We start from the raw sequence: 288,358 nt of genomic DNA, 5'->3' as shown, positions 1-288,358 counted from the left end.
AGCTTAACAAGACGGTTTTAATGGCCCTTGGAAAAGTGGTGGAGGTCGCAGTAGCTTAACAGGACGGTTTTAATGCCCCTTGAAAAAGTCGTGGAGGTCGCAGAAGCTTAACAAGACGGTATTAAAGCACCTTGGAAGAGACGTGGAGGTCGCAGTAGCTTAACAAGACGGTTTTAATGCCCCCTGGAATAGTGGTGGAGGTCGCAGTAGCTTAACAAGATGGTTTTAATGCCCCTTGGAAGAGATGTGGAGGTTGCAGTAGCTTAACAAGACGGTTTAAATGCCCCTTGGAAAAGTGGTGGAGGTCGCAGTAGATTAACAAGATGGTTTTAATGCCCCTTGGAAAAGTGGTGGAGGTCGCAGTAGCTTAATAAGACGGTTTTAATGCCCCTTGAAAGAGACGTGCAGGTCACAGTAGCTAAACAAGACGGTTTTAATGCCCTTTGGAAGAGACGTGGAGGTCGCAGTGGAATAAAAAGACAATATCGATGACCCTTGGAAAAGTGGTGGAGGTCGCAGTAGATTAACAAGACGGTTTTAATGCCCCTTGTGAGAGACGTGGAGGTCGCAGTGGAATAAAAAGACAATATCAATGCCCCTTGGAAAAGTGGTGGATGTCGCAGTAGCTTAACAAGACGGTTTTAATGCCCCTTGGAAGAGAGGAGGATGTCGCAGTAGCTTAACAAGATGGTTTTAATGCCCCTTGGAAAAGTGCTGGAGGGCGCAGTAGCTTAACAAGACGGTTTTAATGCCCTTTCGAAGAGACGTGGAGGTCGCAGTAGCTTAACAAGACGGTTTTAATGCCCCCTGGAAAAGTGGTGGAGGTCGCAGTAGCTTAACAAGATGGTTTTATTGCCCCTTAGAAGAGACGTGTAGGTTGCAGTAGCTTAACAAGACGGTTTTAATGCCCCTTGGAAAAGTGGTGGAGGTCGCAGTAGCTTAACAAGATGGTTTTAATGCCCCTTGAAAAGTGGTGGAGGTCGCAGTAGCTTAATAAGACAGTTTTAATGCCCCTTGGAAGAGACGTGGAGGTCGCAGTAGCTTAATAGGACGGGTTTAATGACCCTTGGAAAAGTGGTGGAGGTCGCAGCAGCTTAACAAGACGGTTCTAATGCCCCTTGGAAGAGACGAGGATATCGCAGTAGCTTAGCAAGACGGTTTTAATGCCCCTTGGAAAAGTGGTGGAGGTCGCAGTAGCTTAACAAGACGGTTTTAATGCCCCTTGGAAACGTGGTGGAGGTCGCAGTAGCTTAACAAGACGGTTTTAATGCCCCTTGGAAGAGACGTGGAGGTCGCAGTAGCTTAACAAGACGGTTTTAATGCCCCTTTGAAGAGACATAGAGGTCGCAGTAGCTTAACAAGATGGTTTTAATGCCCCTTGGAAAAGTGGTGGAGGTCGCAGTAGCTTAACAAGATGGTTTTTAAGCTCCTTGGAAGAGACGTGGAGGTCGCAGTAGCTTAACAAGACGGTTTTAATGCCACTTGGAAAAGTGGTGGAGGTCACAGTAGCTTAACAAGACGGTTTTAATGCCCCTTGAAAAAGTGGTGGAGTTCGCAGAAGCTTAACAAGACGGTTTTAATGCCCCTTGGAAGAGACATGAAGGTCGCAGGAGCTTAACAAGACTGTTTTAATGCCCCTTGGAAGAGACGTGGAGGTCGCAGTGGAATAAAAAGACAATATCAATGCCCCTTGGAAAAGTGGTGGAGGTCGCAGTAGATTAACAAGACGGTTTTAATGCCCCTTGTGAGAGACGTGGAGGTCGCAGTGGAATAAAAAGACAATATCAATGCCCCTTGGAAAAGTGGTGGATGTCGCAGTAGCTTAACAAGACGGTTTTAATGCCCCTTGGAAGAGACATGGAGGTCGCAGTAGATTAATAAGACGGTTTTAATGCCCCTTGGAAAAGTGGTGGAGGTCGCAGTAGCTTAACAAGACGGTTTTACTGCCCATTGGAAGAGACGTGGAGATCACAGTAGCTTAAAAAGATGGTTTTAATGCCCCTTGGAAAAGTGGTTGAAGTCGCAGTAGCTTAACAAGACGGTTTTAATGCCCCTTGGAAAAGTTGTGGAGGTCGCAGTAGCTTAACAAGACGGTTTAAATGCCCCTTGGAAGACACGTGGAGGTCGCAGTAGCTTAACAAGACAGTTTTATTGCCCTTTGGAAAAGTGGTGGAGGTCGCAGTAGCTTAACAAGATGGTTTTAATGCCCCTTGGAAGAGACGTGGAGATCGCAGTAGCTTAACAAGACGGTTTTAACACCCCTTGGTAGAGACATATAGGTCGCAGTGGAATAAAAAGACAATATCAATGCCCCTTGGAAAAGTGGTGGAGGTCGCAGTAGATTAACAAGATGGTTTTAATGCTCCTTGGAAGAGACGTGGAGGGCGCTGTAGCTTAATAAGATGGTTTTAATGCCCCTTGTAAAAGTGGTGGAGGTCGCAGTAGCTTAACAAGACGGTTTTAATGCCCTTTGAAAGAGACGTGGAGGTCGCAGTAGCTTAACAAGACTGTTTTAATGTCCCTTGGAAGAGACGAGGATGTCGCAGTAGCTTAACAAGATGGTTTTAATGCCCCTTGGAAGAGACGTTGAGGACACAGTTGCTTAACAAGAGGGTTTAATGCCCCTTGGAAGAGACGTTGAGGTCGCAGTGGAATAAAAATACAATATCAATGGCCCTTTGAAAAGTGGTGGAGGTCGCAGTAGCTTAACAAGATGGTTTTAATGCCCCTTGGAAGAGACGTGGAGGTCGCAGTAGCTTAATAGGACGGTTTTAATGCCCCTTGGAAAAGTGGTGGAGGTCGCAGCAGCTTAACAAGACTGTTCTAATGCCCCTTGGAAGAGACGAGGATGTCGCAGTAGCTTAACATGACGGTTTTAATGGCCCTTGGAAAAGTGGTGGAGGTCGCAGTAGCTTAACAAGACGGTTTTAATGCCCCTTGAAAAAGTCGTGGAGGTCGCAGAAGCTTAACAAGACGGTATTAAAGCACCTTGGAAGAGACGTGGAGGTCGTAGTAGCTTAACAAGACGGTTTTAATGCCCCCTGGAAAAGTGGTGGAGGTCGCAGTAGATTAACAAGATGGTTTTAATGCCCCTTGGAAAAGTGGTGGAGGTCGCAGTAGCTTAATAAGACGGTTTTAATGCCCCTTGAAAGAGACGTGCAGGTCACAGTAGTTAAACAAGACGGTTTTAATGCCCTTTGGAAGAGACGTGGAGGTCGCAGTGGAATAAAAAGACAGTATCAATGCCCTTTGGAAAATTGGTGCAGGTCGCAGTAGCTTAACAAGATGGTTTTAATGACCCTTGGAAGAGACGTGGAGGTCGCAGTTGAATAAAAAGACAATATCAATGACCCTTGGAAAAGTGGTGGAGGTCGCAGTAGCTTAACAAGACGGTTTTAATGCCCCTTGGAAGAGACGTGGAGGTTGCAGTAGCTTAACAAGACGGTTTTAATGCCCCTTTGAAGAGACGTAGAGGTCGCAGTAGCTTAAAAAGATGGTTTTAATGCCCCTTGGAAAAGTGGTGGAGGTCGCAGTAGCTTAACAAGACGTTTTTAATGCCCCTTGGAAAAGTGGTGGAGGTGGCAGGAGCTTAACAAGACGGTTTTAATGTCCCTTGGAAGAGATGTGGAGGTCGCAGTAGCTTAAAAAGATGTTTTTAATGCCCTTTGGAAAAGTGGTGGAGGTCGCAGTTGCTTAACAAGATGGTTTTAATGCCCCTTGGAAAAGTGGTGGAGGTCGCAGTAGCTTAACAAGATGGTTTTAAAACTCCTTGGAAGAGACGTTGAGGTCGCAGTAGCTTAACAAGACGGTTTTAATGCCATTTGGAAAAGCGGTGGAGGTCGCAGTAGCTTAACAAGACGGTTTTAATGCCCCTTGAAAAAGTGGTTGAGTTCGCAGTAGCTTAACAAGACTGTTTTAATGCCCCTTGGAAGAGACTTGGAGGTCGCAGTGGAATAAAAAGACAATATCAATGCCCCTTGGAAAAGTGGTGGATGTCACAGTAGCTTAACAAGACAATTTTAATGCCCCTTGGAAGAGACATGGAGGTTGCAGTAGCTTAAAAAGATGGTTTTAATGCCGCTTAGAAAAGTGGTGGAGGTCGCAGTAGCTTAACAAGATGGTTTTAATGCCCCTTGGAAGAGACGTGGAGGTCGCAGTAGCTTAACAAGACGGTTTTAATACCCATTGGTAGAGACGTATAGGTCGCAGTGGAATAAAAAGACAATATCAATGCCCCTTGGAAAGTGGGTGGAAGTCGCAGTAGCTTAACAAGACGGTTTTAATACCCCTTGGTAGAGACGTATAGGTCGCAGTGGAATAAAAAGACAATATCAATGCCCCTTGGAAAGTGGGTGGAAGTCGCAGTAGCTTAACAAGACGGTTTTAATGCCCTTGGAAGAGACGTGGAGGGCGCAGTAGCTTACTAAGACGGTTTTAATGCCCCTTGGAAAAGTGGTGGAGGTCTCAGTAGCTTAAGAAGACAGTTTTAATGCCCTTTGGAAGAGACGTGGAGGTCGCAGTAGCTTAACAAGACGGTTTTAATGCCCCTTGGAAGAGACGTGGAGGTCGCAGCAGTTTAATAGGACGGTTTTAATGCCCATTGGAAAAGTGGTGGAGGTCGCAGTAGCTTAACAAGACGGTTTTAATGCCCCTTGGAAGAGACGAGGATGTCACAGTAGCTTAACAAGATGGTTTTAATGCCCCTTGGAAAAGTGCTGGAGGGCGCAGTAGCTTAACAAGACGGTTTTAATGCCCTTTCGAAGAGACGTGGAGGTCGCAGTAGCTTAACAAGACGGTTTTAATGCCCCCTGGAAAAGTGGTGGAGGTCGCAGTAGCTTAACAAGATGGTTTTATTGCCCCTTAGAAGAGACTTGTAGGTTGCAGTAGCTTAACAAGACGGTTTTAATGCCCCTTGGAAAAGTGGTGGAGGTCGCAGTAGCTTAACAAGATGGTTTTAATGCCCCTTGGAAAAGTGGTGGAGGTCGCAGTAGCTTAATAAGACAGTTTTAATGCCCCTTGAAAGAGACGTGGAGGTCACAGTAGCATAACAAGACGGTTTTAATGCCCTTTGGAAGAGACGTGAAGGTCGCAGTGGAATAAAAAGACAATATCAATGCCCCTTGGAAAATTGGTGGAGGTCGCAATAGCTTAACAAGATGGTTTTAATGCCCCTTGGAAGAGACGTGGAGGTCGCAGTTGAATAAAAGGACAATATCAATGACCCTTGGAAAAGTGGTGGAGGTCGCAGTAGCTTAACAAGACGGTTTTAATGCCCCTTGGAAGAGATGTGGAGGTCGCAGTAGCTTAAAAAGATGTTTTTAATGCCCTTTGGAAAAGTGGTGGAGGTCGCAGTTGCTTAACAAGACGGTTTTAATGCCCCTTGGAAAAGTGGTGGAGGTCGCAGTAGCTTAACAAGACGGTTTTAAAGCTCCTTGGAAGAGACGTTGAGGTCGCAGTAGCTTAACAAGAGTGTTTTAATGCCATTTGGAAAAGCGGTGGAGGTCGCAGTAGCTTAACAAGACGGTTTTAATGCCCCTTGAAAAAGTGGTTGAGTTCGCAGTAGCTTAACAAGACGGTTTTAATGCCCCTTGGAAAAGACATGGAGATCGCAGTAGCTTAACAAGACGGTTTTAATGCCCCTTGGAAGAGACTTGGAGGTCGCAGTGGAATAAAAAGACAATATCAATGCCCCTTGGAAAAGTGGTGGATGTCACAGTAGCTTAACAAGACAATTTTAATGCCCCTTGGAAGAGACATGGAGGTTGCAGTAGCTTAAAAAGATGGTTTTAATGCCGCTTAGAAAAGTGGTGGAGGTCGCAGTAGCTTAACAAGATGGTTTTAATGCCCCTTGGAAGAGACGTGGAGGTCGCAGTAGCTTAACAAGACGGTTTTAATACCCCTTGGTAGAGACGTATAGGTCGCAGTGGAATAAAAAGACAATATCAATGCCCCTCGGAAAAGTGGTGGAGGTCGCAGTAGCTTAACAATATGGTTTTATTGCGCCTTGGAAGAGACGTGGAGGTTGCAGTGGAATAAAAAGACAATATCAATGCCCCTTGGAAAGTGGGTGGAAGTCGCAGTAGCTTAACAAGACGGTTTTAATGCCCTTGGAAGAGACGTGGAGGGCGCAGTAGCTTACTAAGACGGTTTTAATGCCCCTTGGAAAAGTGGTGGAGGTCGCAGTAGCTTAAGAAGACAGTTTTAATGCCCTTTGGAAGAGACGTGGAGGTCGCAGTAGCTTAACAAGACGATTTTAATGCCCCTTGGAAGAGACGTGGAGGTCGCAGCAGTTTAATAGGACGGTTTTAATGCCCATTGGAAAAGTGGTGGAGGTCGCAGTAGCTTAACAAGACGGTTTTAATGCCCCTTGGAAGAGACGAGGATGTCGCAGTAGCTTAACAAGATGGTTTTAATGCCCCTTGGAAAAGTGCTGGAGGGCGCAGTAGCTTAACAAAACGGTTTTAATGCCCCTTCGAAGAGACGTGGAGGTCGCAGTAGCTTAACAAGACGGTTTTAATGCCCCCTGGAAAAGTGGTGGAGGTCGCAGTAGCTTAACAAGATGGTTTTATTGCCCCTTAGAAGAGACGTGTAGGTTGAAGTAGCTTAACAAGACGGTTTTAATGCCCCTTGGAAAAGTGGTGGAGGTCGCAGTAGCTTAACAAGATGGTTTTAATGCCCCTTGGAAAAGTGGTGGAGGTCGCAGTAGCTTAATAAGACAGTTTTAATGCCCCTTGAAAGAGACGTGGAGGTCACAGTAGCTTAACAAGACGGTTTTAATGCCCTTTGGAAGAGACGTGGAGGTCGCAGTGGAATAAAAAGACAATATCAATGCCCCTTGGAAAAGTGGTGGAGGTCGCAGTAGCTTAACAAGATGGTTTTAATGCCCCTTGGAAGAGACGTGGAGGTCGCAGTGTAATAAAAAGACAATATCAATGACCCTTGGAAAAGTGGTGGAGGTCGCAGTAGCTTAACAAGACGGTTTTAATGCCCCTTGATAGAGACGTGGAGGTCGCAGTACTTAGCAAGATGGTTTTAATGCCCCTTGGAAGAGACGTTGAGGTCACAGTGGAATAAAAATACAATATCAATGCCCCTTGGAAAAGTGGTGGAGGTCGCAGTAGCTTAACAAGATGGTTTTAATGCCCCTTGGAAGAGGCGTGGAGGTCGCAGTGGAATAAAAAGACAATATCAATGCCCCTTGGAAAGTGGGTGCAGGTCACAGTAGCTTAACAAGACGGTTTTAACTCCCCCTTGAAAGAGACGTGGAGGTCGCAGTAGCTTAATAAGACAGTTTTAATGCCCCTTGGAAAAGTGGTGGAGGTCGCAGTTGCTTAAAAAGACGGTTTTAATGCCCCTTGAAGAGACATGGAGGTCGCAGTAGCTTAAAAAGACGGTTTTAATGCCCCTTGGAAAAGTGGTGGAGGTCGCAGTAGCTTAGCAAGATGGTTTTAATGCCCCTTGGAAGAGACGTGGAGGTCGCAGTAGCTTAACAAGATGGTTTTAATGCCCCTTGTCAGAATGGTGGAGGTCGCAGTGGAATAAAAAGACAATATCAATGCCCCTTGGAGAAGTGGGTGGAGGTCGCAGTAGCTTAACAAGACTGTTTTAACACCCCTTGGAAGAGACGTGGAGGTCGCAGTAGCTTAACAAGACGGTTTTAATGCCCCTTTGAAAAGTGGTGGAGGTCGCAGTAGCTTAACAAGATGGTTTTAATGCCCCATGGAAGAGACGTGGAGGTCGCAGTAGCTTAACAAGACGGTTTTAATGCCCCTTGGAAAAGTGGTGGAAGTCGCAGTAGCTTAACAAGATGGTTTTAATGCCCCATGGAAGAGACGTGGAGGTCGCAGTAGCTTAACAAGACGGTTTTAGTGCCCCTTGGAAAAGTGGTGGAAGTCACAGTAGCTTAACAAGATGGTTTTAATGCCCCTTGGAAAAGACGTGGAGGTCGCAGTAGCTTTACAAGACGGTTTTAATGCCCCTTGGAAAAGTGGTGGAGGCAGCAGTAGCTTAGCAAGATGGTTTTAATGCCCCTTGGAAGAGACGTGGAGGTCACAGTAGCATAACAAGATGGTTTTAATGCCCATTGGAAGAATGGTGGAGGTCGCAGTTTAATAAAAAGACAATATCAATGCCCCTTGGAAAAGTGGGTGGAGGTCGCAGTAGCTTAATAGGACGGTTTTAATGCCCTTTGGAAAAGTGGTGGAGGTCGCAGCAGCTTAACAAGACGGTTCTAATGCCCCTTGGAAGAGACGAGGATGTCGCAATAGCTTAGCAAGACGGTTTTAATGCCCCTTTGAAAAGTGGTGGAGGTCGCAGTAGCTTAACAAGACGGTTTTAATGCCCCTTGGAAACGTGGTGGAGTTTTCAGTAGCTTAACAAGACGGTTTTAATGCCCCTTGGAAGAGACGTGGAGGTCGCAGTAGCTTAACAAGACGGTTTTAATGCCCCTTTGAAGAGACATAGAGGTCGCAATAGCTTAACAAGATGGTTTTAATGCCCCTTGGAAAAGTGGTGGAGGTCGCAGTAGCTTAACAATATGGTTTTAAAGCTCCTTGGAAGAGACGTGGAGGTCGCAGTAGCTTAACAAGACGGTTTTAATGCCACTTGGAAAAATGGTGGAGGTCGCAGTAGCTTAACAAGATGGTTTTAATGCCCCTTGAAAAAGTGGTGGAGTTCGCAGTAGCTTAACAAGACGGTTTTAATGCCCCTTGGAGGAGACATGGAGGTCGCAGTAGATAGTTAGTAAAGCCGAATAAAGACTTGCGTCCATCAAGTTCGACTTGTTAGTTCTGTAATTGCTAAAGTTGATCCAGAGGAGGGCAAAAACCCCAAATGATTTAGCCAATCTTCACCTGAGGAACAATTCCCTCCCGACTCTGAAACCAGCAGTCAGAATAAATCCCTGTATCAACCTACTATTTTATTCTATTTTTAAGTATATGCAGAAATCTGCCTGGTATCTAGAAAAGCATCCAGTCCCCGCTTGAACTGGTTTAGTGAATCCGACATTATCGTCTCCTCCCTCAGTGAATTCCATATTCTCACTGCTCTTACCGTAAAGAACCCCTTCCTATGCTGGTGCTGAAACCTTTTCTCTTCCAGTCTTAGTGAATGCCCTCTTGTTACCGTAATATCCCTCCTTTTGAACAAATCCCAGTCAAGGTCTCTATACTGTCCCCTAACATATTTGTACACATTTATTATGTCCCCCCTCAACCTTCTCTTTTCCAGGCTGAATAGTCCTAGTTTTGCCAACCTCTCTGGGTATTGCAGTCCCTCCATTCCCCTTATTAATTTTGTTGCCCTCCTTTGTACCTTTTCAAGCTCATTTATATCCTTTCTATATATTGGGGCCCATAACTGAGCACAGTATTCCAAGTGTGGTCTGACCAGTGCTTTGTACAGTGGAAGAACAATGTTCTCATCCTTTGCAGCTATACCTCTTCTGATACATCCCATTACCCTGTTTGCCCTTACAGCAGCGGCCTGACTTTGGGCACTCCAATTTAGTTTGCTATCAATCAAGATGCCCAAGTCCTTCTCCATCTCTGAATTCCCCAATGATTTCCCATTCAGTGAGTACTGGTGACTTCCATTTTTCCTTCCCATATGTATGACCTTACATTTCTCCTCGTTAAACCTCATTTGCCATTTAATGCTCCACCTACCCAGCTTATCCAAATCCCTCTGTAGGTCTTCACTATCCTCTTTTGTATTAATTGTTTTACATAACTTTGTGTCATCTGCAAATATTGATATTTTACTATTTATCCCGTTGACTATGTCGTTAATAAAGATATTAAATAACATTGGGCCTAGTACAGACCCCTGTGGAACCCCACTAGTGACGCTTACCCAATCTGAGTATATTCCATTTATAACCACCCTCTGCCTTCTATCCTTTAGCCAGTTAGCTACCCACTTGCAGACATTTTCCCCCAGCCCCATCATTCTCATTTTGTATACCAACCTATTATGTGGCACGCTATCGAACGCTTTTGAGAAGTCGAGATACACGACATCCACTGGTTCCCCCTGATCTACTCGAGAGCTAACCTCCTCGTAGAAGTCAATCAGGTTTGTTTGGCAGGAACGATTCCTCATGAATCCATGTTGGTTCGGGTTTAATAGATTATTAGCATCAAGATGCTCCATGATTGCCTCATTAATAAAGCCTTCAAAAATTTTGCCCACAACGGACGTCAGACTCACCGGCCGATAGTTTCCGGTGTTACTTTTTGCTCCCTTTTTGAATATTGGCACTACATTCGCCGGTCGCCAATCAAGTGGTACAGACCCAGTCTCAACAGAGTCCTTAAATATAAGATATAACGGTCTGTCTATCACATTACTTAGTTCCCTTAGTACCCGTGGGTGTATGCCATCAGGTCCTGGTGATTTGTTTATTTTAATGTTACTGAGGCGTTTCTGTACCCCAGCTTGGGTTAGATTTGTCATACTTAGTGGAGGATTAAGCTTGTCACTTCTCATTTCTCCTGTTAGTTCTTTTTCCTTTGTGAAAGTTGACGAAAAAAATTTATTTAATAGATTAGCTTTATCCTCATCTTTCTCTATGATTTTGCCTTCATCACTTTTTATCGGTCCAATATTATTCGATTTAATCCTTTTACTATTTATATACGTAAAGAACAGTTTGGGATTTGATCTACTTTCCCTAGCAATACGTCTCTCTGTTTCCTCCTTTGCTATTTTTATTTGTTTTTTGCAGGTTCTCGTTTTTTCCTTGTAACACATTAGTGCCTCCTTGCTGTTTTCCTGTTTTAATCTCTTGAATGCCTCTTTTTTGCTATTTAACGCCCCTTTTACGTTCTTATTCAACCATATTGGTTTCCTCTTATTTCTGGCCCTTTTATTCCCATACGGTATATACCTCTCGCACTGAGTATTCAGAATTCTTTTGAAGGTTTCCCATTTACTATTCGTATTTCCTTGATTAAGAACTTTGTCCCAGTCTATAAGTTGAAGGTTTTCTTTCAGCTGATCAAACTTCGCCCTCCTAAAGTTTAATGTTTTAGTTGTTCCCTTATTGATAACCCTACTGAAGGGCATTTTGAAATTGATAATATTATGATCGCTATTACCTAGGTGCCCCCCTATCTGTACCTCAGTTATTCTATCAGGCCTATTAGTCAATATTAAGTCCAACACGGCCTTCCCTCTCGTTGGTTCCTGCACTAGTTGGGAGAGATAATTATCCTTGATATTTGTCAAGAACCTTTTTCCTTTCTGCGATCTACAGGTTTCTGTTTCCCAGTCAATATCCGGGTAGTTGAAGTCCCCCATTACAATCACCTCATTATGTTTTGCTACTTTGTCTATTTGTCCTAATAGCAGTTTCTCATTCTCCTCTGTTATATTGGGTGGCTTATAGCAGACCCCCAGTAATATTTTATTATTTTTTGCCCCCTCTATCTCTACCCACATGGACTCGACCCCCTCTTCTCCCTCTCCTATATCTTCCCTTAGTCTGGGCTTTAGACGTGACTTTACATATAAGCAGACTCCTCCGCCCTTCCCCTGTTTCCGGTCCCTTCTAAATAAACTATAATCTGTTAAATTTACCGCCCAGTCGTAGCTATCGTCTAGCCAAGTCTCTGTTATACCTACGATGTCATACCTCTCCTCCGATATAAGCGCCCGCAGCTCATCCGCCTTATTGGTCAGGCTTCTTGCGTTGGTCAGCATGCAAGATAAAACTTTGGGGTTATTTAGCATCCTATTCTTCTCTAACGATCTAACTGTACTATCCCCACCCCCCTCTCCACCCTCATTATATTCACTTCTCCCCTTCCCCCTTGCTTGCCTCACATCCCACCTATTTCCTTGGTTTCCCCCCCCCGTCTCTAGTTTAAAAACTCCTCCAACCTATTAGCCATCTTCTTCCCCAGCACCGCTGCACCCTCCCCATTGAGGTGCAGCCCGTCCCTACGGTAGAGCCTGTAGCCGACAGCGAAGTCGGCCCAGTTCTCCATGAACCCAAACCCTTCTGCCTTGCACCAACTCTTTAGCCACTTATTCACCTCCCTAACCTCCCGTTGGCGCTCCTGTGTGGCTCGCGGGATTGGTAGTATTTCTGAGAAAACTACCTTGGAGGTCCTTGCCCTAAGCTTCCTACCTAGATCCCTGAAATCATTTTTAAGGACCCTCCATCTACCATTCACTTTGTCATTGGTGCCAATGTGGACCATGACCGCTGGGTCTTCGCCAGCCCCACCCAGTAACCTGTCAACCCGATCCGCGATGTGCCGGACTCGAGCGCCAGGGAGGCAGCACACCGTTCGGCGATCCCGGTCTTTGTGACAGATTGCCCTGTCTGTCCCCCTAATAATAGAGTCACCCACTACCAGGACCTGTCTAGCCTGCCCTACACTTCCCCCCTCCCCCTCATTACTGGAGCATACACTCCCCCGGCGGTCAGAGGATCTGTCGTGCTCCAATAATGCCGGTTCTGAACCAGCCTTCCTATACTTCTTCCCTCTATCCCTTCTAACTGTTACCCAGCTCCCTGCCTGTTCAGCCTGCGCTTCCCCACTAAGCTCCACCCCCAGTGTTGACCCACTGAGTGTCTGCTCGGTGAGCAGCAAACTCCGTTCCATGTTGTCGATGCTCCTCAGTACCGCTATCTGAGCACTTAGATCCAGGATTTGGGCTTCCAAGTGCACGATATGCTCACATCTCTCGCAGCAGTATGGATCCCTGAGCGGTAGCTCAGGGATTGCATACATTGCGCAAGATGTACACTGCACGGCTCCGGCCAACATGGACGTCATTCTAAATATGGGGATACAGTCAGTATATATGTACAAGTACAAAACACAATTATTTATATATAGGTGTATGGACGGGGATCAATTAGGGATGTGCAAGTGTATCGATTAGATATCGGCGCGGGATCAGTTAAGTATGGACGGGGGATCAATTAAGTATCAATTAAGTATGGACGGGGGATCAGCTGAGTGGGTCAGGTGGATTAATTAAGTATGGACGGTGTGTCAATTAACTATGGACTGGGATCAATAAGTATGAACTGGGGAAATAATTAATTGTGGACTAGGGAATCAATCAATTAATTATGGACAGGGGGTTTAATTAAATAGGATGGGGGTAAAGCAAATAAATAGGTATGGACGGTGGGTCAATTAACTAAGGACTGGGGATCAATAAGTATCAATAATATCAATAAATATGGACTGGGGAAATAATTAATTGTGGTCTGGGGAATCAATCAATTAATGATGGACAGGGGTTAATTAAATATAGTGGGGGATAAGGCAAATAGATAGGGACTGGGGATGAGTAAAAGTGGACAAGGGGAATCTATTAAATAGGACAAGGGGGATCAATCAATTATGGGCTGGGGGGGTCAATCATTTAAATGTGGTCAGGGGGATCACTTTAATATGGACGGTGGGTGGTCGGGGATCAATTAAATGAGGACGTGGGGGTCAATTTAATGTGGTCAGAGGGATCAGTTAAATATGGACGGGGGTGTTCAGGGGAATCAATTTAAATATGGACGGGGGTGATCAATTAAATATGGACGGGGGGGTAATCAATTAAATATGGACTAGGGAATACAATACAATTACAATACAGATGCAAATACAATACAGTACAGTACACACTTGGGTTCAGTTGGGCCGCTTATCGCGGCCTCCTGCCCCTCACTCACCTCCTCTAGGGACGCTGCACGCTATCACAGCGCGCTCGTCCCTCCGGTCGCCTCTTACCGGTCCTCCTGATCACCTCCTGGTCACCACCACCTGGCACACTCCGCTGGCCGGCACTGCACGCTGCCACAGCGCTCTCTTGCGCTCGTCCCTCCGGTCGCCTCCTACTGGTCCTCCCGGTCCGCTCGGTCACCTCCGCCTGGCTCTCCTCCCTTCCCAGGAGCTCTCTCCACACACAGCACAACTCTTGCAGCACACGGCAGGCTCCGCCTCTACAACAGCTTAACAAGACTGTTTTAATGCCCCTTGGAAGAGACGTGGAGGTCGCAGTGGAATAAAAAGACAATATCAATGCCCCTTGGAAAAGTGGTGGAGGTCGCAGTAGATTAACAAGACGATTTTAATGCCCCTTGAGAGAGATGTGGAGGTTGCAGTGGAATAAAAAGACAATATCAATGCCCCTTGGAAAAGTGGTGGATGTCGCAGTAGCTTAACAAAACGGTTTTAATGCCCCTTGGAAGAGACATGGAGGTCGCAGTAGATTAATAAGACGGTTTTAATGCCCCTTGGAAAAGTGGTGGAGGTCGCAGTAGCTTAACAAGACGGTTTTAATGCCCATTGGAAGTGACGTGGAGATCACAGTAGCTTAAAAAGATGGTTTTAATGCCCCTTGGAAAAGTGGTTGAGGTCGCAGTAGCTTAACAAGACGGTTTTAATGCCCCTTTTAAAAGTTGTGGAGGTCGCAGTAGCTTAACAAGACGGTTTAAAAGCCCCTTGGAAGACACGTGGAGGTCGCAGTAGCTTAACAAGACAGTTTTATTGCCCCTTGGAAAAGTGGTGGAGGTCGCAGTAGCTTAACAAGATGGTTTTAATGCCCCTTGGAAGAGACGTGGAGGTCGCAGTAGCTTAACAAGACGGTTTTAACACCCCTTGGTAGAGACATATAGGTCGCAGTGGAATAAAAAGACAATATCAATGCCCCTTAGGTCGCAGTAGCTTAACAAGACGGTTTAAAAGCCCCTTGGAAGACACGTGGAGGTCGCAGTAGCTAAACAAGACAGTTTTATTGCCCCTTGGAAAAGTGGTGGAGGTTGCAGTAGATTAACAAGATGGTTTTAATGCCCCTTGGAAGAGACGTGGAGGGCGCAGTAGCTTAATAAGATGGTTTTAATGCCCCTTGGAAAAGTGGTGGAGGTCGCAGTAGTTTAACAAGAAGGTTTTAATGCCCTTTGGAAGAGACGTGGAGGTCGCAGTAGCTTAACAAGACGGTTTTAATGCCCCTTGAAAGAGACGAGGATGTCGCAGTAGCTTAACTAGATGGTTTTAATGCCCCTTGGAAGAGACGTGGAGGTCGCAGTAGCTTAACAAGAGAGTTTAATGCCCCTTGGAAGAGACGTTGAGGTCGCAGTGGAATAAAAATACAATATCAATGGCCCTTGGAAAAGTGGTGGAGATCGCAGTAGCTTAACAAGATGGTTTTAATGCCCCTTGGAAGAGACGTGGAGGTCGCAGTGGAATAAAAAGACAATATCAACGCACCTTGGAAAGTGGGTGGAAGTCGCGGTAGCTTAACAAGATGGTTTTAATGCCCCTTGGAAGAGACGTGGAGGTCGCAGTAGCTTAATAAGATGGTTTTAATGCCCCTTGGAAAAGTGGTGGAGGTCGCAGAAGCTTAACAAGATGGTTTTTATGCCCCTTGAAGAGACGTGGAGGTCGCTGTAGCTTAACAAGACGGTTTTAATGCCCCTTGCAAAAGTGGTGAGGGTCGCAGTAGCTTAACAAGATGGTTTCAATGCCCCTTGGAAGAGACGTGGAGGTCACAGTAGCTTAACAAGACGGATTTAATGCCCCTTGAAAAAGTGGTGGAGGTCGCAGTAGCTTAGCAAGATGGTTTTAATGCCCCTTGGAAGAGACGTGGAGTTCGCAGTAGCTTAACAAGATGGTTTTAATGCCCATTGGAAGAATGGTGGAGGTCGCAGTGGAATGAAAAGACAATATCAATGCCCCGTGGAAAGTGGGTGGAAGTCGCAGTAGCTTAACAAGACGGTTTTAATGCCCTTGGAAGAGACGTGGAGGGCGCAGTAGCTTACTAAGACGGTTTTAATGCCCCTTGGAAGAGTGGTGGAGGTCGCAGTAGCTTAACAAGACGGTTTAAATGCCCCTTGGAAGAGACGTGGAGGTCGCAGTACCTTAACAAGACGGTTTTAATGCCCCTTGGAATAGACGTGGAGGTCGCAGTGGAATAAAAAGACATTATCAATGCCCCTTGGAAAAGTTGTGGAGGTCGCAGTAGCTTAACAAGATGGTTTTAATGCCCCTTGGAAGAGACATGGAGGTCGCAGTGGAATAAAAAGACAATATCAAAGCCCCTTGGAAAGAGGGTGGATGTTGCAGTAGCTTAACAAGACGGTTTTAATGCCCCGTGGAAGAGACATGGAGGTCGCAGTAGCTTAATAATACAGTTTTCATGCCCCTTGGAAAAGTGGTGGAGGTCACAGAAGCTTAACAAGACGGTTTTAATCCCCCTTGGAAAAGTGGTGGATGTCGCAGTAGCATAACAAGACGGTTTTAATGCCCATGGAAGAGACTTGGAGGTCGCAGTAGATTAACAAGACGGTTTTAATGCCCGTTGGAAGAATGGTGGAGGTCGCCGTGGAATAAAAAGACAATATATCTATGCCCCTTGGAAAAGTGGTGGAGGTCGCAGTAGCTTAACAAGACGGTTTTAATGCCCCTTGGAAGAGACGTGGAGGTCGCAGTAGCTTAACAAGACGGTTTTAATGCCCCTTGGAAAAGTGGTGGAGGTCGCAGTAGCTTAACAAGACGGTTTTAATGCCCCTTGAAAAAGTAGTGGAGGTCGCAGAAGCTTAACAAGACGGTTTTAAAGCACCTTGGAAGAGACGTGGAGGTCGCAGTAGCTTAACAAGACGGTTTTAATGCTATTTAGAAAAGGGGTGGAGGTCGCAGTAGCTTAACAAGGCGGTTTTAATGCCCCTTGAAAAAGTGGTTGAGTTTGCAGTAGCTTAACAAGACGGTTTTAATGCCCCTTGGAAGAGACATGGAGATCGCAGTAGCTTAACAAGATGGTTTTAATGCCCCTTGGAAGAGACGTGGAGGTCGCAGTGGATTAAAAAGACAATATCAATGCCCCTTGGAAAAGTGGTGGATGTCGCAGTAGCTTAACAAGACAATTTTAATGCCCCTTGGAAGAGACATGGAAGTCGCAGTAGCTTAAAAAGATGGTTTTAATGCTCCTTAGAAAAGTGGTGGAGGTCGCAGTAGCTTAACAAGATGGTTTTAATGCCCCTTGGAAGAGACGTGGAGGTCGCAGTAGCTTAACAAGACGGTTTTAATACCCCTTGGTAGAGACGTATAGGTCGCAGTGGAATAAAAAGACAATATCAATGCCCCTTGGAAAGTGGGTGGAAGTCGCAGTAGCTTAACAAGACGGTTTTAATGCCCTTGGAAGAGACGTAGAGGGTGCAGTAGCTTACTAAGACGGTTTTAATGCCCCTTGGAATAGTGGTGGAGGTCGCAGTAGCTTAACAAGACAGTTTTAATGCCCTTTGGAAGAGACGTGGAGGTCGCAGTAGCTTCATAAGACGGTTTTAATGCCCCTTGGAAGAGACGATTATGTCGCAGTAGCATAACAAGATGGTTTATATGCCCCTTGGAAAAGTGCTGGAGGTCGCAGTAGCTTAACAAGACGGTGTTAATGCCCCTTGGAAGAGACGTGGAAGTCGCAGCAGTTTAATAGGACGGTTTTAATGCCCATTGGAAAAATGGTGGAGGTCGCAGTAGCTTAACAACACGCTTTTAATGCTCCTTGGAAGAGACGAGGATGTCGCAGTAGCTTAACAAGATGGTTTTAATGACCCCTTGGAAAAGTGCTGGAGGGTGCAGTAGCTTAACAAGATGGTTTTAATGCCCCTTCGAAGAGACGTGGAGGTCGCAGTAGCTTAACAAGACGGTTTTAATTCCCCCTGGAAAAGTGGTGGAGGTCGCAGTAGCTTAACAAGATGGTTTTAATGCCAATTGGAAGAGACGTGGAGGTTGCAGTAGCTTAACAAGACGGTTTTAATGCCCCTTGGAAAAGTGGTGGAAGTCGCAGTAGCTTAACAAGATGATTTTAATGCCCCTTGGAAAAGTGGTGGAGGTCGCAGTAGCTTAACAAGATGATTTTAATGCCCCTTGGAAAAGTGGTGGAGGTCGCAGTAGCTTAATAAGACGGTTTTAATGCCCCTTGAAAGAGACGTGGAGGTCACAGTAGCTTAACAAGACGGTTTTAATGCCCTTTGGAAGAGACGTGGAGGTCGCAGTGGAATAAAAAGACAATATCAATGCCCCTTGGAAGAGTGGTGAAGGTCGCAGTAGCTTAACAAGATGGTTTTAATGCCCCTTGGAAGAGACGTGGCGGTCGCAATGTAATAAAAAGACAATATCAATGACCCTTGGAAAAGTGGTGGAGGTCGCAGTAGCTTAACAAGACGGTTTTCATGCCCCTTGGAAGAGACGTGGAGGTTGCAGTAGCTTAACAAGATGGTTTTAATGCCCCATTGAAGAGACGTAGAGGTCGCAGTAGCTTAACAAGATGGTTTTAATGCCCCTTGGAAAAGTGGTGGAGGACGCAGTAGCTTAACAAGATGGTTTTAATGCCCCTTGGAAAAGTGGTGGAGGTGGCAGTAGCTTAACAAGACGGTTTTAATGCCCCTTGGAAGAGATGTGGAGGTCGCAGTAGCTTAAAAAGATGGTTTTAATGCCCCTTGGAAAAGTGGTGGAGGTCGCAGTTGCTTAACAAGATGGATTTATTGGCACATGGAAAAGTGGTGGAGGTCGTAGTAGCTTAACAAGACGGTTTTAAAGCTCCTTGGAAGAGACGTTGAGGTCGCAGTAGCTTAACAAGACGGTTTTAATGCCACTTGGAAAAGTGGTGGAGGTCGCAGTAGCTTAACAAGACAGTTTTAATGCCCCTTGAAAAAGTGGTGGAGTTCGCAGTAGCTTAACAAGACGGTGTTAATGCCCCTTGGAAAAGTTGTGTAGGTCGCAGAAGCTTAACAAGACGGTTTTAATGCGCCTTGGAAGAGACATGGAGGTCGCAGTAGCTTAACAAGACGGTTTTAATGCCCCTTGAAAGAGACGTGGAGGTCGCAGTGGAATAAAAAGACAACATCAATGCCCCTTGGAAAAGTGGTGGAGGTTGCAGTAGATTAACAAGACGCTTTTAATGCCCGTTGGAAGAATGGTTGAGGTCGCAGTGGAATAAAAAGACAATATCAATGCCCCTTGGAAAGTGGGTGGAGGTCGCAGTAGCTTAACAAGATGGTTTTAATGCCCCTTGGAAGAGACGTGGAGGTCGCAGTAGCTTAATAGGACGGTTTTAATGCCCCTTGGAAAAGTGGTGGAGGTCGCAGCATCTTAACAAGATGGTTTTAATGCCCCTTGAAGAGACGTGGAGGTCGCAGTAGCTTAACAAGACGGATTTAATGCCCCTTGGAAAAGTGGTGGCGGTCGCAGTAGCTTAGCAAGATGGTTTTAATGCCCCTTGGAAGAGACGTGGAGGTCGCAGTAGCTTAACAAGATGGTTTTAATGCCCATTGGAAAAATGGTGGAGGTCGCAGTGGAATAAAAAGACAATATCAATGCCCCTTGGAAAAGTGGGTGGAGGTCGCAGTAGCTTAGCAGGATGGTTTTAATGCCCTTGGAAGAGACGTGGAGGTCGCAGTAGGTTAACAAGACGGTTTTAATGCCCCTTGGAAAAGTGGTGGATGTCGCAGTAGCTTAACAAGATGGTTTTAATGCCCCATGGAAGAGACTTGGAGGTCGCAGTAGCTTATCAAGACGATTTTAATGCCCCTTGGAAAAGTGGTGGAGGTCACAATATCTTAACAAGATGGTTTTAATGCTCCTTGGAAAAGAAGTGGAGGTCGCAGTAGCTTAACAAGGCGGTTTTAATGCCCCTTGGAAAAGTGGTGAAGGTTGCAGCAGCTTAGCATTGTTGTTTTAATGCCCCTTGGAAGAGACGTGGAGGTCGCAGTAGCATAACAAGATGGTTTTAGTGCCCCTTGGAAGAATGGTGGAGGTCGCAGTTTAATAAAAAGACAATATCAATGCCCCTTGGAAAAGTGGGTGGAGGTCGCAGTAGCTTAACAAGATGGTTTTATTGCCCCTTGGAAGAGACGTGGAGGTCGCAGTAGCTTAACAAGACGATTTTAATGCCCCCTGGAATAGTGCTGGAGGTCGCAGTAGCTTAACAATACGGTTTTAATGCCGCTTGGAAGAGACGTGGAGGTCGCAGTAGCTTAACAAGACGGTTTTAATGCCCCTTGGAATAGACGTTGAGGTCGCAGTGGAATAAAAATACAATATCAATGCCCCTTGGAAAAGTGGTGGAGGTAGCAGTCGCTTAAACAAGATGGTTTTAATGCCCCTTGGAAGAGACGTGGAGGTCGCAGTGGAATAAAAAGACAATATCAATGCCCCTTGGAAAAGTGGTGGAGGTTGCAGTAGATTAACAAGACGGTTTTAATGCCCGTTGGAAGAATGGTTGAGGTCGCAGTGGAATAAAAAGACAATATCAATGCCCCTTGGAAAGTGGGTGGAGGTCGCAGTAGCTTAACAAGATGGTTTTAATGCCCCTTGGAAGAGACGTGGAAGTCGCAGTAGCTTAATAGGATGGTTTTAATGCCCCTTGGAAAAGTGGTGGAGGTCGCAGCATCTTAACAAGATGGTTTTAATGCCCCTTGAAGAGACGTGGAGGTCGCAGTAGCTTAACAAGACGGATTTAATGCCCCTTGGAAAAGTGGTGGCGGTCGCAGTAGCTTAGCAAGATGGTTTTAATGCCCCTTGGAAGAGACGTGGAGGTCGCAGTAGCTTAACAAGATGGTTTTAATGCCCATTGGAAAAATGGTGGAGGTCGCAGTGGAATAAAAAGACAATATCAATGCCCCTTGGAAAAGTGGGTGGAGGTCGCAGTAGCTTAGCAAGACGGTTTTAATGCCCTTGGAAGAGACGTGGAGGTCGCAGTAGGTTAACAAGACGGTTTTAATGCACCTTGGAAAAGTGGTGGATGTCGCAGTAGCTTAACAAGATGATTTTAATGCCCCATGGAAGAGACTTGGAGGTCGCAGTAGCTTATCAAGACGATTTTAATGCCCCTTGGAAAAGTGGTGGAGGTCACAATATCTTAACAAGATGGTTTTAATGCTCGTTGGAAAAGAAGTGGAGGTCGCAGTAGCTTAACAAGGCGGTTTTAATGCCCCTTGGAAAAGTGGTGAAGGTTGCAGCAGCTTAGCATTGTTGTTTTAATGCCCCTTGGAAGAGACGTGGAGGTCGCAGTAGCATAACAAGATGGTTTTAGTGCAGCTTGGAAGAATGGTGGAGGTCGCAGTTTAATAAAAAAGACAATATCAATGCCCCTTGGAAAAGTGGGTGGAGGTCGCAGTAGCTTAACAAGATGGTTTTATTGCCCCTTGGAAGAGACGTGGAGGTCGCAGTAGCTTAACAAGACGATTTTAATGCCCCCTGGAATAGTGCTGGAGGTCGCAGTAGCTTAACAATAAGGTTTTAATGCCGCTTGGAAAAGACGTGGAGGTCGCAGTAGCTTAACAAGACGGTTTTAATGCCCCTTGGAAGAGACGTTGAGGTCGCAGTGGAATAAAAATACAATATCAATGCCCCTTGGAAAAGTGGTGGAGGTCGCAGTCGCTTAACAAGATGGTTTTAATGCCCCTTGGAAGAGACGTGGAGGTCGCAGTGGAATAAAAAGACAATATCAATGCCCCTTGGAAAGTGGGTGGAGGTCGCAGTAGCTTAAAAAGATGGTTTTAATTCCCCTTGGAAGAGACGTAGAGGTCGCAGCAGCTTAATAAGACGGTTTTAATGCCCCTTGGAAAAGTGGTGGAGGTCGCAGTAGCTTAACAAGACGGTTTTAATGCCCCTTGAAGAGACGTGGAGGTCGCAGTAGCTTAACAAGATGGTTTTAATGCCCCTTGGAAAAGTGGTGGAAGTCGCAGTAGCTTAACAAGATGGTTTCAATGCCCCTCGGAAGAGATGTGGAGGTCGCAGTAGCTTAACAAGACGGATTTAATGCCCCTTGGAAGAGACGTGGAGGTCGCAGTAGCTTTACAAGATGGTTTTAATGCGCATTGGAAGAATGGTGGAGGTCGCAGTGTAATAAAAAGACAATATCAATGCCCCTTGGAAAAGTGGGTGGAGGTCGCAGTAGCTTAACAAGACGGTTTTAATGCCCCTTGGAAGAGACGTGGAGGTCGCAGTAGCTTAACAAGACGGTTTTAATGCCCCTTGGAAAAGTGGTGGATGTCGCAGTAGCTTAACAAGATGGTTTTAATGCCCCATGGAAGAGACGTGGAGGTCACAGTAGATTATCAAGACGGTTTTAATGCCCCTTGGAAAAGTGGTGGAGGTCGCAGTAGCTTAACAAGACGGTTTTAATGCCCCTTGGAAGAGTGGTGGAGGTCGCAGTAACTTAACAAGATGGTTTTAATGCCCCTTGGAAGAGACGTTGAGGTCGCAGTAACTTAATAAGATGGTTTTAATGCCGCTTGGAAGAGACGTGGAGGTCGCAGTGGAATAAAAAGACAATATCAATGCCCCTTGGAAAGTGGGTGGAGGTCGCAGTAGCTTAACAAGATGGTTTTAATGCCCCTTGGAAGAGACGTGGAGGTTGCAATAGCTTAATAAGACGGTTTTAATGCCCATTGCAAAAGTGGTGGAGGTCGCAGTAGCTTAACAAGATGGTTTTAATGCCCCTTGGAAGAGATGTGTAGGTCGCAGTAACTTAACAAGACGGATTTAATGCCCCTTGGAAAAGTGGTGGAGGTCGCAGTAGCTTAGCAAGATGGTTTTAATGCCCCTTGGAAGAGACGTGGAGGTCGCAGTAGCATAACAAGATGGTTTTAGTGCCCATTGGAAAAATGGTGGAGGTCGCAGTTTAATAAAAAGACAATATCAATGCCCCTAGGAAAAGTGGATGGAGGTCGCAGTAGCTTAACAAGATGGTTTTATTGCCCCTTGGAAGTGACGTGGAGGTCGCAGTAGCTTAACAAGACGATTTTAATGCCCCTTGGAAAAGTGTTGGAGGTCACAGTAGCTTAACAACATGGTTTTAATGCCCTTTGGAAGAGACGTGGAGGTCGCAGAAGCTTAACAAGACGGTTTTAATGCCCCTTGGATGAGACGTGGAGGTTGCAGTAGCTTAACAAGACGGTTTTAATGCCCCTTGGAAGAGACGCGGAGGTCGCAGTAACTTAAAAGTATGGTTTTAATGCCCCTTGGAAAAGTGGTGGAGGTCGCAGTAGCTTAACAAATCGGTTTTAATGCACCTTGGAAAAGTGGTGGAGGTGGCAGTAGCTTAACAAGACGGTTTTAAAGCCCCTTGGAAGAGACGAGGAGGTCGCAGTAGCTTAACAAGACGGTTTTAATGCCCCTTGGAAAAGTGGTGGAGGTCGCAGTAGCTAAACAAGATGGTTTTAATGCCCCTTGGAAGAGACGTGGAGGTCTCAGTAGCTTAAAAAGACATTTTTAATGCCCCTTAGAAGAGACGTGGAAGTCTTAGTGGAATAAAAAGTCAATATCAATGCCCATTGGAAAAGTGGTGGAGGTCGCAGTAGCTTAACAAGACGGTTTTAATGCCCCTTGGAAGAGACGTGGAGGTCGCAGTGGAATAAAAAGACAATATCAATGCCCCTTGGAAAAGTGGTGGAGGTCGCAGTAGCTTAAAAAGAAGGTTTTAATGCCCCTTGGAAGAGTCGGGGAGGTCGCAGTAGCTTAACAGGACGGTTTTAATGCCCCTTGGAAGAGACGTGGAGGTCGCAGTAGCTTAACAAGACGGTTTTAATGCCCCCTGGAAAAGTGGTGGAGGTCGCAGTAGCTTAACAAGATGGTTTTAATGCCCCTTGGAAGAGACGTGGAGGTTGCAGTAGCTTAACAAGACGGTTTTAATGCCCCTTTGAAGAGACATAGAGGTCGCAGTAGCTTAACAAGATGGTTTTAATGCCCCTTGGAAAAGTGGTGGAGGTCGCAGTAGCTTAAGAAGACGGTTTTAATGCCCCTTGGAAAAGTGGTGGAGGTGGCAGTAGCTTAACAAGACGGTTTTAATGCCCCTTGGAAGAGATGTGGAGGTCGCAGTAGCTTAAAAAGATGGTATTAATGCCCCTTGGAAAAGTGGTGGAGGTCTCAGTTGCTTAACAAGACGGTTTTAATGGCACTTGGAAAAGTGGTGGAGGTCGCAGTAGCTTAACAAGACGGTTTTAAAGCTCCTTGGAAGAGACGTTGAGGTTGCAGTAGCTTAACAAGACGGTTTTAATGCCACTTGGAAAAGTGGTGGAGGTCGCAGTAGCTTAACATGACGGTTTTAATGCCCCTTGAAAAAGTGGTGGAGTTCGCAGTAGCTTAACAAGACGGTGTTAATGCCCCTTGGAGAAGTTGTGGAGGTCGCAGTAGCTTAACAAGACGGTTTTAATGCCCCTTGGAAGAGACGTGGAGGTCGCAGTGGAATAAAAAGACAATATCAATGCCCCTTTGAAAAGTGGTGGAGGTTGCAGTAGATTAACAAGACGGTTTTAATGCCCGTTGGAAGAATGGTTGAGGTCGCAGTGGAATAAAAATACAATATCAATGCCCCTTGGAAAAGTGGTGGATGTCGCGGTAGCTTAACAAGACGATTTTAATGCCACTTGGAAGAGACATGGAGGTCGCAGTAGATTAATAAGATGGTTTTAATGCCCCTTGGAAAAGTGGTGGAGGTCGCAGTAGCTTAACAAGACGGTTTTAATGCCCATTGGAAGAGACGTGGAGGTCGCAGTAGCTTAAAAAGATGGTTTTAATGCCCCTTGGAAAATTGGTGGAGGTCGCAGTAGCTTAACAAGACGATTTTAATGCTCCGTGGAAAAGTTGTGGAGGTCGCAGAAGCTTAACAAGACGGTTTTAAAGCCCCTTGGAAGACACGTGGAGGTCGCAGTAGCTTAACAAGACGGTTTTAATGCCCCTTGGAAGAGTGGTGGAGGTCGCAGTAGCTTATCAAGACGGTTTTAATGTCCCTTGGAAGAGACATTGAGGTCGCAGCGGAATTAAAATACAATATCAATGCCCCTTGGAAAAGTGGTGGAGGTCGCAGTCACTTAACAAGATGGTTTTAATGCCCCTTGGAAGAGACGTGGAGGTCGCAGTGGAATAAAAAGACAATATCAATGTCCCTTGAAAAGTGGGTGGAGGTCGCAGTAGCTTAACAAGATGGTTTTAATGCCCCTTGGAATAGACGTGGAGGTCGCAGTAGCTTAATAAGACGGTTTTAATGCCCCTTGGAAAAGTAGTGGAGGTCGCAGTAGCTTAACAAGACGGTTTTAATGCCCCTTGAAGAGACGTGGAGGTCGCAGTAGCTTAACAAGACGGTTTTAATGCCCCTTGGAAAAGTGGTGGAAGTCGCAGTAGCTTAACAAGATGGTTTTAATGCCCCTTGGAAGAGATGTGGTGATCGCAGTAGCTTAACAAGACGGTTTTAATGCCCCTTGAAGAGACGTGGAGGTCGCAGTAGCTTAACAAGACGGTTTTAATGCCCCTTGGAAAAGTGGTGGAAGTCGCAGTAGCTTAAAAAGATGGTTTTAATGCCCCTTGGAAGAGATGTGGAGATCGCAGTAGCTTAACAAGACGGATTTAATGCCCCTTGGAAAAGTGGTGGAGGTCGCAGTAGCTTAACAAGATGGTTTTAATGCCCCTTGGAAGAGACGTTGAGGTCGCAGTGGAATAAAAATACAATATCAATGCCCCTTGGAAGAGACGAGGCGGTCACAGTAGCATAACAAGATGGTTTTAGTGCCCATTGGAAGAATGGTGGAGGTCGCAGTTTAATAAAAAGACAATATCAATGCCCCTTGGAAAAGTGGGTGGAGGTCGCAGTAGCTTAACAAGATGGTTTTCTTGCCCCTTGGAAGAGACGTGGAGGTCGCAGTAGCTTAGCAAGACGATTTTAATGCCCCTTGGAAAAGTGCTGGAGGTCGCAGTAGCTTAACAATGCGGTTTTAATGCCCCTTGAAAGAGACGTGGAGGTCGCAGTAGCTTAACAAGACGGTTTTAATGCCCCTTGGAAGAGACGTTGAGATCGCAGTGGAATAAAAATAAAATATCAATGGCCCTTGGAAAAGTGGTGGAGGTCGCAGTCGCTTAACAAGATGGTTTTAATGCCCCTTGGAAGAGACGTGGAGGTCGCAGTGGAATAAAAAGACAATATCAATGCCCCTTGGAAAGTGGGTGGAGGTCGCAGTAGCTTAACAAGATGGTTTTAATGCCCCTTGGAAGAGACGTGGAGGTTGCAATAGCTTAATAAGACGGTTTTAATGCCCCTTGGAAAAGTGGTGGAAGTCGCAGTAGCTTAACAAGATGGTTTTAATGCCCCTTGGAAGAGATGTGGAGGTCGCAGTAGCTTAACAAGACGGATTTAATGCCCCTTGGAAAAGTGGTGGAGGTCGCAGTAGCTTAGCAAGATGGTTTTAATGCCCCTTGGAAGAGACGTGGAGGTCGCAGTAGCTTAACAAGATGGTTTTAATGCCCATTGGAAGAATGGTAGAGGTCGCAGTGGAATAAAAAGACAGTATCAATGCCCCTTGGAAAAGTGGGTGGAGGTCGCAGTAGCTTAAGAAGACGGTTTTAATGCCCCTTGGAAGAGACGTGGAAGTCGCAGTAGCTTAACAAGACAGTTTTAATGCCCCTTGGAAAAGTGGTGGAGGTCGCAGTAGCTTATCAAGACGGTTTTAATGTCCCTTGGAAAAGTGGTGGAGGTCGCAGTAGCTTAACAAGATGGTTTTAATGCCCCTTGGAAAAGAAGTGGAGGTCGCAGTAGCTTAACAAGACGGTTTTAATGCCCCTTGGAAAAGTGGTGAAGGTTGCAGCAGCTTAGCATTAATGTTTTAATGCCCCTTGGAAGAGACGTGGAGGTCACAGTAGCATAACAAGATGGTTTTAGAGCCCATTATAAGAATGGTGGAGGTCGCAGTTTAATAAAAAGACAATATTAATGCCCCTTGGAAAAGTGGGTGGGGGTCGCAGTAGCTTAACAAGATGGTTTTATTGCCCCTTGGAAGAGACGTGGAGGTCTCAGTAGCTTAACAAGACATTTTTAATGCCCCTTGGAAGAGACGTGGAAGTCGCAGTGGAATAAAAAGTCAATATCAATGCCCCTTGGAAAAGTGGTGGAGGTCGCAGTAGCTTAACAAGACGGTTTTAATGCCCCTTGGAAGAGACGTGGAGGTCGCAGTGGAATAAATAGACAATATCAATGCCCCTTGGAAAAGTGGTGGAGGTCGCAGTAGCTTAAAAAGACGGTTTTAATGCCAGATGGAAGAGACGTGGATGTCGCAGTAGCTTAACAGGATGGTTTTAATGCCCCTTGGAAGAGACGTAGAGGTCGCAGTAGCTTAACAAGATAGTTTTAATGCCCCTTGGAAAAGTGGTGGAGGTCGCAGTAGCTTAACAAGACGTTTTTAATGCCCGTTGGAAAAGTGGTGGAGGTCGCAGTAGCTTAACAATATGGTTCTAATGCCCCTTGGAAAAGACGTGGAGGTCGCAGTAGCTTATCAAGACGGTTTTAATGCCTCTTGGAAAAGTGGTGGAGGTCGCAGTAGCTTAACAAGATAGTTTTAATGCCCCTTGGAAAAGACGTGGAGGTCGCAGTAGCTTAACAAGACGGTTTTAATGCCCCTTGGAAAAGTGGTGAAGGTTGCAGTAGCTTAGCAAGATGGTTTTATTGCCCCTTGGAAGAAACGTAGAGGACGCAGTAGCATAACAAGATGGTTTTAATGGCGATTGGAAGAATGGTGTAGGTCGCATTTTAATTAAAAGACAATATCAATGCCCCTTGGAAAAGTGGGTGGAGGTCGCAGTAGCTTAACAAGACGGTTTTATTGCCCCTTGGATGAGACGTGGAGGTCACAGTAGTTAAACAAGACGGTTTTAATGCCCCTTGGAAAAGTGGTGGATGTCGCAGTAGCTTAACATCATGGTTTTAATGCCCTTTTGAAGAGACGTGGAGGTCGCAGAAGCTTAACAAGACGGTTTTAATGCCCCTTGGAAAAGTAGTGCAGGTCGCAGTAGCTTAACACGATGGTTTTAATGCCGCTTGGAAGGGACGTGGAGGTCTCAGTAGCTTAACAAGACGGTTTTAATGCCCTTGGAAGAGACGTGGAGGTCTCAGTGGAATAAAAAGTCAATATCAATGCCCCTTGGAAAAGTGGTGGAGGTCGCAGTAGCTTAACAAGATGGTTTTAATGCCCCTTGGAAGAGACGTGGATATCGCAGTGGAATAAAAAGACAATATCAATGCCCCTTGGAAAAGTGGTGGAGGTCGCAGTAGCTTAAAAAGACGGTTTTAATGCCCCTTGGAAGAGACGTGGAGGTCGCAGTAGCTTAACAAGACGGTTTTAATGCCCCTTGGAAGAGACGTAGAGGTCGCAGTAGCTTCACAAGATGGTTTTAATGCCCCTTGGAAAAGTGGTGGAGGTCGCAGTAGCTTAACAAGACATTTTTAATGCCCCTTGGAAGAGACATGGAGGTCGCAGCAGCTTAACAAGATGGTTTTAATGCCCCTTGGAAAAGTGGTGGAGGTCGTAGTTGCTTAACAAGACGATTTAATGCCCCTTGGAAAATTGGTGGAGGTCACAGTAGCTTAACAAGACGGTTTTAAAGCCCCTTGGAAGAGACGTGGAGGTCGCAGTAGCTTAACAAGACGGTTTTAATGCCCCTTGGAAAAGTGGTGGAGGTCGCAGTAGCTTAACAAGATGGTTTTAATGCCCCATGGAAGAGACTTGGAGGTCGCAGTAGCTTATCAAGACGGTTTTAATGCCCCTTGGAAAAGTGGTGGAGGTCGCAGTAGCTTAACAAGATGGTTTTAATGCCCCTTGGAAAAGAAGTGGAGGTCGCAGTAGCTTAACAAGACGGTTTTAATGCCCCTTGGAAAAGTGGTGAAGGTTGCAGCAGCTTAGCATTAATGTTTTAATGCCCCTTGGAAGAGACGTGGAGGTCGCAGTAGCATAACAAGATGGTTTTAGAGCCCATTGGAAGAATGGTGGAGGTCGCAGTTTAATAAAAAGACAATATTAATGCCCCTTGGAAAAGTGGGTGGAGGTCGCAGTAGCTTAACAAGATGGTTTTATTGCCCCTTGGAAGAGACGTGGAGGTCTCAGTAGCTTAACAAGACATTTTTAATGCCCCTTGGAAGAGATGTGGAAGTCACAGTGGAATAAAAAGTCAATATCAATGCCACTTGGAAAAGTGGTGGAGGTCGCAGTAGCTTAACAAGACGGTTTTAATGCCCCTTGGAAGAGACGTGGAGGTCGCAGTGGAATAAAAAGACAATATCAATGCCCCTTGGAAAAGTGGTGGAGGTCGCAGTAGCTTAAAAAGACGGTTTTAATGCCCCTTGGAAGAGACATGGATGTCGCAGTAGCCTAACAGGATGGTTTTAATGCCCCTTGGAAGAGACGTAGAGGTCGCAGTAGCTTAACAAGATAGTTTTAATGCCCCTTGGAAAAGTGGTGGAGGTCGCAGTAGCTTAACAAGACGTTTTTAATGCCCCTTGGAAAAGTGGAGGAGGTCGCAGTAGCTTAACAATGTGGTTCTAATTCCCCTTGGAAAAGACGTGGCGGTCGCAGTAGCTTATCAAGACGGTTTTAATGCCCCTTGGAAAAGTGGTGGAGGTCGCAGTAGCTTAACAAGATAGTTTTAATGCCCCTTGGAAAAGACGTGGAGGTCGCAGTAGCTTAACAAGATGGTTTTAATGCCCCTTGGAAAAGTGGTGAAGGTTGCAGTAGCTTAGCAAAATGGTTTTATTGCCCCTTGGAAGAGAAGTAGAGGACGCATTAGCATAACAAGATGGTTTTAATGGCGATTGGAACAATGGTGTAGGTCGCATTTTAATTAAAAGACAATATCATTGCCCCTTGGAAAAGTGGGTGGAGGTCGCAGTATCTTAACAAGACGGTTTTATTGCCCCTTGGAAGAGACGTGGAGGTCACAGTAGCTTAACAAGACGGTTTTAATGCCCCTTGGAAAAGTGGTGGAGGTCGCAGTAGCTTAACATCATGGTTTTAATGCCCTTTTGAAGAAACGTGGAGGTCGCAGAAGCTTAACAAGACGGTTTTAATGCCCCTTGGAAAAGTAGTGGAGGTCACAGTAGCTTAACAGGATGGTTTTAATGCCCCTTGGAAGGGACGTGGAGGTCTCAGTAGCTTAACAAGACGGTTTTAATGCCCTTGGAAGAGACGTGGAGGTCTCAGTGGAATAAAAAGTCAATATCAATGCCCCTAGGAAAAGTGGTGGAGGTCGCAGTAGCTTAACAAGATCGTTTTAATGCAACTTGGAAGAGACGTGGATATCGCAGTGGAATAAAAAGACAATATCAATGCCCCTTTTAAAAGTGGTGGAGGTCGCAGTAGCTTAAAAAGACGCTTTTAATGCCCCTTGGAAGAGACGTGGAGGTCGCAGTAGCTTAACAGGACGGTTTTAATGCCCCTTGAAAGAGACGTAGAGGTCGCAGTAGCTTAACAAGATGGTTTTAATGCCCCTTGGAAAAGTGGTGGAGGTCGCAGTAGCTTAACAAGACATTTTTAATGCTCCTTGGAAGAGACACGGAGGTCGCAGCAGCTTAACAAGATGGTTTTAATGCCCCTTGGAAAAGTGGTGGAGGTCGTAGTTGCTTAACAAGACGATTTTAATGCCCCTTGGAAAATTGGTGGAGGTCACAGTAGCTTAACAAGACGGTTTTAAAGCCCCTTGGAAGAGACGTGGAGGTCGCAGTAGCTTAACAAGACGGTTTTAATGCCCCTTGGAAAAGTGGTGGAGGTCGCAGTAGCTTAACAAGATAGTTTTAATGCCCCTTGAAAAAGTGGTCGAGGTCGCAGTAGCTTAACACGATGGTTTTAATGCCCCTTGGAAGAGACATGGAGGTAGCAGTGGAATAAAAAGACAATATCAATGCCCCTTGGAAAAGTGGTGGAAGTCGCAGTAGCTTAACAAGATGGTTTTAATGCCCATTGGAAGAGACGTGAAAGTTCCATTGGAATTAAAAGACAATATCAATGCCCCTTGGAAAAGTGGTGGAGGTCGCAGTAGCTTAACAAGATGGTTTTAATGGCCCTTGAAAAAGTGGTGGAGGTCGCAGGAGCTTAACAAGACGGTTTTAATGCACCTTGGAAGAGACGTGGAGGTCGCAGTAACTTAACAAGATGGTTTTAATGCCCCTTGGAAGAGACGTGGAGGTCGCAGTGGAATAAAAAGACAATATCAATGCCCCTTGGAAAAGTGGTGGAGGTCGCAGTAGCTTAACAAGTCGGTTTTAATGCCCCTTGGAAAAGTGGTGGAGGTTGCAGTAGCTTAACAGGGTGGTTTTAATGCCCCTTGGAAGAGACGTGGAGGTCTCAGTAGCTTAACAAAACGGTTTTAATGCCCCTTCGAAGGGACGTGGAGGTCGCAGTGGAATAAAAAGTCAATATCAATGCCCCTTGGAAAAGTGGTGGAGGTCGCAGTAGCTTAACAAGACGGTTTTAATGCCCCTTGAAAGAGACGTGGAGGTCGCAGTGGAATAAAAAGACAATATCAATGCCCATTGGAAAAGTGGTGGAGGTTGTAGTAGCTTAAAAAGACGGTTTTAATGCCCCTTGGAAGAGACGTGGAGGTCGCAGTAGCTTAACAGGACGGTTTTAATGCCCCTTGGAAGAGACGTAGAGGTCGCAGTAGCTTAACAAGATGGTTTTAAAGCCCCTTGGAAAAGTGGTGGAGGTCGCAGTAGTTTAACAATACTTTTTTAATGCCCCTTGGAAGAGACATGGAGGTCACAGTAGCTTAACAAGATGGTTTTAATGCCCCTTGGAAAAGTGGTGGAGGTCGTAGTTGGTAAACAAGATGATTTTAATGCCCCTTGGAAAAGTGGTGGAGGTCACAGTAGCTTAACAAGACGGTTTTAAAGCCCCTTGGAAGAGACGTGGAGGTCGCAGTAGCTTAACAAGACGGTTTTAGTGCTCCTTGGAAAAGTGGTGGAGGTCGAGGTAGCTTATCAAGATAGTTTTAATGCCCCTTGAAAAAGTGGTGGAGGTCGCAGTAGCTTAACAAGACGGTTTTAATGCCCCTTGGAAGAGACATGGAGGTTGCAGTGGAATAAAAAGACAATATCAATGCCCCTTGGAAAAGTGGTGGATGTCGCAGTAGCTTAACAAGATGGTTTTAATGCCCATTGGAAGAGACGTGGAAGTATCAATGGAATAAAAAGACAATATCAATGCCCCTTGGAAAGGTGGTGGAGGTCGCAGTAGCTTAACAAGACGGTTTTCATGCCCCTTTGAAAAGTGGTGGAGGTCGCAGTAGCTTAACAAGACCGTTTTAATGCCCCTTGAAAAAGAGGTGGAGGTCGCAGTATCTTATGAAGACGGTTTTAATGCCCCTTGGAAGAGACGTGGAGGTAGCAGTAGGTTAACAAGACGGTTTTAAAGACCGTTGGAAGAATGGTGGAGGTCGCAGTGGATTAAAAAGACAATATCAATGCCCCTTGGAAAAGTGGTGGGGGTCACAGTAGCTTAACAAGACAATTTTAATGCCCCTTTGAAGAGACATGGAGGTCACAGTAGCTTAAAAGGACGGTTTTAATGCCCCTTGGAAGAGACGTGGAAGTCGCAGTGGAATAAAAAGACAATATCAATGCCCCTTGGAAAGGTGGTGGAGGTCACAGTAGCTTAATAAGATGGTTTTAATGCCCCTTGAAAAAGTGGTGGAGGTCTCAGTAGCTTAACAAGACGGTTTTAATGCCCCTTGGAAGAGACGTGGAGGTCGCAGTAACTTAACAAGATGATTTTAATGCCCCTTGGAAGAGAAACGTGGAGGTCGCAGTGGAATAAAAAGACAATATCAATGCCCCTTGGAATAGTGGTGGGGGTCACAGTAGCTTAAGAAGACAATTTTAATGCCCCTTTGAAGAGACATGAAGGTCACAGCAGCTTAATAGGACGGTTTTAATGCCCCTTGGAAAAGTGGTGGAAGTCGCAGTAGCTTAACAAGACGGTTTTAATGCCCCTTGGAAGACACGAGGATGTCGCAGTAGCTTAAGAAGACGGTTTTAATGCCCCTTGGAAAAGTGGTGGTGGTCGCAGTAGCTTAACAAGACGGTTTTAATGCCCCTTGAAAAAGTGGTGGAGGTCGCAGTAGCTTAACAAGATGGTTTTAAAGCCCCTTGAAAGAGACGTGGAGGTCGCAGTAGCTTAACAAGACGGTTTTAATGTCCCTTGGAAAAGTGGTGGAGGTTGCAGTAGCTTAACAAGATGGTTTTAATGCCCCTTGGAAGAGACGTGGAGGTCGCAGTAGCTTAACATGACGGTTTTAATGCCCCTTGTAAAAGTGGTGTAGGTCGCAGTAGCTTAACAAGACGGTTTTAATGCCCCTTGGAAAAGTGGTGGAGGTCGCAGTAGCTTAACAAGACGGTTTTAATGCCCCTTGGAAGAGACGTGGAGGTCTCAGTAGCTCAACAAGACGGTTTTAATGCCCCTTGGAAGAGACGTGGAGGTCGCAGTGGAATAAAAAGACAATATCAATGCCCCTTGGAAAAGTGGTGGAGGTCGCAGTAGCTTAACAAGACGGTTTTCATGCCCCTTTGAAAAGTGGTGGAGGTCGCAGTAGCTTAACAAGACCGTTTTAATGCCCCTTGAAAAAGTGGTGGAGGTCGCAGTATCTTATGAAGACGGTTTTAATGCCCCTTGGAAGAGACGTGGAGGTAGCAGTAGGTTAACAAGACGGTTTCAACGACCGTTGGAAGAATGGTGGAGGTCGCAGTGGAATAAAAAGACAATATCAATGCCCCTTGGAAACGTGGTGGGGGTCACAGTAGCTTAACAAGACAATTTTAATGCCCCTTTGAAGAGACATGGAGGTCACAGTAGCTTAAAAGGACTGTTTTAATGCCCCTTGGAAGAGACGTGGAAGTCGCAGTGGAATAAAAAGACCATATCAATGCCCCTTGGAAAGGTGGTGGAGGTCACAGTAGCTTAACAAGATGGTTTTAATGCCCCTTGAAAAAGTGGTGGAGGTCGCAGTAGCTTAACAAGACGGTTTTAATGCCCCTTGGAAGAGACGTGGAGGTCGCAGTAACTTAACAAGATGGTTTTAATGCCCCTTGGAAGAGACGTAGAGGTCGCAGTGGAATAAAAAGACAATATCAATGCCCCTTGGAAAAGTGATGGAGGTCGCAGTAGCTTAACAAGACGGTTTTAATGCCCCTTGGAAGAGACGTGGAGGTCGCAGTGGAATAAAAAGACAATATCAATGCCCCTTGGAAAAGTGGTGGAGGTCGCAGTAGCTTAACAAGACGGTTTTAATGCCCCTTGGAAGAGACGTCGAGGTCACAGTAGCTTATCAAGATGGTTTTAATGTCCCTTGGAAGAATGGTGGAGGTCGCAGTGGAAGAAAAAGACTATATCAATGCCCCTTGGAAAAGTGGTGGAGGTCGCTGTAGCTTAACAAGACGGTTTTAATACCCCTTGGAAGAGACGTGGAGGTCGCAGTAGCTTAACAATACGGATTTAATCCCCCTTGGAAAAGTGGTGGAGGTCGCAGTAGCTTAACAAGACGGTTTTAATGCCCCTTGGAAGAGACGTGGAAGTTGCAGTGGAATAAAAAGACAAGATCAATGCCCCTTGGAAAAGTGGTAGAGGTCTCAGTAGCTTAACAAGATGGTTTTAATGCACCTTGGAGGAGACGTGGAGGTCACAGTAGCTTAACAAGACGATTTTAATGCCCCTTACAAGAGCCAAGCAGTACAGCATATTAAAAACATTGTTCCCATTATTGGGGAGTCGGTCTCCCATAGTCTTTGCCTATGCCTTCCAAGCAAAAGCTGCCAAAAATTAGGACGGAGGAACTTGCAATGCTGGCAACACGGACCACGGTCACCCTGGTGGTATAGTGGTGGTGGAGGCTGAGGATAAGGAGAAGAGCAAAAAACAGCCGAAATGAGGAAGCGTATACCCATGTGTGGGTGTGAAGCGGTGCATGGGAATACACCTCCCGAAATAACACAGTGAATTTGACTTTATGTTACTTTGCTGTCATTTGGTGGTGATGAGAAGTCTAGCCCAATCCAGCCCTTGTTCATTTTGATAAGGGTCAGCTTGTCAGCGTTGTCAGTTGACAGGCGAGTGCGCTTATCAGTTATAATTCCCCCAGCGGCACTAAAAACACGCTCCGATAACACGCTACCGGCACGGCAAGCCAGGACCTCCACAGTGTACAGAGCGAGTTCATTCCAAGTGTCCAGCTTGGATACCCAATAATTAAAAGGCACAGAGGAATCACGGAGGATGCTGGTACGGTCGGCAAGGTATTCCCTCACCATCTTTTGAAACTTTCCACTCCTTGTGAGAGTACCCCGTGCCTCAGGGCTTGTAAGCTGGGCAGGTCTCAGAAAACTGTCCCAGAATGTTGACAGTGTTCCCCTGCCTCTGCTGGAGTGGAATTGCATCTCTCTCGCCTCTTCGCCTTGGTTGGTCAACGAACTGTGACCTCTGCCGCTAGCGTGTTCAGATGGGAATTTTTTTAACAGTTCTACAGCAAGGGCCTTCTGGTACTGCCACGTTTTTGTAGACCTCTCCACCTCAGGAATAAGAGAGTGAAAGTTCTCCTTGTAGCGGGGGTCTAAAAGTGTCACCAACCAGTAATGACTGTCATCCAATATTTTGACAACGCGAGGGTCACGGTTAAGGCAGCGTAACATAAAGTCAGCCATGCGTGCCAGACTGGTAACGGGCAAGACTTCTATGTCCTCACCAAGATGACGACTGACCATGCTCTCGTCCTCCTCCTCCACCTCCTCCCCCCTGTCCTCAGGCCACCCACGCTGAACCGACGGTATGAGAGTTGTACAGATACTACTGTCTACAGCGCATAATACCAGCTCCTGTTCTTCCTCCTCCTCCTCCTCCTTTCCCTCATTGTCCCCCAATGCACGTTGAAATGAGATGGGTCTGGGCTGTGTGTAATCGCCCATTACAGCTTCTTGATCCATCTCATCATACTCTGGCTGCAATGCCTCCTCTTTAATTCTCTGCAGAGAGCGTTGCAAAAGACTGACAAGTGGGATGCTGACGCTAATGATGGAGTCATCACCACTCACCATCTTGGTGGACTCCTCAAAGTTTGTCAGGATGGTACATATGTCAGACATCCAGGTCCACTCCTGAGGTCTTATGTGTGGAGTCCGACCTGAATATCGACGGCCTTGTTGCAGCTGGTACTCCACAACTGCTCTCTTCTGCTCACAAATCCTTTGCAACATGTGGAGGGTAGAGTTCCAACGTGTGGGGACATCACACACCAGTCGGTGTGCCGGAAACTGCAAACGCTGCTGCAACACAGCCAGGGCGGCAGAAGCTGTAGCCGACTTCCGAAAATGAGCTGACAGGCGGCGTACTTTGACGAGCAGATCTGGCAACTCGGGGTACAATTTAAGAAACCACTGAACCACGAGGTTAAGCACATGAGCAAGGCATGGTATGTGTGTGATCTCACCTCGCCTCAGAGCCGCCACCAGGTTACTGCCATTGTCACACATGACCATGCCTGGATGTAGGTTCAGCGGTCTCAGCCACAGATCTGCCTGCTCTTTCACAGCTGTCCACAACTCACAAGCAGTGTGAGGTTTATCACCTAAGCTTATGAGTTTCAGCACAGCCTGTTGCCGCTTGGCTGAGGCAGTACTGCAGTGCTTCCAGCTTGTAACTGATGTGGTGATATCTGAGATGGAGGCTGAACATGAGGAGGAGGAGGAGGATGATGCGCAGGAGCTGTACACTGTGGGGGCAACTCTGACTGACATAAGGCCCGCAATCCTCGGTGTGGGGAGCATGTGTTCCGTCCCAAGGTCCGACTGGGTCCCGGCTTCCACTATGTTTACCCAGTGTGCCGTCAGAGAGATGTACCGTCCCTGGCCACAAGCACTTGTCCACGTGTCCGTTGTCAGGTGGACTCTCCCAGTAACTGCGTTGTTGAGGGCACGGCAGATGTTTTGGGACACGTGCTTGTGCAGTGCGGGGATGGCACACCGGCCAAAATAGTGTCGGCTGGGGACCGAGTACCGAGGGACGGCCACTGCCTTAAGGTTGCGAAAGGATTCCGTCTCCACCAGCCTAAAACGCAGCATTTCCAACACAAGCAGTCGTGAAATGTGCGAATTTAGGACTGTGGTCTGTTGGGCGTTGGCTGCGAATTTGCGCTTTCATTCAAAGCTCTGGGATATGGACAATTGAACATTTTGGTGGGATGTGGACGTTGATGCTGTTTCTTGAGAAACTGCCATAACAAGTGAAGACTGAGAGGAGGGGGCATCTTTGCATGCAGTATGGACAGGGGATTGCCTTGCATGCACAACAGGGGGTTCTATTACACGCACAACAGCGGAAAAAGCAGTGGTGACACCCACTGACACTGGTCGTGGACCCTGGGGTTCGCCCCACAAAGTTGGGTGCTTTGCTGACATGTGCCTGATCATGCTGGTGTTGGTCAGGCTGATAGTTTTGTCACCCCTGCTGATTCTGGCATGGCAGGTGGTACAAATGGCCTTTTTGGGGTTATCAGCAGAGTCTGTAAAAAAATTCCAGACTCTGGAAGACCTACCAGTTGTACTGGCATTTTCCTACTAGACTGGACTTTATGACATTTTATTATATATATATATATATATATATATATATATATATATATATATATATATATATATATATATCATTATATATATAGATATAATATATATACAGTACAGACCAAAAGTTTGGACACACCTTCTCATTTAAAGATTTTTCTGTATTTTCAGGACTATGAAAATTGTACATTCACACTGAAGGCATCAAAACTATGAATTAGCACATGTGGAATTATATACTTAACAAAAAAGTGTGAAACAACTGAAAATATGTCTTATATTCTAGGTTCTTCAAAGTAGCCACCTTTTGCTTTGATGACTGCTTTGCACACTCTTGGCATTCTCTTGATGAGCTTCAAGAGGTAGTCACCGGAAATGGTTTTCACTTCACAGGTGTGCCCTGTCAGGTTTAATAAGTGGGATTTCTTGCCTTATAAATGGGGTTGGGACCATCAGTTGTGTTGTGCAGAAGTCTGGTGGATACACAGCTGATAGTCCTACTGAATAGACTGTTAGAATTTGTATTATGGCAAGAAAAAAGCAGCTAAGTAAAGAATAACGAGTGGTCATCATTACTTTAAGAAATGAAGGTCAGTCAGGTGAAAAATTGGGAAAACTTTGAAAGTGTCCCCAAGTGCAGTTGCAAAAACCATCAAGCGCTACAAAGAAACTGGCTCACATGGGGACCGCCCCAGGAAAAGAAGACCAAGAGTCACCTCTGCTTCTGAGGATAAGTTTATCCGAGTCACCAGCCTCAGAAATCACAGGTTAACAGCAGCTTAGATTAGAGACCAGGTCAATGCCACACAGAGTTCTAGCAGCAGACACATCTCTTCAACAACTGTTAAGAGGAGACTTTGTGCAGCAGGCCTTCATGGTAAAATAGCTGCTAGGAAACCACTGCTAAGTACAGGCAACAAGCAGAAGAGACTTGTTTGGGCTAAAGAACACAAGGAATGGACATTAGACCAGCGGAAATCTGTGCTTTGGTCTGATGAGTCCAAATGTGAGATCTTTGGTTCCAACCACCGTGTCTTTGTGCGACGCAGAAAAGGTGAACGGATGGACTCTACATGCCTGGTTACCACCGTGAAGCATGGAGGAGGAGGTGTGATGGTGTGGGGGTGCTTTGCCGGTGACACTGTTGGGGATTTATTCAAAATTGAAGGCATACTGAACCAGCATGGCTACCACAGCATCTTGCAGCGGCATGCTATTCCATCCGGTTTGCGTTTAGTTGGACCATCATTTATTTTTCAACAGGACAATGACCCCAGACACACCTCCAGGCTGTGTAAGGACTATTTGACCAAGAAGGAGAATGATGGGGTGCCACGCCAGATGACCTGGCCTCCACAGCCACCACACCTGAACCCAATCGAGATGGTTTGGGGTGAGCTGGACCGCAGAGTGAAGGCAAAAGGGCCAACAAGTGCTAAGCATCTCTGGGAACTCCTTCAAGATTGTTGGAAGACCATTTCAGGTGACTACCTCTTGAAGCTCATCAAGAGAATGCCAAGAGTGTGCAAAGCAGTCATCAAAGCAAAAGGTGATTACTTTGAAGAACCTAGAATATAAAACATATTTTCAGTTGTTTCACATATTTTTGTTAAGTATATAATTCCACATGTGTTAATTCATAGTTTTGATGCCTTCAGTGTGAATGTACAATTTTCATAGTCATGAAAATACAGAAAAATCTTTAAATGAGAAGTGTGTCCAAACTTTTGGTCTGTACTGTATATTCTATATATATATATATATATATATATATATATATATATATATTTATATACACATTAGATACTGCTTTTTGTTAAAATAATCCCCTTACTAGATGTTCACAGGATCCTGCTGCTGAATCCCCAGGCAATGATCTGTAATTTGTAGAGGAGCTCAAAAGCATGTTGGGCTTCTTGCAACACTAACACAGTGGAATCACAAAGCGCAAAATATTACAAAGCCTCCAATTGCAATGAAGAGACCGGTATAACAGTCTGAGTACTTCTAGATGTGTATCGAACACTTATCAGGCTCTTTAACGCAAATACAGCCTTAGTAATGTCAAAATGATCTCAACATATATGCCTATAGATAAACTGACGGTAGCAGGATTTCACTGCTGTGCTGTTACACCCCATATGTACTGTGTATTCAGTGTTGTAAATCTTTCTCTCCCTATCTCTATTGCTAAGCAATATGCTCTGACATCATCTCACTTTCCAGATTCACTACAGAATGGCAAAACATCTGCTGCATTCCCAGCCTCTGCTTTTATACTGGCTATATGACTCCATCCTCATTGGCTGTCCTACGGCATGTTATGTGATAGCTCTAAGGCATTTTGGAAAACCCCCCACGGCAGTGCCTGAAGGCATGTGAGCCTTCTTTAGCTCATGCAATCTTCTGTGATGTGTCAAACGGCAGTAGTTGTTTTTTTTTGATGATTCATGCAAATCAATCCACAAATTGATCAGATTCGCTACGTCTAACAAATTTCCAAAGATTCAACATGAATTCGATTCACATTTAATAGATTTGCTCTTCTCTACAACATTTGTATTGAAATCAATAAAATCAATGAAATTAACTGCTAACTATCGCTAATAGGGGGCTAAAACTATGACTCTACTGTATTTTTCTGTTAGGCATTTTAAGCCAAATGGTACAATATTTTTGTGCAATTTGGACTAATAATACAGGAATCAGGTTTTTATATTATGCTGCCCATTTATTAGGGCAAGAATGCTATGATAACTGAGCTGCTTTAACCACATTTTATAATTCGACTAACCCCTATAGTTAGCATATGTAGTCTACAGAACCAAAACACAGGTTAACTAAGCAATAAAATGCATTGAATATACTACATACACTTTGTTTATGCCCCATATGAGAATAATAAATGTTTTTTGGGACATTGTGGTTGAAAAATGTCATCATCTCTTATATATTCCATAGCAAAGGTGGTGTCCAATAAGCAATATATAACCTACCTATAGGATGGATGATACATGTATGATTGCTGGCTAGTGGTTAGACCAATGGGACCAGCACCAATCACAAGAATAATGGTCCCCTGTGTTAATGGAACAGTAATGAGCACATGTGACCACTGCTTCTTTCACTGTCTACAGGAATGGTGGCCATAAACGCTAACTTCTCCATTCTCACAGGTGACTTTGGGATCGGTGGGAATTCCAGCAGTGATCATATGTTTATCTTCTATCCTATGAATATATGAAAAATGTTTCTGGAAATACCCCTTTAAGAGATGTCACTAATAAATTGACTTCTGTATCATCCTAATTCACTAAGACTTGTGTTGAGCACCTTTCAGTAGTAACTTGAAACCAGTATAACATCTTGATCTTGACAATTGCTTTCTGCCAATTTAGCCTATGGTAAAAGACGGCTGCGCAGTTACTTATTTTTAGTGATGACATTGCCAAGAGACTTATTCATTTCTAAACTGCTCGGAGAACTATCCTCGGCTAAATCATCTACAAAGTGTCAAGAATTCTTAATGTCGCTTTGTAGCATAATGACTCCAGCATCTTCCTGCAGCGATCTACCAGCATCTCATTGCATATTTATCAGAAGTAGTTACTTGTGCTTACAACAAGCCAGTGTCATGATGAAATTAAATAAAAGAGCACATCTTGATGGAAAACAATTATGCTAATACCATTTATCACAGTAGCTCTGAATAATGCAGTTCTAAAAGGAGAATTGTAAAGAGGTTTTTGTCAAGGAAACGCTGCCTAATGCGTTCTCAAGACACCGCGCATTTCTTACAGCAGCCACCGATATTGGCCATTTTTCAGATTAGTTTGTATTGTTTTCAAAGTCGTATTCTACTTGGAAATGTATACAAAATGCATGCAAATGTAAGAATATTGAAGAAGTCACTTATCCAGGTATGTAGATGAAGCTCGAGGGAAGGGAAAGTTCTTCCATTAATGAAGTCCAAAGGTTTTTGTTGTATAAAACTTTTACTAGAAAACATTTTCATACTTTAACTAGGTGAAGTCTTAAAAATAAGGGGCACTGCTACCTAATTTGCCTGTGTATTATGGATCAATGCCTCACTTTAGAGTGTTTTTTTATTGTTGTTATACAAAGTTTTTTTCTGAATAGTCTACTGTTCATTCACTTTGGGGAGAATGTATCAAGACATTTTGGAAGTTTTTTTATCTTCAAAAAGTCATAAAAGTTTTCAAGTTTTTTCTATTTCATACCTCTAGCGACATCTTTTAAAAGTGGGTCAAAAGGGAGTATGGTTATCGATGCAAATACTGTAAGGTTTAACAGAGTATATGTCACCCTAAAATGTTAATTCATTTATTTATCCAGGTATGTAAGGGACTTAGCTATTATAAAAAATTATACATCTGAATATGAATTTTAGTATATTTATTTTGTATGCAAATGAGGGGGTTTTATTGCAACCTTGACGTGGCCAACATTCAGCACACCATTACACCCCCTTAATTTGCATACTGAGCACTATGTCATATCTAGTGATGAGCGAGCACTAAAATGCTCGGGTCCTCGTTGCTCGAGTCGAGCACATTGCAATACTCGGGTGCTCGACTCGAGCAACGAGCCCAATGTAAGTCTATGGGAAACTTTTTTTTCAGGCGGCTCCCCCCGGCGGTCTGCAGAGGGCCTAAAAATTGCCCAAATCGATGTGAACAGTGCTCAAATGACATAGGAACAGCATGGAGAAGACCCCTGGAAGCATTTCTGACTCTCAGGTCACTGCTGTCAACAATGTTGTCAGAGTATTACGCAACTTTTATGGACTCACAATAAAACATACAAAAACAAAAACAAAATGGATTTTCCTAGGAAATATGTTAAGGAACATCCATTCCAGGGTAATGACTTGTATATAAGGCAAAATAAATATACAAAACCAAAAATACTCCTCCACACCTTTGGCTATGTTCACACATAGCGATTTTGATCTGTTTTTGCCCTTTTGCATTGCTTTCAACCAAGACAAATGCATTCACTGGGAAATGTCATTTTAACATTTTACAACCTTATCTGGCCATGTGGTGTGTGACACATCATCAGACACATGCATACAGTGCTGAAAAGACATGGGAACAGCATAGGGAATACCTCAGGAGCATTTCTGACTCCCAGGTCACTGCCTAAAAGTGTGCCCATCATAAGTGATCCTTGGCGCATGCAAAGATGCCTCTCGCCATGCACCTGTCGTTGCAGACTTGCAACAATCACCGTCCACGTCCTTGTCCCAGTGCAGCGTTCAGTTGTCCCTACCCCATTCCTTGGAATGCAAGTGCAGGAATACAGCCAGCCACCCACCCACCCACAGGCTGCAATACTATACTGCCAAATTTTTGACAGCTGCTTGCACTTGAAATGTGGCCTTTTAGGCTCGTGGAGGCGGAAGCTGTCCACAATCTTATGGCGGCGGCGACCGGGTATCCATACTCGGTCCCCAGCTGCCACTATTTTTCCTGGTATCGTCTCTGCCTTCCACAAGTACGGGTCCCACAACATTACCCATGCCCTCCCCAGTGCACTTACTGGGAAGGACCACCTAACCACAAACACGTGGACAGTTGAATGTGGCCAGGGACGGTACGAAACCAGTCCACAGCTTTTTTTGCTGAGTTGTATTTCACCACAGCCATATTTTTTAGCTTGGTGAAAGGACTTGGGAAACCATATCTACCCAGCTGTCATTTCTCCCAGGAAGTCTTCTAAAGCTGCTTTCACTTGAAATGTGGCCTTTTAGGCTCGTGGAGGTGGAAGCTTTTCATAACCTCATGCCGGCGGCGGCCGGGTGTCCATACTCAGTCCCCAGCCGCCACTATTTCTCCCGATATCGTCTCCGCCTTCCACAAGCACGGCTCCCACAACATTACCCGTGCCCTTCCCAGTGCACTTACTGGGAAGGACCGCCTAACCACAAACACGTGGACAGGTGAATGTGGCCAGGGATGGTACAGAGCCAGTCCACAGCTTTTTTTGCTGAGAGTTGTATTTAGCTTGGTGAAAGGACTGGCATAGAGGGAAACCGTATCTACTCTGGGTGTAATTTCTCCCAGGAAGTCCTCTAATGCAGCTTGTTGCAGAAGCAATGGCAGCCCGTCCAACATCAACTCACAGTTGTCGGTGGTGCTTTGACACACAAACATCTTTCTTTGCGCATTTAATTTCATGACTACAGAGTTGGGAAATGGCCTGATCTGCAATGTGGTTTGAGAAATAACATGCATAAGCACGTCCGATCCACATTAAAAAAGCAGCCATAGAGTGTCCGGGAACCTTCCCCCACACTTTTCTTAGCCAGGGCTGCTTCTCGGCAGGGATGGACGGACCCAAAAGAATACCGAAGACTCCTTCGGTGGGCCCTGGCTTCTCCTTCAGGAGAGTTCATAGTGTCGAGGTGAGGCCATGATGATGATAGAGACCACCATCTGCTTAGTTTTCTGTTACTTGGAATGCAAGCGCAAGTATGCAGCCAGCCGTCCACCAACCCACCCACGGGCCGCAATACTAAACTGACAGATTTCTGAGCAGCTGCTTGCACTTGAAATGTGGCCTTTTAGGCTCATGGAGACAGAAGCTTTTCACAACCTCATGCCTCATGCCTCGTGTCCATACTCGGTCCCCAGCTGTCACTATTTCTCCCAGTGTTGTCTCCGCCTTCTACAAGCGCGGGTCCCTGAACATTACTGCTGGTACTTTTCTGTGGGAATTTGCTTGCCTCCTACCAGCCTGAAATATTTCCAGTAAACTATGGTACGACGCCATGGTATTAGCACTGCCCTCAGTACCAGTAGCAAAGCCATCCCCAATTTCCGTCTCAGGAATTTTATTTGGTAGACTTAATGGCTGCCCAAATACATTAGTTTCTCACAGAGTAGCTGAAGATAGAGTGGCAGTAGGTGCAAGTTTCTCCAGCCTGTTAGATATTAGGGGGTGAATGGCAGCACATTGACTCAATGGTTAGCACTGAAGCCTTGCAGCGCTGGGATCCTGGGTTCAAATCCCAGCAAGGATGACATCTGCAAGGACTTTGTATGTTCTCCCCGTGTTTGCGTGTGTTTCCTTCTCAGTAAAAAAGCAGCCATAGAGTGTCCCGGAACCTTCCCACACACTTTTCTTAGCCAGGACTGCTTCTCGGCAGGGTTGGACGGTCCCACCAGAGAATCCTCTGGTGTGCCCTGGCTTCTATCTCAGGAGAGTTCATGATAGCGCTAACTTTGCAGCTGCTATGGGGCTCTTGAGCGGGGAGAAAGGTGAGCCCTCAGACTCAAATCCTCTTGTGGGCACAATGTTTTTCAATCTGAAATAGCTTCTCAGTGGGAGTTGTATTTCACCACAGCCATATTCTTTAGCTCGGTGAAAGGACTGGCATAGAGGGAAACCGTATCTACTCCGGCTGTCATTTCTCTGTCACCAGGTTCCACCCATTGTCACACACGACTATGCCTGGCTGTATGTTCAGCGGTGAGAGACACAGATCAGGCTGCTGTGTTACAGCATTCAACAACTCTGCCGCGCTTGGCGGTTTGTCACCTTAGCATTAAGCATGTTATCTTCAGCACAGCCTGTTGCCGCTTGGCCAAGGCAGTGCTGCAGTGCTGTCAGCTTGTGACTGACGTGGTCATTTTGGAGATGGAGGAGGAGATGCAGGAGCTGAAGAATGTGATTACATTGAAGTTAAATTGGCGACACTGTTTTTTATACTAAAGAAAGATCCTATTGTTTTGTTTTTTTTACATTATTTTTTAAGACAAATGCATTCACCGGGAAATGTAATTTTAATATTTTACAATGTTATCTGGCAATGTGGTGTGTGACACATCATCAGACACATCCTGTTTCATTTATTATGGAGTGACTCTGAAGGTCATAAAGCCTATTTTTATAGGGCCATCAGACGGCCCTTACTATTCTTAAAAGGCCAGCAGTCGGCCCTCGCTATTGTTAGAGAGCCATCAGCTGGCTATGCTTTATTGTTCCCATTATTAACAAGTGGGTCTCCTATACTGTTATTGCGTATGCAGTGACTGCAAGGGCTGCCAAAAATTTGGAAGCAACCCAATACCCCTTTGAAGAGACATAGCGGAGAGTCTCAGTAAAAAAATGTTCCCATTATAAAGGAGCAGGTCTCCTATAGTGGTAATGCCCATGCTGTGACTGCAAGGGCTGCCAAAATTTGGGAAAAAACCCACTAAGGATTTAAAAACACATAGAGTAGGGCCACAGTAACAAGTATGACATGTTCCCATTAGAAAGGAGAGGGTCTGCTATACAGTTATAGGGTATGCAGTGAGTCCAACGGTTGACCAATTTTAGGAAAAACCACACTAAGAATTTAAAGACACATAGAGCAGGGCCACAGTAACGACAAATTCCCATTAGAAAGGAGAGAGTCTGCTATACAGTTATAGGGTATGCAGTGAGTCCAACGGCTGACCAAATTTAGGAAAAACCCCACTAAGAATTTAAAGAAACATAGAGCAGGGCCACAGTAACAAGTATGACATGTTCCCATTAGAAAGGAGAGGGTCTCCCATAGTGTTGGCCTATGCCGTGAATGCAAGGGCTGCCAAAAATTGGGAGGCACTCCAATGTCCCTTGGAAGAGACTTAGAGAGCCCCATAAAAAAATATTCCCATTAGAAAGGAGCGTGTCTCCCAATACTTGTAATGCCCATGCACTAAGTGTATGGGCTGACAAACATGGGGGGTATACATGAACATACTGTATAATTTTTTTTTTACGGGCATCATAAACACCCTTTAAAAAAATTACGTGGGTGTTGCATCACGGACCACGGTCACCCTGGTGATATGGTGGTGGAGGATGAGGCTAAGGAGAAGGAGGAGGACAAGAGCAAATAGCCAAAATCAGGAAGCGTATACCCATATCTGAGTGTGAAGAGGTGCATGGGAATACACCTCCCAAAAAAAGACACTAGATTTGATTTTATGTTACTCTGCTATCATTCGGTGGTGTTGAGAAGTCTGGCCCAATCCAGCCCTTGTTCATTTTTATAAGAGTCAGCCTGTCAGCATTTTCAGTTGACAGCCAGATGCGCTTATCAGTTATAATTCCACCAGCGGCACTAAAAACCCGCTCTGATAAAACGCTATCGGCAGGTCAGCCCAGGACCTCCAAGGCGTAGAGAGCCAGTTAATTCCACGTATCCAGCTTGGATACCCAATAATTAAAAGGCACAGAGGAATCACGGAGGACGTTGGTACGGTCGGCAAGGTACTCTCTCAGCAGCTTCCCAAATTTTGCACTCCTTGTGAGAGAAACCCTCACCTCAGGGCCTGTGCGATGGGAGGGTCTGAGAAATCTGTCCCAGAACTTTGACAGTGTTCCCCTGCCTCTGCTGGATTGCACTTGTGTCTCTCTCACCTGTACTCCTTGGTTGTCCAACGAACTGTGACCTCTGCCGCCAGCGTTTTCAGATGGGAACTTTTTTAATAGTTCCGCAACAAGGGCCTTCTGGTACTGCCCCATTTTTGTAGACCTGTCCGCCTCAGGAATAAGAGATATAAAGTTCTCCTTGTAGCGTGGGTCTAGAAGTGTCACCAACCAGTAATGACTGTCACCCAAAATTTTGAGAACGTGAGGGTCATGGGAAAGGCAGTGTAACATAAACTCAGCCATGCGTGCCAGACTGCTAACAGGCAAGACTTCCGTGTCCTCACCAAGAGGATGACTGACCATGCTCTCTTCCTCATCCTCCTCTCTGTCCTCTGGCTATCCACGCTGAACAGACGGCATGACAGTTGTGCAGGTAGTACCGTCTATAGTGCATGAAACTAGCTCCTGTTCTTCCTCCTCCTCCTCCTCTTCCTCATTGTCACCCAATCCGCGTTGGGATGAGATGAGGCTGGGCTGTGTGTAATAACCCTGTATGGTTCCTTGCTCCATCTCATCGTGCTCCGCCTGCAGTACATCCTCTTTGATTGTGAGCAGAGAGCGTTTCAGAAGACAAAGAAGCAGGATGGTGACGCTAATTATGGCGTCATCGCCGCTCACCATCTTGGTGGGGTCGTCAAAGTTTTGGAGGATGGTACATATGTCTGACATCCATGTCCACTCCTGAGGTTTTATGTGTGGAGTCTGAACTGAATACCGACGGCCTTGTTGATACTGGTACTCAACAAGTGCCCTCTTCTGCTCACAAATCCTTCCCAACATCTGCAGTGTAGAGTTCCAATGCTTGGGGACATCACATACCAGTCTGTGAGCCGGAAGCTGCAAACGCTGGTGAAACACTGCAAGGGCGGCGGAAGCTGTAGCTTACTTTCTAAAATGGGCACGCAGGCAGCGTACTTTAACAAGCAGATCTGGCAGCTCTGGGTAGGATTTGAGAAATCGCTGAACCACGAGGTTAAGCACATGGACCAGGCATGGTGCGTGTGTGAGCTCGACTCGCCTCAGAGCCGCCACCAGGTTCCGGCCATTGCCACACATGACCATGCCTGGCTGTAGGTTCAGCGGTGTGAGCCACAGATCTGCCTGCTCTTTCAGAGCTGTCCACTACTCTTCAGCATTATGTGGTTTGTCACCTAAGCATATTAGCTTCAGCACAGCCTGTTGCCGCTTGGCCGAGGCAGTGCTGCAGTGCTTGCAGCTTGTGACTGATGTGGTCATTTCGGAGATGGAGGCTGAAGAGGAGGAGGAGGCTGAGGAGGATGAGGTGCAGGAGCTGTAGAATGTGGATGCAACCCTGATTGACCTAGGGCCCGCAATCCTTGGCGTCGGGAGGACGTGTTCCATCCCAATGTCCGACTGGGTCCCGGCTTCCACTATGTTAACCCAGTGTGCCGTCAGCGATATGTACCGTCCCTGTCCACAAGTACTTGTCCATGTGTCTATGGTTAGGTGGACTTTCCCGGTAACTGCGTTGTTGAGGGCACGGCTAATGTTTTGGGACACATGCTTGTGTAATGCAGGGACGGAACACCGGGAGAAACAGTGGCGGCTGGAGACCGAGTACTGAGGGACGGCCGCCGCTATCAGGTTGCGGAATGCTTCCTTCTCCACGAGCCTAAAAGGCAACATTTCAAGCGCAAGCAGTCGTGAAATGTGGGAATTTAGTGCTGTGGCCTGTGGGGCGTTGGCTGCGTATTTGCACTTGCGTTCCAAGGACTTGGGTATGGACAACTGAACTCTGCACTGGGACAAGGACGTGGACATGCTTCCTGATGCTGCTACTTGAGAGTGTGCAATGACAGGTGCAGGGCATGAGGCATCTTCGCATGCACCATGGACAGGGGATTGGCTTGCATGCATAACAGCGGAAGAAGCAATGGTGCCACCCGCTGACACTGTTCCTGGACCCTGAGGTTTGGCCCACAAAGTCGGGTGCTTTGTTGCCATGCGCCTGATCATGCTGGTGGTGGTCAGGCTGGTCGTTTTGCCACCCCTGCTGATGTTGGCCTGGCAGGTGGTACAAATGGCCTTTTTGGGGTTATCGGCAGAGTCTTTAAAAAACAACCAGACTCAGGAAGACCGAACAGTTGTACTGGCAACTTCCTTCGTGTTGGTGTTACGGGGAACGGTTGCCTGCCTTCTTTCTGCGGCCACCACACTGCTTCTTCCTGCCTGTTGGGGTGCTCTGCCTCCCTCCCCCTGTGTGCTGCTGTCCTCGCTCTGCATGTCCTCCTGCCAGGTTGGGTCAGTTACTATATCATCCACCACCTCGTCTTCCACTTCCGCACTCTGGTCCTCCTCCTGACTTTCTGGCAATTGTGTCTCATCATCGTCCATCTCTTGTGACACTTTCCCACCGTCGCCTTTGTGTGACCGTGGCTGCTCAAATATTTGGGCATCGCTACATGCGATCTCCTCTTGCTCCACTTCAAGTGGACCGGGCGAGAGGCCCGAATCTATAAATGGGAAAGTAAACAGCTCTTCGGAGTGTCCAAGTGTGGGATCAGTTGTCTCTGGGCACTCAGCATGGTGGGAGGAAGGAGGTTCAGGGTGAGGAATATGCTGTCCAGACTCACAGCTACTAAGACTTGACCGTGTGGAAGACAAGGTGATGGTGGTGGTGGCTAAGTGACTGGAAGCATTATCTGCCATCCAACCAATAACCTTTTCACACTGCTCTGTGTTCAATAGTGGTGTTCTGCGGCCCCCTATTAATTGGGACAGGAAGGTTGAGCGAGAAGATGTGGGTGTTTGTTGTGGCATAATTTCAGCTTGCCCACGGCCACGGCCTCTGCATGCACCATCATCACCATCACGTCCAGTTCCCCGTCTCTTGCCACGTGCATTGCCCATTTTAAATGGAGGACAATATCTTCCACTCTCACAGCAAATGACTGAATTTGGAGTGAACTGATTTGTGATCCGTGTGACGGACAAACCATAGTTTTAAATACCTGGCCTGTAGGTAACTATGTTGAACAGCAAACTGGTGTCAATTGCTTCACTGACACACTGAAACAAATTTTTAATGGAGGCCAGAAATGGCAGTATTTTCTGAAAACATATATGTGATCTGTGTGATGGAGAAAACACAGTTTTAAATACCTAGCCTGTAGGTAACCAGTTTGAACAGCAATCTGGTGTCAATTGCTTCAAGGCAACCATGGTAAGGCGTTTCTCACTGACATAGGCTTTCTGACTGAGCACTCCACCTCTAAGCCTCAGGTGGTTTTAATTACAACAGGTTCTTACCTTCCCATACACAGACTTTAGTCTCTAAAAAGGATTCACATTAGGTAGGTTCCTGGCAAAAAGAAACGGCTTACCGTGGATGCCAGGTACACATGAATTGGCCAATTTATTCGCTAAGATTTCTCAGTTATTTCTATTTTCTAGAGCAGTAATGCAATTCAAATTTCATATATTTCATGTTTGCATATTTAGCGTTGCAGAGTCCTACTTTATTTGTTAGTTGTAAATTTTATTAACTGCTGATGCATGAAAATGAATGCCATACAAATGACAATACAGAAGAAAAATCATCCTTTTTTCTGGATGAAAAGAGGTTGTCATCAAACCACTTCTTTGAAAGTTTCTAATCAGAGTGAATTTACCGTAACTGTCATTGGCACAATGAGTGTTAGTTTGGCGTGGAGGTGATCACAGTTGCATTTAAAGGATGGGGTTCAAGAACTTGATTTTCAGTTTATGGAAAATTATGGCATCAGCAATTAATATTTTACCATCATCATTATAACTGTTATTACCAGAATTGTTGTCACTGCTCATAGTTAATCATTCATAAAGCCACAAATTTCCATCGACCATACTAACGTACCGTGGTTCATGCTGTTTTTTTGGTATAAATGTTCTAAAGTAAACTTCGTATATTTTCTCAACTATTTATATACACATTTACCTTTATTTTCCTGTGTGTCAAATATTGAGAACTTATCAGATAATGTTCCAGGATGCTTCTATGTAATAACTCAAGACAAAAGTAGATTTTTTTTTCTTTTTATCTTTTGGAAAATTAAAGAAGTTGCTGGTGAGACCGTACCTGTTTCAGTTCAAAGAGTTGTCAGAAACATATGAAAATGGCAATACCACAAACCTAAAAGAAAAGAATATTTTACAGTACTTTCTGTTTGAATGATAAAACCAATGTATGAATCTTTGTACAAAGAACAGCTGACACACAGGAAGCAAAACCTCACAAACCATCGACTGTGGCTTTACTTTAGTCAGTTGACATTTAGTATACTTCTACAGTTAGGTAGAGTTCTATATGTGACAGCATTAATTTTTCTTCTATATTTCTATACAGACGTGCATTTATGCTTTTTTATATTTCTATTGATTCTAGAATTTGGGAGGGAGTAAAGAACGTGGATACTAAGATTATGAAGTAAAATCTGCAAAATAAAAGAATCAGTATAGCAATCGTACCATACACTGTGCAATGGATGAATTGTCATACGTGACCTAGTTTTGTTATTTTCAGCTGTCTGACAAGCAATACAGATGAAAATATTTTATACATGAGTTTGGTTGAAGATCTTCATTCAATGAACACATGTGGGAGTGAAAAATGTACAATAATGAAAGCAAAAAAAAAAAGTTTAAAAATTAAAGTCATCGCTTGCATACAGGAAGCACACTTACATGAAAAACCTACCATTAGGATATAAATTACTATTTAGGCCAGGTATATTAGATGCAATGCATTTTTATGTCTGCTGGGAATATTATTTCGCTCTGGTTTCCTCTCTATACTTTCTGGATGGACAGGCTTTTCCTAATATGAAGTAAGTGCTCTGATCCAATCACATATCTCCAAAAAGCTGCTCCCCCTCATACATCAAAGCAGAGAAATTGGAGTGGCAGACCCCAATAATTCTTGAGCAAACATGTACAATCTGTATGCTCACACTGGACTCTGCACCTCAAATACGACTTATAGGACACACCATGTGGCTACATGGATTTCGTGGTGCTCAACTTGATGAAAGACAATAGTGAAAAATGCTTCAATAAATGGAAAAAGTGGCACACATCATCCCTCAAAAATTCCCTTTATTCAAGCATCGTTAAAAACATATTCAGATGAGAAAATGGGTAGCACTGTGGACGATGACGGTCATTTCACATGTAACAATGCTTCTTTGGATCCCAACTAGACCCACAGAAGCATTGCTACATGCAAAATAGCCATTGTCCACAGAACTACCCACTTCCTCTGAATATGTTTTTAACCATGTTACATAGTTACATAGGTTGAAAAAAGACTTGGGTCGATCAAGTTCAACCTTTCTCCACCAATTGTACATTTTTTGTCACTAAATGATCCAAAACCCACAATGTTATTTGTATTGAGGAAATCATCCAGCCCTTTTTTAAAAGCTGTGTCTGCCATTACTACCTCTTGTGGTCGGGCAGTGCACATTCTGGCTGCTCTGACTGTAAAGAACTCTTTCCTATTTAGGTGCTGGAATCGCCTTTCTTCCACCTGTAATAAGTGCCCCCTGGTCCTTAGTATGGTCTTTGGAAGGAATAAGTCATGTGCTAGTCCTTTGTACACATATATTTATACATGTAAATGAGATCTCCTGTGAGGCGTCTTTTTTCTAAGCTAAACAAGCTCAACTTTTCCAGCCTCTCATCAATGAGAGGCCTTCCGTCCCTTGTAGTAATCTAGTTGCCGCTTTTTAACTGACTCTTACTCAAGTGATTTATAGAGGGGTACCAATATGTTGGGATTGAGAGATTTTATCTCTCTTTTTATACATGCTAAAATCTTGTTTTCCTTTGCAGCTGCTGCTTGACATTGAGTACTGCTGCTCAGCTTACTTGTAACCAAAATAACCAAGTCCTTCTCCTGTTCTGTAGTCCCAAGTATACTCCCATTTAATGTATATGCAGCAATAGGATTACTCCATCCTTCGTGCATTACTTTACATTTATCTACATTAAATCTCATTTGCCAAGTGTTTGCCCATTCAATCATCTTATCCAGATCATTCTGCAATATCGTAATGTCAAGATCAGATTTTAATATCCTACATAGTTTGGTGTTATCAGCAAAGACTGACACTTTACTCTCAATCCCATCCACAAGGCCATTAATAAAGGGGTTAAAAATAATTGGTCCTAGCACAGACCAAGCAGTCCCCACTGCTGACTATATCCCATTTAGAGAATTTCTCAAATTTTCAAACTTTGAATTTGTATGCTCTTAAATCAAATAGATATGTCACACAAAATAGTTAATTAATAACATTTCCCACATGTCTACTTCAGCACAATTTTAGAATCAAATTTTTTTTTTTCGTTAGGAAGTTATAAGGGTTAAAATTGACCAACGATTTCTAATTTTTCCAGCAAAATTTACAAAACCATTTTTTTAGGGACCACATCAGATTTGAAGTGACTTTGAGATGCTTTTATGACAGACAATACCCAAAAGTGACACCATTCTAAAAACTGCACCCCTCAAGGTGCTCAAATCCACATTCAAGAAGTTTATTAACCTTTCAGGTGCTTCACAGGAATTTTTGGAATGTGGAAGAAAACAATGAACATTTAACTTTTTTTCAAATATTACTTTAGACGCTATTTTTTTTAACAGGATAGGGTAACAGGATAAAATGGACCCCAAAATTTGTTGTACAATTTCTCCTGAGCACGCCGATACCCAATATGTAGGGTTAAACCACTATTTGGGCACACCGCAGGGCTCGGAAGGGAAGGAGCGCCATTTGACTTTTTGAATGTAAAATTACTGGAAAAATCAGTGGACGCCATGTCGTGTTTGGAGAGCCCCTGATGTGCCTAAACAGTGGAAACCCCCCACAATTAACACCATTTTGGAAACTGGACCCCTCAGAGAACTTATCTAGATGTGTGGTGAGCACCTTGATCCCCCAGGTGCTTCACAGAAGTTTATAACATTAAGCCGTAAAAATAAAATTTTCACATTTTTCCCACAAAAATGTTTTTAGCCCCAAATTTTGCATATTCATAATGGTAACAGGAGAAATTGCACCATGCCATTTGTTGTGCAATTTTTCCTGAGTAAGTCAATACCCAATATGTGGGGGAAAACCACTGTTTGGAGGCACATCAGGGCTTGGAAGGGAAGCAGTTCCATTTGAATTTTTGAATAAAAAATTTGCTGGAATAATTAGCGGATGCAATGTCGCGTTTGGAGAGCCCCTGATGTGCCTAAACAGTGGAAACCCCCCACAAGTGACACCATTTTGGAAACTAGCCCCCTCAGGGAACTCATTTAGATGTATGTTGAGCACTTTGAACCTCAAAGTGCTTCACAGAAGTTTATAACGTAGAGCCGTGAAAATAAAAAAAATATTTTTTCCCACAAAAATGTTTTTTGACCCTATTTTTTTATTTTCAAAGGGGTAACAGGAAAAAAAGACCCCAAAATTTGTTGTGTAATTTCTCTGGAGCATGCAGATACCCCATATGTGGAGGAAAACTATTGTTTGGGTGCACAGCAGGGCTCAGAAAGGAAGGAGTGACATTTTGGAACCCAGACTTTAATGGAATGGTCTGCGAGTGTTATATTGCATTTGGATAGCCTCTGTGTCAGGAGTCTGTTGCCCTCTTCAGTTTGACCACTAGTGGCCGCTATAGTTCACTTTAATAATTATGCTGCAGTTGCACGCCTTACCACTGGAGGCGACTTTACCAAGATGGCGGAATCTACGGAATCCATTTTGTTTCCTGTTTGGGCCTACTTAAAGCCGCATGGATCTCTCAATCATTGCTTGAGTATTGTGTCTAGCTTTTAGCCTAGTTTCAGTCTCCAGCTCCTGAATATTCTTACCCAGTTTTAATTTATCTATGGATTGTTTCATGCAACTCCTTTCTATCTCCAAGAACTTCTACTAACGCTTGCTGTCCCTGCTTGTGCTCCTTCGACCACTGGTTTCTAGCAGTACTACGCCAGTATTGTAACACTCTGATGTGCCTAAACAGTCGAAAACCCACAAGTGACCCCATTTTGGAAACTAGACCCCTCAAGAAATTTATTTAGATGTGTGGCCAGCACCTTGAATCCACAGGTGCTTCACAGAGTTTTACCAACGTGGATCTGTAAAAATAAAAAATATATATTTTTCCATCAAAAATGTTTTTAGCCCCAAATTTTTTCATTTTCACAAGGATAGCAGGAGAAAATTATCCTAAAAATTTGTTGTGCAATTTTTCCTGTGCACTCTGATACCCCACATGTGGTGAAAAACTACTTTTCATGCACAGTGCAAAGCTCAGAAGGGAAGAAGCACCATATTGGAGTTCAAATATTGCTGGACTGGTTTGAGAGTGCCATGTCACATTGGCAGAGCCCCTGAGGTGCCAGAACAGCAGAAGCCCCATAAGAGACCCCATTTTACAAACTACACTTCTCAGTGAGTTCATCTTGGGGTGCAGTGATCATATTGACACCACAGGTCGGTCACAGAATTTTATACCATTGGCCAGTGAAGAAAAAAATAATTAAATTTTTACCACCAAAATGTTGTTTTAGCCCCAGATTTTACATTTTCACACTGGGAAATGGGTAAAAAGGACACCAAAATTTGTCCCACAATTTCTGCTGAATGTAGAATACCTGTAGCTGTACAGTACTACATAGCCACTTGGCAAGACTCGGGAGGAACAGAGCGCTATTTGCCTCCTGGAGCACATATTTTTCCTAGAATAGTATGTAGACTCCATTTACACAGCTCCTAAGTGCTAGAATAGCAGAATTCCCCCTCAAGAGACCCCACTTTGGAAATTATACCCATTTGGGAATTTAGCTACAGGTGTAGTGATGATTTTGACCCCATAGCTGTTTTCCAGAAACAAGCAGCAGTGGATGTTGCTGAGTGAAAATTGCAAACTGCTGTTGTAGTAACCTGCACGTTGTAGTAACCAGTACGTTGTGCCCAGCTCATGCTTCTGGAGACATGTACCCTGTAAATTAGACAGGCTCTAATCCCTACAGAAATGAAGAACATGTGGAAGCTAAATGTGGTTTAGGCACAGTGTCGGTCTCAAAAGGGAGGTGGGCATTTGGAATTGGGAGTGCAGAATTTGCTGAATTTCTTTTGGGGGGCGAGGAGCCATAGCGCTTTTCCAGAGTCTTTGTGCTACCAGTAATGTAAAAGCCCCTATATTTCCATTGACAGATGATGGACCTGAGTGGGGACTTGCTTTTTTGTGGATTGATTTTGAAGCTTTTGTTAGGAACATTATACATAAGCACTTATATCGGGGTTTCCATCTAATTCTCCAAATGACATGATTCAGATGAAACCTCCAAAGGATCCATTCACTATAATGAGGCAGCAGAGTAACTCTGTACTCCATCTGGCCACTGTTCAGCGTTGCCCTTTTCAGAATTGCACAAAACTGTTACCGACGGCACTTTTATACACACCTAAAAAGACGGACACCGTGGGATCACAGGTCAGACGGCGTCCACAGTGCCACCATCTGCCTCATTACAGGGAATCTTTCACCGGGGGTTTGGTCTGAATCATGTATTTAAGAAGTTTACATGGAAACCCCGGTGTAAGCACTCAGCGCAAAGCGCTGGTTAAGTGTGAGCTGAGCCTTACTGTGATCTTTGGGAGGCAAAATGAGCAAATCTACAGCAGGTGAAGAATTGGTTTTATTTATTTTTTACACCGTTCCTCGTGCGGTATAAGTTATTAGACGACTTTATTCTAGGGTCGGTGGATTGCAGCGATATCAGATTTATATGGGGTTTTTATGATTGGCAGCTGGCACACACTAAAAGACGCTTTTTATTGCAAAAACTAGTTTTTGCATCGCCATATCTTGAGAGCTATAATTTTTCTATATTTCTGCTGACAGAGTCATATGATGGCTTGTTTTTTGCAGGACAAGTTGATATTTTTATTGGTACCATTTTCGGGCATGTAACATTTTTTGATCGCTTTCTATTCTGATTTTTGAGAGGCAGAATAAACAAAAAACAGCAATTCAGGAATTGTTTTTTTGGGGTATTTTTTATGCCGTTCCGCGTGTGGTAAAATTGATAAGACAGCTTTATTCTTCGGGTCAGTACCATTACAGCGATACCACATTTATATTGTTTTTTTTATGTTTTGCTGCTTTTACTCAATAAAAACTATTTTAGAGAAAAAATAATTATTAGTAATGCTGGGAAACTCCCCCCTTCATCCCTCTAGGCTTCAAGATCATCAATTTATTGTGGACTACTTTTCATGGGAGAATTCCACACGTAGACTATGTTCATACGTTGCATTTTTGCTATGTTTTTTCTGTAGGAAAACCTGCTCTCTTGGCAGAAAAGAAGCAGCGTCAAAAGCGCAGGTTTTAATGTGCTTTTGGTGTATTTTTTGCTTTGTTTTTAAGGATTCCAAAGTTCAGCTTTGCTTCCACCACAGAAGCATGAACACAGTCACCAATGGCAGTGCATTGAGTTTGTAAGACACTGTTTACTTTTGGTCTGCCATTGAGTTGCTCAGGCATTGTTCAATTTCACAACTTGGTGGGCCACAGTTATTGTTCAATCCCACACCTTGGTCAGCCAATGTTTACTTTGTACGCATCAGTAATTTAATTAAACTGTACTAATCCAAACTGTCATCTCAGATGACCACGACAAGATGATAAACTTGGGAAAATCACAAAAATAAATGTGTTTCACATACTGCTGTACTTGTTTTTCTTTTTACTAAAAACACAGCGAAATCTGCCTTTTTTTAGCGTTTTTTTCAGTCTTTTTTGCACCGCTCATTGCTTTCAACTGGTGAAAAACACTGAAAAAAACGCTGAAAGAAATGATATGCTGCATTCTGCAAAACCCAAACTGAGGACAAAAAAACTATTTGTGTGCATGAGATTTCTGAAATGTCATAGACTTTGCTGGAATGTAAAAGGCAGGTGAGAATTTGCATAAAAATGCATAAAAAATGCTGAAAAAACTTAACATGTGAACATAGCCTAAACCTGTCTTCAGGACACACTTTAACTCTCTCCACTTTGTTATTTACTCACAACACTGCACTGTCAGTGCCAGCTAGAATCCTGGCTTTCTTCAACAACTTCTCAGCAACTAAGGGAACAAGGTTTCACATACAAGCATAAAAACATGGCTTTGGCAGTCCCTTTGCAGCAAAGTCTCTGCTATGGGCTCACAAGAGGATATGGATTCTCTAAGCCATAGGTCAGGGTGGGCAGCACTGACCAGTAGCGCTGGTGCAACAGAGCAGGTCTTGTGCATGGCATGTGGATCAGCGAGGACCAAAATAATGAGATATACAGGATGGCAGACAGACAAGCAGAGCAGGAAGCACCTGATGAAGTAGAGCCTGTCAAACAGTAGATGTATAAGCGATCTGGTAACTTGCTTACAGATATACACACAGTAATTGTAGATGTATAGGCAATCAGGTAATTTGCTTGCAGAGATGCAACTAACAAAAGAATAGTACATGTATATACAATCAGACAAATTGTGGCTGAGATGCATTTACTCACAGGAACATAAGACCTGAAAGTATGGGCAGTTTAGAAATTGAAGAGACAAATATTATTCTAGTACCTTGCTTACCTAGACAAAAGAGTGAAAGCACCAGTATTAGTCGAGATGAATTTGCTATTAGGTATTTTGTTGCAGCAAAGTTGAGAGTGCATTAGTATCAGGATTCACAGAACTGAGCAAAAAGTAATTGCAGATTGCTTGATAGGATAAATGAGTTTTTTGGAGAGATGATTAGATAACTGACTGAACTGAGTACAGTAGATGATAAGGAAAACTCCTGTAAAACATGTGGTATCCGGGAACTATGCTTCAATACTCAGCCGGCCTTAAAAGGCCCAGATTGGAGATGTCAGATGTGTTTGCTGAGGTTCCAGATTAAGCCAGCATGGATTAATGCAGAGAGAGCTAGTCATAGGAGAAGGGAGTAAGACCCAGCACTGGAGCTGGGACAGGTGAAAGTTTCTTTAGCAAAATAGTACTTTGTAGTGTTGACTTCCCCTCTCCTGCACCCTGCAGTCTGCAATCATTTTATCCCTGATGTTTCTCTTGCAGGCCAAACTCATTGCAGTGCGGGGAAACTCTTGCCACCAATAGGCCTCAAGATGAGCCTCTGCATCCCCTGCATTCCTAGGAGTTTGACACCTTGCACCTGGAAAGCATCTATTGCCATGGCCAGATGCAGTGGTCATGTATAATCATTATTCCCTTATTCTAAAGAAGTCTTATCCCATTACACTCAGACACAGTCTACACATTTATAGGAGAAATGGCAGAGGAACAGCACAACACAGAAAGAGCATTCCTCTTCTAGTCCAGTGACTAAATAAGATATTTGATTCACTCTAATGGTTGATCATTCATTCAATTGAAATAAGAGCCAGTGCTGAAGATATATAGTCCAAATGACCAAAAAATTACTTCAAAACAATAAAGGCATATGTCCACGGAATTACGGTAATAAAAATTCTAAAGTAATTTGATTTTCTAAGAGACTATAGAACTAAGTGCTGAAAACTATAAATGATCAAAGGCTAGATACAAAAGGTTGGAACAATGCGTAATGGCTGAAAAAGAAACGCTGAATACATGAAATGCATGGATTGATTGAAAGACGGAAGGATGGGCCAATGAACCATTAAAACTGGATGACAGGTTGGGCATTGGAGCAGTGACAAGAGGCCCAAAAAGAGGAGTGTACAGGTTGAGTGAAACTATTCAGCTGTAATAAATAAGGATGTGACTGGAATGAAGCAGTAAATCTGAGATAACATATAATTCTAGAACTTTGTACTAGAGAAAACGTAGAGTCAAAGAGCAGAAGTTAAAGGTCATACTACAAATGGAGCAGTACAAAAATATTACAAATGAATCATTGGTCAGTGACCACTCAGAAGGTTTGAAGAAAGGGCTGTAAAGTGTTAAAAAGTGGCCAAAGGGGCATATTGATCTAAACTGAAATGAAAATATGGGGATAAATCATTGTTGTGAACATGATTGGATGTCTGCAAGCTACAGGACAATATAACAGACTGTGAATTAGGTTAACAGGATTCTCAACCTAAGATGTGCAACGGAAATGATGTAGCGGGAACCAAATATAGAAAAAAAAGTGAGGTTAATGAAAAAGAAGAGGTATATTTTGCGTTTATAAGGGATGCGTGCAATGATTTTTCAAATCATTGATTTTTGTTTATCCTTAAGGGGTTTTGCAGGACTGTAAAAGTTGATCCTTTTGTGCATCCTTAGGACTAGAGATAAGTGGACTAGGAAAAATTTGAATTGCCTGTTCCCGCTGCTTTTCCTGGGAAATTCAATTAGAGAAATTTTTCTCCGCGAATGTAATGTGCCTTATTGTGCTCTCGGGTGTCTCCAGATGTTAGTCTCACCTGGTGAGGTGGATACATGAAGCCGCAGGTCAGTGCGGACGCATGGACCCCGGGTGTTGGCACAGCAGGTTGTCAGGCATGTGGTATGATGAGGACTCGGTAAACTGGCAATTGGAACAACAGACAAACTGGCAATGCAGAACATGCTGGAAGCTACAGAAACAGGAGGACACAAGTAGAAGATGGAAGGTCTGAAGCAGAAACACAAGTGTAGGTAATGCGAACAGTATCCAATAACAGTTCAGGATATTCTCAGCAGACAATGAGTTAAATGGTAGCAGGTGCAGGTATTGCAAACAGTTAATAGTTCATTAAGCATACGGCGAGAGAGGACTAAACCCACTGAGGAGTATGAGGAGACAATAGGAACCGAGGACTTGGTGAAAGTTAGAGTTCAAACTCATGACTGTAGGATACAGTTCTAGTCTAACGCTCATACATAGGGGTAAGTTTGAATGGGCCTTAAATGTGAAAGTGAAATACAAAAAATCCATATTTTGTTGAATGTGGATTTTTGTAAGATTCAGATTTAATTCAATTTCACTCGAATACAGTATATTTGCTCAGCTCTACTGAGGAGGCACCTGAAGGTCAAAAAAACTAAAACAAACCCAAGAGACTGAAAAATGCACTGGGTTTGGGGCCTAATAATATAAGGGGACATCCTACAAATTTTTCATTTTCTTTTCAAATCTAAGTGCAGCGTCGGCGTCTCTGCCTCTTGCCCGGCAGAGACGCTGATCCCCTCACCGCCGCAGTCTCGGTCCGGCATCCTCCGGCTCCTCTACTGCATCAGCCCGGGGTGCGCACACCACGCGCTGTTCCCTGGGCACTGTACTTAGGGCGCGCGTGCGCTCCCTCCCTTTTAAAGGGGCCGCGCGCGCTATCCTAAAGAGTTCCCTGCCAATGGCTGGAGGACTGCCCTTATATAAGACACCTCCTTCTCCTTGTTTGTCTGCTAACACTCTCTCCAGCCCTCAGGTTCCAGTGTCCGCCTGCCTGTCTGTCAGCTGTGCCTGCCTGCCTGTCTATCAGCTGTGCCCGCCTGCCTGTCCATCAGCCGTGTCCACCTGCCTGTCTAGCAGCCGTGCCCACCTGCCTGTCTATCAGCTGTGCCCACCTGCTTGGCTACCCCATCACCTGCCTTTTTACCAGCCATGCTCATCTGCTGTGCCTGTCGGCTTCGGCCATCAGTCCCGTGGGATTCGCCTGCTCTCACACAAGGTCGGTCCCAGAGTGGCACCTGGTTCACCTTCCCGGTCCCTCCTTGGCTCACGGAGTCGACTAAGCCGCCGTGTGGCCAGGGTTGGTCCGGGTAGACACTTAGCTACACCCCTCTTGTATCACAGCACAGAAGTTCCACCACCCGGATCCATAACACTAAGCAATTAGTAAAGCAAACTTTTTTCTAGTTTAGTTTTATTACACAGTTGATGTCTTGTGGGGGGGGGGGGGGGGAGACAAATGCACAGTCTTCAATGGGTCCAGAATGCTATGGTCCCAGTATATGGCAGGAGGAATACCTTCCCACTGTCAAGGGGCTGGGAGAGGATGTATTTGCTGATAGGGGCAAATAGAAGGGGTCTAGCTTTAAGAGCAGCATAAAAGAATGCTAAACACCTTTGGTCTCATGTTCTGTTTATGTCTGGACAGAGATACAGGAAATTGTCTCCTCCTGCTTCAAGAAAGAAGGTGCTACAGAACTTCAGATCTTGAAATAAGGGGTGAAAAAATGGTGGATCACACTTGTGGTAGCGTATGCACTGACTATCACTTCTGGAAACCTGTCACCTGGTTTTGAGTTTGTGGACACCTTTAGAATAGTAACTGTTACTATTAGAAGGAGCTCTATGAGAACTGGCTAATGAGTGGGACCTACTGGCTGACACCCACATCCATTGTGGGTTCTGCCTTCTGTGCCCGCTGCCCTGGTCCTCAGGGCCTATTCTTTCCATAGTGGTGCATTGGTGTCTTTACTCTAAAACAGGACATCCTGCTGAGACCAGGTCTTGGAAGTCACATCGATATGATGCTATGATGCGTCGTGATCACTGAGACCTGGTTGCGGCCAGAAATTCTGTTCTAGAATGAAGACACTGGTGCACCACTGCGGAAAGAAGAGGCCTTAAAGACTGGACAGTAGGCATCGAAGGCATTGAATTAAAAAAAAAATCCATTTTCTGTAACGGGGAAGCTCTGCATTATAAAGGAGATCCCTGCACTGGATTCATCTCCAGGCCAACTTTGCAACAGAAAGATGGCTTGCTTCCTGAATTGCCCCACTTTAATCTATTGCTTCTAGCCCCACCTCTCAAAACTCCAGATATGGGTCGATGGGATTGCTAACCAAGGCTTTTCCCATGATGTAGACTACACATACAGTATATCACCATTCCATGAAACATAAAGTCATTTTTACAATGCAGCCTTATACTGAGCAAGTGATGTCAGTTACCAATGTTAGCTGTGACTTATGACTTAGTTAGTACTATATAGTGCTCCTTCACTAAGTCTGTAAGCGCTGAACCTGTTCCCATCATGACTCACAAGTTCTAATTCTACTTGCTCTGCTGGATAACACAAACACAGACTGCGCAAAAAGTTTTCCACCACTGCTGTCAAGATTTCATTCTCACCTTGCTAGCTCCACACCCTAGGAGATAGATTTTACTCTTGTCCTAATATAAAAAGGAAGTTTTAACTCCAGAAACAAATAAAATGCTACCTGAAAAACACATGTACTTGCTAAAACCATTTTATAAAAAGTAGATTAAAGTAAAACGTTGCCAAATTTTCAATGCAATACATTATAAATAAAAGGAAAAAAATTAACAAAAGTTTGATACCTATAGAAATTATATTGGAAATGGGTCACTTATTCTCATGGGCACGTGCCAATCTTACAAAATAAAGGGATGCATACATACATCAACGAGCATAAACTTTTTTTGTAAGAAGCCAGTTAACCTAAAAAAAACAATAGTTTGTTATTGAGTAATCTTGTGTTTATAAGTAGCATGTGCACTGACTCTCTTACTTAGGCTGGGTTCAGGTGAGCGTATGCAAAATTCAGAAAAAAATGCAGTTTTTACATCCATATTATCTTCTATATTTCCATTTCCCTGACTCATGTGCCATCTGTATGTCCGTTTTTAACATTTGCATAAAATTATGTATTTTAATGTGATTTTACATTTAAATCCTCCAACTTTGGTCCTAAAATAGTTAAAAAGCCACATTCAAGGTCATCTGGATGCACAATTTTCTTTTACTATACAGCTCTGAAAACATTGCTATTTTTGTTTCTGAAATTAATTAGCTTTTTTTTTTTTGCTATCAAGAAAAATGACAAATACACCATGGAGTAGTGGTGTCCTTGCCCTTTTGCTATTGATGGTCTCTTTGAGGAGGCACAAAAGACAGAAGGAGCAGAGAAAGAGGAGAAGATTATGGGTTCATTCAGGGACTGACATATCATTGGTACAGTTTGTGCAGCAACAAAAGGGAACAAGGTTTAAGGGGTCCTACTCCCACCTCCAAAGCAGCTAGCAGCCCATTTCATAGACAGAATTATTGTACTGCCAAGGGCCCATATAATGTTCTTGCACAGGAGCCCTTTTCTGTCTTTGTCTGCCAATGGGTTCATCCTTTTAGGTTGCAAAGGACCATCAAAGCCCACTTCCATTGCTTCTGTTAGAACCCTCCTGTTTGTTTTTTCCATCTTGTGTTTTGCGGTCACGTGATCATCTGCCTTTATATTCCAGCTCCACCCTTTTGGCTGTGCTGGACTTCAGTGTTTGACTGTTTCTCTAGCCAGGTGCTTCGGTGCCTTTCTCTGTCAGTTCACTTGGTCCTTCTGGGACCTCTAGTACCTTTTTGTCAGTTTGTCTTTTTGTGTTCTGCAACAACTTCTCTGTTTAGGAGGTGTCCCATTTTTGTCCCAGTCCTTAGTTCTTTTAGGGACCCCTCCCCTTATGCTATAGGTCTTCGTTCAGACTAGCCGAGGACTAAGGCGGGTCTGTTCGCTAGGAACAGTCAGCCCGCTACATCGTAGGGATTCAGCTTAGTCTTACTGTAGGGACAGCTTTCCCCTATCTTTCCTTAGTACTTGTTGCAGAACATAACAGCTTCTAGAGCAGTGATGTCAAACTTAAACACACAAAAGGCCAAAATGAAAAACTTGGACAAAGTCGCGGGCCAACCAGTATACAGTATAATGGGCCCTGCAAAGTCCTCCATACAGAAAATGGGTCCCACATAATCCTCCATACAGAATAATGGGTCCCATATAATCCTCCATACAGAATAATAGCCCCACATAGTCCTCCATACAGAATAATGGCTCCACATAGGAATGGCGGTTCTGGTGTCGGGGGCCAAATATAACCACCCTGTGGGCCAGATTTGGCCCAAGGGCCGGAGTATGACACGTGTGCTCTAGAGTGGCCTATAGCAGCACCTGAACATGTTGCATAACTTTTGCCTCATATCCGTGCAGACTGTTGGGCAATTACTAAAGGTTCTACTTCTTGAATTATCCTTTCAGATAGCATACTGTATGCAGCATTGTCTTTCCCTTGAGGAACGGCTTGTAGTCACCCTGGAGTAAGGACCCTTTTGGCGGCATTTAATAATTGCAATGTTTATTTTAGCTTTAAAAAAATTCAAATATTATTTTTGATATTAAATTCATTTTGAGCTTTTGAGTCCCACATAGTATTACCATATTAAATTGCATAACCACATGACACCAAACATTATTAACATCGCCTCTTGTGGCCCCCATATAGTAGTGTTATTGTTAAATGTTAATGCTCCTCCTTGCGGAGAGTGACATGTCAAGCCTGACATGCCTAGGTGAGGAGACTTTTAAGCCGCAATGCTCCAATATGCAAATTGTCTCTTCAGAGAGGAAGAGAATTAGAACTCTAGTGCCACCTAAAGGAAGTAGCACTCCACCTGTGGCTGTTAGAGGCACATGATGGCTGATCCATCATCTGCAGGGAAAGATGTGGGTTTTGAGTGCGAGCCCGTATCAAAGGCATGGCGACAACATATGTTTAAGTCATATGTCGTGAAGGGGTTAAAGAGGACCTGTCACAAGGTCAAAAGAGGGAAATTAATGCCCTTATTTTATTTCCGCTGCTGCCTTAGTATGTAATTTTTTTTTCTAAATCCACCATATGGTTCCAAAAATATTGGCCTTTTTATTTGGTGCTAATTTTAATGTTCTGTACAATGTGGTGTGGCTTATAGGAGTCACTAGGGGCATATCTATTATCCTGCGAGCCATGTGTGGCACCCCAGGGGTCTGGTTTTCCACAGTAATGTAATGTTATGTCTGAGAGCAGGTGGGAGGTCCTTTGGTCAGGGATCCTGTGCATGCCATACCTCCTGCCCAGTCTTGGGAGGGGAAGAACTTCCACTGTATAAACCCTGGGCTGAGGCAGGGTTAGTCAGTCAAGGAGAGTAGAGACAGAGAAGCAGCATAGGAAGAAACAGCAGAAGCTCAGTGGGAGCAATATTACTACGAGTCAGGGGCTGGCAGCTGCAGAGCTCGCCCTGACTGAGAAGCTTTCTTACCGGACCCGGAGTCCGAGGCTGTGGGGACTAACTCTTACCCAGCAGCAGAAGCCGACCGGCAGGGGATTTCAGGTCCTCAGGCCCAGAAACCCGAAGGCACGGTCACACGCGTGGGACCAGCACCGCCATCGTGGAGCGGAAGCCATTAGAGGGCCCCGAGTCACCGGCCATACGGGTGAGCACCACACGGTACACTCAGGGACGTGGGCTACTTATATCCGCTTCTAGCAAGGTAGCCAGAAGAGTACAGTCAGTTTGGGAGGCCTACAACTCCGCCTGGCCAGGGGAGATCCCATCTGCTCAAGGACTGACCAGGCCCCGTTCACTAGCAAGTACTCCGGGAGGGTCTATCGTTGTTACCAGTAAAGACCCTGAATTACACCGCACCGTCTCTGAGTGGTTCCTGCTACCCCCATCATCCACATCTGCTGCCCTGAGGCCATACCCCTCCCGTTGGGGGTTATACCATCTACGCTGCACCATCCATCCACCGGCCTCAGCGGACTGTCCTGCAGCGGCAGCTCCATAGCTGCATTCAACGGGTGGCGTAGTCGTCCTGCATCTACCGCTGTTACATCGCCGCTCAGTTTGACTCCCTGGGCACAGACCGGGTCACCGCCACGAGACTACAACCCTCAAGAGATCCGGCTCCGGGTAAGCTCCCGCGTGCGCAACGCAGTGCGACACAGGCCCAGGGGCGCGTCAACTTTGGCGTAGTCGGCAGGATTTCGTGCCCGCAACCACCGGGTACTGCGTGCCTGAAAAAGAGACTTTTCAAACTTACCTGTGGTGAAGATTCCCGCCATCCGGCGCCATCTTCAGCCTTCTTCCCGCCATCCGTGGAGTTTTCCCGCCATTGGACGCCATCTTGAGGACGCCGCGCGGGAAGAAGAGGGGCGTGGACTCCGAAAGCGCGCGAGAACTGAAGCCCCGCCTCACATCCGGACGTTGCGTAAGGTCCTGGAAGGAGCCCAGCAGACGCCGACGTCACAGGAGCGCGACGGAAGGTCCTCAACCCTGACGATCCACTGCGGAGCCGCGGCCTACGGAACAGGATCATCGCAAGGTAGGCCACGGTCCACTAGGGGGGAGGAAGATGTCGGATACGGAGGAGAGCTTCACTGCCTCAACCCCCGCCAGCGCTACCGCTGCTGCAGTTATGCCCTTCACCATGCCCTATATCCCGGGAGCAGCTTGGCTACCCCAGTACTCAGGGGAGTCACATACCCTGCATGACTTTAGAGAAAAGCTGGATAGCCTCTTCCAGGTGTACCCCCTCACAGAAGAGCAAAAAGTGAGCATCCTGGTGGCCCAACTAACCGGGGCAGCCAAAAGGGAAGTAAAATCCTGGCCACCTGGGAGGAAGACTGTCGCAGGGATACTAACCCGGCTGAAGGACACCTTTGATACCCGCACCTCAGCCGAGATTAAGCTTAGATTCTACGGGTGCAAGCAGCGAGCGCATGAGAGTATAAGGGACTATGCACTAAACCTACAAGAGGCCCTGAGGGCCATTAAGCAGACCGACCCTGATGGAGTGGGAAACGAGGACAGGCTGTTGACCGAACAGTTTATAGAGGGACTGTATTGTAATACCCACCGAACCCAGTTGCGGGCAATGGCCTTACAGGATCCCCATCTGGGCTTTGCACAGTTCAAGGACAGAGCCATCCGGGTGCTCCGAGAACCGGCACCGGGTGGCGTTGTGACCCACAAGCGCCCTGCTATCACTTACCACCAGGAGGCGGCGCCCTTGTCGGCAGGGCCTGTGGGAGCTGATGCGCAGGCTTTGGACAATGACCCGGCTCCAGACCTACACCATCAGGTCCAAGAGCTAGCTAAGAGCGTTGCTGCGCTAACCCGAACTGTGCAGTTTTTACAGGCTTCCACACCAGGGAAGATCCAGCTGGCATCTGGACCGGAGGACATCCCGTGGCGTCGACCAAGGAGGACCCCACCGGCCAGAGGAAGACCCAGTGACCGATACAGCGAGGACGGACGACCCATCTGCCGCCGCTGCAATCAACCTGGACATATGGCAAGGTACTGTTCTTTAAACGGGCACAACCTGGGGTAGAGGGCCAACCCCCAGGAAAAAGATCACCAGGCCCATCGAACTGGCGCGACAGATATGTGGGAGGACGTCCAGTCTTGCCTGTGGTACTGGATGGCATTCCCATGAGTGCCCTACTGGACACCGGGTCACAGGTCACCACCATCCCGTACGTGCTCTTTAAGCAGTACTGGAATGACTCGGATATTACCCGCTACCCTGACGACGACTTGAGTATCATCGCCAGCAATGGCCAGCCCGTGCCACAGATCGGATTTAAAGAGGTGACCATCAAAATCGGTAGAGTCGAACTGGCAGCACAGGGACTGATCATTGTAGATATTGACAAACATGAGAGTCACCCAAAAATAACTCTAGGAACTAATGTAATTGAAAATTGTCTTGCAGAGGTGATTTTCCTTTTACAGCAGGTTGCCAAGAACGCCAGCTCCGGCGAGCAGCGGGTGCTCCAGAAAGAGATCCGGGCACTGATGCGACGGCAACAGGTGGAACTCTCCGGCGGTGAGATTGGTAGCGTAAGAATGTGTGACCCTTTTCCTATTGCCATGCCCCCAAAAAGTGAAATGATGATTTGGTGCCGGGCAGCTATTGGTCTGAGAGGTAGAGATTACCAGGCAATGGTAGAACCAGTTTACTCGGACAGTAGGCCCACCATTTTGACAGCACGGGGGGTGGTTGATGTACGCCATGGGAGGGTGCCCGTTCGCATAATAAATATCGGGGAGAGGGAAGTGTACCTGCCCCGGTATGCCACGCTAGCCAAATTATATACCATTAACCAAAATTCTATACAATCTGTGGAACCCTTGCCTCCATCTCACCCGGAGGAAGGTAACGGCTCTAAGAAAAACATGGAGGACTGGTGTCAGCAACTACATCTGGGTACTGACTCCACTCCCGCACACCAGAAACAAGGAGTCTATCGGGTGGTTCAGGAGTACGAGAGAGTGTTCAGTAAACACCCGTTAGACTTCGGGCGAGTCAAGGGGGTAGAACACCACATCCCCACGGGAGACCATCCTCCTATAAAAGAGAGGTATCGACCCGTACCCCCTGCCCACTACCAACACGCCAAGGGGATGCTTAGAGACATGAAGGAGGCTGGGGTGATCAGGGATAGCTGTAGCCCCTGGGCAGCTCCACTAGTCTTAGTCCGAAAGAAAGACAACACCATGAGGATGTGTGTAGATTACCGGAAAATCAATCGTATCACACACAAGGATGCGTACCCCTTACCAAGGATAGAGGAGTCATTGGCTGCTTTAAGATCTGCTAACTTCTTCTCTACCTTGGATCTCACTAGCGGGTATTGGCAGGTTCCTGTAGCAGAGGCGGACCGGGAGAAGACCGCATTCACCACCCCGATGGGACTTAGCGAGTTCACCTGCATGCCGTTCGGACTCTGCAACGCACCGGGAACCTTCCAACGACTAATGGAGTGTTGTCTGGGCCACAGAAACTTCGAGACGGTCCTGTTGTACCTGGACGATGTCATCGTATATTTCAAGACGTATGAGGACCACCTGAAACACCTGGCGGAAGTGTTCGAAGCTCTGGCAAGTTATGGCCTAAAGGTGAAACCCTCCAAGTGTCATCTCCTGAAACCAAAGGTGCAGTACCTGGGACACGTGGTGAGCGCTGACGGAGTGGCTCCCGACCCTGATAAGATCACCGCAATTAAGGAATGGCCAAGCCCCTCCAGCGTAAAAGAAGTGCGGCAGTTCCTCGGGTTGGTAGGCTACTACCGAAGGTTTATTCCCGGTTTCACCAAAAAGGCAGCACCTATGCAGGACCTCCTGATAGGCCAGTCCCGGAAGGCCAAGAACCAGAAGCCGCCCTTCAAATGGGAGGAGCTGGAAGAAGAGTCCTTCCGCCAGCTGAAGATGGCCCTCACGGGGGACGAAATCCTGGCGTACCCGGATTATAGCCAGCCCTTTATCCTCTACACCGACGCCAGTAACATCGGGCTAGGAGCCGTACTGTCCCAGATCCAGCAGGGGAAGGAACGAGTAATCGCCTACGCCAGCCGAAAACTGCGACCCACCGAAAGGAACCCCGAGAATTACAGCTCATTTAAGTTAGAGTTCCTGGCCGTAGTATGGGCAGTCACCGAGCGCTTTAAGCATTACCTCGCTTCTTCCCGGTTCACCGTGTACACGGATAACAACCCGTTGACACACCTGGACACGGCAAGACTCGGTGCCCTGGAGCAGAGGTGGATGGCCCCTCTGTCCAACTACGAGTTCACAATCAAATACCGGGCAGGACGCTCCAATACCAACGCGGACGCCCTGTCCAGGATGCCCAACCTGCCGGACGGAGGAGAAGATCCGGAGGGACTGGAAGAAGTTGAACTCCCTGCGTTCCACCGTCATGGGACTATCCAGTATTCCCACCGGGTAAGGAGTAAGCAGGCTGCTACGTTGAACCCCTTACCCCACTACAACTGGGCGGAAACGCAAGACAAGCGACCCTGCCGTCCGACTGGTGAAGGAGATGCTGACTCGGCCGGAGGCTCGCCTTGAACCAGACGCTCCGGAGGAAGCCAAACAACTATGGGCAGAGAAGAGTCGACTGTTCCTTTACAAAGGGAAGTTGTGCCGCAGAATGGTTAACTCCCGGACGCATGAATTACTCTGGCAAGTAGTGGTGCCATGAAGAGACGCAGCCATGGTGATGGAGGCATACCACGACGGAGCTGGACACTTCGGGTGGAAGAAGCTGGAGTTCCTGCTGCGCGAGCGGTTCCACTGGGTAGGCATGAGGGGAACCATCGAGAAGTGGTGCAGAGACTGTGGCCCGTGCAACCTGAGAAGGAAGGACCGTGCCAGCCAGAAGACTCCCCTGCAGTCCATCGTCACCCGGCAACCGTTGGAACTGGTAGCCTTGGATCATGTAAAACTGACCCCAAGCAGAAGTGGCTACGTCTACGCGTTAACCATCGTGGATCATTACTCCCGGTTTCTGGTTGTCGTCCCCGTCAAGGACTTAACGGCTCAAACAGCAGCTAGAGCCTTCCAGCAGCACTTTTGCCGTCCACACGGGTACCCGGACCAAGTGCTGACGGACCAGGGACCTGCCTTTGAAGCGGAGGTCTTCCAGGAATTCTGCAATCTGTATGGCTGCCGGAAGATAAGGACGACACCCTACCATCCGCAAACTAATGGACTTTGTGAGAAAATGAACCAGGTGGTAATGGATCTTCTAAAAACGTTGCCCCTGGAAGAACGCAGTATGTGGCCTGAGAAGTTGCCCGATCTGGTGGACCTATACAACCACATCCCGGTAGGTTCCACCAACTGTACCCCGGCTTACCTAATGAGGGCAAGACCTGGTAAGTTACCTGTTGACCTGGAAATGGGAGTCCTGACACCCGAGGACACTTCACCTGAAACAGACTGGGACACAGAGAGGCAGCAGCAGTACCGGAGAGTACAGGAGAGCGTGGAGCGAAGTCTCTGTCAGGCTAGGGAAAGACAAGAGAAAACTTACAACCAGTATGCTCCCGCTGTTCCCCTGGTACCCGGAGAGCAGGTCTTGAAGAGGAAGAGACGGCTCCACAAGTTGGACGACCAGTGGGAGAAGGACCCGTACACCGTACTGCCCTCAAGCCACGAGAACCCGAAGGTTTGTACCATCAGTAAAGACGGAGGGGAAACCACAGCCATTGTATCCCGGGACCACCTGAAGAAGTGTCCCGAACAACTGAGGAACCCTGAAGAGGAACAAGAAGACCATCGACCCGTAGAGGAAAGGGAAGATATGGTTAGTACTGTGCTCGGGGACTTCCCTCGGTCTTGGACTCAAGTCAATGGTGCAGTTGTGGTACCCGTACTCACCTTCCTCCAACCAGCATCCCAAGCACCTACGGAGCAACAGGTAGAGCTGGAAGAACAGCCGGTCCAGGAGGCAGAAGATTCCACACAAGCAGAACAGGAGGATCAACCCTCTGCTTATAGTGAGCCTGCCGTACCCCTAGTGAGACAAAGAGCCGGTAGACAGCTGCCCAGTTTACCCTTGACAGCTCCTACACCCTGTAGTTCAGGGCCAGACAGTCAGCTCCGTAGGTCCACTAGGGCCACTAGAGGCCAGTTACCCGCACGCTGGAGGATTTGAAGTGTATAAATTGTTTTATTTATGTTTATCTGTGTATTGTTGCTTGTGTATAATTTTGTGTTTCCAGTTATTTTTAGGAATCCTTGGTGGATCTACCAGGAATCCTTGTACAATTAGTTGGAGCGTAACCCAGGATGGACTAGAGACTGTTAAGGACTCGGGGTAGGACAGACCCCTACCTGGTTACGTCTCCCTGTTTTGGTGAAATGGACACCTTGCTTTTCTTCAAAGACTGCACCCGGTTACGGACATGCCGTGACCACCTTTATGTGTTTCTTCTTATTGTACTGTTATTGTTGTTATATCTTGTTATGTTTTTCTAAAATATGTTTAGTCCCGGAGTACTAAATTTCACTAGGGGGGAATGTGGCACCCCAGGGGTCTAGTTTTCCACAGTAATGTAATGTTATGTCTGAGAGCAGGTGGGAGATCCTTTGGTCAGGGATCCTGTGCATGCCACACCTCCTGCCCAGTCTTGGGAGGGGAAGAACTTCCCCTGTATAAACCCTGGGCTGAGGCAGGGTTAGTCAGTCAAGGAGAGTAGAGACAGAGAAGCAGCATAGGAAGAAACAGCAGAAGCTCAGTGGGAGCAATATTACTACGAGTCAGGGGCTGGCAGCTGCAGAGCTCGCCCTGACTGAGAAGCTTTCTTACCGGACCCGGAGTCCAAGGCTGTGGGGACTAACTCTTACCCAGCAGCAGAAGCCGACCGGCAGGGGATTTCAGGTCCTCAGGCCCAGAAACCCGAAGGCACGGTCACACGCGTGGGACCAGCACCGCCATCGTGGAGCGGAAGCCATTAGAGGGCCCCGAGTCACCGGCCATACGGGTGAGCACCACACGGTACACTCAGGGACGTGGGCTACTTATATCCGCTTCTAGCAAGGTAGCCAGAAGAGTACAGTCAGTTTGGGAGGCCTACAACTCCGCCTGGCCAGGGGAGATCCCATCTGCTCAAGGACTGACCAGGCCCCGTTCACTAGCAAGTACTCCGGGAGGGTCTATCGTTGTTACCAGTAAAGACCCTGAATTACACCGCACCGTCTCTGAGTGGTTCCTGCTACCCCCATCATCCACATCTGCTGCCCTGAGGCCATACCCCTCCCGTTGGGGGTTATACCATCTACGCTGCACCATCCATCCACCGGCCTCAGCGGACTGTCCTGCAGCGGCAGCTCCATAGCTGCATTCAACGGGTGGCGTAGTCGTCCTGCATCTACCGCTGTTACATCGCCGCTCAGTTTGACTCCCTGGGCACGGACCGGGTCACCACCACGAGACTACAACCCTCAAGAGATCCGGCTCCGGGTAAGCTCCCGCGTGCGCAACGCAGCGCGACACAGGCCCAGGGGCGCGTCACATGCCCCCTTAGTGAAGACTAAAATTACAACTAAAAGAAAAGGCTTATTTCACTTTAACCATATGACGGATTTTAAAACAACGAAAACTGGAATATTCATGAACAGTGGAATAAAATAAGAACAAAAACTGACCACTTTTGACCTGTACGTTGGCCACTGGTAATGCTGGATTAGAGATTGTTGATGTTTTCTTTGTTAGATGTTTTTGATGATCATGAGCGGGAATATTTCCTCTAAATCTGGACATTTTAGTTATTCCACTAGTATTTTGCTTCAAAACAACAGGAAACTTGATCCGTTGGGCACAGACTTTCACCTATGATATTTGCTGCTTATATGAATAAGTCAGGATTGAGTGTATCGTGTGGTTTAGAGCTTCATCTAATCATCATATTAATACATTGTGCTAATGAAGAGACGCTTACATTCACAATTATTCTGTGATGCAAATAGCAATATAACTGAGAATGCTGTAGGAGGACCATTATTTTACAGCTGTAAGATTTTTATTTTATCCATTTAATCCCAAGGACATTTGCTTTTGTAAAATGGTTGATCATTCAGTTGAAGCATCTTCTTATGGAGGTGTAAGTGTCTGGCATCTGCAGAGCGTCCCTCAAAATAGCACATTCCAACACAAAGAGATAAACATAATATATGACCTGATCTTTGCTCCCTAGTAGTGTTGAGCCACCCCCGTAGTGTTCGAGTTCGGTTCGGTTCGTCGAACACCCGTGTGTTCGCCGAACTGTTCGTCGAACTGTTCGTCGAACACCTTCGAACACCGTTAAAACCAATGGCAGGCAAACAAAAACACATTGAAACACATAGAAAACACCTTCAAAGGTGTCCAAAAGCTGACAAACTGCTCAGAAGACACAACTAACACATGGAAAAGTGACAAGTACATATAGTCATGCGAAAAGAAAAGAGGTGGAGGAGTAAAAGGAGGGGGAGACACAGATATAGGCATGTCATGCCCTTCTAAAATCCAAAAAGTGAGAAGCCGAGACGGCCAGTCCGCTCCTGCCCGTGCCACCTCCGTGTCGCCGGGTTTGTGCCAGAGCCGCGGTGAACCCTGACGGCCAGCCCCCCTCTCCCAATACTGGTGCCTGTCCGCTGGTGGGTCGAGAGAGCCCCCCTGTGGTGGAGGCAGCTCTAAGCTTTTTAATTTAAATTGTCCCTCTAATTTGAATGAATACACTTTAAATCCATTTACAAGGATCTATTGGAGGGCAAGTCTCATGCCAGCAGCCGCGTAATTCCAGCTCAAGTAGCGTCCACTAAAGCTGCTGCAGTTAAAAAGCTTTTATAAGGATCGAGCTCGGCTGTCCACCGCAAGGCATCCTAGTGCCAGTCCCAGCCCCTATGCCTTGGGGTGCCTCCTGATGCTCTTCACTAAGTATCCCGTGGTCCCGAAGCATTTCCTTTGAAAAAATTAAGTGTCCAAACTACAGGTGGTGTAGCTTGCTTAACAGCCGGGATAATCCGCTGACTAGCAGACACTGCTACTAGGCACAAAGTATTTCCTGGGCTAGATGCAGTTAAAAATTTGTAAGTAGATACTCTCGTTGGATGCTGAGAAAGCATTCCATAGAGTCTCCTGGCACGCCATATATGATTCTCTTAAAAAGCTTGGGGTAGGGGTCTAGGGGACCCTTTTATAGCCAAAATCACGGCCCTGTATCACAATACGTCACCTAGGCTGAAGATAAATGGAACTGTAGCACCGAGGGCTCGGTTGCTACAGACGTATTGCACCTCACCCAGAGGTGTGATATCTCACTCTCAGATAAGGATGGAGTGTGGATCAGGACCCGACACCTGCATGCATTACACCACATTGCCGTGGGGCAGGGCGACCAATATGCCCCTGAGATGGGCACGACAGTCCCTGTCCTGGCTGGAGTGGGGGGAGGGAACACTGAGGAAGGGGAACCCTGCAGTGCAGGAGCAGGGAGGAAGCAGTTCCTGGGTGCATTGAGAAGGGAGTATAAAAGGTGGGCACCATCTTAGTTCAGTGCAGAGAAGTCTGAGCAGAAGTGGCAGGGAGCAGGGGCTCTGCATGAGCTCTGCTCCGGAGGCGGGCCTAGTAACAGAGGCCCAGGCCTGCAAGAGGGAGAAGGAAGGAAGAGGAGCGGAGAAGGCTCCAGGAACGAGGAATGAAGGGATCCCAGGGGTGCGGACGGGCGAGTCGCCACCGCACGCCCGAATCCACCTGCGTGGAGGGGTCAGGCCAAAGGGGGAGACCGGTCCCCGAACTAGTGGAGGCAGGAAACGACCCTCAGCTAGAAACCGGAGGCTCTGACATTTTATGTGGCGCAGCCCCTTGCTCCACCCGCTAGGAAGGCACCACATAGGGTCAGGGAAACTGGCGCCAAGTTTACCAAGAGGAGGCCCGAGGCAGCCGGACAGAAGTGTTGATAAGAAAGGCCAGACAAAGGACACACAAAGGGGGTCCTGTGAAGCGCTCCAAAGTTATCTGGGAGTTGTCTGAGCCCCTCACCTGGTGAGCACAGTACGACGTGGGCAGCCGTTACCTGCAGACGTGGTCTGGATAATAAGAACTGTGAGTAAAGGCCCTGAACTGCATCACTGACTCCGTGTCGTTACTGCTGCTGCCCTGCACCATCACCCCCATCCTCCCCATACACTGCCCTGAGGCTATACTCCTCCCGTGGGGAGTTATGCTACGCTCTGCTGCACCCACAACACCAGCCTTAGCGGTCTGCCCTGTAGCGGCGGTTCACTCTGACCGCAATCCACGGGTGGCGTAGTCGGACATTTAAACATCAAAACCACATAAATAGTTCCGCCACTGGTTTGACCGCCCTGAGCCACGGAACCGGATCGCCGCCACGAAGACTACAACCACCAGCATCCACCAAAAAGGGTCCGGCTCCGGGTGTCCCAAGGCCCAGGGGGTGCGTCAGAACATTTTCATCACCTTTCACAATCACCAATGGGACAAGGCAGGGATGTCCTCTGTCCCCTCTCTTATACATCCTAGTGACGGAGCACCTGCTCTCATCAATTCGCCATAACCCCAATATTAGGTGGATTGAGGTGGGAGGCACCGAGTACAAGTGCTCTCTATTTGCTGATGATGTCCTAGTATATATCACTCAATCACATATATCCATCCCTGCTGTTATGGCTGAAATAGATCACTTTGTTACATGGTAAAATTTTAAAATCAATGCAGCGAAGTCTGAGGCCCTCGATGTCTCCCTCCCTAAATCCATATAGGATTCCATCCAGTCCAACTTTCCCTTTGCCTGGCCCTCACAGGGTATCAAATACTTAGGAATTCCTATTCATAGAGACCTCTCCCATCTATGTTATCTTAATTTTGGGCCCTTTATTGAACAATTCCATACAGACCACGGTTGGCAAGTTGAAACTGTGAGATTCACTACGTGCACCACTGGTATTTTGTGGAAAAGCACATGTAAGATTCTGCAACAGTCTCTGCTGATACTCCTGCATGCGTGCATCCCTTTCTATGGCAGGAATAATTTCTGCAAATTTACTTTTGTACCGGGGATCTAACAGTGTGGCAACCCAGTAGTCAGGATTATTTCTAATTCTCACAATTCGAGGGTCATGTTGCAGGTAGTGCAGCAAGAAGGCACTCATGTGTGTTGCGCATCCAGGAGCACCAAGTCCCTGTTGTGTTGGTGGCGAGGTAACAATCATGCTTCCTTCCTCTGTCCTCTCCCCCCAACCTCGCACAACAGAAATGTGATCAAGGTCTCCCTCATCTGATCAGTCTTCCATCAGTTCGTCCTCCACTTCTTCCTGGGCTCCTGCACCTTCCTCACTAGTTTGGCTGCTACCATGCGCCCTGGTAAAATCATCTCCCCCACCCTCACATGCCTGCCGCCCTGGTGCTGCCGACCGTCTGGACCTTGCAGATGTTAGCCCTTCTGCATACAACTCCTCCTCCTCTACTTCCTCCACCTCCTCTTGTGCCACCACCTGACTCCGAATTCTGTTTAACATGTGCTCCAGCATGTAAATCACCGGAATAGTCATGCTGATAATGGCATCGTCAGCACTAAACATCTTCGTCGCCATTTCAAAACTGTGCAGAAGGGTGCATAGGTCCCTGATCTGAGACCACTCCTCCAGCGTGATTTGCCCCACCTCTGAATCTCGTTGGCCCAGGCTATACGTCAGAACGTATTGCACCAGGGCTTGTCAGTGCTGCCACAGTCGCTGCAACATGTGCAGAGTTGAATTCCACCGGGTAGGCACATCGCATTTTAGCCGGTGAAGTGGCAGGCCCAACGACTTCTGTAGAGATGTAAGTCGCTGAGCTGCGGGATGCGAACGGCGGAAGTGAGCACACAGCGACCGTGCCCTCTGCAGAAGGCCATCTAGTCTGGGATAGTGGGCTAAAAATTGCTAGACAACCAGGTTCAACACGTGAGCCATACAAGGCACGTGTGTGACATTGCCCCGGCGAAGGGCCGCACCCAGGTTTGCAGCATTGTCGCACACGGCCTTCCCTGGTTTCAGGTCCAGTGGAGACAACCATTCATGAAATTGGTTCTCCAGAGCTGACCACAACTCCTCACCTGTGTGACTCACATTTCCCAGACATTTCAATGTAAAAACCGCCTGATGACGTTGAGCCCTACTGCCAGCATAGTAAGGAGGTGTGCAGGATCCCTTCTGCGCAGTTAGAAAGCTTGTGGCATGACCAGACAGGCTTTGGGTGCAGGTGGAAGACCGAGAGGAGGTTGAGGAGGCAGAAGCAGTGGAGGAAAAATGACATAAAGAGGATTGACGCACAACTCGTGGGGACGGCAAGACTTGGACAGCAGCCCCTTGTCCTGCTGTCACCATAGTTACCCAGTGCCCAGTCAGCGACATGTAACGCCCCTGTCCATGCCTACTCGTCCAAGTGTCTGTGGTGAAATGCACCCTGTCACACACAGAGTTTCTCAAAGAAGCGGTGATGTTGTGTGCGACATGCTGGTGGAGCGCAGGCACACCTTTCTTTGAGAAGTAGTGCCGACTGGGCATCTGGTACTGGGGCACTGCGACGGACATAAGGTCTCGAAAATCCTCTGTGTCCACCAGGCGGAAAGGCAGCATTTCTGTAGCCAAGAGCTTGCAGATGGTGAAATTCAACCTCTTAGCTTTCTCATGGCTAGGAGGAAATGGTCTTTTACTTGTCGACATCTGAGGGACCGAGGGCTGGCTATTGTGCTTAGACGGGGTTGATAAGGGTGTCCCCGGCAAACTGCCGGTCTGTGAGGAAGATGCAGGCGGACATGTTAGGTTGCCTTGATCCAAAGGTGGTGCTATCGATGTCGGACAGCGCTCAAGACCAGCTGGTGTTACCACCTCCAAAGAAAATGATGACCTGCCAATCACGCTGGCTGTTGCGGGTAAAGAGGTGGCAGGTCTGCGCCCCAAAACAGGTGTGACTGCTGTCCCCCCAGTCACAGAGGATGAAGAGGCCGCGGATGCACAAGATATGGCAGACGGTGGTTGGCCCGGCCGGCTAGACCGCATTGTAGCACACTGAGCTTCCCACTGCAACTTATGCTTCATGTCCATGTGCCGGTTCATGCATGAAGTACTCAAACTATGTATTTTATGGCCTCTACTTAGCTTTTGCTGACAAATGTTACAGATAACACGAGTTGGGTCATCTTTATCGATCTGAAAAAATGCCCAGGCTATGCAAGGCTTAGCACCCATGCGACCTGAAGAGCCACCACGACTTGTGGTGAGAGGCAGAGTTGTGTTTGAGGATGCAGTTGTTGACGTGCTTCCAGTACTACGTCTCTGTCCAGGAAGGCGCAACCTGACCTCGTCGTCACTAGCATCTTCCTCCACCTCCTCTGCTGACCTCATCTCTTGGCTGACTGTGGGTTGACAGTAAGTGGGATCTCCGACCTCATCATCATCACCCTGTGCGTTATCACACCCGTCGTCCTCAGAGCCAACCTGTTCCTGCCCTGACAAAAAACTAAAGTTGTCGCTCCAATCAGGTATTTGAGTCTCATCATCGTCTTCCTCATTGTCTCCACCAACAGGAGTTACAGTTTGGGAATGAGGGTCTACATTATGGTCAGAACCTTCTGCGTCTGGTCCTGGATCCGACTCATAAAGATTCTGGGCATCAGTGCAGATCATTTCCTCGTCTGGATTCACAGAAGCGCTGGAGTCGACCTCTGATTCCCAGGCTATAGTATGAGTAAACAGCTCTGCAGACTCAACCATCTGTTCTACCTCATACTCAGACGGGCAGCTGGAGATTTGGGAGCTGTGAGGAAGCAAGTGCGATTTGGGTGACACCTTTGAGGACTGGAGTATTTGTGATGTTGAAGTTGATGTGGAGGAGAGCCCACTTAAAGGAGCACTTGATATCCGTTGAAGCACCTGCTGTTTTTGTGCCTCATCTGGAATTTGTAGCGATTGGCGTGGCCGTAAGAAAGGGATCTTATCACATTGTCCGCTAAAAGAAGTAGACATTTTAGTTTGGCTGGAAGATGGTCTTTCTTCTGCACCTACCCCACGGACACAACCTTTTTTCCCCTTCCCAACACGCCTATTCCCCTTTCCACCAGCAGCAGGCCTTTTTCCACTCATTTTGGTGGTTAACTAATTCACAACTCTGGAGTTGTTTGCACAAAAAAACAATGGATGGTAACCGAGCAGAGCTGAGTGGCCAAACTGTGGTATTAGGCCAAAACTATTGGCTGGGTTAGATGCAGAAAAAAATTATTTTTAATTTGCAACCTGATGGAGGTCAGTATAGATGGACTTATAGACCAAGTCCCACACACCGCTAGAAGCCCAAATATTTTTTCAGAGCTAGATGCAGAAAATTTTTTTATTCAATTTGCAACCTGATGGAGGTCAGTATAGATGGACTAATAGACCAAGTCCCACACACTGCTAGAAGCCCAAATATTTTTTCAGAGCTAGATGCAGAAAAAAATTATTTTTAATTTGCAACCTGATGGAGGTCAGTATAGATGGACTAATAGACCAAGTCCCACACACTGCTAGAAGCCCAAATATTTTTTCAGAGCTAGATGCAGAAAAAAATTATTTTTAATTTGCAACCTGATGGAGGTCAGTATAGATGGACTAATAGAACAAGTCCCACACGCTGCTAGAAGCCCAAATATTTTTTCAGAGATAAATGAAGAAAAAAATTATTTTTAATTTGCAACCTGATGGAGGTCAGTATAGATGGACTAATAGACCAAGTCCCACACACTGCTAGAAGCCCAAATATTTTTTCAGAGCTAGATGCAGAAAAAAATTATTTTTAATTTGCAACCTGATGGAGGTCAGTATAGATGGACTAATAGACCAAGTCCCACACACCGCTAGAAGCCCAAATATTTTTTCAGAGCTAGATGCAGAAAAAAATTATATTCAATTTGCAACCTGCTGGAGGTCAGTATAGAAGGACTAATAGAACAAGTCCCACACACTGCTAGAAGCCCAAATATTTTTTCAGAGCTAAATGAAGATAAAAATTATTTTTAATTTGCAACCTGATGGAGGTCAGTATAGATGGACTAATAGACCAAGTCCCACACACTGCTAGAAGCCCAAATATTTTTTCAGAGCTAGATGCAGAAAAAAATTATATTCAGTTTGCAACCTGATGGAGGTCAGTATAGATGGACTAATAGAATGATGCTATGCCCAAAAGATTTTACTTCACTAGGTGCAGTAAAAAAATTGGTATTCTATACACAGGTGGTATATCTTGCAACACAGATAGGCTACTCCATTGACTAACACACTCTGCAATAGGCCAAAAAGGATTAGCTTTGCTAGATTCAGCCAAATGCTGTGAAAAAAACTTGCACAGCACTGGCACAGACCTGCCTGGCAAAAACTGATAGGAACTGATGTAACCTAGTCCTGAAAAGGACTCCAATTACAATTAGTCTTTACTCCCACAATCTATCTATTTAAGAGCACAGACCTGCCTGATAAAAGTCGTAGGAAATGCTGTAACCTAGTCCTTAAAAGGACTGCAATCACAACTATTCCCTACTCCCAAGCTATCTGTATATTTGTGCGAAAATTGGCTTGAAATTAACAAGGTATAGCGCACACAGCAACAGCGGTGCCGTCTAACACGCAGCTGCAGCAGTGAGAAAATGGTGGCGACGGGGAAAATGGCTTGGTCTTATAGGGCAAGGACATGTGACATACACTGCCAATCACACATGCCCTTGCTTGTGTGAAAAAAAGCACTTCGCTCCGTGTGTGCGCTGCTGATAGGCTGACAGATTGCACCTCCCCACTGCAAATGCGGGAAAGAGAAAAAAAAATGGAGATCTTCATTGTTCCTGCAGAGATCCATCCCCTGCCCCTCCCCCCGCCCCGCTGTACACTCAAACTGCGTATTAACATTAATTTTCATCATTACTGAGAAAAAATCCAGTTATGATTTTGGTGCACGAACAGTTATCGAACATAACCTCGAACAGCCGAATTTTTCTCAAATTGTTCGTGTTCGCCGACCGGCTCGAACACCGCCCAAAACAGCTCGAATTTGAGATTGGCGAACAGTTCGAGTAGAACAACGCTCATCTCTACTCCCTAGGACAAAGGTAGATAAGGTAAGGGTAAAAGAATATGGAGATTAGGACAATCTACGTTGAAAACCTCATGCATCTATTTCTATTTGTAAAGAAAAATCAGAATGATAAACTAATCTGAAATGTTATTTTTAAGCATTCTGACAATATAATAAGGAAATAATAAAAGATTCTCTAGTATTGTTCTAACAATACGAGGTTTATACTAACCTTGTAATAAGGGAATTAGTCTGAGTTTACTTTCAATGTTGTGTTGCCATGAGAATTATTAATGTCTCTTTTAAGCACCACTTCTGCGCTATTTTTTATTTCAGCGCTGAAGTGGTGCCACTAATGTAGGTTCCCTCACCCTAGTATTATACTCACCGTCGTCTGTAGCTCTTTCCGGCGTCCCTTCGTTCCCGCGCCGCCATCTTGTGACCGCATTTTCTGATAGACTGGAAGTCAGAAGTAATGGTTACAAGCTCTCAATGTAAGTCTATGAGATCCTCACTCTGGCCTCGTTCTGGCTCTTACAGACCATTGTATTGTGACTTCCAGCTCACCCAGCACACGCTAAAGCGATCCGGAAGGTCACAACCTGCAGAAGACGACCGGAGCAGCGCCGATAAAAGATGAAAACATTGGCGGGAAAGTATAATACTAGGGGCAGGGAACTTAGCTTAGCTGCACCTCTCCAGTGCTACAATAAAAAAAAATCCTGATGGAGTGATGTTTAAGACACTTCTTGATGCTTGCTATAAAAACCGAGTGAAAAGAGATGAGTGCAGCCACTGTATTTTTTTGAGTTAGGCTGATAAAATGTTGAGCGATGTGGATCACTTTAAGGGCTCACTCACATCACTGTATTAATTGGATGAATGCTATCCTATTTTTTATCGGATAGCACTTGGACCAATATTATTCTATACCGATCCGGCGAGAAATAAAAAAAACGCAGCATGCTGCGATTTGACTTGCCCATATAAGTCTACGTGTTCATAAAAATCATCAGACTGCTCTTGGATGACATCCGATTTCCGCAGGCTCACAAAATGGAGAGGATGGAGAAATTTTCACAGTGTGCTCCGAATCTTTCATCTGAGAGAGTCGGATGACACTACGCTGACACTCGGATCAAACTCTGATCAGAGTGTCAGCATAATCGATCTGATTCTGTCAAATGAGAGAATCTATGGATGTGTGACCCTAGCCTATGAGAGAAAATATGTGCATACATTTTATGTAAATTTTTTGAACATGGATCCAATTATGATACTTGCACCCAAATAAGTGGATATCCAGTGACAAGAACAACACGGCGGTGGGATGATGTGCCCTGAGTTCCATGTTGCTGGAGGCCAACAACACAGGGTCATCATCACATGTGGAGTCCTCTATTGATGCACAAGGTGTTAATTGAGACGAATTAGAGAGCCAATATAAAGGATTGACCCCGAGTCATCAAGACCAGAGTTGTTCACGAAGGGGCACACTGGTGTCAGAGGCACCTGATTCCTTAAGTGGCGCACATCTCTAGAGATGAGCGGTGTTCGACTCGAACTGTTCACCAATCTCAAATTCGAGCTGTTTTGGGCGGTGTTCGAGTCGTTCGACGAACTCGAACGATTTGCAAAAAATTTGGCTGTTCAAGGTTATGTTCGATAACTGTTTGTGCACAAAAAGACTAACTGGATTTTTTCACAGTAATACTGTTAATTAGTGATGAGCGAGCGAGTACTTGCGCGATGCTCGGGCGGGAGCTCGGGTCCCCGTCCGGCATGTTTGGCGCTATTTAGAGCACCAATTATGCAGGGATTGTCTGCCACTCACTGTAATGTCACAGCCATGGTGGTTGTGGCATTACAGTGATTGCCCAAATCGATGGGAACAGTGCTCACAGTGAAACATGAAAAGCCGGCAATTCATCAGCGGCATACACCGGTACCCGACAATTTAGAACAGAATGAATAGAGCATCACACATAGATTAGATAGATAGAAACATGCCAGTCACATATATAATAAGTACAGTGACAGTGCTGGTTACTGTACTTGTCATTTAGTGTTAAAATAAAGGATTTATTAAAAAAAAAATTGGCGTGGGGTTCCCCGTAATTTTAGTCTCTAGCGGAGGTTAAGCAGACAGCTGGGGCAGATGTTTGAAGCCTGGGAAGGAGGCAATACCCACAGAGCTTCCCAGGCTACTAATATCAGCCCCTAGCTGAATACCTAGCCTTTACTAGCTATTAAAATGGGGTACCCCCCCTAAAAAATTACGTGGGGTCCCCCCTATTTTAATAGCTAGCAAAGGCTAGGCAGTAGAGATGAGCGTTGTTCGACTCGAACTGTTCGCCAATCTCAAATTCGAGCTGTTTTGGGCGGTGTTCGAGCCGTTCGGCGAACACGAACGATTTGAGAAAAATTCGGCTGTTCGAGGTTATGTTCGATAACTGTTCGTGCACCAAAATCATAACTGGATTTTTTCTCAGTAATGATGAAAATTAATGTTGATACGCAGTTTGAGTGTACAGCGGGGTGGGGGGAGGGGCAGGGGATGGATCTCTGCAGGAATAATGAAGATCTCCATTTTTTTTTCTCTTTCCCGCATTTACAGTGGGGAGGTGCAATCTGTCAGCCTATCAGCAGCGCACACACGGAGCGAAGTGCTTTTTTTCACACAAGCAAGGGCATGTGTCATTGGCAGTGTATGTCACATGTCCTTGCCCTATAAGACCAAGCCATTTTCCCCGTCGCCACCATTTTCTCACTGCTGCAGCTGCGTGTTAGACGGCACCGCTGTTGCTGTGTGCGCTATACCTTGTTAATTTCAAGCCAATTTTCGCACAAATCTACAGATAGGGAGTAGGGAATAGTTGTGATTGCAGTCCTTTTAAGGACTAGGTTACAGCATTTCCTACGACTTTTATCAGGCAGGTCTGTGCTCTTAAATAGATAGATTGTGGGAGTAAAGACTAATTGTAATTGCAGTCCTTTTCAGGACTAGGTTACATCAGTTCCTATCAGTTTTTGCCAGGCAGGTCTGTGCCAGTGCTGTGCAAGTTTTTTTCACAGCATTTGGCTGAATCTAGCAAAGCTAATCCTTTTTGGTCTATTGCAGAGTGTGTTAGTCAGTGGAGTAGCCTATCTGTGTTGCAAGATATACCACCTGTGTATAGAATACCAATTTTTTTACTGCACCTAGTGAAGTAAAATCTTTTGGGCATAGCATCATTCTATTAGTCCATCTATACTGACCTCCAACAGGTTGCAAATTGAATATAATTTTTTTCTGCATCTAGCTCTGAAAAAATATTTGGGCTTCTAGCAGTGTGTGGGACTTGTTCTATTAGTCCATGTATACTGACCTCCATCAGGTTGCAAACTGAATATAATTTTTTTCTGCATCTAGCTCTGAAAAAATATTTGGCCTTCTAGCAGTGTGTGGGACTTGTTCTATTAGTCCATCTATACTGACCTCCATCACGCTGCAAATTCAAAATAATTTTTTGTCTGCATCTAGCTCTGAAAAAATATTTGGCCTTCTAGCAGTGTGTGGGACTTTCTCTATTAGTCCATCTATACTGACCTCCATCAGGTTGCAAATTAAAAATAATTTTTATCTGCATCTAGCTCCGAAAAAATATTTGGCCTTCTAGCAGTGTGTGGGACTTTCTCTATTAGTCCATCTATACTGACCTCCATCAGGTTGCAAATTCAAATAATTTTTTGTCTGCATCTAGCTCTGAATAAATATTTGGCCTTCTAGCAGTGTGTGGGACTTTCTCTATTAGTCCATCCATACTGACCTCCATCAGGCTGCAAATGAAAAATAATTTTTATCTGCATCTACCTCTGAAAAAATATTTGGCCTTCTAGCTGTGTGTGGGACTTGTTCTATTAGTCCATCTATACTGACCTCCATCAGGTTGCAAACTGAAAATAATTTATATCTGCATCTAGCTCTGAAAAAATATTTGGCCTTCTAGCAGTGTGTGGGACTTTCTCTATTAGTCCATCTATACTGACCTCCATCAGGTTGCAAATTAAAAATAATTTTTTGTCTGCATCTAGCTCTGAAAAAATATTTGGCCTTCTAGCAGTGTGTGGGACTTTCTCTATTAGTCCATCTATACTGACCTCCATCAGGTTGCAAACTGAATATAATTTTTTTCTGCATCTACCTCTGAAAAAATATTTGGGCTTCTAGCTGTGTGTGGGACTTGTTCTATTAATCCATCTATACAGACCTCCATCAGGTTGCAAACTGAATATAATTTTTTTCTGCATCTACCTCTGAAAAAATATTTGGGCTTCTAGCTGTGCGTGGGACTTGTTCTATTAGTCCATCTATACTGACCTCCATCAGATTGCAAACTGAATATAATTTTTTTCTGCATCTAGCTCTGAAAAAATATTTGGCCTTCTAGCAGTGTGTGGGACTTTCTCTATTAGTCCATCTATACTGACCTCCATCAGGTTGCAAATTAAAAATAATTTATATCTGCATCTAGCTCTGAAAAAAATATTTGGCCTTCTAGCAGTGTGTGGGACTTTCTCTATTAGTCCATCTATACTGACCTCCATCAGGTTGCAAATTAAAAATAATTTTTTGTCTGCATCTAGCTCTGAAAAAATATTTGGCCTTCTAGCAGTGTGTGGGACTTTCTCTATTAGTCCATCTATACTGACCTCCATCAGGTTGCAAACTGAATATATTTTTTTTCTGCATCTACCTCTGAAAAAATATTTGGGCTTCTAGCTGTGTAGGACTTGTTCTATTAGTCCATCTATACTGACCTCCATCAGGTTGCAAACTGAATACAATTTTTTTCTGCATCTACCTCTGAAAAAATATTTGGGCTTCTAGCTGTGTGTGGGACTTGTTCTATTAGTCCATCTATACTGACCTCCATCAGGTTGCAAATTGAATATAATTTTTTTCTGCATCTAACCCAGCCAATAGTTTTGGCCTAATACCACAGTTTGGCCACTCAGCTCTGCTCGGTTCCCATCCATTGTTTTTTTGTGCAAACAACTCCAGAGTTGTGAATTAGTTAACCACCAAAATGAGTGGAAAAAGGCCTGCTGCTGGTGGAAAGGTTGTGTCCGTGGGGTAGGTGTTAAAGCAACAGTAACATCTGCAGAAGAAAGACCATCTTCCAGCCAAACTAAAATGTCTACTTCTTTTAGCGGACAATGTGATAAGATCCCTTTCTTACGACCACGCCAATCGCTACAAATTCCAGATGAGGCACAAAAACAGCAGGTGCTTCAAAGGATATCAAGTGCTCCTTTAAGTGGGCTCTCCTCCACATTAACTTCAACATCACAAATACTCCAGTACTCAAAGGTGTCACCCCAATCGTACTTGCTTCCTCACAGCTCCCAAATCTCCAGCTGCCCGTCTGAGTATGAGGTAGAACAGATGGTTGAGTCTGCAGAGCTGTTTACTCATACTATAGCCTGGGAATCAGAGGTCGACTCCAGCGGTTCTGTGAATCCAGATGAGGAAATGATCTGCACTGATGCCCAGAATCTTTATGAGTCAGATCCAGGACCAGACGCAGAAGGTTCTGACCATAATGTAGACCCTCATTCCCAAACTGTAACTCCTGTTGGTGGAGACAATGAGGAAGACGATGATGAGACTCAAATACCTGATTGGAGCGACAACTTTAGTTTTTTGTCAGGGCAGGAACAGGTTTGCTCTGAGGACGACGGGTGTGATAACGCACAGGGTGATGATGATGAGGTTGGAGATCCCACTTACTGTCAACCCACAGTCACCCAAGAGATGAGGTCAGCAGAGGAGGTGGAGGAAGATGCTAGTGACGACGAGGTCAGGTTGCGCCTTCCTGGACAGAGACGTAGTACTGGAAGCACGTCAACAACTGCATCCTCAAACACAACTCTGCCTCTCACCACAAGTCGTGGTGGCTCTTCAGGTCGCATAGGTGCTAAGCCTTGCATAGCCTGGGCATTTTTTCAGATCGATAAAGATGACCCAACTCGTGTTATCTGTAACATTTGTCAGCAAAAGCTAAGTAGAGGCCAAAAAATACATAGTTTGAGTACTTCATGCATGAACCGGCACATGGACATGAAGCATAAGTTGCAGTGGGAAGCTCAGTGTGCTACAATGCGGCCTAGCCGGCCGGGCCAACCACCGTCTGCCATATCTTGTGCATCCGCGGCCTCTTCATCCTCTGTGACTGGGGGGACAGCAGTCACACCTGTTTTGGGGCGCAGACCTGCCACCTCTTTACCCGCAACAGCCAGCGTGATTGGCAGGTCATCATTTTCTTTGGAGGTGGTAACACCAGCTGGTGTTGAGCGCTGTCCGACATCGATAGCACCACCTTTGGATCAAGGCAACCTAACATGTCCGCCTGCATCTTCCTCACAGACCGGCAGTTTGCCGGGGACACCCTTATCAACTCCGTCTAAGCACAATAGCCAGCCCTCGGTCCCTCAGATGTGGACAAGTAAAAGACCATTTCCTCCTAGCCATGAGAAAGCTAAGAGGTTGAATTTCACCATCTGCAAGCTCTTGGCTACAGAAATGCTGCCTTTCCGCCTGGTGGACACAGAGGATTTTCGAGACCTTATGTCCGTCGCAGTGCCCCAGTACCAGATGCCCAGTCGGCACTACTTCTCAAATAAAGGTGTGCCTGCGCTCCACCAGCATGTCGCACACAACATCACCGCTTCTTTGAGAAACTCTGTGTGTGACAGGGTGCATTTCACCACAGACACTTGGACGAGTAGGCATGGACAGGGGCGTTACATGTCGCTGACTGGGCACTGGGTAACTATGGTGACAGCAGGAAAAGGGGCTGCTGTCCAAGTCTTGCCGTCCCCACGAGTTGTCCGTCAACCCTCTTTATGTCAAAGTTCCTCCACTGCTTCTGCCTCCTCAACCTCCTCTCGGTCTTCCACCTGCACCCAAAGCCTGTCTGGTCATGCCACAAGCTTTCTAACTGCGCAGAAGGGATCCTGCACACCTCCTCACTATGCTGGCAGAAGGGCTCAACGTCATCAGGCGGTTTTTACTTTGAAATGTCTGGGAAATGTGAGTCACACAGGTGAGGAGTTGTGGTCAGCTCTGGAGAACCAATTTCATGAATGGTTGTCTCCACTGGACCTGAAACCAGGGAAGGCCGTGTGCGACAATGCTGCAAACCTGGGTGCGGCCCTTCGCTGGGGCAATATCACACACGTGCCTTGTATGGCTCACGTGTTGAACCTGGTTGTCCAGCAATTTTTAGCCCACTATCCCAGACTAGATGGCCTTCTGCAGAGGGCACGGTCGCTGTGTGCTCACTTCTGCCGTTCGCATCCCGCAGCTCAGCGACTTACATCTCTACAGAAGTCGTTGGGCCTGCCACTTCACCGGCTAAAATGCGATGTGCCTACCCGGTGGAATTCAACTCTGCACATGTTGCAGCGACTGTGGCAGCACCGACAAGCCCTGGTGCAATACGTTCTGACGTATAGCCTGGACCAACGAGATCCAGAGGTGGAGCAAATCACGCTGGAGGAGTGGTCTCAGATCAGGGACCTATGCACCCTTCTGCACAGTTTTGAAATGGTGACGAAGATGTTTAGTGCTGACGATGCCATTATCAGCATGACTATTCCGGTGATTTACATGTTAAACAGAATTCGGAGTCAGGTGGTGGCACAAGAGGAGGTGGAGGAAGTAGAGGAGGAGGAGTTGTATGCGGAAGGGCTAACATCTGCAAGGTCCAGACGGTCGGCAGCACCAAGGCGGCAGGCATGTGAGGGTGGGGGAGATGGTTTTACCAGGGCGCATGGTAGCAGCCAAACTAGTGAGGAAGGTGCAGGAGCCCAGGAAGAAGTGGAGGACGAACTGATGGAAGACTCATCAGATGAGGGAGACCTTGATCACATTTCTGTTGTGTGAGGTTGGGGAGAGAGGACAGAGGAAGGAAGCATGATTGTTACCTCGCCACCAACACAACAGGGACTTGGTGCTCCTGGATGCGCAACACACATGAGTGCCTTCTTGCTGCACTACCTGCAACATGACCCTCGAATTGTGAGAATTAGAAATAATCCTGACTACTGGGTTGCCACACTGTTAGATCCCCGGTACAAAAGTAAATTTGCAGAAATTATTCCTGCCATAGAAAGGGATGCACGCATGCAGGAGTATCAGCAGAGACTGTTGCAGAATCTTACATGTGCTTTTCCACAAAACACCAGTGGTGCACGTAGTGAATCTCACAGTTCCAACTTGCCAACCGTGGGACCGTCAAGTGTTCAGCACTCAAACCGTAACAGAACCACAGTATCTGCTGGTAACATCAATTTTGCGGAATCATTTCACCACTTTTTTAGCCCATCCTTTGCAAGGCCACAGGAGACAAGAAGTCTGACACATAGTCAACGCCTAGAGACGATGGTACAGGAGTATCTCCAAGTAAACATTGAAGCCATGACTGTATCACTGGACCCTTGCTCTTTTTGGGCTTCCAATCTGGATAAATGGCCGGAGCTAGCCACTTACGCCTTGGAGATCTTGTCATGCCCCGCAGCCAGCGTTCTGTCTGAACGTGTGTTCAGCGCTGCTGGTGGTGTGCTGACAGATAAGCGCACGCGGCTCTCCACTGATAATGTAGACAGACTCACGTTCATAAAGATGAACAAATCATGGATCCGAAACGACTTTTCTACCCCTGTGTCATCCTGGGGAGAATAAAAGCTTGATGATTGGTTAAAATCACCCTACCAACCATTTTAAGCTTTCAAATTACTAATCATGTTTATCTGTATCTTGGCTGGAAAATAATTTGGGCTTTGTAGCAGTGTGCAGCACTGATTCTATTAGGCCATCTATAATAAGCTCCACCAGATTTAAAATTACTAATCATGTTTATCTGTATCTTGACTGGAAAATAATTTGGGCTTTGTAGCAGTGTGCAGCACTGATCCTATTAGGCCATCTATACTAAGCTCCACCAGATTTAAATTTAATAATAATTTTTAGCTGCATCTAGCCCGGAAAATAATTTTGGGGCTCCGAGATGCGCAAGACACATAAGTGCCTTCTTGCTGCACTACCTGCAACATGACCCTCATATTGTCAGAATTCGAAGTAATCATGACTACTGGGTTGCCACACTCTTAGATCCCCCAAACTTTTCGATCAACCTTTTCATTTTAATAAAGACCAAAAAAATGGTCATTTTTGAAATTATAAGCATTAGCAGGTTATTAGAAACTGAAATCAAACAGTTTTCAACTCAAAACTTTATTCTAGGTGATGTTACATTTTCACATAGGACCCCTTGTTCGAAAGGAGCTTCTGAACTCTCTTGTCCATTGAATTTGTCAGGTTTTGGATGGTTTCTGCTTCAATTGTTTTGCATGAGGACAGAATACCCTCCCAGAGCTGTTGCTTAGATGTGAACTGCCTCCCACCATCATAGACACTCCTTTTGATGATGCTCCAGAGGTTCTGAATGGGGTAGAGGTCAGGGGAGCATGGGGGTCACACCATAAGTTTGTCCCCTTTTATGCCCATATCAGCCAGAGATGCAGATATTTTATGTGCAGCATGAGATGGTGCATTATCATGCAAAAAAATGATCTTGCTGTGAAATACACGGTTCTTCTTCTTGAACCATGGCAGGAAGTGCTGTTTGAGAAAATCCACATACATTATGGATTTCATCTTTAGCGCCTTCAGGGATCCTAAAGGGGCCGACAATCTCTCTCCCCATGATTTCAGCCCAAAACATTACTCCACCTCCTCCTTGTTGGCGCTGTAGCCGTGTTTGCGTGGGGTGTCCATCAACCAGCCATCCTCCACTCCATCCATCTGGACCATCGAGCGCTGCACGGCACTCATCCGTGAACAAAACAGTTTTGAAATCAGTCTTCATGTAATGTTTGGCCCACTGGAGCCGTTTCTGCTTGTGTGAAGTGGATAGAGGAGGTCGACAGGATGGCGTATGCACAGCTGCAAACCTCTGAAGGACCCTGCATCTTGTTGTTCGGGGGACGTTGGAGGCACCAGCAGCTTCAAAAACTTGTCAGCTGCTATGACAAGGCTTTTTTGCCGCTGCTCTTTTAACCTGACGTAATTGCCTGTAGGAAAGAGTCCTCAATTTGCCCTTATCAGCACGCACACGTGTGTACTGTGAATCAGCTACATACTTCTTGATTGCCAAGACACTTCATCCTGATCATCACACAATGTTGATTGTAGTCATGCCTTGACCTAAACACTCCACAATTTGTTGCTTCTCAGCAGCCGACACATCCTTTTTCTTTCCCATTTTGGCAGAAAATGTAGGCTGCTTAATAATGTGAGACAGCCTTCTTAAGTAGTCTTGCCTTTCATTGGACACACCTGCCAAACTAATTAGCACAGGTGTCTGCAATTGCTTACAGTGATATAAAGAGCCCTGACACACATCACCATCAATGAGTTTAACTGACAAACAAACAAATTCTTCCCTTATCACTCCTAAACACTTTTTGCATAATAATTTGGAACACAGTGTACATGTGCTTTTCCACAAAACACCAGTGGTTCACGTAGTGAATCTTATAGTTCTAACTTGCCAACCGTGGTCTGTATGGAGTTGTTCAATAAAGGGCCCAAAATTAAGATAACATAGATGGGAGAGGTCTCTATGAATAGGAATTCCTAAGTATTTGATACCCTGTGAGGGCCAGGCAAAGGGAAAGTTGGACTGGATGGAATCCTATATGGATTTGGGGAGGGAGACATCGAGGGCCTCAGACTTCGCTGCATTGATTTTAAAATTTGACCATGTAACAAAGTGATCTATTTCAGCCATAACAGCATGGATGGATATATGTGATTGAGTGATATACAGTCATGGCCAAAAGTATTGAGAATGAGACAAATAGTAATTTTTCCAAAGTTTACTGCTTCATTTTTTGTAATGGCAATTTGCATATACTCCTGAATGTCAAAGAGTGATCAGCTTAACAGCAATTAATGTACTTGCAAAGTCAATATTTGCCCAGAAAATGAACGTTAACCCCCAAAACACATTTCAACATCATTGCAGTCCTGCCTTAAAAGGAGCAGCTAACATCGTTTTAGTGATTGATCCATTAACACAGGTGTGGGTGTTGATGAGGACAGGGCTGGCGATCAATCAGTCATGATTAAGTAAGAATGACATCACTGGACACTTTAAAAGGAGGCTGGTTCTTGGTATCATTGTTTCTCTTCAGTTAACCATGGTAATCTCTAAAGAAACACGTGTAGCCATCATTGCACTGCACAAAAATGGCCTAACAGGGAAGAGTATCGCAGCTACAAAGATTGCACCTCAGTCAACAATCTATCGCATCATCCAGAACTTCAAGGAGAGAGCTTCCATTGTTGTCAAAAAGGCTCCAGGGCGCCCAAGAAAGACCAGCAAGCGCCAGGACCGTATCTTAAAACTGTTTCAGCTGCGGGATCGGACTACCAGCAGTGCCGAGCTTGCTCAGGAATGGCAGCAGGCTTGTGTGAGTGCTTCTGCACGCACTGTGAGGCGGAGACTCTTTGAGCAAGGGCTGGTTTCAAGGAGGGCAGCAAAGAAGCCACTTCTCTCCAGAAAAAACATCAGGGACCGACTGATATTCTGCAAAAGGTACAGGGAGTGGACTGCTGAGGACTGGGGCAAAGTCATTTTCTCTGATGAATCCCCTTTTCGATTGTTTGGGACATCTGGAAAACAGCTTATTCGGAGAAGAAGAGGTGAGCGCTACCACCAGTCTTGTCTCATGCCAACTGTAAAGCATCCTGAAACCATTCATGTGTGGGTTTGCTTCTCAGCCAAGGGAATCGGCTCACTCACAGTCTTGCCTAAAAACACAGCCATGAATAAAGAATGGTACCAGAATGTCCTCCAAGAGCAACTTCTCCCAACCGTCCAAGAGCAGTTTGGCGCCCAACAATGCCTTTTCCAGCATGATGGAGCACCTTGCCATAAAGCAAAGGTGATAACTAAATGGCTCATGGAACAAAACATAGAGATTTTGGGTCCATGGCCTGGAAACTCCCCAGATCTTAATCCCATTGAGAACTTGTGGTCAATCATCAAGAGACGGGTGGACAAACAAAAGCCAACAAATTCTGGCAAAATGCAAGCATTGATTATGCAAGAATGGACTGCTATCAGTCAGGATTTGGTCCAAAAGTTGATTGAGAGCATGCCAGGGAGAATTACAGAGGTCTTGAAGAAGAAGGGGCAACACTGCAAATATTGACTTGCTGCATTAACTCATTCTAACTGTCAATATAACCTATTGGTACTCATAATATGATTGCTATTATATTTCTGTATGTGATATAAACATCAGACAAAGACTAATAAAAAACAGAGGCCAGCAGATCATGTGAAAATATAATTTTGGTGTCATTCTCAAAACTTTTGGCCATGACTGTATACTAGGACATCATCAGCAAATAGAGAGCACTTGTACTCGGTGCCTCCCACCTCAATCCACCTAATATTGGGGTTATGGCGAATTGATGAGAGCAGGTGCTCCGTCACTAGGATGTATAAGAGAGGGGACAGAGGACATCCCTGCCTTGTCCCATTGGTGATTGTGAAAGGTGATAAAAATGTTCTGATGCACCCCCTGGGCCTTGGGACACCCGGAGCCGGACCCTTTTTGGTGGATGCTGGTGGTTGTAGTCTTCGTGGCGGCGACCCGGTTCCGTGGCTCAGGGTGGTCAAACCAGTGGCAGAACTATTTATGTGGTTTTGATGTTTAAATGTCCAACTACGCCACCCGTGGATTGCGGTCAGAGTGAACCGCCGCTGCAGGGCAGACCGCTGAGGCTGGTGTTGTGGGTGCAGCAGAGTGTAGCATAACTCCCCACGGGAGGAGTATAGTCTCAGGGCAGTGTATGCGGAGGATGGGGGTGATGGTGCAGGGCAGCAGCAGTAACGACACGGAGTCAGTGATGCAGTCCAGGGCCTTTACTCACAGTTCTTATTATCCAGACCACGTCTGCAGGTAACGGCTGCCCACGTCGTACTGTGCTCACCAGGTGAGGGGCTCAGACAACTCCCAGATAACTTTGGAGCGCTTCACAGGACCCCCTTTGTGTGTCCTTTGTCTGGCCTTTCTTACCAACCCTTCTGTCCGGCTGCCTCGGGCCTCCTCTTGGTAAACTTGGCGCCAGTTTCCCTGACCCTATGTGGTGCCTTCCTAGCGGGTGTAGCGAGGGGCTGCGCCACATAAAATGTCACAGCCTCCGGTTTCTAGCTGAGGGTCATTTCCTGCCTCCACTAGTTTCGGGGACCGGTCTCCCCCTTTGGCCTGAGCCCTCCACGCAGGTGGATTCGGGCGTGCGGTGGCGACTCGCCCGTCCGCACCCTTGGGATCCCTTCATTCATCGTTCCTGGAGCCTTCTCCGCTCCTCTTCCTTCCTTCTCCCTCTTCCAGGCCTGGGCCTCTGTTACTAGGCCCGCCTCCGGAGCAGAGCTCATGCAGAGCCCCTGCTCCCTGCCACTTCTGCTCAGACTTCTCTGCACTGAGCTAAGATGGTGCCCACCTTTTATACTCCCTTCTCAATGCACTCAGGAACTGCTTCCTCCCTGCTCCTGCACTACAGGGTTCCCCTTCCTCAGTGTTCCCTCCCCCCACTCCAGCCAGGGACAGGGACTGTCGTGCCCATCTCAGAGGCATTTTGGTCGCCCTGCCCCACGGCAATGTGGTGTAATGCATGCAGGTGTCGGGTCCTGATCCACACTCCATCCTTACCTGAGAGTGAGATATCACACCTCTGGGTGAGGTGCAATACCTCTGTAGCAACCGAGCCCTCAGGGTGCTACAGTTCCATTTATCTTCAGCCTAGGTGACGTATTGTGATACAGGGCCGTGATTTTGGCTATAAAAGGATCCCCTAGACCCCTACCCCAAGCTTTTTAAGAGAATCATATATGGCGTGCCAGGAGACTCTATGGAATGCTTTCTCAGCATCCAACGAGAGTATCTAATTACAAATTTTTAACTGCATCTAGTCCAGGAAATACTTTGTGCCTAGTAGCAGTGTCTGCTAGTCAGCGGATTATCCCGGCTGTTAAGCAAGCTACACCACCTGTAGTTTGGACACTTAATTTTTTCAAAGGAAATGCTTTGGGACCACGGGATACTCAGTGAAGAGCATCAGGAGGCACCCCAAGGCATAGGGGCTGGGACTGGCAGTAGGATGCCTTGCGGTGGACAACCGAGCTCGATCCTTATAAAAGCTTTTTAACTGCAGCAGCTTTAGTGGACGCTACTGGAGCTGGAATTACGCGGCTGCTGGCATGAGACTTGCCCTCCAATAGATCCTTGTAAATGGATTTAAAGTGTATTCATTCAAATTAGAGAGACAATTTAAATTAAAAAGCTTAGAGCTGCCTCCACCACAGGGGGGCTCGCTCGACCCACCAGCGGACAGGCACCAGTATTGGGAGAGGGGGGCTGGCCGTCAGGGTTCACCGCGGCTCTGGCACAAACCCGGCGACACAGAGGTGGCACGGGCAGGAGCGGACTGAACGTGTCGGCTTCTCACTGTTTGGATTTTAGAAGGGCATGACATGCCTATATCTGTGTCTCCCCCTCCTTTTACTCCTCCACCTCTTTTCTTTTCGCATGACTATATGTACTTGTCACTTTTCCATGTGTTAGTTGTGTCTTCTGAGCAGTTTGTCAGCTTTTGGACACCTTTGAAGGTGTTTTCTATGTGTTTCTATGTGTTTTTGTTTGCCTGCCATTGGTTTTAACGGTGTTCGAAGGTGTTCGACGAACAGTTCGACGAACAGTTCGGCGAACACACGGGTGTTCGACGAACCGAACCGAACTCGAACACTACGGGGGTGGCTCAACACTACTAGGCAGACAGCTGGGGGCTGATATTAATAGCCCAGGAAGGGTGCCATGAATATTGGCCTTCTCCCAGGCTAGAAACACCAGCCGTCAGCCGCCCCAGAAATGGCGCATCCATAGGATATGCCAATTCTGGCACTTAGCCTCGCTCTTCCCACTGCCCTGTAGCGGTGGCAGTGGGGTAATAGGGCTAGGGTTGATGTCAGCTTATAATGCCAGCTGAAATCAAGCCCAGGTTAGTAATGGAGAGGCATCTATGAGACACCCCCATTACTAACCCCATAGTGAAAGTAAAAAAAACCCACAAACACCCAGAATAAAGTCCTTTAATTGAAATAAAGACACAATTCTTTAATGTTCTAAATTTAACTCTACTTACCGTCACGCCCATTCCAGCTGAAGCCAATGTCTTCTGCAATAAAAGTAAAATAATAAACCAACCTCATCCTTACCTTTCCATGGTTCCCAGGACGGCTTCAGCTCTGCTACATTGACATGACACGCTGGATCGCAGCAGAACGCTGCCATCCAGCTTGCCATGCCGCAGACACTGAGATGCGCAGGCAGGCTTGCGCTCCTCAGTGTGTCGCTGTGACGGCATCCAGATGAGCCGAGTACATGTCCAATGAACTCAGCTCACCTCATGCACGTCACTGACAGCGTGGGAGAATTCTCCTGCGCATCTGAAGGATGACAAGCTGGATGGCTGCGCTCTGCTGCGATCCAGCCTGTCATCTCAATGCCATCCCAGCGTGGGAGAATTCTCCTGCTCAAGCATGCTTGCGCTCTGCAGTGTCTCTGAAGGATGACAAGCTGGATGGTAGCGCTCTGCTGCGATCCAGCCTGTCATCTCAATGCCATCCAAGCATTGGAGAATTCTCCTGCTCAAGCAGTGACGTCATTTGCCGGCACAGCATGCGCAGGAGAATTCTCCCACGCTGTCAGTGACGTGCATGAGGTGAGCTGAGTTCATTGGACATGAACTCGGCTCATCTGGATGCCATCACAGCGAGACACTGAGGAGCTTCACTGAGGAGCTTCTCAGTGTATGCGGCATGGCAAGCTGGATGGCAGCGTTCTGCTGCGCTCCAGCCTGTCATGTCATGTAGCAGAGCTGAAGACATCCTGGGAACCATGGAAAGGTAAGGATGAGGTTGGTTTATTATTTTACTTTTATTGCAGAAGACATTGGCTTTAGCTGGAATGGGTGATTCGGTAAGTAGGGATTAATTTAGAACATTAAAGAAATGTGTCTTTATTTCAATTAAAGGACTTTATTCTGGGTGTTTGTGTTTTTTTTAACTTTGACTATGGGGTTAGTAATGGGGGTGTCTTATAGACACCTCTCCATTACTAACCTGAGCTTGATGTCAGCTGGCATTATAAGCTGACATCAACCCCAACCCTATTACCCCACTGCCACCGCTACAGGGCAGTGGGAAGAGCGAGGCTAAGTGCCAGAATTGGCACATCCTATGGATGCGCCATTTCTGGGGCGGCTGACGGCTGGTGTTTCTAGCCTGGGAGGGGGCCAATATTCATGGCACCCTTCCTGGGCTATTAATATCAGCCCCCAGCTGTCTGCCTAGCCTTTGCTATTAAAATAGGGAGGACCCCACGTCATTTTTTTTGGGGTCCCCCATTTTAATAGCTAGTAAAGGCTAGGTATTCAGCTGGGGGCTGATATTAGTAGACTGGGAAGCTCCGTGGGTATTACCCCCTTCCCAGGCTTCAAACATCTGCGCCAGCCGTCTGCTTAACCTCCACTAGAGACTAAAATTACGGGGAACCCCACGCCAATTTTTTTTTTAATAAATCCTTTATTTTAACACTAAATAACAAGTACAGTAACCAACACTGTCACTGTACTTAGAAACATGTCAGTCACATATATAATATCTATCTAATCTATGTGTGATGCTCTATTCTTTCTGTTCTAAATTGTCGGGTACCGATGATGAATTGCCGGCCGGCTTTTTTAAAGAGACGGGTGCATGAAAACACTATTATTTTTTTTTAATAAATCCTTTATTTTAACACTAAATGACAAGTACAGTAACCAACACTGTCACTATACTTATTATATATGTGACTGACATGTTTCTATCTATCTAATCTATGTGTGATGCTCTATTCTTTCTGTTCTAAATTGTCGGGTACCGGTGTATGCCGCTGCTGAATTGTGAATTGAACTGTGTCTCCTCCTCCTTTTACTCCTCCACCTTTGATGGTGTTATCTATGTGTTTTCTATGTGTTTCTATGTGTTTTTGTTTGCCTGCCATTCGTTTTAACGTTGTTCGACGGTGCTCGACGGTCTTCGACGAACCGTTCGACAAACATGCCGGTGTTCGACGAACAGAACCGAACCCGAATACTACGGGGGTGGCTCAACACTACACATCTCTTAATGAATCAGGTGCATCTGATATGTGGCGTTACCATCACCACAAATTTTACTCCAGTCAGGGACTGGAGTAAGATGTATGGTGTAACACATGACAAAACTCGGCATGAATTAGATGAGATATGGTGCCACGCCCCTTTTCCTCCTACGTCCTACCCCAGCTCCGCTCATTTTGGCCTAGCTTCGCAATACCCGAGTTAAAATGCCAAAGGTTGCAAGATTTTTGTGTAAATATATTGCCACTTTTCAAAGCAATTTACGCCGAGGTCTGTGTGTTTTCCTGCTTCAAAGGTTCTTGTTGGGCATATGCCAGTGATATAGGCATAATCCAAACACAGAAAAAGCAGGGTCATTGGTTTAGGGTCAAGATGCAACTGAAAGACTGAATGACTTTAAATTCAGCCAAGGCTAAAAGATAAGGGTTCTAATCTTTGTAAAGGTTGTTTATTGCCGACAGTGGGAGAGGGCAATGTGAGGGAATTGATGAAGGGGCCTCGTCTATCTTATGGGTAGGTGTTAACTTTAAATGTTGTCAAAAATTCATTAGGGTCCCCATTCACATTTTATCAAAGTCAACAAAACCCAACAATTTTAAGAGGACCTGCAGACCATCTAATGTGTTTGGGGGTCTCCTGACACTCCTCCAACAGTTTATGTCAAAGGAGATACTAAAAGCTGTTTGCAGACATTGTAAAGATCCTTTTGCTACCATAGGAGATAACCCGTGAGGAGTCTGGCAGCGGTTTTCTTCCCCCTCTTGATTGACAACACATGAACGCTTGTGTGTGGAGGGAAAAAAATGTTGGCCAAACACTAGCTACCTTAAACCTGTATTGTGTAAGTGTCACTGTCCACTGCCAACCAGATCAGTCCTGGTCTAATATGATAATCGAGTGAAGAAATCACCTAAATAGAAGTTTGTACCACTATTTTTTGCATTAAGCACTGGATTTGTCACAGATATTACCCATTATCATGTAACAGATGAAATATGCGGCACTATCTGTGATATTTCATCTTTACATACTGACTCACCATTTCAGATATTGTACTCATAATAAAAGTCCATGCTTAATAGTAAAGAGCGGGTCTTTTTTGGGTCAAACAATAGTCTGAAGTTAAAAGACTCCTGCCAGTAGATTCCTGCAATTGTAATTACTTTTTTAAATAAGTTTCCCTTCTTTTTAATCCAAACAATAGAGTTTTTGACACTTCTCTCTGGTTCAAACCTCAGATTTCAAAGCATTCCTGCACGATTTCTGCAATGTACTACTGTGCAATATTCTGCTGTAAGAAGCCATAGCCATAACGTTACATGCACTCGTCCGTGTGTTACAATTCATAAATCATGGCATATATGAGGTGGTCAGGTTTAGGTCAGGACTCTCGCTGCCAGTCCATGCAGGTACTCAGACTGTAAATCACAGCTATCGGCTATGTAAGGAATATCATTGCCGTGAGTGGATATACTTGGCCTGCAACCAAGTTTAGGTAGGTGGCATATGCCAAAGTAGCATTCAAGTGAATTAGACAAAAGCTTTCTCATTAGAACACTGCCCATAACATCACACTACTTCTCCCAGATAATCAATGCACATGCATCTGCCTGTACCCATGAGTTAAAGGAGAATGTAATTCATCACACCTGGCCACCTTCTTTTATTGCTCAATGCTCAAGTTCTGATGCTTATGTGCCCATTCTCGGCATAATAGGCACATTGTAAGCATGGGTCTGAATGTGCACTCCGATTAATCTGAGGCTACACCATAAGCTGTAATGCATTGTGCTCTGACACCTTTCTATCATATACCTACCTGCACGCAGCCTCCGATCCTCACAAGATCTCCTTCTCTACTCCCTTCTTATCTCCTCTTCCCACAATCACATACAAGATTTCTCCCGTGCATCCCCCCTACTCTGGAACTCTCTACCCCAACACATCAGACTCTCGCCTACCGTGAAACCTTCAAAAGGAACCTGATGACCCACCTCTTCAGACAAGCCTACAACCTGTAGTAACCCTTGCTCCACCATACCGCTGCACAACCAGCTGTACCCTCACCAACTGTATCCTCACCCATCCCTGGAAGATTGTGAGCCCTCACTGGCAGGGTCCTCTCTCTTCCTGTATCAGTCGGTGACTTGTTCTTGTTCAAGATTATTGTACATGTTGTTTGCTATATATACCCCTTTTCACATGTAAAGTGCCGTTAAATTATGTTGCTATTATAATAAACAATAATAATAATATACAGAATAACTTTTTCAGCAATGTGTGCTATAGCAGCTCTTCTGTAGGTTTAGACCAGACAGGCTAGCCCTTCCTTCACTGCTCAAGTCCAAAAGCATTAGGCACCCACCGCCTTGTTGCCAGTTCAACTGTTCTACATTGTATCACTTTCAGTGGGTACTATTAACCACCACATACCAAAAACAAACCACAAGGCCTGGCATTTTGGCCTCTTTTCAATGTAATTCAGGTGCTTATGTGGCGCCCCTGAGGGTTCGACCGCCACAGGGATGCTGCACTTCTCTAATGGAGTGTAGTGTTCCTCCCCTGAGGTAAGAACAGTGTGATAGTCGTGACCCAACCTTTGCATCCAACACCACATTTCTCCACCAGAGGGGGCTAGTATGCACTAGGTGCTGCCCTCCTGGTTACAGGGAGACTGGGGAACCAAGAGTTAGGGGAACCAGTTAGTGGATGAGGGTGGAGGACTTACAAGTTAGTTACACTTTAAATTTCATATTTAATAAAAAGCCATCTTGGGTCTTAGTTCTTTGACTGCTCTTTGATCGCTCTTTGACTGTCTTTATGCTGTCAATTGCGGAGGGTACTGTGACCTCCCACCCTAACACGGATCCTGTGTGGGCCCGCATCGGATGGAGACACAGCCCTCGTGCCCCGGCCTTGGGACAAGGGGTAGGTTGTAGACAAGGAATGTCTCGACCCAGTCAAGGACTCCCCTCTTGTCTCCTCTTCCCACAATCCCATACAAGATTTCTCACGTGCATCCCCCCTACTCTGGAACTCTCTACCCCAACACATCAGACTCTCGTCTACCGTGGAAACCTTCAAAGGGAACCTGAAGACCCACCTTTTCCGACAAGCCTACAACCTGCAGTAACCCTCGCTCCACCATACCGCTGCATGACCAGCCCTACCCTCACCAACTGTATCCTCACCCATGCCTTGTAGATTGTGAGCCCTCACGGGCAGGGTCCTCTCGCCTCCTGTACCAGTCACTGACTCGTTTTTATTCAAATTATTGTGCTTGTTGTTTGCTATGTATACTCATTTTAAACATGTGAAGTGCCATGGAATTAATGGCGCTATAATAATAAATAATAATAATATAATGTATTCATCTAAAGTGGTCAAATTTTCTTTTTCGTATTAACACTGTAAAGTTTGAAACTTGGAGGGCCAGCAGGCGGCCCTCCCAATTTATAGAGTGCAAACATAGCCAGAAATGCGGACAAAAAAGGGGACCATGGTCCCAAGAGAGGGGAACTCCCGAAACAATAGGGCCAATAAATAGAGAACATTGGGAGCATAAAAACCCAATAAGGAGAAAACGCAAGTAAATCAGTTATTGTGTTCACTATAAAATGCAAAACTTTATTTATTAAATTACATAAATATCAAAACTGGTCATAGTGATACATAATTATGAACAAAAGAATAAGTGGACATGTTGGTGACAACACAAACATGTAGGCAATAGTACAGGCAATCATGTAATCAGTAGGGGCATTGCACATGAATGTGTGAATGCGTCAGTGCAAAAATTATATTGTAATAGATGTATGTCACCAGAATAAACACTCATTTCCAACAGATGGTACCTAGCACCTATCCCTATACTAAATGCAGCTAACTGCAGTATTAATAGGGAATAGAATAGATGTTACCTTGATATTTTTTTTTTCAGTTGCAGCAGCAAGGTCAGCAGCACATGTTGCGTCCCAGGGTCCGACTGGGTCCCGGCTTCCACAATGTTGACCCAGTCTGCCGACATGGAAATGTAGCGTCCCTAGCCACAAGCACTTGTCCACGTGTCCGTAATTAAGTGGACCTTCCAAGTAACAGCGTTGGTCAGGGCACGGCGGATGTTATGGGACACAAGCTTGCGTAAAGCGGGGATGGCACACCGGGAGAAATAGTGTCGGCTGGGGATCAAATACTGAGGGACAGCCGGCGCCATGAGGTTGCGGAAAGCTTCCGGCTCTACAAGCCTAAACAGCAATATTTCCAGTGCTTTGCTGTCATGTGCCTGAGCATGCGGGTGGTGACCATGCTGATAGTTGCGCTGACCCTCCTGATGTTAGCACGGCATATGTTGCAAATGGCCTTTTTTGGATTAACTGAACTGTCTTTTAAAAAGCACCAGACTTGGGAACACCTGGCAACTTCCCCCGTGTTGATGTTCTGGGGAACAGTTACCCGTTTTGTATCTCTGGCCACCCCACTGCCTCTTCTTGCCTATTGTGGTGCTACGGATCCCTTCCTCTCTGTGCTGCTGTCCTTGCTCTGCAGGTCAACTTCCCAGGTTGGGTCAGTGACTTCATCGTCCACCACCTCGTCTTCCATTTCCGCACCATTGTCCTCTTCCTGACTTGCTGACTTAACAACATCACTTGTTGGCAATTATGTCTCATCATCATCCACCTCTTGTGACAGTAATTGCAGTTTCCCACCTTCGCCTTTTTGTGAGCGTGGCTGTCCAAATATTTGGGCATCGCTACCTATGATTTCCTCATGTTTGAAATGGGCAGAGTGAGAGGCCAGAATCTATAAATGGAAATTTGAACAGCTCTTTGGAGTGTCCAAGTGTGGGATCACTTGTCTCCAGGCACTCGGCATGGTGGGAGGAAGGAGGATCAGGTGAGGATTATGTGTTCCAGAATCACGGCTACTGAGACTGGACTGTGTGGAAGACAGGGTGGTGGTGGCAAAGTGACTGGAAGCATTATCTGCTATCCAACCAACAACCTTTTCACATTGGTCTGGCTTCAAGAGTGGTGTTCCACGCCCCCCTAAAAAGTGGAACAGGAAGCTAGGTCAACATGATGTGTGTGTTTCTTGTGCTCCTGCAGCAGGCACAGTTTCACTTTACCCACAGCCTCGGCCATCAGGATCATGTCCACTTCCCGGTCCCTTACTACGTGCCTTGCCCATTTTAAATTACGTATGATATTTCCTTGCTTAAAAAACTTTGCAGGATTAGTATCGCAAGAAAATTTGACCACCTCAGATGGACTTGTTACACTGCAGTAGCAATATAGCAATGCTATTGCTAACCAATCAAGTCTGGCTGTATGATTTTCACAAAAAATTGGCGCAGTTTAAATGGCGTATAATATTTAGATGCTGAGAAAACTTTGCAGGATTATTATTGCGGGAAAATTTGCCCACCTCAGATGGACTGATTACACTGCAGTAGCAATATTGCAATGCTATTGCTAACGAATCAAGTCTGGCTGTGTGTTTTTCACAAAAAACTGGCGCAGTTTAAATGGTGTATAATATTTTGATGCGGAGAAAACCTTGCAAGATTATTATCGTAGGAAAATTTGCCCACCTCAGATGGACTTTTTACACTGCAATAGCAATATAGCGATGCTATTGCAACCAACCAAGTCTGGCTGTATGTTTTTAACACAAAAATGGAGCAGTATAAATGGCGTATAATATTTCGATGGTGAGAAAACTTTGCAGGATTTGCATCACAGGAAATTTAGCACACCTCATATGGATTTTTTTCATTGCTTGTGTAGCACCCCGAGGGCTCGGCTGCTACAGGGGTATTGCACCTCAAACCAGAAGTGTGATATTCCACTCCCGGGTAAGAATGGAGTGTGGACCAGGACTCGTTAGGCTGCATGCACCACACACACCCCATTTCCGATGGACAGGTCAACGGTGCTCCCACGAGACAGGAGTGCAGGCATGACAGCATCTGTCCCTGGCTGGAGTGGGGAGGGGAAAGTACACCCAGTGGTGTAGGAGCAGATAGGGTGGGTCTCTGGGCATAGGTAGGAGCCCATTGGTTGCTAGTCACCTGGGCTCACACATAAGGGAGGTATATAAGGTGGGCACCATCTTAGATCTAAGTTCAGTTCAGTCAGAAGAGAGGAGTGAGAGAGGAGTTCAGCCAGAGAGGGCTGACAGGGAGCTGTGGCTCAGTCTGGGCTCAGCTCCAGAAGCAGGCCTGGAGTGGAGGCCAGAAACAGCAGAAAGAGAGAGGAGAAGGAACGGAAAGGAAAGTAAGAAAGGACCTGGAACAGAGGAGAAAGGAAGCAAGGAACACAGAGAAAGGCCCAGAGACGCGAGTAAAGAAGGAACCCCATATGCCCAGGAGATACAGGGTGAAGGGTTGGCAGAGCAGGGTACCGGAACCCAAATTGGTGGAGGCAACAGATTCCTCAGCCAAAGACCGGAGGTCGTCACCACATCTTGGTGCGACCCCCCACTACATCCACCAGGAAAGCATACCGCATAGGGTCAGGGAAATCGGAGATAGGTTTCGCCAACAGAAGGCCCGAGGGAGCTGGACAAAGGTGGGTCACTGGTGGGGACGGCCAGAGAAAGGAAAGGAAGGGAGCCCTGTGCCACGCTCTGGAATTGCCTGGGAGTTGGTCGAGCCCCTTGCCTGGTGAACGCAGCACGGCTCAGGCGGTCCTACCTGCTCACGAGTGCCCTGGTGAAGAACTGTGAGTAAAGCATTGGAAACTGCAATTACAAGTCTCTGTGTTTCATCGCCGCACCAGCACCATTAGTACTGGGACGCTCACACCATCACTCCCATCATCCACACTAGCTGCCCTGAGGCAATACTTCTCCCATGGGGAGTTATCCCATACTCGGCTGCGCAAACAACATCAGCCTCAGCGGTCTGCAGCGCAGCGGAGGTCCCAACTGACCGCAATCCACGGATGGCGTAGTCGGACATTTGTTACAACATTAAGACTGCCACTGAATTGACCACCCTGGGCACGGACCGGGTCAGCGCCACGGAGACTACAACCCCCAGCGATCCGGCTCCGGGTATCCCCTACACAACACAGGCCCAGGGGGCGCGTCATTTGCACTATATCGCAATGCTACTGCAACCAACCAAGTCTGTCTGTATGCTTTAAGCGCGCAAATGGAGCAATATAAATAGCGTATAATATTTCAATGCTGATAAAACATTGCAGGATTTGTATCACAGGAAATTTAGCACATCTCAGATGGACTTTTTTCACTGCTTGCACTGTATAGCGATGCTACTGCAACCAACCAAGTCTGCCTGTATGCTTTTATCTCACAAATGGAGCAGTATAAATGTCGCATTATATTTCTTTGCACAACAATTTGCAGGATTAAGAGCAAAGATAGTATTTGTAGCCCTGAGAAGGGCTATTGATATGAGTTGCAGCAGAAAGGATGTGCAATGAACCAAATCCTGTCCTACACCATCCCTTTGGCACAATCTCTCCCTAAGTGCTGCTAACAGCCGTTTTAATATTGATTATAATGAGCCCTAGTAAGTGCAGTTTAATTAAATAAAAGTGGTGTCTAATCGCTGATTATACACAGCTAAAACTCTGTCCCAAGTTCAGCAGCACCTCTCCCTGCTCTGCCTGTTTTCGTTGGTATCAAGAGAGTTTTCGTTGGTAGACTGTGACGAGCAAAGGGTCCCGGGTCTTATATAGACCCGATGACGCTATGCAGCCAGTCAATCACAGTAATGGTGCTACCAACATGGCTACGGCATTACAGTGACTGGCAGGCAATCCCGGCATGTTTATTGGCCGCCTAACAAGCACCAAACATGTGGGGAGGGGACTCGAGCTTGCACCCGAGCATTCAAAAAATACTCGCTGAGTAACAAGCATCTGGAGCACACTGATGCTCGAGGCAGTGACGAGCACGCTCGCTCATCACTAGTTAAGAGGCGTGCAACAAATTTCTTTATCCATCTGTGAAAAACTCTGATGACACACTGATGGTAAAAATGGATACACAGAGTGTACACTGATGACACACTGATCCAAAACACTGATGACTCCAGTACCATTTATTCAAGTACGTGTTTATACAAAGACGTATGAATGAGACCTAAGAAAGAATTTTTCATTGTCCCAAACCCAGGTGCAAAACTTATACATGAAACCCCCAAGCTAGCTGAATATCATGATACAGGTTACTATTTTTTACAGTTGCAATGAAAGTTACTCAAACCCCATTGCAAATTAGGTTTATAAGAAAAATGTACAACATTTCTGCTGTTTGCAATAAAACCAATAAAACAAGAATAATATAAATAGCTCATAAATTCAACTCAAAATGCCACTTTTGATGACTACTGCTGTCTCAGAATTATTTAACCCCTCCATGAAAAGCACTTTTAGTACAGTGCTGTTATCACCTTTTGTAAACATGATGCTTATGCTATATTCCCAGGATGAGCTTTTGGTGAGTTTTTGATCTTGCTAACAATATTTGGTTATCACAAGAGGATAAATAAAAAAACAAGCTAACATGTGCATCCCTTTAAAACTTATACTTTTATTGTAAAGGCTAACATCCCCAAAAAAACACCTGTGAAAATGTGCATAAATTAAAAACAGAGATTGTATACATCTGAACTATTAGTCCACTCACCACTATTAGGCCATAAAGAAATACATCCCAGATATAGAGTACAAATTATAACTATACCAGTATATGGCCTATTACATGACAGGTCCTCCTCATTGATAGACCTAATGACAGTCGTTAGTAACAACTCTCAAGACTACTAATACAGTGGGAAGTATCATAGTAAATATAAAAATACGCAATAGGACAAAATATAGGAGTGTAATCCGAGTATAATCCCATGGACTAAAAAATCTCCATAATAACCCCTAGAGTGACCCTTCCTGACCGCAGGGGTTGGCACCCTAAAGACAGTATGCCAGTGGCACCCCCACTCACAAGTCGTCTGTCCCTAAAATTCCCTTTTTTGTTATTAGGTCTTACCATCAGACCCCACGATAGTATTTAAACCAAGGATTGATCTCCTACTCCTGAATTCATTCCAACATGACATCATAACAAAGAAAGATGTGGAGTTATTGACCACTCGACATCCAACTGTTCCTACTTTCTACATGCTCCTTATAGTGCATAAGTCACTGGAGGAACCACCAGGTAGGTCTGTAATTTCTGAAATAGGCAGCCTTTTTGAACGACCCTGCATCTACCTTGACTTCTATCTTCAACCCATGGTTTCTTCCTTAGGCTCGTACATCAGGGACTCGGCAAATCTCATCCAATCTCTTGAGACTCTCACCATTCCTTTGGACTTTGGACTTTGGATGTAGAGCTTTATACACCAATATCAAGCATTAATTGGGCATAGGAGCTGTTGATTTTTTCTGAATGCTTATACCACGGGGAGTAGAAGACATGATTCTTTTATTTTGGATCTATTGCTTTTGGTCCTTAGTAACAACTATTTTGTTTTTGATTGTGTCTTCTACAAACAGATTTCTGGCACAGCAAAGGGGGCACATTGTGCCCCATCCTATGCAAACCTGTCTTTAGGGTGGTAGGAGGAAGCCAAAATTCGACCACTGGAAGTTTTTCAATCTCATGTCATCCAATGGTTCAGATTCATAGACAACATTCTTTTACTCTGGAGAGTAACTGTAGAGGAATGTGAGCAATTTGTTGCAAGTCTTAATAATAATCCCTGGAACATCACCTTGACATGTAATCTTTCTCCTTCTTCTATAGAATTTCTGGACCTAAGAATCACATTGGAGGGTGCGTCTGTAAAGACTACGTTATACAAAAAAATAACGGCTACCAATAGCCTTCTATATTATACCAGTTTCCATCCAGTATATTACGTAATGGTATCACAAAAAGACAGTTTTTATGGGCTCAAAGAAATTGCAGCACATTGGAGGAATTAAGACTGAAGCTAAAGACCTCACTACCAGATTTGTCATTGGGGATACACCAAAAAAGTTGTCTCCAAAGCATTTCAACACTCACTAAGGAGCAATAGGAGTGACACTTTTTTGCGAAAACAACAAGAAACCCATACTTCAATTAATGTGATCACGACCTTTAACAATCAATGGTCGGACATTAAACAAATCTTCAATACGAATCTTACTTAGTGAGCCTAAACTTCAAAGATTTATATCAGAGCCCCCGAAGTTAACAGCTAGGAGGACGAAATATTTGAAGGACCACTTAACTGTCAGTCATTATAAACACATAAAATCTGAATATGAGGAGAAGATTGAGAGGAACATATCCATGTGGCGGGTATACGGTCTGCCCTTTGATGATCTCAAACAAAAGTTTAACTCTCTCCATGCCTCCAGGAAGAATCCATTATAAAAATTACTTCAATTGCCAGACAAGAAACCTAGGGTATGCCCTCATTTGTGACTGCTCTAACATTTATATGGGTCAAACTTCCTAAGAAATTAGAAAACGTATACAACAACACCTGTTGAACATTGGGACAGTCAAAAAGGACCTTGCAAAAGGTAAAACTCTTACCTCAACTGCGTCACATTTCTTGAAAGTACATGGTAGCAGTACTAGCGGATTTAAGGTTATGGGTCTTGAATCAATTTCCTCCAGCATTAGGGGATGTGATCTAACCAATGAACTATTACGCAGAGAGTCTAAGTGGATCTTTGAACTACAGAGTATGGCACCTCAAGGACTGAATGAAGAATTTTTATTCACTGGATTTTAGAGGCAGAGATAGATATAAAGAGATGTTTGTGTTTTTAGAAAAAAATGTCCTTTAAGGATGTTTTCTTACAAAATAGCTTTTCTCTTTTCCCCCATTTATTGTTATCTACACGATTTATTTATAACAATGTCTTTCTCTCTTTCTTTTATTCACTAGATTATCACTGAGACTAAAGAATATGTTTCATCACAAGAGGAATAGTCTTCAACGAAAAACTCTTATTTTGGCAATTTGATTGTCATCTTAGCATATATGTTAAATTGAGGTTCTAGCACATTAGTCTTACTTCTTGTATTTACATTGATTGGGTTTACTATTTTTCGGATGTTTTAATGCATCTGACTTTTCACTTTTATTTGTTAAGTTTTTTCACAAATTTTTTTCGGTGTATATTTTGAGAAATCAATGGCACAATCAATCATGTAACATTCCTATGGGGATAGGCATGCAAAAAAAATAATAGAAAATAAAAAAAAATGTAAATAATAAAAAATAACTGTGTGAATATATATTGTGACAGAGTCAATTGTGATATGTTATGGGTCCGGATGGTGGAATCACTGTGCCATGGTGCAAGGAGGGACTAGAGGGGCGTAACTAAGTGCCTACCCGGACCGACCCTGGCTACACGGCGGCTTAGTCGACTCCGTGAACCAAGGAGGGACTGGGAAGGTGAACCAGGTGCCACTTTGGGACCGACCTTGTGTGAGAGCAGGCGACTCCCACGGGGCTGATAGCTGGAGCGGACTGACACAACAGATGGGCAGAAAGATGTGCACGGCTTGTAGGCAGGCGGACGGAGCTGACTGACGGACAGGCTCGGCTGGCAGGCTGATTGTCAGGCACGGCTAATAGACAGGCTGGTGGGCACGGCAGATAGGCAGGCTGGCGGATCCGACTGAAAGACAGGCTGGCGGGCACGGCTGATAGACAGGCTGGCGTGCACGGCTGATAGACAGGCTGGTGGGCACGGCTGAAAGAGAGCATGAATGTTCTCCCTGGGCTCCCAAGACCTTTCCTCAGGACCAAACCCCTTCCAATCCACAAGAAAAAAAGTCTTCCCTCTTGATTGCCAAAATGTTCTCTACCTCAAAGACGTCCTCAGCGTTGACTGAAGCTGGAGTGGTACCTGGATCGTCAGAGAAAGGATTAAGGACAACAGGCTTGAGGAGAGACACATGAAAGGAATTGGGGATCCGTAAGGAGGCAGGGAGTTTCAGCTTGTACGCCACTGTATTTATTTGGTTCAGAATCTCGAAAGGACCGATGAACCGCGGGCCCAACTTGTATGATGGTATCTTGAGATGGACATATTTGGAGGAAAGCCAGACCTTGTCTCCCGGACGAAATAGAGGTCTCTTATCAGCATGCTTCTTCATCCACTCCGAGGGCTGCAGGAGCGCAGTTTTAGTGTCCTCCCAAATCACTGAAAAGTCTCTGACGAGAGACTCCGCAGCCAGATTGTCCACAGAAGGAGAAACAGGAAACTGAATATTAGGATGCTGACCATACACCACAAAGAATGGAGACTTGGCTGAGGACTCACTCACAAGGTTGTTGCAAGAAAACTCTACCCAATCGCTATGATGAGCATCGGCAAAGTGCCGAAGGAAACTAGTGAGGACCTGATTGATAAGTTCCACCTGGCCATTGGACTGAGGATGATAGGCTGAAGAGAAATCCAATGCGACATCCAGCAGCTTGCACGTGGCTCTCCAAAACCGTGAAGTAAACTGAACTCCCCTATCCGAGACAAGATGAAGAGGCAGGCCGTGGAGACGGAAGATGTGACGGATGAAATCTTTAGCCAGCACAGGTGCAGAGGGAAGACCTGGCAGGGTGAATGAAGTGAGCCATCTTGGAGAAGCGGTCAGCGACCACCCATATGACAGTACAGCCGACCGATACAGGAAGATCCGTGATGAAATCCATAGCGATGTGTTGCCAGGGAGCGAAAGGCACGGGTAGAGAAAGAAGTCAACCAGTCGAAAGTTGCCTAGATGTCTTATTACAGGCACAGGAAGAGCAAGCAGAGACAAAATCCGCAACATCCTTCCGCAGAGTTGGCCACCAATAATGTCGGGATATTAACAGAAGCGTCTTCCTTTGACCGGCATGTCCAGCCAGTTTGGACAAAGGACCCCAGAGTAAGACCCTTCTCCTATCCGGAGCCGCCACAAAGGTCTTACCAGGAGGAAGATGAGACAGGTCCAACGTGGGCAACATTCAGTATTCTGGAGGGGTCAATGATGTGTAGAGGCTCCTCCTCTTGATGGGTAGACAGGAATGAGCCTTAATATTCTTGTCTGCCGGACAATAATGAAGAGTGAAGTTGAAGCGAGCAAAAAATAGAGACCATCTGGCCTGACGAGGATTTAGTCTTTGAGCAGACTGCAAGTAGGCAAGATTCTTATGGTCCGTGTAGATGACCACTGAATGCAGAGCCTCTTCTAGTAAGAACCGCCACTCCACCATTGCTAATTTGATGGCAAGCAGCTCCCGATCTCCAATGGAGTAATTGCACTCGGAAGGGGAGAACAGCTTAGAAAAGAAGCTGCAGGTTACCATTCACCCGGACGAGGATTTCTGAGTGAATACTGCTCTGGCCCCTTAGGAAGAGGCATCAACCTCCAGGAAAAACTGTTTGTTACAGTCAGGATGATGTAGCACTGCAGCAAAAGAGAATGCTTGTTTCAGGGACACGAAGGCATTTTCCACCTCGGGAGTCCATTCCTTGGGATTTGCCCCTTTGCGGGTCAGGGTAGAGATGGGAGCAGTCCGGGAAGAGAAATGAGGAATGAAGAGGCGGTAATAATTTGCGAATTCCAGAAACCGCTGAATAGCCTTCAGCCCCTCAGGACAGGGCCATTTTAGAACAGCAGACACTTTTTCGGGATTCATCCTAAGTCCGGTCTTCAAGATTATGTATCCCAGAAATGGAAGAGAAGTCTGTTCAAAGACGTATTTCTCGAACTTGGCATACAGACGATTCTTCCTGAGCCTCTGCAATACCTCTCGAACTTCTCTCCGATGAGAAGGCAAATCAGGGGAGAACATCAGGATATCGTCCAGGTACACTACCATGCGTGAGTATAGGAGATCTCGGAAGATGTCATTCACCAGCTCCTGGAAGACAGCTGGTGCGTTGCAGAGTCTGAAGGGCATCACGCGGTACTCGTAGTGGCTATCTCGAGTGTTGAAAGCCGTCTTCCACTCGTCTCCCTGGCGAATCCGGATCAGATTGTACGCGCCACGAATATCGAGTTTGGTGAAGATCTTCTCGTCCTTTAGGCGGTCAAACAACTCCGAGATGACAGGAAAGGGATACTTATTCTTGACCATAATCTGATTTAGACCTCTATAGTCGATACATGGGAGAAGAGAGCCGTCCTTCTTCTTAACAAAGAAGAATCCTGCTCCAGCCGGAGAGGTGGATTTCTGGATAAATCCCCTAGCAAGATTCTCTACAATGTACTCAGACATGGCACGGGTCTCAGCCAGTGACACGGGGTAGATTCGACCACGAGGAGGTGAAGCACCAGGGATGAGGTCGATGGGACAGTCATACGGCCTATGAGGAGGTAGTGTCTCGGCCTCCTTCTTGTTGAAGACATCTGCATATGACCAGTAAAGTGCCGGCAAGCCAGGTAGGTTAGCTGGAGTGGACGGAGATCGAGCAGGACGGAGAGGAACCAAGCAGGTTTTATGACACTCCTGTCCCCAGCGGAGCACCTCATCCAAGCTCCAATTCAAGACTGGCTCGTGTCTCTGTAGCCCAGGCAGTCCTAGCAGCAAAGGATGAGAGAGGCCAGACAGCACGTAGAAGGAGATTTTCTCCGAGTGTAGCATTCCCACCTGAAGAACTGCAGGCTCGGTGATGAACAAGATGGACTCAGACAGAAGCTTCCCATCCACGGAGGAGACTGCTAACGGATCCGAAAGACATTGAGTAGGGATCTGAAACCGTTCCACAAGGGCCTGTTGGATGAGATTCCCAGCGGCACCAAAGTTCAGATAGGCAGTCTCGAAGAAGTGTATTTTCCCGCAGGTTATCGATACCGACAAAGTCAGGGATGGAGAGGAAGAATTTTTGCCCAGGACAACCTCTCCAAGCGATTCTAGGCACTGGAGTTTCCCGGTCTCTCTGGACAAGAGTGGATTAGGTGTTCTGAACTGCCACAGTCGAAACATCTGCCCTCAGCGCGGCGGACCTCCTGGCGAGACTTGCTCATCTTAACCTGGTCTACCTGCATAGCTTCAGGAGTAGACGCCGAGATAGAGGCCTGCAGGGAGACTGGCTTTTGGAAGGTTGGTGCAAGGCGCAGAGATTTCTTCTCGCAGATCACATCCTTAGAACGCTCCTGGAACCCGATGTTGATCCGTGTGGCCAAAGACACCAGGTCATCCAGGGAAGAGGGTATGTCACGACCGGCTAGTTTGTCCTTGATCCGTCCGGAAAAGGCCCTCCCAAAAGGTAGACACCAGGTCTCGTTATTCCAGGCTAGTTCAGACGCGAGGGTCTGAAACAGCACCGCGTACTGGCCCACAGTGAGACTCCCTTGATGTAGACGAAGAAGAGAGGAGGCAGTCGAAGATGTGCGGCCGGGTTCATCAAAAACCCTGCCGAAGGCTGCAAGGAAACCCTGAAGAGTCAACACCAGGGGATCCCCTCTCTCCCATAGGGGGTTGAGCCACACCAATGCCTCTCCGGTGAGATGAAACATGATAAATGCCACTTTAGTCTGGTGAGAAGCAAATTGATGGGCAAAGAGCTCAAAGTGCAGCGTGCACTGGTTGAGGAAGCCCCGACATAGAGCGTGATCACTGCCAAAACGTGGTGGAGCAGATAGTCGGGGTCATAAGCCGTGTGTCATAACGCTACTGGGCTTAGGTGCCGCCGAAGCGGATGCCGCTTGGTTAGAGGTGGATGCCGCTTGGTTAGAGGCGGACACATTCGGGGTGGACAGCGTGTCCAAGCAGGAGTTGACAGTCCGCAGATAGGACAGGATAGTATCCTGTTGAGATCTCTGGCAGGAGACCTCTTGGTACAGGTCTGAGAGCGAAGGAGCCTGGGAGCCACCGGATTCCATAGCCTGTGCAAACTGTTACAGGTCCGGATTGTGGAACCACTGTGCCATGGTGCAAGGAGGGACCAGAGGGGCGTAACTAAGTGCCTTCCCGGACCGACCCTGGCAACACAGCAGCTTAGTCGACTCTGTGAACCAAGGAGGGACCGGGAAGATGAACCAGATACTACTCTGGGACCGACCTCGTGTGAGAGCAGGCTACTGCCGCGGGGCTGATAGCCAAAGCAGACTGGCACGACAGATGGGCAGACAGATGTGCATAACTGGTAGGCAGGTGGATGGAGCTGACTGACGGACAGGCTCAGCTGGCAGGCTGATTGGCAGGCACGGCAGATAGGCAGGGTGGCGGGCACGGCTTATAGACAGGCTGGCGGACAGCACTGGGACCTGGGGGCTAGAGAAAGTGTTAGCACACAAACTTCAACATTGCACAGGTACCTCCATTTTGGAGGAGGTGCCTTATATAGGGGCAGTCCTCCGGCCATTGGCGGGGGACTTTTTAGGACAGCGTACACTGCCCCTTTAAGAAGGAGGGAGCACGCGCGCGCCCTAAATACAGTGCCCAGGGATCAGCGCACGGTGCGCACCCCGGGTGGGTGCAGCGAGGGAGCCGGAGGACGCCGGACCGGGACCGCGGCGGTGAGGGGATCAGCGTCTTTGCCGGGCAGGAGGCAGAGACGCCAAAGCTACATCATATATGTGAGGGGAGATATGTTTCACTGTGGCTACTAGCTTCAGTGAACTAAACCTACAAATTTTCCTCCAGCATGTTATGTGTTGAGGGTTAAACCACCATTTTAAAAGGGAGTGTTTTTTTGTGAGTGGACAGAGGTCGAGCAGGAAGGATAGGAACCAAGCAGGTTTTATGACACTCCTGTCCCCAGCGGAGCACTTCAACGGAGCTCCAATTCAAGACTGGCTCGTGTCTCTGTAGCAAAGGATGAGAGAGGCCAGACAGCACGTAGAAGGAGATTTTCTCCGAGTGTAGCATTCCCACCTGAAGAACTACAGGCTCGGTGATGAACAAGATGGACTCAGACAGAAGCTTCACATCCACGGAGGAGACTGCTAACGGATCCGAAAGACGTTGAGTAGGGATCTGAAACCGTTCCACAAGGGCCTGTTGGATGAGATTCCCAGCGGCACTGAAGTTCAGATAGGCAGTCTCGAAGAAGTGTATTTTCCCGCAAGTTATCGATACCGACAAAGTCAAGGATGGAGAGGAAGGTTTTTTGCCCAGGACGACCTCTCCAAGCGATCCTAGGCACTGGAGTTTCCCGGTCTCTCTGGACAAGAGCGGATTAGGTGTTCTGAACTGCCACAGTAGAAACATCTGCCCTCAGCGCGGCGGGCCTCCTGGTGAGACTCGCCCATCTTAATCTGGTCTACCTGCATAGCTTCAGGAGTAGACGCCGAGATAGAGGCCTGCAGGGAGACTGACCTTTGGAAGGTTTGTGCAAGGAGCGGAGATTTCTTCTCGCGGATCACATCCTTAGAACGCTCCTGGAACCGGATGTCGATCCTTGTGGCCAAAGACACCAGGTCATCCAGGGAAGAGGGTATGTCACAACCGGCTAGTTCGTCCTTGATCCGTCCAGAAAGGCCCTCCCAAAAGGTAGACACCAGGGCCTCGTTATTCCAGGCTAGTTCAGATGCGAGGGTCTGAAACCGCACCATGTACTGGCCCACAGTGAGACTCACTTGACGTAGATGAAGAAGAGAGGAGGCAGTCGAGGATATGCGGCCAGGTTTATCAAAAACCCTGCCGAAGGCGGCAAGGAAACCCTGAAGATTTGACACCAGGGGATCCCCTCTCTCCCATAGGGGGTTGAGCCACGCCATTGCCTCTCCGGTGAGATGAGACATGATAAATGCCACTTTAGTCCGGTCAGAAGCAAATTGGTGGACCAAGAGCTCGAAGTGCAGCATGCACTGGTTGAGGAAGCCCCGACATAGAGCGGGATCACCGCCAAAATGCGGTGGAGCAGATAGTCGGGGTCCTAAGCCGTGTATCATAACGCTACTGGGCTGAGGTGCCACCAAAGCGGATGTCGCTTGGTTAGAGGCGGATGGACAGCGTGTCCAAGCAGGAGTTGACAGTCTGCAGATAGGATAGGATAGTATCCTGCTAAGATCTCTGGCGGGAGACCTCTTGGTACAGGTCTGAGAGCGAAGGAGCCAGGGAGCCACCGGATTCCATGGCCTCTGCAAACTGTTACAGGTCCGGATGGTGGAACCACTGTACCATGGTGCAGGGAGGGACCAGAGGGGTGTAACTAAGTGCCTACCCGGACCGACCCTGGCTACATGGCGGCTTAGTCGACTCCATGAACCAAGGAGGGAACGGGAAGGTGAACCAGGTGCCACTCTGGGACAGACCTCGTGTGAGAACAGGCGACTCCCACGGGGCTGATAGCCAGAGCAGACTGGCACGACAGTAGGGGACTCCGTAGGATGGCGCATGCAGCCCCTTGAAGAGGGAGGGAGCACACGCGCGCGCCCTAAGTACAGTGCCCGGGGATCTGCGCACGGTGCGCGCACCCCAGGTGGGTGCAGCAAGGGAGCCGGATGACACCGGACCGGGACCGCAGCGGTGAGGGGATCGGCGTCTTTGCCGGGCAGGAGGCAGAGACGCCGACGCTACATGATATATGTGAGGGGATATATGTTTCACTGTGGCTACTAGCTTCAGTGAACTAAACCTACAAATTTTCCTCCTTCATGTTATGTGTTGAGGGTTAAACCATCATATCTCCACCTCAGGTTGTGGCTGGGCAACTTAAATGCTCAGTCACTGTTTTTTTTCTCTGTTGTGAATTTGGAGAAGGAAGTCTGTGGAACTTCAGCTCAGGAGGAGCTGAAGTGTGCTGCAACTGAAGCAGGCGAATGCTGCACATATATGGATTCATACAACTGGGCATATGCTGGTGACAAACCTCCTCGCTTGCAGATGTTTGACTTGCTACATCTAGTCCAGAAGTGGCTGCAGGCAGAGTCTTCCACTCCTGCCCAGATGGTCGAGCTTGTGGTGATGGATAGGTTCATCCATTCCCTGCCCAGGCTGGTGCAGACCAGGGTTGCCAGTACTGGAGTACCCCCCAAAGGGGGACGGGTTCACCACGTAAGGGGTCTAGGGGTCTAGAGTCACAAATTGGGGTCGTCCCAATTCCGCTGAGGGTCCTGCAAAGAATGTTGTTAAGGACATGGTCTGTTGGCGTTATCATAATCCTGGACACATAGCCACCCAGTGCCATATGTCCCCAGAACCAATGGACTGCAGCCTAGGCCGGCGTTTTTCCTTTGATGCCTATCCATCCTGTAGTGTGGATGGTCAACCTGGTGAGGGGCTGCAAGCGTGTGCTGTGTCCATTAATGGGGTGATGGTGCTTGGACTATTGGACTCTGGGAGTCTGGTGACCCTAATCAGTGCTACCCTTCCCTTCCAGCTGTTCCCTGCCAAAAGCGTGGGTGTTCGCTGCATACATGGGGATGCCAAGGAATACCCTGTGGCCAGAGTAACAGTGGGAACAGACTGTGGGGTCCTGCCCCACGAGGTCAGGGTGGTCAAGGACCTGATACATCCCGTCATATTGGGGTTGGACTTCTCTTTATGTTGGGACTTGTGGAAAAGGGGGTCTGTATCATCGAGTTGCGTGGGGAAAACTCATATCCCCCAGGAAGAAACCCAGTTGAATTTAAAGATGGAAGAGTTCCCCCTGTGTGTCCTTGCTGGGGAAGGGAATGAGACTGTGACCGATGAGGCAGACCTCCCTGAATTAGAGGTGTCCGGAGAGAACTTTGGGTTTGCTCAAGTTTGGGACTTGACCTTAAAGGGGGCGTGGGACAATGTTACTGTCTGTAATGGGGTTGCTCAAGAGCCGGGGGCAGACACCAGGTTCGCACACTTTGCAGTTCAGTGGGAATTAGTGTGTCGGGTGACCAAACTAAGGGGTAGATAAATAGTGGAACAGCTATTAGTTCCAGGACCACACCGATGGAGGGTATTAGATATGTCCCATTCACATGTTCTGGGGGGACACCTGGGGGTCGAGAGAACTCAGGAGAGAATAATGAGGAGGTTCTATTGGCCAGTGTGTTACTGGGAGATCCTAGACGATTGTAGGTTCTGCCCCATCTGCCAGATAACCGTGCCCTCCTCCCACTTCCGTAGTTCCCTGGTCCCACTACCTGTGATAGAGGTCCCCTTTGAGAGGATTGCCATGGACCTCGTGGGTCGCCTAGTTAAATTGGCCCAGGGCCACCAATACATCCTGGTGGTCATGGACTATGCAACCCGGTACCCCGAAGCGATACCCCTAAAGAACTTGTCAAGTAAGAGCATAGCCCGGGAACTGGTCCATATTTTTGCCAGGACACGTCTACCAAAGGAGATTTTGAAAGACTAGGGAACCCTCTTCATGAGCAAAGTGATGAAGGAGCTGTGTAGGGTCCTTCAGATTGCCCAGCTACGGACCTCAGTTTACCATCCAAAGATGGATGGCCTTGTGGAGCGCTTTAACAAGGACTTAAAGGCGATGTTCAGGAAGGTGGTTGAGAAGGATGGGCGAGACTGGGACTACCTGCTTCCGTTACTGCTCTTCTCTGTCAGAGAAGTTCCTCAGGCCTCCACTGGCTTCTCTTCATTCGAGCTCCTTTATGGTCGGCATCCAAGAGGACTCATAGACACTCCAAGGAAACCTGGGAGGCCAAGGTCATGCCCCACCAGCGCATCATCGAGCATGTCGCCCAGTTGCAGGAGAGAATGGCAAAAGTGATGCCAATCATTAAGGAACATCTCCTCCAGGCGAAGGAAGCACAGGCAATGGTGTATAACTGATCAGGGAGGCTGAGGCAGTTCCAGCCTGGGGATCGCATTCTGGTGCTTATGCCCACCGTCAAGAGCAAGTTCCTGGCCAAGTGGCAAGGTCCGTATGAGGTGGTACAGAAACTCAGCGAAGTGGACTACAAAGTCCACCAGCCTGGCCGAAGAAAGCCGCACTAAGTATATCATGTGAACCTGCTAAAGTCGTGGCGAAATCGGGAAATGGTGGGGGCTCCTTGTTTGAGAGCCAGTCCCAAAACCAAAGTGGAGGACGTCACGATAGCAGAGACTCTATCGCCGGCCTAGAAGCAACAGTGTAGAGAGCTGCTGCAATGGAACCGTGACCTCTTCTAGGAGTTGCCGGGGCATACGCACGTGGTTGAGCATGACGTGCTGACAGAAGCGCATGTTAGGGTAAACCTTAAACCCTATAGGATTCCTGAAGCCCACCATGAGGTGATCTCAACCGAGGTGAAGAGGATTCTGGACCTCGGTGTGATAAAGGAATCAAAGAGCGGATGATCGAGTCCCATCGTTCTCGTGCCAAAGCCTGACAGGGAGTGGAGGTTTTGCAATAACTACTGCCGGCTGAATGAGGTATGTGATGCATACTTTATGTCCTCCGTCTATGAACTCATCGAAAGGTTTGGACATGCAAGTTATATTACCACCCTTGGCCTGACAAAGGGCTACTGGCAGTGCCCCATGTCCCAGAGGGTCCAGGAGAAGACGGATTTCTCAACAACTGATGGGTGTTTCCAATACACTAGAATGCCTTTTTGGACTGCAGAGGGCCCCAGCCACCTTCCAGAGGGTCATGGATTGGATCCTCGGCCCACATAACAGTATGCCGCAGCCTACCTTGATGACATTGTCGTCTTTAGCCCAGACTGGGCTAGTCATCTACCAAAGGTACAGGTGATTCTAGATCCTCCGAAGAAGGCGGGATTTACTATAATTCTGAAAAAATGTGCCATTGGAAAGGAGGAGGCCAAGTACTTTGGCTATGTCGTTGGGAGAGGCGAAATTAAGCCACAAGTCAATAAAGTCGAGGCAATTCAGAACTGGCCGCAACTGCTCTCCAAGAAGTAGGTGAGAGCTTTTCTTGGGATTGTGGGATATTACCGGCGGTTTATCCAAAACTTTGCCATGATGGCCGCACTGCTTACGGATCTTCTGATAGGCACAAAATCAATGATAGCGAAATGGATGGTTGAAATGGAAACGGCGTTCCAATAGCTGTAGCTGGCACTGTGTAAGCAGCTGGTCCTGGTCACACCAGACTTTAATAAAGAATTCGTGGTCCAGACAGGTGCTTTAGAAGTTGGCCTAGGAGCCGTGCTATCCCAAAAGATAAATGGTGTAGAGCATCCCATCCTGTATCTGAGCAGGAAGCTCTCTTCCTGTGAGAAAAACTATGCTATGGTAGAGAAAGAGTGCTTAGCTATAAAATGGGCCGTAGATACGCTAAGATATTACCTACTAGGCAGGAAGTTTAAACTGATGTCTGACCATGCCCCTTTGAGATGGTTGAGGGATAAGAAGGGTAAGAATGCCCAGGTGACTAGGTGGTTCTTAGGTCTCCAGGACTTTAATTTTCACGTGGAACATAGACCCGGGAAGTTACATGGTAACACTGATGCTCTCTCCAGAATTCCCTGTTTGGTGTCTGAAGGTGCCCAAACCCCCGACTTTGGGCAGAGGGGGGAATATATGACAGAGTCACTGGTAATTTATGTGAGGGGAGATATGTTTCACTGCAGATACTGGCTTCAGTAAACTAAACATACAAATTTTCCTCTAGCATGTTATGTGTTTGGGGTTAAACCGTTAAACCACCATTTTAAAAGAGAGTGTTTTTTTGTGAATGACATTGAGAAGGGCTGGAGGTCATTCACCATATCTCCACCTTAGGGTGTGGCTGGAAAGTTAAATGCTCAGTCACTGGTTTTTTTTTCCATTTGTGAGTTTGGAGAAGGAAGTCTCCAGACTGTGGAACTTCAGCTCAGGAGGACCTGAAGTGTGCTGCAACTGAAGCGGGCGAATGCCGCACACATATGGACTGTGGTATTGTTTATCTTTTGTTTTGCCATTATGCCAGCAAGGCTGTGTTTATTTTGCTGAAACTGCAGTGCTTTATGCCATTTTAAATAAACCTGCAGATGAAAACGTTTCTGAGTCTACTTCTGAAAGCAGCCGAGTGAGTCACCTTACGACAATATATATATGTATATATATATATTTTGTGCCTTTCTCTTATATACAGCATATTGCTTATATTTTGAGGAGGGCACAATTAAACAATTATCCATTTATATGTATATAACTTATGAAAAATAATGGTACACTTTATATATTTTTGGGATATTTCTTAATTTGTGATGCTTCCTATAGAAATGCATTAAATATATTCCAAAATTGTACTATTAGATAATCCATTACACTGCTTATATGTCTTATCTCGCCATCCTGTGGCCTTTTTTTGATAAATCATGGAACTACTTTTTCCCTTTGGCCCATTTCTCTTGTGGGGGTGCACCACTGCTATCTACCTAATTATGCAAAAAAGGAGCTCCTTTTCTCTTATTCCGCATTCGCCAGTGATTTCTTTTACCACACTTGTGTCTTAATTTCTTGTCTGGTGCCATCTGTTTGAAGCTGGAACGCATGCGTCGTCACATACTTTTTGTCTGGTGCCATTTTTCTGAAGCCAGGATGCATTCGCTGTCACATGTAACCAAACTCTATTGTCACATGCTTCAATACGTCACTTCCGGTTTTGGGCGTGTGACCTCATTGAGCACCGTGTGTGCACGGGGTTGGGGATGGCCACCCTCAGCTGACGTTCATCTCAGGTAATGACCATTGATATATATATGTACAAGCCGCATATCACATTGCTACACCTGCCCCTGATGAAGCCACACATGCATATGAATTAGATAAGCCTTTTTCAGTGACAGTTTCAGTTTAGTGCCCCATACACTAGATAAATGATGTGTAATGGTGGGAATGTTGGTTTAATCTCCTAACCATTATATAATTTGCGTGGGAAGCTTAGGTTAATGGCACAACTGTTACGTAGATGGAGTCCCAACAACATTTTTTTCCTATGAAGCCCCTGACATCACTGACCTGACCTTACAAGTTGGTGAGCTTCACTTCTACACCTTGTTTTTAATCATCCTCCTTAAGGAATTTTCCAAGATATGGCCATGTACACACATCAGTATTTGGTCAATATTTTACATCAGTATTTGTAAGCCAAAATCAGGAGTGGAACAATCAGAGGAAAAGGTATAATAGAAACACGTCACCACTTTTGTATTTTTCACCCATTCCTGGTTTTGGCTTTTACTGATGTAAAAAACTCACCAAAAACTGAACGTGTGAACGTGGCCTAATTGATGGTGGGTTTAGGTCTTTAGGCCTTAATCAGATGTTAATTTTTTTTTCATGTATGTGAATAAAAACCTGAACAAACAGTCCAATTCTTATTAGTGTATGTCAGTTTTTACCATTAGTGATTTTCTCATATGCTAAAAAAAAATTGCAAAAGATTCTCCTACCCATTACTACAATCCTAAAAATGGACAGCACACGGCATCCATGTGTTGTCTGTGACTTTTCACGAATCCATAGACTTGTATGGTGACTGTTCCATTACTCATATCTCCGTGTACGGACATGTGAACATCCCCATAGATTATACTAGCTCCATGTTATTTTCGTAGAAAATATATATAAAACACTTAAGTGATAAACAGAGATCTGAAGCCTTACATTTAGAGTTAACAAAAAAATTCCGTACTTGGTGGATCTTAGACATATTGAAGTTTTTACCATTAGTACAATACCACTTTACTACTTCTCCTGATGCTTATCCTCTTTTAGTTACTATCCTACTAGCAGGGAAGGAGTTAAATAGATGGTAGCAATCAATACATATTTGATTCATCTTATAAGAATTTCAGCTCACCCTTTCATGGATGGGAAGCCTTTGATGGCACTTCAGAACTAGTGGTATAATGAATTAATGGATTTGTATTTCATGGCAAATTTAAGTCATTATCTGGAAAGTACATGACTAATTTGTGAATACCTTCAATTAAGGGATCCTTTTGTCATGGACAAGATCTTGACATTTTCTGTATTGCAATCATCCCGCTGCTTCCTCCCTATGTGGCTTCTTTTCCATAACTATTGAGAAGCAGCGTTATTTCATGCAAATTTTTCATACACAATCAAAGAGCACAATCCTTTGTGATCAAATGCAACAATACAGTAAAATAAAGCGTACAATTAACATTTAACATCGCTCATTCTTTTCGGAATTAATTTTAAATTTCAGAAGAAAACTTTTGTACAATAAAAGCATTTGCTTCGTTTTATAGTGCAGCACGATAACTGCTTTAGATTCTCATCTCAGTAGTTTTTATAATGGGTATAAACTACTATAAAACAATATAAAGGACATTGATTGTTTTCATGTCAAGTGCAATCTACAGCATCTGGCATCTGCCTATCTATTGTATATACATTGTACATTTTGAAATTCATACACACTCCTCAATATTGATGTGGGGTAGCATTATGTACAGTAGCCAGACCCCTCTTGTTTTTACTCCAAGTACACTAACAACTAGTTGTTACATTGATTTGGAGGTAGAACCAGTGGTATGGCCATCTCTCCAAAGTGTCCTAGGAGCCGTTATTGAACACGACACTCCATGCTGCATGTTGCTCATGTTCCTGTGAGCAGCCCCAGTGGCCTAAATGTGCTACCATGACCTGCAGCATCACTGGCATTGTCTCCCATTGAGCACATCTGGTTCGTCATTGGTCGACAATGGCAAAGGGAGCTGCCAGCAGCGGATCTTGATGATTTACCCAAGTGCATTCAGCCCAGCAGAACACTCCTCAAACAAACATTAATAACCTCATTGATAGCAGCCAACGTGTTTCTGCACGTGGTGCTCATTCTCAATACTGAATAAATCGAGATATTTTGAAAATTTGGTTTCCATTTTTTCATCATTTGCATCTGATTGGCATGTCTATCCATCCTGTGATTTCCATAACTCCACCACTTTTCCTTCTTGGTAATTTTAATTTTGAGGAGTGTATGTTTTACTTTCCCAGTTCCATCAGGTACCCTTAAACTGTACCTGAAACCAGAGTTGGCCCCAGCTTTATGCAGGTCCTTGGGTGATGCATTTTAGTGGGTGCCTCTTCATTTTTGATTAATTCCTCTCTGCCTTCCAAAAGATATACTTTTTTTTATTTTTTGGTTGATATGAGTGGTAGTATTTTTGGGGTTCTTACCATTTTCTAATCTCTTTTTATCCCATTTTTTTAAGCAAAATCACCAAAACACAGCTATTTAGACATTTTAATTGTTGCTATATTGTCTATTTAATTTACAATCAAGGAGAAAGGTTTTTTAAACGTTTAGATATTTTTTAAAATTATTTTTACATTTTTATTAGCCTTTCTACTGGACTTGAACTTGTGATCACTTGTTCAATACAATGCATTACTGTAATATTGCAATGTATTGTAAAATTACTGTTCTATTATGAAGTTCAGCTACAAGCATGACAGACACCGGAGTCTTCAGTAAGCTCCTCTGATTACAACATTTAGGAGAAGTTAAACTTCTCAGACTGGAGCTAGCAATCATATTGGCCAGAAGCTGGACTTGGGTGCCAGCAATACAACACAGCTGTAATATGTGCTGTATGGAGCAGGTACAGCAAGTGGGCCCCTTTGCATGTATATGGCCCCAGCACTTGCTCATTTTGGCACCACCACTACCTTATTTTTAAGGTTTTCATGATTTTCTTCACGGCCATAGACAAAAAAAGAATGTCTACCAGACTACGTAGGTCAAATCTAACATAAGGAATGGAGGGCTACATACATATATTTTGTGACATAACTGCTCCTATTTCAGTTGACATGTACAGTGCTGTGCAAATTAATTGGGACAAAGCCAAAAAAAACATATTTTTGAATATTTAATAATAAAATGTTATAATGCACTGTTACATACTAATTTTAGTAAGAAATATGTCCTCCTTTAGCAGATATGAGATTTTCAATGCATTTTGGCATTGATTCTACCAAGTTTTTGCATAAATTCTTCAATTCTTCATCATGGAACCACACTTGTATGGCACTGTTTATCATGCGTTCTTTGGTTGTACAGTCCATTTTGCCAAGACGTCTCTTCACACTGCTCCACAAATTTTCTATAGGATTTAAGTCTGGTGAATTGCCAGGCCAGTCCAGCACTTTTACTTTATTTTCTTCCAGGAATTTCTTCACACACTTGGAATTGTGGCATGGAGAAAAAGTACACTAAACCACTCCTCACAGAAACAAGCTCTCAACTGAAGCTGAGGGGGCGGCTAGCTGTTATTTTCTGACTAAAACCAGTCAAACCACATTTTGTTACTCACGGTTGTTCACTCACACCTGTTCAAAGCAGTTAAAACTGGTTTGAATCCCTGACTGGTAACCAACTTACGATTTTACCTAAAAAATGCTTTGTCCCAATTAATTTGCACAGCACTGTACCTTCCAGTCATGTGCATGGGCCCTGTAGATTGGGGCACAGAATCCCTAAAGGTCTATATTATTGACTCATAGACAACCTATGAGACAATATATTTCTCTTTAAAAGCAATATTTCTAGGGGAGAATATTTGTGTAATAGCATTTTTTTTGCATTTTTGGGTAACTTTCTGTTAAAGTTAGAAAAACCCACAATAGTAACTGAAATAACTTGAAACTGACAAAAGTAATTTTCAGTTTAAATTTACTGATTATCAACTAATGAAAATCAGACATTGCTTTCAAATTGTGGCTGAACAGAAAAATAATAACAAAAAAATAAAATAAAAAAGCTAAGAAAAATTGAGTAGACAAAAATAACGGTACTTTTAGAAAAGGTTGAAAATATTTTGACCGTAGGGACATGTTAAACTAAGGTGTGCCCTGTAATTAGCATCACAGATGTCTACAAACTCAGTCAGTCAGGGTGAAACATATTATGAAGACGTTTAAGGTCTATGGGACTGTAGCTGACCTCCCTGGATGTGTCCACAAGAATGAAATTGACGAGAAATTGAAGTAAGGCTATGTGCCCACGATGTAGAAATGCTCAGGATTTTTTCCTGAGCGTTTCTGCATCTCCCTGGCAGAAAAAAACACATGCGGATTGTACATGCGTTTTTCCTGTCAGAGACATGCGGATGTGAAGCGTTCTTCACATGCATTTTCGCATGCGGGTTGACAAGCGCTTTCCGAGCGATTTTAGCATCACTTGGAAAGTGCTTGTCAACTTGGTCACACTATATAAAACCATGCAAACGGCATGGATTTATATACTGTGACCTTAAAGAATGGTAAAAAATAAAAAAATAAATCTATACTTACCTTCCGATGGCCCCCGCAGTCTTTATTCTCTCCGTCCTGGCTTGCCGGCAGCTCGCGGTACACTGAAGGGCCTGCCGTCACATGACTAAATGACGTCAGCGCAGGTCCTTCAGTCCACCGCAATCTGCCGGCAAGCGAAGGCAAGGAGACCCGGGGCCATCATAAGGTAAATATCATATTTATTTTTTATTTTATTATTTTTTTACAGGTTCTATGGTACCCGGATCCGGAGGAGAGTCTCCTGTCCTCCAGACCCGGGTACCATCCGCACATTGAAACGTTTGGATTCCGCATGTACAGATCCAGTAATGCGGAATCCAAGCGTTCCAATGAAAGTCAATGGCGGCGAAAACGCAGCGCTTCCGCAAAATAATTGGTAGTGCTTCATTTTTTTCCGCAATGATAACCCGCAGCAGAAATTTCCGCAGCATGTGCACAGCACATGCGGATTATCATTGGGGGACATGGCAGGCCTTCTAACATGCATTTTTTAAGCATTTCTGTAGCGGTTTTGCCGCTGCGGAAAAGCTTAAAAAATGCATCGTGGGCACACAGCCTTACAGATAATACAAATGGCATTCCTAGAGCCCAGAACAATTTCCAAAGAGATTAGAGATGAAATCCAAGGTCAAGATACATCAGTGTCAGATTGCACCATTCGTCGCTGTTTTGGCCAAAGTGGACTTCAGGGAAGACAACTAAGGAGGAAATTACTGTTGAAAGAAAACCATAAAAAAATAAGACTGGAATTTGCGAAAATGCATATTGACAAGCCACAAAGCTTCTGGGAGATTGTCCTTTGGATGAATGGAGCAAAACTGGAGTTTATGACAAGGCACATTGACACGCCCCCTGGGCCGTGGGGTACTCGGTGCCAGGCCGGTCGTTGCTAGGGGAGATGTCACAGTGGCGGTGACCCGGTCCATGACCCAGGACGGTCAATAAAAGGAGTGATTTACAGGGGTTTTATAGTTTTTATATAAAGTGTTCGTGACGCCACCTGTGGTATGTGGCTATATGGAGCCGCCGCTGCGGAGCAGGTCCTCTGGAGCTGATGTTAATGCAGCAGAGTTGGTTCAGCTCTCCACAGGTAGAGCTAAGCCCCAGGGCTGAGCTGAGATGTTATAGATGTTGAGGTAGCGGTTGTGGTGCAGTGTAGTGCAGGGGGTTATGGCGCAGCAGTAACAATTCACAGAGACAGTGGGGTGCAGTCTTCCGGATTTACTCACAGTTCTCACTTTGCTCCTGGTTACAACTGCAGATCATAACTTCCCACGTCGTGCTGCGTTCACCGGGCAGGGGTTAAGCAATCCCTCAGGTATTTCAAGAGTGCCTGACAGGACCCCGTTCTATATGCCCTTCTCAGCCGTCTTCCTGCACTGGCTCTCACCCTTCCAGCCCTGCGCCTCGCAAACAGAGTCCCAAGCCGGTATCCTCAGATCTTTCTGGGCAACCTGGAGTTCCCTGAATCCTATGATGGTTACCTTTTTGGCGACTTGAGTGCGGATGCGGCAACTACTCCCTGAAAGAGTAGAAGCCTCCGGTTTCTAGTTGAACATTGTAATTCTCACTAGTTAGGGGCCGGTCCCCTCTGCGGCCCGATCCCTCCACCGCCTGGTAGATTCGGGCGTACGGGTGGCCTCCAGCACAGCCCGTACCCCTGGGATCCCTTCTTCACTCCTGGAGCCTTCCCTCTGCTCCCGTTCCTTCCTCCTCTCCTTCTCCTGGGCCTCTCTCACTCAGGCCCGCACTTCCCTGAGCAGAGCTCTTGCAGAGCTCCTGCTCCCAACTCTTCCTCTGACTCAATCTCCTCAGACTCCCTCTAGAATGTTCCACCCTCTCTTTTATATCGCTTCTTACTGAGCTCCCCTGAACTACTTCCTCTACCCACACCCACTACATGGTTCTGACGCGCCCCCTGGGCCAGTGTTGTTTGGGGGATACCCGGAGCCGGATCAGATGGGGGTTGTAGTCTCCGAGTGGCGGTGACCCGGTCCGTGCCCAGGGTGTCAAGCTCAGTGTGTGGCAGTCCTACAGATGTTATTAGAGTTCTTTGTGTCGACTACGCCACCCGTTGATTTGCGGTCAAAAGGCCGCCGCTGCAGCAGGGTCCGCTGAGGCTGTTGGTATGTGTGCAGCTTTGGTAGTATAGCCCCCAACGGGAGGGGTATAGCCTCAGGGGGTCAGATGTAGAGGATGGTGGTTGTGAAGGTGCAGGATGAATCAGCAAAAAGACTCAGAGTCGGGCTGTGCAGTTCAGGGGTTTTTACTTACGGGTGTTCTTATGGTCACTCTGGCCTGAAGCAACCACCCGAGCCGTGCTGCGTCCACCAGGTCCTGGACTCGGCTAACCCCCAGGCAGTTCTGGAGCGTGGTCCTGAGCTCCTGTCTGACTTTCCCTCTCTTCTGGCCGTTCTCACCAGGGATCCACCTATGTCCGGCTCCCTCGGGTCTCTTGGTGGGTACACCTCCTCTGGGTTCCCTGACCCTATACTTGGTCTGCCTTCCTGGTGGATGTGGTGAGGGTCGTGGCAGATCCTGCCCACGACCTCCGGTCTCTGGCTAAGGTGTGCTTTTCTCTCTGCCAGCTTGGGATCCGGTACCCTAGGTGCCAACTCTTCACCCTCTGATCTAATTTTGGGTTCTTGGAGTTCCCTCTTGTTTTCTCTGGGTCCTTCAGACTCCTCTCTCTCTCTTGGCCTTGGAGCTGGGCCCAGCCGGAACCACAACTCCCTGTCAGCCCTTCTGGCTGAGCTTCTCTGCTCTGCTCCTCAGGTTACACTCTGACAGACTGACTCACTCTACAAAGACTGACCCTGATCTCAGATGGTGCCCACCTTATATACTCCCTCTATGTGTGAGCTCAGGTGACCAGCACCCAATGAGCTCCTAGCTTTACCCAGGCTGCTCCCCCTATCTGCCCCTACACTACTGGGATGTTCCACCCCCCTCCCACTCCAGCCAGGAACAGACACTGTCGTACCTGCACATTTCTCTAGTGGGAGTACCATCGGTCTGTTCCCCGGAAATGGGATGTGTGTAGTGCATGCAGCTAACTGAGCTCAGTTCCACACTCCATCCTTACCCGGGAGTGGAATACCACACCTCTGGGTTGAGGTGCAATACCCCTGTAGCAGCCGAATCCTCAGGGTGCTACATTCCCCCCAGGTAAATCACAGCACGTCCTCGGGCTGTTAAAGATAAAAAACATCCAAAACATACAATTATTTTTCATAAACATAAACATATCAAACATATAAAACATCATATATATATCTGCATAAAACTTTTCATATAAAACTTTTCATAAATAACATTCTTGCTTCTGGTTCCTCCGGTCACGGTGCAACTTGTGACCGGGTAAAGTGCGACAGTCTTTTCTTGAAAAACTCGGCTTTCCTATAAAATCGGTAGGGGGCGCTTTAGGAAGCGCAACTATATACAAGGGAAATATGGCCGCTCTCAGTCCTCGACCAGTGGGGAAAAGGGATGGCTGTTCACAGTCCTCAGCTTCAACGACGGCGTCCTCCTGCTCCTTCTTTAGATTCTTCAGACCCGTCCGGGTCCTCTTGCTCCTCCTCACACCGCAGCTCCTCCTCCGTCAGGCGATGCACATGGAGGGCGTAGGGTCCTTTTGCACACTTGTGCCGGGTGAAGGTGACCTCGTCCCCTACATACAGGTCACGACCTCTGTGTCCCTCCGGCAGATGGCTTTCTACGTCTCTGCGGGTCACAAAGACGTCGCCGGGGGTATGATGGTCTCTAATGAAGCCCCACCCATGCTGCAGGTTGAATTTTATCACAGTCCCGGTGGTACGGGGACCATGAGCTGCACGGGGGTTCCTCCTGGTCCGGCTCTTCTGCTCCGCGCTCCTTATCTGTGCTTGCTGTTCCCGGACCCGCCTCTCTCTCCGCTCCCTCTAGAAGACCTCGAGCTGCTGGCGGCAGCACTCTGCACGCTCCGCTGCGGCCGCCCGAGTCTCCTGAGTGAACCCCATGAGGTCTTCTCCAGTGGGGTCCCACTCGAACTGTGCCTCCTCCAGCGGGGGCGAGGTCCTCTTTACGGGCTTCGGAGCCGGAATCAGGGGCTCGCACATGGGCCTTGCTCTCTGGAGTTCCAGCTGAATGTACTCCTGGGGCCATATGAAGGGCTGCCCATCCGGGCACGTATGCTGGGCAAATAGATTTTCACCCAGGTGCGGCACTCTAGATGTTGAGGGCGCGTTGATGGTAGCGGCGCCCGGGTTAACCAGGCCTTGCGACCAGGCCTGGGGCACCTTAAAGGCAAAGGGCACCGTAAGAACGGCGGCGCCCTGGGTTATTCGGCCCTGCGACCAGGCTGGTGGCTCCGCGGAGGTAGGGGGCGCTGTTGGAATAGCGGCGCCCGGGGGTACTAGGCCTTGCGACCAGGCCGGTGGTATTTCCTGCTTGGCCACGCTCGAGGTCGAGGCGTGTGACGTCACAGGGGTCGCGGCCGCGGCTTCCGGTTGAGGCCTAGTCTGCGGCGGTGACGATGCAGCGACGGGCACGGCAGGGGGAATTTCGGGCTCTGCGACGGGGAGCTGGGGCAGGCACGCGGTTTCCCGGCTCGGGGTAGAGACGTCCCCTTTACCTGCCTCCGTCCGTTCAGCTCCCTTCTCGGCGTCGTCTCCGGCCTTCAGTTCTCCTGCACCATCCTCAGAGGCGGTCTGTCTCCTCGTCTCGGGTGGCGTGCTCCGCTGACGGGTGCCGGTCTGCTGGGCCATCTCTCGGCTCCACTCCGCCAACGTCTCTCGCTGCACCCGGGCCATCCTCCGTGCGAGGCCCTCCAGCGCGGTCTGTGCACACTCCCGGTCTCGGGGGAGCTGTGCCAGGACCTCCACTAGGCCTAGTGGGGTTGTGGCTTGTAGCAGGCTCCTGACCACTGGGTCGGTGCTGCCTGACTCTCCCTCCATCTCCGGGTAGGCTCTCTCTGGACTCTCTTCCAGACGTCTTGTCTCCGGGTGCGCTCTCTCCAGACTGCTCCAGGCGACACCCATCTTTGCTCTCTTGTTCTGTCTCCGCCCACATCGAGGGTGGTCCCGGGGCAACTTTGTGATTGTCAGTTCCAGGGGCAGTTCTCTTACGCTGATGGACACTTCCAGCATCACAGTCTCTGTTGGTGGGCGCGGTTTCCGCTTTTGGCGCCATTCTTCGACCTGGCCCACGATGGGAGGTGGCCTCTTGCCACCCTCCGGCACGCCCATAATGGCGTCCGCTCTTCCAAGGCGGGAAATCTTCTGAAATGGCGGGAATCTTCTCCCAGTGGCGGGAAACTCTGTGGATGGCGGGAAAAGACTGCAGATGACGGGCAAATGGCGGGAACTGATCCGAGATGGCGTCCGATGGCGGGGACCCTCTGGAATTGGCGGGAGACTTCGTTTTGAGGTAAATGCGAATTTTTCTTCAAGCACGCAGTACCCGATGGTTGCGGGCACGTGATCCTGCCGACTACGCCAAAGTTGACGCGCCCCCTGGGCCATGTTCAAGGGATACCCGGAGCCGGGTCTGTATGGGGGTAGTAGTCCTTGTGGCGGTGACCCGGTCCGTGCCCAGGGTGTCAAACTAAGTGGCAGTCTATGGCAGTAGATGTTAATTTGATGTGTGGCAGTCCTACAGATGTTATTAGAGTTCTTTGTGTCGACTACGCCACCCGTTGATTTGCAGTCAAAAGGCCACCGCTGCAGCAGGGTCCGCTGAGACTGTTGGTATGTGTGCAGCTTTGGTAGTATAACCCCCAACGGGAGGGGTATAGCCTCAGGGGGTCAGATGTAGAGGATGGTGGTTGTGAAAGTGCAGGATGAATCAGCAAGAAGACTCAGAGTCGGGCTGTGCAGTTCAGGGGTTTTTACTTACGGGTGTTCTTATGGTCACTCTGGCCTGAAGCGACCACCCGAGCCGTGCTGCGTCCACCAGGTCCTGGACTCGGCTAACCCCCAGGCAGTTCTGGAGCGTGGTCCTGAGCTCCTGTCTGACTTTCCCTCTCTTCTGGCCGTTCTCACCAGGGATCCACCTATGTCCGGCTCCCTCGGGTCTCTTGGTGGGTACACCTCCTCTGGGTTCCCTGACCCTATACTTGGTCTGCCTTCCTGGTGGATGTGGTGAGGGTCGTGGCAGATCCTGCCCACGACCTCCGGTCTCTGGCTAAGGTGTGCTTTTCTCTCTGCCAGCTTGGGATCCGGTACCCTAGGTGCCAACTCTTCACCCTCTGATCTAATTTTGGGTTCTTGGAGTTCCCTCTTGTTTTCTCTGGGTCCTTCAGACTCCTCTCTCTCTCTTGGCCTTGGAGCTGGGCCCAGCCGGAACCACAACTCCCTGTCAGCCCTTCTGGCTGAGCTTCTCTGCTCTGCTCCTCAGGTTACACTCTGACAGACTGATTCACTCTACAAAGACTGACCCTGATCTCAGATGGTGCCCACCTTATATACTCCCTCTATGTGTGAGCTCAGGTGACCAGCACCCAATGAGCTCCTAGCTTTACCCAGGCTGCTCCCCCTATCTGCCCCTACACTACTGGGATGTTCCACCCCCCTCCCACTCCAGCCAGGAACAGACACTGTCGTACCTGCACATTTCTCTAGTGGGAGTACCATCGGTCTGTTCCCCGGAAATGGGATGTGTGTAGTGCATGCAGCTAACTGAGCTCAGTTCCACACTCCATCCTTACCCGGGAGTGGAATACCACACCTCTGGGTTGAGGTGCAATACCCCTGTAGCAGCCGAATCCTCAGGGTGCTACAGTTCCCCCTACTTTGGTTCCCCCCACTCCAGCCAGGGACAGGGCTCAGCAGAGGAGCAGCGCATCTTGCCCCTCCTGCCGGTCTGGAGTAGTGTAGTGTTGGATGCAGGTGTTAGGGTCCCGGGCAGCACTCTATCCTTACCTGAGAGTGAGATACCACACCTCTGGGTGAGATGCAGTACCTCTGTGGCGACTGAACCCGCAGGGGCACCACAACATCAACTCTATGTTCACAGATGAAAATGAAGGATACAAAGAAAAGAACATTGTACTTACTGTGAAATATAAAGGAGGCTCGATTATGATATGGGGTTTGGGGCTTGAGCTTTGAAGCTGCTGGCACAGAGTGTCTTGAATCTGTGCAGGGTACAATGAAATCTCAAGACTATCAAGGCATTCTGGGGGAAAATGTGCTGCCCAGTGTCAGAAACCTTAGTCTGAGTCACAGGTTATGGATTCTTCAGCAGGATAATGATCCAAAACACACAGCTAAAAACATCCAAAAATGGCAAAAAGCAAAGCATTAGACTATTTTGAAGTGGCATATATGAACCTTGTTCTAAATCCTATTGAATTTGTGGAAACCTGCGTCTGGAGAAGGCACTCTTCACAAGCTGGAGCAGTTTGCTCACGAGGAGTCGGCCAGAGTACATGTGCACAGGTGCAGAAGTCTCATTGAGAGTTACAGGAGTATTAAGTATTTGTGCAGTAAAGTACTAAGTTATAAGTGCCATCATGTTTGTCCAGGCCATTTTCAGTTGATTTTTATATTTTATTTTTATTTTTCTATTAAACTAAAATTAAAAAGCAATGTCTGATTTCCATTAGTTGATATTCAGTGTAATTTAAATTGAAATTACAGTTTCAAGTTATTTCAGTGACCATTGTGAGTTTTTCTTACATTAACGGAAGGGTACCAACAATTTTATCCATTTGTGTATATGGGCTACACCCTGCTTTTTGCTTAAACAAACAAAAGTTAAGCCCTTGATAAGGGACTGTACATAGAATTAATTTTCTCAATTTCTAAAAATGTAATAAAAATATTTATTTTCTCTTATTCAGTATGGTAAAAAAAGTGCAATTAATTATCGATTATATTATTATTAGCAATTAATGTTGATAATGAATGTTGTTTTTTTCATAACATTCTTTACTATTCTAATTCAATATAGGTATAGTGACTGACCATTTAGCACTATATAACAATTAAATATTTTTAAATTTGACACACATATATTTGTGATAGACTGTCCAAATGGCCTAAAGTAAGAAAAGTATTTCTAAAGAAAAAAACAAAATCTGAAATTTGCAGTCATGCTGCTAACCCCTTTATCAAGCTCAGTGTGCTGCCAGGAGTTGCAGTACAGGCCTTGTTGTTTTGCATGTCAGCTAATACAAGTAAAAAGTAGGTGGTTTTGAATGAGGCAAAGCCTCACTATTACATGAATGGGGCTCGGGAGTAAAGCAAATGAATAGAAGCAAATGGCTATAGACGGTGAACAATTAAGGTGAACAATTAAGGACCCTTTTGAGCTCATTACCTTGTTTCCATGGGGAACTTTTCCACAGTGTAAGATAAAAAGCTTTATTACTTTTAATACATGACAATTTGAAGATACACTAGTATCTATAGTGTACAGATGTGCACAGAATTTCTGAATATGTAATACCCACAAAAAAAGCTTGAGCTGTCCATTAAGACTAACCAAAATGTCTAATAAAACTCTGTCAAGATGTTAAAAGGGTTATTCTCATGCTAATAAATTACTCTAGTTGGACAGAATGAAAATAAACAAGCTTGCAGTTTACTTGCTTTTACTCTCTATTGTGGTTCTCCTGCAATGAGATCTTTATCTTACATAGTGTACAGCTGGTTTTAATGGAGAGTGGTCACCTGAGCCCAGCCAAGTGTGCACACTAGTTACATTCTAGAATGAGGAGTTAACTCATGAGTTCCCAGCTTCCTGTCTCAAGTCCAATGATTTCTATACAGCAGTTTGTTACTCATATTCCTCCCCCTCCCTCCCAGTTCTGATCTACTGTTTTCAGTCCATTATAATCACCAGCTCCTAGCATTTTCCTGGAGCAGTTCTCCTAATCACAGCTCCCACTTTCTCAAGTGCTTGTTCAAAGTCCCTGTTATGTCTAAATGTAAATATAGTGATAACAGTGTAGACTAGATTAACACTGACAGACTGTTAATGTGCCACAGAAGAAAACTGACTGAGATTGTCACTCAAAAAGAAGTGCTTGCTGCCGAGAAACCAAGAAGTTAGGAGACTGGAGAGCTTTGTGATGCTGTAAACACAGTTTGAGAATAACCCTTTAAACCTTTACGTAATATCTCTCTTAGGAGTATGAATAAGATAGCTCATAAAAACCAATCGGCACCACCACATGATTTATCGTAAGCCCCAAAATAAGGCATTGATTGATTTCTTTTGGTTAAAATCCAAGGACTCAGACCCCAAAGTAATCACTGATTGGCAACCAGTCCACTGTTAGAAAAATAAGCAGAAAAAGGGGTGAAATTAAAAACATTCCAATTGGTTACCAATCAAAGGGCATTCAAGACAAACCAAATGGTAAAACCAAGGGGCAAAAAGTAGAAGCAAGGCTAACGTGAAAGTCAGAGCCAGAGTCACAATTCAAAAGAAATTGGTAGTACCTTTCATACATACCAGTGACTTGGAGCTGAAAGGCGACAGCCTCCAGTACTCAAGCCCTACCAACAGGTCATGTTTTCAGGATTTCCTTACTATTGCACAGGTGATAATTACATCACCTATACAGGCAATAATTCCGTCACCTGTGCAATACTAAGGAAATCCTGAAAACATGACCTGATGGTGGGCCTTGCGGACTGGAGTTGAGGCACTCTGCTATAGAATATAGGTAAAGCCAGGGTGCACGTTCCAGTAAAGCTGACAACTCCATAATAAGAAAGTGTGCCTCAAAAGATTTTTATTGCATTTTTTTCCCAGATCTAAAAAGACATCTTGTGAAAACACAGAGATCTCCCGTGAGCATATTACTACTCAGACAACACAGGGGGAGGGCAAAACAGTGTGGAAATACTTTATTGGATGACCAAACTGACAATAACATATAGAACAGTCCCAGAAAAATAGTCCAGATGGTGAAAAAATTACAGAGTCTCACCCTTCCGCTGACTTTCCGGAATTAAAGCCGGGCTTCCAGGGTCAACTACCCCCACCAATGGCACCCCGCTTTTGGAGGGCACCCACAGAGGGGAGGTAACGACAACTTTAGGAAGCTGACAGTCCATTGCGGTACGTGGCCAGGAGACCCGAGGGTCCCAACCTGGCTTCTCTGAACATCTCCATGGGACCAGTTGACCAGAGGATTCCAACCTGGTTTTCCCAAATGTATCCATGGGTTCTGTGATAGTCAATGGAGCAGATCTGTATTCCTCCAGCCAGGGTTATGGTCCCTTAAGCTGGCATTCTGTAGAATTCAAATCTGTGTCCCTCTTAATGGAGGCATGTTGTCCTAGCTGTTGCTTTGGCAAGTCACTCTGATTCTAAAGAGTCTCTCTTGGCTGTGATTTTGTAAAGTCCCTCTCATCATCCACAGGTCAGAGGGGAAGATGGCAGGAGCTCATATCTCATTGTTTGAGCATTTAATCAATTTGCATAGTTTGTCTTCCATTGCTCTGCAGGTCAACAAACTAGCTGGCCTGGTACAATATGTAATCAGCATATTAGCAAACATCATAGTTCCATGACCCTGAGTCCCTGTCCTCCAGAGATAAAAGACAATAAGTTGCAGTAAATTGCAAATCAAATGTCAACATCCAGGCTTATTCAAACAATAGTCTGTGTTGATCAACCAAAGAAAAACACAAATTCAAAAGTCAACATAAAGATAAAAGCGCATGGCTCCTGGCCTACTGAATTTACCTCTGGATAATTAAAATTAAATGCTGTGTCATCACACATCTTATTTATGAAAAAACTTTCTTGTGAATGCAAAGATTCAAGTCCCAGACACTTTGTCAGACAAGAAAGAGTGTCGGGATACACCAGAAGATCATCGTGTTTTCAGTGAAACGGCATAGTGGGTATTATAACTTTAAGTCTCAGACCATGAAAAATGAGGGGGCATAAAAGGTGCACCGAGCTCTTTGCAACACAAGGGTGCACCCTATTACTCATATTTGGCCAACAGGATGTCAGTTTCTCAACATAGACAATACAATGGCATTAATGCATGGCAACACCTGTTCAGACACCAGAAACAGGAAGCGGACCCATCTGCTCATCATGAGTAAGGGCTTCATTGAGTCTCAAGTTTTTGTTTTTTTTTTTGTATCTACATTACTGATTCTTCATTTTTACTGTATATTCCACAAAAGGGGGAACAATAGCTGAGTGAGGAATTAAGAGGGCACATTATTACTGTCCGGGGCGCTATAGATGCTAAGTTTGTGTACATTTGGGGAGGGTGCTCTAAAACTGAGGAGCCAAAAATACCTGTGTGGCAGATTCTGCAGAGATGGATAGTGGATGGGAGCAGTTTTCATAGTGATCTGGGCTGGATGGAGAAGAATACAGAAAGTGAGCAAATACAATCAGAGATGATATAATGTATTAATTACTGGTTTTAAATGGAATCTGTCACTAGATTTTCACTAACCCATCTGAGAGTAGCATGATGTAAGGGCAGAGACCCTGATTCTGGGATGTGTCACTTACTGGGCTGCTTGCAGGCATTTTGATAAACTCACTGTTTTATCTGCTGCAGATCTAGCAGTGCTCTGAATGCTGAGCTGTGTAAAACCCCGCCCACACCTCTTCAGTGGTGGGGGCGGAGTTATATAGAGCTCATGAATATGGAGGACTACATGGCAGCAGGTTTACTAATTTTCAAGTGTTAATCTCCTGCTGATTAAATGGTGATTTTAGGAAAACTACAGCAAGCAGCCCAATAAGTGACACATCTGTCTCTGTCCCTACATTATGCTGCTCTCACGTTAGGTGACAAATACCTGGAGACAGATTCTTTTTATATTATATTCACTTATATTGTCTGCAAAGTTCCGGTTTTATACAGCTACGTACTACTATATGGTCGTTGTATGATGATATTTATTTTATTTATTTATTTTACTCACTTATATAGCGCCATTAATTCCACAGCTCTTTACAGACATTATAATCACTGTCCCCATTGGGGGTCACAATGTAGATTCCCTATCAGTATGTCTTTGGAGTGTGGGAAGAAACCAGAGAACCTGGAGGAAACCCACACAAACACGGGGAGAACATACAAACTCCTTGCAGATGTTGTCCTTGGTGGGATTTGAACCCCAAGCCACTGAGCCACCATGCTGTTATCATTGGTATAATGATGGCATTATGTAGTTACTGTGTGGTGATATGTTGTTATGGTCTGGAAATATTATTTATCCTTTGTATAGTGGTTTTATTGGTAATATTGGCCTTGATATACAGTTTTTTTTTCAGTAACAGTATAATGATAATATTTGTTCTTTGTATAGTGGTAATATTCAGTAAATATATGACTGTATTATAGAATGTATATATTTGTAGAATTGTCTTATAGCTATGCTGTCTGGGATATATTCTTGATATTTCTTTGTATTTTTTTTCTTTGAAGGGTGGAATCTAAGCCTTGGAGCTTGTGTCCCTGATTTTTATGGACCCGAGATCCACCATTGCTTGTTACATTATCGTAGATGCCAATATACAAGTTTAGTACAATGCCATAAATACGTAAGTGATGCTAAAAGTCCACATGATGACAGATTATTTATGGAAAGGGATAGGAAAGGGGAGGGGAAAAAAGAGTTTTATATAAAGATGCTCCAGAGTTGTTATTTCATACAACTAATAACTTACAGATCTGTCAGGCAAAATGACTGATTCTCTCAATCTTTACTGGTCTTCCAGGAATTTAACACTTTGTGTCCGAAAAATGAAATGAAATGAAAGTTCTAAAGGCAGATTAACCTTTTTCCTACTGCCGCACAAAAAAAAAATACATTGCGTAAACACTTATCCTTGAGCCGCCAAAAAGATATGGCGGCTGCTTCAATTATCGGCTGGAGGCACTGCCGGTGGACTCTTACTACACAGAAGAGATCACAAGGCTGTTCCGGCATCAGAACTGAATTCCTAATAAATTGTTCACCCTTTAGATGCTAAGGCAATAGAGACAATAGCATATGAGTATTTAGATACCATCATGGCGTGCCAATGGGATACGATGGCTCCCAAGGGACTAACAGAGGCCCATTGGGGGCCCTAGTTTACCATGGATTTCAGGGATTTAACAAAGTACAAAGGTGCCCATAGCTGATCATCATTGCCGTTACATGAAGCTCATGTGCCCCAATTCAAAATCTCCAACAGGGCCCCCAATTATTGTAGGTCTTTAATAGTAATGGCATTTTCATATGGGCCAATGAGACTTTTTGGGCCCCCTAAATTCTAGGGCCCGATTGAGATTGCAACCTCTGCACCTATTATAGTTATGCCTCTGGTGAACCTGTGTTCCTGGGATTTCACAAAGACCCTCGGATTTGCTGTGGTGATATGTTTCTTATTGACAGGCAATAATGTTTTTTTATACTGAGCATATCCAAGCATTTAGTCGGTAATGTGATACACATAAAGTTTAATTTAAAAAAAATCTACCTAAATATAACTTTTTTTTTCCATAAAGTGTGTTATAGTGTTAAAAAAAACTACACATGTGATATTGTCGTATTCGTAATGTCCCACAATGTAAAGTTTTGTTATATAAAATAAATAAAATATGAGTAATCCATAAAAGGACCAAACATACCTGTGTTAATGGAAAAATTAAAAAATATATAACATGGAACTGAGAAATACATTAAAAATGCTTAGGGTGTATCATTGTATTGTGAACCCTGAGACCCATGTTCTGCAAAGGTTTTGTTAAAATCTCTGAATATTTTCTTCCACACAACAAATAATCCACTAAAAAAATGCAAAAAAATAACTGACAAGAAGTCGACAGAGGAAAGCAAAGCAAAGCATGGCTATCATTATATTATAACGCCATTGAGACAGCTCTCCCGGTTTTATACTCATCAAAGTTATTAATATTCTAGAGAAAGCCAATTTGTGCAAAATGTACTCTATAAATGTAGCTACATATAAATAAATATAATAAAGTTATACAAAGCCAGTCGTATCTGTATAGTGCTGCCAATGGCTCCATTCAAAGAAGCAGATGTGTCTTGTCTATTAGAAAGACAATAGCTTCCCAGGCTACTAATATCAGCCCCAGCTGAATACCTAGCCTTTACTGGCTATTAAAATGGGGGACCCAAAAAAAAATGATGTGGGCTAGCTACCAAAGGCTAGGCAGACAGCTGGGGGCTGATATTAATAGTCCAGGAAGGGTGCCATGAATATTGGCCCCCTCCCAGGCTAGAAACACCAGCCGTCAGCCGCCCCAGAAATGGCGCATCCATAGGATGTGCCAATTCTGGCACTTAGCCTCGCTCTTCCCACTGCCCTGTAGCGGTGACAGTGGGGTAATATGGCTGGGGTTGATGTCAGCATATAATGCCAGCTGACATCAAGCCCAGGTTAGTAATGGGGAGGCGTCTATAAGACACCCCCATTACTAACCCCATAGTGAAAGTTAAAAAAAACACCAACACCCACAATAAAGTCCTTTAATTGAAATAAACACACATTCCTTTAATGTTCTAAATTAAACTCTACGTACCGTATCGCCCATTCCAGCTGAAGCCAATGTCTTCTGCAATAAAAGTAAAATAATAAACCAACTTCATCCTTACCTTTCCATGGTTCCCAGGATGGCTTCAGTTCTGCTACATTGACATGACAGGCTGGATCGCAGTAGAACGCTACCATCTAGCTTGCCATGCCGCAGACACTGAGAAGCTCCTCAGTGTCTGGCTGTGACGGCATCCAGATGAGCCGAGTTCATGTCCAATGAACTCAGCTCACCTCATGCACGTCACTGACAGCGTGGTAGAATTCTCCTGCTCATGCGGTGCCGGCAAATGACGTCACTGCTTGAGCAGGAGAATTCTCCCACGCTGGGATGGCATTGAGATTGCAGGCTGCATGGTAGCAGAATGCTGCCATCCAGCTTGTCATCCTTCAGAGACACTGCGGAGCGCAATCCCTGCGCTGTCAGTGACATGCATGATGTGAGCTGAGTTCATTGGACATGAACTCGGCTCATCTGGATGCCAGTCACTGTACTTAGAAACATGTCAGTCACATATATAATATCTAATCTATGTGTGATGCTCTATTCTTTCTGTTCTAAATTGTCGGGTACCTGTGTATGCCACTGATGAATTGCCGGCCGGCTTTTTTAAAGAGACGGGTGCATGAAAATCGGAGGGCACTAGTGTGTTCCAAGTGCCCTGCTATGTTTTTCATGCACCCTCCTATATACCCTGCCTGCCTGTCTGCCTATATATGCTGCCTGCCTGACGTTTAATTGAGCACTATTCCCATCGATTTGGGCAATTTTTGACCTTCTGCAGACCACCGGGTGGGACTGCCAGAAAAATGCTCGAGTTTTCCATAGACTTACATTGGGCTCGTTGCTCGGGTCGAGCACCCGAGTATTCCAATGTGCTCGACCTGAGCTTCGAGCACCCAAGCATTTTAGTGCTCTCTCATCACTAATAGTCACTTGCTCCCACTGGATGAATAGCTGCTACTTATCTATTCAAACATAATATCTTCTTATAAGAAATGACTACGAGATGTTTTGAATTGAACAAACGGTATTTACTCACAATTGAATCATTGAACTTTTACTACCGTAAGTAGCGGTGAGTCAGAAACCCTCAATATATCTGCTGTATTTACATGAATATCCTTTTCAATTAAAGCGATTGGATGGTTGTTTGATATTTTGTAATATTTTCATATGAGTGTTTTATGATGAGAAGGGTTGAAGAAAATCCACATGCAAGTTCACTGCAGTTAGCTAAAAAGGTAGAAAGCCAAACCGGGGACAGTGTTTCCTGTGACACAATATGACAAACATAGCAGAGGAATGACATGCATGGGTTTTAAGGAAGCCACTCTTAAAACCCATGCAAAAAAACAATATAAAAGCCTACAATTTACCAGGGTCCATACTGAAAAATATGAAGACCATTGGGACTCTATACTCTGGAGTGATGAGACCAATATAGATGTTTTTGTAACATATGTCTTCAACACTGTATAACGTACAAAAAAAAATGCTTGGTGCCTACAGTGAAACATGGTGGTGGCAGTGTCCTTATGTGGGGCTGCAGGAGTGCTGCTGGTGTCGGGGAGCTACGATTCATTGAAGGTATCATGAATTCACAAATTTGCTGCTCAATATTGAAAGATAAGATGCTACCGTCACTCCATGACCTTGGTAGACGTGCACTTTTCCGACATGACAATGATCCAAAACACACATCTAAGGTTGGATTTCTGAAGAAGAACAGAGTGAAAGCGATTCAGAGGCCAAGTGTCTCCTGATCTGACCCCAACCGATCACATTTATGGAACTCTGAAGAGACAAGTTGAGCATCACTCTCCATCCAGCATCCAGGCTCTAAAAGTAGTCGTTCTTGAAGAATGGGAAAAAATAGATGTTGCAATATGTCGCCAACTTGTTCATTCCATGCCTAGAAGACTTGGTGCTCTCCTTAAAAATTATGGAAATTATTCAAAATACTATATGTAGTAATTTTTGATGTGGGGTGGATTCATTTTTACATCAACTACTTTGAGAAAAACTGAAGATTTTGCATTAAAAGTTATTAACATTATTTTCAAGTTATGGGTTAAAAAAATGTTCTGTGATACTCTGTCTTGGCAAAATTTTATAAACTGTTTTTATGTTCAATGAAGTATTGATTAAAAATGTACTTTTCTAAGGAGGGGTGTACTCATTTATGCGGAGCACTTGTGTTTGCATAGAACATATGATGATCAGATAACCTATGTCTGTAACTGAATGCTGAATTTTAATTTACTCCTTCCCCTTAAATATGTGGTAAACCTTAACTAACAATGCCGTTACATAAGTTGGCACATTCATAACTTGGTTGACACACTACCCAATAATTAAAATTAGGATGTTGGAAAATTACACTGTGTTTCAGATGACATTTTTATTTTAGGATTATACACTGGAACAATTAGTCAGTTATGCCTCAATTGACTGGAAAAATACCAGATGTGAGCCTTAAAAGAAGACATGAAAAGAGAAAAAAATGATTATGTTTGACTGGATTAACTCACTGGTATAAAACTGAACATTAGACATGCATTAGTCTGGTGATGACAAAAATAAAATTTGGTAAAGCACTAAAAGCACAGCTCTAAAAGATGATATACAGTGCCAATTATACACCCCTTTACATAGCGATTACTATTTGATGGTGCAGTAATTATCTTTTTTTCTGTATTTTTCTAGGAGTGCCACTGATGGTCGCATCTCCTACACCTACCCCATTTTTGAATCTAAGCATATGCCTTGAAGATCTTGCAAAGTGGGTCCACATGCCATGACTCGCAGAGACTTGACAAGTGGGTGCAAAAACCAGGTTTGCTAAAAGGCTAACAGAATTCTTATGGCATCCTTATGGCTCATGTTAGACACTGTTGGACAGTCACCTCGCTCTCCCGCTCTCTACCTGACAATCGGTGGTTTGCAATTAACCACCACTGCCATACCAGTGTCCACTGACAAAAGGGCTTCCCACAATCATGGAGATGGTACTTACAGAGACCTAAGCTAAAGTGATAAAAGTGTCCAGATATTGCATTGGCATCAGGATAATGGAAAATAACTTTTTTTTATTCTTTACATGTTTAAAGCGGAGGAAAACCACACTTAAATGGAGTTCTGTAAGGTACAAATGCATGTCTGTGAAACTTACAATTGAATTTTTGCTAAATTATATTAAAGTGGTTGTCCACTATTAGGACAACCTCTTCTCATTCCTCATGTTTGGCCCCGTTAAATAAAAACACCTATACTCACTCCCCATGCCAGCATCTTTCCAGCAGTGTCAACACTCGTGTTCCTGGAGACTAATCTCTCCGTCTGCTCCTCAACTATGATACGAATCTCACATGTGAGAGGATCGGATCACAGTAAAATGACACTCGGCACACGCTCTCGCATTGGATGCTATACGCTGATGTAGCCCCGGCCTAAGGATGAAAGAACTGTTGCAGCAGAACATGGAGGATTACAAAAAGTCATACAACATAGTTTAGAATTCAGCATCGTATGCTGTCTGCTACAGATCGTCCCATAAGCCTGCAGTTGTTATATACTCGCCATAACTTTTCAAAAGCAAGGGTTTAGTCCACTAAGCCCAGCCTCAGGATCAATCCGAATATCCATCATGTCTTGTCTAAGCTCTCTTGACTTTCACATCATTCTTTTCAATGATCATCATGTCTATTTCACTCTCTTTTTCTTCTGTATCCTGAACAAATCCTAACACTATTTGTCTCCAGATGTGTCTCTTTTCTTCCTATATCTTGCTTTTTATATACCATGCTTTATCTCACATTTTTTTCCATGCCTTATGATTCATCTTCTTTCTTCGACGGATCTTTTGATATTTTGACTCCTTTATTTTTGATCATAGCTTTTCTTCCTCATTAACCTTTATCTATTTATTGGCTTCCACTTCTGTAAGCTATGTTTTCCCAAAAATGTTGGTTCACATATTCTGACTGTGCGTGCCTTATATGAGAGACATACAGGTGGTTTACCTCTGTCTTCTCTTGTTGAATGCCTTGGTTTTGTATCTAGGTTCAGTTGTATCCGCCCAATTATTGTGTTTAGACTTGTGTTCACTTTGTTCATTTTGGTAGTTCTCTCTTTGGTTCTTATTTCCAGTGATGTCATGACATTGTCATTCGGATCCTTTGTCATGTTCCATTTTTGCATTTTCTTAATGCTTTCTGGATGTCTGTGACCTAGACATCTATGTCATGTGTGGAATCAGTCTTTGGGCCAGATTCATCAAAAATTTTATACCAGATTACTGGTGGAAAAGCTTTGAAAATGCACAAAATTTAGGCACAAGAGGAGTTGTGTCAAAATTTTTGCAACTTTTGGTGTGTTCACAACAGGTTCTGCCAGGTCCAATATAATGAGCAGAGCTGGGGAGGGACCTGGACATGAACATGGGGTGGAAAATCTCACTCCAGTCCTAGACTGAAATGAGTCTGTGTTACTGTTTGAGTTCGGCAGCCCAAACAAAACCTGTTGAAAGGCTGCAGCGCAGTCAATTAACAAGCTTTTACAGTGTGGGCACTTCCAGCCCCATCTTGGCATGGCTGTGATTGGACGGCGCAACATGTGAAAAAAAACAAATAAATTAAAAAAAGATGTGGAGGTCCCCTTTATTTTTGATAACAAGCACAGGGAAAACATGAAATATATGAAATTTGAATTGCATTACTGCTCTAGATGACAGGAAAAAATGAAGATGCTCAGCACATAATTTGGCCAATTCATGCATGCCCAGTAGCCAACGACAAGGCGATCTCCTTTTGCTGTGAATCCTCTCCTAGGCTGAAGCCTACATTTATATGGGTAGAAAAAGCAAAGACAGAAACATAATGAGTAAATACCCTGCAGTAAATAAATAAACAGCAAAAGTGGATGAAAATAATATTGGGTACTTGGTTAACATAATTTTGATCAAAAAAATGCAAAAGCCATCTCACCACTTCACGGTGACCCTATTTGGGACAGTCCTAACTCTAATATTATAACCTTACCGTTTGTCAAGTGATATGCATGTGGATAAATGCTGAGAATAACTGAGCCCAGCTAGTAGACACACAGCCATGGGGAACAACATGAATTGAATGTCCAGCTCAAGGAAAAGGCAGGCCACACCTTTATATTCACATGGTGCAAACGGACTGAAAAAAAACTAAAGAAATTAACTGGTGTGCATGCAGCATGTAAGAGCACATTCACACTGGCCTCTGAACAGAAAAAAAACAAAGACAGAAACATAATAAGTAAATACCCTGTAGCAAATAAATAAACAGCAACAGAGCATGAAAATAATATAGGGTACTTGGTTAACAAGAGTTTGACTTCAGCACGCCCCCACCCCCTCATCAAGACCGGCATGAATAACACCCGTCTTGATGAATTGGACCCTTGGTGTCTTTATGTGCAGGATGTTACCTGTTCTTTTATGTTGTTGAGAAAATATAAATGTTTATTCACTTTGACAATGGCTTTTACTCATTTTTAATCCAGGATATCACACTCATCACCTTGAACTTTACAGTGAATCTTTTAGCGGTCACGCACGACATGTATAACTGTTCTTCTAGACAGGGAACATACAAAATGTCTTATTGGTGTGACTAAATTCTGTCCATCTTTTTTGGTGCATATGAGGATATTCTGCTTCCATCAGCAAAATAGATTAATTGCTATTTAAGTCAAATTTTATGATAATGCTTCTATCACTTGTCATGTGAATTATTGCTCCATCACTGTGATGTCTGATTATTCATCATTTTAAAGTGCCCTTTCAATTATTTACACATGAATCTAAAATTATAGCTTTGACCTTTTGGAAAAGATTTCTGTTGTTCTGCTTTCCATATTTTACAGTATTTCTTTAAGTGTCCTTCTTTGTAGCAGCTGAAACATGCCCTATCTTCCTTACTGTGTGCCCTTGTATCTGTTTGTATAAAGGGAATGTGTCGAAATTTTCATATTTTTAATAATAAGTATTGATTATATAATCAATTATTTTAATGCACAATGGTGGTGGCGATAAGTAGGTGTTCCAGGAGCCAAATAGCTGTCCATTATCAAATTTTCAGGAAATATGCACAATGAAAATTATTAAAGAGAAATTTGTCTATCAGATCCTGTGTGGTAGTTCAATTTTACAGAAAGAATAAAAATAAACTTTCACTAACTGTAACATGTAAAGATCAGGATATTTTCTACATGGTATAAAAAAATGTCACAAAAATTAAACAGGAAAGTGCCATACATTTTCATAGCACGGTATTTACTAGCAAATAAATCTTTCAGTCATAGAGGAGTGGTTCAGTGACCGCTCAGTATACAGTGAGCGGTGGCTGTAACTTTGCACTGACTAACAGCTAGCTCAGAAGGGCATCAGTACAGAGCCGGCTGTCAGTCAGTGTCAGGGCGTGCTTACAGCCGCTGCTCACTATGCACTGAAAGGTGACTGAAGCCACCAAGGCCGCGCCTCTATGACTGAAAGCCCCAGGCTGCCAGGAGGAATAAAGCTAAAGGGGTATTCTCATCTCCAAGATCCTATCCCTATATGTAGCAGGTGTAATAATAATATTAGCAAAGACCTACAATTAGAAATGTAGTAAAGTTTTTCTGATTCGCTATGTCTCTTTCCCCATGTGTATGCATTGCAGGACCTTAGGTATCCATGGTTACGACTACTGATGGAGTGACAGTTAATTAGCTAGTTGCTAGTGGTCGTAGCCATGGATACCTAAGGTCCTACACATGAGGAAAGAGACATAGAGAATCAGAAAATCTACACTACATTTCTAATTGAAGGTGTTTGCTAATATTATTATTATGACATCTACTAAATATTGGGATAGGATCTTGGAGAAGAGAATACCCCTTTAATTTCCTCACAGTATCTAGGCTCTCAGTGCAGCATCCGCATGGCTTTAGAATGCTATTAACCTGCAGATTAACCCCATATCTGTCAATGGGACCTGGTGTCGGACTGCAGTAACAGCGGCCCACCAATGCTATTGGAGGCCCTCTCTTTAGAAACATGCAAATATTATCTGACCCTTTTTCACACATTTCTTGATGACAAATTCACCATACATTTGAATATGTGATAGGTTGAACTTGATGGACTTATGTCTACCTTCAATCTTAAAAACTATGACACTATGAATGGAAAGGTGGCTGACTGCTGTTTTTGCTGCAGTTTTACCAAAAAATTTTTTCACACTGCTAATGGCTGTACGTTTTTGCAAATAAACAGCAGTGTTATCCACAATTCTAGATGCCAATTAACAACCAATTTGAAAACCATGTATAGAGTTTGTGTTGTGGCCACTAAATGTGAATTCTCTCTTATTAGAGTTATTATGTGGCATGTAAGATGATTGGCGCCCCTGTGGTGATGATGAGAAGACGAGGCCTGGGGACAGAGGATACTAAGTAATTTTCTACTGCTCTTTTATGCAATCTCAGCCTATGTATACATATAATCATAATCTGGGTAGTTTGTTAAATAATGGATGAGATGCCATATACTGCTTCTGTCAATACATCAGATGTATTGTGCCAACTGCTCAAATAGGGTTGGGGGCCCATTTCTGCACAGGTCTCCACTGGGGGATTCACCTGGGTTTGATGAATTGGCTATAATTCAAAAACTGGTTTGTCCAAAATGAGAAAACTCATCAAAATCCCACCCTTACGCCTTAATGTAGCACTTTACCACACAATTTTTCACATATAAACACATAAACTCAAAGTGGTTTGTATCACTGTAGATTTTGTTGCATAATTTCCGCAGAGGTTTACAGTGATACTGTCACATGTGTGTTTGCATGCAATTGTTGTACTTATATGGCTAAAGGTATGGTCCAAGACTTAAAGAAAATCTGTCAGCAGATTTTTGCTATGTAATCTGAGGACAGCAAGAGGTTGGGGCTGAGACATATATTTCAGTGATGGGTCACTGATTAGGCTGTGTGCTGTTTCAATACAGTGAATGTTTTATCACCACGATATTATCACTACTAGGACTACAGCGCCTGTGAGCTCTGGTCTGACCACGCCCCCTCACTGTCAATAGACAATGTACATAGAGAGCCTGGTGTGGGTGGGGGGAAGCTTTCTGACCTCTACAGCATGCTACATCTAAAAACTCTGAATATGTCACAACTTCTACACCCAGAAAACGAAATGATACATCGTTGCAATCAGGGTCTCTTTTCCTACATTATGCTGTTCTCTGATGAGGAAGCAAAAAACTGGTGACAGATTCCCTTTAAATGGAACATCAGGATTTCCTTAGGATAGAACATCAGTATTAAATAGGTGGAGTTACATCGCCAAGCACCTCCACCAATCAGCTGTTTGCAGCACTAGTGGCATAACTACACACACTGTGTAGTGGCCATTCTTAGGTACTGCAGCTCAGTTCCTATTCACTTCAATAAGAGCTAAGCCGCTGCATCCAGGAATAGCCACTGCACAGTGCATGGAGCTGTGGAACACTGCTTACTTCTGGTCACCGTCGCAGCTGCTAACAGACCACCACCATTCTTGTATTGACGCCCTATCCTATAGGTTATGAATGTAGTAACCTTGGGCAACCTCTTTAACATTGATATTATTTGCTGTACATACCCACCAGCTTTTAATCTGTAAATTGTAAGACATTTTCTCAGGCATGGACATTTACTGTTACCATTTATTATTAAAAGCTGTGGCTGAGCCCCCAGCAAAACCCATCAACAGAGGCTGTCTGTTCAGTTATGTAATGTTCAGTGGTTAGACTTGGAGTCTTCTCACTCTTCCTGCACTTATTTTGTGTCATGCTGAAAGTTTTACATGACTGGGCACCTTATTTACTAAGCCTTTGGCAAGTACCTCTATAAGTCTTTCCAAATTGCCAAAAACGTTGAAAGCATTAGAATTTAAGTATAAAAATAATGTTGCTATGGATACACATTTTGGATGCCTAGAATAAAAGAGTTTCAGCAATACCGAAAACACATTCTTTTAAATGAAAATTCAATCTCTTATTTTTATTTTAGGTTTACATTTAGCAGGTCATGGAAAATATGAAGAGTAACAATTGTTTTTATTTCATAAATCAATAGTAGACTTGAAAATAAGTAACTTTGTAATATATCTTATCAGAAAAATCTGCTTCTTTCTCCTCTAGGACTAATCATTCATTCTCAAATTTCTCAATTCCAATTTTTAAATTACTAAGATAGAAGATGATAGTTACTACTGATAAGATTCTATACAAAAAAATATTCCAAAAACATAAGTAGTACATACTGGCTAGAGATAGATACATCATATCTCCCCATATGATTACCATGGGCAAAACTATGCAGTGGATCCCCAATCATAACACCTAAGCTTGGAAAAAATTCCAAAAACCACTAGCAACTATAAAAATAACAATCTTTATTCATAAACAGAGATTAAAATATTCATTGTCAAATAATCACAAGGTTTTAAGATTATTTGAAGGAGGAAAAGGATGAAACAAACAAACAAACCAGCACACAGTGGAAAAGCCAAACTTCACATGCCAGAAATGCAAGCTTGTGTCCCTGTTGGAGGAAAAGTTGCGAAATCTAGAAGAGAGGTTAACTACCTTGAAAATCATTAAGGAAGGTGAAGAGTTCTTAGACAGAGCAGAATTATCTCTTCATGATTCAGAAAGAGAAGAAATTCGAACTGCACCTGACGAAACAGAGGAATGGAAGCATGTGACCCACAGAAGCAGGAGGATCGAGAGGCAGTCAGCACCCATACTGCTCAGGAACCAGTACCAGGCTCTCACGCAGGAGAACCATGAAGAAATACAGCAAAATAAGACTTTGCCAGCAATGAATAACCTTGTAAGCCCTCAGAATCCTCCTGGATGGAGAAAGAAGAATGTTGTGAAGAAAAAACGGAGAGTGGTGGTCATGGGGGATTCCCTGTTAAGAGGAACAGAGGCCGCTATCTGCAGACCAGACATAACCTCAAGAGAAATGTGCTGTCTTCCAGGAGCAAAAATTAAAGATGTGTCTGACAGGATATCAAGACTCTTCAGACCTACAGATCACTAACCATTCCTGCTAATACATGTGGGGACAAATGACACCGCAAGAAAGGACCTGGAAACCATCTGCAGTGACTTTGAAGACTTAGGCAAGAAAGTGAAAGAATTGGGAGCGCAGGTGGTCTTCTCATCCATCCTCCCAGTGGATGGCCATGGAACAATGAGGTGGAATAAGATTCTACAGGTGAACAACTGGCTACGTCGATGGTGCCGTCAACAAGGATTTGGATTTCTGGATCACGGAATGAATTACCTATACGATGGACTACTTGCTAGAGATGGGGTGCACCTTACGAAGACTGGAAAACATGTATTTGGAAGTCGCCTTGCTACACTCATCAGAAGAGCTTTAAACTAGAACAATGTGGGAAGGGAAGCAAAAGGCCAGAAAAAGCCATACAGCTGACAAATACTATTGAGATCTCTGCTACTGGAAGTGGAAAGGAAGAACAAAGACAAAACAATTTAAATAATAAAAATATGGGAGGAAGAGAAACCAATCACAAACTAAAATGTTTTTATACAAATGCACAAAGCATGGGCAACAAACAAGGAGAATTGGAACTACTAATGCAGGAAAAGGAATATGATGTCATTGGAATCACTGAAACTTGGTGGGACGATACACATGATTGGAATAAAAGGCTAAAAGGATACAACTTATTTGCAAGAAACAGACTTGATAAACGAGGAGGAGGTGTTGCATTGTATGTTAGAAAAGCGTATATCTGCACAGAGATTGAAGCTTCAGAGACTGGGAGTTCTGTGGAAACTGTTTGGGTAAGAATACAAGGAGAGAACAACGGAAAGGACACCATTGTAGGCATTTACTACAGGCCACCTGGGCAAGCTGAAGATATGGATGAACTCTTTATGTATCAAATGACCAAGTTCTCCAAAAAATATGACGTAGTGGTCATGGGAGATTTCAACTATCCAGACATTTGTTGGGAATCTCTCTCAAGTAAAACTAACAGGTCAAGCAAATTCTTATCCTCTCTTGCTGACAACTTTATCTTCCAAAAGGTAGGGGAGAAAACAAGGGGATCTGCTACTTTGGATCTAATCCTTATAAACAGGGAGGAAATGGTTGAGGAGGTAAAGGTGGCTGGGACCCTAGGAGGCAGCGATCATGCTATTATAGAATTTTGGATAACTAGAGGAGGAAGACATGTGAAGACTCAAACTTCAAGGTTAGATTTTAGAAAGGCAGATTTTAAGAGACTCAGAAAGAGAATAGGAGGGATCCAATGGCTGGATGTCCTTAAGGACAAAAATGTCCAGGAAGGATGGGAAATTTTTAAAAATGAGATTCTCAAAGCACAATCGTTAACAATCCCGAAAAGTAGGAAGAATGGGAAGCTTTTAAGGAAACCAGGATGGATGAACACAGAACTTAAACACATGCTAAAAAGAAAGAAAGAAATGTTTATTAAATGGAAAGAGGGAGGCATATCTAAAGAAGATTATAATGCAGTCTGCAGATCCTGTAGGGCACGTATCAGGTTAGCTAAAGCTGACAATGAATTAAGGCTTGCAAGAGATGTCAAAAGCAATAAAAAAGGATTTTGGGGGTATGTCAAAAGTAAAAGAAAAGTCAAAGATGCTATAGGATTTTTACAGGATGAAAATGGAGAAATGGTAAGAGAGGATGTTGAGAAGGCCGAACTTTTTAATTCCTATTTTGCATCTGTTTTCTCTCAGAAAGAAAATGTAACATCAACTGATCTTCACTGTCCTTTTAAAGGAATAGAGGAATCCAAGTTATCTGTAAACAGAAAGATTGTGAGGGAATATTTAGCTAACATAAATGAGTTCAAGTCTCCAGGTCCAGATGAATTACACCCCAGAGTACTGAAGGAGATCGTAGAAGAAATTTTAGAACCACTCTCCATAATCTTTGAAAATTCTTGGAGAACAGGAGAAGTCCCAGAAGACTGGAGAAGAGCAAATGTTGTTCCTATCTTCAAAAAGGGGAAGAAGGTGGACCCAGGGAACTATAGGCCGGTGAGTCTGACTTCTATACCAGGAAAGATCTTTGAACAAATTATTAAACAACATGTATGTAAGTACATGGATAAGAATGAAGTGATTAACCAGAGTCAGCATGGGTTTGTAACTAACAAGTCATGTCAGACTAACTTAATTTCCTTCTATGACAGAATCACTGACTGGGTGGATCAGGGAAATGCTGTAGATATAGTATATCTTGACTTCAGCAAAGCATTTGACAAAGTATCTCACACCATCCTTATTGAAAAAATGACCAAGTATGCAATGGACCAGGCAACTGTTAGGTGGATTCATAACTGGCTTAGTGATCGGACTCAAAGGGTGGTTGTAAATGGCTTCACATCCAGCTGGATGAATGTCTCAAGTGGGGTACCACAGGGCTCCGTCCTGGGACCTGTATTGTTCAACATCTTTATCAATGATTTAGATGAAGGAATTGAGGGTAAACTGATTAAATTTGCTGATGACACAAAGCTAGGAGGGATAGCTAATACTAGAGAAGAGAGAGAGAGGATTCAAAAAGACCTAAATAAACTGGAGCAGTGGGCAGCAACCAACAGAATGGTTTTTAACAGGGAAAAATGCAAAGTACTACATCTGGGCAATAAAAATGAAAAAAGCATATACAGAATGGGAGGAATAGAGCTAAGCAACAGTACATGTGAAAAAGACTTAGGTATACTAATAGATCATAGACTGAACATGAGTCAACAGTGTGATGCAGCAGCAAAAAAGGCAAATACAATTCTGGGATGTATTAACAGAAGCATACAGTCTAGATCACGTGAAGTCATTATCGGTCTTTACTCCTCTTTGGTCAGACCTCATCTGGAATACTGTGTACAGTTTTGGGCACCACATTTTAAAAAAGACATAGACAAACTGGAGCAAGTTCAGAGAAGAGCGACCAGAATGGTGACTGGTCTGCAAACCATGTCCTATGAGGAACGGTTGCAGGATTTGGGAATGTTTAGCTTGCAAAAAAGAAGACTGAGAGGAGACTTAATAGCTGTCTACAAATATGTCAAGGGCTGTCACATTGTAGAAGGATCATCTTTATTCTCATTTGCACAAGGAAAGACTAGAAGCAATGGGATGAAACTAAATGGGAGGAGACACAGATTAGATATTAGAAAAAGCTTTTTGACAGTTAGGGTGATTAATGAGTGGAACAGGCTGCCACGAGAGGTGGTGAGTTCCCCTTCAATGGACGTCTTCAAACAGAGGCTGGACAGACATCTGTCTGAGATGATCTAGTGAATCCTGCTTTGAGCAGGGGGTTGGACCAGATGACCCAGGAGGTCCCTTCCAACTCTACCATTCTATGATTCTATGATTCTACATGGACAAATATAGTGATGTTGTTTTTAGGATTAATTTCAGTTCCTAAGGGTAGTAATGCCTACAAAGAGGGACTAAGTAAGGTCATAACAATAGTAACTCCCATGTTGGCTAATAACAATGGTCATATCAATCAAGTCATGGATCGAAACACCATATTATTGAATGGTCAAGCTCACAAAGGGGCAATAATGAATTGCTCACATCAAATAGAAATACTAATACTGACCAAGACTTTTGAACTTACCCATAAGGATTGTCACTGAGTTTAGTCCCGTGCCGTAAATAAAGCCCCAACGCGCGTTTCGCACACTCAGTGCTTTCTCAAGGGGAGTGTGATAAAGAATGTGTATGCCTCACCATATTTGTACCCATTCATATACGGAGTCCACCAATTGCTGCGCCGCACACGAGCGCTGCGACAGAGAAACCGGAAGTGCGGGGTCCGGCTCTCCTTTCCGGCACGCACTAGGGAAATCCCCGTTTGACGTCGTATGTGCGTGTCGGAAATGACGGAGGCCTTAGCCCGACAAGGGATAGACTGTCGCAGTGAGCATGCGCCTGCCGGCGCCATTTTGTGGAAGTCCGTTCTCGTTTTCAAACACAGAAAGCATAGTGCTTATCCACCCCTGGGACCACCAACGAAAAAACAAGAGGTACAGCCACCCCTATATATATCATGTAATAAAGAGGAAAGTATATGACCCAAAAATAATAATAAAATAAAGGTCCACAAAGAAACCTACAGTACAGACCAAAAGTTTGGACACACCTTCTCATTTAAAGATTTTTCTGTATTTTCATGACTATGAAAATTGTACATTCACACTGAAGGCATCAAAACTATGAATTAACACATGTGGAATTATATACTTAACAAAAAAGTGTGAAACAACTGAAAATATGTCTTATATTCTAGGTTCTTCAAAGTAGTCACCTTTTGCTTTGATGACTGCTTTGCACAATCTTGGCATTATATTGATCAGCTTCAAGAGGTAGTCACCGGAAATGTTTTTCACTTCACAGGTGTGCCCTGTCAGGTTTAATAAGTGGGATTTATTGCCTTATAAATGGGGTTGGGACCATCAGTTGTGTTGTGCAGAAGTCAGGTGGATACACAGCTGATAGTCCTACTGAATAGACTGTTAGAATTTGTATTATGGCAAGAAAAAAGCAGCTAAGTAAAGAAAAACAAGTGGCCATCATTAGTTTAAGAAATGAAGGTCAGTCAGTGCGAAAAATTTGGAAAACTTTGAAAGTGTCCCCAAGTGCAGTTGCAAAAACCATCAAGCGCTACAAAGAAACTGGCTCACATGAGGACCGCCCCAGGAAAGGAAGACCAAGAGTCACCTCTGCTTCTGAGGATAAGTTTATCCGAGTCACCAGCCTCAGAAATCGCAGGTTAACAGCAGCTCAGATTAGAGACCAGGTCAATGCCACACACAGTTCTAGCAGCAGACACATCTCTACAACAACTGTTAAGAGGAGACTTTGTGCAGCAGGCCTTCATGGTAAAATAGCTGCTAGGAAACCACTGCTAAGGACAGGCAACAAGCAGAAGAGACTTGTTTGGGCTAAAGAACAAAAGGAATGGACATTAGACCAGTGGAAATATGTGCTTTGGTCTGATGAGTCCAAATTTGAGATCTTTGGTTCCAACCACAGTGTCTTTGTGCGACGCAGAAAAGGTGAACGGATGGACTCTACATGCCTGGTTCCCACCGTGAAGCATGGAGGAGAAGGTGTGATGGTGTGGGGATGCTTTGCTAGTGACACTGTTGGGGATTTATTCAAAATTGAAGGCATACTGAACCAGCATGGCTACCACAGCATCTTGCAGCGACATGCTATTCCATCCGGTTTGCGTTTAGTTGGACCATCATTTATTTTTCAATAGGACAATAACCCCAAACACACCACCAGGCTGTGTAAGGGCTATTTGACCAAGGGGGAGAGTGATGGGGTGCTACCAGACCTGAACCCAATCGAGATGGTTTGGGATGAGCTGGACCGCAGAGTGAAGGCAAAAGGGCCAACAAGTGCTAAGCATCTCTGGGAACTCCTTCAAGATTGCTGGAAGACCATTTCCGGTGACTACCTCTTGAAGCTCATCAAGAGAATGCCAAGAGTGTGCAAAGCAGTCATCAAAGCAAAAGGTGGCTACTTTGAAGAACCTAGAATATAAGACATATTTTCAGTTGTTTCACACTTTTTTGTTAAGTATATAATTCCACATGTGTTAATTCATAGTTTTGATGCCTTCAGTGTGAATGTACAATTTTCATAGTCATGAAAATACAGAAAAATCTTTAAATGAGAACGTGTGTCCAAACTTTTGGTCTGTACTGTATATCGCGGAAGGACATATCCCCACATAATACCTCCCACTATAGAATATTGTATGGTATAGTATGAATGATATATATAGAAAAAACAATAAAAAAGGAGAAATAAAAAGAAGAACAAAAACCAAGAGGTAAAGGAGCAAAGATTATTATAAAGTAATACCAACAAAGATATATAGACATATTAAATTTACATCCATATCTATCATAGTACACAATAGACCAATACAGCATATGTCATTTATGCAATAGGTACAAATCTCGGGTAAAAGGGTATCCATCGGTGTGAAAATGATGCTTCCAGACTCTTGGTTCTTTGTTGGGGTTCAAATGGATGGGGGGTCCAGATAGAAATAAATCCAAGGCACATTAGATTTAGATACTTCCCATATATCAATCAGTCCGTATTATCACAGAATGGAAATAGTATCAGATCATTCTTACTAAAATACAGAGGCGTAAAGAGGAGAAAATTAAAACCACACCAAACAAAAACACTTTAAAAACAAGGTTAAAAGTGTAGAGATTATAGGAAAGGCGAAAAACTGAGTTTCTCATTTAACCCAATAGGTGACATAGTCCCCAAGTTGGTAATCCACTTAAGCTCAAGTTGAGCTAAGGCTTTTTTAACATCGCCTCCTCCTTCAAATAATCTTAAAACCTTGTGATCATTTGACAATGATTTTTTAAATCACTGTTTATGAATAAAGATTGTTATTTTTATAGTTGCTAGTGGTTTTTAATAAGATTCTATGTAGTTATGAGAGGGGTAGGAGGAGGGCTGAGCTCTGGATTTTGCTTCTCCCTCCTCATAGAATTTCAACACTAACACCGTCCCCACCATCAAACATGGTGGTGGCAGCATCATGCAGTGGCGATGCTTTTCCTCAGCAGGTATAAGAAAGCTGGTCAGATTTGATGGGAAGATGGATGGAGCTAAATACAGAGTAATCCTGGAGGAAAACCTATTAGAGGTTGCCAAAGATTTAAGACTGGGGTGTTGGTTCACCTTCCAGCCGGTCAATGGCACTAACTGACCGTAACTGACCATACTGCCAGAGCTACAATGGAATAGTTTAGATCAAAGCATATTTATGTGTGTGAATGATCCAGTCACAGTCCAGACCTAAATCCAATTGAGAATCTGTGGCAAGACTTGAAAATTGTTGTTTACAGATACCTCCATCCATTCTCACTGAGCTAAAGCTAGTTTGCAAAGGAGAATGGGCAAAAAATTCAGTCTCTAGTAGTGTTGAGCCACGCCCGTAGTGTTCGAGTTCGGTTCGGTTCGTCGAACACCCGTGTGTTCGCCGAACTGTTCGTCGAACTGTTCGTCGAACACCTTCGAACACCGTTAAAACCAATGGCAGGCAAACAAAAACACATAGAAACACATAGAAAACACCTTCAAAGGTGTCCAAAAGCTGACAAACTGCTCAGAAGACATAACTAACACATGGAAAAGTGACAAGTACATATAGTCATGCGAAAAGAAAAGAGGTGGAGGAGTAAAAGGAGGGGGAGACACAGATATAGGCATGTCATGCCTTTCTAAAATCCAAAAAGTAAGAAGCCGACACGGCCAGTTCGTTCCTGCCCGTGCCACCTCCGTGTTGCCGGGTTTGTGCCAGAGCCGCGGTGGACCCTGACGGCCAGCCCCCCTCTCCCAATACTGGTGCCTGTCCGCAGGTGGGTCGAGCGAGCCCCCCTGTGGTGGAGGCAGCTCTAAGCTTTTTAATTTAAATTGTCTCTCTAATTTGAATGAATACACTTTAAATCCTTTTACAAGGATCTATTGGAGGGCAAGTCTCATGCCAGCAGCCGCGTAATTCCAGCTCCAGTAGCGTCCACTAAAGCTGCTGCAGTTAAAAAGCTTTTATAAGGATCGAGCTCAGCTGTCCACTGCAAGGCGTCCTACCGCCAGTCCCAGCCCCTATGCCTTGGGGTGCCTCCTGATGCTCTTCACTGAGTATCCTGTGGTCCCGAAGCATTTCCTTTGAAAAAATTAAGTGTCCAAACTACAGGTGGTGTAGCTTGCTTAACAGCCGGGATAATCCGCTGACTAGCAGACACTGCTACTAGGCACAAAGTATTTCCTGGGATAGATGCAGTTAAAAATTTGTAATTAGATACTCTCGTTGGATGCTGAGAAAGCATTCCATAGAGTCTCCTGGCACGCCATATATTATTCTCTTAAAAAGCTTGGGGTAGGGGTCTAGGGGACCCTTTTATAGCCAAAATCATGGCCCTGTATCGCAATACGTCACCTAGGCTGAAGATAAATGGAACTGTAGCACCCTGAGGGCTCGGTTGCTACAGACGTATTGCACCTCACCCAGAGGTGTGATATCTCACTCTCAGGTAAGGATGGAGTGTGGATCAGGACCCGACACCTGCATGCATTACACCACATTGCCGTGGGGCAGGGCGACCAATATGCCCCTGAGATGGGCACGACAGTCCTTTTCCCTGGCTGGAGTGGGGGGAGGGAACACTGAGGAAGGGGAGGAGCAGGGAGGAAGCAGTTCCTGGGTGCATTGAGAAGGGAGTATAAAAGGTGGGCACCATCTTAGTTCAGTGCAGAGAAGTCTGAGCAGAAGTGACAGGGAGCAGGGGCTCTGCATGAGCTCTGCTCCGGAGGCGGGCCTAGTAACAGAGGCCCAGGCCTGGAAGAGGGAGAAGGTAGGAAGAGGAGCGGAGAAGGCTCCAGGAACAAGGAATGAAGGGATCCCAGGGGTGCGGACGGGCGAGTCGCCACCGCACGCCCGAATCCACCTGCGTGGAGGGGTCAGGCCAAAGGGGGAGACCGGTCCCCGAAACTAGTGGAGGCGGGAAACGACCCTCAGCAAGAAACCGGAGGCTGTGACATTTTATGTGGCGCAGCCCCTCACTACACCCGCTAGGAAGGCACCACATAGGATCAGGGAAACTGGCGCCAAGTTTACCAAGGGGAGGCCCGAGGCAGCCGGACAGAAGGGTTGGTAAGAAAGGCCAGACAAAGGACACACAAAGGGGGTCCTGTGAAGCGCTCCAAAGTTATCTGGGAGTTGCCGGGGCCCTCACCTGGTGAGCACAGTACGACGTGGGCAGCCGTTACCTGCAGAAGTGGTCTCGTTAATAAGAACTGTGAGTAAAGGCCCTGGACTGCATCACTGACTCCGTGTCGTTACTGCTGCTGCCCTGCACCATCACCCCTATCCTCCACATACACTGCTCTGAGGCTATACTCCTCCCGTGGGGAGTTATGCTACGCTCTGCTGCACCCACAACACCAGCCTCAGTGGTCTGCCCTGCACCGGCGGTTCACTCTGACCGCAATTCATGGGTGGCACAGTCGAACATTTAAACATCAAAACCACATAAATAGTTCCTCCACTGGTTTGACCGCCCTGACCCACGGAAACTGGGTCGCCGCCACGGAGACTACAATCACCAGCATCCACCAAAAAGGGTCCGGCTCCGGGTGTCTCAAGGCCCAGGGGGCGCGTCAGAACATTTTCATCACCTTTCATAATCACCAATGGGACAAGGCAGGGATGTCCTCTGTCCCCTCTCTTATACATCCTAGTGATGGAGCACCTGCTATCATCAAATCGCCATAACCCCAATATTAGGTGGATTGAGGTGGGAGGCACCGAGTACAAGTGCTCTCTATTTGCTGATGATGTCCTAGTATATATCACTTAATCACATATATCCATCCCTGCTGTTATGGCTGAAATAGATCACTTTGTTACATGGTCAAATTTTAAAATCAATGCAGCGAAGTCTGAGGCCCTCGATGTCTCCCTCCCCAAATCCATACAGGATTCCATCCAGTCCAACTTTCCTTTTGCCTGGCCCTCACAGGGTATCAAATAGGAATTCCTATTCATAGAGACCTCTCCCGTCTATGTTATCTTAATTTTGGGCCCTTTATTGAACAACTCCATACAGACCACGGTTGGCAAGTTAGAACTGTAAGATTCACTACGTGAACCACTGGTGTTTTGTGGAAAAGCACATGTACACTGTGTTCCAAATTATTATGCAAAAAGTGTTTAGGAGTGATAAGGGAAGAATTTGTTTGTTTGTCAGTTAAACTCATTGATGGTGATGTGTGTCAGGGCTCTTTATATCACTGTAAGCAATTGCAGACACCTGTGCTAATTAGTTTGGCAGGTGTGTCCAATGAAAGGCAAGACTACTTAAGAAGGCTGTCCCACATTATTAAGCAGCCTACATTTTCTGCCAAAATGGGAAAGAAAAAGGATGTGTCGGCTGCTGAGAAGCAACAAATTGTGGAGTGTTTAGGTCAAGGCATGACTACAATCAACATTGTGCGATGATCAGGATGAAGTGTCTTGGCAATCAAGAAGTATGTAGCTGATTCACAGTACACACGTGTGCGTGCTGATAAGGGCAAATTGAGGACTCTTTCCTACAGGCAATTACGTCAGGTTAAAAGAGCAGCGGCAAAAAATCCTTGTCATAGCAGCAGACAAGTTTTTGGAGCTGCTGGTGCCTCCAACATCCCCCGAACAACAAGATGCAGGGTCCTTCAGAGGTTTGCAGCTGTGCGTACGCCATCCTGTCGACCTCCTCTATCCACTGCACACAAGCAGAAACGGCTCCAGTGGGCCAAACAATACATGAAGACTGACTTCAAAACTGTTTTGTTCATGGATGAGTGCCGTGCAACACTCGATGGTCCAGATGGATGGAGTGGAGGATGGCTGGTTGATGGACACCCCACGCAAACACGGCTACAGCGCCAACAAGGAGGAGGTGGAGTAATGTTTTGGGCTGGAATCATGGGGAGAGAGATTGTCGGCCCCTTTAGGATCCCTGAAGGGGTAAAGATGAACTCCATAATGTATGTGAAGTTTCTCAAACAGCACTTCCTGCCATGGTTCAAGAAGAAGAACCGTGTATTCCACAGCAACATCATTTTCATGCATGAAAATGCACCGTCTCATGCTGCACATAACACATCTGCATCTCTGGCTGATATGGGCATAAAAGGGGACAAACTTATATTGTGACCCCCATGCTCCCCTGACCTCTACCCCATTCAGAACCTCTGGAGCATCATCAAAAGGAGTGTCTATGATGGCGGGAGGCAGTTCACATCTAAGCAACAGCTCTGGGAGGGTATTCTGTCCTTCATGCAAAACAATTGAAGCAGAAACCATCCAAAACCTGACAAATTCAATGGACGAGAGAGTTCAGAAGCTCTTTTCAAACAAGGGGTCCTATGTGCAAATGTAACATAACCTAGAATAAAGTTTTGAGTTGAAAACTGTTTGATTTCAGCTTCTAATAACCTGCTAATGCGTATAATTTCAAAAATGACCATTTTTTTGGTCTTTATTAAAATGAAAAGGTTGATCAAAGAGTGTGGGGGATCTAAGAGTGTGGCAACCCAGTAGTCAGGATTACTTCGAATTCTGACAATCTGAGGGTCATGTTGCAGGTAGTGCAGCAAGAAGGCACTTATGTGTCTTGCGCATCTCGGAGCCCCAAAATTATTTTCCGGGCTAGATGTAGCAAAAAATTATTATTAATTTTAAATCTGGTGGAGCTTAGTATAGATGGCCTAATAGAATCAGTACTGCACACTGCTACAAAGCCCAAATTATTTTCCAGCCAAGATACAGATAAACATGATTAGTAATTTTAAATCTGGTGGAGTTTAGTATAGATGGCCTAATAGAATCAGTACTGCACACTGCTACAAAGCCCAAATTATTTTCCAGCCAAGATACAGATAAACATGATTAGTAATTTGAAAGCTTAAAACGGTTGGTGAGGTGATTTTAACCAATCAAGCTTTTACTCTCCCCAGGATGACACAGGGGTAGAAAAGTCGTTTCGGATCCATGATTTGTTCATCTTTATGAACGTGAGTCTGTCTACATTATCAGTGGAGAGCCGCGTGCGTTTATCTGTCAGCACACCACCAGCAGAGCTGAACACACGTTCAGACAGAACGCTGGCTGCGGGGCATGACAAGATCTCCAAGGCGTAAGTGGCGAGCTCCGGCCATTTATCCAGATTGGAAGCCCAAAAAGAGCAAGGGTCCAGTGACACAGTCATGGCTTCAATGTTTACTTGGAGATACTCCTGTACCAACGTCTCTAGGCGTTGACTATGTGTCAGACTTCTTGTCTCCTGTGGCCTTGCAAAGGATGGGCTAAAAAAGTGGTGAAATGATTCCGCAAAATTGATGTTACCACCAGATACTGTGTTTCTGTTACAGTTTGAGTGCTGAACACTCGACGGTCCCACGGTTGGCAAGTTGGAACTGTGAGATTCACTACGTGCACCACTGGTGTTTTGTGGAAAAGCACATGTAAGATTCTGCAACAGTCTCTGCTGATACTCCTGCATGCGTGCATCCCTTTCTATGGCAGGAATAATTTCTTCAAATTTACTTTTGTACTGGGGATCTAACAGTGTGGCAACCCAGTAGTCAGGATTATTTCTAATTCTCACAATTCGAGGGTCATGTTGCAGGTAGTGCAGCAAGAAGGCACTCATGTGTCTTGCGCATCGAGGAGTACCAAGTCCCTGTTGTGTTGGTGGCGAGGTAACAATAATGCTTCCTTCCTCTGTCCTCTCCCCCCAACCTCACACAACAGAAAAGTGATCAAGGTCTCCCTCATCTGATGAGTCTTCCATCAGTACGTCATCCACTTCTTCCTGGGCTCCTGCACCTTCCTCACTAGTTTGGCTGCTACCATGCACCCTGGTAAAACCATCTCCCCCACCCTCACATGCCTGCCGCCTTGGTGCTGCCGACCGTCTGGACCTTGCAGATGTTAGACCTTCCGCATACAACTCCTCCTCCTCTACTTCCTCCTCCTCCTCTTGTGCCACCACCTGACTCCGAATTCTGTTTAACATGTGCTCCAGCATGTAAATCACCGGAATAGTCATGCTGATAATGGCATCGTCAGCACTAAACATCTTCGTCGCCATTTCAAAACTGTGCAGAAGGGTGCATAGGTCCCTGATCTGAGACCACTCCTCCAGCGTGATTTGCCCCACCTCTGGATCTCGTTGGCCCAGGCTATACGTCAGAACGTATTGCACTAGGGCTTGTCGGTGCTGCCACAGTCGCTGCAACATGTGCAGAGTTGAATTCCACTGGGTAGGCACATCGCATTTTAGCCAGTGAAGTGGCAGGACCAACGACTTCTGTAGAGATGTAAGTCGCTGAGCTGCGGGATGCGAATGGCGGAAGTGAGCACACAGCGACCGTGCCCTCTGCAGAAGGCCATCTAGTCCTGGATAGTGGGCTAAAAATTGCTGGACAACCAGGTTCAACACGTGAGCCATGCAAGGCACGTGTGTGACATTGCCCTGGCGAAGGGCCGCACCCAGGTTTGCAGCATTGTCGCACACGGCCTTCCCTGGTTTCAGGTCCAGTGGAGACAACCATTCATGAAATTGGTTCTCCAGAGCTGACCACAACTCCTCAGCTGTGTGACTCACATTTCCCAGACATTTAAAAGTAAATACCGCCTGATGACGTTGAGCCCTACTGCCAGCATAGTAAGGAGGTGTGCAGGATCCCTTCTGCACAGTTAGAAAGCTTGTGGCATCACCAGACAGGCTTTGGGTGCAGGTGGAGGACCGAGAGGTGCTTGAGGAGGCAGAAGCAGTGGAGGAACTTTGAGATAAAGAGGATTGACGCACAACTCGTGGGGACGGCAAGACTTGGACAGCAGCCCCTTGTCCTGCTGTCACCATAGTTACCCAGTGCCCAGTCAGCGACATGTAATGCCCCTCTCCATGCCTACTCGTCCAAGTGTCTGTGGTGAAATGTACCCTGTCACACACAGAGTTTCTCAAAGAAGCGGTGATGTTGTGTGTGACATGCTGGTGGAGCGCAGGCACACCTTTCTTTGAGAAGTAGTGCCGACTGGGCATCTGGCACTGGGGCACTGCGACGGACATAAGGTCTTGAAAATCCTCTGTGTCCACCAGGCAGATAGGCAGCATTTCTGTAGCCAAGAGCTTACAGATGGTGAAATTCAACCTCTTAGCTTTCTCGTGGCTAGGAGGAAATGGTCTTTTACTTGTCCACATCTGAGGGACCGAGGGCTGGCTGTTGTGCTTAGACGGGGTTGATAAGGGTGTCCCCGGCAAACTGCCGGTCTGTGAGGAAGATGCAGGCGGACATGTTAGGTTGCCTTGATCCAAAGGTGGTGCTATTGATGTCGGACAGCGCTCAACACCAGCTGGTGTTACCACCTCCAAAGAAAATGATGACCTGCCAATCACGCTGGCTGTTGCGGGTAAAGAGGTGGCAGGTCTGCGTCCCAAAACAGGTGTGACTGCTGTCTCCCCAGTCACAGAGGATGAAGAGGCTGCAGATGCACAAGATGGGGCAGAAGGGTGGTTGTAGCACAGTGAGCTTCCCACTGCAACTTATGCTTCATGTCCATGTGCCGGTTCATGCATGAAGTACTCAAACTATGTATTTTTTGGCCTCTACTTAGCTTTTGTTGACAAATGTTACAGATAACACGAGTTGGGTCATCTTTATCGATCTGAAAAAATGCCCAGGCTATGCAAGGCTTAGCACCCATGCGACCTGAAGAGCCACCATGACTTGTGGTCAGAGGCAGAGTTGTGTTTGAGGATGCAGTTGTTGACGTGCTTCCAGTACTACGTCTCTGTCCAGGAAGGCGCAACCTGACCTCGTCGTCACTAGCATCCTCCTCCACCTCCTCTGCTGACCTCATCTCTTGGCTGACTGTGGGTTGACAGTAAGTGGGATCTCCAACCTCATCATCATCACCCTGTGTGTTATCACACCCATCGTCCTCAGAGCCAACCTGTTCCTGCCCTGACAAAACACTAAAGTTGTCGCTCCAATCAGGTATTTGAGTCTCATCATCGTCTTCCTCATTGTCTCCAACAACAGGAGTTACAGTTTGGGAATGAGGGTCTACATTATGGTCAGAACCTTCTGCGTCTGGTCCTGGATCCGACTCATAAAGATTCTGGGCATCAGTGCAGATAATTTCCTCGTCTGGATTCACAGAAGCGCTGGAGCCGACTTCTGATTCCCAGGCTATAGTATGAGTAAACAGCTCTGCAGACTCAACCATCTGTTCTACCTCATACTCAGACTGGCAGCTGGAGATTTGGGAGCTGTGAGGAAGCAAGTGCTATTGGGGTGACACCTCTGAGGACTGGAGTATTTGTGATGTTGAAGTTGATGTGGAGGAGAGCCCACTTAAAGGAGCACTTGATATCCGTTGAAGCACCTGCTGTTTTTGTGCCTCATCTGGAATTTGTAGTGATTGGCGTGGCCGTAAGAAAGGGATCTTATCACATTGTCCGCTAAAAGAAGTAGACATTTTAGTTTGGCTGGAAGATGGTCTTTCTTCTGCAGATGTTACTGTTGCTTTAACACCTACCCCACGGACACAACCTTTTTTCCCCTTCCCAACAGGCCTATTCCCCTTTCCACCAGCAGCAGGCCCTTTTCCACTCATTTTGGTGGTTAACTAATTCACAACTCTGGAGTTGTTTGCACAAAAATACAATGGATGGGAACCGAGCAGAGCTGAGTGGCCAAACTGTGGTATTAGGCCAAAACTATTGTCTGGGTTAGATGCAGAAAAAAAATTATATACAATTTGCAACCTGATGGAGGTCAGTATAGATGGACTAATAGAACAAGTCCCACACACTGCTAGAAGGCCAAATATTTTTTCAGAGCTAGATGCAGATAAAAATTATTTTTAATTTGCAACCTGATGGAGGTCAGTATAGATGGACTAATAGAATGATGCTATGCCCAAAAGGTTTTACTTCACTAGGTGCAGTAAAAAAATTGGTGTTCTATACACAGGTGGTGTAGCTTGCAACACAGATAGGCTACTCCACTGACTAACACACTCTGCAATAGGCCAAAAAGGATTAGCTTTGCTTTAACACCTACCCCACGGACACAACCTTTTTTCCAATTCCCAACAGGCCTATTCCCCTTTCCACCAGCAGCAGGCCTTTTTCCACTCATTTTGGTGGTTAACTAATTCACAACTCTGGAGTTGTTTGCACAAAAAAACAATGGATGGGAACCGAGCAGAGCTGAGTGGCCAAACTGTGGTATTAGGCCAAAACTATTGTCTGGGTTAGATGCAGAAAAAAAATTATATTCAATTTGCAACCTGATGGAGGTCAGTATAGATGGACTAATAGAACAAGTCCCACACACTGCTAGAAGGCCAAATATTTTTTCAGAGCTAGATGCAGATAAAAATTATTTTTAATTTGCAACCTGATGGAGGTCAGTATAGATGGACTAATAGAATGATGCTATGCCCAAAAGGTTTTACTTCACTAGGTGCAGTAAAAAAATTGGTGTTCTATACACAGGTGGTGTAGCTTGCAACACAGATAGGCTACTCCACTGACTAACACACTCTGCAATAGGCCAAAAAGGATTAGCTTTGCTAGATTTAGCCAAATGCTGTGAAAAAAACTTGTACAGCACTGGCACAGACCTGCCTGGCAAAAACTGATAGGAACTGATGTAACCTAGTCCTTAAAAGGACTGCAATCACAACTATTCCCTACTCCCAAGCTATCTGTAGATTTGTGCGAAAATTGGCTTGAAATTAACAAGGTATAGCGCACACAGCAACAGCGGTGCCGTCTAACACGCAGCTGCAGCAGTGAGAAAATGGTGGCGACGGGGAAAATGGCTGGGTCTTATAGGGCAAGGACATGTGACATACACTGCCAATGACACATGCCCTTGCTTGTGTGAAAAAAAGCACTTCGCTCCGTGTGTGCGCTGCTGATAGGCTGACAGATTGCACCTCCCCACTGTAAATGCGGGAAAGAGAAAAAAAATGGAGATCTTCATTATTCCTGCAGAGATCCATCCCCTGCCCCCCCCCGCCCCACTGTCCACTCAAACTGCGTATTAACATTAATTTTCAGCATTACTGAGAAAAAATCCAGTTATGATTTTGGTGCACGAACAGTTATCGAACATAACCTCGAACAGCCGAATTTTTTTCAAATCGTTCGTGTTCGCCGAACGGCTCGAACACCGCCCAAAACAGCTCGAATTTGAGATTGGCGAACAGTTCGAGTCGAACAACGCTCATCTCTAGTCTCTAGATGTGCAAAACTGGTAGAGACATACTCCAAAAGACTTGCAGCAGTAATTGCAGTGAAATGTGGTCCTACACAGTATTGACTCAGGGGGGGCTGAAGACAAATGAATGTCACAATTTTAAGATTTATATTTTTTAAATAATTAGAAAATCATATATAATTTCCTTTACACTTCACAAATACTTGTGACATATTGTACTTCATGATAGTGGTAAAATTTGTTTGTGAAAATATTTGAAATTTGTCGAAAATGTAGGGAAAATATATATTCTTGTACCGTGTTAGCCAGTAGATAGAAAAATATTTAGATTTGAGAATCCTCAGTGGTTGATACCTTTTAATGGCTAACTGAAAAGATAGTAACAAATTGCAAGCTTTCGAGACTACTCAGGTCTCTTCATCAGGCTAGTATAACACAAAATCTGAAGAGTCACATATTTATACACAATAAGACACAAAAATAATGCAATAGATCAGACAGGTGATGGAAAGCAGAGTTATTATGGAAGAGATAAACAGTTCTGGCTATAAATATTTTAGCAGTTAATAGATAAGGTGTGTGAAGGTTTTATTGTCCTGTGACTAGGTCCAGTGTTATGATTGCCTCACAAGTCTGAGGGGCACATTCCTTAGTAGATGTAGAATGACATAAATCCATGCGACACATTCATTCCTGCTCTGAAAGTGTTAAAGGTCATCATCAGTTTATATTCTGAGATTCTTCTTTCTCTTTGAGATTTGAAGTTACCTTTTAATACCAATAATTTCATGTCTTTTATACTGTGATCTGGGGAACAAAAATGTCCCCGTCTCTGGCCTCAGAGTAAAAAGATCAGTAGAAAGGTCTTTGTACTGTCCCCTCATATACTTGTACATAGTAATAAGATCACCCCTAAGCCTTCTTTTTTCCACAGTAAATACAACCCCAAGTGTAATAACCTGTCTTGGTATTGCAGACCCCCTAGTCCTCTAATAACCTTGGTCGCTCTTCTCTGCACCCTCTCTAGTTCAGCTATGTCTTTCTTATACACCGGAGACCAAAACTGTACACAGTATTCTAAGTGTGGTCGCACTAGTGACTTGTATAGAGGTAAAATTATGTTCTCCTCATAAGCATCTATGCCTCTTTTAACGCATCCCATTATTTTATTTGCCTTTGCAACAGCTGCCTGACACTGGCCACTAAACGTGAGCTTGTCGTCCACCAATACACCCAGGTCTTTTTCAGTTACAGTTTTGCCCAGTGATTTACAATTAAGCATATAATTATACATTTTATTTCCCAAGTGCATTACCTTACATGTATCCCCATTAAAGCTCATTTGCCATTTATCAGCCCAAGCTTCTAGTTTACATAGATCCTCCTGTAATATAAAATTGTCCTCCTCTGTATTGATTAACCTGCAGAGTTTAGTGTCATCTGCAAATATTGAAATATTACTCTGTATGCCCCCTACAAGGTCATTAATAAATATGTTAAAAAGAAAGGGGCCCAATACTGACCCCTGTGGTACCCCACTGTTAACTGAGACCCAGTCTGAGTGTTTTCCATTAATAACCACCCTTTGTTTCCTATCACTGAGCCAATTCTTAACCCACATACATATATTTTCCCCTATCCCCATTGTTCTCATTTTATGTATCAACCTTTTGTGTGGAACCGTATCAAAAGCTTTTGAAAAGTCCATATACACAACATCCACTGCATTTCCTTGGTCTAGTCCAGAACTTGCCTCCTCATAAAAACTGATCAGATTAGTTTGACAGGAACAGTCCCGCGTAAACCCATGTTGATATTGGGTCATGAGGTTATTCTTCTTCAGATACTCTATTATAGCATCTCTTAGGAAACCCTCGAGGATTTTACCCACAGTAGAGGTTAAGCTTACTGGCCTATAATTTCCAAGTTCAGTTTTTGTCCCCTTTTTGAATATTGGTACCACATTTGCTATACGCCAGTCGTGTGGTACAGACCCTGTTATTATGGAATCTTTAAAGATTAAAAATAATGGTCTATTTATGACGTTACTTTATTCCTACAGTACTCGCGGGTGTATCCCATCCGGGCCCGGGGATTTGTCAACTTTAGTGATTTTTAGACGCCGCCGTACTACCTGCTGGGTTGAGCAAGTGACATTTAATTGAGAATTTTTGTTATCACTAATCTTGTTTTCTGTCATGCGATTTACTTGTGTAAATGCGGTTGAAAAAAAATCATTTAGCATATTGGCTTTTTCCTCATCCTCATCCACCATTTCACCCAGACTATTTTTAAGGGGGCCAACACTATCATTTTTTAGTTTTTTACTATTTATGTAGTTAAAGAATATTTTGGGATTATTTTTACTTTCTCTGGCAATGATTCTCTCTGCCTCAATCTTTGCTGTCTTGATTTGTTTTTTACATAATTTATTTAATTTTCTATATTTATTTAATGCCTCATCACTACCTACTTGCTTTAGTTCTCTAAATGCTTTCTTTTTGTCACTTATTGCGCCCCTTACAGCTGTATTTAGCCATAGTGGTTTCCTCCTATTTCTAGCATGTTTATTCCCAAAGGGTATATATTGTGCACAGGTCCTATTCAGGATGTTAATAAATGTCTCCCATTTGCTTTGTGTAGCTTTATGTCTCAGGATATCGTCCCAGTTTATTGCACTAAGATCATCTCTCAACTGTTGGAAATTTGCCTTTCTGAAGTTTAGTGTCCTTGTAACCCCTCTACTACACATCTTATTAAAGGTTACATGAAAACGTATTATTTTGCGATCACTATTACCCAAGTGACCCCCAACTCGTATTTTTGATATGCGGTCTGGCCTATTGGTTAATATTAGGTCTAGCAGTGCCCCCCTTCTTGTTGGGTCCTGAACCAGTTGTGAAAGGTAATTGTCTCTCATAGTTTTCAAAAACCTATTACCTTTGCTTGAACTACATGTTTCTGTCCCCCAATGTATTTCAGGGTAGTTGAAGTCTCCCATAATAATGACTTCTCCTTGAGTCTCTGATTCATCTATTGGCTTTACGAGGATATTCTCCGCTACTTCCATTATTTTTGGAGACTTATAACAAACCCCTATCAGTAATTTATTATTTTTTCCCCCTCCCCTTATCTCCACCCACAGGGACTCTACATTTTCATTAGATTCACATATATCCTCCCACAAGACGGGTTTTAAGGGTGATTTTACATATAAACACACACCCCCCCTCGCTTGTTTGTACGGTCATTTCTGAACAGACTATAGCCCTGTAAATTAACTGCCCAGTCATGGCTCTCGTCCAGCGACGTCTCAGATATCCCTACCATGTCATAATTATTTTCCAACAAAATTAATTATAATTCCTCCATTTTGTTGGTGAGGCTTCTGGCATTAGTGTACATGCATTTTATGTATCTCTCTGTACCTCTATTCCTTCTTACTTTATTGACTGTTCTAACCCCATCCCCAATTTCGTTATTTGTGCCCAGGTCACTATCTGCACTATCTTCCCCACCTATAAAATGAATACCCTCCCCCCAATCCCTAGTTTAAACACTCCTCCAACCTTCTAGCCATTTTCTCCCCTCACAGCTGCATCCTCCCCATTGAGGTGCAGCCAGTCTCTAGCGTAGAGTCTGTAGCCAACTGAGAAGTCGGCCCAGTTCTCCAGTAACCCAAATCCCTCCTTCCTACACCAGTTCTTGAGCCACTTATTTATCTCCCTAATCTCCCGTTGCCTCTCTGGCGTGGCACGTGGTACCGGTAGTATTTCAGAGAATACCACCTTGGAGGTCCTTGCTTTCAGCTTGCAGCCTAATTCCCTGAAATCACCTTTAAGGACCTTCCACCTACCTCTAACTTTGTCATTTGTGCCAATGTGCACCATGACCGCTTGGTTCTCACCAGCCCCTCCCAGTAATCTGTCAACCCGATCAGCGATGTGCCGGACTCGAGCGCCAGGTAGGCAGCACACTGTTCGACGATCCCTGTCTTTGTGACAGATTGCCCTATCTGTTCCCCTAATAATTGAGTCCCCCACTACCAGCACCTGCCTGGCCTGCCCTGCTCTCCTATTTCCCTCTTTACTGGAGCTGACACTCTTCCGGCTTTCAGGGGACATGCCTTGCTGCAGCAGTGCTACCCCTGTACCGTCACTCCCCTCATCTGCCAACTTTGCAAACTTATTGGGGTGTGCCAGATGAGGACTAGCCTCCCTGGCACTCTTCCCTCTACCCCCCTTCTAACTGTCACCCAACTAGCGGCCTCACTGTCCTGCAGCTCCCGACTACCACCCTCCCCCACATCTACCCCAGTGAGCTGCTGCTCAGTGAGCAGCAGACTCCTTTCCATATTGTCAATGGATCTCAGTGTTACCAACTGCTCATTTAGATCCAGAACCTGGGCTTCCAAACGCACAACGTGCACACATCTCGCGCAGCAGTAAGCAACCCCGACTAGCTGTTCAAGGAATGCATACATGTGGCAAGATGTACACTGGATAGCATTGTCAATAATGGAGCTCATTTCCTAATGGGGATTGCAATAGACAGAATGTTAATTAAAAAGAAAAGTAAAGAATTAATAAAATACAGACAGCAATTCAGTCCAAAGTCCTCCCTTCCAAACTCCCTGAATCCAAAGTCACTGAAAAACAAGTCACACACTTACTTTCGTTCGCACTTACGCTCCGGTCACACTCAGTTCGTTCACACTCTCAAACTAAGAGATTTAAAGAGTTTTTTTTTTTTTTCCCCCTTTTCCAGTAATGCACCCTACAGCTCAATGCACTTCCAAAGGACTGGATGCCCAACCAGCTGACCCTTATAAACCCTTAATTATGACCCCTCACCCTTAATTAACCCCTTGTGAGTAAAGCTGCACCTCAGGATTTTAGTGCAATGTAGTTAACCCTTAAATACACAGGTAGTAAACTAAGAAACTGTAGTGAGAAAATAGGTTTTAAAAAGCCCAATAAAACTAAACAGGTAGAAAAGCACTCAGCAGGTCACAATGCAGCAACTCACCGCAATTGACACAGGTATTTTCTGCAGGATTCCCAAATACCTCTTCACTGAAAAACAAGTCACACACTTACTTTCGTTCGCACTTACGCTCCGGTCACACTCAGCTCGTTCACACTCGCAAACTAAGAAATTTAAAGAGTTTTTTTCTTTTTTTTTTTCCCTTTTCCAGCAATTCACCCTACAGATCAATGCACTTCCACTAAAATGTTACTTTGCACAATTGCTCCTGAGTGTGCCAATATCTCATATGTAGTTGAAAACTGCTTTTGAGGCACAGTGCAAAGCTCAGAAGGGAAGGAGTGCCATATTGTAATTAGAGATGAGCGTTGTTCTACTCGAACTGTTCGCCAATCTCAAATTCGAGCTGTTTTGGGCGGTGTTCGAGCCGTTCGGCGAACACGAACGATTTGAGAAAAATTCGGCTGTTCGAGGTTATGTTCGATAACTGTTCGTGCACCAAAATCATAACTTGATTTTTTCTCAGTAATGATGAAAATTAATGTTAATACGCAGTTTGAGTGCACAGTGGGGCGGGGGGAGGGGCAGGGGATGGATCTCTGCAGGAATAATGAAGATCTCCATTTTTTTTTCTCTTTCCTTTCTCTTTTCGCATTTACAGTGGGGAGGTGCAATCTGTCAGCCTATCAGCAGCGCACACACGGAGCGAAGTGCGTTTTTTCAAACAAGCAAGGGCATGTGTCATTGGCAGTGTATGTCACATGTCCTTGCCCTATAAGACCCAGCCATTTTCCCTGTCACCACCATTTTCTCACTGCTGCAGCTGCGTGTTAGACGGCACCGCTGTTGCTGTGTGCGCTATACCTTGTTAATTTCAAGCCAATTTTCGCACAAATCTACAGATAGCTTGGGAGTAGGGAATAGTTGTGATTGCAGTCCTTTTAAGGACTAGGTTACAGCATTTCCTACGACTTTTATCAGGCAGGTCTGTGCTCTTAAATAGATAGATTGTGGGAGTAAAGACTAATTGTAATTGCAGTCCTTTTCAGGACTAGGTTACATCAATTCCTATCAGTTTTTGCCAGGCAGGTCTGTGCCAGTGCTGTGCAAGTTTTTTTCACAGCATTTGGCTGAATCTAGCAAAGCTAATCCTTTTTGGCCTATTGCAGAGTGTGTTAGTCAGTGGAGTAGCCTATCTGTGTTGCAAGACATACCACCTGTGTATAGAATACCAATTTTTTTACTGCACCTAGTGAAGTAAAATCTTTTGGGCATAGCATCATTCTATTAGTCCATCTATACTGACCTCCATCAGGTTGCAAATTGAATATAATTTTTTTCTGCATCTAGCTCTGAAAAAATATTTGGGCTTCTAGCAGTGTGTGGGACTTGTTCTATTAGTCCATATATACTGACCTCCATCACGTTGCAAATTCAAAATAATTTTTTGTCTACATCTAGCTCTGAAAAAATATTTGGCCTTCTAGCAGTGTGTGGGACTTGTTCTATTAGTCCATATATACTGACCTCCATCACGTTGCAAATTCAAAATAATTTTTTGTCTACATCTAGCTCTGAAAAAATATTTGGCCTTCTAGCAGTGTGTGGGACTTTCTCTATTAGTCCATCTATACTGACCTCCATCAGGCTGCAAATTAAAAATAATTTTTATCTGCATCTACCTCTGAAAAAATATTTGGCCTTCTAGCTGTGTGTGGGACTTGTTCTATTAGTCCATCTATACTGACCTCCATCAGGTTGCAAACTGAATATAATTTTTTTCTGCATCTAGCTCTGAAAAAATATTTGGCCTTCTAGCAGTGTGTGGGACTTTCTCTATTAGTCCATCTATACTGACCTCCATCAGGTTGCAAATTAAAAATAATGTATATCTGCATCTAGCTCTGAAAAAATATTTGGCCTTCTAGCAGTGTGTGGGACTTTCTCTATTAGTCCATCTATACTGACCTCCATCAGGTTGCAAATTAAAAATAATTTTTTGTCTGCATCTAGCTCTGAAAAAATATTTGGCCTTCTAGCAGTGTGTGGGACTTTCTCTATTAGTCCATCTATATTGACCTCCATCAGGCTGCAAATTAAAAATAATTTATATCTGCATCTAGCTCTGAAAAAATATTTGGCCTTCTAGCAGTGTGTGGGACTTTCTCTATTAGTCCATCTATACTGACCTCCATCAGGTTGCAAATTAAAAATATTTTTTTGTCTGCATCTAGCTCTGAAAAAATATTTGGCCTTCGAGCAGTGTGTGGGACTTTCTCTATTAGTTCATCTATACTGACCTCCATCAGGCTGCAAATTAAAAATAATTTTTATCTGCATCTACCTCTGAAAAAATATTTGGCCTTCTAGCAGTGTGTGGGACTTGTTCTATTAGTCCATCTATACTGACTTCCATCAGGTTGCAAATTGAATATCATTTTTTTCTGCATCTACTTCTGAAAAAATATTTGGGCTTCTAGCAGTGTGTGGGACTTGGTCTATTAGTCCATCTATACTGATCTCCATCAGGTTGCAAATTAAAAATAATTTTTATCTGCATCTAGCTCTGAAAAAATATTTGGGCTTCTAGCTGTGTATGGGACTTGTTCTATTAGTCCATCTATAATGACCTCCATCAGGTTGCAAACTGAATATCATTTTTTTCTGCATCTACCTCAGAAAAAATATTTGGGCTTCTAGCAGTGTGTGGGACTTGGTCTATTAGTCCATCTACACTGACCTCCATCAGGTTGCAAATTAAAAATAATTTTTATCTGCATCTAGCTCTGAAAAAATATTTGGGCTTCTAGCAGTGTGTGGGACTTGGTCTATTAGTCCATCTATATTGATCTCCATCAGGTTGCAAATTAAAAATAATTTTTATCTGCATCTAGCTCTGAAAAAGTATTTGGGCTTCTAGCAGTGTGTGGGACTTGGTCTATTAGTCCATCTATACTGACCTCCATCAGGTTGCAAATTGAATATCATTTTTTTCTGCATCTAGCTCTGAAAAAATATTTGGGCTTCTAGCAGTGTGTGGGACTTGTTCTATTAGTCCATCTATACTAACCTACACCAGGTTGCAAATTCAATATAATTTTATTCTGCATCTAGCTCTGAAAAAATATTTGGGCTTCTAGCAGTGTGTGGGACTTGTTCTATTAGTCCATCTATACTGACCTCCATCAGGTTGCAAATTGAATATCATTTTTTTCTGCATCTACTTCTGAAAAAATGTTTGGGCTTCTAGCAGTGTGTGGGACTTGGTCTATTAGTCCATCTATACTGATCTCCATCAGGTTGCAAATTAAAAATAATTTTTATCTGCATCTAGCTCTGAAAAAATATTTGGGCTTCTAGCTGTGTGTGGGACTTGTTCTATTAGTCCATCTATACTGACCTCCATCAGGTTGCAAATTGAATATAATTTTTCTCTGCATCTACTTCTGAAAAAATATTTGGGCTTCTAGCAGTGTGTGGGACTTGGTCTATTAGTCCATCTACACTGACCTCCATCAGGTTGCAAATTAAAAATAATTTTTATCTGCATCTAGCTCTGAAAAAATATTTGGGCTTCTAGCAGTGTGTGGGACTTGGTCTATTAGTCCATCTATACTGATCTCCATCAGGTTGCAAATTAAAAATAATTTTTATCTGCATCTAGCTCTGAAAAAGTATTTGGGCTTCTAGCAGTGTGTGGGACTTGGTCTATTTGTCCATCTATACTGACCTCCATCAGGTTGCAAATTGAATATCATTTTTTTCTGCATCTAGCTCTGAAAAAATATTTGGGCTTCTAGCAGTGAGTGGGGCTTGTTCTATTAGTCCATCTATACTGACCTCCATCAGGCTGCAAATTGAATATAATTTTTTTCTGCATCTAGCTCTGAAAAAATATTTGGGCTTCTAGCAGTGTGTGGGACTGGGTCTATTAGTTCATCTATACTGACTTCCATCAGGTTGCAAATTAAAAATAATTTTTATCTGCATCTAGCTCTGAAAAAATATTTGGGCTTCTAGCAGTGTGTGGGACTCATTGTATTAGGCCATCTATACCAAGCTCCACCAGCTTTGAAATTAATAATAATTTTTAGCTGCATCTAGCCCTGAAAATAATTTTTCCCAATAGTGGTAGCAATAGAAATATGGGGCGCGCGCCTGGCTAACAAAAATATACGCTTCATAACACAAAACACCAGCCTAGCGCACTGCATTAATAAGATGGCATCATCGTCTCTCCCAGTGCTAGGCCTACTACGCAGGCTAGCATTGCATTCCTGTGCCTAAAACACAATGTATGGGTCCGCACTAGCCACTATGCTGAGGGGTATAAAGCTGCTGCTAACGCTTTATAACAATTCAATTGGCAGATTTTCACAGAGCTCTTCCACAACGCCCACCCATCGGGCAACAGTTGCCCACCCTCCCTATGGGATCTAGTGGCGAATAGTTGATGCCATTAATCAGAGCGTCAGTTGCCCTGTCAACGTGGCAAGCATACGGTAAGGCATGGGAAGAGTGGACACGACTAGTAGCAGGCAGACGGGTTGACCAATGTGAACAAGCCAGATCACAAGTCACCATAGAATTTCTCCACCAGCTAATGATGAGGGGCATATCCGGAGCGTCAGCGCAGCGGTGTTTGACCGGAGTAGCATTTCACTTCCAACTACTGAATTGGGGAGATGTGACAAAGATTCATCATCAGACAATCCATAAAAGGGTGGAAAAGGGGTCAGCCAAGTCAGGAATGTAGACGTCCCGTCCCGTGTCACTAAAACTGATTTCTCACATCATATCCCTAACACCATTAACATGACACTCACAATTTGAAGCAACACTAATGTCTACTGCATTTGTGATCGCCTTCTTCGGGGCGCTATGTATAAGCGAATTAGTCCCTCAATCCAAAATTACCACCAGTGGAGGCTTATTACACCAGGACGTAGTCATAGCCAATAATGCAATACGTCTACGCATACACCAATCGAAAACGGTTCCAGCGGGCAGGGGTACTTGGGTACTTCTACAACCCACAAACGGTACACTGAGTCGGGTAACAATAGTAAAAACATATCTAACCATCAGATCACAAAGTAATTTCTTCCTATCACACATTGATGGAACGCCATTATCAAGATACCTGTTCCAAGCTATATTTAATAAATGCATAACATCGGCAGGGAACCACCCCAAAGATTACGGGACACACTCATTCCGCATAGGTGCGGCCACGGAAGCAGCAAGAGCAGGACTGTCAGAAACGGAAGTTCAGAGGATAGGGAGATGGCGATCCACGTGTTTGGCGAGATATATAAGACCGGACTTGTTATCCTAACGTGGTTTGTTTCTTTTACAGGTGACGCTAAGCCAACAGTGTGAGTGATAGGTCACTCGTATATATATTGGGCACAAAAAAGCGCGAAAGTCCGCCCAGGCGGGAGGAAATTAGAGTTTCATAACACATATTTCAACTGGAGAGGTATTAGAGGCCTGCTATGGCCACAGGTACTAATGGAGGTAATCAAGGTAGGGAGAGAGGCAAGAGGTCCGGTCATCTTAGTTATACAGGCCGGGGGAAACAACCTAGGTCATCACAAGAGCGCATAACTAATGGCAATAATGAAACTAGACATTGAGCGCTTCAGAGAATTTTTCACAAAATTAGCTATAGTATGGTCAGAGATTGTGCCGATAGCGGTATGGCAAGGTGCGCGAGACATCACGGCCATCGAATGGACAAGGCGGGTAATAAATATTCGGATGGCAAAATTTAGAAGAGACAGAGGCGGTGTAGTGATACGACACCGACAACTGGAAGGAGATAAAGCAGGCCTCATACGGCCCGACGGTGTTCACTTAATAGATATTGGACTGGACATATTCCTGTCAGGACTCCAGGACGGAGTGGAACAAGCGTTAAGAGTGATGGGTGGGGGTCAGAGTCCTGCATACGAGTACGCTGGATCCTCCGTGGCCTGGAAATAGAAAGAACATGTTGGAGAGTTACACTTGTTGGCCAACTTGCCGGAGTGGGGACCCAGGGCATGCTGCAACAAGCTGAATTATTTTAGAAATAAAACGCCTTTCTAATGGAATGAGTATAAAGAGTTAATAAAGCTGTGACCGATCCTCACCCATCCAGTTGTAAGAGTTACATTATTGTATTGTCCATGAAAGGGGGGCGGTAGGGGGGCTGAGCATCTGGGTTTGGTTGGGGGTCCCCACAGTCTGCCTAGGCTAGATTCATTTAAAAATTCTTATTAGATACACAGGCGGTGCAGCTTGCTTCGCAGCTGGGCTACTACGCCCAAAGTATTGCCTAGGCTAGATGCAGTTAAAAATTCTACGCTGACTAGCAGACACTGAAGATTTGGAGCAGACCTCTGAGTAAACAGCTCTTCAGACTCAACCATCTGTGTTACCCCAAGCCATAGTGTATGTAGTTTCTTACAGTTAAAAGGGGGGGGTGCGACCCAACCCACCTGGAATTGACGATGCCAACATCACGTAAGACACAGCAAGGGGACTCCCAAAATTGTGGCACAGACACCACTTAACCCTAGAACGCATACCTGTGGCCTTGCAGGCCCGCCCAGTTAATTGTTTTCTATTTTCTGCAAGATTACTTTAGTTAGAATTTTGAAACTCTAGGTATTCTTCATGTATATAGTTGTTTGTCATTTGAGTTTGAGTTATTCCATGTTATTTGCACACGGGCCTAAAGGGCCCCAGGTATGTGAAAGTGTAGATTTTTATGGTCATGCGTTCTAGGGTTAAGTGGCATCAATTGCCCCACTGTTGCTTAAAACGGTTGGTGAGGTGATTTTACCAAATCCCCAAGCTTTTAGTCTCCCAAGGATGACACAGGGGTAGAAATGTCCTTGCGAATCCATGATTTGTTCATCTTTATGAACGTGAGTCTGTCTACATTCTCAGTGGACAGCCGCGTGCGCTTATCTGTCAGCACACCACCAGCAGCGCTGAACACACGTTCAGAGAGAACGCTGGCTGCATGGCATGACAAGATCTCCAAGGCGTGAGTGACGAGCTCCGGCGATTATTCCAGATTGGAATACCAAAATGAGCAAGGGTCCAGTGACACAGTCATGGCTTCGATCTTCACTTGGAGATTCTCCTGTACCATCCTCTCTAGGCATTGACTATGTGTCAGACTTCTTGTCTCCTGTGGCCTTGCAAAGGATGGTCTAAAAAAGTGGTGAAACGATTCCACAAAATTGCTGTTACCAGCAGATACTGTGTTACTGTTACTGTTTGAGTGATGAAGACTCGACAGTCCCACCGTTGGCAAGTTAGAACTGTGAGATTCACTACGTGCACCACTGGTGTTTTGTGAAAAAGCACATGTAAGATTCTGCAACAGCGTCTGCAGATACTCCTGCATTCGTCAATACCTTTTTATGGCAGGAATTATTTCGGCAAATATACTTTTGTACCGGGGATCTAAGAGTGTGGCAACCCAGTAGTTGGGATTACTTCGAATTCTGACAATCCGGGGGTCATGTTGCAGGTAGTGCAGCAAGAAGGCACTCATGTGTCTTGCGCATCCAGAAGTACCAAGTCCTTGTTGTGTTGGTAGCGAGGTAAGAATCATGCTTCCTTCCTCTGCCCTCTCCCTCCAACCTCGCACAACAGAAATGTGATCAAGGTCTCCCTCATCTGATGAGTCTTCCATGCCCATCGCCAGTTCGTCCTCCACTTCTTCCTCGGCTCCTGCACCTTCCTCAACAGTTTGGCTGCTACCATGCGCCCTGGTTAATCCCTCTCCCCCACCCTCCCATGCCTGCCGCCTTGGTGCTGCCAACCGTCTGGACCTTGGAGATGTTATCCCTTCCGCATACGACTCCTCCTCTACTTCCTCCACCTCCTCTTGTCCCACCACCTGACTCTGAATTCTGTTTAATGTGTGCTCCAGCATGTAAATCACCGGAATAGTCATGCTGATAATGGCATCGTCGTCAGCACTAAACATCTTCGTCGCCATTTCAAAACTGTGCAGAAGGGTGTGTGGCGCCCCTGAGGGTTCAGTCGCCACAGAGTTACTGCATCTCACCCAGAGGTGTGGTATCTCACCCTCAGGTAAGGAAGGCGTATGGCTCGGGACCCTGACTCCTGCATCCAACACATACCCGCAGTGGGGGTAGGGCGAGATTGCTCCTAAGGGAGAGCACAGTCCCAGGTCCCTAGCTGGTTTGAGGGTCCTATGTAGTGGGTGCTTAGGGGAGCAGCTTAGGGGAGCACATGACAAGGAGAGTATAAATAGGAAGCCATCTTAGAAAGAGCAAGCCAGACAGAGGAGGAAAAGTGACAGGAGCAGAGACTAGGCATGAGCTCTGCTCCGGAGGCGGGCCTAGCCTGGGAGGCCCAGGACTGAAGGAGAGAAGAGAGGAGTGGGAGCTGGAAGGCTCCAGGAACCGAAGGGACCCTACGGCTACGGGCCATGCAGAAGGCCACCCGTACTCCCGCTGCTACCAGGAGGTAGAGGGGTCAGGCCAGATAAGGGGAACCGGCCCCTCAACTAGCGGAGAAACAGCAAGGCTCAACTAGAAACCGGAGGCTGCTGCATTTCATGTACTGCAGGCCAAAGTCCACACCAGTCTCACTAAGAAGGTAGCCACATAGGACCCAGGGGACGGAGCACACGTCACCCGCCAAGGCCCGAGGATACCGGATAGAAGTGTCACTGGGTGTGAGGTGCAGGGAGAAGGCCAGAGAAAGGACACACAGAAGGGGGTCCTGCTAAGTACTCCGGAGCTATCTGGGGGTGGACTGAGCCCCTCACTGAGTATGCACAGCACGACGGGGGAGATTGCTCTGGTACCTGTAATCTGGACTACAACAACTGTGAGTAATATCTTGAGACGGCATCACACGGACTCTGTGTTCATTACTGACTCCCTGCACTACAACCACCATCATCCACCCACACTGCCCTGAAGCTACACTCTTCCTGTGGTGAGTAATAATACCGTTGCTGCAAAACCACCAGCTTCAGAGGACTGTTCCGCAGCGACGGCCCCTTTGGCCGCACTCCACAGGTGGCGTAGTCAGACATTATAAAATCCATATATACAAATTACCCTTGGATTGACCGCCCTGGGTCACGGACTGGGTCACCGCCACAGTGACTACAACCCCCAGCGTCTACCGGACCGGCTCAGGGTACCCCATGGCCCAGGGGGCGCGTCAACTTCATAGGTCCCTGATCTGAGACCACTCCTGCAGCGTGATTTGCCCCACCTCTGGATCTCGTTGGCCCAGGCTATACGTCAGAACGTATTGCACCAGGGCTTGTCGGTGCTGCCACAGTCGCTGCAACATGTGCAGAGTTGAATTCCACCGTGTTGGCACATCGCATTTCAGCCGGTGAACTGGCAGGCCCAACGACTTCTGTAGAGATGTAAGTCGTTGAACTGCGGGATGCGAACGGCGGAAGTGAGCACACAGCGACCGTGCCCTCTGCAGAAGGCCATCTAGTCCGGGATAGTGGGCTAAAAATTGCTGGACAACCAGGTTCAACACGTGAGCCATACAAGGCACGTGTGTGACATTGCCCCGGCGAAGTGCCGCACCCAGGTTTGCAGCATTGTCGCACATGGCCTTCCCTGGTTGCAGGTCCAGTGGAGACAACCTTTCATGAAACTGGGTCTCCAGAGCTGACCACAACTCCTCAGCTGTGTGACTCACATTTCCCAGACATTTCAAAGTAAACACTGATGCCGTTGAGCTCTGCTGCCAGCATAATAAGGAGGTGTGCAGGATTCCTTCTGCGCAGTTAGAAAGCAGGTGGCATTACCAGACAGGCTTTGGGTGCAGGTGGAGGACCGAGAGGAGGTTGAGGAGGCAGAAGCAGTGGAGGAACTTCGAGATAAAGAGGATTGACGCACAACTCGTGGGGACGGTAAGACTTGGACAGCAGCCCCTTGTCCTGCTGTCACCATAGTTACCCAGTGCCCAGTCAGTGACATGTAACGCCCCTGTCCATGCCTTCTCGTCCAAGTGTCTGTGGTGAAGTGCACCCTGTCACACACAGAGTTTCTCAAAGAAGCGGTGATGTTGTGTGCGACATGCTAGTGGAGCGCAGGCACACCTTTCTTTGAGAAGTAGTGCCGACTGGGCATCAGGTACTGGGGCACTGTGACGGACATAAGGTCTTGAAAATCCTCTGTGTCCTCCAGGTGGAAAGGCAGCATTTCTGTAGCCAACAGCTTGCAGATGGTGAAATTCAACCTCTTAGCTTTCTCATGGCTAGGAGGAAATGGTCTTTTACTTTTCCACATCTGAGGGACCGAGGGCTGGCTGTTGTGCTTAGACGGTGTTGAGTAGGGTGTCCCCGGCAAACTGCCGGTCTGAGAGGAAGATGCAGGCGGACATGTTAGGTTGCCTTGATCCAAAGGTGGTGCTCTTGATGTCGGAGAGCGCTCAACACTAGCAGGTGTTTCCACTTCCCAATGAACTGACGACCTGCCAATCACACTGGCTGTTGCGGGTAAAGAGGTGGCAGGTCTGCGTCCAAAAACATGTGTGACTGCTGTCCCCCCAGTCACAGAGGATGAAGAGGCTGCGGATGCACAAGATGGGGCAGACGGTGGTTAGCCCAGCCGGCTAGGCCGCATTGTAGCACAGTAAGCTTCCCACTGCAACTTATGCTTCATATCCATGTGACGGTACATGCATGAAGTACTCAAACTATGGATTTTTTGGCCTCTACTTAGCTTTTGCTGACAAATATTACAGATAACACGAGTTGGGTCATCCTTATCGATCTGAATAAATGCCCAGGCTATGCAAGGCTTAGATCCCATGTGACCTGAAGAGCCACTACGACTTGTGGTCAGAGGCAGAGTTGTGGTTGAGGATGCAGTTGTTGACGTGCTTCCAGTACTCCGTCTCTGTTCAGGAAGGTGCAACCTAACCTTGTCGTCAATAGCATCTGTGATGCCCCGCTGCGCTTGGTAACACAGATCCTAGAAGAGTGCATTGATGGAATCCTCCACAAGAGGCCCCCATAAACATTCACACATCTCCACCTTCCACCTCAGACCAGCAAAGGGAGCCCGTTAGGGATATAAATAGGGAAGGTGGAGCTAGGCAGTTCAGTTCCTCTGAAGAGTTCCTGCAGTAGAGAAGCCTAAGAGAGGTCAGTCTGCAGTGGAGCTCAGTCTAGTCTAGAGAACGCAGTTAATAGTTCAGCAGTGGAGCACGAGGCTCCTGCTTGCTAGATTCAGGGAGCCCAGATAGAGCTTAAGGTGTGCCGGTGCCGTAAGATCAGTGAAGCGCAGCAAGCTGCCGTTAGTGTGTATAGCCTAGTGAGGGCCCGAGTAGGCCGAAGGCGAGTGGCGAGTTAGTACATAAGGGGCAGAGCAGCTTAACCAGCTCACCCCGAAGCATTTACTGGACACAGGATTCGAGCTTACCGGTATCTCTATGACCCAGTAAGGCATAACCGGAATCTCTGGAGAACTACAAGTCCCAGGACCGCTAAGGTGCTGATATGTAACAGAGCCAGGAGACGCTTAGGCCCCGCATACTGGGAGCGTGAACTCCAAGAGAAGGCCCTACCACAAGGTCAGCCAGCGCAGGACAGAGACAAAGTTAGGCCTAGCTCCAGGCAGGTCAGAAACTTCCTACGCAGAGGCAAGAAACAGGAGGCCCTACACCCGCTCATTGGGGAGGATCCTGATATGCACCCTTCACCGTACAGTGCTCCGGGATGTGCCTGAATTTCCACCAGTAAAAGGTACTGAAGTGACTACCGTGTCCGTTCCCGTTCTTGCTCTGACCCAGCTGGGTCTCGACTGTCCTGCATTCCCCCTGCATACGCTGCCCTGAGACCTAGGTCCACCTGTGGGGAGCTATACCATCAAGCTGCCTTATCACCGGCCTCAGTGGACTGCTGCAGCGCTGGTGCTTGTCACCAGATACCACAGGTGGTGTCATGAACTCTTATAAAATTAACAATTATCCACCCTTTTAAAGAGAGACCCCAGGGTACGGGCCAGGGAGCCGACCACCGCGACATCCCCAAGGCCAGGCAAATGCCCGGGTACCGAGTCATCCCCATCCCCAGGGCTAGTCACATCCTCCTCCACCTCCTCTGCTGACCTCATCGACTGGCTGACTGTGGGTTGACAGTAAGTGGGATCTCCAACCTCGTCATCATCACCCTGTGTGTTATCACACCCGTCGTCCTCAGAGCCAACCTCTTCCTGCCCTGACCGAAAAGTCAAGTTGTCGCTCCAATCAGGTATTTGAGTCTCATCATCGTCTTCATCATTGTCTCCACCAACAGGAGTTACAGTTTGGGAACAAGGGTCTACATTATGCTCAGAACCTTCTTCATCTGGTCCTGGATCCGACTTATAAAGATTCTGGGCATCAGATCAGATCATTTCCTCATCTGGATTAACAGAAGCTCTGGAGCAGACCTCCGTTTCCCAGGCTATAGTATGAGTAAACAGCTGTGCAGACTCAACCATCTGTGCTACCCCATACTCAGACGGGCAGCTGGAGACTTAGGAGCTGTGAGGAAGCAAGTGCGATTGGGGTGACACCTCTGAGGACTGGAGTATTTGTGATGTTGAAATTGAGGTGATGGAGAGCCCACTTGAAGGAGCACTTGATATCCGTTGAAGCACCTGCTGTTTTTGTGCCTCATTTAGAATTTGTAGCGATGGGCGTGTCCGTAAGAATGGGATCGTATCACATTGTCCACGAAAAGAAGTCGACATCTTAGTTTGGCTGGAAGATGGTCTTTCTTCTGCAGATGTTACTCCCCCCCAACCGTGGGGGGCCTCGACCCACCGGCGGACAGGCACCAGTATTGGGATAGGGGGGCTGGCCGTCAGGGTCCACCGCGGCTCTGGCACAAACCCGGCGACACAGAGGTGGCACGGGCAGGAACGGACTGGCCGTGTCGGCTTCTCACTTTTTGGATTTTAGAAGGGCATGACATGCCTATATCTGTGTCTCCCCCTCCTTTTACTCCTCCACCTCTTTTCTTTTCGCATGACTATATGTACTTGTCACTTTTCCATGTGTTAGTTGTGTCTTCTGAGCAGTTTGTCAGCTTTTGGACACCTTTGAAGGTGTTTTCTATGTGTTTCTATGTGTTTTTGTTTGCCTGCCATTGGTTTTAACGGTGTTCGAAGGTGTTCGACGAACAGTTCGATGAACAGTTCGGCGAACACACGGGTGTTCGACGAACCGAACCGAACTCGAACACTACGGGGGGTGGCTCAACACTAATTGTAATGTACATTTTACTGGAATGGTTTGAGTGTGCCATGTCACATTGGCAGAGCCCCTGAGGTGCCACAGCATCAGAATCCCCCAAAAGTGACATAATTTCACAAACTACACCTCTCAATTAATTCATCAAGGGGGGCAGTGATCATATTGACATCACGGGTGTGTCACAGAACCTTACACCATAGGGCGGTGAAGAAAAAATAATTACATTTTTACCACAAAAATGTTGTTTTAGCCACATATTTTACATTTTCACACAGAGAAATGGGTAAAAATGGCAACAAAATTTGTCACACAGTTTCTTCTGAATTTGGCAATACCCCATATGTGGCTGTACTGTACTGCTTAGCCACACGGCAAGGCTCAGGAGGGAAGGACTCCGAATCTTGGAGAACAAATTATTGTAGAATAGATTGCAGGCTCCATATACAGAACCCCTTAGTTCTATAAGAGCAGAATCCCCCTTCAAGTCACCCTATTTTGGAAATTACACCCCTCTGAAAATGTAACTACAGCAGTAGTGACGATTTTGACTCCATGTGTGTTTGCCAGAAACAAGCAGCAGTGAATGTTGCTGAGTGAAAATTGCAAATCTGCCAGTGTAGTGAGTATACAATGTAGTGCCCATATATTTTAGTGCCCAGTACTACTTGCTTCTGGAGACATGCACCTGTTAATTAATCAGGCTCTCGTTCGTACAGAAATGACAAAGGTGTGCCTTTCCAGACCCTTTGTGCTTCCAGTAATGTGGAAGCCTCTTATATTTCTATTGACAGATGATGGTCCTGAGTGAGGGCTTGCTTTTTTTGTGGATTGAGTTGGACCTTTTATTGAGAACATTTTACTAAACATTTTGGATCATATTTATCCTGCGCTCTATGCTGAGCACTTACATCAGGGTTTCCATTTAAGTCTCCGAAAGATGTGATTCAGACTGTGATCTCTGCTGCCACCATTTTCAGATGTTAATTTTTTAATAATACCGCAACAAGGGCCTTCTGGTACTACAACATTTTACTAGACCTCTCTGCTGCGTGAAGGTGAGATAGAAAGTTCTCCTTGTAGCGTGGGTCTAGAAGTGTCACCAACCAGTAATTACTGTTGGCCAAAATGTGCACTACGCGAGGGTCACGAGAAAGGCAGAGGAACATAAAGTCAGCCATGTGAGCCAGATTGGTAACAGCCAAATCTTCCCTGTCCTGACCAAGAGGATGACTGTCCATGCTCTCCTTCTCCTCCTCCTTGTTCTCCCTTTCCTCAGGCCATCCACGCTGAACAGGCGGTATGACAGTTGTGTGGGTAGTACCATCTATAGCACAGGAAAACAGCTCCTGTTCATCTTCCTCCTTCTCATTATCATTTAATCCGTGTTGGGATGAGATGAGGCTAGGCTGTGTGGCATCACCCTGTATGGTAACTTGCTCCATCTCATCGTGCTGCGTCTGCAATGCCTACTCTTTAATGAGCAGCGAGCGTTTCAGAAGACAGAGAAGCGGAATTGTGACATTAATTATGGCATCATTGCCGCTCACCATCTTGGTGGAGTCCTCATAGTTTTGGAGGACCGCACAGATGTCTGACATCCATGCCCACTCATCAGTTCTTATCTTTGGAGGCTGACCTGAATAGCGACGAGCATGTTGGAGCTGGTACTCAACAACTGCCCTCTGCTGCTCACAAATCCTTCCCAACATCTGCAACATTGAGTTCCAATGCGTGGAAACATCACACACCAGTTGGTGAGCTGAAAGCTTCAAATGCTGCTGAAGCACGGCGAGGGCGGCGGAAGGTGTAGGTGACTTTCGAAAATGGGCACACACGCTAAGTACTTTGACAAGCAGCTCAGGCAGATCTGGGTAGGTTTTGAGAAACCGCTGAACCACTAGGTTGAGCACATGGGCCAGGCTTGGTACATGTTTGAGGTTGCCTAGCTTGAGTGCCACCACCAGGTTCCGGCCATTGTCACACACGACTATGCCTGGCTGTAGGTTCAGCGGTGACAACCACAGATCTGCCTGCTCTTTTACAGCTGTCAACAACTTTTCAGAGGTGTGTGGTTTGTCCCCTAAACATATTAGCTTCAGCAGTGCCTGTTGCCGCTTGGCCGAGGCAGTGCTGCAGTGCTTTCAGCTTCCAGCTAATGTGGTCATTTTGGAGATGGAGGCTGAAGCTGAGTAGCAGGAGGAGGTGCAGAATGTGGGGACAACCCTGATTGACTGAGGGCCCGCAATCCTCGGCGCTGGGAGGACGTGTTCTGTCCCAAGGTCCGACTGGGTCCCGGCTTCCACTATATTAACCCAGTGTGCCGTCAGCGAGATGTACCATCCCTGGCCACAAGCACTTGTCCACGTGTCCATGGTTATGTGGACCTTCAAAGTAACTGCGTTGTTAAGGGCACTTCTAATGTTGTGGGACACGTGCTTGTGTAATGCAGGGATGGCACACCAAGAGAAATAGTGGCGGCTGGGGAGTGAGTACTGAGGGATGGCCGCCGCCATCAGGTTGCGGAAAGATTCTGTCTCCACGAGCCTAAAATGCAAGTGCAAGCATTCGAAAAATTTGTGAGTTTAGTAGTGTGGCCTGTGGGGGGTTGGCTGCGTATTTTTGCTTGCATTCAAATGACTGGGGTAGGGACAACTGAACGCTGCACTGGGACAAGGACATGGACGCTGATGGTTGCAAGTGTGCAATGACAGGTGCAAGTCGGGAGGCATCTTCTCCTGTGCCATGGACAGAGAATTGGCATGCACGCACAACAGCGGAACAGGCAGTGGTGTCATCCACAGACACTGTTTCTGGACCCTGCCATTCAGCCCAACTAGTCGGGTGCTTTGCTCTCATGTATCTGAGCATACTGGGTGGTGATCAGGCTGGTAGTTTTGCTGCCCCTGCTGATGCTGGCATAGCAGAGGGTGCAAATGGCCTTTTTGGGGTTATCTGGACAGTCTTTAAAAAAAAGTCAGACTCTGGAAGACCTAACAGTTGGACTGGCAACTTCCCTCGTGTTGCTGTTCTGGGAAACAGTTGCCCGCCTTGTGTCTGCGGCCACCCCACTGAATGTTGCTGCCTGTTGTTGTGCTACGCCTCCCTCCTCCTCTGTGCTGCTGTCCTCGTTATGTATGTCACCTTGCCAGGTTGGGTCAGTAACTTCATCATCCACCACCTCGTTTTCCATGTATGCACCCTTGGCCTCCTCCTGACTTGCTGGCAATTGTGTCTCATCGTCATCATCCACCTCTTGCAACAGTTTCCCTCCATCGCCTTTGTGTGACCGTGGCTGCTCAAATATTTGGGCATCACTACATGCCATCTCCTCTTGCCCTGCTTGAAGCGGGCCGGGCGAGAGGCCCGAATCTATAAATGGAAAAGTGGACAGCTCTTCGGAGTGTCCAAGTGTGGGATCACTTGCCACCAGGCACTCAGCATGATGGGAGCAAGGAGGATCAGGGTGAGGAATGAGTGGTCCAGACTCACGACTACTGAGACTTGACCGTGTGGAAGACAGGGTGGTGGAGGTGGCAAACTGATTGGAACCATTATCTGCTATCCAACCAACAACCTTTTCACACTGCTCTGGCTTCAAGAGTGGTGTTCCGCGGCCCCCTAGTAATTGGGACAGGAAGGTAGTTTGACATGATGTGAGTGTTTGATGTGCTCCCTCAACAGACACAGTTTCATCTTGTCCATAGCCTTGGCCTGTGCGCGCATCATCACCATCACGTCCACTTCCCCATCTCTTGCCACGCGCCTTAACCATTTTAAATTGAGTGTAATATTTGGCCCGCTCCACAAAATGTCTGTATTATTACCGCAGTAATATGGGATCACGTGTGACGACCACAGTTTTAGCCAGTGGTCTTATAGATGTGGCATTGGTCCACGACCAAGTGTGAATAAGTTCAACAAAACACAGCTGGCTGACTTTAAATGGAGGGTAATATTTGGCACGTTCCAAAAAATGTCTGTATTATTACCGCAGTAATATGGGATCACGTGTCATGACCACGGTTTTAGGAACTGGCCTTATAGATGTGGTATTGGTCAGAGACCAAGTGTGAGTAGGTTCAACAAAACACAGCTGGCTGACTTTAAATGGCGGGTAATATTTGGCCCGCTCCACAAAATGTCTGTATTATTACTACAGTAATATGGGATCACGTCTGATGATGGAAAAGTTTCTCTGCTTCCACAATACAGCAATACAAATAAAATCAAAAAAATCTGCCTGTATTCTGCTAACAAGCAAATGGAGCAGTAAAATGGTATACTGTATTGCTTTTTAAGCAAATAATCAGGATTCAGGGCAACAAATAAAAATAGCCTTGATATATAGGGCTATGGATATTTGTAACAGCAGCAGCAGACAGAATGTGCAATGGACCCTATTGTGCTGTATACAGTGTCCACAAACCCTGACTGCCTAACTCCTGCTATCACCAGTAATATATGCAGCTGGATTAGTCTTCAGAAGGACTGTTAGTTCAGATGGATATATATCTTGGTGTGGAATACCTATATCTAACTATTAAACCGCTAATTCTGTCCCTCACTCAGCAGCACCTCCCCCTACTCTGCCTGTCTGAAGGGTACACTGTGACGAGCATATGGTCACCAGGTCTTATATAGACCCGATGACGCTATGCGGCCAGCCACTCACTATAATGCCACAACCAACATGGCTATGGCATTAAAGTGAGTGGCAGGCATGTTAATTGGCTGTCTAAAGAGCACCAAACATGTGGGGCGGGGACCTGAGCTCCCGTCCGAGCATCCTGGAAATACTTGGCGAGCACCGAGCATCTTGAGCAGTGAGACACTCGGGCGAGTAACGAGCAGTGGCGAGCATGCTCGCTCATCACTAGTTCACACTTCTAATGCTCATCTATTAGAGTTTTCCTGCTCATTTCTGCTGCCAACGGCTATTCATTTATTGATTAATCCTTCATCTGCTATAAACATAACAAACTGTTCTCTGGTCTTGTTCACACTACAAACGCTGCTTCAAGTCCTGAAATGATTTTAAATCCTCTGTTCCTGTGTGTGTCACTCCAGGCTCTGTGTCTTCTGATGTTCCCTGCTCTGCTTGTCTACTTTCTGTCCTGATTCTTGCTTTTCCACATGCCAACCGGGAAGTCCTGACTGCTGTGTGTTCATATTTGGTCCGTGTAGCTCAACCCTGCCCGGCGACTTGGAAAATCAACTTCACCAGTTGAGCACATAACATTTGTCTTAGCATAAAGTAGTATTAGCAGTAAGTTCAGAATCATTACAATACAAATTTACATATTGCACAAGCTAAACAATAGATGCTTACCATTGTTACATACAAGAATGACTGAATCAACAAATCATCATTACCAATTATGCCTGACATGTAAGATTCAAAATTACCTACTATACACTGAAGTGTGGTCCTGTCAAAGTGGCTTCAATTTCAGTCATTGAGATTCATCTACATAATAATGTACAGCTTCTTAATATTATAGATGTGACGACTTGAAACGTGACAGTGGCAGAAGTAATATATGCATATAAAGAAAAAAAGAATTATACAGTCCTATTCCGTGGTCAATAATAGGTATTTGGATTCTTTTTTTCTTAGATTTTATGTATGTTATTGTGATTTCAGCATCTGATTTACCTGCCGAAGCACAAGCCTCTGATGTAATGAATTGCAGTGGTAGTAAAGGATTGAAATATGAAAAGTTTTACCTTCTCTTTCTGATACACACTCATATATATATATATATATATATATATATATATATACTGTATATACAAGTATATGTATATATATATATAGAGAGAGAGAGAGAGATATATAGAGATGCATCTCACTAAATTAGAATATCATCAAAAAGTTAATTTATTTCATTATTTCATTCATTTCGTTATCTATTTCAAGCTGTTGTTATAAAGTATTCTAATTTACTGAGATAATGAATTTATGAATTTTGTGTTTTCATTGGCTGTAAGCCATAATCATCAACATTAACAGAAATAAACACTTGAAATAGATCACTCTGTTTGTAATGACTCAATATAGTATGAGTTTCACTTTTTGTATTGGATTGTGTGCCTTGGAACTCTAGGACCTTGTGGAGTGTGTCAATGACTGCCTTCCCTCACATCTGTCAAGTCAGCAGTCTTCCACATGATTGTGGAGCCTACTGAAACAGACTAAGGGACCTTTTTTAACGCTTAGGAAGCCTTTGCAGGTGTTTTTTTGTTAATTTTTTTATTTTACTGAGATAATGACTTTTGTGTTCTTGTTGGCTGTAAGCCATAATCATCAACATTAACAGAAATAAACACTTGAAATAGATCACTCTGTTTGTAATCACTATATAATATAGGAGTTTCACTTTTTGTATTGAAGAACTGAAATAAATTAACTTTTTGATGATATTCTAATTGAGTGAGATGCACTTATATATATATATATATATATATTATATAATACACTAGCTATTGAACCCGTTCTACGCCCGGGTGGCGAGCATTTTTATTGGTATATGGTCTCCCATGCTGGTATGTGTGGTATGTGCTGCCCCCCTCCTGTCCACACAATCCTATCCTGGTATGCATGGCACCCCTCATCCCTATTCTGATATGCATGGCACCCCTCATCCCCAATCCCGATATGCATGGCACCCCTCATCCCCAATCCTGGTATGCATGGCACCCCTCATCCTCTATCCCCGTATGCATGGCACCCCTCATCCCCTATCCAGGTATGCGTGGCACCCCATCCCTCATCCCTATCCTGGTATGAATAGTACCCCATCCCTCATCCCCATACTTGTATGCATGGCCCCTCATCCGAATCCCGGTATGCATGGCACCCCTCATCCCCAATCCCGGTATGCATGGCACCCCTCATCCCCAATCCTGGTATGCATGGTACCCCATCCCTCATCCCTATCCTGGTATGAATGGTACCCCATCCCTCATCCCCATACTTGTATGCATGGCCCCTCATCCGAAACCCGGTATGCATGGCACCCCTCATCCCCAATCCCGGTATGCATGGCACCCCTCATCCCCAATCCTGGTATGCATGGCACCCCTCATCCCCAATCCCGGTATGCATGGCACCCCTCATCCCCAATCCCGGTATGCGTGGCACCCCTCATCCCCAATCCCGGTATGCATGGCTCCCTCACCCACCAATCCTGGTATGCGTGGTACCCCTCACCCCCCAACCATGGTATGCGTGGTACCCCTCACTCTCCAACCCTGGTATGCGTGGTGTGGCACCCCAGGGGTCTGGTTTCCACAGTAACAGCAATGTTATGTCTGAGAGCAGGTGGGAGGTCTCTTGGTCAGGAATCCTATGCATGCCACACCTCCTGCCCAGTCCTGGGAGGGGAAGAACTTCCCCTATATAAACCTGGGGCTGAGGCAGGGTTAGAGAGTTCAGAGGGAGAGTTCAGCCAGGAGGGCTGACAGGGAGCTGTGGCTCCGGCTGGGCCCAGCTCCTGGGCCATGCCAGAAGTAGAGACAGAGAAGAGAAGCAGCTATGGGAAGAAACAACAGGAGCTCTGTGGGAGCAGTGTTACAAGGAGTCAGGGGCTGGCAGCTGCAGAGCTCGCCCTGACTGAGAAGATTTCTTACCGGACCCGGAGTCCGAGGCTGTGGGGACTAACTCCTACCCAGCAGCAGAATCCGTCAGGCAGGGGATTTCAGGTCCTCTGGCCAAGAAACCCGAAGGCACGGTCACACGCATGGGACCAGCACCGCCGTCGTGGAGCGGAAGCTACTAGAAGGCCCCGAGTCACCGGCCATACGGGTGAGCACCACACGGTACACTCAGGGACGTGGGCTACTTATACCCGCCTCTAGCAAGGTAGCCAGAAGAGTACAGTTAGTTTGGGAGGCCTACAACTCCGCCTGGCCAGGGGAGATCCCATCTGCTCAAGGACTGACCAGGCCCCAATCGCTAGCCAGTACTCCGGGAGGGTCTATCTTTGTCACCAGTAAAGACCCTGAACTACACCGTACCGTCTCCGAGTGGTTCCTGCTACCCCCATCATCCACGTCGGCTGCCCTGAGGCCATACCCCTCCCGTTGGGGGTTATACTATCACGCTGCACAATCCTACCACCGGCCTCAGCGGTCTGCCCTGCAGCAGCAGCTCCTTAGCTGTACTCAACGGGTGGCGTAGTCGTCCAACATCTACCGCTAATACAGCGCCACTTAGTCTGACTCCCTGGGCACGGACCGGGTCACCGCCACGAGACTACAACCCTCAACAGATCCGGCTCCGGGTAAGCTCCCGCGTGCGCAACGCAGCGCGACACAGGCCCAGGGGCGCGTCACGTGGCACCCCTCATCTCCAATCCCTGTATGTGTGGCACCCCTCATCCCCAATCCCTGTATGCATGGCTCCCCTCATCCCCAATCCCGGTATGCGTGGCTCCCCTCATTCCCAATCCCGGTATGCGTGGCTCCCCTCATCCCCAATCCCGGTATGCGTGGCTCCCCTCATCCCCATTCCCCGTATGCGTGGCACCCCTCATCTCCAATCCCGGTATGCGTGGCTCCCCTCATCCCCAATCCAGGTATGCGTGGCTTCCCTCATCCCCAATCCCGGTATGCGTGGCTCCCCTCATCCCCATTCCCGGTATGCATGGCTCCCCTCATCCCCAATCCCAGTGTGCGTGGCTCCTCTCATCCCCAATCCCGGTATGCATGGCTCCCTCACCCACCAATCCTGGTATGCATGGTACCCCTCACCCCCCAACCCTGGTATGCGTGGTACCCCTCACTCCCCAACCCTGGTATGCGTGGCACCCCTCATCCCCAATCCCTGTATGTGTGGCACCCCTCATCCCCAATCCCTGTATGCGTGGCACCCCTCATCCCCAATCCCTGTATGCGTGGCACCCCTCATCCCCAATCCCTGTATGCGTGGCACCCCTCATCCCCAATCCCTGTATGCGTGGCATCCCTCATCCCCAATCCCTTTATGCGTGGCACCCCTCATCCCCAATTCCTGTATGCGTGGCTCCCCTCATCCCCAATCCCTGTATGCATGACACCCCTCATCCCCAATCCCTGTATTCGTGGCTCCCCTCATCCCCAATCCCGGTATGTGTGGCTCCCCTCATCCCCAATCCCAGTATGCGTGGCTCCCCTCATCCCCAATCCCGGTATGCGTGGCTCCCCTCATCCCCATTCCCGGTATGCATGGCTCCCCTCATCCCCAATCCCAGTGTGCGTGGCTCCCCTCATCCCCATTCCCGGTATGTGTGGCTCCCCTCATCCCCAATCCCGGTATGCGTGGCTCCCCTCATCCCTAATCCCGGTATGCGTGGCTTCCCTCATCCCCATTCCTGGTATGCATGGCTCCCCTCATCCCCGTTCCCGGTATGCGTGGCTCCCCTCATCCCCAATCCCGGTATGCGTAGCTCCCCTCATCTCCAATCCCAATATGCGTGGCTCCCCTCATCCCCAATCCCGGTATGCGTGGCTCCCCTCATCCCCAATCCTGGTATGCGTGGCTACCCTCATCCCCATTCCCGGTATGCGTGGCTCTCCTCATCCCCATTCCTGGTATGCGTGGCTCCCCTCATCCCCAATCCCTGTATGCGTGGCTCCCCTCATCCCCAATCCCGATATGCGTGGCTCCCCTCATCCCCATTCCTGGTATGCGTGGCTCCCCTCATCCCCAATCCTGGTATGCGTGGCTCCCCTCATCCCCAATCCCGGTATGCGTGGCTCCCCTCATCCCCAATCCCGATATGCGTGGCTCCCCTCATCCCCAATCCCGGTATGCGTGGCTCCCCTCATCCCCAATCCTGGTATGCGTGGTACCCCTCACCCCCCAATCCTGGTATGCGTGGTACCCCTCACCCCCCAATCCTGGTATGCGTGGTACCATTCACCCCACAATCCTGGTATATGCATGGTCCCCTCACCCCACAATCCTGGTATATGCATGGTCCCCTCACCCCACAATCCTGATATGTGTGGCCCCCTCTTCCCTTTCACACTGTACACACATACAAAAAAAATAAACAGTTATACTCACCTTTCTTCTCTGTACTCCAGCGCTGCAGCGTCCTATTCTGCCAGAGGCCGGGGGAGGAGAGCAGCGCCGGAGCACCACGCAAAACCGGCGTCATTTTACTGAAGACACACTGTAAATGTGTCTTCAGTAAAATGGCGAAGGATAGCGCTATGTGCACGCGCCGATCCGACGCCTCACTCCTGCCCCCGGTCTCCGGCCAGAAGAGAGGCGCCACGGCAACGCTTCTCCCAGTCAGGTAAGTATGCAAGTATGGCGCCGGAGATCGCGGTATGCATTCAGTGTCTATGCATACCGCGATCTCCGGCGCCATACACCTCCTCTTACCTGTAACGGCTGGATGCCTGCTTCTGTCTGGAGCCAGACTGCGCATCACGCATGCGCAGTCTATCGAGGCTTCAGACAGAGGTATGCATCCCCGGTTATATTATAGATTTATACATATATATATCTATATATATATATATATATATCTATAGAAAAAAATAAAGGGAACACTTAAACAACAGAATATAACTCCAAGTAAATCAAACTTCTGTGAAATCAAACTGTCCACTTAGGAAGCAGCACTGATTGACAATCAATTTTACATGCTGTTGTACAAATGGAATAGACAATAGATGGAAATTATTGGCAATTATCAAGACACCCTCAATAATGGAGTGGTTCTGCAGGTGGGGACCACAGACGACATCTCAGTACCAATGCTTTCTGGCTGATGTTTTGGTCACTTTTTAATGTTGGTTGTGCTTTCACACTTGTGGTAGCATGAGATGGACTCTACAACCCACAGAAGTTGCTCAGGTAATGCAGCTCATCCAGGATGGCACATGAATGCGAGCTGTGACAAGAAGGTTTGCTGTGTCTGTCAGCGTAGTGTCCAGAGGCAGGAGGCGCTACCAGGAGACAGGCCAGTACACCAGGAGACATGGAGGGGGCCCTAGGAGAGCAACAACCCAGCAGCAGGACCGCTACCTTCGCCTTTGTGCAAGGAGAAACAGGAGGAGCACTGCCAGAGCTCTGCAAAATGACCTCCAGCAGGCCACAAATGTGCATGTGTCTGCACAAACGGTTAGAAATCGACTGCATGAGGGTGGTATGAGGGCCCGACGTCCACAGATGGAGGTTGTGCTCACAGCCCAACACCGTGCAGGACGCTTGGCATTTGCCACAGAACACCAGGATTGGCAAAGTCGCCACTGGCGCCCTGTGCTCTTCACAGATGAAAGCAGGTTCATACTGAGCACATGTGACAGATGTGACAGAGTCTGGAGACGCCGTGGAGAGCGATCTGCTGCCTGCAACATCCTTCAGCATGACCGGTTTGGCAGTGGGTCAGCAATGGTGTTTGGTGGCATTTCTTTGGAGGGCCACACAGCCCTCCATGTGCTCGCCAGAGGTAGCCTGACTGCCATTAGGTACCGAGATGAGATCCTCAGACCCCTTGTGAGACCATATGCTGGTGCGGTTGGCCCTGGGTTCCTCCTAATGAAGGACAATGCCAGACCTCATGTGGTTGGAGTGTGTCAGCAGTTCCTGCATGATGAAGGCATTGAAGCTATGGACTGGCCCGCCCGTTCCCCAGACCTGAATCCGATTGAGCACATCTGGGACATCATGTCTCGCTCCATCCACCAACATCACATTGCACCACAGACTGTCCAGGAGTTGGCGGATTCTTTAGCCCAGGTCTGGGAGGAGATCCCACAGGAGACCATCCGCAACCTCATCAGGAGCATGCCCAGGCATTATAGGGAGGTCATACAGGCACGTGGAGGCCACACACAATACTGAGCCTCACTTTGACTTGTTTTAAGGACATTACATCAAAGTTGGATCAGCCTGTAGTGTGTTTTTCCACTTTAATTTTGGGGGTGACTCCAAATCCAGGCCTCCATTGATTAATAAATTTGATTTCCATTGATGAGTTTTGTGTGATTTCGTTGTCAGCACATTCAAATTGTACAGAACAAAGTATTCAATGAGAATATTTCACTCATTCAGATCTAGGATGTGTTATTTGAGTGTTCCCTTTATTTTTTTGAGCAGTATATATATATATATATATATATATATATATATATATATATATATATATAGAGTCACTAGATGGTGGCCCGATTCAAACGCATCGGGTATTCTAGAATATGTATGCGGCCGACCGGGCGCCAATTGGCCGGAGAGCGTGTTTAAATTTGGCGCCAATATCGCTGATTGGTCGCTGCCTGTGCTGGTACTTCCGCTGCGAGCAGCCGGGAGATGACCGGCTAGCACCGGCTAGGGCCGCTGATCTCCCGACGGCAAGTGTGAAGGGAGGACCGGGGAGCAGCGCCGCCTAGGGGTACTTCTGCTGCGTCGCCGCTGACCTCCGTGCGGCAGATGAGCCGCTAACAGCCGCCATCTTGTTCTGAAATCCCGCGTCGCTGATTGGCTGCGGCCGGACCAATCAGCGACGCGGGATTTCCTGGACGGACAGACAGACGGGATAAGCCGATTATATAGTAGATATGAAGAGGGGTTATTTTCCCATTTTCAAATACTTTTAGGAAAGTCCCCTTTCAAGGCACTGCAAGAGTAATCAGCTTTAAAAAATATGGACACTTTCGGGGGCATTTTTTTTTACATAAAGTGGTTGTTTTGAATTGGAAAACCTCATTTTAACAGATAAGTGTCCGACATATATATATTTGCCTCCAGAAATGGCGTCTTTCCTCCAATACTAGTGATGTTTCTTTTGGCTGTCCTCTGATCAGCACCCTTCAGTATACCGTAGGAAGAAGAGCAATGGAGGTAAGTATATATACGTATATATTTTTATTTTATGTGGGGTATCTCAGCTGTGGCACTTTAGCTATTTAGAATAGGCTGTCCAGTAGTGGCCAACCTTTTAAATGTATTTATTTTGGGAACAAAAATAATTTTTGCAATTGGGTCCACAAATATTTTTTCACCATGTGGCTTTTGTGTGGCGCTGTCTATTGCGTCAACTGCGTATACTGTATATCAGTAAGATCAGGAGAGAATTTATAACAATTATCTTTGATCATCTTAGCTGATTCATTACCACAAAGTTCAGCTCAACTTTAATGCTGAGTAGAACAGAAGTGGGTAGACAGATTCTCAGTTATCTCATTCTGCAGCCAACAAGAGGCAGTGCAACACAGAAACTATAGAAAGCAAAAGGTGCAACATTTTTAATAAAACTCAATTGCAAAAATGATGCTTAGCGCCCAAAAATAAATGCATTTAAAGAGGTTCTCCACTACTAGGACAACCCCTTCTCATTATGAATGTCTGTACCCTTAAAATATAAACACTTATACTCACGTCCCGTGTAGGCGCTGCTGCAGCGGTGTCGGCACTGGCTTTCCCATGGTTCACGTGGGGTTGTTATGTCATGTGAGCCCTGCACCCAATCAGCGCTGGCGTCACTCTCCCCACCATTGGACACGTAAGTAATCAAGAGGAAGTGAGAGCTGCAGCCTAATTATAATGTGCGCAGGTCATTATACAGTGTTCAGGGTTATGTGGGGACCTCTATATTGTATGGAGGGCCATTATACTGTATAGAATCCTAGAATGTTAGACTTGGAAGGGACTTCAAGGGTCATCGTGTCCAACCTCCTCCTCAATGCAGGATTCACTAAACCATCTCAGACAGATGTCTGTCCAGTCTCTGTTTGAAGACTTCCATTGAAGGAGAACTCACCACCTCTCGTGGCAGCCTGTTCCACTCATTGATCACCTGCACTGTCAAAACGTTTTTTATAATATTTAATCTGTATCTTCTCCCATTCAGTTTCATTCCATTGCTTCTAGTCTTTCTTTGTGCAAATGAAAATAAAGCTGATCCCTCTACAGTGTCACTGTACATCCGTTCAGATACTTGTAAACAGCTATTACGTCTCCTCTCAGTCTTCTCTTTTGCAAGCTAAACATTCCCAGATCCTTTAACTGTTCCTCATAGGATATTGTTTACAGACCGGTCACCATTCTGGTCGCTCTTCTCTGAACTTGCTCTAGTTTTTCTATGTCTTTTTTAAAATGTGGTGCCCAGAACTGGATACAGTATTCCAGAGGAGGTCTGACTAAAGAGGAGTAGAGGGGATAATTATTTCACATGATCTAGACTGTATGCTTCTGTTAATGCAACCCAGAATTGTGTTTGCCTTTTTTGCTGCTGCATCACACTGTTGACTCATGTTCAGTCTGTGATCTATTAGTATACCTAAGTCTTTTTCACATGTGCTGTTGCTTAGCCTTATTCCTCCCATTCTGTATATGCATTTTTCTTGCCCAGATATAGGACTTTACATTTCTCCCCGTTAAAAACCATTCTGTTAGTTGCTGCCCACAGTTCCAATTTGTTTAGACCTTTTTGAATCCTCCTTCTCTCTTCTCTAATATTAGCTATCCCTCCTAGCTTTGTGTCATCAGCAAATTTAATCAGTTTACCCTCAATTCCTTCATCATTGATAAAGATATTGAACAACCCAGGACCCAGGACAGAGCCTTGTGGTACCCCACTTGAGACATTCTTCCAACTGGATGTGCAACCATTTATGACCACTCTTTTGGCCCAAGAGCTAAGCCAGTTATGAATCCACCTAACAGTTGCCTTGCCCATTCCATAGTATGATGTTGGGGCTATCATATTCTGTAGAGGACTGTGTTGAGGCTATCATACTGTGTGTGTGACTGTGGGGGCCATCATACTGTGTTGGGGTCACTGTGGGGGTATCATACTTTGCAAGGGGGTAGTATAGAGTCATCATACTATGTGTGTGGCGGGTACTGTGGATGAATTCACTGTAGAGGGGCACATTTGTTGGCATCTTATTTTATGGTGGCCATGAAAAGGGTATCTTAGTGTTTACTGAAAACCTCTTGCAACAAAGGTCCCATATTGATATCCACAGAGTTATATTTACCGCTGTGCATATATTTTCGAAGAAAATGCTAGGGGAGCCACATATTTCACTCTTGGATTGTAATCACAAAGTTAAGTGTAAATTTTCAAAACACAGCATCGTTTGAGCATGGAGTTTTGTTTGTAATTTTCCATAGTACATGTATATAGGTTTTAAAAATGCCAGAAACAAAACATGACCATATGTTACAATATAAAAATGTCATTAGAGAAACATCATAGACAGTATAAACTTGAAATTCAGGGTCTGCTTATTATTGCATTTGACCCTCTTTCTTGTTCTTCGCCTGTTTTTCATTTGCGCCTTATATGTCTTTTAGCTTGTGCATCTTTTAAAGTCTATAATCTATAAGTTGTCGGCGGAGATGGGGATTTCACAATGTATTTGGCTGATTCATCAATTGCGAATTAAAAATTTTTTTTTTTTTGCATAATTTGTCGCAAATACATACCAGTCCATCCCCCTCTTCCCCTTTGGAGTAATTTTAGACTCTTGAGTTATTTCGGTGCAATTTTTGATCTATTTTACAAAATATCTCACTTTTTGCACTAAAAAGTCACAAAACAGGTCAAAGATGAAAATAAGAACATGTTTGTTAGGCAATCCCCGCATGTTTCGCAGCTGTCTAACAGCCGTGACATATGCAGCCGCGGCGGCTTAAACATAGATGCAAAGCATGCCGTAAATACTCGATTGAAGGGTAAAATGAGCACGCTCACTCATCACTACATGCCAGTATTCTACTCACTCTATGTCAACCATAACTAGGATATACCTAGAGATAACTGGATCCCTTCAATCAACCATGGTCCTCGGTCAAGGTCAGGGCAGTCTTGTTGTAGATAGGACCTCATTTTCTGACCTTCTGGGTTCTTTGGTGCGGCATTTGATTTGTCGGCCTGGCGTGACATCACCTGAGCGATTTGGGGCTCACAGGTATTAATACACAAGAACAGCAAATAAGAAGAGCACGGGATCCCGGAAGATCAGGAAATTCGCACATCTCCTGTCCACAGCCAGAGAGCACTGACCTGGACCGAGGACCGTGGTTGCCTGAAGCGATCTGCGCATCTCTAGGTACAACACACAACAGAAGACTTTTATTGGCTATTTTTTTTTTATTAGAGTTACTACTAATTTTTAATTTCAATGGGAATAAAGGACTGAGATGTTTTCTTGGTGACACTGATATATATATCACATCTCGTTAAGCTGTCTACTGGTGCTGGAGAAAGAACTTTCTCAATATGTGGTTGAAATGCGGCATGTCAGATGTTCCTACTGTTAGATGACATCTCTGGGGACACCCTGCTGTATTGTGCAGGTGTTGTTTTTTTTTAGGCTGTTTATTTTCATCGTTAATATGTATTCAAATAAAAAACTGTCATGCCCAAAATATCATTGCAAACAAAAGTGGAATGTGTAGTACATATGTGTGCGCCCGCTTGTGAGACAGAGGTACATTCTGTTGTGTATTTTGTCATAAAGGGAATTCATTGATAGAACTTAAATGCTTTCTCATAGAAAAAGTATTGCATTCCAGGAGCGATCTAAAACAGCCAATTATTCCAACACTTTAAAAGAAATGTGTCTTCAGAAAGTTACTGATTTTTAAATCAGGTTTTGGTGCTCAATGTGTTTTTTTGCCAATAATTTTACATTTTTTTCTTTCATATCAATATTTGTTCTAAAAAATTAAATTAGTAATTTTGCAATATTCACACTGACCGCTGGGATTATTTTAGCCTCTAACTTCCTGACCTTTTATGCACAGTTCACAGCAGTTTCCTTATCCTCCCATGCAGAATTAGGTGCAGATGAGCGTATTTTCGGTCAGATGTGTTGTCGGATCGCACTTGGACCATTGCTAATCTATGAGGCCGTGCACACGTCAGAGATTTCCTTTGGACCGCACCAGTCTGAAGGAAAAAAATTGCTGCATGTCCAAGTTCAATTCAATATACGGATCACACTCAGCCATGCAAGTCAATGAGTCCATGGAAAACATAGGACTGCACTCGGATGACATCAAAGTGCAGTCCAATTTCCACAGAATGACAGAATAGAGAAGATGGAGAAATTTTTACCGCCATCTTCTCCTCATTGGAGAGAATCAGGTCACACGCCAATGAAACTCTGATCAGAGTGTGATTGGCATAATTGACCCGATTCTCTCAGATGAGAGAATACGCGGTCATCTACACCTAGCCTTATGATCCTTATGATGACATATGATGAAATCCTCAGACTTAAACTGCTCAAAATTGTGTGGATTAAGCTGGGACAACACGGTGACTTTGGCCAATGTCTCCATGTAGCTCCATCCTTATGACACAGATCTGCTGGCAGATTTCAACTGCATAAAATTACAAAGCACAATAAAAAACAAAAAAAAAACAACAAAACACTAGACTTGCCTACCTTGGTACTCGAATGCAAGAATTCTGAGATGCCCTACTGGTCTCTGTACCCCCAGCGTCCTGAAATAACATCTACACATCGGCTGCACTAGTCACATGGAATGAGACATCATCACAGGGGGCAGCGTACAGAAGGTGGCGGGGCACCAAGGAATCAGTAGTGAGCATGTTATTTTTATTTTAAAGTTAGACTTTTCCTACAGTTCAAAGCAAAATACAAAACGGAGATTTGCTGTGGGTATTGACTTCCCCATTGATATCAGCTTCATTGTTGACTTCTCCATTGAACTCCAGCTATTATAATTGGAAATCTAGATGATGACTAGAGATGAGCGGTGTTCGACTAGAACTGTTCGCCAATCTCAAATTCGAGCTGTTTTGGGCGGTGTTCGAGTTGTTCGACGAACCCGAACGATTTGCAAAAAATTCGGCTGTTCGAGGTTATGTTCGATAACTGTTAGTGCACCAAAAGCGTGTCCTGCATGTCTGGCGCTATTTAGAGCACCAATCATGCAGGGATTGTCTGCCACTCACTGTAATGCCACAGCCATGGTGGTTGTGGCATTAGAGTGATTGCCCAAATCGATGGGAACAATGCTCACAGTGAAACATGAAAAGCCGGCAATTCAGCAGCGGCATACACCGGTACCCGACAATTTAGAACCGAAAGAATAGAGCTTCACACATAGATTAGATAGATAGAAACATGTCAGTCACATATATAAGAAGTACAGTGACAGTGTTGATTACTGTACTTGTCATTTAGTGTAAAGGATTTATTAAAAAAAATATTAGTGTTTTCATGCACCGTCTCTTTAAAAAAGCCTGCCGGCAAATCAGCAGCAGTACCCGACAATTTAGAATGGAAGGAATAGAGCATCACACATAGATTAGATAGATAGAAACATGTCAGTCACATATATATGAAGTACAGTGACAGTGTTGATTACTGTACTTGTCATTTAGTGTTAAAATAAAGGATTTATTTTAAAAAAATTGGCGTGGGGTTCCCCATAATTTTAGGCTCTAGCGGAGGTTAAGCAGACAGCTGGGGCAGATGTTTGAAGCCTGGGAAGGGGTAATACCCACGGAGCTTCCCAGGCTACTAATATCAGCCCCCAGCTGAATGCCTAGCCTTTACTAGCTATTAAAATGGGGGACCCCCCAAAAAATTGACGTGGGGTCCCCCCTATTTTAATAGCTAGCAAAGGCTAGGCAGACAGCTGGGGGCTGATATTAATAGCCCAGGAAGGGTGCCATGAATATTGGCCCCCTCCCAGGCTAGAAACACCAGCCGTCAGCCGCCCCAGAAATGGCGCATCCATAGGATGCGCCAATTCTGGCACTTAGCCTCGCTCTTCCCACTGCCCTGTAGCGGTGGCAGTGGGGTAATAGGGCTGGGGTTGATGTCAGCTTATAATGCCAGCTGACATCAAGCCCAGGTTAGTAATGGAGAGGCGTCTATAAGACACCCCCATTACTAACCCCATAGTCAAAGTTAAAAAAAAACACAAACACCCAGAATAAAGTCCTTTAATTGAAATAAAGACACAATTCTTTATTGTTCTAAATTAAACCATACTTACAATCACGCCCATTCCAGCTGAAGCCAACGATCTCCTGCAATAAAAGAAAAATAATAAAGCAACATCATCCTTACCTTTCCATGGTTCCCACGACAGCTTCAGCTCTGCTACATCGAGATGACAGGCTGGACCGCAGCAGAAAGCTGCCATCCAGCCTGTCATCCTGCAGACACTGAGAAGCGCAGGCTTGCTTGCGCTCCTCAGCGTCTCTCTGTGACGGCATCCAGATGAGCCGAGTTCATGTCCAATGAACTCGGCTCACCTCATGCACGTCACTGACAGTGTGGGAAAATTCTCACGCTGAAGCGCTGAGTGCAGGAGAATTCTCCCACGCTGTCAGTGACGTGCATGAGGTGAGCTTATGTCCAATGAACTCAGCTCACCTCATGCACGTCACTGACAGCGTGGGAAAATTCTCCTGCACTCAGCGCTTCAGCGTGAGAATTCTCCCACGCTGAAGCGCTGAGTGCAGGAGAATTTTCCCACGCTGTCAGTGACGTGCATGAGGTGAGCCGAGTTCATTGGACATTAACTCGGCTCATCTGGATGCCCTCACAGAGAGACACTGTGGAGCGCAAGCAAGCCTGCGCTTCTCAGTGTCTGCGGGATGACAGGCTGGATGGCAGCGTTCTGCTGCGGTCCAGCCTGTCATCTCGATGTAGCAGAGCTGAAGCTGTCATGGGAACCATGGAAAGGTAAGGATGATGTTGGTTTATTATTTTTCTTTTATTGCAGGAGATCGTTGGCTTCAGCTGGAATGGGCGTGATGGTAAGTATGGTTTAATTTAGAACAATAAAGAATTGTGTGTTTATTTCAATTAAAGGACTTTTATCTGGGTGTTGTGTTTTTTTTAAATACTTTACTAGAAATTCATGGTGGTCATGTCTAATATTGGCGTGACCCCATTAATTTCGGGCTTAGGGCCAGCTGATAATGCCAAGCTGGCCCTAACCCCTTTATTACCCAGTGAGCCACCGCATCAGGGCCCTGGATGAGTTGGGTACAGCGCCAGAAGATGGCGCTTCTATGAACGCGCCATTTTCCGGGGTGGCTGCGGACTGCAATTTGCAGCGGGGGTGGCCCAGAAAGCTTGGGCCTCCCTGCGCTGCGGATTCCAGCCCCCAGCTGCCTAGTTGTACCTGGCTGGAATGGGCCTGACGGTAAGTATGGTTTAATTTAGAACAATAAAGAATTGTGTGTTTATTTCAATTAAAGGACTTTATTCTGGGTGTTTGTGTTTTTTTTAACTTTCACTATGGGGTTAGTAATGGGGGTGTCTTATAGACGCCTCTCCATTACTAACCTGGGCTTGATGTCAGCTGGCATTATAAGCTGACATCAACCCCAGCCCTATTACCCCACTGCCACCGCTACAGGGCAGTGGGAAGAGCGAGGCTAAGTGCCAGAATTGGCGCATCCTATGGATGCGCCATTTCTGGGGTGGCTGACGGCTGGTGTTTCTAGCCTGGGAGGGGGCCAATATTCATGGCACCCTTCCTGAGCTATTAATATCAGCCCCCAGCTGGCTGCCTAGCCTTTGCTAGCTATTAAAATAGGGGGGACCCCACGTCATTTTTTTGGGGGGTCCCCCATTTTAATAGCTAGTAAAGGCTAGGTATTCAGCTGGGGGCTGATATTAGTAGCCTGGGAAGCTCCGTGGGTATTACCCCCTTCCCAGGCTTCAAACATCTGCCCCAGCCGTCTGCTTAACCTCCGCTAGAGACTAAAATTACGGGGAACCCCACGCTAATTTTTTTTTAAATAAATCCTTTATTTTAACACTAAATGACAAGTACAGTAACCAACACTGTCACTGTACTTATTATATATCAGACTGACATGTTTCTATGTATCTAATCTATGTGTGATGCTCTATCTTTCTGTTCTAAATTGTCGGGTACAGATGCTGAATTGCCGGCCGGCTTTTTTAAAGAGACGGTGCATGAAAACACTAATATTTTTTTTTAATAAATCCTTTACACTAAATGACAAGTACAGTAAGCAACACTGTCACTGTACTTCTTATATATGTGACTGACATGTTTCTATCTATCTAATCTATGTGTGAAGCTCTATTCTTTCTGTTCTAAATTGTCGGGTACCGCTGCTGAATTGCCGGCAGGCTTTTTTTAAAGAGACGGTGCATGAAAACACTAATATTTTTTTTAATAAATCCTTTACACTAAATGACAAGTGCAGTAACCAACACTGTCACTGTGCTTCTTATATGTGTGACTGACATGTTTCTATCTATCTAATCTATGTGTGATGCTCTATTCCTTCTTGTCTAAATTGTCGGGAACCCGTGTATGCCGCTGCTGAATTTGCGGCCGGATTTTTTAAAGAGAGTGTCTTCTGAGCAGTTTGTCAGCTTTTGGACACCTTTGAAGGTGTTTTCTATGTGTTTCTATGTGTTTTTGTTTGCCTGCCATTGGTTTTAACGGTGTTCGACGGTGTTCTAAGGTGTTCGACGAACAGTTCGACGAACAGTTCCTCGAACATCCCAGTGTCCGACGAACCGAACCGAACCCGAACACTACGGGGGTGGCTCAACACTAATGATGACTCCTCTCTCGGGATCAGCACTCAATGAGCCAGAACAGAGACACTCTATGCATATACTGTAGCCGCTCACATTCTGCTGGAGTTTAGTAACTCATGTTAAAGGGAACCTGTCAGCAGGATTTTGTACCATAAACTAATATCATCTATGTTAAATTGCTGCAATGTTTTCATTTCCGAGAAATCCTGAGTCTAATTTTTATGCCAATGAACTACTCTCAGTGTGTTCCTGCGGCCGTGGTGAGCGGTCACGTTACTGATGTCACCGCTCAATGGGCCATGTGCCGTGTGATTTTTTTTCTCGCACCTATTGACTTGCATTGGTGAGTGCGATCCGATTCTCGCAGACAATCACAGCACACTGTGATTTTTTTCTCAGTCCTATCCGAGCTGATAAAAAACTCGCAGATGAGCACTGACTCAATAACTAATATTGGTCTGAGTGCAATGTGATGTTTTCTTGCATTGCCCTCGTCCGATTTATACGCCAGTGTGAGCAAGCCCTTAGAAGAAGAATAGCTTTAAAAGAAGCAGGTGCAGACTTGTCACACACCAGAAAGTCAGGAGAAAGCATTTCTATCTGTTATTTAGGGATTAATATATCAGGAAATGGTGTAAGTAAGGGTCAAATCCTGGCAGATTATGCGAGGCAAGAGGTCATTACACAGATTCTAGGTGCTGCCCTGAAGAGACGTAGAAATGACAGCCTGTAGGTCCCAATGGTCATCACTAAAAGTTTCCAGGAGCTTAGTGTCTGACCTTAAATTCTGAAGCTTTCACATATTTAGAGAAATTCACAAAAATTTGCTCCTCTGGAATTATAAATGCAAACAAATTTAGCAGATCAGAATCTGACATTTGTATCAAAGCCGTTATATATTTTTTCTAAACTCATTGCAATATATTTGGTACCTATGTTTTTACATAGGGCTGCAAAATCCACATGCATTAATATATAATACACAAATGATGAAGGTCTTAAAGCTTGTTTAGATCTGCTACATTTATACCGACTGTAACAAAGTGACACTGACATTAATTTTATGCTGACTGCAACTATACGTTTAAAATCTTAATAGATGTCACATAATAATAATAATAATAGTAATAATAATAGTGACTTACGAGTTTGGTGGAAAGTGGTCAACAACTATATAATAAACAACCTACTATTCCAAAAAAAAGGGTTAACCAGTAGTCAGTAAGCACATTCCTTTGATAGGAAATGGGGGAAACAGAACAATAGGCCAGGATGGATGACGCATGAAGGGAGAAAGGAAATGAATGTGAAGAAAGGACTTGTAGACATAGAAGAAGAAGAATACTATGAGAAATCAGCTAGAATATCTAAGTTATCCATAAAAAATAATGAATGGGTGGCAGCAGTAACATTAATGCGCAGCTCATCGTGTTCCTCTCTGACGTGATAAAGTCATGTGTCAGCGGCTAAGAAAATGTTGGCCCAGACGATTGTGACAAGAGTATCGGTGCTGATAAGAGATGTTTTATCAATGGACTTTATTGTAGAAACAAGCTGGTCATGAATGAGAGGAAATGCTTTAAATCAGCTTGTAGGAAGTGCAAAAAACAGTCATCCATTTACCGCCATTTGTGCGAAGGGCCGTGTTTATAACAAAGAGCTGTAGCCATGTATGGAGGCTACTATTATTATTCTGAAATGTGCAAAACAAGGCTCCACAGTAATAGCAATATATCTGGGACATAGTCGATGTCACAAACGTCAGGAAGAGGTCAGTAGATGTCACTTGATGTATCAGAATGGAAAGTTTCCAGTAAATAATAAGAACGAGAGAATCTGTCGAAATTCAAATTCGACAGATTCTCTAGAATTAGGACAGGAAATTGAATTTGCATCAAATTTATTTGATGTGAATCGAATGTGCACTTTTTTGTGTTTTGAGATCTCTCCAGATCCAAGACCATAATAGACCATAATAAACAAACAAAATAAAAATATTTACTCATATTCACTCTGATCTGGTCTTCTTCAGTTCTAGCAGCCTCTTCTTCTGTCCGATGCAGGGTATTGCTCTTCTCCTGGGATCTATGGCGCTGATGTTAAAGTTGCAGGACCTATTATGACAACTCAGCATGGAAGATAGTAGGAACCAGAGGAAGACACTGCTCTGGATCAAAGACAACCACCAGACGGAGCCAGGGCTATGCAAAAGGGCAGACTGGGGTCAAATGAGTGTGATTTTTCTTATTTTTTAAACTTTTCCCATCCCTTCATAATGTAATAAAATGTTGGCCAAGTGGCATCTGCACAAAAGGAATAACAAAAAAATTGAATTTGGATGAAAGCCAATTTGATATATGTCAAATGGACTCACTCATCTCCAGCTCTATGTTAAAATCATATTTCTTATTTAATTCAGGTTAAAGCCACGTCTTTATTGTTCATTACCACTTGCGTATTTTGAGTTGATTGGCCCGTACTCATCTCTGAGAATGCAATAGCAGTAAAACACTTAAAACACATATGCATGGTGTACGGATAGTACGGATCAAGCACATTAAAGAAACACAAATTACATGATCACGTACAACAACATAACTATTGGACGGTATAAAACACAATTTAGGATTGGCGCCCACTTATCTTATCTCAATGTGAATTTTCTGCCCTCTTCAAGGTGTATTGTGCTACTGCAAGGATCAGTATTTTTATCATTTTTATTCAAAATTTTATCAAAACTAAAAATTACATTTTTAAACAAAAGAAACCAAAAAATGTACAAATTACATTGGTGGCATATGTAGCACCCTGAGGGTTCGGCTGCTACAGGGGTATTGCACCTCAACCCAGAGGTGTGATATTCCACTCCCGGGTAAGGATGGAGTGTGGAACTGAGCTCGGTAGGCTGCATGCACTACACACATCCCATTTCCGAGGAGCAGACCGACGGTACTCCCACTTAGAAATGTGCAGGTACGACCGAGTCTGTTCCTGGCTGGAGTGGGAGGGGGGGTGGAACATCCCAAGTAGTGTAGGGGCAGATAGGGGGAGCAGCCTGGGTAAAGATAGGAGCTCATTGGGTGCTGGTCACCTGAGCTCACACATAGAGGGTGTATATAAGGTGGGCACCAACTAAGAACAGGGTCAGTCTGTCAGCCTTTGCAGAGAAGTCAGAGGAAGAGGAGCAGAGCAGCCCCAGAGAGAGAGAGAGGAGAAAGCAAGAGAGACCCAGAGGGGGAAACAGAAGAGAGGACTCTGAGACCCCAAATCCAATCTACGGGTGAAGAGTCGGCATCAGGGTACCGGAACCCAAGCTGGTGGGGGCAAAAACACACCCCAGCCAGAGACCGGAGGCCATGGGCAGCGTCTGCCACGGCCACCCACCATATCCACCCCGAAGGCATACCACGTGGAGGGTCAGGGAACCCAAGGCCAAGGGTGTCCCAACAGAAGGCCCGAGGGAGCTGGACCTGGGTGGATCACTAGTGGGGACGGCCAGAGAAAGGACAGAAGGAGAGCTCAGGGTCACGCTCCGGACTCGCTTGGGGGTTGGCTGGATCCAGGACCTGGTGGATGCAGCACGGCTCGGGAGGTCACTTGAAGCTGGAGTGACCGGAACATCAGCAGTGAGTAAATACCCTTAACTGCATAACCCGACTCTGTCTTCCTTTAACATCTATGCTGCACCACCACAACCCCCATCCTCTGCACCTGACCCCCTGAGGCTATACCCCACCCGTTGGGGGTTATACCATCACAAGCTGCACCTACACCATCAGCCTCAGCGGACCCTGCTGCAGCGGCGGCCATAGTGACCGCAATACAACGGGTGGCGTAGTCGACAATAAAGAACTTAATAACATCTGTAGGACTGCCACATACAACTGAGTTTGACACCCTGGGCACGGACCGGGTCATAGCCACTCGGAAGACTACAACTCCCATCTGATCCGGCTCCGGGTATTCCCCTAAAGAATATGGCCCAGGGGGCGCGTCACATACATACCAGAAAGGTATTCCAATAGCAAAGACCAGATTGGGAAAAAAATAAATATAAAGTAATCGGCACAAGTTATGTGACACAAACCATAAGGATAGGATTATAGAACGCCATGAGTAATTGATGCAGTGACTTGGGCCAATTGTGTCATATTTATATCCTACATTAGTCAAAAATATACTATCGATCTATTCCTAACCACATGTTAGTGCACAGTATGCTTTCTTTCAGAATGTTCACAAATGGCCAATAATAAAAATATTAAGTATAAAGAAGCCTTAGCGCCATCAGGTAGGACCCTTAAAAATGTGCATCACTAGGACACTAATGAGTGGCTCCTAGGTGTAAGAAACAGCAGAATAGATATGTCAGATTCACCACAAGAGTGAAGCATCAGAGAGCGGGCTAATGTCATTTTGAGTGACCACATGGCTTCCACTCAATGACCTTAAGCTGGGACAATTAGTAGATTATCATACCTTGTATCTCTTTCTTTCTTGAATTGAGGTTTACACAAATTTATTTTCAGCACATCGATTTTTGGGGGAAAATTCAGGAATTCTGGCGAATTCGAATGTCCAATAATCTACTCATCTCTAGTACTGACGTTAATCAATAATATGGCACTATGCAAAAATAATAATAAATAAATTACAGAATATATAGATTTCCAAAATCAAAAAACAAATCAAGAGGAAGTGAAAGAGGCAGATTTTTAATTTTTATTCTGCTCCATCTTACTACCAAATGTTCTCTTTGCTGCACAATTGTACAGAATTAAATAAAGATTCATTTTCACAGCTGGACGAGAAATGATTTTGGCTAAGGCTCCACAGTTTAGGGTTTAGGATTTGTGGTAAAGCTAGATGGCTGCACTCAGTGGCATACTGCCAATGACGGCAGACCACAAGCCCGCTATGGGGCCCGTGAATCGGGAGGAAAGGCTCCCTGCCGGCGCCGGCACTGGGCCCCCTCGCATCGTACTTTCAAGTGTTTCGGCATCCTGGATGACGATATTATTGAAAGCAATGATAGGAGAGCGAACCGTCAGCTGACGCTTCCTCTCCCATCATTCTCCCTATATGCGTCTGAGCTTTGTGAAGTCTCAACGTTGAGGGCATGATGATGTCACTACAGCTCGCCCTCTGTGCCAAGCAGTGCAGAGAGACAGAAAATGCTGAGGAGACTGGAGCAGCAGGGGAATGGGGAGAGGTGAGTATTTCATTATTATTTTTTTCTGTATAGAGTACTATATGGGGCCCATCATACTGTAGGGAGCAATATGTGGAGCCCATCATACTGTATAGGGTGATATGGGTGATATATGAGGCCCATCATACTGTATGGAGCAATATAGGGGACCCATCATACTGTTTGGGGCAATATAGGGGTAGACCAATCAGCGAAGCGTGTTTCAAATCCGGCGCCAATTCGCGGCCGGACTGTGCTCGTTGCTGATTGGTGGCGGCCGCAGGCCGTGACCAATCAGGACAGCGGTGTTTTAAATGTGGCGCCAATATCGCTGATTGGTTGCGGCCGGCGGCCGCGACCAATCAGCGAGCCGTGTTAGTGAGGACCGGGGAGCGGCGCTGCCTGTGCGGGTACTTCCACTGCATCGCCACTGACCTCCATGTGCTACCGTCGGGAGATCAACGGCTAGTGTGAAGGGAGGACCGGGGAGCGGCGCCGCCTAGGCCGCCGGTCGGGGTACTTCTGCTGCTAGCGCCGGTCATCTCCCGGCTGCATCGCCGCTGACCTCAGTGCGGCAGATGAGCCGCTAACGGCCGCCATCTTGTTCTGAAATCCCGCGTCGCTGATTGGCCGCGGCCGGACCAATCAGCGACGCGTGATTTCCTGGACGGACAGACAGACGGGATAAGCCGATTATATAGTAGATGGGGCAATATATGGGGACCATTGTACAGTATGGGGCAATATATGGGGCCCATAACACTGTATAAAGCAATATAGGGGGGCCTATCATATTGTATGGAGCAATATAGGGGGTCCTTCATACTGTATGGGGCAATATATTTGGCCATCATACTGTATGGAGCATTATATGGGGCCCATACCATATGGAGCAATATAGGGGGCCCCTAATAATATATGGAGTAATATAGGGAGCCCATAATACTGTATGGAGCAATATATGAAGCCCATACTGTATGGAGCAATATAAGGGGGCCTATTATAGTGTATGGGGCACTATATGGGGCCCTTTATGCTGTATGAAGCAATATATGTGGCCCATCATCCTGTAGCAATATATGGGGCCCATTATACTGTATGGAGCAATATATGGGGTCCATTATACTGTATGAGGCAATATATGGGGTCCATTGAACAGTATGGGGCAATATATGGGGCCCATAACACTGTATAGAGCAATATAGGGGGTCCATCATATTGTATAGAGCAATATAGGGGGCCCATTATACTGTATGGAGCAATATATGTGGTCCATCATACTGTATGGAGCAATATAGGGGGTCCTTCATACTGTATGAGGCAATATATTCGGCCCATGATACTGTATCGAGCATTATATTGGGCTCATACCATATGGAGCAATATAGAGGGCCCCTAATACTATATGGAGTACTATAGGGAGCCCATAATACTGTATGGAGCAATATATGAAGCCCATACTGTATGGAGCAATATAAGGGGGCCTATTATAGTGTATGGGGCACTATATGGGGCCCTTTATGCTGTATGAAGCAATATATGTGGCCCATCATCCTGTATGGAGCAATATATGGGGCCCATTATACTTTATGGGGCAATATATGGGGTCTATTGAACAGTATGGGGCAATATATGGGGCCCATAATACTGTATAGAGCAATATACAGTTCCTTTGGAAGTGCACTGAGGTGTAGGTTGGACTGCTGCTAAAGGGGGGGGGGGGGGGGGACTCTTTAAATCTTCTTCCTTAGCGAGTGTGACCGGAGCGTAAATGCAAACGGAAGTAAGTGTGTGACTTGATTTTCAGTGAATAGGTAATTGGGAATCCTGCAGAAAATACCTGTGTGAATTGCTGTGAGTTGTTGAATTGTGAACTACTGAGTGCTTTTCTACCTGTTTAGTTGTATTGGGCTTTTTAAAACCTATGAATATAAATAAAAATGGTACCGCTGAAAATGTCAACTCGTCCCGCAAAAAACAAGCTGCCATACAGCTCCATCAGCCGAAAAATAAAAAAGTTATAGCTCTCAGAATAAAGCGATGCAAAAAAATTTTTTTTTCTATAAAATTGCTTTTATTACGTAAAAGCGTCAAAACATAGAAAAACAATATAAATGTGGTACCGCTGTAAATGTACTGACCCGAAGAATAAAGCTACCTTATCAATTTTACCACAAGCGGAACAGAATACATTTTTTAAAAAAAAAACAATTCCTGAATTGTTGGTTTCTGTTTATTCTGCCTTCCAAAAATCAGAATAGAAAGCGATCAAAAAATGTCACGTGCCTGAAAATGGTACCAATAAAAACGTCAACTCATCGCGCAAAAAACAAGCCATCACATGACTCTGTCGGACAAAATATGGAAAAATTATAGTTCTCAAAATATGGCGATGCAAAAACTAGATTTTACAAAAAAATGAGTCTTTTAGTGTGTGACAGCTGTCAAGTCATAAAAACCCGATATGATTCTGGTATCTCTGTAGTCGCACCGACCCGAAGAATAAAGTCGTCTAATCACTTATACAGCACGAGGAAGGCGTAAAAAATAAACTCTTTGGTTAGGGTTAGGGTTGTGCTAGGGTTAGGGTTGGGGTTAGGGTTGGGCTAGGGTTGGGGTTAGGGTTGGGCTAGGGTTGGGGTTAGGGTTGGGCTAGGGTTGAAGTTGGGATTTTTTTCAAAAGTAAAAAAAAAGAAAGATGACGATATGGCAACTAGTGTTGAGCGCAAGTGCTCGCTACTTGAGTTTGCATCGGGTGTTCGGGTATGCATTGAGTATCGCGAGTGCTCGAGTCTCCACCCCATATGCTTCACGGCCAAAAAACCTTGCGGCAATTGCCTGCCATGCATGAGCGATCGCCGCATGGTTTTTTTGGGTGTCTAATAACCGTAAAACATGAGGACGGGGACTCGAGCATGTCACTCGAGCACCCGTGATACATGGTGCATACCTGAGTACCCGATGCAAACTCAAGTAGCGAGCACTTTTGCTCAAGACTAATGACAACTTATTCAATATGATGACCTAATGTTATCAAATTCTGTGTCGTACTTCTGGGTTCAAAATGTTCACTATACCCCTTGATAAAATCCTTGAGGGGTGTAGTTTCCAAAATGAGGTCACTCGTGGGGGAGCTCCACTGTTTAGGCACATCAGGGGCTCCCCAAACGCGACATGGCGTCCGCTCTCGATTCCAGCCAATTTTGAGTTCAAAAAGTCACACAGTGCTCCTTCTCTTCTGAACTCTGCCGTGCGCCCAAACACTGTATTTTCCCCACATATGGGGTATTGGTGTACTCAGGAGAAATTGCACAAAAGATTTTGGGGTCCATTTTCTCCTCTTACCCTTGTGAAAATAAAAAAATTGGGGCTAAAACATAATTTTTGTGGAAAAAATTAATTTTTTTTATTTTCATGTCTCAATGTTATAAACTTCTGTAAAGGACTTGGGGGTTCAGGGTGCTCACCACATATCTAGATAAGTTGCCTGAGGGATCTAGTTTCCAAAATGGTGTCATCTGTGGGGGGTTGCCATTGTTTAGGCACATCAGGGGCACATCCGCTAATTATTCAAGCAAATTTTACATTCAAAAAGTCAAATTGTGCTCCTTCCCTTCCGAACCCTGCTTTATGCCCAAACAGTGGTTTTCCCCCACATATGGGGTATCTGCTTACTCAGGAGAAATTGCACAACAAATTGCAAAAAAAATTTATTATTATAACATTGAGCCGTAAAAGTTTACTTGTGGGTGGTTTCCACTGTTTAGGCACATCAGGGGCTCTCCTAATGCAACATGGCGTCCGCTAATTATTCAAGCAAATTTTACAATCAAAAAGTCAAATGGTGCTCCTTCCCTTCCGAACCCTGCTGTGCACCCAAGCAGTGGTTTTCCCCCACATATGGGGTATCAGCTTACTCAGGAGAAAATTGCACAACAATCTGCATTGTGCAATTTCTCCTGTTACCCTTATGAAAATGCAAAAGTGTGGGCTGAAAAACATTTTTGTGGGAAAAATGTGAACATTTTATTTTTATGGCTCAATGTTATAAACTTCTGTGAATCACCTGGGGGTTCAAGGTGCTCACCACACATCTTGATAAGTTCCCTGATGGGTCTTGTTTCCAAAATGGTGTCACTTGTGGGTGGTTTCCACTGCTTAGGCACATCAGGGGCTCCCCAAATGCAACATGGAGTCCGCTAATTATTCAAGCAAATTTTACATTCAAAAAGTCAAATGGCGCTCCTTCCCCTCCAAACCCTGCTGTGCGACCAAACAGTGTTTTTTCCCGACATATTGGGTATCTGCGTGCCCAGGGGAAATTGCACAACAAATTTTGGGGTCTATGTTTTCCTGTTACCCCTGCGAAAATAAAAAAAATTGGGTCTAAAGTAACATTTTTGTGAAAAAAGTTAAATGTTCATTTTTTTTCTTCCACATTCCAAAAATTCCTGTGAAGCACTTGAAGGGTTAATAAAGTTCTTGAATGTGGTTTTGAGCACCTTGAGGGGTGCAGTTTTTAGATTGGTGTCACTTTGGGGTATTTTATGTCATAAAGACCCCTCAAAGTGACTTCAAATGTGATGTGGTCCATAAAAAAATGGGTTTGAAAATTTTGTTTGAAAAATGAGAAATCGCTGGTCAACTTTTAACCCTTATAGCTCCCTAATAAAAAAAATTTTGGCTCCAAAATTGTGCTGATGTAAAGTAGACATGTGGGTAATGTTATTTATTAACTATTTTGTGTGACATATCTCTCTGATTTAAGGGCATAAAAATTCAAATTTTGAAAATTGCAAAATTTTCAACATTTTCGCCAAATTTCCATTTTTTTCACAAATAAACGCAAGTGATATCGAAGAAATTTTACCACAATCATGAAGTACAATATGTCACACAAAAAAATAGTCTGAGAATCAGGGGAATCCGTTGAAGTGTTCCAGAGTAATAACCTCATAAAGTGACAGTGGTCAGAATTGTAAAAATTGGCCTGGTCATTAACGTGCAAACCACTTTGGGTTGTAAAGGGGTTAAAAATAGTCTGGGTCAAATGGTGGATGAGGATGAGGAAAAAGCCAATATGCTAAATGATTTTTTTCAACAGTATTTACACAAGAAAATAGCATGACAGAAAACATGATCAGTGATGACAAAAATTCTCCATGAAATGTCACTTGCTTAACCGAGCAGGAAGTACGGCGGCGTCTAAAAATCACTAAAGTTGACAAATCCCTGGGCCCGGATGGGATACACCCGCGAGTACTGCAGGAATTAAGTAACGTCATAGATAGACCATTATTTTTAATCTTTAAAGATTCCATAATAACAGGGTCTGTACCTCAGAACTGGCATATAGCAAATGTGGTGCCAATACTCAAAAAGGAACAAAAACCGAACTTGGAAATTATAGGCCGGTAAGCTTAACCTCTACTGTGGGTAAAATCCTCAAGGGTTTCCTAAGAGATACTATACTAGAGTATCTGAAGAAGAATAACCTCATAACCCAATATCAACATGGGTTTACGAGGGACCGTTCCTGTCAGACTAATCTGATCAGCTTTTATGAAGAGGTAAGTTCCGGACTGGACCAAGGAAATGCAGTGGATGTTGTGTATATGGACTTTTCAAAAGTTTTTGATACGGTTCCACACAAGAGGTTGATACATAAAATGAGAACAATGGGGATAGGGGAAAATATATGTAAGTGGGTTAAGAACTGGCTCAGTGATAGGAAACAAAGGGTGGTTATTAATGGAAAACACTCAGACTTGGTCTCAGTTAGCAGTGGGGTACCACAGGGGTCAGTATTGGGCCCGCTTCTTTTTAACATATTAATTAATGACCTTGTAGGGGGCATACAGAGTAGTATTTCAATATTTGCAGATGACACTAAACTCTGCAGGGTAATCAATACAGAGGAGGACAATTTTATATTACAGGAGGATCTATGTAAACTAGAAGCTTGGGCTGATAAATGGCAAATGAACTTTAATGGGGATACATGTAAGGTAATACAGAGGAAATAAAATGTATAATTATATGCTTAATTGTAAATCACTGGGCAAAACCATAACTGAAAAAGACCTGGGTGTATTGGTGGATGACAAGGTCACGTTTGGTGGCCAGTGTCAGGCAGCTGCTACAAAGGCAAATAAAATAATGGGATGCATTAAAAGAGGCATAGATACTCATGAGGAGAACATAATTTTACCTCTATACAAGTCACTAGTGCGGCCACACTTAGAATACTGTGTACAGTTCTGGTCTCCGGTGTATAAGAAAGACATAGCTGAACTAGAGAGGGTGCAGAGAAGAGCGACCAAGGTTATTAGAGGACTGGGGGGTCTGCAATACCAAGACAGGTTATTACACTTGGGGTTATTTAGTTTGGAAAAACAAAGGCTTAGGGGTGATCTTATTACTATGTACAAGTATATTACGGGACAGTACAAAGACCTTTCTACTGATCTTTTTACTCTGAGGCCAGAGACGGGGACATCTTCTACGTCTGGAGGAAAGAAGGTTTAATCACAATCACAGACGGGGATTCTTTACTGTAAGAGCAGTGAGACGATGAAACTCTCTGCCGCATGATGTTGTAGTGAGTAGTGTTGAGCATTCCGATACTGTAATATCGGGTATCGGCCGATATTCGCAGTATCGGAGTTCCGATACTGAGTTCCGATATTTTTACAATATTGAATACCGGAATCGGAAGTTCCCATAATGCCTGCGCTCTGCTGTGTCTCTGAAGGATGACAAGCTGGATGGCAGCGCTCAGCTGCGATCCAGCCTGTCATCAGAATGCCATCCCAGAATTCTCCTGATTGTTTAAAAGCCGGCGGGAGGTAAAAAGCCGCCGGCTTTTAAACAATCACACAGCCCCATACTGCTTCCCCGCAGCCTACCACCCCGATCCTCCGCTCCCCTCGCCACCTCCCATCCCGATCGTAAGTTAGGACCGGGCGGGGAGCGCAGCACCAGGGAGCGGGGAGCGAAGGACCCGGGTGGGGAAGCCGGCAGTGAAAAGACTTCACCGTGGCTTTCCCGTTCTGTCCTGCGCTCTCCCGCCGGTTATTTCAAATGAACAGCTGAGGTATCAGGTGATGCCGGTCAGCTGTTCATTTGAAGTAGCCGCGGTGCCCTCAGAGGGTTCATGTGAGTTCATGTGACGCGCCCCCTGGGCCATATTCTTTAGTGGGAATATCCGGAGCCGGATCAGATGGGGGTTGTAGTCTTCCGAGTGGCTGTGACCCGGTCCGTGCCCAGGGTGTCAAACTCAGTTGTATGTGGCAGTCCTACAGATGTTAATAAGTTCTTTATTGTCGACTACGCCACCCGTTGTATTGCGGTCACTGTGGCCGCCGCTGCAGCAGGGTCCGCTGAGGCTGGTGGTGTAGGTGCAGCTTTGGTGATTTAACCCCCAACGGGTGGGGTATAGCCCCAGGGGGATCAGGTGCAGAGGATGGGAGTTGTGGTGATGCAGTGTAGACGGCAATCAGAGACTGAGTCGGGTTATGCAGTTTAGGATGTTTTACTCACTGCTGATGTTCTGGTCACTCCAGCTTCGAGTGACCTCCCGAGCCGTGCTGCGTCCACCAGGTTCTGGATCCAGCCAACTCCCAAATAAGTCCGGAGCGTGACCCTGAGCTCTCCTTCAGTCCTTTCTCTGGCCGTCCCCACTATTGATCCACCCAGGTCCAGCTCCCTCGGGCCTTCTGTTGGGACACCCTTGGCCTTGGGTTCCCTGACCCTCCACGTGGTATGCCTTCGTGGTGGATGTGGTGGGTGACCGTGGCAAACGCTGCCCACGGTCTCCGGTCTCTGGCTGGGGAATGTTTTTACCCCCACCAGCTTGGGTTCCGGTACCCTGTGCCGACTCTTCACCCAGGGATTTAGTTTGGGATCTTAGAGTCCTCTTCTGCTGTGCCTCTGGGTCTCTCTCTCTCCTCTCTCACTCTGGGTCTCTCTTCTCCTCTGCTCCTGACTTTCTCTCTGCAACTGACCCTGTTCTTAGTTGGTGCCCACCTTATATACACCCTCTATGTGTGAGCTCAGGTGACCAGCACCCAATGAGCTCCTATCTTTACTCAGGCTGCTCCCCCTATCTGCCCCTACACTACTTGGGATGTACCACCCCCCTCCCACTCCAGCCAGGAACAGACTCGGTCGTACCTGCACATTTCTAAGTGGGAGTACCGTCGGCCTGTTCCTCGGAAATGGGATGTGTGTAGTGCATGCAGCCTACCGAGCTCAGTTCCACACTCCATCCTTACCCGGGAGTGGAATATCACACCTCTGGGTTGAGGTGCAATACCCCTGTAGCAGCCGAATCCTCAGGGTGCTACATTCCCCCCTGGTAAATCACAGCACGTCCTCGGGCTGTAAGACATAAACACCAAAGCATACAAATTTTTATAAACATATAAAACATATAAAACATTATATAAATAACATATCTTAGCAGACAAAACTTTCTCGTCGTCTCAGGCTCCTCCTCCGGTCACTGTGCAACGTGTGACCGGGAAAAGTGCGACAGTCTCTTAGAAAAACTGGTTTTCCTATAAAACCGGTAGGGGGCGCTTTAGGACGCGCAACTATATACAGGGCATATGGCCGCTCTCAGTCCTCGGCCAGGTAATGGGAATAGGGGTTGACCGCTCTCAGTCCTCGGTCAGTGGGATTTAGGGGTTAACGGGTAAACAGTTCACTCAGCTGGTCCCAACGGGGACTATATTTGCAGTAACAGTTTCTTTATACCCCGATCGGGTAACTATTTACAGCACCTACTCCGCTGTACTCAACAACGTCTTCCTCCTGCTCTTTCTTTGGGGATCTCAGCTTCAGACCCGTCCGGATCCTCTTGCTCTTCCTCCTCACATCGCAGCTCCTCCTCTGTCAGGCGATGCACATGGAGGGCGTAAGGTCCTTTGGCACACTTGTGCCGGGTAAAGGTGACCTCGTCCCCGATATAAAGGTCACGACCTCTGTGCCCCTCCGGCAGATGGGACTCCACATCTCTGCGCGTGACAAAGACGTCGCCGGGGGTGTTGTGGTCTCTGATGAAGCCCCACCCATGCTGCATATTGAACTTAATTACAGTCCCGGTGGTGCGGGGACTGTGCGCTGCACGGGGGTTTCTCCTGGTCCGGCTCTTCTGCTCGGCGCTCCTTATTTGGGCCTGTTGTTCCCGGACCCGCCTCTCTCTCCGCTCCCTCGCAAACTCCTCGAGCTGCTGTCGGCAGCACTCAGCACGCTCCGCTGCAGCTGCCCTGGTTTCCTGAGTGAACCCCATTAGATCTTCTCCGGTGGGGTCCCACTCAAACTGCGCTTCCGCCAGCGGGGGCGAGATCCTTATTACGGGCTTCGGAGCCGGAATCAGGGGTGCACACATGGCCCCAACCCTCCTCTGGTGCTCCAGTTCGTAATACTTCTGGGGCCAGATGAAAGGCTGCCCGTCCGGCCACGTGTGCTGTGCAAACAAGTCCTCTCCCAGATGCGGCACCCTTGGTCTTACGGGTGCGGGCGCGGTGGTGGTGGCGCCCGGGTTGCCCAGGCCTTGCGGCCAGGCCTGGGGCACCTGGAAGGTGAAGGGCACCGTTAGGACGGCGGCACCCTGGGCTACCTGGCCTTGCGGCCAGGCCGGAGGCTCCGCGGAGGTAGGGGGCGCTGTTGGTGATGCGACGCCCGGGAATTCTAGGCCCTGCGACCAGGCTGGTGGTACTTCCTGCTTGGTCACGCTCGGGGTCGAGGCGTGTGACGTCACAGGGGTCGCGGCGGCGGCTTCCGGTTGGGGCCTAGTCTGCGTCGGTGACATGGCGTTTTCGGGCACAGCAGGGGGACTTTCGGGCTCTGCGACGGGGAGCTGGGGCAGGTAAGCGGTGTCCCGGCTTGGGGTATAGACGTCCCCTTTACCTGCCTCCATGCGTTCGGCTCCCTTCTCGGCGCCGTCTCCGACCTTGGGTCCTCCCGCGCCATCCTCAGAGGCGGTCTGCTTCCTCATCTTGGCTGGCGTGCTCCGGGTCTTGGTTTGCTGGGCCATCTCACGGCTCCACTCCGCCAATGTCTCTCGCTGTACCCGGGCCATCCTCCGTGCGAGGCCCTCCAGGGCAGTTTGTGCACACTCCCGGTCTCGGGGGAGCTGTGCAAGGACCTCCACTAGGCCTAGTGGGGTCGCGGTTTCCAGCAGGCTCCTGACCAACGGGTCGGTGCTGCTCTGCTCTTCTTCCAGCAGGCTCCTGGCCAGCGGGCCGGTGCTGCTCTGCTCTCTCGCCATCTCCGGGTGAGATTCTCTGCTACTCTTCTCCAGGCTTCCTGCCTCCGGGTGCACTCGCTCCAGACTGCTCCAGGCGGCACCCATCTTCGTTCTTTTCTTTCGTCTCCTCCCCCTTCGAGGGCGGTCCCGGGGCCACTGGGTGACTGTCAGCTCCAGGGGCGGTTCTTTCACGCTGACAGACACCTCTAGCATCACAGTCTCTGTTGGTGGGGGCGGTTTCCACTTTTGGCGCCATTTTCGGTCCTGGCCCACGATGGGAGGTGGCCTCCTGCCACCCTCTGCCACGCCCATAATGGCGTCCGCTCTTCCAAGGCGGGAAACCTTTGGAAATGGCGGGAATCGCTTCCCAGTGGCGGGAAACTCTGCAGATGGCGGGAAAACGCTGTTAATGGCGGACAACCGGCTGGAATCGACTGGTGATGGGGTCCGATGGCGGGACCCTCCGGAACCGGCAGGAGACTTCTTTTTGAGGTAAACTTGCACTTTTCTTCAGGCACGCAGTACCCGGTTGTTGTGGGCACGTAATCCTGCCGACTACGCCAAAGTTGACGCGCCCCCTGGGCCATATTCTTTAGTGGGAATATCCGGAGCCGGATCAGATGGGAGTTGTAGTCTTCCGAGTGGCTGTGACCCGGTCCGTGCCCAGGGTGTCAAACTCAGTTGTATGTGGCAGTCCTACAGATGTTAATAAGTTCTTTATTGTCGACTACGCCACCCGTTGTATTGCGGTCACTGTGGCCGCCGCTGCAGCAGGGTCCGCTGAGGCTGGTGGTGTAGGTGCAGCTTTGGTGATTTAACCCCCAACGGGTGGGGTATAGCCCCAGGGGGATCAGGTGCAGAGGATGGGAGTTGTGGTGATGCAGTGTAGACGGCAATCAGAGACTGAGTCGGGTTATGCAGTTTAGGATGTTTTACTCACTGCTGATGTTCTGGTCACTCCAGCTTCGAGTGACCTCCCGAGCCGTGCTGCGTCCACCAGGTTCTGGATCCAGCCAACTCCCAAATAAGTCCGGAGCGTGACCCTGAGCTCTCCTTCAGTCCTTTCTCTGGCCGTCCCCACTATTGATCCACCCAGGTCCAGCTCCCTCGGGCCTTCTGTTGGGACACCCTTGGCCTTGGGTTCCCTGACCCTCCACGTGGTATGCCTTCGTGGTGGATGTGGTGGGTGACCGTGGCAAACGCTGCCCACGGTCTCCGGTCTCTGGCTGGGGAATGTTTTTACCCCCACCAGCTTGGGTTCCGGTACCCTGTGCCGACTCTTCACCCAGGGATTTAGTTTGGGATCTTAGAGTCCTCTTCTGCTGTGCCTCTGGGTCTCTCTCTCTCCTCTCTCACTCTGGGTCTCTCTTCTCCTCTGCTCCTGACTTTCTCTCTGCAACTGACCCTGTTCTTAGTTGGTGCCCACCTTATATACACCCTCTATGTGTGAGCTCAGGTGACCAGCACCCAATGAGCTCCTATCTTTACTCAGGCTGCTCCCCCTATCTGCCCCTACACTACTTGGGATGTACCACCCCCCTCCCACTCCAGCCAGGAACAGACTCGGTCGTACCTGCACATTTCTAAGTGAGAGTACCGTCGGCCTGTTCCTCGGAAATGGGATGTGTGTAGTGCATGCAGCCTACCGAGCTCAGTTCCACACTCCATCCTTACCCGGGAGTGGAATATCACACCTCTGGGTTGAGGTGCAATACCCCTGTAGCAGCCGAATCCTCAGGGTGCTACACATGCTTGACTGCATTGCATGAACTCACATGAACTTTCCCACGGCCGCACAGGTCAGCCTCACCTCCCAGACCATCAGCCCGTCATGATTGGTGTGTGCGCGGTGTCTGTGCGATGTGTGCGCGATGTGTGCGTGCAGGCAGACATAGGCCGATGTGACACTACTACTCCCATCGGCCTATGTCTGTCCCCCGTCCACTCGTGCCAGCAGGATCAGCTTGATGGGAGCAGTAGTTCCCATCAGCCTGATCCTGCTATTTAAATTGCCCTTTAAACTGGCCCATATGTTATTTTGTCCCCCATAGTTTTCTATTTTTGCCCCTATACATGTTTTATTTAGGCCCCCATATTTTTTTTGGGGGGGTTGTTGGTCCCCAATAAATTTTAAATATATTTCATTGGTGGCCAGTGGTTACATAAAATAAATTAGTTTATACATTACCTGTCCCCGCCGATCGCCACCTAAAATAAAGTAAAAAATAGAAAACTACACCTATACTCACCTAGACACCTAATTCCCCGAAGCCATCGATCTCCTGTAATAAAATCTAAAATAATAAACCACAACCTTATCCTTACCCCTCCGTAGTAGTCCACGAGTGTCCCACGAAGATCTCCAGTTTTGAGCAGCCACATAGAATGTGACCGCTCTAAACCGCTGCCGCCGCTACAATGACGGCACTGTAAGCAGCCCCGTCATTACATGAGCGGGTTCGCCGGAGTTCAGGCAGCGCTGCTCCGGTGACCTCCTTTACGGCCCTGCTGTACCGTGAGAAATTCCCAAGGTACAGCAGTGCCATAAAGGAGGTCTCCGGAGCTGCGCTGACTGAATGCACTCCGGTGACCTCAGTCAGTGGCTCCCGCTGCCGGGAGCAGATGTGTTCCCGGCAGAGTGAGCTTACAGCAGCCATGCACAGCTGTCACCATCTCCAGATGTGACAGCTGTGCATGGGAGATCAGTGCAGGAACGTGGACAGCTAACTATTTTTTTTTAGTAAACTAAGAATTAAATAAAATGGTCTGTTTTATTTCAAATAAATAATTTTTTTCTGGGTGTAGTGTGTGTTTTTTCTTTTTAACACTTTGTAGGTTAGTAATGGGGGTGTCTTATAGACGCCCATCATTACTAACCTGGGCTTCATGGCAGCTGGCGCTGACATGAACCCCACCACTATTACTGTTACGATGTTAGTAGATACCCTGAAGTCCAATGGCGTGGGCCAAGGAAGAGACTGAGACAAGAGTAGTGTGAAGGTCTATTTTAAACGCAAGTGCAAAAGGGATCACAGCAAACAGTTTATGAAGGTAAGTTCATTCCAAACAATACTTCTCAGAACATAATCTGTAAGGCACAGGCTTCCTTACTTTGTGGAATGTAAACGCTAACAATAGTCCAAGTTTACTTAGGTACAGTAATATGCAAGCAGAAATAAGGATAATAAGCAGGCGTAGGTATTCCTCAGTTGATTGTGGACTCACGTAGTAAGTAGAGAAGACAAACTGGAATATGGACCTTGATGCTGAGGAATGCAGGAGGTGCAGCGGTGGAAGCAGCGATGTCTTAGGCAGAGCTGGAGCCGGGTATTAAACACTGAGCAAAGATGGTGACTTTACCGGAAATGTGAAGATCCAGGAGAGGTCCACTTCAGGAAGACAAAAGTTCTGAGATCCCAGAGAGAGTGAAACAACAGCCAGCAGTTCCTTTCAGCAGAAGTCCCTTTAGCGGAGGATTCAGGCAGCAATCCTTTCAGCGGATGACTAGAAGTAAACACAAAGTCAGCAAGACTCTATTCAGAGGGCTAGCACAGGTGAGTAGCAAGCTACAGGCACACAATACTCAGGCAAGGCATGATTGCAACACATGCAGTTTAAGTAGATCCACAGGCAGGAATCACATGACCCCAGTGAGGCAGTGGAAGCCATCTTGGCTAAGGGAAAAACTACTGGCAAAGTAAAATTAAACCTGGCATCCTGACATTACTCCCTCCTCAGGGGTGGCCTCCGGACGTCCCCAAACCAGGCTTTTCAGGATATCTTTCATGAAATTCGGCTATCAGTCGAGAGGCGTTGATGTTCTCCACAGGTTCCCAAGAGTTCTCCTCTGCTGAATAGCCCTGCCATTTTATCAAATACTGAAGCCGGATCCTGTGAATCCTGGAGTCCAGAATCTTTTCCACCACAAATTGTTCTTGCCCATCAACCACCACAGGATCAGGAGGAGGTGCTGTGCGTCCCTGAAAAGTACTCGATATCGTGGCCTTTAGTAATGATACATGGAAAACAGGGTGGATCCTCATGGTCCTCGGTAACTTCAGGCGACATGCAACTGAACTTACGATACCACTGATCTTAAAAGGGCCAATGAATTTTGGTCCCAATTTCTGTGAGGGAACATTTAACTTCATATTCTTGGTTGACAGCCAAACCGAGTCTCCTACCTTGAAAATAGGTGCTGGCTTCCGGAACTTATCAGCAGTCCTTTTATACCTCTCTTGTGCTGACGTCAATGTTTCCTTTAGGAGTTCTAGATGTCGATTCAGGGCGGTTAACCTCTCTGCGACCGCTGGTACAGGAGCCTCAACTGGGAATCTAGGTAGAATATGTGGATGATAACCAAGATTGGCAAAAAAGGGTGTTACCTTTGTGGATGCACTTTGGGAGTTGTTGTAGGAGAACTCTGCCAAGGGAAGCAGATCTACCCAATCATCCTGTAGATGGCCAACGTAGCACCGAAGATAAAGCTCTAGCGTCTGGTTAGTCCGCTCTGTTTGTCCATTCGTCTGGGGATGGAAGGCTGTGGATAAACAGACATTGATATTTAATGCAGAACAGAACCCCTTCCAGAATTTGGAAGTGAATTGTACCCCCCGATCTGAGATAACTTCATCCGGAACCCCATGTAGCCTGAAAATATCTTGTATCACCAGATCTACCGTGTCCTTAGCCGATGGAAGGCCTGTGCATGGAATGAAATGGGCTGCCTTAGTTAGACGATCTACTACTACAAAGATCGAATTTTTTCCCTTGGAGGTGGGCAACTCCACAATGAAGTCCATTGAGATAGACCCCCAGGGACGAGACGGGATCGGTAGAGGCTGTAACAATCCAGTTGGTGGTGAACGAGGGGTCTTACAACGGGCACAGACTTCACAAGAACGGACATAATCCCTCACATCCTTCAGGCAATTAGGCCACCAGAAGAAACGGCTCAGAAATTCCTGTGTCTTTTGTACTCCTTTGTGGCCAGCAATCTTTGAGTCATGCACAAACTTCAGGATCTGCAGCCTCATGGCTTCAGGAATGTATAGTTGTAGATCTCGAGACCACATCCCATTTTTGAAGGTCAGATTTACGTCTTCAGTAGGCTGAGATAGAAACGAATCCGAACTGTAGGCCTCCTTAATGTCTTTCCATAAATCCTGGTTCTGGATTACTCCAACAAAATTGGCATCGGACAGAATTGTCTTAGACGGGGCATCAGATATAGCATCTGTAGCGTACATTCGAGATAATGCGTCTGCTTTACCATTGCGGGAACCTGGACGGTAGGAGATGATGAAATTAAATTGGTTTAGGAATAAGCTCCATCGAGCTTGACGTGGAGACAAACATCTAGCTGATCTGACAAACTCCAGGTTACGGTGATCTGTGAGTACCGTTATTTGTTGTGCAGCTCCTTGAAGATGGTGCCTCCATTCTTTAAAGGCAGCGATAATCGCCAGTAACTCCTTATTCCCAATGTCATAATTCTGCTCTGCTGAAGAAAGTCTTCGTGAAAAGAAAGCACAGGGATGTAGCAGACTCTTCTCTCCGGTTCTCTGAGAGAGTATTGCCCCTAAAGCGCAATCAGAAGCATCCACTTCAATGACAAATGGAAATGCAGGATCTGGATGAATCAGTATTGGTGCAGAGGTGAAATGATCCTTGAGGCCTTCAAAAGCCTGTTGGGCTTGCGGAGACCATGAAAAGGTTCTTCCCTTCTTTGTAAGTTGTGTAATGGGTAGGGCGACTTCCGAGAAGTTACGAATGAATCGTCTGTAGAAGTTGGCAAAGCCGATGAAGCGCTGCACCTCCTTGACACTCCTTGGGATGGGCCAGTCCTGAATCGCCTGGATCTTGCTAGAGTCCATATTTATTCCCTGTGGGGAAATTACGTAGCCCAAAAACTGAATCTCTGTCTTGTGGAACTCACATTTCTCAAGTTTGATATAGAGGAGATTCTCCCTAAGTCGCCTTAGCACAGTCTTGACATGTTCTTGATGCTCTTGTAAAGAATCAGAAAAAATCAAAATATCATCCAAGTAGATCACAACAAAATGGTCCAACAAATCCCTGAAAATGTCGTTAGCTAAATGCTGGAACGAAGCAGGCGCATTGCAGAGCCCGAAAGGCATCACCAGGTATTCAAAATGTCCATAGCGACACCTAAACGCCGTCTTCCATTAATCGCCTGGTCGAATACGAAGTAAATTGTAGGCCCCGCGGAGGTCTAGTTTAGAGAAGATTTTAGCGTGTCGTACTCTTTCAAGCAGTTCGGGTATCAGGGGTAACGGATACCGGTTTCGAATGGTAATTTTATTGAGTTCCCGATAGTCTATACAGGGTCTGAGAGACCTATCCTTTTTCTTCACAAAGAAGATGGGAGCTCCTGCTGGCGAAGAAGAGTGTCGAATGAAGCCCTTGGCCAGGTTTTCATCAATATATTCTTTTAAAGCTTGCAGTTCTGGTCCTGCCAGGGGATAGATGTGACCAAAAGGTATCCCTGCACCTGGAAGAAGTTCTATAGGACAATCGTAAGGTCTATGTGGAGGAAGCTGATCTGCGTTCCGTTTATCACAAACATCAGTGAACTCCTTGTAAATAGATGGTAAAGATAATACCTGTATCAGATGTCTCGGCTCCTGAGGCTCCTGAGTCGGTAGTGTTGCGGTTGGGCTCCCCTTGAGTGGAAAAGAAATCTCCTTGGTCTCCCAGTCTATAATGGGATTCTGTGACTGCAGCCAGGGTATTCCTAGAATTAGGGGAAAATGAGGAGAAGAAATTAACATAAAGGTGAGCGACTCCTGATGGTTGGGTTCCATGAATATCTCAAGGGGAACCGTCTCCTGATCCACGGGCCCTGAGGCTAGAAGGGAACCATCTACTGTCTCCATTGTTACTGGAGTGGCCCTCTTTTGTATTTTAATGTCATGTTTTGTGGCGAATGCAAGGTCCATAAAGTTACCACCGGCACCTGAATCAATCATTGCTGAACTGGTGATCCATTGTCCTGCAACCAAAATCTTGATGGGGAGAGAAAGGTGTGAGTTCTTCTCTTTTCGCCCCCTAGAAGGAGCAGCCGCCGATAATGAGCGGATCACCGCATTAAGAGGCAGACTGGATTCTGATGCAACTGATTCCGAGTCGGAAATATCACACTCAGCGATGGCAGCTATGGACTTGCGGGGCCGACTTGGGCAGTTGATGAGGAAGTGATCTGATTTACCGCAGTAAAAGCACAGGCTCTCTCGGAGTCGGTATTCCCGTCGCTCATCACTCCCGTGTCTCTGTAATGCGTCGACTTGCATAGGGATCGGTTCTGCATCTCGAACAGTTCTGCTGACAGGTTCCTTAGAGGAGGAAGAGAGGAAGACACTTGAACGATTCAATGCAGTCCATCTTTCCTGCTTACGCTCTGTGAGGCGAATATCTATGCGTACACAGTGATTAATAAAAGCTTCTAGCCCTTGGGGAGACTCTGTTCGGGCGAGCTCATCCTTGATGGTACTAGATAATCCTCTTCTAAAAATGGGCAGTTGAGCATTACTGTCCCAAGTCGTGTCCACTGCCAGTCTTCTAAAGTCTGTTGCATACTCAATTACAGAGTGCTTACCCTGGCGTAGTGATAACAAGGCAGCCTCAGCTGTGGCGCGACGATTGGGATCATCAAACATTTGCGCCATCATTGCCACGAAATCGTTGAAATTATTCAAACGCGGATCACGAGTTTCAATCATTGGATTTGCCCAGGCCAGAGCTCGATGAGTAAGCAGCATGATAATGCACAACACCTTCGATCTATCAGTCGGGAACTGAGCTGCATGAACATCAAAATGCAAGGTACATTGATTGATAAACCCACGAAAGTTGTCACGGTCACCATTGAATTTAAACGGTGGCAGTTTTGGACTGACGGCAGAAGGGGGCTGAACCAGGTTTTGAGTCTCTAGATTTGATAGCCGTGCCCGTAGTTCCTGAAGAGACTGCCCCCACACTTGCGTGTTATGATTTGTCTGAGCCTCCAAAGCCTCCATCTTTGTCTTCAGGTTCTGCACATCAGTATGTAAAGCATTAGTAACTGTACATAGTCTCTTAACACGTGTCTCCAGAGTTTCAGACCCCGCGGACTCCATCTTTAGGCCTGAGTATCCTGTTGCGATGTTAGTAGATACCCTGAAGTCCAATGGCGTGGGCCAAGGAAGAGACTGAGACAAGAGTAGTGTGAAGGTCTATTTTAAACGCAAGTGCAAAAGGGATCACAGCAAACAGTTTATGAAGGTAAGTTCATTCCAAACAATACTTCTCAGAACATAATCTGTAAGGCACAGGCTTCCTTACTTTGTGGAATGTAAACGCTAACAATAGTCCAAGTTTACTTAGGTACAGTAATATGCAAGCAGAAATAAGGATAATAAGCAGGCGTAGGTATTCCTCAGTTGATTGTGGACTCACGTAGTAAGTAGAGAAGACAAACTGGAATATGGACCTTGATGCTGAGGAATGCAGGAGGTGCAGCGGTGGAAGCAGCGATGTCTTAGGCAGAGCTGGAGCCGGGTATTAAACACTGAGCAAAGATGGTGACTTTACCGGAAATGTGAAGATCCAGGAGAGGTCCACTTCAGGAAGACAAAAGTTCTGAGATCCCAGAGAGAGTGAAACAACAGCCAGCAGTTCCTTTCAGCAGAAGTCCCTTTAGCGGAGGATTCAGGCAGCAATCCTTTCAGCGGATGACTAGAAGTAAACACAAAGTCAGCAAGACTCTATTCAGAGGGCTAGCACAGGTGAGTAGCAAGCTACAGGCACACAATACTCAGGCAAGGCATGATTGCAACACATGCAGTTTAAGTAGATCCACAGGCAGGAATCACATGACCCCAGTGAGGCAGTGGAAGCCATCTTGGCTAAGGGAAAAACTACTGGCAAAGTAAAATTAAACCTGGCATCCTGACAATTACCCCTTGCCACCGCACCAGGGCAGCGTGGAAGAGCGAGGCTAAGTGCCAGAATTGACGCATCCTATGGATGCGCCATTTCTGGGGCGGCTGAGGGCTGGTGTTTCTAGCCTGGGAGGGGGCCTATATTCATGGCACCCTTCCTGGGCTATTAATATCAGCCCCCAGCTGTCTGCCTAGCCTTTGCTAGCTATTAAAATAGGGGGGACCCCACGTCATTTTTTTGGGGGGTCTCCCATTTTAATAGCTAGTAAGTGACGTGCTGTCAGTGACGTGCATGAGGTGAGCTGAGTTCATTGTCGGCTCATCTGGATGCCGTCACAGCCAGACACTGAGGAGCGCAAGCATGCCTGCGCTTCTCAGTGTCTGCGGGATGACAGGCTGGATCGCAGCTTTCTGCTGCGGTCCAGCCTGTCATCTCGATGTAGCAGAGCTGGAGCCGTCCTGGGAACCATGGAAAGGTAAGTATGATGTTGCTTTATTATTTTATTTTTATTGCAGGAGATCGTTGGCTTCAGCTGGAATGGGCGTGATGGTAAGTATGGTTTAATTTAGAACAATAAAGAATTGTGTCTTTATTTCAATTAAAGGACTTTATTCTGGGTGTTTGTGGGTTTTTTTTAACTTTGATTATGGGGTTAGTAATGGGGGTGTCTTATAGACGCCTCTCCATTACTAACCTGGGCTTGATGTCAGCTGGCATTATAAGCTGACATCAACCCCAGCCCTATTACCCCACTGCCACCGCTACAGGGCAGTGGGAAGAGCGAGGCTAAGTGCCAGAATTGGCGCATCCTATGGATGCGCCATTTCTGGGGCGGCTGACGGCTGGTGTTTCTAGCCTGGGAGGGGCCAATATTCATGGCACCCTTCCTGGGCTATTAATATCAGCCCCCAGCTGTCTGCCTAGCCTTTGCTAGCTATTAAAATAGGGGGGACCCCACGTCATTTTTTTTGGCAGGGTCCCCCATTTTAATAGCTAGTAAAGGCTAGGTATTCAGCTGGGGGCTGATATTAGTAGCCTGGGGAGCTCCGTGGGTATTACCCCCTTCCCAGGCTTCAAACATCTGCCCCAGCCATCTGCTTAACCTCCGCTAGAGACTAAAATTACGGGGAACCCCACGCCAATTTTTTTTTTAATAAATCCTTTATTTTAACACTAAATGACAAGTACAGTAAGCATCACTGTCACTGTACTTCATATATATGTGACTGACATGTTTCTATGTATCTAATCTATGTGTGATGCTCTATTCTTTCTGTTCTAAATTGTCGGGTACCGGTGTATGCCGCTGCTGAATTGCCGGCTTTTCATGCTTCACTGTGAGCACTGTTCCCATCGATTTGGGCAACCACCTCCCCCAATACATTCTACATTATTGTTAGTTGTTTTCCTTCATGTAGAATTAACCTACAAGGAAAGAAAGGGTTTATTTTCATTCCGATATTTGTGTCCCATTGACTTGCATTGGTTTCCGGTATCGGAATCGGCGATATCCGATACTTTTTGGGTATCGGCCCGATCCAATCCGGTCCGATATTTCCTGATATCGGAAGGTATCGCTCAACACTAGTAATGAGTGATTAACTACTAAAATTTAAGAAGGGCATGGATGCCTTTCTTGAAAAGTACAATATTACAGGTTAAATATACTAGATTCCTTGTTAGGGCGTTGATCCAGGGAACTAGTCTGATTGTCGTATGGAGTCAGGAAGGAATTTTTTTCCCCAATGTGGAGCTTAGTGTGTGCCACGTTTTTTTTTTGCCTTCCTCTGGATCAACATGTTAGGCTATGGGTTGAACTAGATGGACTCAGTCTTCCTTCAACCTTAAGAACTATGTTACTATGTTACTATGTAATAAAGGGGGTCCATCATATTGTATGGAGCAATATAGGGGGCCCATTATACTGTATGGAGCTATATATGTGGTCCATCATACTGTATGAAGCCATATAGGGACCCATAATACTGTATTAAGGACTTTGTGGTGCCCATAATACTGTATGGAGGACTATGTGGTGCCCATAATACTGTATGGAGAACTATGTGGTGCCTATAATACTGTATGAAGGACTATGTGGTGCCTATAATACTGTATGGAGGACTATGTGGTGCCTATAATACTGTATGGAGGACTCTGTGGTGCCTATAATACTGTATGGGGGACTATGTGGTGCCCATAATACTGTATGGAGTACTATGTGGTGCCCATAATACTGTATGGAGGACTATGTGGTGCCCATAATACTGTATGAAGGACTATGTGGTGCCTATAATACTGTATGGAGGACTATGTGGTGCCTATAATACTGTATGGAGAACTATGTGGTGCCTATAATACTGTACGGAGGACTATGTGGTGCCTATAATACTGTATGGAGGACTATGTAGTACTTATAATACTGTATGGGGGACTATGTGGTCCTTATAATACTGTATGGGGGACTGTGTGATGCCCATAATACTGTATGGAGGACCATGTGGTGTCCATAATACTGTATGGAGGACTATGTGGTGTCCGTAATACTGTATGGCGGAATATATAGGAGGAAAATTACTTTGTAACGGCTGCAAAGTTGTGAGATATGCTCTTTTTTGACAACACCAAATATTAAGGTTTTTTTTGGGGGGGTGGGCCAAATAGAAATTCTGGTATGAGGCCCCATGATTTCTATGTACGCCCCTGGCTGCACTATAACTATGAATTCTAATTTACCTATGAAAGGAAATAAAATGATAAGCAGAAAATGCAGAAACACCATGTGTCTTGTCACATTCCTTAGTAAAGACAAAACAGGAAAGAGCTTGAATACGTATAAATTAAGGACAAACTACTAATAACAAATATAACAGTTCCTGAAAAAAACATGGAAGTACTACTCCAAATACCAAATACTGCAAGTACTATCCATATACACTCAATCAGTGTTTCTTATTTTGCATGTAGGGTCACCATTTGATATGGTAATCTGACATCTTACAGTAGGAAGACACTACAGGAGTGGATCACCACATGGAGAACACAGTGGATCATGCTTTTCTAGGTCATGTTTGTAATTGCCAAAAATCTTGACCTTTCAGGCAAAAACTTTCACAACTTTTGCAATTATCATGCATTGGAGTCACTGTGAACCTAGCACACCATGTGTGAGAATCGGTTTGATTATGCTAATCCCGCTCGGATCAGACTCTGATTTCAGTTTGAGCAGAGTGTAATCATTGTGTAATGCGATTTTTACAGAACAGGAGAAGATGGAAAACAAATGTCTCCATCTTCTCCATTCTGTCAGTACGTGAAAATTGGACTGCACTCTGATGTCATCCAAGAGCAGTCCACTTTTTTCCACGGACTCATTGACTTGCATGGCCGAGTGAGATCTGAATATCGTATACAAATTGTGCATGCTGTGATTTTTTGCCTGGACAGACTCTGTCCAAGGAAAAAATCGGACATGTGTTAGAATAAGATGGTAAGAATAAGATGGTCCGAGTGCGATCCAATGACCGAAAATATGGTCATGTGCACGGGCCCTAAAATGAATTTATATATACACAGGACACATGGCAGGAAATGACACAGCCCTATACAGACTAAATTAGTTACAAATTATTTCCCTGCCTTGAATCACTGGGGAAGGAGCCCACGCAGAGGAAAAATATGTCACAGTTTGTTGTAAATTCCATGCAGTAGGTCAATTTTTTGTGTGGAAAAATTCTGCAGCATGTGAATGAGATTTATTCAGGTTTCAGCCACATGTCTGGTACTATAATCCACACCAGAAGATGTAGGCTGTCTGTGGGAGCTACACCATTAACTTTTTTTACTTTCTGCCATGCCATTGCTAATCTTTTCTTTGAAGAGAAACTGTCAGCATTAAATGACTGTACAAACCAAGCGCAGGTGCTCATTAAGGCTATGTGCCCACGATGCAGAATTGAAGCAGAAAATTTCCGCAGCGTTTCTGCGTGTCCTTGCCAGTAAAAACGCTTGCGGATTTTACACGCGTTTTTTAAGCGTTTTTGCAGCGTTTTTACATGCGGATTTGACTTGCGTTTTTCAAATGCATTGTGATCTCAAATCCGCATGCGGAAACGCACAAATAATGGACATGCTGCGGATTTTTCCGCAAGTAAAATCCGCTGCGGAAAATTCCACAGCATGGGCACAGAACATGCGGATTTTCATTGGGGATCATGGGGCACGTATTACCAAGCGTTTTTCAAGCGTTTACACTGCGGAAACTCTGCATCGAAACGCTTGAAAAACGCATAGTGGGCATGCAGCCTTACCCTTAGTGTGGCAAAGCAATTTAGTGCACCTTCCCAATTAAATAATTTCCATCTATAGCTGTTGTTTTCTGGCTCCTATAAAATTACAGATGTTAATAATGGAGGAGGGGAGTGGATCTAAATGAAAAATAAGTAGATGGAAAGATTACCAAAGGATTTTAGGTTGCAATGTAGTGCTCAGTGTCAGAAAGCTGGGTTTGCATCCTAGGTCATGGGTCTTCCAGTAGGACAAAGACCCCAGGTATACTTCAAGAAGCCCCCAGAAATGGATGGAAACAAAGCGTTGAAGAGTTCTGTCTGAAGTGGCAGCAATGAGTCCAGATCTAAATCCCATTGAATACCTGTAGAGAGATCTTAAAATTGCTGTTAGAAAAGGCGCCTTCATATATGGGAGACCTGGAGCAGTTTCCAAAAGAAGAGTGGTCCAAAATTCCAGTTGAGAGGTGTAAGAAGCTTGTGGATGGTTATAGGAAGCAATTGATTGAAGTTATTTATTCCAAAGGGTGTGAAACCAAATATTAAGTATAAATTTTGTCCAGCTCATTTTTGGAGTTTTGTGTGAAATTATATCCAATTTGCCTTTTTTTTCTCAGTTTTTTTGCGTTCTTCCAATACACACAAAGGAAATAAACATGTATGTAACAAAACATGTGTAATTGCAATAATTTACTGGGAGAAAATCATTTTCTGGAACTATTTCAAGGGTGCCAACACTTTCACCTATGACTTTATATCAACACAACATCCATGATCTATGGAGACAGCTGGAGTATTCTCTCCAAAATGCAATTGTTATATTAACTATTTACTGTAAACACACTATACCATAGAAAGCGATACTGGCCGGCGCATTCGTCTTGAAGCCAAGAAGTGGAGAATACTGATGCTTATTTTCCTTCTTTTACTAGTAATCAAAGGGGACTGATGCCCCCTTTTTCAATTTAAACAAAATCAGATGAAGGGGTTGGTCATCCTCGAAATGTGCTGTTTACTGTACATCTTTGATTACTAAGAAATGAAGGAAAAGAAGCGCCACTGCTCTCTGATTCTTAGCCTCAAGAGAAATTTACAAGATGGTATTAATCGATTTTCATTTCCTATTGTGACGCTAGTCACTACTTATGGACATGCCGTGAAATGGGGAAGTCAGGGAGTCTGAGGTCAAAAGCCAGGAGGGTACGTCATAAACAGAGGGGTGAGGCAAATGCATAGTCAGTTCACAGTCTGGGGTCAGAATTCCAAGAAGGTAGCGGATAAAGACAAAGGGGCTAGACAAATGGATGGTTAAAGGCAAATCCAAGGACAGTCACCAAAGATCAAAATACTAGAACCCAAAGCACAGAGCAAACACACACCAAACTGAGCAGAGCTACAACTGGGAGAGATAAGAGGCAGACAGACAGCTAAATAGCTTGGAAATCATTCAAAACCGGAGACATCTGTAGAAAACCCAGCACGCCCCAACCCTGATTGGACGACTGGACTGTCACTCACCAAACTGACAGCTCAGCACACCCAAGCCACAGATTGGACAGCTGAGCTGTCTATCACGATACTGTCAGCTCAGCATGCTCCTATCCCAGAATGAACACCTGAGCAGCCAGTCACCACATTGAGACGAGGAACTGTGACACCTACGTTATTGTGAATTCCAAGACTGAACTCAGGGGTATTTGGGAGAATGAGGTCTGGCAGCGACTTCGAGTTGACTCATGGTGTTAGGCATCAGAAAGTGTTGTGCTCTAAGCACAACCCCACAGGGTGAGTGCACATACCACACTTACAGTGGCATGTAAAGTGTCAAAATTACTGTTATTGTGAACAGTTAAGCAAGTTGAAAATGAAAAGGGCTATATAAAAGTGCTTGTATTTTAGGCAAAAAAAAAAAAATATATATATATATATATATATATATATATATATATATATATATTGTCATTTTATATATTTGAAAAATTACAAAAAGGAAAATGGCTAGATGCAAAAATTTGGGCACCCTTGGAGATTTGTGTGCTCAAAGAACTTTGACCAAGGTTCCAGACCTTAATTAGTCTGTTATGGTTATGGCTTGTTCACTATCATTGTTAGCAAAGGCCAGGTGATGCAAATTTCCCAGCTTTATAAAAACCCAGCCTCTTCTAGCCTTGTGCCAAAAAACAGCAGCCATGGGTTCTTCTAAGCAGCTGCCTAGCACTCTAAAAATGAAAATGGTGGAGGCTATAAGAAAATAGCAAAGCGTTTTCAAGTTGCCCTTTCATTAGTTCGAAATGTAATTAAGAAATAGCAGTTAACAGGAACATTAAAGGTCAAGATAAAGTCTGGAAGATGAAGTAAAATTTCAGTGGGAGCTTCTTGTAGGATTGCTAGAGAGGCAAATCAGAACCCCCATTTGACTGAAAAAGACCTTCAGAAAGATTTAGCAGACTCTGGATTATGGTGCATTGTTCTACTGTTCAAAGACACCTGCACAAATATGTCCTTCATGGAAATATCATCAGAAGAAAACCTCTCCTGCATCCTCACCATAAAATTCAGAGTCAGAAGTATGTAACAGAACATCTAAAGCCTGATGCATTTTGGAAGCAAGATCTGTGGACCGATGAGGTTAAAATGAACTCTTTGGCCACAATGATCAAAGGTATGTGTGGATATAAAAAGGGCACAGAATTTCAGGAAAAGAACATCTCGCCAACCATTAAGTATGGGGGTGGATCAATCATGCTTTGGGGTTGTGTTGCAGCCAATGGAACGAGGAACATTTCACGGATAGAGGAAAGAATGAATTCAATGAAATTTCAACAAATTCTTGATGTAAACATAACATCATCTGTAAAAACAGCTGAAGTTGAAATGAGGATGGCTTCTACAAATGGATAATGATCCTAAACACATGTCAAAATCCACAATAGACTACCTCAAAAGGCACAAGCTGAAGGTTTTACAATTGCCCTTACAGTCCCCTGATCTGAACATCATTGAGAATCTGTGGCTAGACCTCAAAATAGAAGTGTATGCAAGATGACCCAGGAATCTCACAGAACTGGAAGAATTTTCCAAGGAAGAATGGATGAAAATTCCACAAACAAGAAATGAAAGACTCATGTCTGGCTACAAAAAGCATTTACAAGCTGTGATACTTGCAAAAGGGGGTGCTTCTAGGTACTAACCATGCAGGGTGCCCAAACTTTTGCATCAGCTAATTTTCCATTTTGTAATTTTTAAAATGTAAAAAATTCATAGAATACAAAGGAAAAGGAAATGTGTCATCTTTAACTTTAGGTCTTTTAGAAATGATTTAATCTTCAACTTGCTTAACTGTTCACAAGAACAATAATTTTGACCAGGGGTCGCCAAACTTTTACATGCCACTGTACATATTTATAACATCTTTTTATTAAGTATTGCTCTTTGATTTGTTTTTAATGTATATACATTAACTATTTAAAGGTTTCACAAAAAGGAAAACATTAGTGGAGGGAGATAAGTGCAATTAGATGAGGGAGATAAGTTGCCTGCCATCCATTTACATATCTTAGACATTTCCTACTCAGACAGTCCTATATTTTGATGTCTTGGGGTGTTTATTTTTATTTATTTATTTTACTCACTTATATAGCACCATTAATTCCACATTGCTTTACAGACATCAATATCATTGCTATCCCCATTGGGGATTCCCTATCAGTATGTCTTTGGAGTATGGGAGGAAACCAGAGAACCCAGGGGAAACCCACACAAACATTTGGAGAACATACAGACTCTTTGCAGAGACTGTCCATGATTTGAACTCTGGACCTTAGCATTGCAAGGCAACAGTGCTAACCACTGAGCCACCATGTTCATTGGATAATTCATAGTGTTGTGTGCACTATGCATTATCCCAATGGCTAAAATACTCCATTAAAAATCTGTCTGCAGCTGCAATTAAAAAGTATGGAGGATATTGCATATTTGATGCTATTTGAGTTACTGCAGTTAAATTTTTGTTAACTAGAGGGTGGGTGGGGGAGTGTGTTTTACATTTCAGCAGGACTTACAAGCTTCCTCCATTTTGCAATTCAAATTTTGGTAAGAATTAAAGGGGTTGGCAGAGAATAAGTAAAAGGTTGGTTTGTTTTTTTGTGACTCACCAGCGCCCCTGGTAGTAGAGGCCTATTACATTAGGTTGGGTTCACAACACATTCTCCTTCTCGCTAATGAGCACCATAGCGCTATTGTGTCCAACAAAAAGACAGACAGCAACAGAAAAGTAGTCAAACGGAGTCTAAGGGTTCATATTTTGGACTTCAGGTGTCAACAGGAGGCTAATGAAGTTATCACATAAGTTTAGAATTAGTCTCCCAAGTGGACTCATATCCATGTTGCTAAACTGTATAAATGTGTCTTGCTTGGGAAAGGGCACGGTGGTTTGGACATTTTCCTTCCCCTTAAGGTATGCTCACAGAGTTTTGTTATGTGGATATTGATGCTTTTTCACTTAAAAATCTACATTAAAAATACACTTCAAATGAGAGATAACCTGGGGAGGAACAAGTTTGAGTTGAACTTGTTGAAATTTGAGGTTTCTCTCAAATTCTAGCACTTTGAGGTTTGATTTGCTGTGTACAAAAATAAAAAAAACTAGTCTGGCACCATTTCCCACGCTGCTGAAGCATCAGAGAGTGAGCCTCCCCATAGTGCCCTGCAACTATGACATCTGCTATCTAGTGGATTATTATATCTTATACAATGTTGATCAGTACCTGGGCCATCGCAGATTGTTTTCCATCTCCAGAGTCAATCTCATTCTCATGTAGAGTATGAAACTCTTATGATCAGCAGGGTTTTCTCTCTCTTTCTCTCTCTCTCTCTTTTGCAAAGTGTAAGCTCTTATGATCTGAGGAGCCTTCTCTCTCTTTTTCAGCTGTAGAATGTAATATTTTATACTCAGCAGAGTCCTCTCTTTCTCCTGTAGTGTGTAAGCTCTTATGGTCAGCGGAGCCCTTTCTCTTTCTCACCTGTAGAATATAAGCTTTTATACTCAGCATGGTCCTCTCTCTCTCGAAGAATATAAGCTTTTATGCTCTGAGGGGTCCTCTTTCTCTCTCCTTTAGAGTATAAGCTCTTATGGTCTCTCTTTCTCTCCTCTACCCCATGTCTACGTACTTTCGGTGCAATTACGTGTTTTTCTGTGTTGAAATGTGTACAAATTTACCTCCCGTGAATAAAATTTTGGAGGAAAATTGGGCAAAACCAGCAAATTCAAATGTAAAAAAATTTGAGCATCTGTACTTCAAATCCTTTTTGAATGCAGAATTTAGGAGCAGATCTGCTTTAAAATCCTTGTAAAAAACTCAGTGTGAACATAACCTTAGGCTTAAGGGGTCCGACATCAAAACCTATACAGTAAGGTAGTGATGAGAGAGCACTTAAATGCTTGGGGGCTCGTTGCTCGGGTTGAGCAAATTGGAATGCTCGGGTGTTCGACCCGAGCAACGAGCTCAATGTAAGTCTATGGGAATGGGAAATTTGAGCATTTTTACGGCGCCCCCCCCTTGGAGGTCTGCAGGGGGTGTAAAAATTGCCCTAATCGATGGGAACTGTTCTCAAATAGCATGGGAAGAGCATTGGGAAGACCCCAGGAAGCATTTCTGACTCCCAGGTCACTGCTGTGAACAATGTTGTCAGAGTATTTTGCCACTTTTACAGGCTCACAATAAAACATACAAAAACTAAACCAAAATGGATTTTCCTGGGAAAAACGTTAAGGAACATTCTTTCCAGGGTAATGACTTAAATATAAGGCAAAATAAATAACCCCCCCCCCCCAAAAAATGCTCCTAGGAGTGTGTTCACACGTAGTGTTGTTGAAGCGTTTTTGCACTTGTGCATTGCATTCTACGGTGAAAAATACATTTACTGGTAAATGCAATTTTAACATTTTACAACCTTATCTGGCTATGTGGTGTGTGAGACATGATCAGACACATCCATACAGTGCTGAAAAGACATGGAAACAGCATGGGGAACACCCCTGGAAGCATCTCTGACTCCCAGGTCACTGCTTTAAACCGTGGTCATCAGACGTGATTCTTTATTACTGCAGTAATAATACAGACATTTTTTGAAATGTGACAAATATTAAACTCCATATAAAATGAGGAAGGCGCATGGCAAGGGATGGGGAAGTGGACGTAATGGTGATGGTGATGGTGATGGTGCATGTTAGACCTAGGCTGTGGGCAAAATGAAACTGTGCCTGCTGAGGGAGCACAACAAGCACCCACATCATGTCGCCCTATCGTCCTGTCCCACTTTACAGGGGGTCACGGAACACAACTATTGAAGCAAAATCAGGGTGAAAAGGTTGTTGCTTGGATAGCAGATAATGCTTCCAGTCAGTTTTCCACAACCACCACCCTGTCTTCCACACGGTTGAGTCTAAGTAACCTTAAGTCTGGACCGCATTATTATTATTACTATAACCCCATTTATTCCACGTCGCTTTACATGTGAAAAAGGGGTATACATCACAAAAGCAATTACAATAATCTTGAACAAAAATGTGATGGCGACTGATACAGGAGAGGGGAGTACCCTACCCCCGAGAGTCTACAAAGGATGGGTGAGGATACAGTAGGTGGGGGTAGAGCTGGTCGTGCAGTGGTATGGTGGAGCGGTAGTTACTGCAGGTTGTAGGCTTGTTGGAAGAGGTGGGTCTTCAGGTTCCTTTTGAAGGTTTCCACGGTAGGAGAGACTCTAATATGTTGGGGTAGAGAGTTCCAGAGTAGGGGGGATGCACGGAAGAAATCTTGTATGTGACTGTGGGAAGAGGAGATAAGAGGGGAATAGAGAAGGAGATCTTGTGAGGATCAGAGGTTGCATGCAGGTAAGTGCCTGGAGGCTAGGTCACAAATGTATCGAGGAGACATGTTGGGGATGGCTTTGCATGCCAAGGTTAGGGTTTTGAACTGGAGTCTCTGTTTAATGGGGAGAAAGTGAAGGGATTGGCAAAGAGGAGAGGCCGGGGAATAGCGGGGGGGGGGGGACAGGTGGGATAGTCGAGCAGCAGAGTTTAGGATAGATCGGAGGGGTGCGAGACTGTTAGAAGGGAGGCCACAGAGCAGGAGGTAGCATTAATCGAGGCAAGAGATAATGAGGGCATGCACAATTGTTTTTGCAGATTCTTGTTTGAGGAATTTGCGGATCCAGGAGATTTTTTTTTACTTGGAGTCAGCATATTCCTTACCCTGAACCTCCTTCCTCCCACCATTCTGAGTGCCCAGAGACAATTGATTCCAGACTTGGACACTTCGAAGAGCTGTTTTGTTCATCTTTCCATATATAGATTCTGGCCTCTTGCTCTGTCCGCTTCAACCGGGGCAACAGGAGATCGCATGTAGCGATGCCCAAATATTTCAGCAGCCATGCTAACACAAAGGTGACGGTGGTAAAGTGCAATTACTATCACAAAAAGTGGATGATGCTGAGATACAATGGACAGAAAGTGAGGAGGAGACCAGGGTGCAGAAGTGTAAGACAAGGTGGTGGACGATGATGTCACTGACCCAACCTGGCAAGGTGACATGCATAGCGAGAACAGCAGCACCGAGGGGGAGGGAGGCATAGCACCGCAACAGGCAGGAACAAACAGTGGGTCACAAGCAACGAACACAAGGCGGGCAACTGTTCCCCAAAACACCAATACCATGGAAGTTGCCAGTCAAACTGGTAGGTCTTCCAAAGTCTAGCTGTTTTTTAAAGACTGTCCAGTTAACCCCAAAAAGGCTATTTGCAGCATCTGCCATGCCAGTATCAGCAGGGGCAGCAAAACTACCAGCCTGACCACCAACAGCATTCTCAGGCACATGACAGTAAAGCACCTGACTAGTTTGGCCGAACGCCAGGGTCCAGAAACCCTTGTCTGTGGGTGACACAACTGCCTATTCTGCTGTTGTGCGTGCACGCCAAACCCCTGTCATTGCACACTTGCAGCCATCACTATCAGCAACCATGTCCACATCCTTGTCCCAGCGCAATGTTCAGTTGTCCCTACCCCAGTCCTTGGAATACAAGTGCAAATATGCAGGAAGCCACCCACCCATCCACAGGCCTCAATACTAAACTGCCACATTTCTCGACTGCTTGCACTAGAAATTTAGCCTCTAGGCTCATGGAGATAGAAGCTTTCTGCCACCTCATGGCGGCTGGCCCTTGGTCCCCAGCCGCCACTAATTCTCCCGGTGTGGCGTCCCCACCTTACACAAGCACGTGTCCCATAATATTTCCTGTGCCCGCACCAACACAGTTATTGGGAAGGACTGCCTAACCAAAAACATGTGGACAAGTGCTTGTGGCCAGGGACGGTACATCTCACTGAAGGCACACTGGGTTAATATTGTGGAAGCCAGGACCTAGTCAGACCCTGGGACGGAACACGTCCTCCCGACGCATAGGATTGCAGGCCCTGGGTCAATCAGGGTTTCCCCCACATTCTATAGCTCCTGCACCTCCTCCCCCTCCTCTTCAGCCTCCATCTCCATCACTTGATTCATTTTTTTCAGGAGATATTCCAGATTATGTAATTAAACTTCATGGGTGCCAATAACAATGAGCAGGACTGTATGCTTGGGTGACAAACTGCACACCATTGCAGAGTTGTTGAAAGCTGTAACAGAGAAGGCAGATCTGTGACTCTCACCGCTGAACATACAGCCAGGCATAGTCATTAGTGTTGAGCGAGCATGCTCGACACTGCTCGGTACTCGCCCGAGCATCTCACTACTTGGGATGTTCGGCGAGCACCGAGCATTTCCGGGTTACTTGGGCGGGAGCTCGGGTCTCCGCCCTGCATGTTTGGCGCTCTTTACAGAGCCAATGAACATGCAGGGATTGCCAGCCAGTCACTGTAATGCCGCAGCCATGTTGGTTGTGGGCATTAGAGTGATTGGCTGGCCGCACAGCGTCACCTCGAGTATTTAAAACTGGGCGCCGCCATCTTGGACACAGTCGCTCCGGATCAGACGGTGTAGGGAGAGTGCTGCTGAGTTAGGGAGAGATTTATCCAGCGAAATAGGTAGTGTAGGGTCTCTAAAGCCTGCAAAATCAAACAAACAGTCCTTTTCAGGACTAATATCCATCCCAGATATCAGGCAGGCAGGCTGTATAGGAGACGCAGTGGTTATACCAACAAACACTACATTACAGTCCTGTGTGCTGCTTTTCAAATTGCTAGACTTATCCCCCGGTCTCAGGGGTCAGGAAAAATCCTTTTTTTTTCATCTAAATCCTCTTTTTTTTTTTTTTCCCTCAGTCAGACTGCACAAATACCCGTCTTATTAACCTTTTGGTATTTCCCCCCCCAAAAAAAAATAAAAAATTGAGTGTGTCTGTGAGTGTTCACAAATATATCTGTTTAAAAGATTCTGGTGTAGGCCAGATAACTAGTACTGTGGTTTTGCAGTTCCACGCTTCAAATTTCTGTACTATCCACTTTTTTGCCTTTTTTGCATAAAAAAAAACATTTTGAGTGTCTCGCTGACTGTTCAGACACAAATATATCTGTTTAAAAGATTCTGGTGTAGGCCAGATAACTAGAACTGTGGTTTTCCTCTTCCACGGTTCAAATCTGGGTGTAATCCACCTTTTTGCCTAAAAAAAAACATTTTGAGTGTCTCGGTGACTGTTCAGACACAAATATATCTGTTTAAAAGAGTCTGGTGTAGGCCACATAACTAGAGCTGTGGTTTTGCAGGTCCACAGTTCAAATCTCTGTATTATCCACTTTTTTGCCTTTTTTCAATAAAAAAAAAACATTTTGAGTGTCTCGCTGACTGTTCAGACACAAATATATCTGTTTAAAAGAGTCTGGTGTAGGCCAGATAACTAGAACTGTGGTTTTCCTCTTCCACAGTTCAAATCTCCTTTTCATTACAATTTTACCATTGATAGTGCGAGTGTAAGCTATTTTACTTCATTTAACAATGGGCAAGACGCGTGGCAAGGGACGTGGAACTGGACGTTCTGGTGATGGTGTGTGTAGAGGACGGGGCTGTGGCCAAGGTGAAAATGTGCCACAACCAACAGCAACATCTTCTCGCTCCCAGTTCTTGACCGAATTACTAGGGAAGCACACAACAGCACCACTATTGCGAACTGATCAGTGTGAACATGTTATTAATTGGATAGCAGATAATACTTCCAGTCACCTGGGCACCACCACCTCCGGTCTTTCTTCCACCTGGTCAAGTGTTAGTAGCCGTGAGGCTCGACTGCATACTCCTCCTCACCCTGATGCTCCTTCCTCCCACCATGCCGAGTGTCATCAGACAGCAACTGATCCCACAGTTGGACACTCTGAAGAGCTGTTCACTGGTCCATTTCCATATTTGGCCCCTCGCCTGCTCCACTTGAAGTGGTGGAAGAGGAGATCCCATGTAGCGATGGCCAAATATTTGAACAGCCATGGCCACAGGAAGACGACGCTGGCAATTTGTCACAAGAGGTGGACAATGACGAGACACAATTGCCACGAAGTGAGGAGGAGGACCGTGGTGTGGAAGTGGAAGAGGAGGAAGTGGTGGATGATCTAGTAACTGACGCAATGTGGCAGGAGGACACGCAGAGCAAGGCCAGCAGCACACAGGGGTATGGAGGCAGAGTACCCCAACAGGCAGGAAGAAGTAGTGTGGTGGCCGCAGACAGAAGGCGGGCAACCATTCACCGTAACACCAACACGAGGGACATTGCCAGTCCACCTGGTAGGTCCTACAGAGTCTTTAATTTTTTTAAACACTCTGCTGATAACCCCAAAAAGGCCATTTGTACCACCTGCCAGGCCAGCATCAGCAGGGGTGACAAAACTACCAGCATGACCACCATCAGCATGATCAGGCACATGCCAGCAACGCACCGACTCTGGGGCGAACCCCAGGGTCCACGACCAGTGTCTGCGGTTGTCACCACTGCTTCTTCCACTGTTGTGCATGTAAAAGAACCCCATGCTGTGCGTGCAAGCCAATCCCCTGTCCATACTGCATACAAAGATGCCCCCTCCTCTCAGTCTTCACTTGTTATGGCAGTTTCTCAAGAAACAGCATCAACGTCCACTTCCCACTGCAGCATTCAATTGTCCATATCCCAGACCTTTGAACGAAAGCGCAAATTCACAGCCAACGCCCCACAGGCCACAGTCCTAAATTCACACATTTCATGACTGCTTGCGTTGGAAATGCTGCCTTTTAGGCTGGTGGAGACGGAATCCTTCCGCAACCTTATGGCGGTTGCCGTCCCTCAGTCCTCGGTCCTCAGCCGACACTAATTTGCCCGATGTGCCATCCCTGCACTACCCAAGCACTTGTCCCAAAACATCTGCCGTGCCCTCAACAGCGCAGTTACTGGGAGAGTCTGTCTGACAACGGACACATGGACAAGTGCTTGTGGCCAAGGACAGTACATCTCCCTGACGGCACACTGGGTAAACATAGTGGAAGCCGGGACACAGTCGGACCTTGGGATGGAACACATCCTCCCCACACCGAGGATTGCGGGCCCTATGTCAGTCAGAGTTGCCCCCACAGTGTACATCCTCCTCCTCCTTCTCATGTTCAGCCTCCATCTCAGATATCACCACATCAGTTACAAGCTGGAAGCATTGCAGTACTGCCTCCGCCAAGCGGCAATAGGCTGTGCTGAAAGTCATAAGCTTAGGTGATAAACCTCACACTGCTTGTGAGTTGTGGACAGCTGTGAAAAAGCAGGCAGATCTGTGGCTGAGACTGCTGAACCTACATTCAGGCATGATCGTGTGTAACAATGGCCGTAACCTGGTGGCGGCTCTGAGGTGAGGCGAAATCACACATGTACCATGCCTGACTCATGTGCTTAACCTCGTGGTTCAGCGGTTTCTTAAATCGCACCCCGAGTTGCCAGATCTGCTCGTGAAAGTACGCCGCCTGTCAGCTCATTTTCGGATGTTGGCTACAGCTTCCGCCGCCCTTGCTGTGTTGCAGCAGCGTTTGCAGCTTCCGGCACACTGACTGTTGTGTAATGTCCCCACACGTTGGAACTCTACCCTCCACATGTTGCAAAGGATTTGTGAGCAGAAGAGAGCAGTTGTGGAGTACCAGCTGCAACAAGGCTGTCGAGATTCAGGTCAGACTCCACGCATAAGACCTCAGGAGTGGACCTGGATGTCTGACATATGTACCATCCTGACAAACTTTGAGGAGTCCACCAAGATGGTCAGTGGTGATGACGCCATCATTACCGTCAGCATCCCACTTGTCTGTCTTTTGCAACGCTCTCTGCAGAGAATTAAAGAGGAGACATTGGAGCCAGAGTATGATGAGATGGATCAAGAAGCCATAACGGGCGATTACACACAGCCCAGCCTCATCTCATCCCAACGTGCATTGGGGGACAATGAGGGAGAGGAGGAGGAGGAAGAACAGGAGCTGTTATCATGCGTTGTAGACCGTAGTACCAGTACAACTGTCATACCGTCGGTTCAGCGTGGGTGGCCTGAGGACAGGGGGGAGGAGGAGGAGGAGAGCTTGGTCAGTCTTCATCTTGGTGAGGACACGGAAGTCTTGCCCGTTACCAGTCTGGCACGCAAGGCTAACTTTATGTTACGCTGCCATAACCGTGACCCTCGTGTTGTCAAAATGTTGGGTGACAGTCATTACTGGTTGGTGACACTTTTAGACCCCCGCTACAAGGAGAACTTTCACTCTCTTATTCCTGAGGTTGAGAGGTCTACAAAAATGGGGCAGTACCAGAAGGCCCTTGCTGCAGAACTCTTAAAAAAATTCCCATCTGAACACGCTAGCGGCAGAGGTCACAGTTCGTTGCCCAACTAAGGCGTACAGGCGAGAGAGATGCAACTCCAATCCAGCAGAGGCAGGGGAACACTGTCAACGTTCTGGGACAGTTTTCTGAGACCCGCCCAGCTTTCAGGCCCTGAGGCACGGGTACTCTCACAAGGAGTGGAAAGTTTCAAAAGATGGTGAGGGAGTACCTTGCTGACCGTACCAGCGTCCTCCGTGATTCCTCTGTGCCTTTTAATTGTTGGGTATCCAAGCTGGACACTTGGAATGAACTCGCTCTGTACGCCTTGGAGGTCCTGGCCTGCCCTGCTGCTAGGATGTTATCGGAGCTTGTTTTTAGTGCCGCTGGGGGAATTAAAACTGATAAGCGCACTCGCCTGTCAACTGACAATGCTGACAAGCTGACCCTTATCAAAATGAACTAGGGCCTGATTGGGCCAGACTTCACATCACCACCAAATGACAGCAGAGTAACATAAAGTCAAATCCTCTGTGGTATTTCGGGAGGTGTATTCCCATGAACGGCTTCACACCCACACATGGGTATACGCTTCCTCATTTTGGCAGTTTTTTGTTCTTCTCCTTATCCTCAGCCTCCACCACCACCACTATACCACCAGGGTGACCGTGGTCCGTGTTGCCAGCATTGCAAGTTCCTTCGTCCTAATTTTTGGCAGCTTTTGCTTGGAAGGCATAGGCAAAGACTATGGGAGACCCACCCCCCAATAATGGGAATAATGTTTTTAATATGTTGTACTGCATGGCTCTTGTAAGGGGCATTAAAACCATCTTGTTAAGCTACTGTCACCACCACGTCTCTTCCAAGGGGCATTAAAACCATCTTGTTAAGCTACTGTGACCTCCACGTCTCTTCCAAGGGGCATTAAAGCCGTCTTGTTAAGCTACTGTGACCTCCACGTCTCTTCCAAGGGGCATTAAAACCGTCTTGCTAAACCACTCTGACCTCCACGTCTCTTCCAAGGGGCATTAAACCCGTCTTGTTAAGCTACTGTGACCTCCACTTCTCTTCAAAAGGCATTAAAACCGTCTTGTTAAACCACTCTGACCTCCGCGTCTCTTCCAAGGGGCATTAAAACAGTCTTGTTAAGCTACTGTGACCTCTACGTCTCTACCAAGGGGCATTAAAACCGTCTTGTTAATTCACTCTGACCTCCACGTCTCTTCCAAGGGGCATTAAACCCGTCTTGTTAAGCTACTGTGACCTCCACTTCTCTTCAAAAGGCATTAAAACGGTCTTGTTAAACCACTCTGACCTCCACGTCTCTTCCAAGGGGCATTAAAACAGTCTTGTTAAGCTACTCTGACCTCCACGTCTCTGCCAAGGGGCATTAAAACCGTCTTGTTAATTCACTCTGACCTCCACGTCTCTTCCAAGGGGCATTAAAACTGTGTTGTTAAGCTACTGTGACCTCCACCTCTCTTCCAAGAGGCATTAAAACCGTCTTGATAAACCACTCTGAACTCAACGTTTCTTCCAAGGGGCATTAAAACAGTCTTGTTAAGTTACTGTGACGTACACGTCTCTTCCGAGGGGCATTAAAACCGTCTTGTTAAACCACTCTGAACTCCACGTCTCTTCCAAGGGGCATTAAAACGGTCTTCTTAAACCACTCTGACCTCCACGTCTCTTCCAAGGGGCATTAAAACCGTCTTGTTAAGCTACTGTGACCTCCATGTCTCTTCCAAGGGGCATTAAAACCGTCTTGTTAAGCTACTGCGACCTCCACGTCTCTTCCAAGGGGCATTAAAACCATCTTGTTAAGCTACTATGACCTCCACGTCTCTTCCAAGAGGCATTAAAGCCATCTTGTTAAACCACTCTGACCTCCATGTCTCTTCCAAGGGGCTTTAAAACTGTCTTGTTAAGCTACTGTGATCTCCACGTCTCTTCCAAGGGGCATTAAAACCATCTTGTTAAACCACTCTGAACTCTACGTCTCTTTCAAGGGGCATAAAAACAGACTTGTTAAGCTACTGTTACCTCCACGTCTCTTCCAAGGGGCATTAAAAGCGTCTTGTTAAACCGCTCTGAACTCCACATCTCTTCCAAGGTGCATTAAAACCGTCTTGTTAAACCACTATGAACTCCATGTCTCTTCCAATGGGCATTAAAACCGTCTTATTAAACCACTATGAACTCCACGTCTCTTCCAAGGGGCATTAAAACCATCTTGTTAAGCTACTGTGACCTCCACGTCTCTTCCAAGGGGCATTAAAGCCGTCTTGTTAAGCTACTGTGACCTCCACGTCTCTTCCAAGGGGCATTAAAACCGTCTTGCTAAACCACTCTGACCTCCACGTCTCTTCCAAGGGGCATTAAACCCGTCTTGTTAAGCTACTGTGACCTCCACTTCTCTTCAAAAGGCATTAAAACCGTCTTGTTAAACCACTCTGACCTCCGCGTCTCTTCCAAGGGGCATTAAAACAGTCTTGTTAAGCTACTGTGACCTCTACGTCTCTGCCAAGGGGCATTAAAACCGTCTTGTTAATTCACTCTGACCTCCATGTCTCTTCCAAGGGGCATTAAACCCGTCTTGTTAAGCTACTGTGACCTCCACTTCTCTTCAAAAGGCATTAAAACGGTCTTGTTAAACCACTCTGACCTCCACGTCTCTTCCAAGGGGCATTAAAACAGTCTTGTTAAGCTACTCTGACCTCCACGTCTCTGCCAAGGGGCATTAAAACCGTCTTGTTAATTCACTCTGACCTCCACGTCTCTTCCAAGGGGCATTAAAACTGTGTTGTTAAGCTACTGTGACCTCCACCTCTCTTCCAAGAGGCATTAAAACCGTCTTGATAAACCACTCTGAACTCAACGTTTCTTCCAAGGGGCATTAAAACAGTCTTGTTAAGCTACTGTGACGTACACGTCTCTTCCGAGGGGCATTAAAACCGTCTTGTTAAACCACTCTGAACTCCACGTCTCTTCCAAGGGGCATTAAAACGGTCTTCTTAAACCACTCTGACCTCCACGTCTCTTCCAAGGGGCATTAAAACCGTCTTGTTAAGCTACTGTGACCTCCATGTCTCTTCCAAGGGGCATTAAAACCGTCTTGTTAAGCTACTGCGACCTCCACGTCTCTTCCAAGGGGCATTAAAACCATCTTGTTAAGCTACTATGACCTCCACGTCTCTTCCAAGAGGCATTAAAGCCATCTTGTTAAACCACTCTGACCTCCATGTCTCTTCCAAGGGGCTTTAAAACTGTCTTGTTAAGCTACTGTGATCTCCACGTCTCTTCCAAGGGGCATTAAAACCATCTTGTTAAACCACTCTGAACTCTACGTCTCTTTCAAGGGGCATAAAAACAGACTTGTTAAGCTACTGTTACCTCCACGTCTCTTCCAAGGGGCATTAAAACCGTCTTGTTAAACCGCTCTGAACTCCACATCTCTTCCAAGGTGCATTAAAACCGTCTTGTTAAACCACTATGAACTCCATGTCTCTTCCAATGGGCATTAAAACCGTCTTATTAAACCACTATGAACTCCACGTCTCTTCCAAGGGGCATTAAAACCGTCTTGTTAAGCTACTGTGACCTCCACGTCTCTTCCAAGGGGCATTAAAACCGTCTTGTTAAACCACTCTGAACTCCACGTCTCTTACAAGGGGCATTAAACCGTCTTGTTAAACCACTCTGAACTCCACGTCTCTTCCAAGGGGCATTAAAACCATTCTGTTAAACCACTCTGAACTCCACGTCTCTTCCAAGGGGCATTAAAACCATCTTGATAAAACACTCTGACCTCCACGTCTCTTCCAAGGGGCATTAAAACCGTCTTGTTAAGCTACTGTGAACTCCATGTTTCTTCCAAAGGGCATTAAAACTGTCTTGTTAAACCACTCTGACCTCCACGTCTCATCCAAGGGGCATTAAAACCGTCTTGTTAAGCTACTGTGACCTCCACGTTTCTTCTAAAGGGCATTAAAACCGTCTTGATAAACCACTCTGTCCTCCACGTCTCTTCCAAGGGGCATTAAAACCGTCTTATTAAACCACTCTGAACTCTACGTTTCTTCCAAGGGGCATTAAAACTGTCTTGTTAAGCTACTTTGACTTACACGTCTCTTCCAAGGGGCATTAAAACCGTCTTATTAAACCACTATGAACTCCACGTCTCTTCCAAGGGGCATTAAAACCGTCTTGTTAAGCTACTGTGACCTCCACGTCTCTTCCAAGGGGCATTAAAACCGTCTTGTTAAACCACTCTGAACTCCACGTCTCTTACAAGGGGCATTAAACCGTCTTGTTAAACCACTCTGAACTCCACGTCTCTTCCAAGGGGCATTAAAACCATTCTGTTAAACCACTCTGAACTCCACGTCTCTTCCAAGGGGCATTAAAACCATCTTGATAAACCACTCTGACCTCCACGTCTCTTCCAAGGGGCATTAAAACCGTCTTGTTAAGCTACTGTGAACTCCATGTTTCTTCCAAAGGGCATTAAAACTGTCTTGTTAAACCACTCTGACCTCCACGTCTCATCCAAGGGGCATTAAAACCGTCTTGTTAAGCTACTGTGACCTCCACGTTTCTTCTAAAGGGCATTAAAACCGTCTTGATAAACCACTCTGTCCTCCACGTCTCTTCCAAGGGGCATTAAAACCGTCTTATTAAACCACTCTGAACTCTACGTTTCTTCCAAGGGGCATTAAAACTGTCTTGTTAAGCTACTTTGACTTACACGTCTCTTACAAGGGGCATTAAAACCGTCTTGTTAAACCACTCTGAACTCCACGTCTCTTCCAAGGGGCATTAAAACGGTCTTCTTAAACCACTCTGACCTCCACGTCTCTCCCAAGGGGCATTAAAACCGTCTTATTAATCTACTGTGACCTCCACGTCTCTTCCAAGGGGCATTAAAACCGTCTAGTTAAGCTACTGTGACCTCCACGTCTCTTCCAAGGGGCATTAAAACCGTCTTGTTAAACTACTCTGACCTCCACGTCTCTTCCAAGGGGCATTAAAACCATCTTGTTACGCTACTGTGACCTCCACGTCTCTTCCAAGGGGCATTAAAACCGTCTTTTTAAACCACTCTGAACTCCACGTCTCTTCCAAGGGTCATTAAAACCGTCTTGTTAAAACTCTATGACCTCCACGTTTCTTCCAAGGGGCATTAAAACTGTCTTGTTAAGCTACTGTGACCTTCATGTCTCTTCCAAGGGGCATTAAAACTGTCTTGTTAAACCACTCTGAACTCCACGTGTCTTCCAAGGGGCAATAAAACCATCTTGTTAAACCACTCTGACCTCCACGTCTCTTCCAAGGGTCATTAAAACTGTCTTGTTAAGCTACTGTGACCTCCACGTCTCTTCCAAGGGCACTAAAACCGTCTTGTTAAACCACTCTGACCTCCACGTCTTTTCCAAGGGGCATTAAAACCGTCTTGTTAAACCACTCTGACCTCCATGTCTCATGCAAGGGGCATTAAAACCATCTTGTTAAGCTACTGTTACCTCCACGTCTCTTCCAAGGGGCATTAAAACCGTCTTGTTAAACCACTCTGAACTCCACGTCTCTTACAAGGGGCATTAAAACCGTCTTGTTAAACCACTCTGAACTCCACACCTCTACCAAGGGGCATTGAAATGTTGTTTTTAATTACCTCTAACCTCCACGACTCTTCCAACGGGCATTGCATTTCCTCCTAATTTTAGTCAGCTTTTGCTTTTCAATGCATAGGCGAACACTATAGGAGACCCACTCCCCAATAATGGGTAGTTTTGAGTATGCTGTAATCCACATCTGTTTCAAGGGGCATTGCAGTTACTCATAATTTTTGGAAAGCCTTCCATTCACTGCTTAGGCCAACAGTGCACAGGAGACCCAATTACTATAAATGGAAAAAACGGTTTAGTTAAGGCCCTCTGATCTCCATGTCACTTCCAAGGGGCATTGGAGTGCCTCGAAATTTTTGTTAGGCATTACACTCACTGTATGCCCTATAACTGTGTAGCCGAACCGCTATTTGGTACAGAAACATATCCTACAAGACATGTGTGGTTGACTGGCCTGATTTTGATGTGAATGATCCCTGTTCCTCCTGCTCTTTCTCCTTTGCCACCACCTCATCCATCATTCATCACCTGAAGCTTTGTTTTAACGGGAATCATAGAGCTGGGATAGTAGCAGGAAAACATCCAGCAATCATCGGAGGAGGTAGGATATGCGCCAAAACGCTGACCACCTCAGGCCTAGCCGCTACTACATACATGCGCTTGCATTCCAAGGAACAGAAAGCTAAGGAGATGGATGGCCTCATGATCATGAATAATTTACTCATTGTGTAGGAGGCCAACCACTGCTGCTGTCTACCTTCTGAACTTTGTGTTGAAGCCTGATTGACCCAGGATCCGCAATCCTCTATGTCTGGAGGACGTGTTGCATCCCAGTGTCCAACTTAGTCCCAGCTTCCACAATATTAACCCAGTGTGAAGGCGTCAGTGAGATGGACCATCCCTGGCCATATTCACTTGTCCACATGTTTATGGTTAGGCTGTCCTTCCCACTAAATGCACTGGGGTGGGCACAGGTAATGTTTTGGTATGCGCGCTTGTGTGTAAGGCGCTCCGGGACAAATAGGGGCGGCTGGGGACGCCCCCAGGCAGCTGGGGATTGTGTGTGAGTACCCGGCTGCGGGGCGGCTCGGGACCGAGTATGGATACCAGGTCACCGACGCAGCCATGACGTGGTGGCCAGATTCCGCCTCCACATGCCTTAAAGGCCCAATTTCAAGTGCAAGCAAGCAAGCAGTATGGTATTGCAGCCTGGGGTGGGTGGGTAGCAGGCTGAATATTTGCGCTTGCCTTGCAAGAAGTGGGGGAGGTACAATTGAACACTGCCCTGGGACAAGGACTTGCACGGGGATAGTTGCATGTCTGCATCTTCTGATGTGTCAAGGATCACTTCTGATGGGCACACTTTTAGGCAGTGACCTGGGGGTCAGAGATACTTCCAGGGGTCTTCCCCATGCTGTTTCCATGTCTTTTCAGCACTGTATGCATGTGTCACACAGCACATGGCCAGATAAGGTTGTAAAATGTTAAAATGACATTTCTCGGTGAATGCATTTGTCACGGTTGAAAGCAATACAAAAGTGCAAAAACGCATAAAAAATGCTACTTGTGAACATAGCCTCAGGTGTGGAGGAGTATTTTTGTTTTTGGTTATTTATTTTACCTAATACACAAGTGTTTACCCTGGAAATGATGTTCCTTAACATATTTCACAGGAAAGCAGTTTCTGTTTAGTTTTTGAATGCTTTATTGTGAGCCCGTAAAAGTGGCTTAATACCTCTGACCATGTTGTTGACAGCAGTGACCTGGGGGTCAGAAATGCTTCCTGGAGCGATCCCCATGCTGTCCCCATGTCATTTGAGCACTGTCACTATCGTTTTGGGCACTTTTTAGGCTTTCTGCAGACTGCCGGGGGTGCCGCCACAAAAATGCTCGGGTCTCCCATAGACTAACATTGGGCTCGTTGCTTGGGTCGAGCACCCGAGTATCGCGGTGAGCTCGGCCCGAGATTCGAGCACCCGAGAATTTTAGTGCTCGCTCAACACTAATATTCATGTGTGACAATGGCCGGAACCTGGTGGCCGCTCTGAAGCTAGGCAAGCTCGCACATGTAAAAGTGGGGAAGGATGTAGCCTTCCTTTGGCTCTGAAGTAGTTAAAGAAAGTGTTCCCGTAGTTAAACCTCTCTGGACTGTCGGAAGGCCAAGCTAAGGGGTTAGCTTCAGCGGTCCAGTCAGTAGAGTAGGGGGGGGGGACTTAGTGCCCTGATCAAGCCTTGAGTGTTTATAGAGCTTGTTCCTGGCATAATTCCTTGTGGGCTGCAGTGCTTGTAATCAGCCCCAAGATGCCACTGTTCTGGGTGCAGATGTCAGGTTGAGTCTGCCAGCAGTGTTACAGACAGTGAAGGGGTTAATGTTGTGTGATGACAGCCCACAGAGGGTGGGCACATCAGGAAAATCTCTGCTTAGTTTCCAGAAGCAGGAAGTGATGAGTAGTAAGAGTTAGGACAGTGAACCATATAGGCAGCCTGAATATATGGTGGCTGCTAGGGTAGACGGGAGCTCCATACCCTCAGACAGTGGGATCCCCAGTGTAAAAGTCTCCCTACGCAAGAGTCCTGTTGGCCGGCTGGAGAAACTCAAGGGAGGTATTGAGGACCCGGGGCACTTCTAGTCTGCAGGTAGCACAGGAAGATAAATAGGACTCCAGCTAAGACGTGGGGGAGATATCAGATCCGGAACGCTGTTGTTATTGCAGAAGAGTCTCTTGGGCTAGAGATTAGAGTCACAGAGAAGCTTCACTTAAAGAGGGAACCAGGGCTGAAGAGGTTGCCAGCGTCTGTGAGGGAGATAATAACCTGTCGGGCCTTATCCATTATATCTGCCTGTAAATATTGTACATATTCCTCTTCCCCAAGTAAAGTCCAAGTTCTGGTTAAGAACCTCGTGTCCTCTGAATTTATTGCTGCCCTGGTCCCAGAAGAGAAATGCCTGGAGACAGCCGCGATCGGATGGTTCGAAGTAAGTGGAGAACACCACATACACAGCCACACATCAGAGAGAGGACACGTATTGTCTGTAGGGTGCCAGAGCGAGCCGGGGCTACAGCTCAGCCACGACTACCTCGCTGAGGCACCTTACACACACGTACGATGCCTGGCCCATATGCTCAACGTAGTGGTTCAGCAGTTTCTCAAAACCTACCCGGATCTGCCAGAGTAGCTTGTGAAAGTATGCTGCATGTGTGCCCATTTCAGAAAGTTAACTACACCTTCCTCCACCATGGCAGTGATTCAGCAGCCTTTGCAGCTTCTAGTTCAATGACTGGTGTGCAATGTGACCACGCGTTGGAAATCAACGTTGCAGATGTTTGGAATGATTTTGAGTAGCAGAAGGCAGTCATTGAGTACCAGCCTCAACACCCCCGTCGGCATTCAGGTCAGCCTTCGCACATAAGAGCTGATGAGTGGGCATGGATGTCTGGCATCTGAGTCACCCTCCAAAACTTTGGGGATTCCACCAAGATGGTGAGCGGCGCTGACGCCATAATTAGTGTCACCATCCCACTTCTCTGTCTACTGAAGCGCTCGCTGCTCACAATTAAAGAGGAGGCATTGCAGGCGGAGCAAGGAACTATACAGGGTGATGCTACTCAGCCCAGCCTCATCTCATCTAAACGCGGATTGGGTGATAATGAAGAGGAAGAGAAGGAAGAGAAAATGGACAGTCGCGCTCTTGGTGAGGACAGGGAAGTCTTGGCTGTTGGCAGTCTGGCACACATGGCTGACTTTATGTTCCGCTGCCTTTACTGTGACCCTCGCGTTGTACGCATTTTGGGCAATACAGAATACTGGCGTGGCACGAGAGAAGTCTTGGAGACATAGATGTGAGGTTCTGATTAAGGAGGATGTTAGTCTTAGATCAGTTGCAGAACGGAGGGCATGGGAGGGGTGATACACAGAAATGAGGGATGAGATATAGGGCGGTGCAGAACTGTGGAGAGCTTGGTGGGTGAGAGAGATGAGTTTGTATTGTATTCTGTAGTGAATGGGTAGCCTAACCAGTGCAATGACGGGCACAGGGTAGAGGCGTCGGTGAAGCAGCTTGATAGAAATACGACCCAAGCTGCTGCATTCAAAATGGATTGGAGAGGGGACAGTTTGTTTAGAGGGAGACCAATTAGAAGAGAGTTGCAGTAGTGAATAAGAGCAGCAGTAAGAGTTTTTGCAGTATCAAAGGTGAGAAAAGGTCGGATTTTGGAGATGTTTTTAAGGTGCAGGTGACATGAGCGAGTGAGTGATTTTCCATGGGGAATAAAGGAAAGTTGTGTGTCAAATATGACTCCAAGACAGCAGGCATACCGAGTGCGAGTTATGGTGGCACCACCTAAAGGAAATTGCAAAGTCAGGTATAGAAAAAACCTGGGAGTCTGAACTGAAACGTAAATTGATGAGCATGCAAAATGTAAATGCATGTTCACATAAGGCCATTAGATAGAAAAAAAACAAAGACAAAAGCTAAATACACTAATACCTAAAAGTAAATGGATAAATTGCACAGTGCATAGAAATAATGCTAAATAATAAAGGGTATTTAGTTAACATAAATTTTTATCAAAATAATGTAAAAGCCATCCCGCTACGTCACGGCAACCTTTATGGGACAGTCCTAACTCTAATATTAAAACCTTACCATTTGTCAAGTGACATACATGTGGATAAGGGCAGAGAGACTGAACCCTTAGTAGAAGCATGGACCTGAGAGGCAGAATGAACCTTTCAGCTCAGACAAAGGGCGGACACACCCTTATATGCACTACTGCACATTAGACTACAAAGAAAAAACCTGGGAGTCTGAACAGAAACGTAAATTGATGTGCATGCAAAATGTGAGTTGAAAGGTTCATTCTGCCTCTCAGGTCCTGCTGACATGGCAGGACGGCTTTTACATTATTTTGATCAAAATTTATGTTAACTAAATACCCTTCATTATTTACCATCATTTTTATGCACTGTGCGATTTATCCATTTACTTTTAGGTATTAGTGTATTTAGCTTTTGTCTTTGTTTTTTTTCTGTCTATTGGCCTTATGTAAACATGCATTTAAGGTTTAAATATTAGAGTTAGGACTGTCCCATAAGGGTTGCCGTGACGTCGCTGGATGGCTTTTACATTATTTAGATCAAAATTTATGTTAACTAAATACCCTTTATTATTTATCATTATTTCTATGCACTGTGCGATTTATTCATTTACTCGGTCCCCAGCCGCCACTATTTCTCCCAGAGTCATCCCCGCCTTATACAGGCACGGGTCCCAGAACATTACCCATAATCTCACCAGCGCAGTTACTGGGAAGGACCACCTACTCACAGACACGTGGAAAAGTACTTGTGACCAGGGATGGTACATCTCACTGACGGCACACTGGGTTAATATTGTGGAAACCGGGACCCAGTCAGACCCTGGTACGAAAAATGTCTTCCCGACGCATATGATTGCGGGCCCTGGGTCAATCAAGCTTCAACACAATGTTCACAAGGTAGACCGCAGCATTTGTCGGTCTCCTATACAACGAGCAAATTATTCATGATGATAGAGGCCACCATCTCCTTCACTTTTTGTACTTTTCTGTGGGAATGAGCTTGTCTCCAATCAGCCAGGATACTGTCAGTGAATTATCGCACACCATGGTATTAGCAGTGCAGCCAGTACCAGAAGCAAAGCCATCCACAATTTCCTTCTCAGGAATTTAATTTGGTAGACTGGGTGGCTACCCAAACATTAGTTTCTCACAAAAGGAGCTGAAGACACTGAGTGGCAGTAGGTGCAAGTTTCTCCAGCATGACCTGTTTGGTATTGCTAGATATCAGAGGGAGAACAGAACTGTGCTTTGCCGAGGTGCCAGATTGCATCTTAAGTCTTATAGATCCTGCCCTTGCGTGCTTACATTCTCCATGTGATGGGGAAGGAGATAGTAGGGTGGGGGGTTGCAGTAGCTCCGGTGGTGTTGAGGTGGCAGCGAGGTAATGCCCTGGCTATACTATGTGACTATGGAATCTGTTTTTAAAGAGCTTTTTTCACAATAAAGAAACCTATTTTTTGAACTATTCATGAAGCTGGTAATCCTTTCTCCTTATGCAATGGCAGGCTGTAGGCTGTTTTGAAGGGATGGGTTTTCAGGTTCAGTCTGAAGGATCTGAATGTGGTGGCTAATAGGACGTGTTGAGGCACAGAATTCCAGAGGATGGGGGATATTGGGGAAAAGTCTTGCAGGCGATTGGGTGAGGAACGAATAAGTGTGGAGGGGAGAAGGAGGTCTTGGGAGTACCGGAGATTACGTAAGGGAATATATCGGGAGATTAAGTGCTGCGGAATATGTTGACGCTATATAAATAAAAATTATTATTATTATTATTAGTCCACAAATGTACGGACGAGAAAGGTTATGGATGGTTTTGTATGTCAGTGTTAGTAGTTTGAACTGCATACGCTGGCCAATTGGGAGCCAGTGAAGGGATCTTATAGATTGCAATGTTATAGATTGCCGGAGCCAGTCCACAGTAAAAAACGCAGCCATAGAGTGTCCGGGAACCTTCACACAGACTTTTCTTAGCCAGGGCTGCTTCTCGGTGAGAGTTGTATTTAACCACAGCCTAATTCTTTAGGATGGTGAAAGGACTGGAATAGAGTGAAACTGTATATACTCCGGATGTCATTTCATCCAGGAAATCTTCTAATGCAGATTGTTCCATAAGCAATGGCAGCCCGTCCAACATCAGCTCACACTTCTCAGTGCTTCGATACACAAAGATCTTTACGTATTGAATTTCATGACTACAGCGTTTGGCAATGGCCTGATCTGTAATGCATTTTGAGAAATAACGTGCAAAAGCACGTCACAATCCACAGTAAAGAACGCAGCCACAGAGTGTCCGGGAACCTTCACATACACTTAGCTTTCTTAGCTAAGGCTGATTCTCGGCAGGGTTGGACGGGCCCACCAGAGAACCGGAGTCTCCTCTGGTGGGCCCTGGCTTCTCCTTCAGGAGAGTTCATAATGCAAACCTTGCAGGTCATGATCATGATGGAGGCCACCATCTCATTAGCTTGCTGCTGGTACTTTTCTGTGGGAATCAGCTTGGCTCCAACCAGCCTGGAATATTTCCAGTGAATTAAGGCATGCCATGGTTTAGCATTAGCCCCCAGTACCAGAAGCAAATCCATCCACAATTTCCTTTTCAGGAATTTTATTTGGTAGACTGAGTGGCTGCCCAAACTTTAATTTCTCACAAAGGAGCTGAAGACACTGAGTGGCAGTAGGTGCAATTTTCTCCAGCATGACCTGCTTGTTAGATATCAGAGGGAGAACAGAATTTGGCTTTGCCAAGGTGCCAGATTGCATCTTCTTAAGTCTTATAGATTGCTAGAGCCAATCCGTAGTAAAAAAGCAGCCATTGAGTTTCCGGGAACCATCACATAGACTTTTCTTAGTTAAGGCTGCTTCTAGGTGAGAGTTGTATTTCACCACAGCCATATTCTTTAGTTTGGATGAATGGACTCACATAGAGGGAAACCGTATCTACTCCGACCATAATTTCTCCACCACCAGGCTCCGGCCATTGTAACACACGACCATACTTGGCCGTATGTCAGCGGTGAGAGACACAGATCTGCCTGCTCTGTTACAGCTTTCAACAACTCTGCAGCGGTGTGTGGTTTGTCACCTAAGCATAAGCATATTATATTCAGCACAGTCTGTCGCCGCTTGACCAAAGCAGTTCTGCACTGCTTCCAGCTTGTGACTGATGTGGTCATTTCGGAGATGGAGGCTGAAGAGGAGGAGGTGCAGGAGCTGTACAATGTGATTACATTGAGGTTACATTGGTGAGTCTGTTTTTTATACTAAAGATCCTGCTGTGTTTTCATATTTTATTTTTTTTGTTTTTTACGTCTACTCAAATGTCATACTAATTTTTGCCAGCCCTTGAAATTGCTGCAGATACCGAATAACAGACTGGGAGCCCCACTCTTTAATAATGGGAAGGACAATTCAAATAGATTCTATATTGTAGAATATTACCTGTCTTATCTGAAACTCGTTTATGGGTGAGGTATCGCAGTATGGACAGTGTATTACACTGATCCAGCCAAGTATTATTGCCTTGTGCTGCTGGTGCTGCTGAAAAAAAATAAAATCTATTCTCTATCGTTAACTCTGTTACATGCAGACAGGGACAGGTGATGCTAGGTGGTATCATCAGCTCGAGATGAGTGTTCATTCTGGTCACATAAGTCTCTTCCACAGTCCATAACTTTTTTTTATTATTATTTCATTGGCTTTATATACAAGTAATTACCCTGGAAAAAATGTTTCTTAACATTTTTTCCAGTAAAATCCATTTTAGCTTGGTTGCTGTATATTTTATTGTCAGTCCATAAAAGTGGCGTAATCCTCTAACAACATTGTTCACAGATATGCTATTTGTCAGCAATCAACTGTGAATAGGTTTGAACACACAACTGGCATATTTTAAACAGAGTATAATATTTGACACGCTCCCAAAAATTTCAGGATTATTACGGCAGTAAAATAGTATCACGTCTGATGATCATGGTTTCAGTCAGTCACCTAACAGTATGGTATTTGTCAGCGACCAAGTGTCAATAGTTTGGAACAACATACACATTGGCAGACTTTAAACGGAGTGTAATATCTAACACATTCCCAAAAATGTCTGTCTTATTACGGCAGTAATATGAGATCACATCTGATGGCCACGGTTTTAGTCAGTCGCCTAATAGTATGGTATTTGTCAGCGACCAAGTGTCAGTAGTTTGGAACAACATACACCTGGCAGTAATATGGGATCACATGTGATCATGGAAAAGTTTCTCTGCTTCCACAATACAGTAATGCGAATATAGTAAAAAAAAATCTGTCTGTATTCTGCTAACAAGCTAATGGAGCAGTAAAAGGATGTACTCTGGATTGCTTTTTAAGCAAATAATCTGAATTAAGAGCCAAAAAAAAATTTGTCGGATTTGTAGGGCTATATGAATATCTGTAACAGCAGCAGCAGACAGAACGTGCAATGAACCCTATTGTGCTGTATATACTGCCACAAACCCTGCCTGCCTAACTCCTACTATCACCAGTAATATATGCAGCTGGATTAGTCCTCAGAAGGACTGTTTGTCAGATGGATATATATCTTGCTGTGAAATGCCTAATACCTAACTAATAAACCACCAATTCTCTCTCTAGCTCAGCAGCATCTCTCCCTACGCTGTCTGTTTCCAGGTTAGACTGTCACAAGCATGGCAGCGCCAGGTCTTATATAGACCCGATGACGCTATGCGGCCAGCCACTCACTGTAATGCCACAACCATTACAGTGTGTGGCATTACAGTGTGTGGCAAGCAATCCCTGCATTTTAATTGACTGTCTAAAGAGCGCCAAACATCAAGGGCGGGGACCCAAGCTTCCACCCGAGCAACCAGGAAATACTCGAGGAGCGCCAAGCATGTTGAGCAGTGAGATGCTCGGGCGAGTACTGAGCAGTGACAAGCACGCTCGCTCATCACTACAGTAAAGCAAAAATAATATTTATGTGATTCATTTGTACAAAGAAGGAGACCACTCAGCTCTGCAGTATCATGGCAGACGTGTTGGATTTTCTTATACCATCAAGATGTTCTTTTGCATGATCTATATTCATTTGCATAGATGGCAGGAAATTGCTGGGTAGTCTTAGAGTAAGTATTAAATATACATGCGGTTTTATATAATAATTTCACCAGATAGCCGCCACCCCAATTTCACATTTCTCATTTTTACTAGAGTTCACTAAATATAAAAGGAAACTCCGATGTCATGGAATAAATCACTGCTCTTACATATTCTCAACATTACGAAAGTTAGTAGCTGATACAACAAAAACCACAGGATTGTGGCTGGCTCATATTAAGGACAAACTTGCCACTCCCAGTCAAATTCTTATCCCTTAGTCATTTCCAGAAAGGTTAAGTGGTTGGGATTTCATTATGTTGTAATCATCGTAGAAACCCTCCGGCAATTATAACTAGCATAATTACATTTAAAATATGTCTAGAGGTTGAAGCAAATAAATGGCCTTGAAAATGTTTCACACTGATCATCATCACTATTCACTGACCTTTATATCCATTATAACCAAATAATATTGACGACAGGAGTTGTCCAGATTGGATAAAACAGTCTGCTTTTTCCATTTGTAGTGCTACTCTTGTTCATGGGTTGTGTCTATTATTGTAGTTCAAGCACTATTTACTTACATAGGGATGGACTACATTACCAAGTACAGCGCATAGACAAGTATGGCATGGTTTGAGAATAAAACCCAGATACTTTATTAATTCTGGCCAATCCTAACTATGGGAAAAACTACCAACTTTGTTGACCACTAAAAAAATATAGCCGGGAGAGGGGGGAGTGCAATAATATGCTACTTAAGACACAGAACAAAAATCAAATAATGGGGTCTTTTGGGTTGGAGCTATTTTGGTCATTGAGTACAGAGCAATTTTTTTTAAACAACTGAGTTCCTAGAGCATTATTTTGAACTATATTTTTTTAATTGCCTTTGTTTCATTTTTTTGTGAGGTGGATGAATTTAGTTACAAAACATAGTTGGTATGGCTGAAAAAAGACACTTGTCCATCAACATTAGCTGAGAGATAGGAGAAAATATTGGGAAGGAGTATAAGTATTGGATTAAAAATCACAATTCAGTTTTTTTTTTTTCTGTGGCACTTACCAAACGTTTTGTAACAGATTCAGGGAATACAGCTTTTCATAATATAGGGAAAGGAGACGATAGTTGCTATCATTTCAGGAAAAATTGCAGCATAATGTCTGTACTTGCCTCTAGCTGCTCCCCCTCTTCCCTCCATAGAATCTTAGGAGCAGCAACTGCCATGTCCTATCTCAGAAAGGGCAAAATCTGTCTTTACAGAAGACAGATTTTACCCATGAATTGAAAATAATGAAAATTAATGATCAGTCCAGGGGGAGAAAGATCAATTAGAGGTGCAACATATTTAAAACTTGCATTCCATACATATGATACTGCTCTGATTTGAGGAGACACTAGCATGCCTTATGGAAATTACAGGCATGGCAGTTTGGCTCAGCTCTAGTAAACTGATTTTATATAGGGTCCAATATCAGGATAGAATTGACATTTATGTATAGTCTATATTGTTAATTACAGGCAGTTTAAGAGTTGGGACATTTAGCATACCTGAAATATTACCTCCCTTACTTGACCATTGTTCATTTTAAATTATATTTATGAAACATACAGCAGTTTGGAAAGATAAAGAGAACCTGAGGATTATATACTCCAAACTAATAGCATGTAAATGCATGCGCTTTAATCATTATTAAATCCTTACTTAGCTTGTATAAATCCATTTTGCCATTTTAGAGAAATCCATAGTTGGAATTGTATACTAATTAGCTGCAAGTGGGACAATGCACTTGCAGCACTCATGTCTCTCTTCTTATTTGCCACCCACCTCCTGACTCCAGTGTCTGACTGACAGGTTACGCTTGTCTTAGTGATCTGTTTTCTCTTTCTAGATCTCATGCCAGTGCCATCAGTGCCTGGAGCAGATTGGGTTAATTTCTGTGCTGCCTGGATGGAGTGAGGCTTAAGCCCCCGTCACACTAAGCGAGATCGCTAGTGAGATCGCTGCTGAGTCACAAGTTTTGTGACGCAACAGCGACCTCAGCAGGGATCTCGCTACGTTTGACAGTTAGCAGCGACCAGACCCCTGATGTGAGATCGCTGGTCGTGTCGGAATGGTCTGGACATTTCTTTGATCGTTGAGGCCCTGCTGGGTAGCATGCATCAGTGTGTTTGACACCTTACCAACGACCTTGTTAACGAACCAGATACAGAAACACATAGGCGTGCATCGTTATACAGATCGTTACGGGTCGCTGCATCGCTGCTGCGTCGTTGGGAAGATCTGACTGTTTGGGAAGATCTGACTGTTTGACATCTCACCAGCGACCACATAGCGACGCAGCAACGATCCCTGGCAGGTCGTATCGTTGTCGGGATCACTGTAGCGTCGCTTAGTTTGACGGGGCCTTAGAAGTCAGAGACCCATATAGATTAAGTATGGTTTATCAATGCATTTGGAAGTTTCACACTTCTTCATGAGAAACCACAGTCTGTGGTTTGTCCTGAAGAAGAAGTGTGAAACTTCAAAATGCGTTGATAAATAAACCATACTTAATCTATATGGGTCTCTGACTTAATCCATTCTATGGCTCCCTCTGTCCAGGCAGCACAGGATTTAACCCAATCTTCTCCACCATTGGTATCTTGGCAACCTTGTGGGTCTGTAGCAGCCTTTAAGTGCAATAAGTGGTTGTGGTACAAAACCCTGACCAGGTGAACAATTCTCCTTACTTATTGATACTATTTTACCCAGATAAGACCCTATTGTGCTATTGTCTTTCCAGTATTCTTCCAGTGCCTGGAGTGTCACATGCTTAGATCGACACACTTGATCTTGTGACATCACGAGGAACTTCCTGTGCACGCACCACCCCAGGCACTGATGGTGCTGGTAAGAGTAAAGCAAGTCACTGAGATAATAGTGATCTATCAGTCAGAGGCAAGAAGCAGGTGGTGGGCAGGGAATAGGAAGAGTCAAGAGAGCTACAATTGAAATGTCCTGTCCTGTTGCACTTGCAACTCATTAGCATTGATCAGTTATTGATTTTGAGCAATAAAACATTTTCCATCCATTGGGTTACAAATATAAAATATATTTACTGTATATATATATGTGTATATATATATACAGTATATTTATATATATATATACATATATATATATATATATATATATATATATATACTGTATATATATATGTATAATGCTCAGCATAAATGAGCATTAGCCAGAATCAATATTTTGTATGAGATACCATACTACAAAATACTCCCACAAATGTGGGACATTGATTGCAAAACAAGATTTTTTATTTTGCACACCCAAAAAAGTAATTTTGCTAACAAATTCATTGCAGACCATATTGCAAAAATTAGTACACCAAAATGAAAGTCTCAGGAGCCAAGCTAACATTTGGATTATAATATTCTAATTAACAAAAATTCAACCACAGGTAAATTTAATTATTCATTAAACAGGTGTCCAGCAGACAGTTGACTATAAAATTGTTGTGATCTGCAACATGTACTAAGGAAAGATAAGGGAAAACTGTCCCTACAGTAAGACTAAGCTGAATCCCTACGATGTGGCGGGCTGCCTGTTCCTAGCGAACAGACCCGCCTTAGTCCTCGGCTAGTCTGAATGAAGACCTATAGCATAAGGGGAGGGGTCCATTAAAAGAACTAAGGACTGGAACAAAAATGGTCACCTCCTAAACAGAGAAGTTGCTGCAGAACACAAAAAGACAAACAGACAAAAAAGTACTAGAGGTCCCAGAAGGACCAAACGAACTGACAGAGAAAGGCACAGAAGCACCTGGCTAGAGAAACAGTCAAACACTGAAGTCTAGCACAGCCAAAAGGGCAGATCTGGAATATAAAGGCAGATGGTCACGTGACAGCAAAACACAAGATGGAAAAAACAAACAGGAGGGTTCTAACAAAAATGGTGGAAAAGGTTTTAACAAAGAAAACCCCTTCCCATTTCATGCTGTCAGCAATAGCAGCACATGAAAGGGAAATGTCACAAGAAAGAAAATAATTCCTTTACACAAGAAAGATGAAGGCTACAAGAAGGTCAGCAAAGCTTTACTTATCAAGCAGAATAATGTAGTACAATTTATCAAACTTTTAGCAAAGATGGAATTGTAACCATCTCACAAAGATGTCCAGGCCAATCACATAAGCTAACACCTAAACAGGAGCATCGCCTGATAAGAAGGATTGAAGAAAATAAACATGCAAGTTTACTGCAGTTAGCTAAAGAAGTAGAATGCCAAATCGGGGTGAGTGTTTCCTGTGACACAATGCGGCGTACACTGCAGAGGAATGGCATGCATATATGTCGTCCACTAATGAAACATCTCCTGAAGCCTATGTACAAAAAATCCCATCTACTATTTGCCAGGGCCTATGTTGTAAAATATGAAGACTACTGGAACTCTATACTCTGGAGTGATGAGACCAAGATTGTTTTTGGGACTAATGGCTTCCAAACTTTATGGCATAGCAAATGTGAGGTATACAAAGAGAAAATCCATGGTGCCTACAATGAAACATGGTGGTGGCAATGTCCTTTTGTGGGGCTGCATGAGTGCTGCTGGTGTCGTTAGCTACATTTTACTGATGGTATCATGAATTAGCAGATTTCCTGCTCTATATTGAAAGAGAAAATGCTCCCATCACTCCATACCGTTTGTAGATGTGAACTTTTCCAACACGAGGCCACTGTTGCATTTCTGAAGAAAAGAGTGAAAGTGATTCAGTAGCCAAGTGTCTCCTGATCTGAACCCAATTGAAAACACTTATGAGGAGTTCTGAAGAGACAAGTTGAGCATCACTCTCCATCCAGCATCCAGGCACTAAAAGAAGTCGCTCTTGAAAAATGGAAAAAGATGGATGTTGCAATATATTGCCAACTTGTTCATTCCATGTCTGGAAGCCTTAGTTTTGTCCTAAAAAATCATGGAGGTTGTAACATCCCTGGCGGCGTGCTTGCATGGCTTACCATCTCCCACCATGCAAGACCGCAATCTTACCTATCAGGCCAGGCTGCACACTTTGCTCCAGTACCTGTTGTTTGTGTGTCTCTTGTCTGCTGGCTTAAGGCGGCGGCACTGTTGCTTCCTGATTCTTAAAGCTACAGTGTGCACAGTCCTAATGCGTCCCCAGCCTATTGCTGTGAGTCACTGGATACTTAAACCCCCTCCACCCAGTAGGAGGTGCCTGAGCAACACTTTCATTCAGTGTGTGCTGTGCAACTGAGTTGCCAGGTCCTGTCCTGTATTTTGTCTGTTTCCGCCCCTGGGGGCTGTATACCCTGGCCTGTTACCTATCTGTGACTTCTAGTCTGTTTCCGCCACCCTGGGGGCTGAGTTCCCAGGCTCGTTCCTGTATCTTGTCCCAGGTTTAGTTCCTGTCTGAACAGTGTCCTAGCCCGTTACCTGTTTGTCTCTATGTCCGAACCTTCCCTTTTCCTGCAGTGTCTGAACCTGCACCTAACTCCAACTCATTGTCTCTGTACTTCTGTTTGTGAGTTTTGTGTCCACTCGCTACCTCATTGTAAGTACCTTGTGTGTATCTGGTTCTGCTTGTCCCCTTTCCCTGCCTCCGTACCTACCTGCCTGCAGTCCCCACCGGTCTGCATACCAGCCATGCCTGCCAATACCCACCTGTCTTCATACCAGCCGTGCCAGCCAGTACCCACCTGTCTGTATGCCAGCCTAACCTGCCTGTTCCTGCATTCCCCGGTGTGGGTCAACAACTGTGACCGGGGTCTGACCTGGAGTAGCACCTGGTCCCTCTGTTCGGTTCCTCCCTGGTTCACGGAGTCGACTGAGCCGCCGTGTGACCTTGGTCAGACCGAGTTGATACTTAGTTACGCCCCTCCAGGCACTCCTCGGTTCATGGTCTAGTGGGATCCCTAATCAAGCTCACGCCAGTCAGTCCGGTCGCGAGCGTAACAGAGGTCATACAAAATAGTAACTGCAGTTGTTTTTCATGTGGGGTGTAGTTAGTTTTGCATCAACTAATTTGAGTAAAACTGAAGTTTTTATAAAGAGAGTTATATTATTAACTGTATTAACACTTGTATGTTTTGGGTTAAAACAATGTTCTATGAAACTCAGTCTTGTCAAAATTTTGGAAATTGTTCTTGTGTTCAGTGAGATATTGGTTAAAATGTTACTTCCCAAAGGGAGTGTACTCATTTATGCTAAGCACTGTATATAGCACAAAAGGGAGATGTAGAGTAAAGACAATATTAGACACTTTGTAAGACTTAATACATTACAGTAAATTGTATTTGCCTTTTATATTTTCATCTGTGACACCCCAGGGGTCTGGTTGCCACAGTAATAGAGATATTATGTCTGAGAGCAAGTGGGAGGTTTCTCTGGTCAGGAGCCCTAAGCATGCAACACTGCCCGCCCAGACCTGGGAGGGGACGAATCTGCCCTTATAAACTGGGTCTGGGGCGGGATTAAGACAGAGACAGAGCCTGCAGAACAAGCAAAGCAGTCAGAGCCTGGAGTAAAGTTCCAGACACAGGAAAAGATACATCAGGAGCTCTGTAGGAGCAGAGGCAGAAGGCCAGGGGCTGTGAGCAGAGATATAGCTCGCCCTGGCTGAAGTTACTAAAACCGGACACAGGAGTCCGAGGCTGTGGGGACTGATATATACCCAGCAGCAGAAACCAACCGGCAGGGGATTCCAGGTCCTCTGGCCATAGAAGCCCGGAGGCTCAGTCACAAAGAAGGGACCAGCGCCGCCATCCAGGAGCGGAGGCTAACAGAAGGCCCCAAGTCACCAGCCATACGGGTGAGCACCACACGGTATACTCAGGGACGTGGGCTACTTGTAACCACTGACAGCAAGGTAGCCAGGAAGAGTGCAGATAAACGGGGAGGCCTACAACTCCACCTGGCCAGGGGAACTCCTGCTTGCTCGCAGACTGACCAGGCCCCTTATACTAGCCAGTACTCCCGGGAGGGTCTGCCTTATAACATCAGTAAAGACCCTGAACTGCAACTACACGTCTCTGTGATTCCTTGCCGCACCAGCACCATTAGTATTGGGACGCTCACACCATCACTCCCATCATCTCTCACATTAGCTGCCCTGAGGCAATACTTCTCCCGTGGGGAGTTATCCCATACTCGGCTGCGCAAACAACATCAGCCTCAGTGGTCGGCAGCGCAGCGGCGGTCCCCACTGACCGCAATCCACGGGTGGCGTAGTCGGACACTTATTACAATACAAATAGACTGCCACTGGTTTGACCACCCTGGGCACGGACCGGGTCACCGCCACACGGAGACTACAACCCCCAGCATCCTACAACAGGCCCGGTTCCGGGTTGGGTTCCCTGCACAGCACAGGCCCAGGGGGCGCGTCACATCCACCAACCAACCTGCCACTGGGTATATTCTACAACATGAGAGAAAAAAAGCTTATATAAAGTATGGAATGTATTAAATGCATGATGAATGTGAACTGTTCATTACTAAACAATTAAAAGTCTTGCATATTGTATATGTTTATTTATCAGTCTTAAATAATATTTAAATTGCAAAACAAGAAATTGTTAAATGATTGAATTCTGAAGTTGAAAAAACAGCCCATGAGGGTTTTTCTAATGTTTTTTTATTACTTTTTTTTTTGCATATTTGAAACATTCATTTGGTTTATTATTATAAATATCCAGATGACAAATTGTACAAATAATAAATAAAATAATAAATATACAAAATTCAGGAGAAAGTCCAGCATTTGTCATTTAGCCTGTTTCCAAAAATAATTATAATTCCACATGTCACATATTATTATCCAAATTGTATTCCAGAAAACCCACATTCACTCTTCGCAGTGAAACGGATGGGTAGAAAATCTAATTCTGCTGCTCTTTGTAATTATTTTTCTAAAGAAAGTTTTACAATCTTGCAATAAGTAGTTGTGGTTACTTGAAGCTGGCAGGAATCTGAAATGTTCCCTTATTATTACAGTGTTGGTGAAATGAGAAATGACATCTGTTGCCTCCTCGGCAGATTACTCATTGGAGTCACTTACAGTGCACAGAAAGCAATTTAATAAATTAAGCATAAAATATTCCTGCTTATTATGTGTTTACAGTTTTTTTTCACATATTTTTGTGCCTTTTTATGCATAGTCAGTATGCAGGGAATACATTTTAAAGTTTTAGTTCGACAACCAAATAATGTTATACTGCTTATTTGTTTAATTATATTGTTTTTTTTTTCTTTTGACTGAACTTGAAAAAGCTTACACGGCTGTTAACAACATCACGAGTAAGGATATGTACAGATTTATTCTAATAACTAAAGTATTTGGCACTATTCAGAGTATACAGTGGGTACGGAAAGTATTCAGACCCCTTTAAATTTTTCACTCTTTGTTTCATTGCAGCCATTTGGTAAATTCTAAAAAGTTCATTTTTTTTCTCATTACAGTACACTCTGCACCTCATCTTGACTGAAAAAAAAAACAGAAATGTAGAAATTTTTTCAAATTTCTTAAAAAAGAAAAACTGAAATATCACATCGTCATAAGTATTCAGACCCTTTGCTCAGACACTCATATTTAAGTCACATGCTGTCCATTTCCTTGAGATCCTCCTTGAGATAGTTCTACTCCTTCATTGGAGTCCAGCTGTGTTTAATTAAACTGATAGGACTTGATTTGGAAAGGCACACACCTGTCTATATAAGACCTCACAGCTCACAGTGCATGTCAGACCAAATGAGAATCATGAGCTCAAAGGAACTGCCCAATGAGCTCAGAGACAGAATTGTGGCAAGGCACAGATCTGGCCGAAAAAATATTGGGCTTCTAGCTGTGTGTGGGACTTGTTCTATTAATCCATCTATACAGACCTCCATCAGGTTGCAAACTGAATATATTTTTTTCTGCATCTACCTCTGAAAAAATATGTGGCCTTCTAGCAGTGTGTGGGACTTTCTCTATTAGTCCATCTATACTGACCTCCATCAGGTTGCAAACTGAATATAATTTTTTTCTGCATCTAGCTCTGAAAAAATATTTGGCCTTCTAGCAGTGTGTGGGACTTTCTCTATTAGTCCATCTATACTGACCTCCATCAGGTTGCAAATTAAAAATAATTTTTATCTGCATCTACAGTACCTCTGAAAAAATATTTGGGCTTCTAGCTGTGTGTGGGACTTGTTCTATTAGTCCATCTATACTGACCTCCATCAGGTTGCAAATTGAATATAATTTTTATCTGCATCTAGCTCTGAAAAAATATTTGGCCTTCTAGCAGTGTGTGGGACTTTCTCTATTAGTCCATCTATACTGACCTCCATCAGGTTGCAAATTGAATATAATTTTTATCAGCATCTAGCTCTGAAAAAATATTTGGCCTTCTAGCAGTGTGTGGGACTTTCTCTATTAGTCCATCTATACTGACCTCCATCAGGTTGCAAATTAAAAATAATTTTTATCTGCATCTACCTCTGAAAAAATATTTGGGCTTCTAGCTGTGTGTGGGACTTGTTCTATTAATCCATCTATACAGACCTCCATCAGGTTGCAAACTGAATATAATTTTTTTCTGCATCTAGCTCTGAAAAAATATTTGGCCTTCTAGCAGTGTGTGGGACTTGTTCTATTAGTCCACCTATACTGACCTCCATCAGGTTGCAAATTCAAAATAATTTTTTGTCTGCATCTAGCTCTGAAAAAATATTTGGCCTTCTAGCAGTGTGTGGGACTTTCTCTATTAGTCCATCTATACTGACCTCCATCAGGTTGCAAACTGAATATATTTTTTTTCTGCATCTACCTCTGAAAAAATATTTGGCTTGTAGCTGTGTGTGGGACTTGTTCTATTAATCCATCTATACAGACCTCCATCAGGTTGCAAACTGAATAAAAAAATTTTCTGCATCTACCTCTGAAAAAATATTTGGGCTTCTAGCTGTGTGTGGGACTTGTTCTATTAGTCCATCTATACTGACCTCCATCAGGTTGCAAATTGAATATAATTTTTTTCTGCATCTAACCAAGCCAATAGTTTTGGCCTAATACCACAGTTTGGCCACTCAGCTCTGCTCGGTTCCCATCCATTGTTTTTTTGTGCAAACAACTCCAGAGTTGTGAATTAGTTAACCACCAAAATGAGTGGAAAAAGGCCTGCTGCTGGTGGAAAGGGGAATAGGCGTGTTGGAAAGGGGAAAAAAGGTTGTGTCCGTGGGGTAGGTGTTAAAGCAACAGTAACATCTGCAGAAGAAAGACCATCTTCCAGCCAAACTAAAATGTCTACTTCTTTTAGCGGACAATGTGATAAGATCCCTTTCTTACGGCCACGCCAATCGCTACAAATTCCAGATGAGGCACAAAAACAGCAGGTGCTTCAACGGATATCAAGTGCTCCTTTAAGTGGGATCTCCTCCACATCAACTTCAACATCACAAATACTCCAGTCCACAAAGGTGTCACCCCAATCGCACTTGCTTCCTCACAGCTCCCAAATCTCCAGCTGCCCGTCTGATTATGAGGTAGAACAGATGGTTGAGTCTGCAGAGCTGTTTACTCATACTATAGCCTGGGAATCAGAGGTCGACTCCAGCGCTTCTGTGAATCCAGACGAGGAAATGATCTGCACTGATGCCCAGAATCTTTATGAGTCGGATCCAGGACCAGACGCAGAAGGTTCTGACCATAATGTAGACCCTCATTCCCAAACTGTAACTCCTGTTGGTGGAGACAATGAGGAAGACGCTGATAAGACTCAAATACCTGATTGGAGCAACAACTTTAGTTTTTTGTCAGGGCAGGAACAGGTTGGCTCTGAGGACGACGGGTGTGATAACGCACAGGGTGATGATGATGAGGTTGGAGATCCCACTTACTGTCAACCCACAGTCAGCCAAGAGATGAGGTCAGCAAAGGAGGTGGAGGAAGATGCTAGTGACGACGAGGTCAGGTTGCACCTTCCTGGACAGAGACGTAGTACTGGAAGCACGTCAACAACTGCATCCTCAAACACAACTCTGCCTCTCACCACAAGTCGTGGTGGCTCTTCAGGTCGCATGGGTGCTAAGCCTTGCATAGCCTGGGCATTTTTTCAGATCGATAAAGATGACCCAACTCGTGTTATCTGTAACATTTGTCAGCAAAAGCTAAGTAGAGGCCAAAAAATACATAGTTTGAGTACTTCATGCATGAACCGGCACATGGACATGAAGCATAAGTTGCAGTGGGAAGCTCAGTGTGCTACAATGCGGCCTAGCCGGCCGGGCCAACCACCGTCTGCCATATCTTGTGCATCCGCGGCCTCTTCATCCTCTGTGACTGGGGGGACAGCAGTCACACCTGTTTTGGGGCGCAGACCTGCCACCTCTTTACCCGCAACAGCCAGCGTGATTGGCAGGTCATCATTTTCTTTGGAGGTGGTAACACCAGCTGGTGTTGAGCGCTGTCCGACATCGATAGCACCACCTTTGGATCAAGGCAACCTAACATGTCCGCCTGCATCTCCTCACAGACCGGCAGTTTGCCGGGGACACCCTTATCAACCCCGTCTAAGCACAATAGCCAGCCCTCGGTCCCTCAGATGTGGACAAGTAGAAGACCATTTCCTCCTAGCCATGAGAAAGCTAAGAGGTTGAATTTCACCATCTGCAAGCTCTTGGCTACAGAAATGCTGCCTTTCCGCCTGGTGGACACAGAGGATTTTCGAGACCTTATGTCCGTCGCAGTGCCCCAGTACCAGATGCCCAGTCGGCACTACTTCTCAAAGAAAGGTGTGCCTGCGCTCCACCAGCATGTCGCACACAACATCACCGCTTCTTTGAGAAACTCTGTGTGTGACAGGGTGCATTTCACCACAGACACTTGGACGAGTAGGCATGGACAGGGGCGTTACATGTCGCTGACTGGGCACTGGGTAACTATGGTGACAGCAGGACAAGGGGCTGCTGTCCAAGTCTTGCCGTCCCCACGAGTTGTGCGTCAATCCTCTTTATGTCAAAGTTCCTCCACTGCTTCTGCCTCCTCAACCTCCTCTCGGGCTTCCACCTGCACCCAAAGCCTGTCTGGTCATGCCACAAGCTTTCTAACTGCGCAGAAGGGATCCTGCACACCTCCTTACTATGCTGGCAGTAGGGCTCAACGTCATCAGGCGGTTTTTACATTGAAATGTCTGGGAAATGTGAGTCACACAGCTGAGGAGTTGTGGTCAGCTCTGGAGAACCAATTTCATGAATGGTTGTCTCCACTGGACCTGAAACCAGGGAAGGCCGTGTGCGACAATGCTGCAAACCTGTGTGCGGCCCTTCGCCGGGGCAATGTCACACACGTGCCTTGTATGGCTCACGTGTTGAACCTGGTTGTCCAGCAATTTTTAGCCCACTATCCCAGACTAGATGGCCTTCTGCAGAGGGCACGGTCGCTGTGTGCTCACTTCCGCCGTTCGCATCCCGCAGCTCAGCGACTTACATCTCTACAGAAGTCGTTGGGCCTGCCACTTCACCGGCTAAAATGCGATGTGCCTACCCGGTGGAATTCAACTCTGCACATGTTGCAGCGACTGTGGCAGCACCGACAAGCCCTGGTGCAATACGTTCTGACGTATAGCCTGGGCCAACGAGATCCAGAGGTGGGGCAAATCACGCTGGAGGAGTGGTCTCAGATCAGGGACCTATGCACCCTTCTGTACAGTTTTGAAATGGCGACGAAGATGTTTAGTGCTGACGATGCCATTATCAGCATGACTATTCCGGTGATTTACATGCTGGAGCACATGTTAAACAGAATTCGGAGTCAGGTGGTGGCACAAGAGGAGGTGGAGGAAGTAGAGGAGGAGGAGTTGTATGCGGAAGGGCTAATGTGGCACCCCAGGGGTCTGGTTTCCACAGTAATGCAATGTTATGTCTGAGAGCAGGTGGGAGGTCTCTTGGTCAGGAATCCTATGCATGCCACCCCTCCTGCCCAGTCCTGGGAGGGGAAGGACTTCCCCTATATAAACCTGGGGCTGAGGCAGGGTTAGTGAGTAGAGAAGAAGTAGAGACAGAGAAAAGAAGCAAATATAAGAACAGAACATCAGGAGCTCTGTGGGAGCAGTGTTACAAGGAGTCAGGGGCTGGCAGCTGCAGAGCTCGCCCTGACTGAGAAGATTTCTTACCGGACCCGGAGTCCGAGGCTGTGGGGACTAACTCCTACCCAGCAGCAGAATCCGTCAGGCAGGGGATTCCAGGTCCTCTGGCCAAGAAACCCGAAGGCACGGTCACACGCATGGGACCAGCACCGCCGTCGTGGAGCGGAAGCTACTAGAAGGCCCCGAGTCACCGGCCATACGGGTGAGCACCACACGGCACACTCAGGGACGTGGGCTACTTTTACCCGCCTCTAGCAAGGTAGCCAGAAGAGTACAGTTAGTTTGGGAGGCCTACAACTCCGCCTGGCCAGGGGAGATCCCATCTGCTCAAGGACTGACCAGGCCCCAATCGCTAGCCAGTACTCCGGGAGGGTCTATCTTTGTCACCAGTAAAGACCCTGAACTACACCGTACCGTCTCCGAGTGGTTCCTGCTACCCCCATCATCCACGTCGGCTGCCCTGAGGCCATACCCCTCCCGTTGGGGGTTATACTATCACGCTGCAGAATCCTACCACCGGCCTCAGCGGTCTGCCCTGCAGCAGCAGCTCCTAAGCTGTACTCAACGGGTGGCGTAGTCGTCCAACATCGACCGCTGATACAGCGCCACTTAGTCTGACTCCCTGGGCACGGACCGGATCACCGCCACGAGACTACAACCCTCAAGAGATCCGGCTCCGGGTAAGCTCCCGCGTGCGCAACACAGCGCGACACAGGCCCAGGGGCGCGTCAACTTTTGGCGTAGTCGGCAGGATCTCGTGCCCGCAACCACCGGGTACTGCGTGCCTGAAAAAGACTGTTCAAACTTACCTGTGGTGAAGATTCCCGCCATCCGGCGCCATCTTCCGCTTCCTTCCCGCCATCGGTGGAGTTTTCCCGCCATCCGGCGCCATCTTCAGCCTTCTTCCCGCCACACGTGGAGTTTTCCCGCCATTGGACGCCAACTTGAGGACGCCGCGCGGGAAGAAGAGGGGCGTGGACTCCGAAAGCTCGCGAGAACTGAAGCCCCGCCTCACGTCCGGACGTTGCGTAAGGTCCTGGAAGGAGCCCAGCAGACGCCGACGTCACAGGAGCACGACGGAAGGTCCTCAACCCTGACGATCCACTGCGGAGCCGCGGCCTACGGAAGAGGATCATCGCAAGGTAGGCCACGGTCCACTAGGGGGGAGAAGGATGTCGGATACGGAGGAGAGCTTCACCGCTTCAACCCCCGCCAGCGCCACCGCTGTTGCGGTCATGCCTTTCACCATGCCCTATATCCCGGGGGCAGCCTGGCTACCCCAGTACTCAGGGGAGTCACATACCCTGCATGACTTTAGAGAAAAGCTGGATAGCCTCTTCCAGGTGTACCCCCTCACAGAGGAGCAAAAAGTGAGCATCCTGGTGGCCCAATTAACCGGGGCAGCCCAAAGGGAGGTAAAGTCCTGGCCACCTGGGAGAAGGACTGTCGCAGAGATACTAACCCAGCTAACCGAGGAGGAGCTGCAGTACTACCAATACGAGGAAAGCCAAGAGGACCCGGACGGGTCTGAGGACTACCCTCAGGAGGGAGCACAAAGAGGACATAGCTACTGAAGGGAAGTAGCGTGAATAAAGAGCTGTAAATAGTTACCCGTAAGGGTACAAGGACTGCTGCTAATTAAAATATGGTCCCCGTTGGGATTAGTGAATTGTTCCCCGTGTGTCCCTATCCCTTACCAGGCTGAGGACTGTGAGCAGCCATCCCCTATCCCTTAACTGGCTGAGGACTGTGAACAGCCATTCCTTATCCCCACTGGCCGAGGACTGAGAGCGGCCATATCCTGTAAATAATTATGTGTTTCTAGTAATTTATGGGAGTCTTTGGTGGATTTACCGGGAATTCTTTGTACATAGTTGGAGCGTAACCCAGGATGGACTAAAAGACTGTTAAGGACTCGGGGCAGGACAGACCCCTACCTGGTTACGTCTCCCTGTTTTGGTGAAATGGACACCTTTGTTTCCTTCAAAGACTGCACCCGGTTGCGGACATGCCGTGACCACCTTTATGTGTTTTTCTTATTGTATTATTATTGTTATACCCTGTTATGTCTTTCTAAAAAAATATGTTTAGTCCCGGAGTACTAAATTTCACTAGGGGGGAATGTGGCACCCCAGGGGTCTGGTTTCCACAGTAATGCAATGTTATGTCTGAGAGCAGGTGGGAGGTCTCTTGGTCAGGAATCCTATGCATGCCACACCTCCTGCCCAGTCCTGGGAGGGGAAGGACTTCCCCTATATAAACCTGGGGCTGAGGCAGGGTTAGTGAGTAGAGAAGAAGTAGAGACAGAGAAAAGAAGCAAATATAGCAACAGAACATCAGGAGCTCTGTGGGAGCAGTGTTACAAGGAGTCAGGGGCTGGCAGCTGCAGAGCTCGCCCTGACTGAGAAGATTTCTTACCGGACCCGGAGTCCGAGGCTGTGGGGACTAACTCCTACCCAGCAGCAGAATCCGTCAGGCAGGGGATTCCAGGTCCTCTGGCCAAGAAACCCGAAGGCACGGTCACACGCATGGGACCAGCACCGCCGTCGTGGAGCGAAAGCTACTAGAAGGCCCCGAGTCACCGGCCATACGGGTGAGCACCACACAGCACACTCAGGGACGTGGGCTACTTTTACCCGCCTCTAGCAAGGTAGCCAGAAGAGTACAGTTAGTTTGGGAGGCCTACAACTCCGCCTGGCCAGGGGAGATCCCATCTGCTCAAGGACTGACCAGGCCCCAATCGCTAGCCAGTACTCCGGGAGGGTCTATCTTTGTCACCAGTAAAGACCCTGAACTACACCGTACCGTCTCCGAGTGGTTCCTGCTACCCCCATCATCCACGTCGGCTGCCCTGAGGCCATACCCCTCCCGTTGGGGGTTATACTATCACGCTGCACAATCCTACCACCGGCCTCAGCGGTCTGCCCTGCAGCAGCAGCTCCTTAGCTGTACTCAACGGGTGGCGTAGTCGTCCAACATCTACCGCTGATACAGCGCCACTTAGTCTGACTCCCTGGGCACGGACCGGATCACCGCCACGAGACTACAACCCTCAAGAGATCCGGCTCCGGGTAAGCTCCCGCGTGCGCAACGCAGCGCGACACAGGCCCAGGGGCGCGTCACTAACATCTGCAAGGTCCAGACGGTCGGCAGCACCAAGGCGGCAGGCATGTGAGGGTGGGGGAGATGGTTTTACCAGGGCGCATGGTAGCAGCCAAACTAGTGAGGAAGGTGCAGGAGCCCAGGAAGAAGTGGAGGACGAACTGATGGAAGACTCATCAGATGAGGGAGACCTTGATCACATTTCTGTTGTGCGAGGTTGGGGGGAGAGGACAGAGGAAGGAAGCATGATTGTTACCTCGCCACCAACACAACAGGGACTTGGTGCTCCTGGATGCGCAACACACATGAGTGCCTTCTTGCTGCACTACCTGCAACATGACCCTCGAATTGTGAGAATTAGAAATAATCCAGACTACTGGGTTGCCACACTGTTAGATCCCCGGTACAAAAGTAAATTTGCAGAAATTATTCCTGCCATAGAAAGGGATGCACGCATGCAGGAGTATCAGCAGAGACTGTTGCAGAATCTTACATGTGCTTTTCCACAAAATACCAGTGGTGCACGTAGTGAATCTCACAGTTCCAACTTGCCAACCGTGGGACCGTCAAGTGTTCAGCACTCAAACCGTAACAGAACCACAGTATCTGCTGGTAACATCAATTTTGCGGAATCATTTCACCACTTTTTTAGCCCATCCTTTGCAAGGCCACAGGAGACAAGAAGTCTGACACATAGTCAACGCCTAGAGACGATGGTACAGGAGTATCTCCAAGTAAACATTGAAGCCATGACTGTGTCACTGGACCCTTGCTCTTTTTGGGCTTCCAATCTGGATAAATGGCCGGAGCTAGCCACTTACGCCTTGGAGATCTTGTCATGCCCCGCAGCCAGAGTTCTGTCTGAACGTGTGTTCAGCGCTGCTGGTGGTGTGCTGACAGATAAGCGCACGCGGCTCTCCACTGATAATGTAGACAGACTCACGTTCATAAAGATGAACAAATCATGGATCCGAAACGCGACTTTTCTACCCCTGTGTCATCCTGGGGAGAGTAAAAGCTTGATGATTGGTTAAAATCACCCTACCAACCGTTTTAAGCTTTCAAATTACTAATCATGTTTATCTGTATCTTGGCTGGAAAATAATTTGGGCTTTGTAGCAGTGTGCAGCACTGATTCTATTAGGCCATCTATAATAAGCTCCACCAGATTTAAAATTACTAATCATGTTTATGTGTATCTTGACTGGAAAATAATTTGGGCTTTGTAGCAGTGTGCAGCACTGATCCTATTAGGCCATCTATACTAAAGCTTCACCAGATTTAAAATTAATAATAATTTTTAGCTGCATCTAGCCCGGAAAATAATTTTGGGGCTCCGAGATGCGCAAGACACATAAGTGCCTTCTTGCTGCACTACCTGCAGCATGACCCTCATATTGTCAGAATTCGAAGTAATCATGACTACTGGGTTGCCACACTCTTAGATCCCCCAAACTTTTCGATCAACCTTTTCATTTTAATAAAGACCAAAAAAATGGTCATTTTTGAAATTATAAGCATTAGCAGGTTGTTAGAAACTGAAATCAAACAGTTTTCAACTGAAAACTTTATTCTAGGTGATGTTACATTTTCACATAGGACCCCTTGTTCGAAAGGAACTTCTGAACTCTCTCGTCCATTGAATTTGTCAGGTTTTGGATGGTTTCTGCTTCAATTGTTTTGCATGAGGACAGAATACCCTCCCAGAGCTGTTGCTTAGATGTGAACTGCCTCCCGCCATCATAGACACTCCTTTTAATGATGCTCCAAAGGTTCTGAATGGGGTAGAGGTCAGGGGAGCATGGGGGTCACACCATAAGTTTGTCCCCTTTTATGCCCATATCAGCCAGAGATGCAGATGTTTTATGTGCAGCATGAGATGGTGCATTATCATGCAAAAAAATGATCTTGCTGTGAAATACACGGTTCTTCTTCTTGAACCATGGCAGGAAGTGCTGTTTGAGAAAATCCACATACATTATGGAGTTCATCTTTAGCGCCTTCAGGGATCCTAAAGGGGCCGACAATCTCTCTCCCCATGATTCCAGCCCAAAACATTACTCCACCTCCTCCTTGTTGGCGCTGTAGCCGTGTTTGCGTGGGGTGTCCATCAACCAGCCATCCTCCACTCCATCCATCTGGACCATCGAGCGCTGCACGGCACTCATCCGTGAACAAAACAGTTTTGAAATCAGTCTTCATGTAATGTTTGGCCCACTGGAGCCGTTTCTGCTTGTGTGAAGTGGATAGAGGAGGTCGACAGGATGGCGTATGCACAGCTGCAAACCTCTGAAGGACCCTGCATCTTGTTGTTCGGGGGACGTTGGAGGCACCAGCAGCTTCAAAAACTTGTCTGCTGCTATGACAAGGCTTTTTTGCCACTGCTCTTTCAACCTGACGTAATTGCCTGTAGGAAAGAGTCCTCAATTTGCCCTTATCAGCACGCACACGTGTGTACTGTGAATCAGCTACATACTTCTTGATTGCCAAGACACTTCATCCTGATCATCGCACAATGTTGATTGTAGTCATGCCTTGACCTAAACACTCCACAATTTGTTGCTTCTCAGCAGCCGACACATCCTTTTTCTTTCCCATTTTGGCAGAAAATGTAGGCTGCTTAATAATGTGAGACAGCCTTCTTAAGTAGTCTTGCCTTTCATTGGACACACCTGCCAAACTAATTAGCACAGGTGTCTGCAATTGCTTACAGTGATATAAAGAGCCCTGACACATCACCATCAATGAGTTTAACTGACAAACAAACAAATTCTTCCCTTATCACTCCTAAACACTTTTTGCATAATAATTTGGAACACAGTGTGCATGTGCTTTTCACAAAACACCAGTGGTTCACGTAGTGAATCTTACAGTTCTAACTTGCCAACCGTGGTCTGTATGGAGTTGTTCAATAAAGGGCCCAAAATTAAGATAACATAGATGGGAGAGGTCTCTATGAATAGGAATTCCTAAGTATTTGATACCCTGTGAGGGCCAGGCAAAGGGAAAGTTGGACTGGATGGAATCCTATATGGATTTGGGGAGGGAGACATCGAGGGCCTCAGACTTCGCTGCATTGATTTTAAAATTTGACCATGTAACAAAGTGATCTATTTCAGCCATAACAGCATGGATGGATATATGTGATTGAGTGATATATACTAGGACATCATCAGCAAATAGAGAGCACTTGTACTCGGTGCCTCCCACCTCAATCCACCTAATATTGGGGTTATGGCGAATTGATGAGAGCAGGTGCTCCGTCACTAGGATGTATAAGAGAGGGGACAGAGAACATCCCTGCCTTGTCCCATTGGTGATTGTGAAAGGTGATGAAAATGTTCTGACGCGCCCCCTGGGACTTGGGACACCCGGAGCCGGACCCTTTTTGGTGGATGCTGGTGGTTGTAGTCTCCGTGGCGGCGACCCGGTTCCGTGGCTCAGGGCGGTTAAACCAGTGGCGGAACTATTTATGTGGTTTTGATGTTTAAATGTCCGACTACGCCACCCGTGGATTGCGGTCAGAGTGAACCGCCGCTCCAGGGCAGACCGCTGAGGCTGGTGTTGTGGGTGCAGCAGAGCGTAGCATAACTCCCCACGGGAGGAGTATAGCCTCAGGGCAGTGTATGCGGAGGATGGGGGTGATGGTGCAGGGCAGCAGCAGTAACGACACGGAGTCAGTGATGCAGTCCAGGGCCTTTACTCACAGTTCTTATTATCCAGACCACGTCTGCAGGTAACGGCTGCCCACGTCGTACTGTGCTCACCAGGTGAGGGGCTCAGACAACTCCCAGATAACTTTGGAGCGCTTCACAGGACCCCCTTTGTGTGTCCTTTGTCTGGCCTTTCTTACCAACCCTTCTGTCCGGCTGCCTCGGGCCTCCTCTTGGTAAACTTGGCGCCAGTTTCCCTGACCCTATGTGGTGCCTTCCTAGCGGGTGTAGCGAGGGGCTGCGCCACATAAAATGTCACAGCCTCCTGTTTCTAGCTGAGGGTCGTTTCCTGCCTCCACTAGTTTCGGGGACCGGTCTCCCCCTTTGGCCTGACCCCTCCACGCAGGTGGAATCGGGCGTGCGGTGGCGACTCGCCTGTCCGCACCCCTGGGATCCCTTCGTTCCTCGTTCCTGAAGCCTTCTCCGCTCCTCTTCCTTCCTTCTCCCTCTTCCAGGCCTGGGCCTCTGTTACTAGGCCCGCCTCCGGAGCAGAGCTCATGCAGAGCCCCTGCTCCCTGCCACTTCTGCTCAGACTTCTCTGCACTGAACTAAGATGGTGCCCACCTTTTATACTCCCTTCTCAATGCACCCAGGAACTGCTTCCTCCCTGCTCCTGCACTACAGGGTTCCCCTTCCTCAGTGTTCCCTCCCCCCACTCCAGCCAGGGACAGGGACTGTCGAGCCCATCTCAGGGGCATATTGGTCGCCCTGCCCCACGGCAATGTGGTGTAATGCATGCAGGTGTCGGGTCCTGATCCACACTCCATCCTTACCTGAGAGTGAGATATCACACCTCTGGGTGAGGTGCAATACCTCTGTAGCAACCGAGCCCTCAGGGTGCTACAGTTCCATTTATCTTCAGCCTAGGTGACGTATTGCGATACAGGGCCGTGCTTTTGGCTATAAAAGGGTCCCCTAGACCCCTACCCCAAGCTTTTTAAGAGCATCATATATGGCGTGCCAGGAGACTCTATGGAATGCTTTCTCAGCATCCAACGAGAGTATCTAATTACAAATTTTTAACTGCATCTAGCCCAGGAAATACTTTGTGCCTAGTAGCAGTGTCTGCTAGTCAGCGGATTATCCCGGCTGTTAAGCAAGCTACACCACCTGTAGTTTGGACACTTAATTTTTTCAAAGGAAATGCTTCGGGACCACGGGATACTCAGTGAAGAGCATCAGGAGGCACCCCAAGGCATAGGGGCTGGGACTGGCAGTAGGATGCCTTGCGGTGGACAGCCGAGCTCGATCCTTATAAAAGCTTTTTAACTGCAGCAGCTTTAGTGGACGCTACTGGAGCTGGAATTACGCGGCTGCTGGCATGAGACTTGCCCTCCAATAGATCCTTGTAAATGGATTTAAAGTGTATTCATTCAAATTAGAGAGACAATTTAAATTAAAAAGCTTAGAGCTGCCTCCACCACAGGGGGGCTCGCTCGACCCACCAGTGGACAGGCACCAGTATTGGGAGAGGGGGGCTGGCCGTCAGGGTTCACCGCGGCTCTGGCACAAACCCGGCGACGCGGAGGTGGCACGGGCAGGAGCGGACTGAACGTGTCGGCTTCTCACTTTTTGGATTTTAGAAGGGCATGACATGCCTATATCTGTGTCTCCCCCTCCTTTTACTCCTCCACCTCTTTTCTTTTCGCATGACTATATGTACTTGTCACTTTTCCATGTGTTAGTTGTGTCTTCTGAGCAGTTTGTCAGCTTTTGGACACCTTTGAAGGTGTTTTCTATGTGTTTCTATGTGTTTTTGTTTGCCTGCCATTGGTTTTAACGGTGTTCGAAGGTGTTCGACGAACAGTTCGACGAACAGTTCGGCGAACACACGGGTGTTCGACGAACCGAACCGAACTCGAACACTACGGGGGTGGCTCAACACTACATATGTGTGACCCAAAAGTCTTACCCAAGAATAGTTGCCGGGAGCAGGACAGAAGGTACATGGAAAGGTGAGCCTGTGATTTGTTATAGTCACTTTCATAAAAGAGACACAAAGTCCTAGATCTGTGAAGCAGATTTCATCATTCAGTTTTACCAAAGCTAAGAAGCCATTTTTTTCTCTATTGTACTAATAAATAATTGGAAACTGTTCTCTAATGAGATCAGTTCTCTGAGTGTTGAGCTCTGTATAACCCCACCTACATCACATATATATATACAGTATAGACCAAAAATGTGGACACACCTTCTCATTTAAAGATTTTTCTGTATTTCCAAGACTATAAAAATTGTACATTCGCACAGAAGGCATCAAAGCTATGAATTAACACATGTGGAATTCTATACTTAACAAAAAAGTGTGAAACAACTGAAAATATGTCTTATATTCTAGGTTCTTCAAAGTAGCCACCTTTTGCTTTGATGACTGCTTTGCACACTCTTGGCATTCTCTTGATGAGCTTCAAGAGGTAGTCACCAGAAATGATTTTCACTTCACAGGTGTGCCCTGTCAGGTTTAATAAGTGGGATTTCTTGCCTTATAAATGGGGTTGGGACCATCAGTTGTGTTGTGCAGAAGTCTGGTGGATACACAGCTGATAGTCCTACTGACTAGACTGTTAAAATTTGTATTATGGCAAGAAAAAGGGCTAAGTAAAGAAAAACGAGTGGCTATCATTACTTTAAGAAATGAAGGTGAGTCAGTCCGAAAAATAGGGAAAACTTTGAAAGTGTCCCCAAGTACAGTTGCAAAAACCATCAAGCGCTACAAAGAAACTGGCTTACATGAGGACCGTCCCAGGAAAGGAAGACCAAGATTCAACTCTGCCTCTGAGGATAAGTTTATCCGAGTCAACAGCCTCAGAAATCGCAGGTTAACAGCAGCTCAGATTAGAGACCAGGTCAATGGCACACAGAGTTCTAGCAGCAGACACATCTCTACAACAACTGTTAAGAGGACACTTTGTGCAGCAGGCTTTCATGGTAAAATAGCTGCTAGGAAACCACTGCTAAGGACAGGCAACAAGCAGAAGAGACTTGTTTGGGCTAAAGAACATGGACATTAGACCAGTGGAAATCTGTGCTTTGGTCTGATGAGTCCAAATTTGAGATCTTTGGTT

This window comes from Phyllobates terribilis, unplaced genomic scaffold (genome assembly GCF_046119375.1).
Source record: "Phyllobates terribilis strain yellow unplaced genomic scaffold, ASM4611937v1 Scaffold_2__4_contigs__length_985480577, whole genome shotgun sequence".
NCBI classification, from domain to species: Eukaryota; Metazoa; Chordata; class Amphibia; order Anura; family Dendrobatidae; genus Phyllobates; species Phyllobates terribilis.
The sequence above is the reverse complement of the archived record's forward strand: the minus strand, read 5'-3'. Positions refer to the sequence as shown.